Below are 288,358 nucleotides of genomic sequence, written 5' to 3'. Positions count from 1 at the left end.
GATTAACAAATAGTTACCTATTGAAGTAGCTTAGCCCTGCATTGAATGCATTATCAATTCGTGTTTAAAGCCTGCACGCAGTTGTTTATGTAGAAGCAAATAGCTAATTTCTTCAGTGAGGGTGGCAATATTCATGTTTAATTGAAGTACCTTTTGGTTTAACCTTTTTATCTAATTGGTTTAAGCTTTTATCTCTTTGGTTTAACCTTTTTATCTCGTTGGTTTAACCTTTTTTATAGTCTTTTTATGAAGGGATAAAGTGAACATAAAATATATAGCGGAAGAAATGAGTCCCCTGTGTGTCGTTACATGTTGCCCCTCTACTACTCTTATAATGACCGACTTTAGCTGATTGTTTGATTGTTTATCTGCTACAGGTCTCCAGTACTCTGAGTGCCTCCATGATTGAGACTCCATCTTCTCATCTCCCATCCACCAAAAGAAGCCTTCCCCACAGCAGGTCCACCAGCTTTGCTGCAGACGGGAGGTGAGATTATATGTAGTAATATCTGTCTAGGTGGATTTAAACACATTCTACTTTCTGAAATACTTGACTAACTAACCGCTTTTGCACTGTATGGTACAGTACTGTCATTCTCATTTTTCTCTCCATAGATTCCTCCCTCCGTGTCATCATGAATTTTCAACATGGATCTTTACTGTCATTCAATCAATTACAAGTAAGATTTGGATTATCCAAGGCCGATTTCTTAAGTTCTTATAACTCAGAAATCATATTCAATCACTTCAACAGAATCTGGATGAACCTAAGACATTTAGCATAGACAAAATACTGAAAGAAGCTGCTACGCCAAAGAAATTGATGCCAAGTTATATAAAGGGTTGATTGAAACTCTACCCGGTGGTTCAGAACCTATAAGGAAAAAATGGGAAACGGATCTAAAGGAAGAAATTGAAGAGAACCATTGGTCACAGATATGATCGTGGACTTCAGGAAACAGCAGAGGGAGCACCCCCAGATCCACATCGACGGGACACCCTTGGAGAAGGTGGAAGGTTTTAAGTTCCTCGGCGTACATACTGTATCACCAACAAACTGAAATGGTCCACCCACACAAACAGTGTGGTGAAGAAGGTGCAACACCTCTTCAACCTCTTCAACCTCAGGAGGCTGAAGAAAGTTGTCTTGTCACCAAAAACCCTCACAAACTTTTATATATGCACAATTGAGAACATCCTGTCGGGCTGTATCACCGCCTGGTACGGCAACTGCACCGCCCACAACCGCAGGGCTCTCCAGAGGGTGGAGTGGTCTGCACAACGCATCACCAGAGGAAAATTACCTGCCCTCCATTGCACCTACAGCACCCGATGTCACAGGAAGGCCAAAAAGATCATCAAGGACAACAACCACCCGAGCCACTGCCTGTTCACCCCGAGGTCAGTACAGGTGGATCAAAGCTGGGACAGAGAGGCTGAAAAACAGCTTCTACCTCAAGGCCATCAGACTGTTAAATAGCACCGAGAGGCTGCAGCCTACATACACAGACTTGAAATCATTGGCCACTTTTATAAATGGAACACTAGTCACTTTAATAATGTTTACATATCTTGCATTACTCATCTCATATGTATATACTGCATTCTATACTAGCTACTGTATCTTAGTCTATGCCGCTCTGACGTTGCTCGTCCATATATTTATATATTCTTAATTCCATTCCTTGACTTAGATTTGTGTGTATTAGGTATTTGTTGTGAAATTGTTAGATATTTCTTGTTAGATATTGCTGCACTGTCGGGAACTAGAAGCACAAACATTTCGCAACACCCGTAATAACATCTGCTAAACACGTTGGATTGGATTGGATATGTGAAAATGCTCATACCTGCTCCTATAACTAAGTCATACAGTAAACTACTGCAATTTAAGATAATCATTTGGGATAATGTATGTGCTATCATTTCATTGTGTCTAGGAATTTATATCCATCTGCACGATTATGTCTGTTGGGAAATGTAAATATTGGTGATCAATATCAGAGAAGGTTTTGTAATCTAGGTCTAATTGCTGCAAAATCATTCATAGCCATCAATTGGAAAGCCTCATATTCACCCTCAATAATAAACTGGAGGACTGAACTATCTAGCTACATACCGATTTTGTAAATTATAAAATTAAACAAAACCGGAAGTGGAAACCATGATCACCAGAAGTGGAAACCATGATCACCTTGGGGAATGTGTTGTCTAGTGGGCGTTTTGCTTTTGTGTTGTTTGTTGGTTGTTGTGAAAAAGGGACAAAAAATAAACATTCCTCCCTCCTTGGCACCTGCTACAGACCAAAACCTGTTAAAGTACTGTAGGTCCTTATATTGAAAATATGTAACACATGAAAATCAGCCCATTCATTATCTGTTGCTTATAAAGAATGGAAAAACGACATTTATTCATGTGATTTAGATAACTAATGCAGTGCATTCAATAGTGCTGACCATAGGTCTCTCTCAAGGTAGGGACTGGCTGTCTGAAGACTCAGAAATCCCTAGAGAAGTCTTCCAGACAGGACTGTTACAGAACCCTAGTCAGGGTGGCCTGGTTAACCCTGGCTGCCCAGTCCTCCGCCCCAGTATTTGGCCAGAGGAGTCTACTGCTCAGTCGCTCCTCCCTCAGAAAGGTAACAACACACACACCCGGTACTGGAACACAGTTCAAAATTCACATATGTTAATGTCCTGGCCTCCTGTGGGTTTTCTGCTATGTTAGTTTCCCACACAGCCGTCCCCCTGAGATAAAGTCTGATAATAAGGAGCATAATTAAAGTCCCTGCTAATGACTTGGTGTTTTGGCCCTAAGCAGTTTGTGCAGATGTTCACCAATGACAAGATCTAAAGCTGTGTGTCATTAGTTATCTTCTCTAGTTTGAAAACTGTTTTTCTTCCAGTTGAGTAAAAAGGGTATGAAAAAAGTTTTGGGCATAATTTGCCTAGACTTCGTCATGCTCCGAGCAAAACTCTTTGTGTTTGCTCAAAAGCTGTTGAAAGGATAGCGGGCAAACCACCTCTCCCATATGAATTTCCAATGATGTGGTATTGACAAAATGTGGACCTCATGAGAGTCTGGCCAGATACAACAGGCTGTGTACGTCTAAGCTTTCTCTTGATCACACTCGACAGCCAAGATGAATATCCCCCTCTCTCAAATTACGGGATCTGATGTCTTGTCATGTTTGTTCATTACTTAAAAGAAAAAAAAGGATCCTGAGAAAATAAGGGAAAAGGGTATTGAGTGTGGTTCAACGAGACCGAATGCATTTGACCAGACGCACACTTTAATAAATTCTGAGAGACCCTGTCATTGATCTGGACAGGTGCGAACTAAACCAACAAATGTTTGTTTGTTTGTTCCTCCCACCTCCCTGCTTCAGTTCTTAAGTAAACATTAAAATCAATATACAATTTTAAACTGGAAAGTAAATTGTAGGAAATGAATGATACTTCTCTCAATAGAAAACGCGACAGAAGTCACAGAGCTGGAGATTAAGCTGGGCTTTGTAGATTCCGACAACGGGAGAAGGAGCACGTCTTCTGGAAGTCTTTAATGGAAAAGCCAATGATAGATGCTCACATCAACTCTGCCATCCACCCTCAGTCTATTCATGTTCTAATGATTTATCCTTTATGAGTATCTATCTGAAGCAGTGACTACATTTAGCAACACCAAACGGCAAGACTAACCAATCAGATGTGGATAGGAAGTAATTCAGAAGTATTTACTTTGTATGTCTTTGTAAGCTTCCTTTTATTTTATATGGCCATTCTGGCCATTAACGGACAGCAAAACTTTTATGTTGTACTTAAAAATAATAAAATAAGTCTGTGTCCCTAGACTAATACAGTATTTTCTGTTGAAATTACACTGCTTAAGATCAGAACGGAGATCCAAATCACATTTTTAGAAGAGTTTAAACATTCAAAGCGTCAATAATATAGAGTAGTTAGCTACATGCTACAGTGGGTACATTTTGTATTTTTTCATGTGGTATATCTTTTGTTGACATGTTTAATGCCTGTGTTATATCCACTCATATGTGTATCCCAGGTCTTACCTTGGGATACAGCACAGTTTAGTGGAGAAAAGGAGTAATGTCAGAATACAAAATTATTGGCACCCATGATAAAGATGAGCAAAAAGGAATGCATACAATAAATAATACAAACATTGGCCTATATTGTATGATAAAAAAAAACATTTTATTATTTTATACTAATACAGTTGCTCAGAGAAATATATTTTGTTTAACAAGTAATACTTTTTTTCTAAAAAAGATAAGGGTCAAAATTATTGGCACCCCTGTAACTCATTAACTTTCAATAACTCACCTTGTGAGAATAACAGCACAGAGCCTTTTTCTAAATGTTTTATGAGATTAGAGAACATATTGGGAGGGATCTCAGACCATTCCTCCGTACAGAATCTTTCCAGGTCCTTCATATCCTTTGTACATGCTTATGGACTGCCCTCTTCAATTCAAACCGCAGGTTTTTAATTGGGTTGAAAATAGAGCTCTTCGGCCACCCACACAAGTGGTGGGTTTTGCATCAAAAGAAATATGCAAATGCAGAAAATAACCCCATACCTACTGTAAAATATGGTGTTGGATCCAATTTTTTGGGGCTATTTGCTACCACTGGTCCGAGGGGCCTTGTTAAGATCAATAGCGTCATAAACTTTACCCAGTACCAGGATATTTTAGCCTAGGTGCCTCTGCTAGGAGGCTGAAACTTGGCCGCAAGTGGATTTTCCAGCAAGATAATAACCTCAAGCACACATCAAAATCAGCAAAGAAATGGTTAATTGACCCCAAAATCAACATTTTTCAATGTCCATCTCAGTCTCCGGACTTGACCAGCATTGAAAACCTGTGGTTTGAATTGAAGAGGGTAGTCCATGAGCATATACAAAGGATATCAAGGACCTGGAAAGATTCTGTATGGAGGAATGGTCTAAGATCGTTCCTAATATGTTCTCCAATCTCATAAAACATTTTAGAAAACGACTCCGTGCCATTATCCTTGCTAGGTGAGGTATTGAAATGTTGTATTACTTGTTAAACAAGATCTCTTTCTCTGAGGAATTGTATTAGTATAAAATAATATACATTTCACAAAAATATACATACAATATAGCTGTTTTTGTATTCTTTATTTTTTACTCTCTTTTTTGCTCATCTTTATCAAGGGTGCCAGTAATTTTGGACCTGACTGTACATAGAATCGTTCATTTTCTGAGTGAAGGGAGCAATATTGCAGATACATTTTGATTGTTTCTCCTGTTTACAATCAATCAATCAATCAAATGTATTTATGAAGCCCTTCTTACATCAGCTGATGTCACAAAGTGTTGTACAGAAACCCAGCCTAAAACCTCAAACAGCAAGCAATGCAAGTGTAGAAGCACAGTGGCTAGCAAAAACTCCCTAGAAAGGCCAGAACCTAGGAAGAAACATAGAGAGGAACCAGGCTATGAGCGGTGGCCAGTCCTCTTCTGGCTGTGCCGGGTGGAGATTATAACAGAACATGTCCAAGATGTTCAAATGTTCATAGATGACCAGCATGGTCAAATAATAATAATCACAGTGGTTGTCGATGGTGCAACAGGTCAGCACCTCAGGAGTAAATGTCAGTTGGCTTTTCATAGCCAATCATTCAGAGTATCTCTACCGCTCCTGCTGTCTCTAGAGAGTTGAAAACAGCAGGTCTGGGACAGGTAGCACGTCCGGTGAACAGGTCAGGGTTCCATAGCCGAAGGCAGAACAGTTGAAACTGGAGCAGCAGCACGGCCAGGTGGACTGGGGACAGCAAGGAGTCATCAGGCCAGGTAGTCCTGAGGCATGGTCCTAGGGCTCAGGTCCTACGAGAGAGAAAAAGAAAGAAAGGAAGAGAGGAAGAAAGAGAGAAAAAGAGAGAAAGTGAGAGAGAATTAGAGAGAGCATACTTAAATTCAGACAGGACACCGGATAAGAAAAGAGAAATACATAACAGACTGACCCTTGCCCCCCGACACATAAACGACTGCAGCATAAATACTGGAGACTGAGACAGGAGGGGTCGGGAGACACTGTGGCCCTTTCCAACGATACCCCCGGACAGGGCCAAACAGGCAGGATATAACCCCACCCACTTTGCCAAGCACAGTCCCCACACCACTAGAGAGATATCTTCAACCACCAACTTACCATCCTGAGACAAGGCTGAGTATAGCCCACAAAGATCTCCGCCACGGCACAACCCACAATAATGTTACATACTTTGTTGTATGAAGCTAATGTGATGTGACTCACTGATGTCATTATTCTAGGTTCCATAGTAGTACTTTGAGTCCAGAAAATTCTCAACACCCATGCTACTGACAGGAAACTACACTTTGTGAGTAACTTATGACCTTTTAGGATAGACAAAACATAGGCCCCCACTGATATTGATTGATACTGATCAACGTCTAAGATACATTTATAATATGGAGCTAGGCAATCTTGTTGGCTATGAAGCTTAATATGCATGTTCTGGGACATTGGTTCTGCACTACATATTTTTCTAGTCACACTTTGATTTGACCTATTTAGTGAGCTGAACTTCCTCTCACCTCTGTGTTAATTTTTTTCCACATTTCATTTTCATTTTAAGCCCCGAAATACCTGTTCGGATTGGTTTGCCTCAAATGGAAAAAGCTGGCGAGTTGGCAGGTGTGTTAAAAAACTTTTCACCTCCCACCCTTTGCTGTTTCAAATGCCTTGATGGCAAAACCAAAGTGAAATATGTTTAATTACTCTAAAGCTATCTGAAATCCGCTCTGAAATAAAAGAGAGACAGGGTTTTGTGGGTGGGAGATCTACAGGCAGTAAGCTGCTGTTAAGGGCTCATCTTCCCCAGCATAAAAAGAGAGACGGTACCAAGGAGCCTCAGCATGGTGCCAACAGCTACATGGCTGAAGAAGAGCTTCAAGACGAAGAATGGCCTAATCCACACATAATTAAAAGCAAAGACAGAGGGGGATTTGATTAAAGAGAATTAAATCAAACAACTGAAAGAGCTTGACTTTAAAGCTGGAATTCTTAATGGTGAAACAGCCTCGTCCGTTTGCAATATTTTTGCTAGCGCTGTCTTTAAAAAATAATAATAATAATAAAATGGTCCAATTAATTAATTTGCTAATATTCAATCCGTATCGCAGAAATTCAGTGTTTGAGTGATTTAAATTTAAAGGCAATGTTCCCTTGTTAGCGGAGACTGAATTCCCTGTAAACACTGCAGATTTCATTTCAATAGGAAATTACCTGAAAATTTCTCGCTTCGAAGATACAGATTTAAATGTGCCTTTGGTGTGTATAATCTGTTCATCTTTTCAGTGATGCTCAATAATAGTAACATTAAACAACATGTTTGCAGACTTTCAGGACGAGGATGGGTGTTTGTCATAATACATTTAAACACTTTGTCACTGACATCGTCATAACAACCTGAAAGACAATGGGCTCTATTCAATCAGATCCACTTCAGTCAAAATCATAGCAGTTGTTTTGGTGGTGTCAGAGGTGGAACTGTATTAGAGTTGTCAAATCCACAAGTGGCTCCTGACATTATACCTAAAGCAGACATTGCCATTGGTTGAATGGAGTCGCATTAATAGAAATTCCACAGCCTAGTATCTACACCTCAATTAAGATGCTAGAAATCATCATTTCATTTTTCAATTTGAAGCCTCCCCCTTTCTCCTCCAAACATAATGATGGTCATTATGGCCAAAAAGTTATATTTTTGTTTCATCAAACCAGAGGACATTTCTCCAAAAAGTACCCTCTTTGTCCCCATGTGCAGTTGCAAACCAGTCTGGCATTTTTATGGCAGTTTTGGAGCAGTGGCTTCTTCCTTGCTGAGCAGCCTTTCAGGTTATGTCGATATAGGACTCGTTTTACTGTGGATATAGATACTTTTGTACCTGTTTCCTCCAGCATCTTCACAAGGTCCTTTGCTGTTGTTCTGGGATTGATTTGCACCTTTCGCACCAAAGTACGTTCATCTCTAGGAGACAGAGACTCCTTCCTGAGCGGTATGACGACTGTGTCGTCCCATGGTGTTTATACTTCCGTACTATTGTTTGTACAGATGAACATGCTACCTTCAGGCATTTGGAAATTGCTCCCAAGGATGAACCTGACTTGTGGTCTACAATTTTTTTTCTGAGGTCTTGGCTGACTTATTTTGATTTCCCCATGACGTCAAGAAAAGAGGTACTGAGTTTGAAGGTAGGCCTTGAAATGCATGTATGTAAACTTCTGACCCACTGGAATAGGGATATAGTGAATTATAAGTGAAAAGTGTCTGTAAACAATTGTTGGAAAAATTACTAAGTAGATGTCCTAACCGAATTGCCAAAACTATAGTTTGTTAACAAGAAATGTGTGGAGTGGTTGAAAAACAAGTTTTAATGACTCCAACCTAAGTGTATGTAAACCTCCGACTTCAACTGTATATACACAGTATATATAGACACACAGTATATAAACGAGAATCTGACCATCACCCCTGGAGAGACAAAACCGCAACTCGTCAGTGAAGAGCACTTTTTGCCAGTCCTGTCTGGTCCAGCGACGGTGGGTTTGTGCCCACAGGCGACGTTGTTGCCAGTGATGTCTGGGGAGGACCTGCCTTACAACAGGCCTACAAGCCCTCAGTCCAGCCTCTCTCAGCCTATTGCAGACAGTCTGAGCACTGATGGAGGGATTGTGTGTTCCTGGTGTAACTCGGGCAGTTTTTGTTGCCATCCTGTACCTGTCCCGCAGGTGTGATATTCGGTTGTTCCGATCCTGTGCAGGTGTTGTTACACGTGGTCTGCCACTGCGAGGACGATCAGCTGTCCATCCTGTCTCCCTGTAGCGCTGTCAGGTGTCTCACAGTACGGACATTGCAATTTATTGCCCTGGCCACATCTGCAGTCCTCATGCCTCCTTGCAGCATGCCTAAGGCACATTCACGCAGATGAGCAGGGACCCTGGGCATCTTTCTTTTGGTGTTTTTCAGTCAGTAGAAAGGCCTCTTTAGTGTCCTAAGTTTTCATAGCTGTGACCTTAATTGCCTACCGTCTGTAAGATTTTAGTGTCTTAACGACCGTTCCACGGGTGCATGTTGATTAATTGTTTATTGTTCATTGAACAAGCATGGGAAACAGTGTTTAAGCCCTTTACAATGAAGATCTGTGAAGTTATTAGGATTTTACAAATTATCTTACAAAGACAGGGTCCTGAAAAAGGGACGTTTCTTTTTTTGCTGAGTTTACAGTAGATACATACATAGTCAAACGGTCACAAGTTTTTGAAGACCTATTAATTCAAGGGGTTTTCATTATTAGTACTATTTTATACATTGTAGAATAATAATGAAGACAATAAAACTATGAAATAACACATATGGAATCATTAGGTAACAAAAGTTTTAAACAAATCAAAATACATTTAATATTGGAGATTCTTCAAATAGCCACCCTTTGCCTTGATGACAGCTGTGCACACTCTTTGTTAAACACTTTTTTGGATACTACATGATTTCATGTGTTATTTAATAGTTTTGATGTCCTCATTGTTATTCTGCAACGTAGAAAATTGTAAATGAAAAACCCTTGAATGAGTAGGTGTGTCGATACTTTTGACTGGTATTGTACATATGTATGTATGCATACACACATACACACTGAACAAAAATATAAACATAACATGCAAGAATTTCAAAGATTTTACTGAGTTACAGCTCAAATAAGGAAATCAGTCAATTTAAATAAATGCCCTAATCTATGGATTTCACATGACTGGGAATAAGATAACAAAACGACAATGGGCCCTCAAGATCTCATATTTCTGTGCCATCGATAAAATGCAATCTTGTTCGTTGTCCGTAGCATATGCCTGCCCATAACCACACCACCACCCTGGGGCACTCTGTTCACATTAGCAAACTGCTCGCCCACATGACACCATCACGTGGTCCGCGGTTGTGAGGCAGGTTGGACGTTCTGCCAACTTCTCTAATATGACTTATGGTAGATAAATGAACGTTCAATTCTCTGGCACTAGCTCTGGTGGACATTCCTGCAGTAAGCATGCCAGTTACATGCTCTCTCAAAACTTTAGACATCTGTGACAACTGGATATTTTAGAGTGGTATTGTATTGTCCCCTGCACAAGGTACACCTGTGTAATGATCATGCAGTTTAATCAGCTTCTTGATATGCCACACCTGTTAAGTGGAAGGATTATCTTGGCAAAGGAGAAATGCTCACGAGCAGGGATATAAAGCTTTTTGTGCATATGGAACATCTCTGGGATCTTTTATTTCCATAAAACTAACACTTTATGTGTTTATATATACACATACACACAATCTGTGTGCCCAAACAATTACAGTATTTAAAACAAACTAAAGATAGGCATTATGTTTTACTCTGTAAACTGATAACTGTACTTTGAAGGAGACCGATTAAATATTTGTCTTGAATTAGAACCGTCTTTCCAGCCCTATTTGTGGATTCGGTTAACTCCGGCTATCTTCAATTACTGATAACTTGTTGGATATATATTAACCTAAGATATGCTACTGAAAAAAAATAGTTGGTCTTGAAGTTCACCCTTCTGTTACTGATGGCAGCAACGTGGTTCCTGACTGTTCTTTTGGGTAGTCTGTTGATGGGGATTCGCTCCAGTGAGTCCACCACCTGTGGTTTAGACAGAGAATGGGCCACCTGGACAGAAGACTTGACAGTGCAGTTCTCAAGTGTCTAAAATGTTTTCTCCCTGTGATCTGTCAGGCGTCCAATAGCGCTCTGGAGCTGCTGGCCACAAACACACTGAGCCAACAGGAGGCTGGCAAGCAGGGGCAAGATTTTTCTGGGTAGAAAGTGGGTGAGCAGATGTTAATTCATTTGATCTCTTTGTATGCGGATTTGCATCGGCAGAGACAAGAAAATCTGTTTGATGTTCCAGCAAATATACAGATAAATGGGAAGGGTTACAGACAACAGAGCTATTGTAAAACCGTCCCTTTAGGCACAATGCAGCCAGTTCAGCCAACTCAATTGGCTTCTCAGGATGGAGCCAAAGAAAGTCCACCAACGGTTCAAACTGGTTTTGATTTATTAAAACAATGAAAGTTGAGTTAGCAGACATTTTCGCAACAATATTAGTGCTTGGGCTGCCAAGTGGCGCAGCGGTCTAAGGCACTGCATCTCAGTGCAAGAGGCTTCACTACAGTCCCTGGTTCGATTCCAGGCTGTATCACATCCAGCCGTGATTGGGATTCCCATAGGGTGGCGCACAATTGGCCCAGCGTCATCTGGGTTTGGCCGTCATTGTAAATAATTTATTCTTAACTCACTTGCCTAGTTAAAAAAAGGTTCAATCTAACTTTCTTTAAAAATAGACGTATCCTGTAGTATTTGAGTAATTTGACATCTAAAACAAATCTCAATCCATATCAGATATTTGTCAGGGAAAATATGTTTGAAAAATTAATTCTGAACCTTGTTGGCTTAGCCAGTATAGCATAGGCTTATTGTGGGTATGCATACATACTGTATAAATCAAAATGTTTTTTTTTGTTTATAGCTACTAATGTGAACCTCTAAATTACAAAGTAAAAATATGTTGATACAGATTGTTCATGTCACGTGACAAATTTATAAAGAGCTTTAGCTCCATGCAGCCACTAAATTGTATGTTTAATTAATAAGCTTTGATTAAGACATTAACATATTATGGGTCTCAATACAGTCATATGATTGCTTTGTGTATTACATCACTCAAAGTCACTGTTACTTTCTGAACTTATTACTCTTCCTATTCTTCTTGCCAGCACCAATGGCTGCTTTTTCTGTCATGATCTGTCGGTATTTCTTCTTGTTGTTGCTGTTGAAGTTAAAGGGAAAGTATTAGCGCTTGACAATTCAAGCAGTTCATATCAGGTATTCAATGTCAATTCAATTGTTCTGCATACCCACATTTTCAGGAACACACAAGCTTTGAAATTAAATACCGTAAATGACACAGAAACTTACTGTCTGAACTCTGCATCAGCAAGCAACTCCTCCACCATGGTTCTCTTCCGGTCTTTCTTCGGGACACGGGAATGGTAGAAGTCCACAGGGTTATCTACTACTGTAGCAACCTGCGACAGAAAAACAAACAAATACAACGTTTGGGGGGAAAGATAGGCTTTAATGGAATTTCTTGTGGAAGAATGGTGTCGCATCCCTCCAATACAGTTCCAGACACTTATAGAATCTAGCATTTACCTGTATAACATGGACCACTGAGAAAACCGAGCACAGTTGAGGGTTAGATGCTTACTGACCTGGAAGTACTTGGGGAATCCATCTCTATCATTCTTCTTATAAAACCGCTTGGGGTCCATTGCTCCACGCATTTTCAGTGCTTTGAGGTCACCCTTTAATTCCTCTGTCATTTCTGGAGCCCTCATGTTAAACCAGCCGGCTCCAGTGGTCTTGTCCCTCTCCTCCTGAGCATGGCAAGACAAGGAAACATGTCAGTCAGGACAGTCAATGAGTGAACAAACTGATCAAAAATAGCTAAAATGTAGTCAAACTATAACGACTACTTGTCCTTGCATCATGCTGTTTGCTACTTTCTCTTCTATATTAATAAACAAGGGCATACGGACTTGTACTCACTTTGCGCTTCAGTTTCGCAGCCTGTTTGGACTCCCTGTATGGAGGCACAGCATCTCTCTTCTCAAACTCTGGGCCAATAACACTCTTCTTCATCAACTGCCAACAGAGAAAATAAATCAATGTAGGAGAAAATTTAAAAAAAAACACAGATCCATTAAAGTCGAAAGGTTTGAAATTGCATGAAATACTTCCTCATTGAATTACCCAGCCTTGCATAACTACACAATTTATTACCAATTATACACCATATATCACCTTCAAAACAAAATCAATTAGTCATTTACCTCATCTAGGCTCTTCTGTTCCTTCAGTTTTTTCAGGGAGTTAGAGACTGTCTTTGATTTGCTGCCATCGAAATTGATGTATAATCCCCCAAGCTCCTTCACTTTCAGGCCCGGGTCAATACGGCTGGACAACTCTTTCCTATAACGGATTGTAACAAATAATTACCCAGGAGGCGCAGCATTGTCCATTCTCCAACTGGTTCAATCTTGATATGTTAATTAATGAAAATGAATGTGAAAATTCTTTATACGTGCTTGGCATTGCAATTCAATAAAATAGCTCCACTGCATTAGATAAAAAACAAACCCTGCTATACTTTCAGAATAATATGGCATAGTGGTGCTGGAGCCACAACTGTCAAATTAAATATACATTTTAAAGCACAGATGACAACTGACATTTGCATGACCAAAACAGATACTTACAATTGTGGATTTCTGCTTGTGAAGAGGACTTGTTCATCTTCGTCATCATCATCATCTCCCTCTTCATCAACAAATTCTTCCTCATCTTGCGCTTCCTCAATGGCCTCCATGTCTCCCTCTTCCTTCTCATCCACGTAGTAACTTTCATCTGACTGAAGGCCAGGCCGGGTGTCTATGACAAACAGGCCATCAGCTGAGGACTGAGCAGCAGCTTGGGGTCTGGATGGGCCCGCCGCCTCCTCTATACAGACAGCTTCCTCGTCACCATCAGAATCCTTTCTTTCCCTCTCATCCCCTTCCCCAGAATGCTGACTGATGCCGTCGTCATCCTCTTTATTGTCACTGCTCTCCAGCAGACTGATCACGCCAGATTTCTGTATGATGACACAGTCTCTGGACTCCTCTAGCTTGTCGGCATCAGATACACTGACCTTCAGGCTCAGTCTGGAGGTCACCTTAATGGGCTCTGTGGTGTGAGGGGCTTCATCTTTGTCAGCCGTTTTATTCTCAGTTACTAGTGTGCTGCTGACATCCATAGCCTCCTCACTAGGCACTGCCTTACATTCCTGGTTCTTTACCTCCAATGGAGGATCTGTGTGGGTGTTTACATCCACGGTCTTTTCCTCCTCTTCCTCAGACACGACTATAACAGGGGACATTACATTTTCACACGCTGCTACTTTTACTGTTTGCTTAAGAGAGACTTGTGAATCAGCTGGCGTCATCGTCTCCTGTTCAATTATCACTGGGGCGTCCACATCGGCTGCATCCTCAGTGGACAGCTCCCTCTGCTGGTCTTCTGCTTCCACTGCAGGCTCACAGACTGCCTCAGCCATCTCTGTATCAGCACTCTCACAGATGGTCACCTTCTCCTGTATGTTTTCCTGAACAGGGACATCCACCATAGAGGTATTATTCTCTGGGTCTTCCCTGGCGGTTGTCTCGGCTGAATCCTGTTGTACACTAGTGACCTCTGGCATCTCTGCAACCTCAGAGACTGTCACACTCCCTGTATGCTCCCGAGCAGGCGCTGCATCTTGGATGGGCGCTGCTGGTTCACCGATCACTACATCCTCAAGGGTTAGAGTCTTATCTTCTTCCCCCACTTCTTCTATCATGGAGCAGTCTGGATCAGCGTCGATTGTGTCCTCCAACACTACACTTTCTTCAGCAACCTCAGATGCTCTCACCTTATCTGACTCGCATAGGGCTTTCTCAACTAGTATACCCAGGGCCTTGGCTGTCAGCCGGGTAACTGGTGCTGCCCTGGAACTGCTGTTGGATCCAGTGCGACTACTGCAGGGAGTGCCCCTAGCTCTCACTGACCTAGGGCTCCCCAAAGGGGTATACACATCAGTCAGGTCAGACTCAGAGTCTGAAACAGTGGTGCCTGTTTTTTTCAGCTCAGACAGCCTGCGAGTGGACCTCCTGGGAGTCATGCTTGGCCCAGACTCAAAGCTCTCTGAGTCCTGGGGACTCTGGGGGTCACAGGGATATCCTTTACCTCTGCTTCTCCTGCGGGGTAGAGGAGAGTTGGAGCCATCAGTGGTTTCCTCCAAATGCATGGGGATAGCTTCAACAAACCTTCCTTTCCTGCTTCTGGTAACTCTGCGCACTGTGGCGGTCTGATCACCAGAGACACAGGACTCAGGATCAGAAAGCTCTGTGTCCTCGGTGTGACACTTTGAAGAAGCCCGGCTGCTGGACACGGCAGTCCTCCTGGTCACTCTGGTCTGCGAGCCAGGCACCTTGGCCTCAGACACCACAGAGCTGCAGGACTCTGCCTCTGAAACATCATTGTCCTTTTTGGCAGAGTCCGTGAGAACAGCCTTCCTCAGACTCCTGGTGGCTCTGCGAGTGTTTGGTCTTCTGGAGACAGACAATGAACAAGAGTCTACCTCAGACACGTTCTCGTCCTTCGTAGAGTCAGGCTGGTCCCCACCTGCAGCTCTCCTTTGGCCCCTGCGAGCTGGCTGTCTGTCGGGGATAGCCTCCATATCTGATATAGCAGAACAGCAGGACTCTGACTCGGACACGTCAGCTTCATGAGTGGAGTCTACCTGGTTAGTAGAGACAGTTTCACGTTTAGACAGCCTGGTCTTCCTCTTCCCGGTGGTGCTCTGGGCCTTGGAGGGAACATCTCGCTGGGAGTCACTGGTCACCTCAGACTGGGTTGCAGTCTCCTCTTTATCAGCTGTCCTCCTGGTTCTCCGAGTGGACGCTGGAGTGGCCTGTGGAGAAATTTTATTTGTCAATACCGGTACTTCTGAACTTAGAGGTCACAGAGATACAAATTACTTTATAGCATTTTTTACAAATGCAGTAGTTATTAAATCAAATCAATCTCTGGCATGATGAATCTATTGATAAGCGTTGGGTGTTTCGGGAATGGACAACCATCAAATAGGTATGTTTGACAGCGGAGCAGCGCTCAAACGACTAATGAACTCATCAAGACATTGACCACGTTTACATGCACACAATATATCCTGCGTAAGGTCTTATTCCGGATAAGCTACATGCAACTTTGATATCCCGCTCACAAGTATCCGTGCATCCATAAACAAACAGAATATTCCTCATTTAAGTTCATATGGGTTAAATGGAATAGTAACAAATATGGACACTGACTGTAGACCTATAACCTCTCACATGCCAACGGCTCAGCATGTGAGAACTCCTTCAAGACTGTTGGAAGAGCATTCCAGGGGACCACCTCATGAAGTTGGTTGAGAGAATGCCAAGCATGTGCAAAGCTGTCATCAAGGCAACGGGTGGCTACTTTGAAGAATTTTGTATATTTATATTTGTTAAACACTTTTTTGGGTACTACATGATTCCATGTGTGTTATTTCATAGTTTTGATGTCTTCACTATTATTGTACAACGTAGAAAATAGCCACAATAAAGAAAAACACTGGAGTAGGTGTCCAAACCTTTGATCGGTACTGTATGGATTTTTTTAACTGATCAAAATCTATCAATCCAAACTGTGCAGCAGCCATTTGATGAATGGAAAGAGACGTGTGACAAAAAACCTCAAAGTTTAATGACATTGGGAAATTGCCAAGCCTTCGATACTGGGTAAGGCTACAGGGTAGGGAGTAGGAATGTCCCCAAATAAAACAAACCTTGGGCGACCAAGAGGTCTCTTCTTTCGACTAATCACATTTTTTTTCCCATATATAAAAACACCCTGTGTGTTTTAATAAAGTCAACTATATACACTGAGCTTGTCTGATTCTTTAGGCACACTGTTTGTTGAAATGAGACACAAATGCCTCCAGTTGATTTGGGCCGGACTTGCCACGCTGTGGTAAAAAAGACAGCTAGTGCCTGTGTGACTGGCGCACGCTGTCGCTCTCTTATCTCCCTGCTGCCGCGACCATACATAGAACAGTAAGTGTTCATCGCGCTGTCGGTGGGGCTGAAGCTGCAACATAATTAGACATTTCTAGTTTCTTACTTGAAAAGTTTTGTAACCAAAATCCCCCAACATTCCTATTCCCTCAACCCTTGCTATCTTTACGTGACATGTACACATCACATGCACATAACCAATAGAGCCTGACCTATAGCATTTCATAATGACATCAATAAATTGGTTATAACAAACTCCAACACAGCAGCATAATGGATGCAAAGGACATGACAAATAAACATGAAAATGGGGTATGTTTACAGGTTGCTCAGGAGGGAAAGGGGAAGTCCAATGTGTGGAAGACATTTGAGAGTTCTTTCAGCTAATCACTTACACTAAATCAAATAGCTAGCTAACGTTAATCAATGGCCACGTTTACATCAAATCACATTTTGTCACATGCGCGGAATACAACAGGTGTAGGTAGACCTTACCGTAACCAAAAATTCAGTTAACTTCTCTAGGGTAGGGGGCAGCATTGGGAAGTTTGGATGAAAAGCGTGCCCAAATTAAACTGCCTGCTACTCAGCCATAAAAGCTTGAATATGCATATAATTAGTAGATTTGGATAGAAAACACTGAAGTTTCTAAAACTGTTTGAATGATGTCTGTGAGTATAACAGAACACATATGGCAGGCAAAAACCTGAGAAAAAATCCAACCAGGAAGTGGGAAATCTGAGGTTTGTAGTTTTTCAACTCTTTGCCTATCGAATACACAGTATCTACGGGGTCATATTGCACTTCCTAAGGCTTCCACTAGATGTCAACAGTCTTTAGAACCTTGTTTCAGGCTTCTACTGTGAAGTGGGAGCGAATGAGAGTGGATTGAGTCAGAGGTCTGCCAGAGAGCCACGAGCTGACCATGCGCGTTCCCGTGATAGTTAGCTTGCGTTCCATTGCATTTCTGAAGACATTGGAATTCTCCGGTTGGAACATCGAAAATTTATGTTAAAAACATCCTAAAGATTGATTCTATACATCGTTTGACATGTTTCTACAGACAGTAACAGAACTTTTTGACTTTGTCTGCACCTAGTGATCGCACCTCATGAATTTTGATTACTGGGCTAAACGAGCGAACAAAAAAATAGGTATTTGGACATAAATGATGGACATTATCGAACAAAACATACATTTATTGTGGAACTGGGATTCCTGGGAGTGCATTCTGATGAAGATCAAAGGTAAGTGAATATTTATAATATTTATAATTTCTGACTTCTGTTGACTACACAACATGGCGGATATCTGTTTGGGCTCTGAGCGCTGTACTCAGATTATTGCATGGTGTGCTTTTTCCTTAAAGTTTTTTTGAAATCTGACACAGCGGTTGCATTAAGGAGAAGTGGATCTAAAATTACATGCATAACAGTTGTATCTTTTAGCAATGTTTATTATGAGTATTTCTGTAAATTGATGTGGCTCTCTGCAAAATCACCAGATGTTTTGGAACTACTGAACATAACGCGCCAATGTAAACTGAGATTTTTGGATATAAATATGAACTTTACCGAACAAAACATACATGTATTGTGTAACATAAAGTCCTATGAGTCATCTGATGAAGATCAAAGGTTAGTGATTCATTTTATCTCCATTTCTGCTTTTTGTGACTCCTCTCTTTGGCTGGGAAAATGGCTGTGTTTTTCTGTGACTTGGCTCTGACCTAACAATCGTTTGGTGTGCTTTCATCGTAAAGCCTTTTTGAAATTGGACACTGTGGCTGGATTTACAACAAGTATGTTTAAAATGGTGTAAAATACTTGTATGTTTGAGGAATTTTAATGATGAGATTTCAGTTGTTTTGAATTTGGCGCCCTGCAGTTTCACTGGCCGTTGACAAGATGGGAAGCTACCGTCCCACATAACTCTATTTTCTTAACCTCACTAGGGTAAGAAAATATTTACCAAATACAAGTTATTATTTTTTTTTTTAAATATGCATTTCCTTGCGTTTATATATATATATATAAATAAACATTTCCTTGCTTTTAGGACCAATAATGCAATTCTTAAGAAAATGGGCGTGGCGAAAATGTGCAGCCGAAGTCTGACGAGAGAGGATACAAATTCATTGCTTTAACAAATTATGACAAATTTAAGAAAATGTTGAGCAACGTAATAAAGTAATGCCTTTTCAAACAAGTTACGTTACACATTGTTGGCTAATAATTTGTTAGATACGCTAACCTTAAGAACCGCATAGCATATCATTAGAGCAGTTGTGTGTACCAATATGTTAGCTAGCTACATAATGTTACTTGGCTACAAATACATCGAACATGCCAGTATATTAACTATATGCTGTCCAACTAACTACCCAACATGTTTTGACTTGATCATTCAATTCTTTCTTAGCTAAGTGCTATAGTCGTTGTGCGTTCTCAGTGGACATTGTTAATGGAGTCGTACTATGTCTAGTTAGTAATTTTTTTATGCTAGCTAGCAAGAAGTTGAATAGACACAGCATCAACTTCCGGTAGACAGGCAAAGCGCTTGTACGCTCAACTGAAAGGATACCATACGTTTACAGTATGGTAAAATTAACTATTAGTATGTAGTGTGTGTATATACTCATTAAGTATGTGTAGTATACAGTATGTTAGTATGGGTATTTGAACACAGCTCAAGACATGGCCTACATAAATTGCATATGGTTGTATTATAAGAACAATGGTGCAACTAGGGTTGCAAAATTACTGGAATTTTAAATAAATTCAACTGGGATTTTGGGAAACCCAGGGGATGTGTGCCGGAATCAGGATGGAATAAACAGGAAATCCGGATTCCTCCAACAACGAGTTATGGAAAACTAGCCTATTAATTGAAAATTCCTGGAATTTTGCAACACTATTAAAAATAATATTATTGTGACAAATGGGCTTTCACCCAAATGTATTGCTGTCTGCGGTTCTGAAACACAGCCTAATCTTCGGCGCGCAGTTTAATTGGTGCTATCCCTGATGCATGTGAAAAGATTTACAAAAGTACGCTTTATGTGGATGCATTTAGCCTAAACAATAAATTAACTGTAACATGTCTGCAATTGCATTCATGCAACTTTAATCTTTGCAGTAATAAAGGCCTTTACACATTTTTTTGTTATTAGAGACTCTCTGGTACACTTATTTTGTGTCGTTTGTAAGCTTCCACACACAGTATGTTAGTATGGGTATATATATATAATATTTTTTTAACTTTCGTGTATTTAGTAAATATTTTCTTAACTGAATTGTTGGTTACGGTAAGGTCTACTACACTTGTATTCCGCACGTGACAAAATGTGAACTGATGTAAACGTGGTCATTGATTAACGTTAGCTAACGTTAACTATTTGATTCAGGTGTAAGTGATGAGCTGAAAGAAAACTAACTAGTTAACAGCAACAAGCTCTCCCGGACTAATTTGTGAGTGTGTAACTTAAGTGTAAATGGCAATATTGTACTCTTGTATACAACGGATTGCCTCCTAAAAGCAATAGTGAAAAAATGTTTTTATGCTAGCAAAACAAATGAGGGACTCAAGCTAGGCTAGCTAGCTTGTTGCCACGTGAATATGAATGGTCAAGTATTACACACTGGAAACGACCTGTATGTACGAAATGCGCTGAACTGTATCTAAATCATACAAATATTTACCCATAATCACACAATTAAAACCTACCGTAACTCCAGAGGATTCATCGGAGTTTGTTTTAGTTGGGGAGCATACGCGTACTCCTCTTCTGGTGGCCACCATCTTGCTCGCGCTGTTCTTTCTCACTTCTGCCACATGTGTTCCCAACGTCAGCCAGACTTCACCAATCTTCTTCGATTAGGTTTAACGGCGGTTGGCATCCAATAAATGTTGCATTACCGCCACCTACTAGACTGGAGTACAACTCCCTTATACTTTGCTTGAAAAATAAAATTAACACATACCACTACTTTCCCCCAACGCTACACATTCCTTTGTCTCATGCCCTTTTGCATAGTCTTACATCTAGGAACCTTTCTCCTACACACTGCTGCCACATGCCCATAAGCTTGACACCTGTAACAAGGTAACATATTTGGCACAAAAGCGCACACAGGAAAACGTATATATCACAACATCAAAACTCAAAAGAACAGGCAATGATTCTCATTTCACCACTCACACCACCCTGACTGCGTGGCAACAAACAAGCATCAAAAACACCAGGAATCTTCCCCTTCAGTTGGTCAACTTTTACATTTAATGCTACCCAAGTAATCACTCCTTTCAATGACACCCTTTTCTCAAGAGCAAAACAATTCACATTTCTTGCCCCCATTAGTTTAATGCGGATTCACCCTCTGACCAGCAGAAACAAACAATTATCACATGACCACTTCTGGTTACCCTCACCAATTCCACAGCACCCAGCTGTTTTCACCACAAATGGATCAGCCAACAGGCAAAGGGTCCACTGTTTCCAAAAACTTCACTCCTACTGTTACAGACTCATCTTCATCCTGACCCTTGGTGCAAGCCTCGGGCTCCGAGACCTTCACCACACCTACCACCTCCGATACTTCGACCTCATTCACTTCCAGTTTGCCTCCTGTCTTCAGCTCACTTTTCTTACACTTTCTACCATTCCTATTTAACAACCCATCTCCCTTTTTTACACAATTTTTCACCAACTCAAGCTCATCCTCTCTCCCTGACCTCCTCTGCCTCTTTTTCCCCTCCATTCCTCCTCCCCTGTATTCCAAGTATATATCTCCTTATAATACTGTACTTCTCCTGACATACATCTTATTCTTGTCTTCTCAAGGGACACCATTTAACCGGCTGTCACAATCTCTGTACAATCAGCACGAACCACTCGGGCTGTAGTGCTCAACAGTGCATCCCACCTATAAAGCAGCTACTTCATCTTTATGTTCTTCTTTATCAAAAGCTACCGCAAAGCGTTTCCATTTCAAGCAAGCTCTTCCAACCACCATCTCACTTCATCGATCGAAACCCGAAGAATCGAATCGCGATGCATACATGCTAAGGAACATAAACACATTTTTTGTGTGGATGACAGTACTCCGGTGAGACTATAGTCTAAAGTTTATCATTCGAGGAGGATTTATGTTATAGAACCCCCCTGTTTTTATGTGATCTGAAAGAAATGGATAGTGATCATGTGCACCCATCTCTTCCAATGAACACAAAGCACTTCAAAAGTGTTTAATCATTTAATAAACCCAATAGAACAATACAGGAAATGGTAACATTAAATATATTAATTATTACAGTACAATAGAGAACTCAAACTTATTAGGATTGTGGACAACGCCTGGAAGAAATGCCATGATTAATAAATAACACATCCACCCAGACACTTTAGAGCTTATAATTCATTTTCCATGCCAATCTGGAATATTCCAGTACTATCACATACACCATAAAGGTGTCAAGCCTACTGTGAATGTAAACCTAATTTGGGGATATTTCTCATATTACCACTTAGATGGGGACACATTTTCTAATAAGAAAATCTTATGAGCAGTTAGGGGTATAGGACAAATCATTTCCTGGTATACCCGGTCAGTAGCACTGGGCTTAAAAGAAAAAGAATATACAAAGATTTGCCAAGACAATACTTTAACATCCATAAAGTTGTTTCTCAAAATCAAATAACTACTGTACACTAAATCAAGAGAAGTTTATGAACTAACCATACATTTTTTTCACCCATCAGAAATCTATTGGAATTAGGCTTTTGTCCCCACTATACAGGGTGCCAGTATTATACAGTAGAAAACAGAAGGAGCTGTTCATACACATCAGAGCGCACTAGGACTTTACATCTCTCGCTCTGTGGCTTTAACAACCGATCCAAAGTGCTCACCTCTACTTAATTTTCTCATCAATTTAGAATGTAAAAATATCATGGGACATTTCCGTAGTGGGTTAGAGGCTGTTTAACCTATAAACTGCCTTGCAATAATTCTAACATTGTACTAAAACAAGGTGATCCATCTATACAACTGAATTATTTCTGTGGTTCCAATTCAGTTTTGTAGCCATGTTTGTTAAAAGTTTAGCTACCTATATCCCTGTCTTAAATGCATTGGACATGAGTAACATCTGAATAACAGATTTTCAGAGGACATGCTACAGGTTGTTTCTCTTTGAGTGAACAAGGTAGCCTTTTGCTTTGATGATCCCCCTGCTTTTGACAATGATGGAGTAGCGCAAAACCCACTCCAACCTCCAGTCTGCTACCTTCAGGTCCTGAGTGCTCTCCTGCACTGCCTCCTGGAAGCTGGCAGCAGTAATCAGTTCTACAGGAAAATACAATGTGTTAATTTAGTGCCCCCCAGAGCACACACAGCCTTTCCTTAACATGTATTATCTGATTATACAGTGAAAAGATTACAAATTGAAATGATCACAATCTTCACCTTTTGGGTCATTATGAGTCAGTAGCTGAATGTCAAACTCCTTTGCAAAAGCAGTCAGATCAGGGGGCATCACACAGCAGGAGGCCAGATTCACCTGGTTACTACTGGGTTTCACCTAGACCAGGAGAAAATAAAACAATTCAAAACCCCAAATACACCAACGCTAACCTACAACAATCTGACGGTCTCGTCAGCATCACCACTCACCTGGGCCCAGTTGTAGAGCTGCTCCAGGAGCTCCTTGTCCAGGTCGGAGGTTCCGATGGCAGCGATCTTGTGGCTCTGCACCAAGCCCTCCAGCTCCGTCCAGGCAGGCTGCAGGTTCTCCAGGGTCTGGCTCTCCCCCTCAGGCAGAACAGGGGGTGCAATGATCACCGAGTCCAGCTGGGACACAGCCAGGGCCTGACAAGCTGTTACAAACAGTCTTATGAGCATGAAACTAGTATACAGTCAGTGCATACTTCTTAAAGCTGAAGTCTGTAAAAGGGGAAACAGTGCCTTTGTTTTGCTTAGATGAAACAGAGAGGAGGAGCTTCCAGGAGCGTGGTAAAAAAAAATATACAGCTCAGTACATATTCTGGTGTTCTACCGCACATTCAATAATGTCGGGGGGGAAAAGTTTGTTGTTTGAAGTGATCAACATCTTTGTTGTTGTAATATCCCAAACAGACGTGATAGCTTCTGCCGGTACGGATTTCATCTTTCAAATAGAACAAATTGAGATAAGGAAAGGAGTTGGCATGCCAACAAAAGCATTTCACTGATACTAAAGTCTGTTGCATTTTTATTTGACATGGTCAGGTCTACAGACAATCGCCTGTGCCAAATGACTTTTCCGTACAGTCACCGAGTCAGTGGTCCTTTGCTGTTTTGTAAATGTAATACTCACACTTATCGACTGCATCTTTGATTGAAGAGAGGTCTGCCTCGCAAATAAATAGTTTCACTGTAAAGCAAGAATATGGACATGTTAATAAAAACGCAAACAATCAGTAAGGCACCAGGAATGGTATTTTTGTCATGAAATTCACATACTGGGCTCATTGTTCCTCATGCCAATGCCACACCAAACTCTATGGTATCAAAGCAGGGGTTCCCAAACTTTCAGGCCAGGGACCCCTTTCTGATAGCAAATTCATCAGGGACCCCCCTCAATCAGAACACAACTCGAGTGAGATAAAAATAGCATACAAAGAGTTCTACTATGACTTTGGCAATGCATGGCCCAACGAAACAAGTCTCCATCCCTGGGAAGGAACATTTTAAAAACCCATTTCTTGGCACGGAGAGAACATTTGGGAGTGTTCAAGCACATTTCATTCAATTCCACAGATATTGTCATGGGGCAGAGAGATTTTTTGTTGTTGAAGCTAATATCCTGCAATTCTTCACATTTTGCTATGAGGCAGAGAGAAAACTTAGCAGTTTTAAAGCTTAAATTACAGTGCATTTATGTAAAAAATATATATATATAAAAAAATAATTGTGGAGTACTGTAGATACCAATATCCCTGTAAGCCTCCCAGGCCCATGCTGCCCAGGGTTAAGAATATAACATTTTAGACTAATAATTACATTGTATTACACCCTCTAAACTTACTCCAGGGATGCCTTGGCCATTTAAAAATATATATGTTAGTAATATTAATTTAAGAAATAATTATGTAAAAAAGTGGGGTCCATGGACCACTGAGAACCCCCTGTCATAGAATACCAGAAACTCACCAGAGACCTTCAGCTCCTCCCTCTCTTCAGGTGTGATTGCTTCTGTAGCTTGAGGGATGGAGCAGTCAATGGTGTCTGGTAGGGCCTAAATTTACAACAAACGTGTTAGTCAAAGAAAAATAGTATCTTAAAAATACAAAGAAAAAAAGCAACATCAATATTGCCTTAACTTTGTCCAAATACAAACACATGCTTTCAAATTCACAATCTTGTTGTGGGATATCATTGCAGGGAACATAAGCTTTGACTTTGTGTATGTAAGACCCCCCCGCTGTACTCACTGAGCGTGCGGAAGCAGATTAGCTGACCCCAGCAGAAAAGCAACAGGGCAAAGCCACTCGAACTTCACAACAGAAGCACATGTAGAACCTTTCACAGCCAACTTTGCATGAATGATTACTATGACAGTTCCCTTTCATCAGTCTGATAAATTCATTGCGGTCAATCAACAGGCAGCTATTTTGTTTTCCCAGCAGGAGAACGCAATTGCATAGTAGTATCATAACATTGTGACTACTGTGAGCTCCGAAAGTATTGGGACATTGACTTTTTTCCTGTTGTTTTGGATGTTTACTCCAGCACTTTGTATTTTAAATTATACAACAACTGGAGGTTATAGTGCAGACTATCAACTTTATTTTTAGGTTGTTTTCATACATATCGGGTAAACCGTTTGGAAATTACAGTACCTTTTCCACATAGTCCCCACATTTTAGGGGACCAAAAGTATTGGGACAAATTCACTTGTGTGCATTAAAAGTAGTCAACAGTTTAGTATTTGGTCTCATATTTCTAGCACGCAATGACTTCATCAAGCTTGTGACTCTACAAACTTTTTGGATGCATTTGCAGTTTGTTTTGGTTGTGCTTCAGATTATTTTGTGCCCAATATAAATGAATGTTAAATAATGTACTGTCATTTTGGATTGACTTTCATTGTAAATAAGAATGTTTCTAAACAATTCAACATTAACATAGATGCTACCATAACAGATTATCATGAATGAATCGTGAATAATGAGGAGTGAGAAAGTTAGACGCACTATGTACAAAACGTGCTGTAATTTCTAAAACGGTTTACCCGATATAAATGAAAATACCCCCAAATTAAAGCTGACAATCTGCACCTTAACATACACATAGTCATTGTATCATTTAAAATCCTAAGTGCTGGAGTACAGAGCCAAAACAACAATGTGTCACTGTCCCAATACTTTGAGCTCCCTGTATAACTCCTGTTCCCTGAAGGAGGGAAATGAGTTACAACATACTATGGAGAGTCGCACTCTCCTGACTTCAGTTTAAAGATCTACAATCACGCCTCGCAGGGCCAATGAACTCTATGCCTCGCTGGAAGCCCCGCCTTCCACAGTTGATAAGCGTGAGGCTCGGATTCATTCCTTCAATTTAATACCACTCTTCACGAGCCCAGGGACGGGTGGCCAAACAGGTGTTGTGCCTCATTTCCCTCCTTCAGGGATCAGTTGTTTTAGTCATAACCTTACGCTCCCTTTCAGTCAGTTAACTTCGGTACAACAAACTACGGGGAAATAATATTCACTGCCCAAGCTGACCCCAGTAGTTACTAAATGAAGTGGCTCATGGCAGAGCACCCAGACCTGACCCAGCCAGATGCGGCAGTCTGGGTATTGCAAACACAGTGCGCTGCCTAGTGACTTTCCCCTGTCCGTAAGCACACTGTGGGCTACACTGAGAGCAGTGACTAACGATAAAACCTCAAGAAACAGAAAGTGTGGCGATGTCCAACTGTCCGCAGCACAAATAACTCCTACAGTCAATCCTTTAAACAACAGCCAAGACACTGCCAGACCCCTGGTGGGGTAGCGAATACACCGCTAGGAAACACTTGCTGCGATGTGCCAGGGAGATAGCCTCTACAATCCAGTGGGAGATACGCTCCTTAAAAGAGTGTCCTGACATGAGCTGGATTAGCAAAACAGACAACACGCTGGTCATATAACCTGCTGGGTCCATTCAGTGCATGTGCATAAAGCTCACACAGGACACAGGCCATATAACCTTTGTTGTTCTTCAGAAGCAAAAGGAGGAGATTAAAAGGGAAATAGCTCAAAGCTAAGGAGCTGTAGGACATTGCTATGACTTCCGGGGCTAAGGCCGCATTTGGAAACAATGTCACCTTAGTCACCCGGGGCAAACGAAGTACAGGAAGGGTGTACGGATAACACGTGGAGGTCTCCAACATATTTAGCTGAGGCCAAAGTCATGACCAGGGAGGTTTTGTAGAAGGATCTTCAGCTCCACTGACTCCAGAGACTCAAAAGGGGACACACAGTGCCCCAAAAACCAGCGCCAAGTCCCATGTGGGCCCAATAGGTTTAGAGACTGTGTACCTCTTTCAAGAACTGCACAACGTCCCCGGTGTGGCTCCGTCAATTCCCACACGACACGCCCACATTGCAATCATGTACACTTTTAAAGTAGAGAAAGCCCGTCCCTGCTCGAATAGCTCCTGTAGGAACATATGGATACACCTCAGAGCACTGAAAAGGAACCAGCACTCCATCTTATCAACAGAGCTCAAACACTTTCCACAAATGCATAAGGACCTCTCGTGGAGGCGCACTTGTGGACTGAATGGTAGCAATAACATTCGGAGGTAATCCTCTAGCCAACAGATTAGCCCACTCAGGGGCCAGGCAGAAAATAACCAAATCCTTGCACGCCAAGCCTGCCTGTGCACCTGGCACAACAGGTCCCCGCCTAAAAAGGTGAATGATCTCCACGAACCGAGGCTGCTTGGGCCAACGGGGAGCCACAAGAATCAATGATAAGCACCCCTGGCGCACCCCCTCCAACATGGGTTGAAACAGATCCACTGGTGGAAACGCTTAGAGGGTCCGAAGCCACTGGTGCGCCAGAGCGTCAGTTCCCAATGGTGCACTCTGTTCTCGCATCAAGAAAAATAGACGACAATGGTGTTTGAGTTATGCGTAAAGACCTATGTCAGCATTGCATAATCTCCCATATCTGGGTGACCACCCAGGGGTGCAGGGTGCTATCCGGGGGGGCACCCCCCAGAGTTGAGGCAACCGGGAACATGCATCACTCGAAGTAAGAGCAAATGCAAACTGCTCCACATGTTCTATTTCAGTCATTTATCCAGAGAAACTTACAGTAGCGTGTGCATACATTTTCATACTGGTCCCCAATGGGAATAGAACCCACCACCCTGGTATTGCAAGCACCATGCTCTACCAATTGAGCCACACAGGACCTCCACAGCAACAGGGTGTGAGCCTAGGTGAGGCGGGGAGGGACCGTGTCCCCCCCGCCTTATGATGTATGCCACCGTCATCATGACGGCTCTGACCAGCACATGCCGGCTGATAAAATAGGGAAGCAGCGCCAGAGCACTACGTACAGTGTCAGAAGTTCCAGGTAACTGATATGCCAGGCACTCTGACACCGTCCATACTCCCCGAATTGAGTAACCCTTGCACAGCTCGCCCCACCCTTGGGGGGGACGCGCCTGTCGTGACCATTTGCGGAAAACCCGGACCATGAGAAACCCTTATGACAGTAGCCAGCGATCCAGCCACTGGGCCAGTGCCCTGAAGGCATGTCAAGGACACCTGAATTGAGAGGTTTAGGTGGCAATATGTATCCAAGCACGTGGCTAGCAACCAGCACTGGAACAGTCACAACAATTGTCCCAGGGGAATGACCACTATCATAGAAGCCATCAATCTCAGTATGCGCAGAAACTGGTGAAAAAGTGCTGTGTGCCCCAACCTAAACTGGGCCAAGCAGAGCTGAAACCCGGACAACCTCTCTGGGGTTAGAAAAGCGCAATTTCCAATCCCCTTGTAGACAAAGCGAATCACCCAACTTATTACTCTCAACATGGGGAGAAATGTTATGCTCCTTGAACCCTGTGAACACCATGGAACGCGGGTTAACAGAGGAGCTTTAAACATGGACAAAATTCCAAACTAAATTGTGCTTCCGTGAGACTATAGCCTGGATGAAGCCCAGGGCCCCCACGTTTGGCTGTAACCAAACGTGGGGGCACTGACATCACAGTAATGTTTTTTCAGGGGCTCACCGGTTGCCCAGACCCCTCACTCCAGGGGTTGCCCATGCCCAGTGCTCGGAGGCAGCTTCATCATTGAAGGTGCCCACAAGCCCCGCTTCCTCCACTCTAGGAATGTGATTGCCTTAACGCCAGAGGAAAACTAGTAAGCTTAATTTGCCGGAAGTTATGCATGCTAGCCGACGTTAGCCATGAGGCTTTTAGACTAAGCTAGCTAGCCTCTGATCACAGCACGGTCCATTTAGACTTACCAAGCGACTTAATGCTAGGTACGTATACTAAACCGGAGCTACCCAAGCAATTCCACCGTTAGGAAGGCGGAATAGCTAGCAGTAACTAGCTAGCACACTATGCATCGCTTTAGGGAAACACCAAGCTCCCTAAAGAATGCTCCACAATTGTCAAGAGAACCTGAGCCACAAACGAGTAAGGGAACAGTGACAGCTGTCTCCTTGTCTCGCACATGAACTGATTTGAGTGAGGGCAGCCTAAGCATGCACCGAGCCAAATCATACAAGACAACAAACTTGAAGAACTAATTGTATGGGATTAGAAAATTTATGACAACCATACAAACCTCAGCACACAACGTCCAGGGGCTGAGCACGCTTAGTTGGCGCAATGTAAGACAGTCTCATGTTCTAATTGTTTGTTTTAGTAGCGTAAATCATTCCTGTTCACACCGAGGTGAAGAGCAGAATAATTTAAGGAATGAATCTGAGCCTTATCACCCAGTGATGTGTATAAACCCTGGATGACTAACAGCGTGCGCTGTACTGAAGCCTTCGCGAGGCCATCTTGGTACTCCTCCCCACTGTCATTTTTTTTAGGAAAAATGCTTTTATTAATGTCTATTCTATTAGATACTTTTAAATTACATGATCTAAACCAAACAAATTATACACACAAAGAACAAAAATGAATACAAGCAACAATTTGACTAAATTACAGTTAATAGGGAAATCAGTCAATAAATTAATTAAGCCCTTATCTATGGATTTCACACGACTGGGCTGGAGTGCAGCCATGGTTGGGCCTTGTAGGGTATAGGCCCACCCACTCGGGAGCCAGGCCCAGCCAATCAGAATTCGTTTTCCCCACAAAAGGGGGAAAAACTGACTTATTACTGACTGAAATAATCAGTTTCATCAGCTGTCCAGGTGGCTGTCTCAGACAATCCCGCAGTTAAAGAAACCAGATTTGGAGATCCTGTGCTGACGTGGTTACACGTGGTTGTGAGGCCGGTTGGATGTATTGCCAACTAGTTATGGTGGACATTCCTGTAATCAGCATTTGCACGCTCCCTCTACTTGAGACATCTGTGGCATTGTGTTGTGTGACAAAACTGCACATTTTAGAGAGTGGCCTGTGATTGTCTCTAGCACAAGGTATACCTGTTTAATCCACTTCTTGATATGCCACACCTGTCAGGCGGATGGATTATCTTGGCAAAGGAGAAATGCTCACTAACAGAGATGTAAACAAATTTGGGCACAACATTTGAGAAATAAGGCCAATATGTAACATCAGCAATCCAGGATTTATATACATTATTATCACCTGTGGAAGGCGATGCTTCCAGCGAGACACGATTTCATTGGCCTTGTCAGGTGTGATTGTAGATCCTTTAACTCTAGTCTCGCGAGTGTGACTCCCCATAAGTATGTTGTACCAAACTTGACTGACTGAAAGGGAGCTGGTATTGTAGACACTTGGTCACTATGGAAACTTGGTAAACAGGGATTATGGACACTTGATACTGTTTGGATGTTGGTGAATAGCTGTTATGTAGCTATGTGTGTAATCAAATATGCATGGGAAATACAACTGTGGTATTGAACAGTGAGTGGGTGGACGGAGTGATGTCTCACCATTGGTGTTGTTGGTGGTATGGTGGCAAACCACTCATTAAGAGTGGCTCGAACACAGTCTTGAATCTGTAATGCAAAAAAAACAGGGTTACTATAAACACTTGTGGTAACTAGGTAGGGCTTTCATGGACACCTACAGATCATGCAATGATGCTAAATTATCTAACATTACTTTAAAGATTGTCATATGGAAAGTATATGATTATTTTGTACAGTGCTGGGCACAATGGGTGATTTGCACAGTATGAAAATGTGTGGCCAGAGCTATGGCATGCTATACAACAACTATGAAATGCTGCAGGGAGAGTCTGTTACACTTATGAGAGTCAGGTGGTGCACAGCTTCAATGAAATAGTTATGATTGTTCATGCTAAATAAAGGCTGGCCTTTTAGAACATACACATGACAAGTCCTTGTTCTCAAATTTATCTTGCATTCTTAAATCTCATCAGGTGAATCCTGGCCCAGATACCTTTAAAAATAAAGGTAATTTAGGAGCCTGGATCAGAAAAGTATCTGTGACCAACAGGTATCTGTATTCCGTCATGTGAAATCCATAGATTAGGGCCTAATTTCTTTCTTTCAATGGACTGATTTCCTTATATGAACTGTAACTCAGTAAAATATGTGAAGTTTATTTTTGTTCAATATAGTTAGCTATTTATCGTCGAGGATATGGTTTTTCAAGCTAACTAGTTAACGTCATCTAGCCAGGGGTGTATTCATTCTGCCGATTCTGTTGCAAAACGTTTCTTGAACGGGACCTACCTGAACTTGTCCGTTTTTGGACCATGGCGATTAATGATAACACTCCAGCTAACTGACCAATGTTGCACTTTTTTTAAAAACGTCTTACTTCAGCTAGCCAGTCAGTTATGACAGAGTCCAATGGTCAGTCTTACCTCTTCGCTAGGTGAAGACGGACATTTTTTCTTGAGACGGCTTCGGTTTACTAAATTCCCCGTGTGAAGATACAAATTCGTAGCATGGTTGAGGAGCACCTTAGCACTGGTGTGATTTTCCATGTGGTGTCCTTGGTAGTCGATAAATGTATCGTGGTAGAAGGACTTTATGAACTATTCAGCAACTTCAGTTACTTTATTCTAACAGGAGTGACCTCGTTTCCAAACGGTAGCTACCGCTGATTTAGAATGACTTGCATTTGTAGATTATTTAGCTGGCGGTAGAAACTAGTTATGAGGACGCCCACATTGTAACCGGGTGTTGTGTGCAAAATCTGGCATGGCGTTCTGGACTCTTTTAACCAAGAGATAGTTACAGCTCAGCAATGGTGTTATGACTAACTGTACATTGGAATGTACACTGTAATCATGACACAGCTTGTTTCAAGAGACCATATGTTCCATTTTTAATTCAACATTCATCCCTTGACCCTAATCAGAGGGCACACACCCACACAGAAGACAGTTTTGGCAATAACAAGTTTAAAGACAGTCAATTTAGTGTATGTAAACTTCTGACCCAACTGTGATACAGTGAAATAATCTGTAAACAATTGTTGGAAAATGTACTCGTGTCATGCACAAAGTAGATATCCTAACCGACTTGCCAAAACTATAATTTGTTAAAAAGAAATTTGTGGAGTGGTTGAAAAACGAGTTAATGATTCCAACCTAAATGTATGTAAACTTCTCACTTCAACTGTATAACTACTCCTGTCTATATGGAAATATATTAAATCACTTAAAATACTTCACCAGAAAGCATGATTTAGCCAGAGGAATCGAGGATCATTAGCTTTTTTGAAGGGGGCAGAGTGTGGAAATAGGCCTTGCTAATTATTGAGTTGAGGCTGTCAGTGAAAAGCATCTAAAATATACTACATGACCAAAAGTAATTGGACACCTGCTCCTTGGATATCTCATTACAAAATCATGGGCATTAATCTGGAGTTGTTCCCCCTTTTGCTGCTATATCAGCCTCCACTCTTTTGGGAAGACTTTCCATTTCTGTATGGACCTTGCTTTGTGCACAGAGGTATTGTCATGCTGAAACAGGAAAGGGCCTTCCCCAAACTGTTGCCACAAAGTTGGAAGCACAGAATCGTCTAGAATGTCATTGTATGCTGTAGCTTTAAGATTTCCTTTCACTGGAACTAAGGGGCCCGAACCATGAAAAACAGCCCCAGACCATTATTCCTCCTCCACCACACTTCAATGACACTATGCATCGGGGTAGGTAGTGTTCTCCTGGCATCCGCCAAACCCAGATTCGACCGTCGGCCTACCTGATGGTGAAGCATGATTCATCACTTCATCACATAAAGTTTCCATGGTCGGATTTTGCCTATAGGCTACTTTGAAGCAAAGTAAGACATACCTCATAATATGAAGTTAAACATTCAGATTTCAAACAATGAATTTCAAACTGCATACTGCCTCCAGCTCACATTGTAGCGTGGTGGTGACACGCTGATAGCATTTTGCCTGCACTTGAATGGGAGGTGAGCTTCAATTAGGCTTTGAGTTGAGAAATAAAAATAGTAGGCCTAGCTCTTTTTAATTGTGCACCAAAACTGTTTAACATGCAATTGCATTTAGAATTGTTGTGCAATGGGCTTATAAAAGCACATTTTACTCTTGCAGTAACCAACTGAGGAGCTGCAGGAGGAATGCTGTGTGTGATAGTTATGTTGGATAAATCAGATAGGCTACATGATGACTAACGAAAATACACATGCCAATTTAATTCCACTATATTATGCAAATTGACCTATAGACCGATAAGAATGATGGTCAAATGTATTTCCATCAATGAATAAAAAACATTGTGCAATGGGAGTTTTTTTCCTACCAGTCATTTTGGACTGCAACAGTTTTATTTAACAGCTTTTCATTTATTAATTTGTTTTCCAAAAGCTGACAATTGTTGGCTAATGGAAAACCCTGATTGGCAGAATAGTCTAAGTTAAATAGCTACAACAGGCTCTATCACTTCTTCCAAAACTTGCTGTAATCATCCACTTTGAAATCATCTTCGAATTCCACTGTCCTCTGCTTAACAGCTCCCTTCCTGGGATCCCGCTTCCGCATCCTCATTTTCCTTTCTTCCTCTGAGAGTGTACTGATGTCCACAGGCATCTGAAGGGATACAATACCAAATCCTCACACTCAGTCTCACAATCTGATTAGCTTTCAAATGTAGTATTCCTGAATAGCCACACACTGCAAAAACAGATCAATCCAATTTTTGTTTTCAGTTCAAGGATGCTTACCATGAGTATCCTCTTGGGCTCTTTGTACCTAATGTTAATTGTGGAACCATCGGGTTGTACGAGCAACAGTGGATAAAACCTTTCATACTTCTGTCGACTGCTTCGTACAATTGATGTCTTGTTGGAGTTGTGCTGAGTGGTTGTTGTGTGTAAACTTGATACAGGAAGGAAATGACTCTGAGCAACCACCTCTTGTAGACATCTAAAAGACAAAACATTCACAATGTTGAAACAATTAGGATTTAGAAAGGACAAACTACTATAAAGGCTTAATGCAAATGTACTCAGAAGTTTTTCCGCGAGCTGCCCAGTGATGCGAGCCTACCAGACGAGCTAAATGCCTTTTATGCTCGCTTCAAGGCAAGCATGAGAGCAGTATATCGGGGATAGTATATCCAGAGAGAGACATGATTCCGTGAAACAAAGTATGTTACAGTCCCTGATGTCTCTCTGGAAGGAGATCCTCACCCTGAGCTCATCTACTTTATTGTCCAGGGACTGAACATTAACGAGTAATATACTCGGAAGCAGTGGATGGCGAGTACGCCCCCTGAGTCGGACTAGAAGTCCGCTTCGAATACCTCTTCTTCACCGGCGGCGTCTTGGAGCAGCCTCTGGGATATTCGCTCTGATATCCAAAAGTTATTTCCGGCTGTATGTAATAACACAAAAAAACGTTCTGGGCTAACAATGTAAGAAAAAATAAATGAAAAATAAATACTGCAAAGTTGCTTAGGAGCTAGAAACAGAGCTTGCTGCTGTTAGCACATTTTTCTTAAAATATAAATATTTGGTTGTTATTTTACCTGAAATACATACGGTCCTTTTTTAACTGAATATTTGTAGAATTTTGACCTATTTTGAGTCATACAAAATCATGTGTTCTCTACTCCAACAATTAATCCACAGATAAAAGGGGAAAGCTAGTTTTGTTTTATAGATATTAATCAAAGAAAACTCTCCTCATTCATCTTTCCGCTTCTTCTTTTGATATGGTGGTTGGCAACCAACTTTAAGGTGCATACTACCACCAACTGGACTGGAGTGTGGACCTCTTATCTTTCAATCATGTGGGTTAGTATGCTCATAAAAACCAATGAGTAGTTGAGAAAGGCGGGACACGTAGCACGTCAAGCATCTATTTTAGCTCCTGGCTACGCAGGCCTGCGGGAGCAGTTTGGATGAAATTATTCACAAACATGCATGTATACATTTATTTTTGCAACACGGACAGTTTAGTCAGCATGTAAGGAATAATTTTTCACTTCTCTCATTGACTTCCCCAAATCCCAGCCTGCTCTAACTGTTTTGCAAGTGTTCCCGGAAGTCTCGCGACGTTGTGCCTCGGGGTTTAGAAATTCTGTGCCGAAATGTTCGTGAACACACCAGGGGCGTATTCATTACAGAAACTGTTTAAGAACCAAACAGAGCAAAACAAGTTTCTATTGAACAAATTCAGGTAGGTCCCTCCCCATTTAGTTTGTTTCCGTTTAAGAAGCGTGTTGCAACAGAATCGTCATAATAAATACACCCCCAGGGGTGTATTCATTACGTATTGCAACTGAAACAGTTTACCATTTAAGAACCAAATGGTAGCAAACAAAGCAAAACCTGAATTTGTCCAATAGAAACTTAGTTTGTTGCAAAGCGGTTTCTGTTGCAAAACCGATGAAACGCGTTGCAACAGAATCGGCATAATGAATACACCCCTGCACAGTGGCCTGTTTAGTATGTTATTTTGGCATTCAAACACATCAGTTACAAATAATGTAAAAAATAAAAAATGAAATATTGAAAAATTAAGACGCATACAAACATGGTCTCTTTTTGCTTTCTTGCCCAAGGCTGGTCCAAAATACAAGTGTTTCAGCCTAGCTCAGTGCTTTCTGTGTTTGTGAGAGCGCCAGCAGAAAATACAGTGCGTAGGGGTTGGTAATGTTCTCTATTTGCGCCGTGATTGACTCAGTGTTCTGTCACTCATGGGGATACTACAGCACCGCAAAATCTACGGAGAGAACTCGAATATTCAAGCCCCTTGGGTACTGCCAAAGATTTACATTTGAAGTGCCCATCCGAGGCGGCTCAAGGTCATTTGCCACAGTTAAAATTACATCAAATCACGTTATATCTACCGTAGCTTTAATTGGACTGTCATCATCATACTTAGCTAGCAAGCTAAAGCTTAGCCAGCAAGCTAGAGAAGAAGTCATCATCATGAATCAAGTCGACAATCTACTGGCAAATCCTTTCCAGTCCTTGTCATATGAAGAAAAGTTAAAGATAAAAAGTATCGGTGATCATCAGCAATTGGACATAAAAACGACACAAGAGAAAACGCAAATTAAACAATGAGTGGTTTCAAAGAAATCAGTGGCTAACTGTAAGCGTTGCAAAGCAATCACTAGCCTGCTATTCAGTGGAGAAGGTGTGCGGTTCAAGTTGGGGTTTAAGGGTCTCTTTTCCAAGCTTAAAACGATCAACATTCACATGCAACACCATGGGCCAGAAAAGTTTGAATACATTGGCCATGCTGTCAATCCAGCATGACTTCTGCTGTGTTCAAAACTGGAAACTTGGAAATCTCAGACTTTAGTTAGTTCAAGACAACTGGGAACTCTGAAAAAAAACAAGCTCAGAGTGGGTAAATACATTTTGAAAGGTCATCCAACTCGGTCTGGAACTTGGGCCTCTTTTTAGAGCTCCAAGCTGCAGATCACTGATGTCATGATTCAACCTTGCCCCCCCCCCCCCCCCCCCCCCCAGAGTACCCAGTTGTCTTGAAGGCTTATGGTGACAATATTTGCCCACAAGAAGGACCGCCATGCCACCTTCCTGTTCAAGTGAGCACAAGGCTAGTCCAAAAATGCATTGCATGCTGCTGCATAAATGATGTAATATGCCAGGGAGATATGTATACTGTAGCTAAGTAATACTAAGTATGTTGTGTAGTAAGCTGTTAGTAGCCCATGTGCCTCACCATTATAATTTGGTCTATTTTCACCTCTTAATGACGCGGCAGGTTGCCTAGTGGTTAGAGCGTTGAACTAGTAACCGAAAGGTTGCAAGATCAAATCCCCGAGCTGACCAGGTAAAAATCAGTTGTTCTGCCCCTGAACAAGGCAGTTAACCCACTGTTCCTAGGCCGCCATTGAAAATAAGAATTTGTTCTTATTTTGTTCAACTGACTTGCCTAGTTAAATAAAGGTTAAAAAATTCACCAACTGTTCTGACTTGATGGTGCACATGTAGCCTGTTTTAGAGAAATGTCATAATTGAAAATTGTAAGAGTTTTCATTGTCTGCTTATATGCCCCCTTTATTTATCCTACGGTTCTGAATTGGTGTACAGGGAGAATACTGTAAGAACGGCCCATGTTCTGAATTCTGTCGCTGTACATTACAAAAGTGCTGAACAAATAGTTATATTAACTACGTTCGTCTTCGCTCGCTAATTAATGTCTTAATCGAATTCACGGATTGCCTCTTATCCGCTCATCGTTCCCTTACACCATAGCTTGTACAAGTGATGTAAAGTACTTAAAAGTATTTTTACTTAAGTAGTTTTTGGGGGTATCTGTACTTTACTATTTCACTTTGACAACTTTTACTTCACTACATTCCTAAAGAAAATAATGTACTTTTTACTCCATACATTTTCCCTGACACGCAAAAGTACTTGTTACATTTTGACCGGAAAATGGTCCAATTCACGCTCTTATCAAGAGAACATCCCTGGTCATCCCTACTGCCTCTTATCTGACTCACTAAACACATGGCTTGTTTGTAAATTAATGTCAGTGTTGTAATCTACCTCCTGGCTATCCGTAAATTAAAAAATATATAGAGATATTGTGCTGTCTGGTTTGCATAAAATAAGGAATTTGAAATTATTAATACTTTTACTTTGATACTTAGGTACATTTTAGCAATTCCATTAACTTTTGATACTTAAGTATATTTAAAACCAAACACTTACTCAAGTAGTATTTTACTGGGTGACTTTTACTTGAGTCATTTTCTATTAAGGTATCTTTACTTTTACTCAAGTATGACTTTTGAGTACTTTTTCCACCACTGGTTAGTATATCGTAATTGTCAGTAGAAACGACATTTGTTTAAGCAAGTCAGCCATATCACTGTTAGCTATGTTTTAAAAAAAGGCAGTAAATGAGGCTAAATGAATGGTTTCACTGCCAGACAATGCTCTGCTGATAGCCAGGCGGTGTCAGAGGAAGGCCCCCAAAAATTTGCCAAAGACTCCAGCCATCCTAGTCATAGACTGTTCTTTCTGCTACCGCACGGCAAGCAGTACCAGTGCACCAAGCCTAGGTCCAAAAAGCTTTTAACAGCTTCTACCCCAAGCCATAAGACTCCTGAACAGCTAATCAAATGGCTACCCAGACTATTTGCATTGTGCCCCCACCCCCATTTTTATACTGCTGCTGCTACTCTGTTGATTATCCATGCATAGTCACTTTACCTCAATTACCTCTAATCGGTGCCCGCGCACATTGACTCTGTACTGGTACCCCCTGTACATAGCCTCGCCACTGTTATTTTTATTGTTAATTATTTGTTATTTTACCATTTTTCTTATTAGATTTTTAAATTTTTTAACTTCAGTTTATTTTAGTAACTACTTAACACTCGTTTTCTTAACTGCATTGTTGGTTAAGGGCAGCTAAGTAAGCACACCTGTTGTATTCGGCGCATGTGACAAATAAAATTGTATTTGATAGCTTTATGTAGGCCCTAAAAGCTTGAGGGCACCGTTTGTCACCGTTAAAGTGCAATGAATGCCACTGTAACATCTTTACTTTGGTCAGTAACTAAAGTATATTGAAGCCAATCACTAAAATAACTGGTTATATGGAGGGATGAATGGCAAGATAGCCTCCCGAGTGGCGTTGCGGTCTAAGGCACTGCATCTCAGAGCAAGAGGCGTCACCACAGTCCCTGATTCAAATCCAGGCTGTATAACCTCTGGCAGTGATTGGGAGTCCCATATTGCGGCGCACAATTGGCCTAGCGTCCGGGGTAGGCCGTTGTTGTAAATAAGAATGTGTTCTTAACCGACTTACCTAGTTAAATAACGGTAAAAACATGTTTGTTTTTTAAAATACAGGGCGTTGAATGCGGCTCACGCCGCAAGTAACGCCCTGGACCAGAGCTACTTGTTATCTAACGTGCGTTCCAATGAATGTCTTCAAAACCAACACTTCGTTTATTTACCTGTTTAAAACACTCTTCGACGTCCAAACTTTCTGTAGGGCCATGTCGGATTTTAGCTAGCGTTTTTCTCAACGGAACATGGAATTGTTTGGTATTCTAGCTAGCTATCTCGCTAATCGTTATGTTCTAGATTTCTTAAAGAGAGAACAGGAAGTGGAAGGTCGTACGCAGTTGTCCGGTAAATAAACGACGTCAGGAAACAATTACCTTCCAAATGGTTCCTACATATGATAAACCACATCAGGAAACATATCCTGCGTGAATACAGTCATTGGTTTGAATCAAATCAAATATCAACATTTAACAATAATGTAATCCAGTTGAGTTTATTAAAGAAGAAATGATCAACTTCATGCGTAAATGTATACATGATATACTTTATTCCTAGTTATATGAATATGCTCTGTATGTGTAGTTCAGTCCCCCTGGGATGTTTGTGGGCAAGGAACCACAGGCTGAAAAGCCGTCTGGTAATGCTGTAGCCTAATACTCATTCTCACTGTAGCCAGAAACAAGGGTCCCTAAACTGTTTCCTCAGTCTTGTTTGTTAATAAATTGAGGATGGTTGAAATATTTTTCTTTACTAAGCAATCCTCTTAATAAAACAGAGCTATTAACATGTGTTAATATATGTAAGAATCTATTTCACGAATGTTCTTAGATGTTCGGTGATTGCTAAACAGAGTGTCTTCTGTCGTGGTTTCTGTCGTGGTTTCTATCAGCCTTCCGTCAGCTTGGACACTTCAACAGGCTACATGTGCAAAGTCATTCACTTTAACTTAGGTAAACTTTTTTATTTTAGCTGAGAAGGAAGGTAGCATTGTAATATTTGGTTACTATATATCAAACAACTACAATTCATCTGACTTGGTCCAGCCATTCCATCCACAAGGAAAATTCGCATTATTGTCATTAACCACTAGAGAGCGCACAACAATAGGATAGTGTTGAGTTTTCAACGTGTCAACCAAAGCGCTCTATCACCTCAACTTGAGAAGTGTAACACCGGTAACTCTATCAGGGCTTATTTGATTCAGCTGTTGTATTTCATTTATTTGCTGAACAGATCTGTTTGTTGCTATATTTGAGTGTAAGGCCTGCCCATTGGCTTTAAAGTAATGAAACCGTAAAATACAATTTCTTTATTACACAATACTAAAGACAAATAAACGCATGGCAGGGCATATTTTAGTTTCCCAGTAGATGCTGAAACAGCTTTTTCTACTGCCAAGGTTATGAGCAGATGCTGGTTGGAATAAGTAACAATCCCTCTACTTCCCTTCATAAGCAACGGCTGAAAGTGAACTGTTAGAGGTGTGTGTGCAGTTGGTGCATGTGGCTTCTTTTTATCCCTGGAGGCCAGTTGAACTGTATTATGATGAATATTATTTTCCTCTTCAATTCTAGAACCAATTATTCACTTGAACAAAAGAGGCTGAATTGTGTGGCAGGTATAAGTGAGTGTTGATAATGGTGGAGGCTGATTCTCAGGGGGGTGCAGTTTCCAACCACAGTGGATCACCATCACCTGTTGCTATTAATACTGTAGTTACCTTACCTGCGGCATTAGCACAATTGTCAGATTTGATATGACAGGGTTACCCAACTGGCAGCCCCTGGGTGGTTTTATTTGGCCCCCAAAACTTTGGAACATAAAAGACTGTAAATGCAACAGAAATTAGTCTCCACGTGATTTACATTTTGTTAATATGTTCCCAAGTATTTCCATGCATAATAAAGAGATCGTAAATACATTTAAGCAAGGTTTTAATTATTATGTTTTAGTCAAATATATCTGTTTGGGCTTCTTGCAGTCAATTTGCGGCCTACAAATGATTTGTAATTATGTTTCGGGCCCCAGACCATCCACTCAAGAAAAAAATCGGTCTGTGGCTGAATCTAGTTGATGATCCCTATGATATGATGATATTACCTAGCTCTAGTGCCTGACTTTTTTAATTTGTATGATTAATGAACTGTGAAATGGCTGAAAACCATTCAGATATGTATTTTTTCAAAAGTTGATGTCAAATAAATGTATTCATATTCACAGTCATCATGTTTGTGTTTATTTCCTAGCCAAGAATAAACCATACTGTAAATGCATGACAGTGAAATTAGATTCAACAATAGGAGAGGGCAACCTCCCTCATCTTTTATCAAGCCCTCCAAGGGAAGGAAATATTGTACCGCGCTGTCAGTCTGCACCCAATCGCTGTGTATAGCACTGGCCTTTCAACACATACATAGAGCCAGGGCACTGCAGAGGCAAGCCATTCACTTTCCTCACAATGAGAGTTTGCCTTTTGTTCCGCTAGTCTAGATGAATGAATGACCTTATTGTAAAATTAACTTATCATCAGTCTAATTTATAATCTTTCTGTGTTATTGTGCACACGTCTCAGTTTTCAGTATTCCAGGATTCTCCCCTTCAAAGCCAGGGCTCAGATTGATGCTGTGGGCAGGTGAGTGTGGGGTCGGGGGGGGGGGGGGAATTATGTCTGATGAGTAGAAAAGGCTTGCTTTGTACGACACAGATGGCAAAAGAATACCCAGACAGCAGGCCCATTATTTTTCAGGGGTAGGACAGAGAACACTGTCGATCCATGTGCATTTTTATATAGATTAATCCCAAGAGTAAGAATACACATATTTAGACACGGTTATTCAACCTTACCTTATCTGTTTAAAGGAGCGATCTGCAGTAGCTACATCTATTTTGGGATTTATAAATTAAAGATATGTACCCATTTATTCTTGAAGAATATAACTTAGAAATACCTCATGAGCTTAGTTTAGCAGTCATACCCCATCAGAAACCAAAATATAAGCTTGTTTTACCCCAATGATTGTAAACAAACTAAATGTAAGAAAACAGTGTATAGCCTCGACACACGTTTAGAACTATTATTTTGATATCATGGATGGTCAGTCCTTGCATCCATACCCCTATCAATGAATTTGAGAGTGGTTACATTTCTCCAGCCACACCCCTTGGCTTTTTATCAAAACAGTGGCAGCTGGCAGGGGAAACATTTTATTATTTTTTCAACTGCTGATTGACGCTTTAAGGACAAATTTGTTTAGAGGATAACTGAGACTTTGCATTAAATACTTTCTTATGAAACCATAGCTTTGATATCAGACTTGCATATGTAATAATAAATCCCATTGACTGACTGTTTAAAGGTGTGTTTAAGGTCTAAATTGAATTACCAGATGTCTCATAATAGTTGAATTTAGTCTTGAGTGAGCGCAGAAAAACTGGAGGAGCAGGGAATGTTTGGTCAGAGGGGGAGAACACTAACAGTGTAGTTTTTCTTAGGGTGATATTTTCCCCTTCCTACAGATGTGACTTATCAGGACAGGACTGTCCAGGGGCAATAGTGCAACTCATTTCAGTTTGTCCCTGTACACACAATCTGGACTGACTGCCTCCCCCATGGAGTCCCATGTCCTTCTCAGAGGCATTTCAGACAGGGCCCCATGTCACGATCGTGTGTAGAGACGGACCAAGGCGCAGCGGAGGTTGAGTTCCACATCTTTATTTCTAAGTGAAACTTAAGCAAAACAAAACAATAAAGACACAACGAAACGTGACTAAGTGGTGCACATGCACAAAACACAAAATAATATCCCACAAACACAGGTGGGAAAAACAGCTACTTAAATATGATCCCCAATTAGAGACAACGATTACCAGCTGCCTCTAATTGGGAATCATACAAATCACCAACATCACCAACATAGAAAATACACTTAGAACACCACATAGAAATAAATAAACGAGATCAGCCCCGGTCACGCCCTGACCTACTTCACCATAGAGAAACAATGGCTCTCTATGGTCAGGGCGTGACACCCCAGGCACCCTGAGTGGCTTGTTTGACTTAAGATAGTTGAGAGGGATACACTGTGGGGGAAACCATATTTTTCTTTCACCTTATGCCATCAGTACACCATTGCAGTTCCCCTTCAACAAATTGTTGTTGCTCAAGACAATACATGGACTGTTGAGAAGCTTTCTAATAACACGTGTGAAACATAAAGCATCTGAAAAATACTTGTTTGAGGAATATTGTTTGAAAGGCCTTCAAGTATTACAGTATGTAATACAGCTGTAGTGGTAAGTGATAGGGACCATAGAATACAAAACATCTAGACGCTTGTGTTCTGTATAACTAATCTCTGTGGGTGCTTTCTCTCCTGCACAGGCAAATGAAAATGGGTCCTAGACAATGTAACAGTTGTTGGGTGTTTCAGAGGGCTTATTGTGTTGTTTTGTGTGTGTCTCGTTCTTGGCTCTGCAGACGAGCAGTCTTGCCTGCCTCCTGCCATTACAACTCAACTAGATGCCCATGCCAAGCATGTCATCTGCTATGGTTACCAACAACTGACATGTAAATATTTGTAGTCCCAATTACTGTATCACACAGAGAAAGGGCTGCCTGTCGACTCGCTCCCAGACTAATTACACATCGATGTTGGGTTCGTTCTGGCGCCGCAGCAGAAATCAAAGGGGATCCTGAGAGACCATGCCAAATAGAGTCTCATCTTCACAAAGGGGAAAGGGTATTAAACTATGATAACAGAGTTCTTCTCTCACCAGTCTCTTAGAACATTCAGTTGAATGACACACATTGTCAATTTACTATTTATTTGGTTTTCTCTCCAAATGTATGCTTATACTGTATATCCCGTATTACCGTACACTTTTGTTCCCTTTAGTGAAAACAGGAACTCTGGAATTAGTTTACATCAGTTTGTACAATTTACACTTGTAAATGTGTAACTATATAGTTATACAGTAGCATATTTTAAAGACGTCTTCAGAAGTTCCTTATTGAAATATATAGAGGTCCAGTTTGAATATGACCCACATCCTGATGAAACGAGGTAAATGATAAACCAAGGTCATATCTTAGCAAGACAATAGTCAGACTCAGACAGCTGAATGGGTTCTGGCTGCCAGCCCTTTATGGGGAAAGTTTAATCAACTAAGTGCTAGTAGGCTTGTCCACAGGACTGCAGAGCATTTAGTGCAAAGAATAAGGGTCAAGAGGTAAAGGTAGAATTCAGCTTAGGTGAGGTCCTCCACCTACCATTGTTCTTTAGCTGTGGCAGAGTGCTTCCTAAAGTTATATAGCAGACCTCATGTGGTGAGTCAGAGGGAGTGACCATTGTTATGATGATTACAGAAACAATGACTGAGCCCTAATGAAGCATTGATGACCACACCCCATATAGCTCAATATTTATACTTTGTCCTAATCAATTGGACCATAGCCTACACTGTCAAAAACATTACTATTTCGATCAATCAAAAATACTTAAACTTGTTACAAGTAAATTAGTTAGTTTTCTCAATTGAAAAATATGACATTTGTTAAAACCAAATATGATTCAATGCCAACTGTTTGGCTTTTAAGTGCTTTGACATTCTATAGAAATGTAATAAATGATTACATTTATGTCACAACTTCCGCCGAAGTTGGTCCGTCTCCTTGTTCGGGCGACGTTCGGCGGTCGAAGTCGCCGACCTTCTAGCCATCGCTGATCCTCTTTTCATTTTCCTTTGGTTTTGTCTTGTCTCACACCTGGTTTCAATCCCACTCATTACATGTTGTGTATTTAACCCTTTGTTCCCCTTCATTGTCCTTGTCGGTGATTGTTTGTTTGTAAGCTATGTGCAAGTTATGTTCTGGTGTCCGACGGGTTTTGTACCCACTTGTATTATTTTGTATATTTTGGTTTTCGTAGTTTTTGAGCACTTATTAAACTGCTCTGTTTATACCAAGTTCGATCTCCTGCGCCTGACTTCCCTGCCACCAGCACGCACCCCATTACAATTTAGTTGTCACAATATCCTAACCAAGCATTGGCTAATTTAAAGGGATTTTCCAGTACTTTTGTAAACTTTTTGCCAGCATTTCTGAAAGTAGCGCTCACGAGCCAAAAGTGGTTCCCAAAAATGGCATACTACGTCACATATGTGCATCACGTCATTGCTCTCTCTCTCACTCTGCTGTGGGTGCATCATGTGCATCTTGCTAGACTGGTGTCTCTGAGGGGTCTCTGGCCTGGTTTGCTAACTACCTCTCTCAAAGAGTGCAGTGTATAAAGTCAGAACATCTGCTGTCTCAGCCACTGCCTGTCACCAAGGTAGTACCCCAAGGCTCGATCCTAGGCCCCACACTCTTCTCAATTTACATCAACAACATAGCTCAGGCAGTACAAAGCTCTCTCATCCATTTACATGCAGATGATACAGTCTTATACTCAGTGTCCAAAAAGCTTTCTCTGCCCTTAACCTTGTTCTGAACACCTCCGAAACCAATGTCATGTGGTTTGGTAAGAAGAATGCCTCTCTCCCCACTGGTGTGATTACTACCTCTGAATGTTTAGAGCTTGAGGTAGTCACCTTATACATGTATTTGGGAGTATGGGTAGACGGTACACTGTCCTTCTCTCAGCACACATCAAAGCTGCAGTCTAAGGTTAAATCTAGACTTGGTTTCCTCTATTGTATTCGCTCCTCTTTCACCCCAGCTGCCAAACTAACCCTGATTAAGATGACCATCCTACCCATGCTAGATTATGGGTGCTCTCGAGAGGCTAGATGTTCCTTACAATTGGCCATCAGATCTGCCTCCAATGCTCCTTATAGGACACATCACTGCATTCTATACTCCTCTGTAAACTGGTCATCTCTGTATACCTGTCGCAAGACCCACTGGTTGATGCTTATTTATAAAATCCTCTTAGGCCTCACTCCCCACTATCTGAGATACCTACTGCAGCCCTCATCCTCCACATACAACGCCGTTCTGCCAGTCACATTCTGTGAAAGGTCCCCAAAGCACACACATCCCTGGGTCGCTCCTCTTTTCAGTTCACTGCAGCTAGCGACTGGAACAAGCTGCAAGAAACACTCAAACTGGACAGTTTTATCTCCATCTCTTCATTCAAAGACTCAATCATGGACACTCTTACTGACAGTTGTGGCTGCTTCGCGCGTTGTATTGTTGTCTCTACCTTCTTGCCCTTTGTACTGTTGTCTGACCCCAATAATGTTTGTACCTTGTTTTGTGCTGCTACCGTGTTGTGCTGCTGCCATGTTTTGATGCCACCATGTTGTGTTGCTACCATGCTGTGTTGTTGACTTAGGTCGTGGTTGTGGTGTCTCTCTTGTCGTGATGTGTGTTTTGTCCTATATTTTTATTTTATTTTTAATCCCAACTCCCGTCCCCGCAGGAGACCTTTTGGTGGACCGTCATTGTAAATACGAATTTGTTCTTAACTGATTTGCCTAGTTAAATAAAGGTAAAAAATAAATAGCTGTTACTCATGGTGAGGGGCTAAAGGCTCATTGGTTGAACTCAAATTGCTAGGGGGCTGGCCCATGTGGGGGTTATTGTGGGGGAAATGGTGCAGCTCAGTTTTTTTTTAAACTGTTGCTTTCAAACTAGGGATTTCGTGTTTAATTTAGGTAAGACAGTAATTCTGCTCAGATGATGCATGTATGAACTCAATACGGAAGTGGTCCGATGAAGTGGGAGCTAGCACAGAATGGAATATGTTACGGGATTCATCCGACGGCATTGAAGAGTATAGCACATCATTCACCGGCTTCATTTGTTAAGCGGAGCGACACCGGGGAACCCAAGAGCAAACTCAGATGAGGAAACAGGGATGAATGAACCAAAATATTTATTGTTACACAGAGAGATATATGGAGTGCAGATCCAGGGTAGCTTGGATGAGTTGCAGAAAAAACAGATGTGGAGACTGAGGTTGGAGTTGGCTGAGTAGAACAGGGTGAACAGGTCCTGAGGGGAATCAAAGGTAGTGGTGGTGAGTAAAATCCAGAGCAAGATAGTTGGGTGGTGAGATGTGGAACAGGAGACAGAAGCCAGATACAGAGCAGTAACTGCAATGAGAGGATAAACGGTGTCAGGCAGAGAAACAGGCACAGCAGGGTAACAGGATCTTGCGTAATCATAAATGGCTAGAATCATAACTGACTGAGCAGAGATTACGATCTGGCAGAGTGGCAGGACTGAGTATTTGTAGAGGTCTTGATTATGGAACGAGTTGCAGCTTGTAGGGATCTGCTCTGACTCCAGCACACCTGTCTCCAACCACACAAGCACACAGAGAGGGAGAGAGAGAGTACAGGGGGAGTAACTGCAGGTCAAGAAGACACCGGATGAAAACCATAGGGTGTAGCAGGAGCAGATGTGACATCATTAATAAGTGCATCGACGACGTCGTCCCCACAGTGACTGTACGTACACATCCCAAACAAAAGTAATGGATTACAGGCAACATATGCACTGAGCTAAAGGCTAGAGCTGCCGCTTTCAAAGAGCGGGACACTAATCCGGATGCTTATAAGAAATCCCTTTATGGCCTCCAACGAATCATCAAACAGGCTAATCGTCAGTACAGGACTAAGATCGAATCCTACTACACCAGCTCTGATGCTCGTCGGATGTGACGGGGCTTGCATACTATCACAGATTACAAAGAGAAACTCAGCTGTGAGTTTCCCATTGACATGAGCCTACCAGATGAGTTATTGCCTTCTATGCTCGCTTCGAGGCGAGCAACTCTGAACCATTTAAAAAAATGTATTTTTACCTTTATAGGCAAGACAGTTAATAATATATTCTTATTTTCAATGACGGCCTAGGAACAGTGGGTTAACTGCCTAGTTCAGGGGCAGAACAACAGAACGTTTTACTTTGTCAGCTCGGGGATTCAATCTTGCAACCTTTCGGTTACTAGTCCAACGCTCTAACCACTAGGCCACCTGCCACCCCATGCATGAGAGCACCAGCTGTTTCGGACATAGCCAATGTGAGTAAGACCTTGACACAGTTTAACATCCACAAGGCCGCAGAGCCAAACGGATTTCCAGGACGTTTACGCAGAGCATGCGCTGACCAGCTGGCGAGTGTCTTCACTGGCATTTTCAACCTCTCCCTGAACCAGTCTGTAATACCTACATGTTTCAAGCAGACCACAATAGTCCCTGTGCCCATGAACGCCAAGGTAACCTTCCTACCGCACCGTAGCACTCACATCTGTAGCCATGAAATGCTTTGAAAGGCTGGTGATGGCTCACATCAACACCATCATCCCAGAAACCCTGGACCCACTCCAATTTGCTTAACGCCCCAACAGATCCACAGATGACGCAATCTCTATTGCACTCCACACTGCCCTTTCCACTTGGACAAGAAGAACACCCATGTTAGAATGCTGTTCATTTACTACAGCTCAGTGTTCAACACCATAGTGCCCTTCAAGCTTATCACTAAGCTAAGGACCCTGGGACTGGATCCTGGACTTCTTGACAGGCCGCCCCCAGGTGGTGAGGGTAGACAACAACACATCCGCCACGCTAACCCTCAACATGGGGGCCCCTCAGGGGTGCATGCTTTGTCTCCTCGTGTACTCCCTGTTCACCCACGACTGGGTGGACACACACAACTCCAACACCATCAATTTGCATCCTGTAGCACTAATTCCAAAAAGTTTTGGGACACTGTAAAGTCCATGGAGAATAAGAACCCATCCTCTCAGCTGCATACTGCACTGAGGCTACGAAACACTGTTACCACGATAAATCTACGATAATAGATAATTTCAATAAGCATTTCTCTACGGCTGGCCATGCTTTCCACCTGGCTACCCCTACCCCGGCCAACAGCTCAGCACCCCCTGCAGCAACTTGCCCAAGCCCCCCCCCCCCCCCCCCCCCCGCTTCTCCCTCACCCAGATCCAGACAGCTGATGTTCTGAAAGAGCTGCAAAATCTGGATCCCAACAAATCAGCTGGGCTAGACAATCTGTACCCTCTCTCTCTAAAATTATCCTCCAAAAATGTTGCAAACCCTATTACTAGCCTGTTCAACCTCTCTTTTGTATCGTCTGAGATCCCCAACGATTGGAAAGCTGCCGCGGTCATCCCCCTCTTCAAAGGGGGAGACACTCTAGACCCAAATTGCTACAAACCTATATCCATCCTGCCCTGCCTTTCTAAAATCTTTGAAAGTCAAGTTAACCAACAGATCTCCGACCATTTCGAATCCCACCGTATCTTCTCTACTATGTAATCTGGTTTCCGAGCTGGTCATGGGTGCACCTCAGCCACGCTCAAGGTCCTAAACAATATCATAACCGCCCTCGATAAAAGACAGTACTGTGCAGCCGTCTTCATCGACCTGGCCAAGGCTTTCGACTCTGTCAATCACTGCATTCTTATTGGCAGACTCAATAGCCTTGGTTTCTCAAATGACTGCCTCGCCTGGTTCCCAACTACTTCTCAGATAGAGTTCAGTGTGTCAAATCAGATGGCATGTTGTCCAGACCTCTCTATGGGGGTGCCACAGGGTTCAATTCTTGACTCTTTTCTCTGTATATATCAATGATGTCGCTCTTGCTGCTAGTGATTCTCTGATCCACCTCTATGCAGACGACACCATTCTGTATACATCTGGCCCTTCTTTGGACACTGTGTTAACAAACCTCCAAACGAGCTTCAATGCCATACAACACTCATTTTGTGGCCTCCAACTGCTTTTAAATGCTAGAAAAACTAAATGCATGCTCTTCAACCGATTGTTGCCCGCAACCACCCGTCCGACTAACATCACTACTCTGGACGGTTCTGAATTAGAATATGTGGACAGTAAACTCTTCTTCCAGACTCGTATCAAGCATCTCCAATCCAAAATTAAATCTAGAATCGGCCTTCTATTTCGCAACAAAGCCTCCTTCACTTATGCTGCCAAACATACCCTCGTAAAACTGACTATCCCACCGATCCTTGACTTTGGTGATGTCATTTACAAAATAGACTCCAACACTCTACTCAGCAAACTGGATGTAGTCTATCACAGTGCCATCTGTTTTGTCACCAAAGCCATATATACTACCCAACACTGCGACTTGTATGCTCTTGTTGGCTGGCCCTCACTACATATTCGTTGCCAAACCCATTGGCTCCAGGTCACCTATAAGTCTTTGCTAGGTAAAGCCCCGCCTTATCTCAGCTCACTGGTCACCATAGCAACACCCACCCGTACCACGCATTCCAGCAGGTATATTTCACTGGTCATCCTCAAAGTCAATACTTACTTTGGCCGCCTTTCCTTCCAATTCTCTGCTGCCAATGACTGGAACGAAGTGCAAAAATCACTGAAGCTGGAGTCTTATATCTCCCTCTCTAACTTTTAAGCATCAGCTGTCAGAGCAGCTTACTGTCACTGCACCTGTACATAGCCAATTTGTAAATAGCACACCCAACTACCTCATCCCCATATTGTTATTTATCCTCTTGCTCTTTTGCACCCCAGTATCTCTACTTGCACATCATCATCTGCACATCTGTCACTCCAGTGTTAATGCTAAATTGCAATTATTTCGCCTCTATAGCCTATTTATTGCCTTACCTCCCTACTCTTCTAGATTTGCACACATTGTGTTATTGACTGTACTTTTGTTTATGTGTAACTCTGTGTTGTTGTTTTTGTCGCACTACTTTGCTTTATCTTGGCCAGCTCGCAGTTGTAAATGAGAATTTGTTCTCAACTGGCCTACCTGGTTAAATAAAGGTGAAATAAAAAAATAAAAAAATAATAATGTTGCCGAGGACGGTGATAGGCCTGATCACCGATGATGATGAGACAGCGTATAGGGAGGAGGTCAGAGACCTGGCAGTGTGGTGCCTGGACAACAACGTCTCTCACAATGTGAGCAAGACAAAGGAGCTGATCATGGACTACAGGAAAAGGAGGGCCGAACACGCCCCCATTCACATCTGTAGTGGATCGGGTCGAGAGCTTCAAGTTCCTTGGTGTCCACATCACTAAGGACCTATCATTGTCCAAACACACCAAGACAGTCGTGTAGAGGGCACAGAAATGCCTATTCCCGCAGGGGGAGGAAAAGATTTGGCATGGGACCTCAGATTCTCAAAATGTTCTACAGCAGTGGTCTTAGGCACTGCATCGCAGTGCTAGCTGTGCCACTAGAGATTATGGGTTAGAGTCCAGGCTCTGTCACAGCCCGGCCGTGACCAGGAGGCCCATGGGGCGGCGCACAATTGGCCCAGCGCCGTCCGGGTTAGGGAGGGTTTGGCCGGCAGGGATATACTTGTCTCATCACGCACTAGCGACTCCTGTGGTGGGCCGGGCACAGTGCACGCTGACTCGGTCGCCAGGTGTACAGTGTTTCCTCCGACACATTGGTGCGGCTGGCTTCCGGGTTGGATGGGCATTGCGTCAAGAAGCAGTGCGGCTTGGTTGGCTTGGGTATCTGAGGACGCATGGCTCTCGACCTTCGCCTCTCCCGAGTCCGTACGGGAGTTGCAGCAATGAGACAAGACTGTAACTACTACCAATTAAATACCACGAAATTGGGGAGAAAGAAGGAGTTAAAAATAAATAATAATAGAAAGTTCTACAGCTGCACCATCGAGATCATCCTGACTGATTACATCATTGCCTGGTATGGCAACTGCTCGGCATTTGACTGCAAGGCGCTACAGAGGGTAGTGCGTACAGCCCAGTAATTCACTGGGGCCGAGGTTCCTGCCATCCAGGTCCGTTATCAAATCAAATCAAATCAAATGTTATTTGTCACATACACATGGTTAGCAGATGTTAATGCGAGTGTAGCGAAATGCTTGTGCTTCTAGTTCCGACAATGCAGTAATAACCAACAAGTAATCTAACCTAACAATTTCACAACAACTACCTTATACACACAAGTGTAAAGGGATGAAGAATATGTACATAAAGATATATGAATGAGTGATGGTACAGAACGGCATAAGCAAGATGCAGTAGATGGTATCGAGTACAGTATATACATATGAGATGAGTAATATAGGGTATGTAAACATATAAAAGTGACATTGTTTAATGTGGCTAGTGATACATGTATTACATAAAGATGGCAAGATGCAGTAGATGGTATAGAGTACAGTATATACATATGAGATGAGTAATGTAGGGTATGTAAACATTATATTAAGTGGCATTGTTTAAAGTGGCTAGTGATACATTTTTTACATACATTTTTCTAGTATTAAAGTGGCTGGAGTTGAGTCAGTATGTTGGCAACAGCCACTCAATGTTAGTGGTGGCTGTTTAACAGTCTGATGGCCTTGAGATAGAAGCTGTTTTTCAGTCTCCCGGTCCCTGCTTTGATGCACCTGTACTGACCTCGCCTTCTGGATGATAGTGGGGTGAACAGGCAGTGGCTCGGGTGGTTGTTGTCCTTAATGATCTTTATGGCCTTCCTGTGACATCGGGTGGTGTAGGTGTCCTGGAGGGCAGGTAGTTTGCCCCCGGTGCGTTGTGCAGACCTCACTACCTTCTGGAGAGCCTTACGGTTGTGAGCGGAGCAGTTGCCGTACCAGGCGGTGGTACAGCCCGACAGGATGCTCTCGATTGTGCATCTGTAAAAGTTTGTGAGTGCTTTTGGTGACAAGCCAAATTTCTTCAGCCTCCTGAGGTTGAAGAGGCGCTGCTGCGCCTTCTTCACCACGCTGTCTGTGTGGGTGGACCAATTCAGTTTGTCTGTGATGTGTACGCCGAGGAACTTAAAACTTACTACCCTCTCCACCAATGCCCCGTCAATGTGGATAGGGGTGTGCTCCCTCTGCTGTTTCCTGAAGTCTACGACGTCTACTATGTTTTGTTGACGTTGTGTGTGAGGTTATTTTCCTGACACCACACTCCGAGGGCCCTCACCTCCTCCCTGTAGGCCGTCTTGTCGTTGTTGGTAATCAAGCCTACCACTGTAGTGTCGTCTGCAAACTTGATGATTGAGTTGGAGGCGTGCATGGCCACGCAGTCGTGGGTGAACAGGGAGTACAGGAGAGGGCTCAGAACGCACCCTTGTGGGGCCCCAGTGTTGAGGATAAGCGGGGTGGAGATGTTGTTTCCTACCCTCACCACATGGGGGCAGCCTGTCAGGAAGTCCAGTACCCAGTTGCACAGGGCGGGGTCGAGACCCAGGGTCTCGAGCTTGATGACGAGTTTGGAGGGTACTATGGTGTTAAATGCTGAGCTGTCGTCGTTGAACATCATTCTCACATAGGTAATCCTCTTGTCCAGATGGGTTAGGGCAGTGTGCAGTGTGGTTGCGATTGCGTCGTCTGTGGACCTATTGGGGGCGGTAAGCAAATTGGAGTGGGTGTAGGGTGTCAGGTAGGGTGGAGGTGATATGGTCCTTGACTAGTCTCTTAAAGCATTTCATGATGACGGAAGTGAGTGCTACGGGGCGGTAGTCGTTTAGCTCAGTTACCTTAGCTTTCTTGGGAACAGGAACAATGGTGGCCCCCTTGAAACATGTGGGAACAGCAGACTGGGATAAGGATTGATTGAATATGTCCGTAAACACACCAGTCAGCTGGTCTGCGCAACTCTGAGGACGCGGCTGGGGATGCTGTCTGGGCCTGCAGCCTTGCGAGGGTTAACACATTTAAATGTTTTACTCACGTCGGCTGCAGTGAAGGAGAGTCCACAGGTTTTGGTAGCGGGCCGTGTCAGTGGCACTGTATTGTCCTCAAAGCGAGCAAAGAAGTTGTTTAGTCTGTCTGGGAGCAAGACATCCTGGTCCGCGACGGGGCTGGTTTGCTTTTTGTAATCCGTGATTGACTGTAGACCCTGCTACAAACCTCTTGTGTCTGAGCCGTTGAATTTCGACTCTCCTTTGTCTCTATACTGACGCTTAGCTTGTTTGATTGCCTTGCGGAGGGAATAGCTACACCGTTTGTATTCGGTCATGTTTCCGGTCACCTTGCTCTGGTTAAAAGCAGTGGTTCGCGCTTTCAGTTTTGGGCGAATGCTGCCATCAATCCACGCTTTCTGGTTTGGGAATGTTTTAATAGTTGCTGTGGGTACGACATCGACGATGCACTTGCTAATAAACTCGCTCACCGAATCAATGTATTCGTCAATGTTGTTGTTTGACGCAATGCGGAACATATCCCAATCCACGTGATCGAAGCAATCTTGAAGCATGGAATCAGATTGGTCGGACCAGTGTTGAACAGACCTGAGCGCGAGAGCTTCCTGTTTTAGTCTCTGTCTATAGGCAGGGAGCAACAAAATGGAGTCGTGGTCAGCTTTTCCGAAAGGAGGGCGGGGGAGGGCCTTATATGCGTCGCAGAAGTTAGAATAACAATGATCTAGGGTTTTACCAGCCCTGGTAGCACAATCGATATGCTGATAGAATTTAGGGAGTCTTGTTTTCAGATTAGCCTTGTTAAAATCCCCAGCTACAATGAATGCGCAGCCTCAGGATATGTGGTTTCCAGTTTACATAGAGCCAAATAAAGTTTGTTCAGGGCCATCGATGTGTCTGCTTGGTGGGGAATATATGCGGCTGTGATTATAATTGAAGAGAATTCTCTAGGTAGATAATACGGTCGACATTTGATTGTGAGGAATTCTAAGTCAGGTGAACAGAAGGACTTGAGTCCCTGTATGTTGTTATGATCACACCACGTCTCGTTAATCATAAGGCATACCCCCCCCCCCCCCCCCCCCCGCTCCTCTTCTTACCAGAAAGATGCTTGTTTCTGTCAGCGCGATGCGTGAAGAAACCAGGTGGCTGTACCAACTCTGATAGCGTGTCTCGAGTGAGCCATGTTTCCGTGAAGCAAAGAACGTTACAGTCTCTTATGTCTCTCTGGAATGCTACCCTTGCTCGGATTTCATCAACCTTGTTGTCAAGAGACTGGACATTGGCAAGTAGTATGCTCGGGAGCGGTCCGCGATGTGCCCGTCTCCGGAGCCTGATCAGAAGACCGCTTCGTCTGCCCCTTTTACGGCGTCGTAGTTTTGGTTCCCCGGCTGGGATCCGATCCATTGTCCTGGGTGGTGGGCAAAACAGAGGATCCTCTTCGGGAAAGTCGTATTCCTGGTCGTAATGATGGTGAGTTGACGTTGCTCTTATATCCAGTAGTTCCTCCCGACTGTATGTAATAAAACCTAAGATTACCTGAGGTACCAATGTAAGAAATAACACGTAAAAAAAGTAAATACTGCATAGTTTCCTAGGAATGCGAAGCGAGGCGGTGTGAGAAGAAGGCCCTAAAAATAGTCAAAGACTCCAGCCACCCAAGCCATGGTCTGCTCTCTCTGCTACCGCACGGCAAGCGGTGCTGGAGCGTGATGTCTGGGACTGAAAGGCTCCTTAACAGCTTCTACCCCAAGACTGCTGAATAGTTAATCAAATTGCTATCTGGACTATTTACATTGATCCCCTTATTTTATTCTTATTTTTTGCACTGACTCTCTTGTACAGACTTGATGTACACTCACTGGACTAACCACACACATACTACACTGACAATCCAACACACACACAAGCGCATATCGACACCATACACACACACACACACACACATTCACATTCCTTCACACTCTTCACATACGTTGCTGCTACTCTCTGTTTATTATCTATGCATAGCCACTTTACCCCTACCTACAGTTTAAGTCGGAAGTTTACATACACTTAGGTTGGAGTCATTAACTTGTTTTTCAACCACAAATGTCTTGTTATCAAACATTCGTTTTGGCAAGTCGGTTAAAACATCTACTTTGCGCATGACACAAGTAATTTTTCTAAAAATTGTTTACAGACAGATTATTTCACTTATAATTCACTGTATCCCTATTCCAGTGGGTCAGAAGTTTACATACACTAAGTTGACTGTGCCTTTAAACAGCTTGGAAAATTCCGGAAAATTATGTCATGATTTTAGAAGCTTCTGATAAGCTAATTGACATCATTTGAGTCAATTGGAGGTGTACCTGTGTATGTATTTCAAGGCCTACCTTCAAACTCAGTGCCTCTTTGCTTGACATCATGGGAAAATCAAAAGAAATCAGCCAAGACCTCAGAAAAAAACATTGTAGAACTCCACAAGTCTGGTTCATCCTTGGGAGCAATTTCCAAACATCTGAAGGTACCACGTTCATCTGTACAAACAATAGTACGCAAGTATAAACACCATGGGACCACGCAGCCGTCATACCGCTCAGGAAGGAGACGCGTTCTGTCTCTTAAAGATGAACGTACTTCGCTGCTAAAAGTGCAAATCAATCCCAGAACAACAGCAAAGGACCTTGTGAAGATGCTGGAGGAAACAGGGACAAAGTATCTATATCCACAGTAAAACGAGTCCTATATCAACATAACCTGAATGGCCGCTCAGCAAGGAAGAAGCCACAGCTCCAAAACCGCCATAAAATGGCAAGACTTCGATTTGCAACTGCACATGGGGACAAAGATCGTACTTTTTTGAGAAATGTCCTCTGGTGAAACAATTAAACATATGAAACAAAAATAGAACTGTTTGGCTATCGTTATGTTTGGAGGAAAAAGGGGGAGGCTTGCAAGCCGAAGAACACCATCCCAACCGTGAAGCACAGGGGTGGCAGCATCATGTTGTGGGGGTGCTTTGCTGCGGGAGGGACTGGTGCGCTTCACAAAATAGATGGCATCACGAGGTAGGCAAAGTATGTGGATATATTGAAGCAACATCTCAAGACATCGTCAGGAAGTTAAAGCTTGGTCGCAAATGGGTCTTCCAAATGGACAATGACCCCAAGCATACTTCCAAAGTTGTGGCAAAATGGCTTAAGGACAACAAAGTCAAGGTATTGGAGTGGCCATCACAAAGTCCTGACCTCAATCCTAGAGAAAATTTGTGGGCAGAACTGAAAAAGCATGTGCGAGCAAGGAGGCTGTCACGACTTCCGCCGAAGTCGGCTCCTCTCCTTGTTTGGGCGGCGTTCGGCAGTCGACGTCACCGGCTTTCTAGCCATCGCCGCTCCATTTTTCATTAATCCATTTGTTTTGTCTTGTTCCCCGCACACCTGGTTTTTATTCCCTAATCACACTGCATGTATTTATTCCTCTGTTCCGCCTCATGTCTTTGTGTAGAATTGTTTTGTGTTACGTGTCATGTTTGACACGCCAGAATGGTGTTCGTATATTCTGTGTTTTGTCACGAGGTATGTTTATTTGTTTGAACATTATTATTGTGACTGTTTGCGCGTTTTGCACTTTTGCCAATTGGCTGGAGGTTTTGACGCAGTGTCGTCTGTCTGTTGGTTTCTCCTGCCTCAATAAAGTGTGTGCCTGTTCACAACTCTCTGCTCTCCTGCGCCTGACTTCACTACCAGTACGCACACACCTGACAGAGGCCTACAAACCTGACTCAGTTACACTAGCTCTATCAGGAGGAATGGGCCAAAATTCACCCAACTTATTGCTGGAAGCTTGTGGAAGGCTACCCAAAACGTTTGACCCAAGTTAAACAATTTTATGGCAATGCTACCAAATACTAATTGAGTATATGTAAACTTCTGACCCACTGATGAAATAAATAAAAGCTGAAATAAATAATTCTCTCTACTATTATTCTGACATTTCACTTTCTTAAAACAAAGTGGTGATCCTAACTGACCTTAGACAGGGAATTTTTACTACGATTAAATATCAGGAATTGTGAAAAACTGAGTTTAAATGTATTTGGCTAAGGTGTATGTAAACTTCCGACTTCAACTGTACATGTACATATTACCTCAATTACCTTTATTAACCCAAATCCCTGCACATTGACTCGGCACGGGTACCCCTTATATATAGCCTCCTTATTGTTATTTTATTGTGTATTTTTCCTTTAGTTTATTTAGCAAATTTTTCATACTTACATTTTTTAAAACTCTGCATTGGTTAAGGGCTTGTAAGTAAAGATTTGACAGTGAGGTTGTATTTGCCTGTTGTGACAAATACAATGTGATTTGATTTGAACTACTTATTGACACATCCAGCCCAAAGCAGGAGGTTTAAAAAAATACTTTATAGTTGCCACATTTCAGGACGATGTCTTTACATTAGAAATCTTATCAGGCCCTTTAGTATCACATGCACTTATGCAAGTATCATTACATCTTCTGGCAGTGTACAATAATTTGTTTAAATTATGAAAAGAACAGACTCATTAACTGGTTCTGACTAAAGGGAGTACAGCTAGGACTGTAAGTGACTTTTTCTTAGCAGGTTATGAGAATTTAAGCTACAGTTAAGATCATTAACATGGCAGGTTAGGAAACTTAAATAAGGTCTGGAAAATATATATTGTAAGGGTTATCTTAAACACCCCTACTCAACGAAAAGTCACGTCCTTTCATAACTGTACTCTCTCTAGTCACTACCAAATTAATTAACTTGACTGACGTTCACTTTTATGGGTTGGCAAAAATAATAAACGGATAGCCACGCACCCAATAAACCCCCAAATATTATTATAGTCTGCCGAATCTACATCACCACACCGCTATTCAATGCGCATGCGCACAGAGTGTTGAAAGCAGTTTAGAAGCTTCATTTCAATTTTAAAAATCACATTGATCTTGTTATTTGATTTCAGGCAAATTTAATAGAATATGTTGAATGAACCAAAGTGTAGTTTAACATTTTTCCAATCAGTAAAAGCACGTTAGATTAACAACAGCATTTTCCCACTTTCTAGTGTGTAGCTTCTGCATAATTTCTGGCAAGTGACAATGGATTTAGTTTCACTGAGAGGGGCGGTTAGATGTGATGATGGCATGTCATTGATGTTATTTTGTCATCTGTAAAAGGTGGCAATTGTAAACACATAGCCTAAACTGATTCAGAGAGGTAGAACACTGGCAGGTCAGCGGCCGTATGAAAGGAATGTGGATGAAGAGCAATCGACAGCACAGCGCCTGAAGAGCTCCCAGCGCGGCGCGACAGCGAAAGTGAGATCAAGCGGGATGCAGTTGCAACCTGAAGCTTAGTCAGTGTAGATTGGAGTTGGCATTTGCTGTTGTTATCTCGGTAGCATCAAACCTGACCTTTTCTCCACTGGCGTGCATCTTTGAAGTATGTGCTCTCCACAGGTTTTCTGTCTCCCAAAGGACGATATGGTTATCCACCTGGTAAAGAAAGCAACACTTTTCTCCTAAACAAATTCAACTCTACTCTTCAACTACTCTTTTCGGACTGCTCTTGTGTTTTGGATTGCCTTAAATTTCTCGAGTGTTTCAAGGTACGTTGTGTGTTTTATTTATAAGGCTGTCCTTCAAGTGTGCATGATGAACGTGTGTTAATCAAATGAAATAGAATGCGGGACATTTGTTTATTTTATTTTAGCATTTTTTATGCTGCAATGTACTTGCAATGTACTTTTATAAAATATTCATTCAAAATGTGTTATGTGGGGAAATATTCATTCCACATGCACCTGCTCATGTTGTAGCATGGCATGAGGTTAGAAGCTACACATGTAAAGTCCTGACTCCTGTGATTTATTGCAGGGTGATGTGTGCTCACTTGCATCCCACAAGAATGTTAGACAAATTATGTAAATGATAGGGCGGAACACATCACCATTTTATAAGGATTTTCTGTAACCCTTATGATATAAACAAACTGTAATCCTTGACATAATGTATGGTCATAGGGGAGAGTGGGGTAAGGAGAGCCAGAGGGGCAAGTTGAGCCACCCTTGTTTCTAGGAAACCATACACAAAATTAGTAATTTGACCAAATATTTAGTAGGTCATCATTTCATGGAGTCTCCGAAGGAAGAAACCACATGGAAAAAGTTGTCAGCAAGTTATGTCCAAAAAACACATTTATTGTGTAAAGAGGTTTCCTGATGCTTGTATTTAAACCAAAGTAGATTATTTTAAGATTGTTCTATACATCAGTTGGGGTCTCTATAAGCTTCAATATGAGGTCCTAAATATAGCATGAAAATGTATCCTTGTAGCTGTGTGGGCTAATATAGTCAAGATGTTTGCATTGGGGTAAGTTGAGCCAATGGCCATGGGGTAAATGGAGACAATGGTTGAGCCAACGGCAATTTGAGCAAACTGAAGTGTTTTCTTCCCAGGCGTTAGGCCAGGCCCTGTTGTTACCTTGCATATGTTAAAATTGTTTTTAAAAAGTACAAAGTGTTTGTCAGGTGTTAAGCATGTTTTAAAATATATTTAAAATGATTAAAAGACAAAAAAGCGATTGTGATTGTGTTGAGGGAAGTGGTAATATTTACCACTACAGACATTTTGAGGCAGCTTCATTTAGGGCTCAATTTACTCCATATCGGGGCTAAGTTATTTTTTTCGACAAGCAAAGTTTTTAAAACTTTAATGTTTACATGAATTCATATTATTTTCCAGGGATACACAACATCCTGAAATATATGTAGATATCATCTTTGTTAGAACGAATACTATATTTCCCTTGATGGACTGATGCTGAATGTAAAACATGGCTCAACTTACCCCACTCTCCCCTACATCTGTTTATCAAGATGCCTTAAGAAAAAATTGAAAACATTAGGGAGACCTTACAAGAGAATTTCAATTTGCCATGGATAATACATATGGTGTTTTTATGCTTGGCTGTTTTTATTCTTCTCCCTAGGGGGCATCACTGTGGAGAGAGTGAAAATCACCTGCTGCATTGACATTAGTACCATGTCTTCTTCATAAGCCCAGTTATGCAGAGTTAACATAGAAAGATCTCTGCCACAGTACCAATAAGCCACCTCTGATCCCAGGGTCTCCTGTCATCCTTATATTCATATGTTTGGTACAGAGACCTTGTATCAGTCTAGACATGAGAGCCAAAAGTGCAAATCTCTCCAAATTAAAGACATTTGATATTTCTCACTGGAAGGCACGTGGATGCCAGGGGGACTGAGGAATGGGTTATTACCGTCATGGATGTAATTTCAGGAGACAGAGACCGAGCCCCTTCTGGCAGTGTTTAGGAGCTAACCACACCACAGCGCTGCAGAATGTTGAGGGCTTTACATGTGGCACACTGCATCATGCCTTAGCACGATGGGGAGGCTGGCGGGCAGGCGACTGAAGAGATTTTGCTCTTCCACTCTGCTGCCACAGCTTTCACACTCACAGCTCCACAGGATGCTGTCAACTGAACTATCTCAGTTCTTTCCCCCCAACGTGGTGAGGATTTGAAGTTATGCAGTAGTCAAGAGATGTGTAATGATAACTGTTGAGGAACATGTTCCCTCGGAACTTCTGAACTGAATCATTTGAGGCATGCTCAGGGAGAAGACGAATCAAGAAATATGGCATTTGACTTTAAAAACAACACATTACATAAAAAGCTAAACTGAATTGTGTCTTATTGGTCCTTTCACTTTATTTCAGACGACTGTACTAGTGACTTTGGCTTGTCATTCACCCACAACTACTGCCAGTGTTAACACAAACATTGCTATGTTTTTATTTTTATTTAACCTTTATTTAACTAGGCAAGTCAGTTAAGAACAAATTCTTATTTACAATGACGGCCTACCCCGGCCATGTTTAGTGGACATCATTCTAATTTTACTCTAACTTAATTCAATAAAACAATTGTAGACCTTGCACCAGCAGAGGAAGTCATACCAAATGCAGTGGTGGAAAAAGTACCCAATTATCATACTTGAGTAAAAGTAAAGATATCTTAATAGAAAATGACTCGAGTAAAAGTGAAAGTCACCCAGTAAAATACTACTTAAGTAAAAGTCTTAAAGCATTCATAAGTAAATGTAATTGCTAAAATGTACTTAAGTATCAAAAGTAAAAGTATAAATCATTTAAAATTCCTTATATTAAGCAAATCAGACGGCACCAATTCAAAAGGATTATTTTTTAATTTGACGGATAGCCAGGGGCACACTCCAACACTCAGACATCATTTACAAACCAAGCATTTGTGTTTTGTGAGTCCACAAGATCAGAGGCAGGAGGGATGATGTTCTCTTGATAAGTGTGTGAATTTGACAATATTCCTGTCCTGCTAAGTATTCAAAATGTAACTAGTACTTTTGGGTGTCAGGGAAAATGTATGGAGTAAAAAGTACATTATTGTCTTTAGGAATGTAGTGAATTTAAAGTGAAAGTTGTCCAAAATATAAATAGAAAAGTAAAGTACAGATAACCAGAAAATCTACTTAAGTAGGACTTTAAAGTATTTTTACACAAGTACTTTACACCACTGACCAAAGTTAGGGTCACATTGTGAATTCTCTAATGCTTCTCCATTGCTGCCAAGTGCATTCAGCATTTTTCTACCCTCTGCTGTCTGAGACTGTCAATCTGTCAGGGACTGAGTCCAGCTTTCTAATGGAGGGTTGGTTGTTTAGCAACAAAACTGACGCATGCGCAACTATGTGGCAAAATAGTCGAGGTTGGCTTAGATTGTTGACAACATGTAAACTATATTTTGTCTCCATGTTTATTGAACAAATTAATACATTTGCACAATGAGCACTTGTTGTCTCTCAAATACATTGTTACAGTTATTGGTTATCTAGCTAGTACATGTTCTTTTGCCATATTAGCATTGACATCAGTCAAAACACCTCCAAACAAGACACCCCACTGGGCGCACACAGGTTGAATCTATGTTGTTTCCACATCATTTCAACTAAATTACACAGAACCAACGTGGAATAGACGTTGAATTAATGTCTGTGCCCAGTGGGATGGTATCAAGAACAAGATAAAACTAGCTGAAACGAGCCACCTAAGTTTTCCCACATGGCAGCTTCTTGTCATTGTTGCTAGCTATCTGCACGTTCAGAATCATAACAACGCACGGCTTCCGGGCCCCTTCGATGTGGGTGCATCATTTTCATGACGTTGTCAGCCAACTCGTCTATAGATGTACTGTTCTTGTTAGAAACTTACAAATCTCATGAGGATACCCAACAATTTAGAAATTTGAAACCCAGAAGTCTTTAAGAAAATGATATATGGACAAAAGTAAATCTTTCTGAATAGCCAGGTTCTTGACATGGAGCCCTTTTTGTTGACTTTAGCTGATATTGGCAGCTCATAAAGGGATTTCATGGACCCACAGTAAAATAGGACATGGGAAACAGGGCTATATGGCTCTGTTTTTATCATTATCTTTGACCTTTGGTAATCCCTTAGAACCTCTATGGCCTTCAGCCTCAGTATTGACATAGAGTTGCAGAGTTTTCCTTTGTGGAGTTGAGGACGGACCCGTTACCAAACTGAAAAGGAAAATAACATGTGAGTGTTTGGACTTTCACAGCACAACTTGACCCAGATTACTCCGGTGTACAGTCTGGGTTTGTGTACTAGCATTGATGCTATACTGGAAAATGTGCATCATATTTGTGTTTGAATGGTTAACTGTGTGATACATGGGACCATGTAAAGGGTTGGGGTTAGGAATCCAAAGCCAGTGTACTGGGAGTGTTCCAGGCCTAACTCATCAGGACAGTCATATGTACTGACGGGTGAAAACCCTCCCCTTCAGTCAGGACTAAGAGTTTTCCAATAGTGTTTACAGTACACTACAAACCTGACATACCAGCGCTATCTAACAGCATGTCAGAGACGATGAGTCAAGTCAGAGAATGTGGTGAGCTGTCTTGGCCTTAATGTCACGGCTCAGGCATGGCAGGCACACAGGGATTCAGCATGGCACTCACTCCAGGGAGAAAACCCACCTCCGCTTGGCTCTGCTTCCTTGTGAAATGTTCCTCTATTACACAAGCCTCTACCATAGAGCTATAAACTGGCAGATTACGGGTAATGGCCAGTTCTGGGTACTTCATGTCCAGAACTCCAGATCAAGTGCACTGATTTCAGGAGACTTGGACCAGAACTCTCAACCACTGCATAATGCTGATAGTAAATCTTCTGCAGTGCACTGCACATGGATGACATCTCTCAGACAGGTTCAGTGTCAGTACTGAATGGGTCATGCTAAATGACTGCCAATATCTAAATCAAGTCCCTCCATCTCTCCAGCCTTGATTGATATCAGGTTACTGTTGGAGATAACAGCTGACCTGGCTGGTACAGTCCCTGACTAAAGGCTTGACATGTGGCTCTTGGTCAATACTGTCTATTCAAAGATTCTACATTTAACCCCAAAAAGTGTTAAACAAATTAGATTTGTCTAATTTTTTCAAAGTAGCCCACCCCTTGATGACAGCTTTTGCACACTCTTGGCATTCCCTCAACCAGCTTCACCTGGAATGCTTTTCCAACAGTCTTGAGTTCCTACATAAGCTGAGCACTTGTTGGCTGTTTTTCCTTCACTCTGCAGTCCAACTCATCCCAAACCATCTCAATTGTGTTGAGGTCAGGTGATTGTGGAGGCCAGGTCATCTGATGCAGCACTCCATCACTCTCCTTCTTGGTCAAATATCCCTTACACAGCCTGGAGGTGTGTTGGGTCATTGCCCTGTTGAAAAACAAATGAAAGTCCCACTTAGCGTAAACCAGATGAGAAGGCGTATCACTGCAGAATGCTGTGGTAGCCATGCTGGTTAAGTGTGCCTTGAATTTTAAATAAATCACTGATAGTGTCAGCAGAAAAGCACCCCCACATCATCACACCTCCTCCATGTTTCACAGTTGGAACCACACATGTGGAGATAATCTGTTTACCTACTCTGCATCTCACAAAGACATGGTGGTTGGAACCAAAAATCTCACATTTGGACTCATCAGACCTGTAACGGCTTTCTTCCTGGGATGAAGGAGAGGACCAAAATGCAGCGCAGTTAGTGTTCATCATGTTTAATTAAACAATAAACAATGAACATTAACAAATAACAAAATAACAAACGTGAAAGCCGAGACAGTCCTATCTGGTGCAGACCACAAACACAGAGACAGGAAACAACCACCCACAATCCCCAACACAAAACAAGCCACCTATATATGATTCTCAATCAGGGACAATGATTGACAGCTGTCTCTGATTGAGAACCATATTAGGCTGAACACAGAAACAGACGAACTAGACACACAACATAGAATACCCACCCCAACTCACGCCCTGACCAACTAAACACATACAAAACAACAGAAAACAGGTCAGGAACGTGACAAGACCAAAGGACAGATTTCTACTGGTCTAATGTCCATTGCTCGTGTTTCTTGGCCCAAGCAAGTCCCTTCTTCTTATTGGTGTTCTTTATTGGTGTCCTTTAGTAGTGGTTTCTTTATACCACCCCTACCTTATCACAACACAACTGATTGGCTCAAACGCATTAAGAAGGAAAGAAATTCCACAAATTAACTGTCATCAAAGGCAAATTGTGACTACTTTGAAGAATCTCAAATAGAAAATATATTTTGATTTGTTTAGCACTTTTTTGCTTACTACATGATTCCATATGTGTTATTTCATAGTTTTGATGTCTTAACTGTTATTCTACAATGTAGAAATAGTAAAAATAAAGAAAAACCCTTAAATGAGTAGGTGTGTCCAAACTTTTGACTGGTACTGTATATCTATATGTATGTTTTTTAATATTATTTTTTGCTGCAGCACCCATACTTCCCGTGACTATGCTAATAGGCAAACGTTAAGACAGGCTACTGTGGAGTTTGGAGGATTATTGAGTTCACATTCTCCTAGCACTTTAAAAACTATACCCGTTCTGACAACATGCTTTTTCAGTGTCCCTCGATTCTCTCTCTTCATGTCTTCAATGACTCACACCTGATGATGCAGTGTATTGTGTCATATACTGCTATATACTGTAGCTGGGCAAGTGGCCACTATTTGATAGCTCCTCATTGTTTGGTATTATTACCATGCAAGCCTGTTGCCGGCCCCTGTTCTACATCATCTGTTGTTGGGTGGAAACACCAGTCGGTTGGATTTTATATGGCCCTCATTTCCTGAACTCCTTCCCTAGACCTAAACATACACTGAGGCCCCAGTCCTAGTGCCTTAGTGCAGGCCATTCATGTCCCTCCAGATGGTTCTATTCAGAGCTGGCCTAAATATCCCTCCCAAATCTGTCTGTGTGGGGATGTGCTGGAACACCTTACCATAGAGGCTACAAGCCTGACTCTGGACACCTATTGTTCTCAGCAGAAATGAAGCAGACAATTCTACTATGAGTCTTCTCAGAGCTGGGGCCAAATCACACACAGACAAACACACATATCCCTCCAGTAAAATACTACAAATATTTTGGATAAACTCAGTTTTGATAATAAGGACAAGAACAGCATGTCTTGACAGTATCATTGGAAATGAACATAATTTCTTATATCCAACCATAACTCTATACAGACTAAATAAGTATAGTATAACAGGTTAAGATTGGATTTTCTGCTGATCTGGAGAGAATATGAATCTGGAGAGAATCTGGAGAGATCTGGAGAAAATAAGAAAATATGAAAATAATGAATCTGTTCTGAAATAATGGGTCTGTTCTGTTCAGTGGTCATAGCTCCAGATTCCTCAGGGCCAGATGTCTACACTAATGTACTAGTGGAAGCCCGCGAGGCCGCTATGAATGGTACAATGCAGAGAAACAGCACCAGAGCACTGTTGATTAACGTAAACATCCTGCTTGCGTGTGTGTGTGTGTGCACATGTGGATGGTGATTACCATGACAACATTGAGTGTGTTAGATCAGAGTGTGCGGTCCACCACCGTACATCACTGGTGCCGAGCTCCCTGCCATACAGAACTCTATACCAGGCGGTATCAGAACAAGGTCCTAAAAATTATCAAAGACTCCAGCCACACAAGTCATAGACTGTTCTCTTTGCTACTACACGGCAAGCGCTACGATGCACCAAGTCTGGAACCAACAGCACCCTGAACAGCTTCTATCCCCAAGCTATAAGACTGCTAAATAGTTAACCAAATAGCTACCCGGACAGTCTGCATTGACGCTGTTCAGGGTGCTGAACACTGCTACTGCTTATTATCTATCCTCTTGCCTAGTCATTACTCATAGTGTATTTATTCCTCGTGTTATTGTTTTTCTCTCTGCATTGTTGGGAAGGGATCATAAGTAAGCATTTTGCTGTTAGATTACACCTGTTGTTCAAGAAGCATGTGACAAATAAAATTGGATTTGATTTGACCACAGATACAAACATTGTCTTAGGCAACGTGTTGACAGAGTTGGGATCAGATAAGGCATTCAATCAGCATTGATAGGAATTCCAATATTTATTCTCTATAGGGCTCCCGAGTGGTGCAGTGGTCTAAGGCACTGCATCTCAGTGCAAGAGGTGACACTACAGTCCCTGGTTTGAATCCAGTCTGTATCACATCCGGTCATGATGGGGAGTCCCATAGTCCCATGCAATTGGCCCAGCATCGTCCGGGTTTGGCCGTGGTATGCCGTCATTGTAAATAAGAATTTGTTCTTAATTGACTTGCCTAGTTAAATAAAAAAAATCCACATCAGAGAAATGGCTTGTGTGTGTTCTACAGCTGTTCTTTGTCTCTCATTGAGAGAGGCATGCTAATCATCATTGGTGGTTCAAAGGAACCTCTAGAGAAATATATTCTAATACAGGATAAAAGTGTATTCCCACACAGGATTCTTGCAGTCAGCTTTAAAGTCACATACATAATGTAACCTGCCACATTCTACAGTATAGTGAATGCTTATGTGCCAACTCTCAGCAACTGATGATTTTGTTTCCTAAATACTTAAAACCAGTTGGAAGTCATTATCTTTAATTGCAACTTTTGCCAGAAAGACTGCATTCATGTGACAAGTAGTTTCATGACTTAGGCACAACCGATATCTGTGTAACAGTTTAGCTTCCTTGCCTCTCCTCGTCCCTACCTGGGCTCGAACCAGGGACCCTCTGCACACATCGACAACAGTCACCCTCGAAGCACCGTTACCCATCGCTCCACAAAAGCCGCGACCCTTGCAGCCCTTGCAGAGCAAAGGAAACAATTACTTTAAGGTCTCAGAGCGAGTGACGTCACCGATTGAAACGCTATTAGCGCGCATCCCGCTAACTAGCTAGCCATTTCACACCGGTTACATCTGCAAACTGACTGGTGCAGACCTAGGGCTATGTTTTCGGCTGGCGTTAAGCCAGATCAATTGTCAAACGCACGCTCATTTGCAATTTCAACATGTTATAGCTGGCACTCTTTTATTTTCAAACCCCAGCCCCAAGATTGGTAATTTACCTGTTTTATATGAGCTTGCTTGCAATGAGGTGGGAGTGTAACAGTATAACTTTAGTACGTCCCCTCGCCCCGACCTCGGGCGCGAACCAGGGACCCTCTGCACACATCAACAACAGTCACCCACGAAGCGTCGTTACCTATCGCTCCACAAAAGCCGCGGCCCTTGCAGAGCAAGGGGCAACACTACATCTAGGTTTCAGAGCAAGTGACGTAACTGATTGAAACGCTATTAGCGCGTACCCGCTAACTAGCTAGCCATTTCACATCCGTTACACTCACCCCCCTTTCAACCTCCTCCTTTTCTGCAGCAACCAGTGATCCGGGTCAACAGCATCAATGTAACAGTATAACTTTAGTACGTCCCCTCGCCCCGACACGGGCGCGAACCAGGGACCCTCTGCACACATCGACAACAGTCACCCACGAAGCGTCGTTACCCATCGCTCCACAAAAACCGCGGCCCTTGCAGAGCAAGGGGCAACACTACATCTAGGTTTCAGAGCAAGTGACGTAACTGATTGAAACGCTACTAGCGCGTACCCGCTAACTAGCTAGCCATTTCACATCCGTTACAGGAGCAGTGGCAATATCTGAGGCGTGTCCTTAAAAACATGCTCCAAAGTGCCCATTTCAGTATGCGCTGGTGGGGATATTTATGACCAACCAAAAGTCGATCTTAAGCCTCGTTCACTTTACCCCATTAGTACTCCGTTACATTGCACCAGTTGTCTTGCATTTCAACGGAGATGTCCGAGATTGAAAACGCAATGCCCCCTTGCGTTTGAAGTCTCCGTTGCTAGACAGACACCTCGTACGCTGACATTTTTCAAACTTTGTCTTCAGTTCAGCAAGAGTCCGTCGAAAAACGGAGAAGAAGATATGTAGTTTTCAGTGATGGGCTGGTTGAGAGAATGCCAAGAGTGTGCCTTGAGTGTGCAAAGCTGTCATCAAGGCAAAGGGTGGCTTCCTGCTTTTACCTCCACACCATCATAGTCCTTGATTTGTTTAACACTGTTTTGGTTACTGTGTGTTATTTCATAGTTCTGATGTCTTCGCTATTATTCTACAATATAGAACATAGTAAAAATAAAGAAAAACCCTTGAATGAGTAGGTGTGTCCAAACTTTTGACTGGTACTGTATATAGAAACAAAAACAAAAAATCACAACATTTGTGAACTAGGCTTTTATTACTCCTGTATGAGCTGAGAAAGTGAATCCTCAGCAAGCCAGTCAGGTGGGAACCCTCAGGACACATGACTTCACATATGTACGTACGCAACATCGAAAACATTGAAAATGTATGCACTCACTACTGTAAATCCCTTTGGATAAGAGCGTCTGCTAAATTATAAAAATGTACATGTAAATGTTAAAATCACTTAGCGTGATTGAGGAGGCAGAGAGGACCTGATGAAACCTACTGCACCAACCACTCAGTGGCTCTTAAGGGAATTGGATCATTCTGATGTGGATGTCATGTCTAGGGCAACAGCGCTAATACCTGAGTCAATCATATGGTGGTTCCTCATTTGTTATGGTTGAGTGTCGATAGGTGTCAGTGGTAGGGTGTAACTTTGCCATAGTAGATGAATAAGCAACATCATTACTAATTATATTACTGGCCATCAATTTATTTATTCTTGACCAAACTTTGTTTTCATTTTAGTCCTCTGTTTAGCACTGATTCAAAAATTCTGTTTTCCATACGTTATGCAACTGCAAACAGTAGTTTATGGAATTGTTAAACAAATGACATGTTGAACAGGCATTTCCTAATGGCTTGGCATGGTTCATTGTACCAACAGACATGTTTGTGTATTACAAGTCAACTCCATTTCTGTGTGTTTGTGTAAAACAGCATGACCATAATGATGGTAATGAGAGAGTGTGACACCATTGGATGCTTCCCCGATGTCAACAATTCCAGGGAAGAGCCTACTCAGCTATTCCATCCCAGGGGTGTGAAGAGGCAATGCGTCTCGCTGTGTGTTCTGTCTGATATTGACATACATGATTGCGATGAATGGGGGATGAATCTGCCCCTGTTTTACTCTGCTGATTGCTTCACCCCAGGAGCACCATCCCAGTCAGTGGGCTCAGCTGGGGAACACACTGCAAGTTGGATTAACTAACTACAACTTTACCACCTCATTGTCCCCTTCAGGGTTTATGACCCATTCTATGAGCCTCCATCTCCACTTTATAGAGCATTGTTTGAGTATGTAGAGAGAGGCCCTATTATAGTCTGGAGAGGGCTGCACTCTGCAGGGGTTTGGCACAAGTTTCCATTGGATGGAGTGGAGAGAGCAAAGGAATATTTAAATATGATGCCTCCTGTAACAGCAAGAATTCTCATCAAGCAATGATACAGCTACAATATGATTAATATACAGTAAAGACTGGCAGCGCTTTAAGCTAAAGTTGTCTGTTGTCCAACTTGATATACACGCCACCTCTCATTTTGTGTTGCTGTGACGCAGCTGGTCAGTCAGAGTGAACCTGGTTGTGATGGAGTGTGTCTGGCTGAGCTGAGCGGTGGGAAGAGGACACTTCAGCTGGCATAGAGAACACTTGACAAAGCACTTCTCTGCCTGAGAGGTGACCAGACTGGCCTTTACCTGGCTGGCAAGCCCAAGTAATAACTATAATGGCCTCTCTCCAATGGCCATCTCTCGTGATTGAAGAAGTTCTTTGCCAAGTTATTAATGTTATATTGTTTAACACGTAATCCCTGTATTACAGAAAGAAAATGTTGAAACTGATGACAATGTTTTAGTTAATGTTTGATAAGTATCTTATTAAACCCTTATTTCTGTGTTTTCAAACATTTCTAACCATTCTGAACATTCTGAACATTGAGGAAAGCTTTTTTCTCAAATGAGAAAAGTGTGTGAACTGACAGCTAAATTATTTGTTCATGGCAGGGTATTCAGGCTGTGAGTCGGCCTAATAGTGCTGCACTGTATATTCCCTATTATGCCAAGTAAAAATGAAAGCGGATGACATCATCTGCTTTGGTTCCTTTAATGTGGTTTTGATGACTGGTTTGCCTCTTTGTTCTTCACGACAAACAGATGTAGCAGCCATCCTGAGTGGGTAATAATGGTGATGCTGTTCCTGGTCCTCTCCTCAGGTGACAGAGGCTCCAGGCCCCAGGGGAGGGAGAGGCTGGCCTGGCTGTAGGCTGGCAGCATGAAGCACCTAGCCATCTCCAAGTGGCTCAGTCAGCTGGGTCTGCCGCAGTACTGCACTCTGTTTGACGACGACTATGATGGGGTGGAGGTAAAAGCAGATTTCATCCTGATTCACTATGTAGACACTGCACACTCAAGCACGCACACACATACACACACAAACACAGACACACACATAAAAGCATGCACAGTAAAGGACACATACGAAGACTCCGCTGCCTAAGCAGGTCAGTGGAACATACTGCTGAAGCACAGCAGTGGGATTCAAATGACCTACTTAGCTTACCAAAAGCATTTAAAGTATACTGAACAAAAGTATAAACGCAACATGCAAAGTGTTTCATGAGCTGAAACAAAAGTTCTCAGACATTTTCAATATGCCAGAAAATATTATTTCTCTCAAATTTTGTTTACATCCCTGTTAGTGAGCATTTCTCCTTTGCCATCACAATCCATCCACCTAACAGGTTTGGCATATCAAACATCTGATTAACACAGGTGCACCTTGTGCTGGGGACAATAAAAGTCCACTCCAAAATGAGCATTTTTGTCACACAACACAATGCCACTGATGTGTCAAGTTTGGATGGAGTGTGTAATTGGCATGCTGACTGTAGGAATGTCCACCAGAGTTGTTTACCATAAGCCGCCTCCAACGTCGTTTTAGAGAGTTTGGCAGTACGTCCAACTGGCCTCACAACCGCAGACCACGTGTATGATGTAGTGTGTGCGAGCGGTTTGCTGATGTCAACGTTGTGAACAGAGTGCCCCATGGTGGTGGTGGGGTTACGTTATGGGCAGGCATACGCTATGGACAATGAACACAATTGCATTTTATTGATGGCAATTTGAATGCACAGAGATACAGTGACGAGATTCTGAGGCCCATTGTCCTGCCATTCATCCGTCGCCATCACCTAATGTTTCAGCATGATAATGCACAGCCCCATGTCGCAAGGATCTGTACACAATTCCTGGAAGCTGAAAATGACCTGCATCCTCACCAGACATGTCACCCGTTGACCATGTTTGTGATGTTCTTGATTGACTTGTACGACAGTGTGTTCCAATTCCCGCCAATAGCTAGTCAAGTAGAGAGACACGAAAGCCCAGCTAGCCTAGCTAGCCTGTAGCCTAGCTGGCTTGGCAGTCTTAAATGGAGGTCGCTATTGAACGTTTTCAACGGTGCAGGAGCTGTGTTTACTTTGCTTTATTTCGGGACAATGTGGACCGCCTGGACTTTCAATGTAGCAACTGTTAGCTTGCAGTGGACTACTTAGCAAACAAGTAGTGAACCTACACATGCTACTGGGAAATCCACGCCCGCCTACTTTTTCTCTTTCTTCTACCCCAGTAGCCGGACGCCGCTCTGATCTGGTGGAAGTGTGGCCGCCGGGTAGGCTCTCCACAGCCGACTGGCCGCCACTCTGCAGGGATCCCTCCCCGAAGGGGTCTCCCCCTTCCCTGGAGAACGGAGCCAGTAGGATGCTCCTGGATGACTTTGGGGATGTTCCTGTTCTTGGCCAAACCAACCAACCATGGAGATATTTCACTTTCCATGGAGATGTTAACGGACACGGATCCAGAGGTTCTGGCATCGAATCCGGAGTTACCTGCACCTTCGTCCTCTGTTCTGTCTCCCTCTCCGGTGGCTCCCACCCTCATCAGACCTTGAGGCTGCCTGAGAGATCGGCCAATCCACGATGGATACTACAGCCGGCTCGGTTCCATTGGGCCCCAACGCCCTTCGGTCCTCGAGGGGTCATCTAAACCACTTGAGGTGAAAGAACGGCCAGGCCTCCCCGAATGTTTCACCAGCTGTCATCATCGGCAGCTCTATGGTGAGAAACATATCGGTTCCCAGTGCAAAAACCCTGTGCTACCCAGGAGCACAAGTACAGGACATTACAAGGTTGCTTCCGACTGTTCTACGACAGATGCCGGGAGCTGACGCTGTCATAGTCCATTTGGGGTCAAACGACATCAGGAGGGCTAGCTCGGAAATGGACTTCTGAACATTGATTGTAAAGAACTGATTCTAGCATTGAAAGATTCCAAAAAGCGGACAAACATTTCAGGTCTGGTACCATTTTTGGGCTGCGGGTGTGAAAGATTCAGCAGCCACTGGAATTACACATCTGGCTAAAAGATTACTGTAGCTCTGTTGGAATCACTTTTATAGATAACTTTGACACCTTCTGGAAACGAAAGATACTCTATAGTCCATCCAAATCATCTTGTCTCCTCGCATTTCAAGGCTGCATTGAGACAATGACATCAATGAGCCAAGACCAGCTCAGTTAATACCTAACATTGTGACAATGAGTCGTCATAATGCTGCATCTAATGTACATTATCCCAGTGGCTTTTGCAGACCCAATGTAAGTAACTTAATTAATGTCCCCCTAACTGCTCTGAATACCTCTGTTGATCCTACAGCTATTGTATGCAGTAATCATGTGCCTATGAACCAGAGCTACACTGTTAGCACTGAGGAGGTGTGCCCTAGTAGGAAGTCCACTGTGTGCAGCTCCAATATAAATAACATTAACAAGTCTACTTCTGATAAGCTTCCCAGTAAAACATTAAAAGCAATCAAGCAACCCAGAAAAGTGCTAAAAATAGCCCATATTAACATATGTAGCCTAAGAAACAAGGTCCATGAAGTAAATAACTTTCTAGTAACAGATGACATTCATATTCTGACTATCTCTGAAACTCACTTAAATAATACCTTTGATGATACAGTGGTAGAAATACATGGTTATAACATCTACCAAAAAGACAGAAATGCCAACGGGGACGGTGTTGCGGTCTATATTCAGAACCACATTCCTGTAAAGCTTAGAGACGATCTCATGTTAAATACTGTTAAAGTAATATGGCTACAGGTTCATCTGCCTCACCTAAAGCCCATTCTTGTGGGAAGCTGCTATAGATCACCAAGTGCTAACAGTCAGTATCTGGATAAAATGTGTGAAATGCTTGATAATGTATGTGATGTCAACAGAGAACTATTTTTTCTGGAAGATTTAAATATTGACTGGCTTTCATCAAGCTGCCCACTCAAGAAAAAACATCAAACTGTAACCGGTGCCTGCAACCTGGTTCAGGTTATCAGTCAACCTACTAGGGTAGTTACAAATAGCACAGCAATGAAATTATAAACATGTATTGATCACATCTTTACTAATGCTGCAGAAATGTGTTTTAAAGCACTATCCAAATCCATAGGATGTAGTGATCACAATCATAGTCATATCTAGGAAAACCAAAGTTCCAAAGGCTGGGCATAATATAGTGTATAAGAGGTCATACATAAAGTTTTGTAGTGATTTTTATGTTGATGATGTAAAGAATATTTGCTGGTCTGTGGTGTGTAATGAGGAGCAACCAGACACTGCACTGGACACATTTATGAAATGTCTTATTCCAGTTACTAATAAGCATGCACCCATTACTTTTACATTTGTGTGTATTGTTGTGAATCATTTTTAGATAATACTGCACTGTTGGAGCTAGGAACACAAGCATTTCACTACACCCGCAATAACATCTGCTAAATATGTGTACGTGACCAATACAATTTGATTTGAAAATTACTGTAAAAACTGTTAAATCCCCTTGGATTGATGAGGAATTTAAAAAATGTATGGTTGAGAGGGATGAGGCAAAAGGAATAGCAAATAAGTCTGGCAGCCCGACCGATTGGCAAACGTACTGCAAATTGAGAAATCATCGGCTCCATCATTCATTGAGTCAGATGGCTCATTCATCACAAAACCCACTGATACTGCCAACTAATTTAATGACATTTTCATTGGCAAGATTAGCAACTTAAGCATGACATGCCGGGCTATCTGCATTGTGTCCCGCCACCCGCCAACCCCTCTTTAACGCTACTGCTACTCTCTGTTCATCATATACGCATAGTCACTTTAACCATATCTACATGTACATACTACCTCAATCAGCCTGACTAACTGGTGTCTGTATGTAGCCTCGCTACTTTTATAGCCTCACTACTGTATATAGCCTGTCTTTTTACTGTTGTTTTATTTCTTTACTTACCTATTGTTCACATAATACCTTTTTTGCACTATTGATTAGAGCCTGTAAGTAAGCATTTCACTGTAAGGTCTACACCTGTTGTATTCGGTGCACGTGACAAATAAACTTTGAGTTGATTTGATGCCAGCAACAAACGCTGATACTACACATCCAAGTATATCTGACCAAATTACGGTTGGCTTAGAACAGGGCAGCACGGCTGGCACTTAAAAGTACACGGAGAGCTAACATTAATGATATGCATGTCAATCTCTCATGGCTCAAAGTGGAAGAGAGATTCACTTCATCACCACTTGTTTTTGTAAGAAGTGTTGACAAGCTGAATGTACCAAGCTGTCTGTTTAAACTACTAGCACACAGCTTGTACACCCATCCATACAAGACATGCCACCAGAAGTCTCTTCACAATGCCCAGAACAGATTATGGGAGGCGCACAGTACAGTATAGAGCTCTATTCAACATCAGGTAACTGATGCAAGCAGTAGAATCAGATTTGAAAAAAACAGGTAAAAATACACCTTATGGAACTGCGGGGACTGTGAAGAGACACACAAGGTACAGACACACGCATACACATACATTGTAATATTGCTGTATGGTGGTATTTTACATTTGTATTGTACATTGTGTATTGTAGATATGCAGTGGTGTAATAATGTTATATGTACTGTTTTGTTTTTTGTTTTATTTGTAATGTAAGTGCTTTAATGTGTTTGGACCCCAGGAAGAGTAGCTGTTCCTATGGCAGCAGCTAATGGGGATCCCTAATAAATACAAATACAAATATCCAGCAACGTCGTACTGCGATTTAAGGGGAGTGGGACATTCCACAGGCCACAATCAACAGCCTGATCAACAGCCTGTGAAATCCATAGATTAGGGCCTAATTTATTTATTTCAATTGACTGATTTCCTTATATGAATTGTAATTCAGTAAAATCTTATAAATTGTTGCATGTTGCGTTTATATTTATAAAATAAAACGAAAGTCAACAGAAGTCTATTTAATAGAAATGTGATTCATTAACTTTTTTTCCAATGCCATACTGTAGATCATTTTTGATTTATAGATTCGATCTCCTCAGAGAATGCAGTCAGCAATCCTTACATTTTTCCACAAGTCAATCCAGGGAATACAAAAACAGATAGCAATATCACTGCCCTGGGAAATCCATCACTTCTCTGAGAAAAAAACGACCTCTTACCCTGGATTCCTAAACTGCAGGCCTAAAACACAATTCTTCGTATACGTTTAAAGCTGTGGCTGCCGAGGCCCAGGTGAACATGTGAGGAATGTGTGTTTGCGAGGCAGGAGTGTTTGATGGTATGTGAGCCCTGGGCTGTCGTGGTGATGGACCTGTTTGGAGCCTGTAAACAGTAGCTGTCCCCCCTCTGACCTCCAAACCAGGCTGCTGTGGACATTCCCTCTCCCTCTGCCTCTCCTAACCGCCCACCCACCCACTGTCTCCCTCCCACTGGCTCCCCCATGTCTTCTCACTCCCCTATCTCTCTCAACCTCTGTCTTCCTTCCCTTGTCTTCCTCTCACTCTCCCTGAACACTTCCCCTGGTCTCCTCCCCCTTTCTCTTTCCTCTCGTCTCCTTCCCTCATGTATCTTATCCATACCTCCTATCTCATTCCCTGTGTCTCTCTCCACCTCCCTCTCACTCTCCCTTCCTCTGTCTCCCCCTCCGCCCAATGCACCCAGCACCTCTCCAGGGCTTCCCCTCCCTCATCCCCAGGAGACAGCAGCAGCACTGCAGTCATCTCAGAGACCCTTATTACTGGGGATTTATGACACCCACTTAACTGTTCGTTTTTGGACCCAACTGTCTGCTGGCTGTCACAGAGGCGAAAGGGTTTTATAGTGACCAAACTTAACCCAGAGCTAACCCTCTCTCCCCAAGATTGATCCACAGTGGTGGAATGTCACGTCCTGACCATAGAAAGCTTTTATTTTCTATGGTAGAGTAGGTCAGGGCGTGACTGGGGGATTGTTGTAGTTTAAATTTTCTATGTGGGGTTCTAGGTTTATTTTCTATGTTGGTGATTTGTATGATTCCCAATTAGAGGCAGCTGGTTATCATTGTCTCTAATTGGGGGTCATACTTAAGTAGCATTTTTTCCACCTGTGGGTTATGGGATATTGTTTATGTTTAGTTGCCTGTAAGCACTACATTGTCATCACGGTTAATTTATTCTTTATTTGTTTTGTCTTTGCTTAAGTTTCACTTTATTCATTAAAATTATGTGGAACTCAAATTACGCTGCACCTTGGTCCGACATTCATTATTACGAACAACGTGACATGGAAAAAGTACCCAATTTCTCATACTTGAGTAAAAGTAAAGATACCTTAATAGAAAATGACTCAAGTAAAAGTGAAAGTCACCCAGTACAATACTACTTGAGTAAAAGTCTAAAAGTCTTTGGTTCTAAATATACTTAAGTATCAAAAGTAAATGTAATTGCTAAAATATACTTATCAAAACTCAAAGTAAAAGTATAAGTAATTTCAAATTCTTTACATTAAAGCAAGCCAGACGGCATCATCTTGTTTTTTTTTCATATTTACAGACAGCCAGGGGCACACTCCAACAGTCAGACATCATTTACAAACAAACCATGTGTGTTTAGTGAGTCCGCCAGATCAGAGGCAGTAGGGATGACCAGGGAGGTTCTCTTGATAAGTGTGTGAATTGTACCATTTTCCTTTCCTGCTAAGCATTCCAAATGTAACAAGTACTTTTGGGTGTCAGGGAAAATGTATGGCGTAAAAAGTAAATAATTTTCTTTAGGTATGTAGTGAAGTAAAAGTTGTCCAAAATATAAATAGTAAAGTACAGATACCCCCAAAAACATTAAAGTATTTGTACTTATTTACTTTACACCACTGCTGATCCTGTCCTGCTACAACTGTAAGTTATTTCCTCTGCGGTGATGTGACTATGGTGAAGGGTTAACGGACATAGGCTTGGATCAGATCTCATTAAAGGGGGAAAGTTCCATCTCATTCTTGATCCCAGTGAAAAGTGCGGCAGGTAGCCTATCAGTTAAGAGCGTTGGGCCAGTTACCCGAAAGGTTTCTGGTTTGATCCCCGAGCTGACTAGGTAAAAAAATCTGCCGCTGTGCCCTAATTGCTCCTGTATGTCACTCTGGATAAGAGTATCTGCTAAATGAGTAAAACATATGAAATGGAGATAAAATCAGAATGAGCTTGTCAAGCGTTGTAACGGTTTTCTTCCAGGGGTGAAGGAGAGGACCAAAGTGCAGCGCGGCTAGTGTTAAACATGTTTAATAAAGAACAAGTAAAACACTACAAACAACAATACAAAATAACAAATGTGCAAAAACCGACACAGACCTATCTGGTGCAGACAATCACAGAGACAGGAAACAACCACCCACAACAAACCAGGTGAAATCACCTACCTTAATATGACTCTCAATCAGAGGAAATGAAAACCACCTGCCTCTAATTGAGAGCCATATCAGGTCACCCTTAAACAAACATAGAAACACATAACATAGACTACCCACCCAAACTCACGCCCTGACCGTCAAACACATACAAAATAACAGAAAACCGGTCAGGAACGTGACAAGCGTCTCTTAAGGGACCATATCAATGGGATGTCCTAGCACTCTGACTCATGTCAAGTGAAGGAGCTACTTGCCAAGGCCTCCATATTGCTTCAGCTTGTAGTTAACAATGACTCACACTGCTTGTTTTTGTCGTCTGAGGATGATATGTTGCCTGTGGTTACCGTTACCCCATCCCTTTGTTTCACTTCTGTTTTGGCAATATGTTATTAGATGATTAACCTACAGTATATGATGAATTACCAGCTTACAGTAGATATACTCAGCTTGTTCAAAACATGTTTTGAACAATTCCTATGATGAAGGATTAAATACAGTAAATATTTTTGGGAATCCGTATTAAAGTCCATGCCTAACAGAACAGCAGTAAGAGGCCTAAGAGTTCCACCTGTCCCCACATTATAACACATACCATCCTTTATATGAGGATTTAAACTGGCTTCATAAAGCTTCCCAGTTGTCCTCTAAAAGCATTTTATAATAAGCAACGCAAATGACCTTGGTAGGGTCACATGCTGTGGTCATGGATAGACAGTGTTCCCCATGTTAATCAGGCTGCAGGACAAGATCAGAGAGGCTATTAGTGAGGGTATCTTTATACCACCAGCCTGTAAACCTTCTATCCCACCGTTACAGAATAGAGAGACTTCAGAGTGAACTCTTTAGATCTCAACATAAATGAGCGTAGCTGACTTTGTTATATGCTCACATCAATAGTTGTTAGTTATTCCAACCATGTCTTGCTTGTACTAATGAAGGCCCACAATGCCTCAGTAATGTGAAACAGAGATAATGGAGAGAGCTAATGGAATCTCCATTACAGCTCCATTAGTGGTGGAATTAAGGGAGAAAAGAGAGGGATGGATACAATTTCTAAAACATTTTTTAGAATGGACCTTCTATTTTAATGGTTGAATATGATACAATTATAACACAAACGTGCTTTATTTATGCCTTTCTATCAACCATTGGAGAGCATCAATCAGCCAGGAGATTGTGTGTGACGTCTCTCTGCTCCACTGCTGCTCAGACAGGTGAGAGAGATGAGGGGAGACGCATGACTGCATGGCTGCCTTCCTCTCTGCGTTTCTGCCTTTCTGGCTGTGCAGTCTGATAACCCGCCCTGTAATGAGAGTAATGGGGAGATATCAGCACTTGCTCCTCACCCCCTGGGGACGCGTTCTGCTACACCTCACCACATTTTAACGCTGGTGAGCGTCAACGTTGCTTTAACTGCCAGTCAGTCAGACCTGCCAGTGCTCCTCTCTCTGCCCATCGTCGTCTCAAGTAACCAGACAAGAAAACAACGACCCAGACCAAACCACAATTCCGCAATGCAACCCGCAGACAAAGACAACTATTCAAACATCTGAATGAGGAATTTATTGAAATGCCTGTCAGTTCTAAAGGTACTTATGTGACTACATATGGCACGGTCGGATAATGCATAGGAGAGTCTTCAAGACAGACCAAGGGCTGTTTTTGTCTATTGATGTCAGGAAGTGGGCAAGAGGGTGTGGAACTACTAGGGGCCTCTTTGGGTAAGCACTGTACACCTAAGAGCCATCGGGGGATAATGGACCCATACCAGCATAAGGCACCCAGACAGACACACACCTGCCCAGCTGCCCTGGGAAGCTGGCTGTGCCTGGGCTCCCGCTCGCTCTCTCCCCCCCCCCCCCCCTGACATACCAGAGGCAGGACAATGCAGAAGAATGCCTGGTGATCACAAAGATCCTGGCTGAGATTCCACCGGGATAGAGCACAGATAATAGGGACAAAGACTCTAATGCACTGTGGTGGAAAACTAACTCTCTGATGCCTTAATGAAAACAATCTGGTCCAGATCACTGCTCCATTGCACCAGGGATGATAAAGGCAAAGCAAACAGACTAGCTGAGAATTTGAACTTTGCACGGTGTCGTTATGAATGATGTTATTATCATGTGACTAAAGCGAACTTGTCACTTCACTTGCATCAATAATATACGTTATCAATGATTTGTAATTATTTGTAAGCTAACCCTGATCTCATTAAGTACATGACCGCAGAATAATTTCCTCTGTTTGGATATTTCAGTATTGTTAACACAAGCTGAAAGGCATGTTCCAAACAGCAGAAAATATCTTCTAACCAAACCTATCATTTAACTTGTCTGTTTTGTCTTGCTGTGGAACAATGCACGCTGGAACCCTGAGAGAAACAAAGTGGTGTTTGTGAAGACACCACCAAGAATGTATGGTTTTGAAACCAAAGCAAGCCCCTGGTTTGAAGTGTAAGAAAGGGCACCGTTGGCAGCAGAGTGGCAGCCCAGTAATGACAGGCAGTGTGTGGTGCTGGCCTAACTAGATTAGGGGAAGGAGAGGACACACTCAGTTTGGAGGGAGGGGAAAGGTGTCCTTGGTGTCTGCCTGGCTAAAAACGGTACTGTCTAGCCCCCGAAGAAGGCTGTTGTAGTTGAAATGCTGTCTGCATTGTGGTACAGTTTGGTATACTTCGCGGGCTTGTAATTTGCAGGCTTTCTTTCCTTCTTCATATTGCCTAACCCTTCACCCATCCATCTCTACAGGACCTGTTGCACCTGAATGAGCTGGATCTGCTGGAGCTGGGGGTCCGTAACCACCTCCACCGCATCCACCTCCTCACGAGCATCCAGATACTGCAGGAGAGCGAGAGGAGGAGAGGTCAGTGGCTCAACATCTCACTGGTAGTTATCTTCCTATACCAAACCTGTTCATGAAAAATATACTTTGTTGGTCTGTTCACATTATGAGTCACTGTTGTTGTGACTCAAATCCTGAAAAGTAATTCCCACTGAAATATTCCCAGTTATTCCTTTTGAAAGCCACAATATTACAGCATACATTTTGAGCTGTTGTTTGCTAAATGCCGTGCATATGCCACATACTGTAACACGCACTGCCGATGCACTTACACTTCTTTGGATGGGAAAGTAGGGAAAGTGGCCGTGCTTTAACAAGAGAAGTGTCTTTCTCTTCCAACACTCACACGGCTGACCAAACAGGAGCAGGCCTTCTCATGGCTGTTTTCACAGACTGGCTCAGGCCCTGTTTGTCTGGTTCCCAGCCCTCCCTTCCGCTGTCTCCCCCTGTCCGGTCGTCTGTTTGTGTTGGGAAGCGCAGGCCCCATAATGTGTTTGGAAGTATAGAGAGAATAGAGAGGATAGGCCTAGTGAGGAACAAGACCCCCGGCACTCTCCCACCAGCCACTGCCACCCCACGGCCCCACCTTTCTGGTCCAGGGGTCAGAGGAGAGGCCCCTCCAGAGAAACGGTGTCGTGCTGAATAGTAGCTGACACTTTTCTTATAGTCACCAGGGAAAACGATGTGCCCTAGTTAAAGGCTATAGACTTTTTCCTGGCCATCTGAGTGAATAAAGTCACCAGTGACTTGACTCATCAGTGACTTGATGAGGATAATCAACAGTTTTCATGTTTTTTCTTTTCTTCTCCTATTCTTATCCCTTGACGCCACCTATAAAGACAAGAGAAGCTAATGAGGTGTTCAGCTGTAAGTCATGAAAGCACCATGAGGCTGATGGCAACACGTAGGGATTACTGAGATAAGACAGACAGGCATCATGCTCCTGGGAACAGAGAAAGAAATCAAAACAGTCTCATTTACTGTAAACACAGGTATTGTGTCACGCAAAAGGCATGCTTCCGCCTTGGGTGAGTGGGATGTATATACAGCACCACACACATATCACAGCATTATACTCCTACAACCACAGTGGAACACACAAACACCTCAGGTGGCCGGTAGCACCATAATTGGGAGGACGGGATCATAGTAATGGCTGGAACAGAATAAATTGAATGGTATCAAACACATCAAACACATGGTTTCCCTGTGTTTGATCCCATTCCATTTACTTCATTCCAGCTATTATTATTATTATGAGCCATCCTCCCCTCCTGTGACACACACACACACACACACACACACACACACACACACACACACACACACACACACACACACACACACACACACACACACACACACACACACACACACACACACACACACACACAGGGTCTACCCAGGCAGCTGTAAGAGTTGGAGCAGTGGTGACTGCCCTGAGGCAGGTGTCCTGCTGTGTATAATTAACTCTAGAGAAGTGGGGATGAGGACTCATGCATTATACGCCAACTCCCTACTGTTGCTATGGCTACTGCCAAGAGAATGACATTTGGTTTAGAATATTCTAGTAAGGCCGTTTTGTCAATATTCCATTCCTAATAAAAGACACTTCTTGTTTTTATGGGTCTGCAATAAGTGGCTTTGGGCTGCTGGTAAATCCTGTTGTAGCACCTGAGAGGGTTTGTGGTAAAAGGGTCATCCATTCTCATGTTGCACCATCCATCCACACCACAAGTTTAAATGCATCTCTTACAAACGATCAGAAAAGCAAACTTGCAGGGAGTGTTAGTCAATGGTGTGTGGATTCAGGGATAGTGCTAAATAGACAGAGGATGGCTGACTTGACTCACGTGACTCACAGCGAGGGAGAGCTGTGACACACTGGTCTGGACAGGAGACTGTTGCAGAAATGTGCTCCTGAATGTGCTGAGCTTAAATGTTTTCTTTTTTTTTTAAGTATTAGTACCTCACGCTGTTTGGATTTGAAAATCCAACAGTTGTATTGGAAGGGGACGGTGCTCACGGGCTGTGTGTGGCTGTCCATGTGGGTGTTTCAGTGAGAAAGACACAAGGAGAACCAATCAGTAAAAAAGCACATCCCCTTCATTATCGCCGCATCGTGCCCGACAACATCAAAATAGCCTTTTCAGACTCTGAAGTCAGGAGGACTTTGTCACGCCCTGACCTTAGAGAGTCTTTTTATTCTCTATTTTGGTTAGGTCAGGGTGTGACTAGGGTGGGTACTCTAGTGTTTTGTATTTCTATGTTGGCCTGGTATGGTTCCCAATCAGAGGCAGCTGTCTATCGTTGTCTCTGATTGGGGATCATATTTAGGGCAGTCTTTTTTCCACCTGTTGTGTGTGGGATCTTATTTCTGTGTAGTTGCCTGTGAGCACTGCTAGAACTTCACGTTGGTTTATTGTTTTTTTGGTGAGTTTCATTGATTAAATCATGTGGAACTCTACGCACGCTGCGCCTTGGTCCATTTATTCAACAAACGATCGTGACAGACTTTGTTAGGTGTTAGCCAGACTAAAATAGATTAGCCTTCTGTTATTCTGACTGTTATCTTTTCTCTTTGAGGAGTCTGAGCTTTATGAGACAAATATGACACATTCGACATTGTGATTCAGTAATGTAAAGCAGATGGATAAGTTGCCTCAAAACGATTAGAATGGAATTGTCACTATTGAGAAGTATTGCATTTCTTCGGAACATATTTCCCATGCAGTACTGTGTTCCACAGAAGTAGATTCAATGTTTCAGTCATGCTGGGTGTTTTTTTCATATGATGAATTGAAATACAAGCTCTGGAACTTTGGCGGTTTGCTGGTTGTGACAATGTGTAGTTCATACATGCATAATCTATGAGCAGAATTACTGTTTTACCCCAATCAGCCACAAAATTCCTAGTTTGAAAGTGACTGTTTTTCTGGAAGCTGTGCTGCGCCATTTCTCCTAAATTGTCCCCCACATGGGCCAGCCCCTTACCAATTTGAGTTCAACCAATGAGCTTCAGCCCCTCGCCATATGAGTGACAGCAAGCAAGATGTACTTGATAAACCCACAGCAGAGCGAAAGAGAGAGCAATGACATGGTGTACATATGTGACGTAGTACACCATTTTCAGGGACCACTTTTGACTCATGAGTGCTACTTTCAGAACTACTGGCTAAAAAAGTACACAAAAGTACCAGAGAATATTTAATCAAATGATCATGATTTTAAACATTCAAGCACATTGTCATTTCATGCTTTATGACTTTTGTGAAATGCCCTCTCATAACCCACCGTTTCCAAGCCAAATATATGTTGTTAGTATCAGGCTAAGATTCAAAAGCCTTCGATTTAGAGTCGTAAACAATGCCTATTTTCGATTAGGGAGACTTTTAAAATAGGTTTTCATAATATTTGTTATAATTAATTTCTTCCTTTAGTATTCTACAGACTTCTAAACATACATAACATTGCTTTTCTTGGGAAAAAAACATAATGCATCCCGTTTTTTGGTCCTGATGCTCCTATAAGATTCCTTACTGAGCATTTAAGTCACCACTCAGCATCGACATAGATGACAGGCCAGAGAATCGCTGAGAGCAGGTAGTATAAGCCTACCATTAAATGGAGAGTTGGCATGCTGCCTTCCCTTCTATTAGGGCAGATTGTCTATGTACAGTATTTGTTCAAGTTAATGGCATCCTTTGGAAATTGCAAACTCATCTTGTGACCCAGATAAGAGCATTTGAAAGACACAGCACTTTCATCTCTGAGAATTAGAAACACTGCAAAAAAAGTTAGCTGCAATAAATAAAGGTATAAGATCAATGTTATACTAGTCTTTGCCCAGTGAGTCCCACACTATGATCAATTAATCTCATCATGACATACAGCAATCCTCTCTGCATTGCCCCTCAGGTCCTGAAGGTGACATGTGATGTCACAGACATGGCCATGATTGATGGGATGGTTATGGAAACTATTGTGAGATCCAGATTATGACAGCATGGGGATGAAATGCTTGTGGGTTGGATAGAAAGAGATTGAAGTATCCGATGTGATAACAACAATGCCTGCTACTATTACAACAAGATGCCTTTTGAAACTTCATGGGATCAACGTGTTGTGATTGAGGAGGGCGTTCTCCGAGTGGTCCCAGTTCCCATGTCTCCTCTGTCACATTGGGCGGGACAGTGGAAGGTTTGACGGTTAGTGGTGAGAGAGTTCAGCCTGTCCAGACCAGACTAGCTATGATCGTCACCAACATAAACACAGTCCTCCATTGTCAAAAGAGAGAGAGAGAGAGTGAGAGAGAGAGAGAGAGAGAGAGAGAGAGAGAGAGAGAGAGAGAGAGAGAGAGAGAGAGAGAGAGAGCTCCGTTTGGAATAACACTGGTCCTAATGATCTCTTTCTTAGTGCTGATAGCTGATTGTAAAACAGCAAACCAAGTTTAAGCAGGCCATCCACCAGCCTGCTGCATTAGCCACCATGCTACACAGCATTGTCACTGGCACAGGGCCATCCATTATTTTTACAACACGCACTGCTGACTGACAGCCATAGCTTTTGTTGTGCTGTTGGGTCTCAGCCATTCCTCTTCACACTGTGTGTGGACTTCCCCTTGGTGACAGACTGACAGACACTGTTACTAACAGTTGTGGCTGCTTTGCGTGATGTATTGTTGTCTCTACCTTCTTGCCCTTGTGCTGCTGTCTGTGCCCAATAATTTTTGTACCCTGTTTTGTGCTGCTACCATGTTGTGCTGCTGACATGTTTTGTTGCTACCATGTTGTTGTCATGTTTTGTTCCTACCATGCTATTGTAACGGATGTGAAATGGCTAGCTAGTTAGCAGTGGTGCGCGCTAATAGCTTTTCAATCGGTTACGTCACTCGCTTTGAGACCTTGAAGTAGTGGTTCCCCATACTCTGCAAGGGCCGCGGCCTTTGTGGAGCGATGGGTAACGATGCTTCGTGGGTGTCAGTTGTTGACGTGTGCAGAAGGTCCCTGGTTCGCGCCCGGGGCGAGAGGGCAGACTAAAGTTAAACTATTACATTGATGTTGTTGACCCGGATCACTGGTTGCTGCGGAAAAGGAGGAGGTTGAAAGGGGGGTATGTGAAATGGCTAGCTAGTTAGCGGTGGTGCGCGCTAATAGCGTTTCAATCGGTTACGTCACTCGTTTTGAGACCTTGAAGTAGTGGTTCGCGGCCTTTGTGGAGCGATGGGTAACGATGCTTTGTGGGTGTCAGTTGTTGATGTGTGCAGAAGGTCCCTGGTTCGCGCCCGGGGCGAGGGAACGGACTAAAGTTAAACTGTTACACTATGTTGTTGTCTAAGGCCTCTCTTTATGTAGTGTTGTGTCTCTTGTCGTGATGTGTGTTTTGTCCTATATTTGTATTTTATTTATTTAGATTTTTAATCCCAGCCCCCGTCCCTGCAGGAGGCCTTTTGCCTTTTGGTAGGCCGTCATTGTAATAAAGAATTTGTTTCTTAACTGACTTGCCTAGTTAAATAAAGGTTAAATAAAATAAACAAATGTAAACAGGTCGTCAGTAGTGTGAGAAGATAGATGGACAGAAATTCAGCAGCATGCTGATGAGCTATTATTTGTCCCTGACGCAAAACACGAGTTACCATGGTGAGAGAATTCCACCATGGAGACTGTGCACCAAACATTGGTCATAACTGAATACCAGAGAATTTTATGAGTTGGTGTTGTAGTTGAGTCATATTTAGCTTAACCTGGTCCCACTAACGCTGTTCTGTTATCAGAAGAGTGTTCACCAACAGAGTTAGGATGATGCAGTAACACTGTGGTTGTGTAGCCCCTGGTTTGATCACAGGTTAAATATCCACTCCTCCAAAGAAATGGATTCCATGCCAACTGAAGTACAACACATCCTTGAATTTATACGCCGTTAAAAGTTATGGAATGAGGCGTTCTTTTAAACAAGGATAGTTTACATGTGCTGATAAACTGTTCTTCTTCTCAGCCTTGGGTACTGGGCGGAGAGGGACGTCTTCAGGTTTACATACTGTCCTCTACTCAGATCGAAACTACAGCATAGGGAAAAGACTGTTAGAGAAACAGTCTTAGTAGACATCCAGTACTTCCCTGTACAAAAACATTTCCCTTTACAGAACAAAATCACTGTATTTTCCCCAGAGGGAACTTGGTTATGATTGACAGCTCATGGGCATGGGATGGCTGGCTCCTGAGTCATGGTGGCTGTTAATGGGCATCAACAGGCAGTGCTGTGAGTAACCACCAGCAGATTACAGATCAGGGTCTTGACTCAGAGCAAATATTGGGTGGAGGAGTGATCAGAGGAGTGATTTCCTGGAAATGCCCTCCTTTCTTTACAACCATGTGAGAAATGGGATGGATCAGGACTTTTGGATCTTTTCAGAGGGGAAAAAAGCAAAGCACCTGGCATCCAAACGTTCCCTCGGTGAGTGCATGTGCACTGGAGAGAGTTTGTGTGTGTGTGTGTGTGTAACGAACGTCGTCGGGAGAAGGAGAAGAGGACCAAGGTGCAGCATAGTAAGTATTCATAATACGTTATTTTAATAAATATGAACACTCTAACAAAACAACAACACAACAAACTAACAGTTCTGTAAGGTGACGAAAAACATTAAACAGAAAATAATCACCCACAACTCAAAGTGGGAAAACAGACAACGATAGACAGCTGCCTCTGATTGAGAACCACACACAGCCAAACACAAAGAAATAGACAACATAGAACACCAGACATAGATTGCCCACCCAAACTCACGCCCTGACCAACCAAAATAGAGACATAAAAAAGATCTCTTCGGTCAGGGCATCGTTACACTCCAGCTCTATATTGACAGAACCACCCCCCCCCCCCCCCCCCCCCAAAGGTGCGGACTCCGGCCGCAAAACCTGAACCTATAGGGGAGGGTCTGGGTGGGCATTTCACCGCGGTGGCGGCTCTGGTGTGGGACCCTTACCGCCGACCCCGGACCGGGGACCCTCGCAGTGGGCCCCGGACAGGAGGGCGACCCTGGCTGCTCCGGACAGGAGGGAGACCCTGGCTGCTCCGGACAGGAGGGAGACTCTGGCTGCTCCGGACAGGAGGGAGACTCTGGCTGCTCCGGACAGGAGGGAGACTATGGCTGCGTGTGTGTGTGTGTGTGTCCCTTGTGTGTGTAACAGTATAACTTTAGTCCGTCCCCTCTCGCGAACCAGGGACTCTCTGCACACATCAACAACAGTCACCAACGAAGCATCGTTACCCATCGCTCCACAAAAGCCGCGGCCCTTGCAGAGCAAGGGGAACCACTACTTCAAGGTCTCAAAGCGAGTGACGTAACCGATTGAAACGCTATTAGCGCGCACCACCGCAAACTAGCTAGCCATTTCACATCCGTTACACTCACCCCCCTTTCGACCTCCTCCTTTTCCGCAGCAACCAGTGATCCGGGTCAACAGCATCAATGTAACAGTATAACTTTAGTCCGTCCCCTCGCCCCGACCCGGGCGCGAACCCGGGACCCTCTGCACACATCAACAACAGTCACCAACGAAGCGTCGTTACCCATCGCTCCACAAAAGCCACGGCCCTTGCAGAGCTAGGGGAACCACTACTTCAAGGTCTCAAAGCGAGTGACGTAACCGATTGAAACGCTATTAGCGCGCACCACCGCTAACTAGCTAGCCATTTCACATCCGTTACACGTGCATGCATGTGTGTGTATGTAGTTGAGGTGCCTGAGGACACCCAGGTCAAAAGATAGCACCAGGTCTGTACAGTGTCACTCAATGACAAGCTGTGCCAAGCCAGACTTCACCAATACATAAAGGAGAACACACAGACACTGTCTACATTATCAACAATTCTCTAATTGGTTCATGTCAAAGAACATGACTTTGACTGATTGAAGTTACATCACATAGTATGCCATTCTGTTTATGTAACATTTCTATACTAAACACGTTTCATATTTGTAATGTGTGAAACATTTTTAGATACCTGACACCTTGATAAATGAGGGGTGTTATGAGGTATACTCATCTAGAGTATAGTCCTGGCAGGTGCAGTGAAACTGGAGATTGTCTGATTCCAGATGTTTTTACAGTGTATGCCTGGTGTGTGACTTTGACTGAAATAGTTGACGTTACTCATGTTGGGTGCCATTACTGTTTATATTTAGGTGCAGGAGCTCCACAATACTTTTTAGCTAATATTCTACAAGAGGAAATGCAGTAGAACATTTGAGCTCCTGCCCAAATCAAGCACTGCTCCTGACAAACGACCCAGCTGGGTCTCATGTGCTGAAGGCTTCTGTGGAGACACACACATTCACACACACATACACACATACACACACACACACACACACACACACACACACACACACACACACACACACACACACACACACACACAGAGCCCTGACCCTGAGTCACCGTGGCAGATTTAGCATAACGTTACACAAAACAAACATCACCTGACTTAAGATGACGCCGAAGAGGATGGCTGATGTTTTACATGCCCATAACCAATTGTGCTATTTTGAATTAACTTCTTTTGTTACTTATTTTGTACATAATGTTGCTGCTACCGTCTCTTATGAACGAAAATAACTTCTGGACATCAGAAATGGGATTACTCACCACGAACTGGAAGAAGCTTTTTCCTTTAACGAGTCCAACGATAAAGATATACTTATCTCCTGGGAACAGGCCCAGATCCCCGTCATTTGCATGAAGAAAAGATGGAGGAAAGAGGATGCCGATCGAGCTGCCTTTTGAGAATCCGTAAGTGAGCGAGTGAACTCCCACTGCCATCAATTCTACTTGCTAACATGCAATCATTGGAAAGTAAATTTGATGACCTACGATTACCCTATCTACCAATTTCTTATGTTTCACCGAGTCGTGGCTGAACGACGACATGGATAATATAGAGCTGGAGTGTAACGATGTACGTACGCTGAGAGTCGGGAAGCAAGTTCAGGGAGTGAATACATTTAATAAATAAACGAACATGAACAAATCAAGAAACACGAACAGCGCACCGACATGAAACAGATACAGAAATAATAAGACCTGAGGAAGGAACCAAAGGGAGTGACATAAATAAGGCAGGTAATCAAGGAGGGGATGTGTCAATAAGCGCTGGTGCGCATGACTTTGGTGACAGGTGTGCGTCATAATCAGCAGTCTGGTGACCTAGAGGGCAGAGAGGGAGTATACGTGATCGTACCCCTCCCTGATGTGCGGCCCCAGCCGCAGGACGCCGACCAGAGGGACGTTCCCGGGGATCAGGAGCAGACCAGTTGACCCCGTAAAGGCACAGGAACCTTACGAGCAGCCTGAAGTGCCGGAGCCTGGCGAGCCAGCTGTGGCATGGGAGCCTGCCGAGTCTTGAAAACCTTACGAGTTAGCTAAGGCATGGAAGCCTGATGAGCTAGCTGAGGCATCCTCGGGAGACACGGCAACAGACGCTTGACCCGCCAACCGAGTCTTGATACCCTGTTGTACCGACTGAGGTATGAATGCCTGAAAAGCCGTCAGAACCCAGACCCGACGACACCTCCAACACAAAAACAAGAAACACGCCTTGATGCTTCCCTTTGGTGAGGCATTATTCTGTAACGATGTACGCTGAGAGTCGGGAAGCAAGTTCAGGGAGTGAATACATTTAATAAATAAACAAACATGAACAAATCAAGAAACATGAACAGCGCACCGACACGAAACAGATACAGAAACAATAATGCCTGGGGAGGGTACCAAAGGGAGTAACATAAATAAGGCAGGTAATCAAGGAGGTGATGGAGTCCAGGTTAGTGTCAATAAGCGCTGGTGCGTGTGACGATGGTGACAGATGTGCGTAATAATCAGCAATCTGGTAAACTAGAGGGCAGAGAGGTAGTATACATGACATGGGGGGATTTTCAATGCCCCGGCAGAACAGAGAAGCTACGTCTGGTAAGACGAGGGGTGGGGGTGTGTGTCTTTTTGTCAATAACAGCTGGTGTGCAATGTCTAATATTAAAGAAGTTTCGCGGTATTGCTCGCTTGAGGTAGAGTACCTTATGATAAGCTGTAGACAACACTATCTACCAAGAGAGTTCTCATCTATATTATTCGTAGCTGTCTATTTACCACCACAGACCGATGCTGGCACTAAGACAGCACTCAACCAACTCTATAAGGCCATAAGCAAACAAGAAAATGCTCATCCAGAAACTGCGCTCCTAGTGGCGGGGGACTTTAATGCAGGCAAACTTAAATCAGTTTTACCAAATTTTTACCAGCATGTCACATGTGTAACCAGAGGAAAAAAACCCACCTTTACTCCACACACAGGGATGCATACAAAGCTCTCCCGCGCCCTCCATTTGGCAAATCTGACCATAATTATATCCTCCTGATTCTTGCTTAAAAGCATAAACTAAAGCAGGAAGTACCAGTGACTCACTCAATATGGAAGTGGTCAGATGACGCGGATGCTACGCTACAGGACTGGTTTGCTAGCACAGACTGGAATATGTTCTGGGATTCATCCAATGGCATCCAATTTTCTCTGCACAGACCATACAAACGCTTCACACCGCGTGGCCGCGGCCACCCTAACCTGGTGGTCCCAGCCCGCACGACCCACGTGGAGTTCCAGGTCTCCGGTAGCCTCTGGAACTGCCGATCTGCGGCCAACAAGGCAGAGCTCATCTCAGCCTGTGCGTCCCTCCAGTCCCTCGACGTCTTGGCACTGACGGAAACATGGCTCACCACAGATAACACTGCTACTCCTACTGCTCTCTCTTCGTCTGCCCACGTGTTCTCGCACACCCCGAGAGCTTCTGGTCAGCGGGGTGGTGGCACCGGATCCTCATCTCTCCCAAGTGGTCATTCTCTCTTTCTCCCCTTACCCATCTGTCTATCGCCTCCTTTGAATTCCATGCTGTCACAGTTACCAGCCCTTTCAAGCTTAACATCCTTATCATTTATCGCCCTCCAGGTTCCCTCGGAGAGTTCATCAATGAGCTTGATGCCTTGATAAGCTCCTTTCCTGAGGACGGCTCACCTCTCACAGTTCTGGGTGACTTTAACCTCCCCACGTCTACCTTTGACTCATTCCTCTCTGCCTCCTTCTTTCCACTCCTCTCCTCTTTTGACCTCACCCTCTCACCTTCCCCCCCTACTCACAAGGCAGGCAACACGCTTGACCTCATCTTTACTAGATGCTGTTCTTCCACTAACCTCATTGCAACTCCCCTCCAAGTCTCCGACCACTACCTTGTATCCTTTTCCCTCTCGCTCTCATCCAACACTTCCCACACTGCCCCTACTCGGATGGTATCGCGCCGTCCCAACCTTCGCTCTCTCTCCCCCGCTACTCTCTCCTCTTCCATCTTATCATCTCTTCCCTCTGCCCAAACCTTCTCCAACCTATCTCCTGATTCTGCCTCCTCAACCCTCCTCTCCTCCCTTTCTGCATCCTTTGACTCTCTATGTCCCCTATCCTCCAGGCCGGCTCGGTCCTCCCCTCCCGCTCCGTGGCTCGACGACTCATTGCGAGCTCACAGAACAGGGCTCCGGGCAGCCGAGCGGAAATGGAGGAAAACTCGCCTCCCTGCGGACCTGGCATCCTTTCACTCCCTCCTCTCTACATTTTCCTCTTCCGTCTCTGCTGCTAAAGCCACTTTCTACCACTCTAAATTCCAAGCATCTGCCTCTAACCCTAGGAAGCTCTTTGCCACCTTCCCCCTCCCTCCTGAATCCTCCTCCCCCCCCCCCTCCTCCCTCTCTGCAGACGACTTCGTCAACCATTTCGAAAAGAAGGTCGACGACATCCGATCCTCGTTTGCTAAGTCAAACGACACCGCTGGTTCTGCTCACACTGCCCTACCCTGTGCTCTGACCTCTTTCTCCCCTCTCTCTCCAGATGAAATCTCGCGTCTTGTGACGGCCGGCCGCCCAACAACCTGCCCGCTTGACCCTATCCCCTCCTCTCTTCTCCAGACCATTTCCGGAGACCTTCTCCCTTACCTCACCTCGCTCATCAACTCATCCTTGACCGCTGGCTACGTCCCTTCCGTCTTCAAGAGAGCGAGAGTTGCACCCCTTCTGAAAAAACCTACACTCGATCCCTCCGATGTCAACAACTACAGACCAGTATCCCTTCTTTCTTTTCTCTCCAAAACTCTTGAACGTGCCGTCCTTGGCTAGCTCTCCTGCTATCTCTCTCAGAATGACCTTCTTGATCCAAATCAGTCAGGTTTCAAGACTAGTCACTCAACTGAGACTGCTCTTCTCTGTATCACGGAGGCGCTCCGCACTGCTAAAGCTAACTCTCTCTCCTCTGCTCTCATCCTTCTAGACCTATCGGCTGCCTTCGATACTGTGAACCATCAGATCCTCCTCTCCACCCTCTCCGAGTTGGGCATCTCCGGCGCGGCCCACGCTTGGATTGCGTCCTACCTGACAGGTCGCTCCTACCAGGTGGCGTGGCGAGAATCTGTCTCCTCACCACGCGCTCTCACCACTGGTGTCCCCCAGGGCTCTGTTCTAGGCCCTCTCCTATTCTCGCTATACACCAAGTCACTTGGCTCTGTCATAACCTCACATGGTCTCTCCTATCATTGCTATGCAGACGACACACAATTAATCTTCTCCTTTCCCCCTTCTGATGACCAGGTGGCGAATCGCATCTCTGCATGTCTGGCAGACATATCAGTGTGGATGACGGATCACCACCTCAAGCTGAACCTCGGCAAGACGGAGCTGCTCTTCCTCCCGGGGAAGGACTGCCCGTTCCATGATCTCGCCATCACGGTTGACAACTCCATTGTGTCCTCCTCCCAGAGCGCTAAGAACCTTGGCGTGATCCTGGACAACACCCTGTCGTTCTCAACTAACATCAAGGCGGTGGCCCGTTCCTGTAGGTTCATGCTCTACAACATCCGCAGAGTACGACCCTGCCTCACACAGGAAGCGGCGCAGGTCCTAATCCAGGCACTTGTCATCTCCCGTCTGGATTACTGCAACTCGCTGTTGGCTGGGCTCCCTGCCTGTGCCATTAAACCCCTACAACTCATCCAGAACGCCGCAGCCCGTCTGGTGTTCAACCTTCCCAAGTTCTCTCACGTCACCCCGCTCCTCCGCTCTCTCCACTGGCTTCCAGTTGAAGCTCGCATCCGCTACAAGACCATGGTGCTTGCCTACGGAGCTGTGAGGGGAACGGCACCTCAGTACCTTCAGGCTCTGATCAGGCCCTACACCCAAACAAGGGCACTGCGTTCATCCACCTCTGGCCTGCTTGCCTCCCTACCACTGAGGAAGTACAGTTCCCGCTCAGCCCAGTCAAAACTGTTCGCTGCTCTGGCACCCCAATGGTGGAACAAACTCCCTCACGACGCCAGGACAGCGGAGTCAATCACCACCTTCCGGAGACAACTGAAACCCCACCTCTTCAAGGAATACCTAGGATAGGATAAAGCAATCCTTCTGCCCCCCCCCCTTAAAAGATTTAGATGCACTATTGTAAAGTGGCTGTTCCACTGGATGTCATAAGGTGAATGCACCAATTTGTAAGTCGCTCTGGATAAGAGCGTCTGCTAAATGACTTTAATGTAAATGTAAATTGAGGAGTATACAACCTCAGTCATCGGCTTCATCAATAAGTGCATCGACGATGTCGTCTCCACAGTGACCATACGTACATATCCCAACCAGAAGCCATGCATTACAAGCAACATCCGCATCGAGCTAAAGGCTAGAGCTGCCGCTTTCAAAGAGCGGGACACTAATCCGTATGCCTATAAGAAATAATGCTGTGCCCTCAGACGAACCATCAAACAAGCAAAGCGTCAATACAGGATTAAGATTGAAACCTACTACACCGACTCTGACACTCTTTGGATGTGGCAGGGCTCAAAAACTATTACGGACTACAAAGGGAAACCCAGACGCGAGCTGCCCAGTGACGCTAGCCTACCAAACGAGCTAAATGCCTTTTATGCTCGCTTCAAGGCAAGCAACACTGAAGCATGCATGAGAGCACCAGCTGTTCTGGATGACTGTGTGATAACGCTCTCGGGAGCGGATGTGAGCAAGACCTTCACAAAGCCGCAGAGCCAGATGGATTACCAGGAAATGTACTCAAAGCATGCGCGGACCAACTCGCAAGTATGACATGTTCAACCTCTCCCTGACTGAGTCTGTAATACCTACATGTTTCAAGCAGACCACCATAGTCCCTGCGCCCAAGGAAGCGAAGGTAACCTGCCTAAATGATTACCGCCCCGTAGCACTCTTTGAAAGGCTGGTCATGGCTCACATCAACAGGACCCATTTGCATACCGCCCCAACAGATCCACAGATGACGCAATCTCAATCGCACTCCACACTGCCCTTTCCCACCTGGACAAAAGGAACACCTATGTGAGAATGCTGTTCATTGACTACAGCTCAGAGTTCAACATCATAGTGCCCACAAAGCTCATCACTAAGCTAAGGACCCTGGGACTAAACACCTCCCTCTGCAAATGGATCCTGATGTGCGCCCCCAGGTGGTAAGGGTAGGCAACAACACGTCTTCCACGCTGACCCCCCCCCCCCCCCCCCCACCCAGGAGTGTGTACTTAGTCCCCTCCTGTACTCCTTGTTCACCCATGACTGTGTGGCCACATATGACTCCAACACCGTCATTAAGTTTGCTGACGACACAACAGTGGTAGGCCTGATCACCGACAGCGAAAAGAGCCCTTTGGGAGGAAGTCAGAGAACTGGCAGTGTGGTGCCAGGACAACAACCTCTCCCTCAATGTGAGCAAAACAAAGGAGCTGATCATGACGGTCCGAACAGGCCCCCATTAACATTAACGGGGCTGTCGTGGAGCGGGAAGAGAGTTTCAAGTTCCTTGGTGTTCACATCACCAACAATCTATCATGGTCCAAACACACCAAAACAACCCCCCCCCCCCCCCCCCCATTTGTTTTGTACACTATTGCTACTCTATGTTTATTATCGATGCATAGTCCCTTCACCTCTACCTACATGTACAAATTACCTCTAACCTGTACTCCCGCACACTGACTCGGTACCGGTACCCCCTGTATATAGCCTCATTATTCTTATGTTATTGTGTTACTTTTTATTATTATTTTACTTTAGTTTATTTGGTAAATATTTTCTTAACTCTTCTTGAACTGCACTGTTGGTTAAGAGCTTGTAGTAAGCATTTCACAGTAAGGTCTACACTTGTATTCCGCGCATGTGACAAATAAAGTTTGATTTGATTTGACCTGTGCTCTCAATCATGGGGCCACAGCACTGGTGTCCTCTGCCAGGGTCAGCCAGGAAGGAACACACACAAAAACACACACACTGGGGTGTGTTATATTTAGAGGACAAAGACAGGGGAAAGTGTATTCAGTACCACAGTCAAGACAAACACGACTTCCTCTGTTACAAGACACGATACTAGCTACCTTAAAATTGTATACAAATTATTTTAATGTTTTCAGAGATGTGACCAGATTGCACATCATAGGCCCACTGTTGCATTGTCTGTATAATGACAAGTGACAGTAAAGTCTTGTTCAAAGAACATTAAAAGATATGTATCACTACTTAGACCTTTTTGTTTCTAGCTGCCATGACATAATGTGGAGTGAAACTGGGCAGTAACAAAGGTTGTTGTTGGGAGGGTTAGGCTGCTCTGCCCTCTATCCTAGGCTTTGCTGAAAGAGGAAAAGTAGGGAAAGAGGGGGGAAGAGGAGAGGGAAGTTTTCAGTGCTGCGGGGCAGTGGGAGGATAGGGGTTGAGGGGGAGGATGGGGGGTGAGAAGGAGGATGGGGGAGGTCAGGGGCAGGGGCCGGTCAGGAGACAACTCTGCTGGCTCCACCCAACCCAGAGGGTGTGGCTGGGAAGTCGTAAATCACTCCCATATGGGGTGGTGTGTGTGGAGGAGCAGGGGCATGTGTGTGTGTGTTTCAGAGAGAAAGAGGACTGATCACCCCAATCCACAAAAGTGGAGACAAATTTGACCCCAATAACTACCATGGGATATGCATCAACAGCAACCTTGGGAAAATTCTCTGCATTTTCGAAACTTCGTACATTTCTTCAGTGAAAACAATGTACTGAGCAAATGTCAAATTGGCTTTTTACCAAATTATCGTACGACAGACCACGTATTCACCCTGCACACCCTAATTGAAAAACAAACAAACCAAAACAAAGGCAAAGTCTTCTCATGCCTTGCTGATTTAAAAAAAAAAGAGCCTTTGACTCAATTTGGCATGAGGGTCTGCTATACAAATTTATGGAAAATGGTGTTAGGGGGAAAAACATACAACATTATAAAATCCATGTACACAAACAACAAGTGTGCAGTTAAAATAGGCAAATAACACACACATTTCTTCCCACATGGCCGTGGGGTGAGACAGGGATGCAGCTTAAGCCCGACCCTCTTCAACACATATATCAATGAATTGACGAGGGCACTAGAACAGTCTGCAGCACCCGGCCTCACCCTACGAGAATATGAAGTCAAATGTCTACTGTTTGCTGATGATCTGGTGCTTCTGTCACCAACCAAGGAGGGCCTACAGCAGCACCTAGATCTTCGGCACAGATTCTGCCAGACTAGGGCCCTGACAGTAAATCTCAGTATGACCAAAATAATGGTGTTCCAAAAAAGGTCCAGTCGCCAGGACCACAAATACAAATTCCATCTAGACAGGGCAATAAATTGCAATGTCCGTTCTGTGAGACACCTAAGACAGCACTACAGGGAGACAGGATGGACAACTGATCGTCCTCGCAGTGGCAGACCACGTGTAACAACACCTGCACAGGATCGGAACAACCGAATATCACACCTGCGGGACAGGTACAGGATGGCAATAAAAACTGCCTGAGTTACACCAGGAACGCACAATCCCTCCATCAGTGCTCAGACTGTCCGCAATAGGCTGAGAGAGGCTTGACTGAGGGCTTGTAGGCCTGTTGTAAGGCAAGTCCTCACCAGACATCACCGGCAACAACGTCGCCTGTGGGCACAAACCCACCGTCGCTGGACCAGACAGGACTGGCAAAAAGTGCTCTTCACTGACGAGATGCGGTTTTGTTTCACCAGGGGTGATGCTCGGATTCGTTTATCATTTATCGTCGAAGGAATGAGCGTTACATCAAGGCCTGTACTCTGGAGCGGATCGATTTGGAGGTGGAGGGTCCGTCATGGTCTGGGGCGGTGTGTCACAGCATCATCGGACTGAGCTTGTTGTCATTGCAGCCATCTCAATGCTGTGCGTTACAGGGAAGACATCCTCCTCCCTCATGTGGTACCCTTCCTGCAGGCTCATCCTGACATGACCCTCCATGACAATGCCACCAGCCATACTACTCGTTCTGTGCGTGATTTCCTGCAAGACAGGAATGTCAGTGTTCTGACATAGCCAGCGAAGAGCCCATATCTCAATCCCATTGAGCACGCCTGGAACTTGTTGGATCGGAGGGTGAGGGCTAGGGCCATTCCCCCCAGAAATGTCCGGGAACTTGCAGGTGCCTTGGTGGAAGAGTGGGGTAACATCTCACAGCAAGAACTGGCAAATCTGGTGCGGTCCATGAGGAGGAGATGCACAGCAGTACTTAATGCAGCTGGTGGCCACACCAGATAATGACTGTTACTTTGATTTTGACCCCTCCTTTGTTCAGGGACACATATTTCCATTTCTGTTAGTCACATGTCTGTGGAACTTGTTCAGTTTTTGTCTCAGTTGTTGAATCTTGTTATGTTCATACAAATATGTACACATTAAGTTTGCTGAAAATAAACGCAGTTGACAGTGAGAGGACGTTTCTTTTTTTGCTGATTTTGTGTCCCATGCCAATAAAGCCCCTTAAATTGAATTGAGAGATAGATGTCATACTACTGAGGGGAATAGGAAGGCAACACAGCCACTGTGGGAGGCGTGGGGACACAAAGCCAGAGCGAGAGCGAGAGAGAGAGAGATGAGGAAGGAATTTATTTCTGCACGCTGGTCTTGTTGTTGCCTGTCTGTGTGAGTCTTTGTGCTAGTCAGTCATTTTACTATGCCTTGGACTCAGTAGTGCTACAGCTCAGGAGGAACTCTACTCAAGTAAAGTGAGGAGGAAATCTCTGGCTGTGCTCTTTTTCAAAACAAGTGCAACTTTAAAAAGACAGGTAAGGAATTCTGGAAATGATACTGAATGGAAGTCACAGGGAGTGTTGGAGTGTGATGGTGTTGTATCTAAATGCTGATAGGAGTTACAGAGGTGTGGGCAGTATCTATCTCTCTAGTTTGTTTACGACTTCAAAGAACGTTGATTTATTCAGACTTTACACGTCTTCACTACAACAGGAAACTCTCAGTATTGTTTTTAATAGAATTACTTCAGTCAATTCAGTTTTTACCGCCTTTTCTCACTAACAAGGTCAATATTTTACAAATATTTCCTAAAACGTTTTTATCTTTATTTTACACAATATCATAAGATAAGCATTTCAACTACTGAATCGATGTCTTTCAAGGACTTTGTTTTCTGAGACTTTTCCCTTGGGAAATTGGCCACCTAAGATGCTGTGTGTTTAGGAGAGAGATGACAGTAGCTGGTCTTGTTGGTGAGGAATGGAGTGGCAGCCACCGCTGTGGGCTTTTAATAACTAGCGATTGATATGTCACACACAGACCAGCCATGCAGCCCATAAACTGAGAATCAGCGGGTTTCTCTCTCTCTCTCTCTCTCTCTCTCTCTCTCTCTCTCTCTCTCTCTCTCTCTCTCTCTCTCTCTCTCTCTCTCTCTCTCTCTCTCTCTCTCTCTCTCTCCTTCTCTCTCCTTCTCTCTCTCCTTCTCTCTCTGTAGCTGTCTTTCTCTCTCTCTGAGGAGAGGAAGATCTGAGTTAATATCAAACACCCCCCCTTTCTCAACAAAAGAAGGGCCCAAACAAGTGTCATGTGACAGTTGGGCTCATTGTTCTTTTCAGAGATCTGGAGAGAAAGACTGGCCAGGGGATGCTTCAGTAATGCACTGCTGTGTGTGTGTGTGTGTGTGTGTGTGTGTGTGTGTGTGTGTGTGTGTGTGTGTGTGTGTGTGTGTGTGTGTGTGTGTGTGTGTGTGTGTGTGTGTGTGTGTGTGTGTGTGTGTGTGTGTGTGTGTGTGTGTGTGTGTGTGTGTATGTTTATGCTAATGTCTGTGTGCAAGCATGTTTGTCCTCAGTTTTCCGCCCATCCACTCTCTCTAGTTTGCGGAGAGAGAGGAAGGGCAACCTCACTCGATCAGTTTCCTCTGGTTAATTTTATCCCTCTTCATTTCCCTGCATGATTTTTATTTGTGGCATTGTTTTCCTGTGCCACTCATTAGCTTTCCCGGTGTGTCTGCTTGGCTGTCTGGGTAATGAGGCGCCAGGCCTGCAGCATGTGACAGAGCTGGAGCTGTAGGGCCTTATAAAATCTGCGTAGCGGAGAATGTGGACGGAATCCAGACGTTAAAACTGAATTCAACAATATTTAAAAATGTATTGGTTTTAGTAGTAGGAAATCAACTAAATCTATTGAACATATTAGAAAATGCATTAATTTGCCCAAGTTAATCATAAGTCACGAACAAAATGTATCAGTGATTCGTATTTTCCTGCAACATTGTGAAACGGCACAGGAATGCCCCTGTCTATGTGTGTGTGCGGTGCACGTGTATGTCTACACTTTGTGTAGCCGCTAGCGATGATGCTAATGATTCCATCTCAACCAGAAGAAGGTTTTCCCAAAAACCTTCTCAATTACATGTTAACTTTGCATCAATCCAGTGGCCATTTGTTTTGCAAACTCTGCAATGACATGAGTGCTACAGAAACACTGCTAACCAAACAATGGTCTATTGCTGGTGCGCACAAAATGTATTAGATTCTTCCCAGACGTCAAAAATGGTCCCCTGATGTGGTTGAAACATTGTTGTGGACTTAGAACATCCAATTGTGTTGTTTTTCTATATAAAAAAAGTATGATTATAAGAGGGAAAAAGGAAATCAGGCAAAAATGAAACTGCCTGTTGCCTCCACGCCTCAGCTGATTGGGCATGTGAGCTATTCACAAGTCAGATCCTTTCTCCACAGCTTCCTGTTCCTTCCAGTAAACTAGATACGGTGCAAGCTGGACACCCTGCTATAGAAACCCTGAAAGCCAGCTCAGAGCCTGTATCCAGCCTGATTCACTGTGATTTGTGTACTGAGTGGAGGACCAGCGTTAATGCGGGGAGAGAGAACTCGCAAAGCCCTGGGTGTGAGGGGTCGATGGGGGGAGAGATGTATGGTCAGCCCAAATGTTCACTGAGTACAACAGGCTAATATTCTAAACTAGAGCAGACCAAACTGTTTTGTCTCCCTCAGAACTGCCTGTTTCCATTGTCAGATTTGGGATGGATGGGAGAAGCTGGATGGACATAGCAGTCAGCCTTATAGTGCCAAATGTATTAGAGGTTTTATTTTGCAGAGTACTCTCGTGGCCCACAGCCCCTCTCTGGCCTTTTGTCCACTCAACGCAGGTTTGAATTCATTAAAAAGGACTTGCATTATTCACTAGATTCACATGGAGGAGTGAGTGAGGGGGAAGGCTGGAGAAAACAACATAACTCTGATTATACTGGCCAGTTTGTTTTGAAATGCACTGGAATATTCTCTTCCTCCGCTTTTCAGTAACTTCTCTAATAAGCTTTAGTTTTGATGTTTATAGTTTCATTTCCTTTACATTTTGACTCGCATATCTTTCTGATCAAGGCCAATTTTGGCATTGCTCACGATTAGGTAACAGATTTGTAGATGCTGTGTGACTAGTGCAGGACACAATGCTCCTACTATAAGTACAGTAAAATAAAGACAATATTTGTGTTTGTTGACATGAGCTAATGACATGTGCCATGAGCCAGAACTTTAAAGGGTGTGTGTGTGTTTGTGTGTGTGTGTGTGTGTGTGTGTGTGTGTGTGTGTGTGTGTGTGTGTGTGTGTGTGTGTGTGTGTGTGTGTGTGTGTGTGTGTGTGTGTGTGTGTGTGTGTGTGTGTGTGTGTGTGAGAGAGAGAGAGAGAGTAAAATATGCATAGGATGATGTCAGCAGTGGGCAGCAGTTAAAGTGATGAGAGAACAGAGACAGAGATGGAGAGAGCCAGAGAAAGACCATTGTGCTTGTGAGAGGTAGACAGACAAAAGAGAGAAAGGAAGTGAAACAGTGTGAGGTACAGCAGAGTGACATCATGAGGCAGAAAGGAGACAAAAGAAGAGGGACGGTTGCGATTTTCTACACTCACACCTCAGTTCAAATAACAGCCCTAACCTTGTCACCTCTTCTAGTATTTCACATGAATCATTTATGTTATCAGAATATTGAATATTTATGTTGTCTTAATGAGCCCAGAGAGAGTTAACCCTTTGTCTTCCAGCACGTGCAACAGACTCACCGCAGGGAAGTAATTATCAAACAGCATTCCTTGAGTGGGAACAGATGTGACTGGTTTTGGCCACACTGACTCACTGCTGGTTTCTCATTCTGCTTTTTCTGAAGTCAACAGCAGGCCTCCATACACTGACCAGCCCTAAGGCCTCCATACACTGACCAGCCAATTAACCCCTTGCCCCATCCCCAGCCCCACCAGTTTCATTGGCTTCTATAGGAATCCTCACCTGGCCACTGAAGAGTGGTCTGGCACAAAATGGCTGCTTAGCACACTAGGTGGGTGCTGTTGGTTAAGGTCGGGTGTTTGATTGAGTCAAAGATAGTTTATTATATTGACAAGATAGTCAAGTGACCGCTCTAACAATGGAAATACAGTGCATTCGGAAAGTATTCTGACTTATTTTTTTAATTTGAGCAAATTCAACTGAAATACCTTAATTACATACGTATTCAGACCCTTTGCTATGAGACTCGAAATAGAGCTCAGGTGCATCCTGTTTCCATTGGTCATATTTGAGATGTTTCTACAACTTGATTGGAGTCCACCTGTGGTAGATTCAATTGATTGGACATGATTTGGTAAGGCACACACCTGTCTATATAAGGTCCCACAGTTGACAGTTCATGTCAGAGCCGTAACCAAGTCATGAGGTCTTAGAATTGTCTGTAGAGCTCTGATTCAGGATTGTGTCAAGGCACTGATCTGGGGAAGGGTACCAAACATTTCTGCATTATTGAAGGTCCCCAGGAACACAGTGGCCACCATCATTCTTAAATGGAAGAAGTTTGGAACCACCAAGACTCTTCCTAGAGCTGGCCGCCTGGCCAAACTGAGCAATCAGGGGAGAAGGGCCATGATCAGGGAGGTGACCGAGAACCCGATGGTCACTCTGACAGAGCTCCAGAGTTCCTTTATGAAGATGGGAGAACCTTTCAGAAGGACAACCATCTCTGCAGCACTCCACCAATCAGGCCTTTATGGTAGGGTGGCCTGATGGAAGCCACTCCTCAGTAAAAGGCACATGACAGCCCGCTTGGAGTTTGCCAAAAGGCACATAAGGGACTCTCAGACCATGAGAAACAAGATGCTCCGGTTTGATGAAACCAAGATTGAACTCTTTGGCCTGAATGCCAAACGTCACATCTGAAGGAAACCTGGCACCAACCCACGGTTTTGCTAAAATTTCTCAGAACCTGATTTTGCTTTGTAGTTATGGGGTATTGTTGAAAAAAACACACAAAAAAACACAATTTAATCAATTTTAGAGTAATGCTGTAACGTAACAAAATGTGGAAAACGTCAAGTAGTCTGAAGACTTTCTGAATGCACTGTATATCAGTGTATTCATAAAAATCCTAACCATTACAAAACTTCTATTCGATCTAATAAGACAAATATTTAAAAAAATGGCCAAATTCCACACTCCCTCATTGACCCCCATACAAAAATTGCTCACTTCGTGGGGTTATTTTCGTGGACAGATTTTGGGCAGAGTAAAACCTCTCGCTTCGCCTCTTCCTCTCTGGGTGAGTTGTGTGATTTGCCACACCCCCATAGACTGTAATTTGTGTTTGTTCTGTGGTATGATGTTGATGATGATGATGAGTAAGTGGAACGTGCTCACATGATGAGTCTGGACATAGAGCAGGGGAATAAATGTCTGTGGTGATCTAAGATCCACGTCAGGACATGTGATCGACATGATATTAGAGGTGTTAAGCAATTTCTGGGAGACAAAAAAAATATAGTGGAGTTTTTGATTCTGGATAGCTAACAGTACCGAATCACTCTGTGAAAACCGGTACTCTGATCTGATCTTTAGTCTCACAATACACATGGAACACAGTAGGTGGATTAAAAGTGTTTCTGATCCAATTTCACCTTGAAATGCCCTAAATTCTCCTGAGATTGAAACCTGTTGTTAACCATGGTTATTTCCCAGTATAAGTAGCTTCATTTTTGTCTACACTACTGGCATTCTATCATCTCCTTGATGCTGCTATGCTGAGTAAACCTAGCACAGAGAGAAGGGTGATCTTAGCATACGTCAATTGCAGGACTATGTTGTACTACTATTTTAATTGCATTTGCATGATAGGAATGAGTGTGTCTGTGTATTTGGAAGTGTGCTGTCATCACAGGGCAGATTATGGTACTCTCCCTTCAGTCAGTCAGTCAGTCAGCAGCACCCGTGATGGTGGGGAATTCCTCCCATGCTACAGAATAGTCCTCCCTTCTGCTGCCCTCCTGGCACTCAGCCAGCGGGTTAAACCGCGAACCATCTCCCCATAGAAGAACATATCTGGTTGCACTGCAATCCCTGTGGGGAGGATTAACCATTTTAGGGATGTGAAGCAGGGCCTTAATCTCCCCCTCTCAGTTAGAGACAGTTCACAGAGTTAATACCAGACCGAAACACTGACAACAGCCCTGGCTCAGATTACATTTCACACAGCAGAAAGAAGACAAAGGCTCTGAAAGCAGCACCAGGCCTTGTGTATTTGTATGTGTGTGTGTGCGTGTGTGTGTGTGTTGGGGTCACGGTGACAGTGTGTATGTGTGTTGAATAGCGCTAGTTAATAGGGTCAGTGCGTGGTCACATTCAGCTGTTGTCTGGGTCAGTGGATTCTCCACCTCTCCGTGTCCCCATCCTCCCCAAGGGGGTGTTTCTAAAGGACTGCTGCCCCCTCAACCCACCGCCCATTGTTTTACACGCATTCTGCACTACTTTTTTAATCACACAGAGGTTCACATCCATGCATGAATGTGTAAAGCAAACCCTGATGAAAAAAAGAGCAACATTTCAAGCTCGTCTGACCAGCATGGTCTAGCTGGTTAGGTTGGCCGACCAGCTGGTCAAGCTGGTGATGCTGGTGACCAGTTTATGATGGTATGCTAGTGACCATGCCGGTCTATGCTGGTCCACAATAGTCTAACTGGTCAAGCTGGCCTGGCAAAACCATGCCCATCATTATCATATTTCCCAGCATTCTCTACTGCAGTTAGATTTTTTGAATTGTTTGTTTCACCATTTGTTGTGTTTTTGCATGTACATTGATTGATTAATAAATCTTATGCTACACAACGATAAATAACATACATGTTTATAAACTAATCCAATCTGTTAGTTGGACATGTTGTACCTGTTACTGAAATGGTTGTTCCAGTTTAGATGGATAATTATTCATCTGTCTAACCCAGGCAGTAATTATAAATACAGATTGTGGGTGAAAAAAAGTTACAATTGTTGTATATCCCCATTCTGGCTGGATTCCAACAGGAATTAAAAATCAATTTGCAAGCCAGCCTGATGTGTCTTGCAGGCCTGATGTGGCTACTGTATTAGGGGAAAACTAGAACCTGAAAAGTAAGGCCTTATAATACATGTAATGTTCAGTCTTAAATAATTAAGCACTTTGATGCTGGTTTTGCTGGTGACCAGCATTCCAGAATAGACTGGTCAACAGCATACCATGCCAGTCACCAGTGTCCTAAACACAGTGAAGACTGGTCACCAGCAAAAACACAGCGAAGGCACCAGCAAAAACACAGTGAAGGCACCAGCAAAAACACAGTGAAGGCACCAGCAAAAACACAACAAAGACACCAGCAAAAACACAACAAAGACACCAGCAAAACACAGTGAAGGCACCAGCAAAAACACAGTGAAGGCACCAGCAAAAACACAGTGAAGGCACCAGCAAAAACACAACAAAGACACCAGCAAAAACACAACAAAGACACCAGCAAAAACACAGTGAAGGCACCAGCAAAAACACAGTGAAGGCACCAGCAAAAACACAGTGAAGGCGCCAGCAAAAACACAACAAAGACACCAGCAAAAACACAACAAAGACACCAGCAAAACACAGTGAAGGCACCAGCAAAACACAGTGAAGGCACCAGCAAAAACACAGTGAAGGCACCAGCAAAAACACAACAAAGACACCAGCAAAAACACAACAAAGACACCAGCAAAACACAGTGAAGGCACCAGCAAAAACACAGTGAAGGCACCAGCAAAAACACAGTGAAGGCACCAGCAAAAACACAGTGAAGGCACCAGCAAAAACACAGTGAAGGCACCAGCAAAAACACAACAAAGACACCAGCAAAAACACAGTGAAGGCACCAGCAAAAACACAACAAAGACACCAGCAAAAACACAACAAAGACACCAGCAAAAACACAGTGAAGGCACCAGCAAAAACACAGTGAAGGCACCAGCAAACACACAGTGAAGGCACCAGCAAAAACACAACAAAGACACCAGCAAAAACACAACAAAGACACCAGCAAAAACACAACAAAGACACCAGCAAAACACAGTGAAGGCACCAGCAAAAACACAGTGAAGGCACCAGCAAAAACACAGCGAAGGCACCAGCAAAAACACAACAAAGACACCAGCAAAACACAGTGAAGGCACCAGCAAAAACACAGTGAAGGCACCAGCAAAAACACAGTGAAGGCACCAGCAAAAACACAGTGAAGGCACCAGCAAAAACACAGTGAAGGCACCAGCAAAAACACAGTGAAGGCACCAGCAAAAACACAGTGAAGGCACCAGCAAAAACACAGTGAAGGCACCAGCAAAAACACAACAAAGACACCAGCAAAAACACAACAAAGACACCAGCAAAAACACAGTGAAGGCACCAGCAAAAACACAGTGAAGGCACCAGCAAAAACACAGTGAAGGATGGTGACCAGCCTTGTCTAGGCTGTTTTTTAAGAAACGATCAAAGTGCCAGGAGGTCTTAATATCTTAATAACCAAAGGTTTTCTTTATCTTCCATCACCACACAATTGCATTTTAATGAAGACCGCAGGCTTTATCCTCAGTTGACCCCTTACAGTATGATAATCAAACAACCTAAATTACAGCTAAACCCTGAGATGATTGACAGACCATTTTGTTTTACACTCACTCCCCTTCACATGCCACGTCAAGTTTAGGAAATTAAACAGGTATGAGTAATCCTGTGCTGCTGCTCTTCGAGGAGCAGGTGAGGAAACAGCAGCAACAACACGTGACGTCATCCCCTCTCTGCCGAGGAGGGAATTTGGTTTCTCTGCTTGTTAAGCATGTTAAGGAGTTGGCTGGAGGCAACAGATAAAAGCAGAAAGCTGAGCAGAAAAGCTTCTCGGCTTAGAAAGGAGTCTTTATTTCATTGTCCAATTAGAGGCGTAGTGGTCCAAACTGAGGTAAACATGTTTTTGGAGAAGACAGAGAACAAGAGATCCCTATCTGCTGTTGTGTTGTCAGAGTCAGACTGGCTGGTGGTTCACTGATAGCCCGGAGTTGTGTCTCCATGCTTCTTGCTGCTCCTCTCTCTCTGGGAGGTTGTATGGAGAGGGAGTGATCATCAGTGGAACTATGACTTGGATAAATGAGGGATGGTGGTCTTTATGCCATTGGCATCATTTCAATGTACTTATGTATATAACATTATCTTAACATATCCAGTAGCAATGCCATTGTCACTGTGCTGTACTATACTGACAGCTTAAGAGGAAATGTACGCACGCACGTAAATATTGCCACCCATCTTGTGCATCAGCAGCACCTGTTTACTGTCCCGGACACCATGTCTGTGATATTGTCACAACAAGGAGAAAACCCAGTCGTCTGCGATAACCAGCCTTATATAACCTCTAGGTGGAAGTAGGTCCTCAGTCCACTCCTCCTGCCATCTGTTCTGATGTGTGTCTCTCTCTTTCTTTCCTCTCAGAGCTGAGGATGATGGCGGAGGGGAGGTTTGCCAGTCTGCCCAGGAATATGCACATGGGCGTGGGCAGCAGGCAGTGTCCCCTGGCCTCCTCCATGGACCTGCTGACCTCCAGGCCTGTAGTACCAGAGCTGCCCCCAGCCGGATACCACAGTGTCTCCATCCACGGCACTCTGCCTAGGAGGAAGAAAGGGTCCCCAGCCCCGGTCCAGGGCCCTGCCCGCTCCTGGGACATGTACAGCCACATGGGCACCCTTCCCCACCCGGCCCGCACCCACCTGCCCTCCTCGCCGCTCATTCACAACATCATAGAGGAACACCAGCCTTACCATACAGGGAGGGAAGGCCACTCTGCATACAGGTACAGACACACATCCTTTAATGCTTTATATTTAGGACTAGTTTAGGACTACCTTGGCAGCAGCTAATAGGAATCCTAATAAATACTAAATACTACATTTTCCTTTGTTCATATCACACAATCTAAATCAAATAGTTGTGTTTTGCAAAATAAGACACAGGGGTCGCGCTTCAAAGCTACTTGCGTACTGTGCTGCTATCACCACCCTGACTGACTGAGACTACTTCACTCTGAAATAGTGTCCCAGTTTCAAGCGTCTGCCATGGTAAGCAGGTCACCTGAGATATAATCAGTGAGCAGCACATGTTAGCACTAGCCTCTCTGCTACTGTCTGTCAGGGCAAGGGGCTGTATCCCTCAGGCCCTGTTGAGTCACTGCAATGCAGCTTCACTCTGGCCCCCTCTAGATGTTATCCGAGGCTTGGGCCTTCCTCCTCCCCACAGCACCTTGCATTCACTACTGAAACACAACAGTGTCAGACTGCTGATAGGGCTAGCTTGATCTCAGATAACACAGCAAGTGAAGGAAGAAGTTCCACAGCATCAATTCATGTGATTAGCCCAGAAAACTGTGGGCAGAGACATAATAAAACATACACACATCTCACAGAGATGGAGTGACGGGGAGGCTTCTGTTTAGGGTGATATAAACCACCCAACACAACAACAAAGCTTGTCTCTAGTTGAGATATATAGGCCCGGATAGCCCTGGCTGTGAGTTAGATCCTGTGTGGCAGAGTTTTAAAGTGGCACTCCAGTCTCCTTTTCACCTCATTTAACTCATGATTTACTTAACAAGAGGCACATCTCAATAGGTTGTCCAGGCAAATCATTACATAGCACAAGTGGGGGGGGGGGGGGGGGGGTCATCTTTTGTTCTCTATTGCTCCTTTATTGTTCCTTAAGCAAAGGGGAGTCCGATGACATCATGGATTCCCACCAGGCCAACTCATTGAATGTGCTACTCCTTGAAGTATGCAGTTGTGTAAAAAAAATATATATATATATTTATATATTTTGCTCAAACATTGTTTTTACCCTTTAGTGTGTGAAAGTAACTGTATTTATGCTTGGGATATCGCTTTTTAACAGTAAAAGTTTTTTTTAAATCACTGAAGGATGTCTTTATGTGACACTGTAGACCAGAGCAACCCAGCAGCGCGGGACAGAATGAAACACAGCCCCCCTCTTTAGACACGCTTTGAGCAGGCAGACAGAATATGTCTGGGCCTGGGTGGAGGAAGGGGGTTGGGGTGCGAGGTGGGTGTTAATTAGAACTGAAAAGGCTGCGTCCATCCCTTGACATTTGAAGTTTATCTAATATTGGTCTAGTATTTCATCCCCATAAAGCTGGTGAGGTTAGTGAAGGTAAAACCTAGACAAAGGGAAAGAGAATAAATTAGCCACTGGTTTCCATAACAACCTCCATTCTGGCACTATGGGATACACAGTGGAGGTGAAGAGGAGCAACAAGGGTAGAGTACTGTCTGCCTTAGCAAAGCGAGGGAAGGAGGGAGAGAGAGAGGAGGAGGGAGGCAGAGGAGGGGTAGAGAGGTACTGAAGAGAGCCCTGAGGTGTAGTGTCTTCTTCAGAACATTGCACGTCATAATATTTATATATGTATTTTACTTTTAGATTTGTGTGTATTGTTGTGAATTGTTAGACACTACTGCACTGTTGGAGTTAGGAACACAAGCATTTCGCTACTCTCGCAATAACATCTGCTAAATATGTGTATGTGACCAATAACATTTGATTTGATTTGAACAGGGGATCCTGTGGCATTAAGTACACAGCCCAGAGTCCAGCTGTAGTGTATCCGATTGTGGCTACTGCTGTAACTCTAGACACTGATGTGGGAACATGGACAGGGATGAAGGCTAACAGAACACTATAAAAGCTTTAGTTCTTGGGGACCCATTCTGCCTGCACTGTGCTGCCTGCTACAGGACAGGACTGCAGCCCCATTGTGTCTATCTTAAGGCCACTGGTTGACTGGTTGTGGCTGGCTAGATGGGGGAGACTTCAGGATTACTCAAAGGTCTTTGTCCTGCTCTGTTATGAAAAGATAGGTCTGTCCTTAACTTCAGATGGGAGGATATGCCACTCTATCATCTCTTTTCATGGAGATTACATGAGTGAATGACCACTTCATTTCTGCTCACTGATTGAACTACTTGGCTAATTGTTGTTCCATGGATATTGTACATGTTTTAAATAAACCTATGTTTCTTTGTGCTGACCTGTTAGTCTACCTAACTGTCTGTTGACCCTTGCCCCAGACAGTGCTCCATCCTTCAGCGACACGCTACTTAATCAGTGTTTTTTCTGTATCGATGACACTATCTGGATTGATCCACAAAGGGAGACATTTTTCAGGTGACCCCTGACCTCAGTCTGTCTGTGTGCGTATGTATAGGCCAGATAGCCAGATAGCCCCTATAACCCAGGGCTCACTCACTCTGCTCCAGGGAGAAATAGACAGTTCTGGCTGCGGTGTGCCTGCAAATCCTTTACGAGTTGGACTCAGGTTGAGATGGAGAGGAGATTTACAGCCTCGTAGAGGAGATGAAAGGGCTGATTAAAGTTGGAGCTGGCCGTGAGCTCAGAATCTAGACTGACTGAGCTTCTCTGTTTGTTCTGTTGAGAAATGGGCTGCTGCTGAGTTTGGGCCAGACGCCTGTATGGTAACAGGCAAGGCTAGAGAATGGGGAACAGTGGTGAAGGTTAAAAAAAAAGTGAAGAGAGTGTTTTTCCAGATATCTCACTGCCAGGGTCAGTTCTGAATAAACCACTCTGATCAAAAACAAAAACATGGAGCTGCAGCTGCAGTATGTACGGTACATTGATAGGACCATGTAGGTAGGCGAATAGACATCACACACACCACATATTTTCAAGGAACGTATTGTTGTTTTCCGCCATGCGAAAGCTGTCCTCGGGATTACAACAGAGATAAGTCATGATGCCAGGCCTCGATGTTTCCAAGGACGCTGTGCACTAACCCGAATGCAGGAAAAATATGCTATTGTTATGATCAAATCATGCTGTGGTTGGTTAGGTACAGTGAACCTTCAATTCCAATATCAAACACAGCCACGGAACAAACATTTACTGTACACCATCATTTGTATTGATTGTCTGTGGGACTGACACGCTTCTAAGCCAATCACAGTGTATACACTATAATTCCTGTCAATGTGTTTGTAGTTCTGTTTATAATGTTCAGCCAGGGCAGATCATCAGGTGCTGGTTCTGCTTTTGGAAGACTGCTGCTACTTGTCCTTCTCCCCAGCTGAACCAGCCAGCAGGCGGCTGAGGAACAGAACGTGTTCTATCTGAGGGGACACACACCTGCAGCTACCCTGTAAAATAAAGAGATATATCCCACTCACCCTGGGCCAATCATTCACACCCCTTCACCTCCCCCAGTTTCTCCTGTATTAACTATTTCATGGCCAGATGGTCACTCAGTGTGAGTAGTATATGTATACATTTATTAATGAAAATGACTTCAATAAGGTGACTTGGTTGAAGTTATTTTGTGCCCCGTAGAGTGCTGATGCACTGTATTTAACTCACCACAAAAGCCTTTTTTCAAATATTACAATTGAGAAGCTTTATTTTTTCCAGTCTAAAACAATCTTCCCTACAATGTCCTTTGACCACTTTAGAAACTCTCTCTGTTAGTATGTGTTATGGGAGAGGTCAGATGACGTCAATATATGGGAAAATGGTAGATACTCATAAAGACAACTCTGATAGTAAGAGACTTCAGTGGATACAAGTTATGCAGGAAGTATTATACGTGTAAAAGTTGAGGGATTTGCCAATAGAGTCACACTGCCCCTTGAGTCAGTAATGTGCATGTGCCTTAGGCATCCAGAACAACCTTTGACCTCTCTGTAGGGCTGAGGGAGTGTTGCATGTCAAGTGCCCCTCTCTCTCAGTCAGTCAGTCAGAGAAGGGGAGGTTGTGTGCGGAAATCCAATTATAGCCAGGTCGTCTGTGTGTGACCTAGCCTGTCCTTGTCCTTGGCTTGACTGAAATCCATTTGAACTTTAGGTTTGGGGAAAGTCAGTGGTTGAGTAGGGTACACATTTTCTCTCTGCGAAACAATGCAGCTGTGGTTTGGCTGACTCTCAACCGATCAGAGGGAGAGTCTCTTTGGCTGGCCTGCGGCCTCGCTCATCCTCTTTCTGTGAAAATAATCAAATCTCCACTCTGCCTCCCAACATCTCTGTTCTCTAGCCTCTCGGACCCAAGAGGTTGGGGATGATACCACCGCACAGTGAACTGTATGATACCACCGCACAGTGAACTATATGATACCACCGCACAGTGAACTGTATGATACCACCGCACTGTGAACTGTATGATATCACCGCACGGTGAACTGTATGATACCACCGCACAGTGAACTGTATGATACCACCGCACTGTGAACTGTATGATATCACCGCACGGTGAACTGTATGATACCACCGCACTGTGAACTGTATGATACCACCGCACTGTGAACTGTATGATATCACCGCACGGTGAACTGTATGATACCACCGCACTGTGAACTGTATGATATCACCGCACTGTGAACTGTATGATACCACCGCACTGTGAACTGTATGATATCCCCGCACTGTGAACTGTATGATATCACCGCACTGTGAACTGTATGATACCACCGCACTGTGAACTGTATGATATCACCGCACTGTGAACTGTATGATACCACCGCACTGTGAACTGTATGATATCACCGCACGGTGAACTGTATGATACCACCGCACGGTGAACTGTATGATACCACCGCACTGTGAACTGTATGATACCACCGCACGGTGAACTGTATGATATCACCGCACTGTGAACTGTATGATATCACCGCACTGTGAACTGTATGATACCACCGCACTGTGAACTGTATGATATCACCGCACTGTGAACTGTATGATACCACCGCACTGTGAACTGTATGATATCACCGCACAGTGAACTGTATGATACCACCGCACTGTGAGCTGTATGATACCACCGCACGGTGAACTGTATGATACCACCGCACGGTGAACTGTATGATACCACCGCACGGTGAACTGTATGATACCAGCGCACGGTGAACTGTATGATACCACCGCACTGTGAACTGTATGATACCACCGCACTGTGAACTGTATGATATCACCGCACGGTGAACTGTATGATACCACCGCACTGTGAACTGTATGATATCACCACACGGTGAACTGTATGATACCACCGCACGGTGAACTGTATGATACCAGCGCACGGTGAACTGTATGATACCACCGCACAGTGAACTGTATGATACCACCGCACTGTGAACTGTATGATACCACCGCACAGTGAACTGTATGATACCAGCGCACGGTGAACTGTATGATACCACCGCACAGTGAACTGTATGATACCAGCGCACGGTGAACTGTATGATACCACCGCACAATGAACTGTATGATACCACCGCACGGTGAACTGTATGATACCACCGCACAGTGAACTGTATGATACCAGCGCACGGTGAACTGTATGATACCACCGCACGGTGAACTGTATGATACCAGCGCACGGTGAACTGTATGATACCAGCGCACAGTGAACTGTATGATACCACCGCACGGTGAACTGTATGATACCACCGCACAGTGAACTGTATGATATCACCGCACGGTGAACTGTATGATATCACCGCACGGTGAACTGTATGATACCAGCGCACGGTGAACTGTATGATACCACCGCACAGTGAACTGTATGATACCACCGCACTGTGAACTGTATGATACCACCGCACTGTGAACTGTATGATACCACCGCACTGTGAACTGTATGATACCACCGCACTGTGAACTGTATGATACCACCGCACTGTGAACTGTGTGATACCACCGCACTGTGAACTGTATGATACCACCGCACTGTGAACTGTGTGATACCACCGCACGGTGAACTGTATGATACCACCGCACTGTGAACTGTATGATATCACCACACGGTGAACTGTATGATATCACCGCACTGTGAACTGTGTGATACCACCGCACGGTGAACTGTATGATACCACCGCACTGTGAACTGTATGATATCACCACATGGTGAACTGTATGATATCACCGCACGGTGAACTGTATGATACCACCGCATGGTGAACTGTATGATATCACCGCACTGTGAACTGTATGATACCACCGCACGGTGAACTGTATGATACCACCGCACGGTGAACTGTATGATACCACCGCACTGTGAACTGTGTGATATCACCACACTGTGAACTGATTGTGATGTTACCTAACACTGTAGCTGTAGTTGTTTAGTAACAAGGCCAGCTCTTTATTCTTATGCGGAGGGAGCGACTTCAGAGCTGAACCAGCCAGCGCAGCAGCCTGCCTGTGTTGTGTTGTGTTCCTCTGAGGTGGTGTGACATACAACCACCCACCCTGCTGAAAGAAAAGCCAGGTTATTGTGTAGGCTGACATGAAAGAATAGGCAGAGGAGAGAAAGTTCAGTTCTCCAAGTTCAGTGAGTAGATGAGACGCGGTCGTACAGAAGCTAAATGGAGAAAGAGCTGAGAGGAGCTGTTTAAGAGCTCGTGACCGGCGCTGAACTTCTCAGGATGCAGCAAACATACTCTTTCCAGTTGACTTTATTCGCCACCGTATTTCCTGCTGCATTCACGCCCTGTTCAGAAAATTAGGGAGAAAAGGAAAGACCAAGGGCCATCAAAGTAGTTTGGTGAGTTATTTTTAGTTAATAATCTTACTGTAAATTCTTTGGTTTGTATACCTGCTCGCTTAGCCAACATTTTTAAGGGTCAACATTCCACTGTTTTCTATTCCACAGAGGCTCTTCTTAAAACATTTTTTTAACACATATTTATTTGTTCCAAATCAACAATTACAGAAATACATGGATTTCTTTATTTCCACACATACCCCCCCCCCCAACCCAAAGAGACAAAAGCATAACAACTGTCACGTTCCTGACCTGTTTTCTGTTAGTTTTTGTATGTGTTAGTTGGTCAGGACGTGAGTTTGGGTGGGCAGTCTATGTTTTCTGTTTCTATGTTGGTTAATGGGTACCTAATATGGCTCTCAATTAGAGGCAGGTGTTTTTCATTTCCTCTGATTGAGAGTCATATTAAGGTAGGTGTTTTCACACTGTTTGTTGTGGGTGGTTGTCTCCTGTGTCAGTGTTTGTATGTTACGCCACACGGGACTGTTCTCGGTTTGTTTGTTTGTTTGTTTGTTTGTTTGTTTGTTTGTTTGTTTGTTTGTTTGTTTGTTTGTTTGTTTGTACGTTCGTTCTTTTATGTAGTCAGTTTTCCTGTTCATGCGTTCTTCACATTATATGTAAGTTCGTGTCCAGGTCTGTCTACAATGTAGACTCTACATCATTTATTTGTTTTGTGGTTAATCAAGTATAGTTCGTTTTGTGTCTTGTTTAAATAAACAATATGTCAAGTTACAACGCTGCGTCTTGGTTCAATCCATGCTCCTCCTCTTCGGATGAAGAGGAAGAGGAGAACCGTTACAACAACCAAACATTCACAGACACATTTCCTCTAATAAAAAAACATAAAAAGTATTATATTCAGTCGTATATAATAATGCAGATTACGCTTCGACTATAGACAATATTCACCTAATATTCACTTATTCACCTTCCAATTCTTCTACAATATCACCAGTTTGCAAAAAGTCACAAAACAGATCCCAAATATCATGAAACTCTGGGGCTTTCTTTTTCACTATATAAGTACATTTTTAAGAGCCAGGCTTGACGTGAATTATTTTAACCAATGACCAAGTGAGGGTGAACTGACATACTTTCAGTGCAGAGCAATTGAAAGTCTAGCGTGTAATGGACAGAGGTCAACCATTTTCTTCTCTCTCCTATATAAAGAGGAATTCCCTGGGTAAAGATTTAGGATGCAACATTTAGGGATTAATGGTATTGGGGTAGAGGTCATCTCAGAGATATAGTGCAGTGCTGAGCTCCAAAACTGTTGTATCTCAGCACATTCCTCCAGGCAATGATACAAGGTGCCTAAATGCGTGTTACATTTAACACAGGTCTGGGATATTAGGGTCAAATATGTGGATCTTAACAGGTGATATATATGTTCTCATTATCAAATTGTATTGCAACAATCTCAGGCTGGTGTTTATTGTCTGTATCTGAGCTCTAGAGCATATCATACCACAGTCCTCTGCTGAAATATCTTCCTGCATAACTTGTATCCACTGAAGTCTCTTACTATCAGAATTGTCTTTATGAGTATCTACCATTTTCCCATATATTGACGTCATCTGACCTCTCCCATAACACATACTAACAGAGAGAGTTTCTAAAGTGGTCAAAGGACATTGTAGGGAAGATTGTTTTAGACTTGAAAAAATAAAGCTTCTCAATTGTAATATTTGAAAAAAGGCTTTTGTGGTGAGTTAAATCTTTCATTTATTTCTTCAAATGACATGAGCCCTTTTTAATTGAATACATCCATTACTTTAACAATACAATTTCTTGGCCATTCTTTAAACCCCAAGTCATTTTTACTAGGTGTGAAATTGTCATTGCCCCAAATTGGTGTAAAACTGGATAATACAGGGGATTGGCCCAGATATTGCTGTACTTTATGCCACATAGTTAGGAGGTTTTTAACAAAGGGATTAGTAGTATTCTTCTTTAGCTTCTTAAAGGGAGCAGAGTACAAATATCCATACAGAGTTAAGCCTTTTGTGGACAGCATTTCAGTCTGCAGCCTGGGTAAGTATGGTTTCTTGGAGAACCAAAACATTGCAGCCCTAAGTTGTGCAGCCCAGTAATACCACTGTAGGTGTGGAAGTTGCAACCCCCCTCTGTCATATGGCAAATAAAGAAGAGAAAGTCTAAGCCTTGGTTTTCTGTTGCTCCAGATCAAATTTGAGAGTATCTTTCTGATCTTTGTGAAAAAAATAAAGGTGGTTGAGCCAGAGGAATTGATTGAAATAGATAAAGAAATTTGAACAGAATATTTATCTTAATGATATTTATTCGACCAATAATAGATATAGGCAATGATGTCCATCTGTTGATGGATTCTGTTACACTCGTTACCATGGGTTCATAATTTGTTGAAGTCAAGGAGCCAATTTCTGGTGTGATTTTAATACCAAGATATGTGAAACCTTGTTCTGTATTCACAAATGGATGCTGTACAACTGGATTCAGGCTCTCTTGCTTGTTGAGGAAAAGGATAGAAGAGGGTTAAAGTTTTATTAACTTTAAACCCAGAAAACTGACCAAAGTTATTAATTATATTGGAGAGGGAAGAGATAGAATTCTTTAGATCTGTTAAGAATAAGAGGGTATCATCGGCATACATGTTCAGAATCCAATGTTTTAATTTCACAAATTGACGGATGGGACCTTACTGCAATGGCAAAGGGTTCTATAGCTAAAATAAAGAGTCCTGGACTGGCCGGACATCCTTGTCTCGTACCCCGAAAAAGCATAAAAGGTTGTGAAATCAAGTTGTTAGTGGCAACTTCTGCAGTGGGGTCGGTATATAATATCTTAATCCATTTACAGAAGTAGTTCCCAAACCCAAATCTCTTAAGCACTTCAAATAAATATGACCACTCAACTCTATCGAATGCCTTCTCTGCATCATGTGAGAGTATGACAGTATCAGGGGACCCTTCACACGTGCACTATGTTTAGTACTCTCCTCACATTGTGAAAACCTTGACGGTTTTTCACAAAGCTGTTTTGGTCTTTGAGTGTTAGATATGGGAGCACTCTATCCAATCCCCTGGCTAAAGCTTTAGCAAAACATTTTGAGTCGGAGTTCAGAAGAGAAATCAGTTTGTAACTTTCACATTTTGTTGGGGATTTATCAGGCTTCCGAATAAGAGTGATTAAAGCACTCCTTAGAGAGAGGTGGAAACAACCTTGCTGAGAGGATTCAGCATACATATCCAAAAGTGGACCTGGAACTTTGTCTTAAATATCTACTGGGAGAATCATCTGGACCTGCCGCTTTACCTCCCTTCATATTGGAAATAGCATCAGATATTTCAACACCATTCAATTCCTTTCCAGATCCAATTTTGTGTCTTCTGAAATAGAGCGAAAATCAAGACAATCCAAAAATTATGTCTGATTAGTTAAGTTCTCGAGAGATTCAGAGTTGTATAAAATGTGTTGTAGTAGGAAGCAAATGTTTGGTTTATTTCTACAGGATCCATTGATAATTGTCCTTTAATATTATGAATTCAATTAATGGCTTTGTCTGAATTTAGCTTCTTAATGCACCAGGCCAGCAATTTACCATGTTTTTCACCTTGATCATAGAAGGACTGTTTCAGCCTTTGAGGTGGAACGTTCTTCATCTTGAGCTTTAAGAGTAAATCATTATTGGTTTATTTCTACTGAGTTTTCCAAAAAAGCTTCCCTCTCCAATTCTCAGATTTTGCTGTCCATCGCTCTCATTTTCAGATTGAATTTATTTGAAACTGGTAAAACTTATAATTTGCCCCCTAATATATGCTTTGAAAGTCTCCCATCTGGCACTCGCTGACGTTTGGTCAGTGTTCAATGTAAAATATACATCTATATGCACTCCAACGTAATGTAAGAAGTCTGGGTCCTGTAACCATCTGGGATGCAAGCACCATCGAGAGGATCCTTTTACTAGTTTTGTATCCCTATAGAATAATGACAAGGGAATGGTCACTCAGTGTGGAATGGTCTCTCAATACTATCATATCCACTTCCTGCTACATTGGGAACCAATGAGCAATAAACTAAAAAGTAGTCTATACTACTTTTAACATGAAGACTCCCTTTTACTCAGGTTCGGAGTCCTCCAAGTTTCATATAGATTCAAGTCCTTAATGAAATGCTGTAATTTCTTTCTACTCGGCGAGTGGGAAGTGTCTAAACCAGAGGAGCAGTCTAGATGAGGATCAAGAGTGCAATTAAAACCCCTGCTATTAGGACTTTATCAGGACGGGAGGCCATCGATAGAAATACATTCCCAAAGAATTTGGGATTATCATCATTAGGACCATCAACATTAACCAGATTAATACGCTCATTCAAAAGAGTTCCCTGTTCAAAATGTATCTAACTGCTGTATCAGTTATGATATTATCCACTTGAAACGGAACAAATTTGTGAATTAAAACCACAACACCACGAGAATGAGAGGAGAAACTGGATGCTATTACTTGCCCTGGCCATCTCCTGCGTACTTTAAGGAGCTCATCCTTCAACAAATGAGTTTCTTGTAGGAACACAATAGATGAATGTAGCTGTTTAAGCCTCGTAATAACCTGTTTCAGCCTGGATGGTTTACAAACTCTACAGACATTCCCCAGAGTAAAATTAAGTTTTACATTTGAAGTAATTTAACCAAAGATTCAAACATGGAATACGCTATAGCATAAAGGCATATCTAAAATATGTTTAGTAACTACAAGGACCGCATTAATATTTTATAGTGAGAAAAATATGTAAAGATCTGTTGGAACAAACAAACATAAATCTATACTAACAGTAAAACATTGAACACCATTCCCTTGTCTCCCTAACCGAGACACCCAACGCTTCCTCTCCCACCTCCCCCTAATCGTAGAGTGTAGCCTGGTGGACGACTGATCCATTAAAGTGAGTAGTCTAACCTAAAACTAAAATAAAACAGTGTCTCTTACCGTCTCTCTGCCATTACCAATAGGAACCAATACACGCAGTCAGTCAGGAAAGCAAAGGCCAGCTTTTTCAAGCAGAAATTTGCATCCTGTAGCTCTAACTCCAAAAAGTTCTGGGATACTGTAAAGTCCATGGAAAACAAGAGCACCTCCTCCCAGCTGCCCACTGCACTGAGGCTAGGTAACACGGTCACCACTGATAAGTCCGTGATAATCGAAAACTTCAACAAACATTTCTCAATGGCTGGCCATGCCTTCCTCCTGGCGACTCCAACCTTGGCCAACCGCCCCGCCCCCCCCCCCCCCCCGCTGCTACTCGCCCAAGCCTCCCCAGCCTCTCCTTTACCCATATCCAGATAGCAGATGTTCGGAAAGAGCGGGAAAACCTGGACCCATACAAATCAGCTGGGGCTTGACAATCTGGACCCCCTATTTCTGAAACTGTCCGCCGCCATTGTCGCACCCCCAATTGCCAGCCTGTTCAACCTCTCCTTCGTATCATCTGAGATCCCCAAGGATTGGAAAGCTGCCGCGGTCATCCCCCTCTTCAAAGGGGGAGACACCCTGGACCCAAACTGTTACAGACCTATATCCATCCTGCCCTGCCTATCTAAGGTCTTCGAAAGCCAAGTCAACAAACAGATCACGGACCATCTCGAATCCCAACGTACCTTCTCCGCTGTGCAATCCGGTTTCCGAGCCGGTCACGGGTGCACCTCAGCTACGCTCAAGGTACTAAACGATATCATAACCGCCATTGATAAAAGACATTACTGTGCAGCCGTCTTCATCGACCTGGCCAAGGCTTTCGACTCTGTCAATCACCATATTCTTATCGGCAGACTCAGTAGCCTCGGTTTTTCTAATGACTGCCTTGCCTGGTTCACCAACTACTTTGCAGACAGAGTTCAGTGTGTCAAATCGGAGGGCATGTTGTCCGGTCCTCTGGCAGTCTCTATGGGGGTACCACAGGGTTCAATTCTCGGGCCGACTCTTTTCTCTGTATACATCAATGATGTTGCTCTTGCTGCGGGCGATTCCCTGATCCACCTCTACGCAGACGACACCATTCTGTATACTTCCGGCCCTTCCTTGGACACTGTGCTATCTAACCTCCAAACGAGCTTCAATGCCATACAACACTCCTTCCGTGGCCTCCAACTGCTCTTAAACGCTAGTAAAACCAAATGCATGCTTTTCAACCGTTCGCTGCCTGCACCCGCACGCCCGACTAGCATCACCACCCTGGACGGTTCCGACCTAGAATATGTGGACATCTATAAGTACCTAGGTGTCTGGCTAGACTGCAAACTCTCCTTCCAGACTCATATCAAACATCTCCAATCCAAAATCAAATCTAGAGTCAGCTTTCTATTCCGCAACAAAGCCTCCTTCACTCACGCCGCCAAACTTACCCTAGTAAAACTGACTATCCTACCGATCCTCGACTTCGGCGATGTCATCTACAAAATAGCTTCCAATACTCTACTCAGCAAACTGGATGCAGTTTATCACAGTGCCATCCGTTTTGTTACTAAAGCACCTTATACGACCCACCACTGCGACCTGTATGCCCTAGTCGGCTGGCCCTCGCTACATGTTCGTCGTCAGACCCACTGGCTCCAGGTCATCTACAAGGCTATGCTAGGTAAAGTGCCGTCTTATCTCAGTTCACTGGTCACGATGGCTACACCCACTTGTAGCACGTTCTCCAGCAGGTGTATCTCACTGATTATCCCTAAAGCCAAAACCTAATTTGGACGCCTTTCCTTCCAGTTCTCTGCTGCCTGCGACTGGAACGAATTGCAAAAATCTCTGAAGTTGGAGACTTTTATCTCCCTCAACAACTTTAAAAATCTGCTATCCGAGCAGCTAACCGATCGCTGCAGCTGTACATAGTCCATCTGTAAACTACCCACCCAATTTACCTACCTCACCCCCCCATACTGCTTTTATTTATTTACTTTTCTGCTCTTTTGCACACCAGTATCTCTTCTTGCACATGATCATCTGATGATTTATCACTCCAGTGTTAATCTGCTAAATTGTAATTATTCGATTTATTGCCTACCTCATGCCTTTTGCACACATTGTATATAGATTCTCTTTTTTTTCTACCATGGTATTGACTTGTTTATTGTTTACTCCATGTGTAACTCTGTGTTGTTGTCTGTTCACACTGCTATGCTTTATCTTGGCCAGGTCGCAGTTGCAAATGAGAACTTGTTCTCAACTAGCCTACCTGGTTAAATAAAGGTGAAATAACAAATAAATAAATAAAAATTACTCCTCACAAACAAAACAAAAGGCCTATTTTGCAAGATGTTATGTGAAATATCACAACAAAACGCATATCTAGCAAGATGATATGTGAAATACTGTATCACGTAGTATTCGTTTGAAAAGTAGCAAAGAATAGCTCCACCTAAAACAGTAATGCTAGTCAGTGAAGCCTGACTAACGCTAACATTACAGTATGGACAGTCCAAAATAGCTAGTAGCTACCAAGTAACAAAAGGGCCCATACATATAGCATTAACGTAGTATACCATGATAAATTTATAATCCCCAAAACTTATCAAAGATCAGAAATTAACAGGCTATGTGAGAAAAATATATACCATTGAATATGTGCTACGTTACCCAAAGGCCCTTGCACATGAGTGTCAATAATTTTAGTCCAAGGATATGATCGAAACTTAAGTCTTCATATAAAGTAGTCCTGATGCTTCTCGGTAGTGCAGGATGAATGAACAAGGTCCCGATGTGTCCATTGATATGGAGCTAAACATCTTTGTCAGCATTTTGGGGCAGCAGGTAGCCTAGTGGTTAGAGTGTTGGGCCAGTAACCGAAAGGTTGCTAGATTGAATCCCCAAGCTGACAAGTTAAAAATCTTTCGTTCTGCCCAGTTAACCCACTGTTCCTAGGCTGTCATTGTAAATAAGAATTTGTTCTTAACTGACTTGCCTAGTTAAATAAAGGTCAAATAAAACATTTTACAGTGTTTTATGTAATCCAATGGAAGAGAATTATCAACATAACATAAATAAACTTAAACATGACGTCCAATGTTCAATGGAAGTATCTTGCCTGTCATATAGAAGAAACTGAGCTAAGTGATGAGCACATACTGTACAGGCAACAAATAATATAAGGAAACTGAGTGGGCAAGCTCACCATATTATTCACTTAACTGTTATGCTAGCTACTGTACAACAGTAGCAGTTAATACATTAGTTATTGTTAGTTAGCTTGCCAACAGTCACAAAATCCAAGGTGGTTTAATTCTCCATAGTACAGAGTGGTGGTAAACTTCACAGCTACAACATGACTAGGAAGAAGATTCATGTTGTATGCCATGGATGAACGCCTCGGCTTGAGGGAGATTCAAACTCGTGTGACCGTCCATTGTAGGTCAGATATTCCATTGGCAATGTTGAGGGACTTGAGCTGGTCGTTTGACCCTGTCGTAGCCTTTTCCTTTTCGGCGAAGGTCCGCAGATAGGTCAGGGAAGAACAAGATCTCTTTGTCCCCTGTATCACCTTGCCCATAGCTCTGGCTTTCCGCATCACTCGGACTTTGTCTTGAAAGTTGAGAAACTTAATGTTAAGGACTCAAGGAGAGGGGTGGTTTCTCTGCGCTGTAGGAGTAGGATGCAGATGGGCTCTTTCAATGCACAGGGGTCTGGAAAGTTGTCCGGCACCAATGACTCGCTTCCCGAGTCATTGGGGCCAGGAAACTTTCCGGACCCCTTGTGCATTGAAAGAGCACATCAGCTTCCGAGAGAGAGAGAAATGCAAGAGAGAGAGAGAAATGCAAGAGAGAGAGAGAAATGCAAGAGAGAGAGAAATGCGAGAGAGAGAGAGAGAGAGAGAGAGAGAAATGCAAGAGAGAGAGAGATAAATGCAAGAGAGAGAGAGATAAATGCAAGAGAGAGAGAGAAATGCAAGAGAGAGAGAGAGAAATGCAAGAGAGAGAGAGAGAAATGCAAGAGAGAGAGAGAGAAATGCAAGAGAGAGAGAGAGAGAAATGCAACTGCGTCATCATTTGCCACTTTTTCAAGTAGTCTGAAATTAGACCTCCTGTGGTGGTTCTCGAGTTTAGTTTTGAAGTAAGGTCCGCCAACTGTTTATCCAACTTTTCGGTCGTTGTTTTGACAGTGACGACAGTATCTTCCACCATGCTAATGTGTTCCTCTGCTTCGTCCGTGTGCGTGGAGTAGGCTTGAAGGTCACGTTTAACCTCACTAATCCCTGCTAGGACACCTTCGTGTTTTGCGGAAAAATCCGCCCTCATGGCAGAGATTGCTTCTGGTTCTGGTTGTCTACTTTGCTGGTTGTCATGTCGGATTTGTGGTGTGAGGAGCTTGTAGGGCTTGCTGGGTTAGTAGAGCTGGCTGAATTAGCAGGGCTAACTGGCCTAGCCTGGTGTAACCCTCTTCGGAAGGATGAGACCAAGGTGCGGCGTGGTACGTGTTTATGCTTCTTTATTAAATCCAAACACCAAACAAAACAACAAAAGAACAACGAACGTTACGTTCCGTAGGCTACGGAGAGCTAACAAAAAACAACATCCCACACCCTAAGGTGGCAAAACATGCTGCCTAAGTATGATTCCCAATCAGAGACAACGATAGACAGCTGTCCCTGATTGAGAACCATACCCGGCCAAAACATAGAAACACAAACCCTAGAAATAAGAAACATAGAATGCCCACCCAAATCACACCCTGACCAAACCAAATAGAGACATAAAAAGGCTCTCTAAGGTCAGGGCGTGACACCTGGACCACGTTGTCGATGCGAGATGTTGTTCTTGTTTTAGGAGGACTATGTTTAAGTGGATTCATAATGGATGTAGATATGCCTGAAATTGTCCAAGAAAACTGGTGTTCATGTTACCAGGATTAAAAATAAGAGATAAAAATAAGTTTAGCCGAAATTGGCAGGCAGGAGAGCACTAAAAACACATCCTCCCAGTTCAATGCCATAACCCGCCCCCCACAGAGGCTCTTAAATATGATGTTTGTGTTTTTTCCCCTTCACAATCTCTATGGGAAAAGTGGTGAAAGGCTCAAGGAATTAATTCCCCCCGTCAGGCCTCTGCATCAAGGGTTTGGATTCAACTACTCTTAAACACACAAAAAAACTGAATATTGGAGAAAAAAGTAAAGTAGAGGCATAACTCAAATAAACAGAATGTTTAGCAGAACCCTGAGGAGGCATCGTCTCGTCCTCAGGGATTTGAAATGAACTCCTCTCAGCCTTTAGAACTTATTTCCTCTCAAAATCCATTTTGGACATCTCGAGTTGGTTCTGAGAATTTATGGAGGACTAGCCCTGCTAATGACAGGGACAGTTTAAACCCCTTTTTCTCATCTAATGTAACAGAGAAAGGACTCATGTGGGAGTTTCTTACCCCTCTGTGAATTTGCCACTGAGGTCAGAAGAAGGGGACATGTGGCTGTGACTTGTGTGGGGGCTGGTTGGGTAGACAAGTGGGTGGGGGTGGGGGCAGGTGGTGTCTGAGCTTGCCACTCCTGTCAGAGAGGAGGTAGAATCTCAGTCAGCAGCCAGGGTTGTAGCAGCAGCTCTGCAGACACAACACAGCACAGGGAGGGAGTGGAAGGGACCAGCAGCAGCCAGTAGAAATGTGTTCACTCAACAGAACCCTGTCTCTGTCTCTGTTCCCCAGGGACCTCAGCAGCAGCATGGATCCCACCATGGAGTACGTCAAGGTAGGAACCCACTCAACCATTACACATCTGGCTGAGACACAGGGCTCAACAGGTGTCACTATTGTTTTGTTATCTCACTTTATTTTTCAACTGATTCAGAAGCGGTCAGAAATATTGAGGTTTGATTCATCACTTATCTGAATGGTGTTTTAGTCAGGACTGACAAGACCAGTCATACAGGTTTACGTTTTCTACCAGACAACAAATACTGTAAGGATATAGTTCAGCTTTTTGAAGTTGATATGACACTAATTCCTACAAAACAGTTGAGACTAGTTTTGTAACTCTGAGGTGTGAGAATGCTAGTAGCACTCAGGGACCTCTGACACAAGATGTTGATCTGACATCAAGGAAATGAAGTGTCTTGGTTTATTTTTCCAGGATTTTATAGAGATGCAAAGAAAGATAGATTAAGACAGTAAATATGTACAGTATATATGGAGAAGACATGATGTGTGTACAGTATGTGTGTGTGTGTGTACATGTGTGTTTGAGTTATAAGGTCTGATGATGTCATGTTTTGTAACACACTATTCTTTTGACAAGAGGTTTAACTTTTTGTTCTCCAGACAGGTTGACCATTCAGTTCATAAAGGTTAGCTGTGTAAAAGTGTCCTCTTCAAGCTTTGTTTCCTGTGTAGACATCATCTAGTATACCCATTGGTTAGAGAGAGAAAGGGGCATTTGTTTGTAAAGGAGTGAAGATCCAGACATAACCCTCATAAGCTCTCAACTATTATCGCAATGCCACAGGAAAACAGTAGGCAGACAGGAGATTGTAATCACTAGTTTTGTTGTGTTTTGTCTCAGAAGGAGCCACACTGTACTCATATGTAACTAAGGAGCTGAGTAACATCTTCAGTGGAGTAACGTCTCTTTGGTTAAAAAGTAGCAGAGACCACTTGGGTAGAAAGGAGTGTCTCTTAGATGGAAACGATGTGGAACAATGTTCCATTTCCACCAAGAAGAGAGACATTTCTCTTTAGACTTTTTAAAAATCTAGTGCTCTAAACGTTTTTTGTATAGTACATGTTTAGTAGCCAAGTAACTGATTTTGGCTCTAGCTATAATTCCTCTTTATGTAAGGTTGCTGTGAGCATAAATTATTCTACTCTCTCTAAGGGGGAGGCTGTCAAAAAGCCTCAAAAGGAAAATGACGAGCGAGCGGTGGAAATGTCCTCTATCTAGTACACTAATCTAATTTCTCTCCAGGCTACGAGGCACTTTGTCTCAGAAGTAGGTCAATGTATCGACCAAATCATATTTCCCATTACTTTCACCTGTGTCCCTGCTCACTGTGATTGGCCTTGAGTGGTGACTGAGGTCTGTGTGTTCTGATACCACACGCCTGACAACTCTCTTTCACACACATGCTCATTCACCCACTCCTTCCCTTTTTCCCCTCACCCACTGTCACTAATACCCTGGGCTGCTTGCCTCATACGATAGGATGCTCTCAGGTCAGTGTGAAAAGCAAACATAGTGGTTCTTCACATGCAGGTCAGGAGTGCAAACAGCTCTCATATCAGGTGCCATGGCAGCCTTTCATGAACACATACACAGCTCTGCTACCTCACTAGGGTAGTAGGCAATGTTCCCTATAAAGCTGCGCCAGCTCCCCTTGGACAGATGAAATATCAGCCTACGCAGAGATGCACGAGATTGAACTTCCCTTCACTTTCTAGAGTTTTCCTCTTTAGTTAACACTATCAACTTTTCGCTTTACTGTGGGAATTGTGCTCGAATCAATGCAATATTAGCCACTTTCAATGTAACATTCGGAAAATAAAACTACCTATGCAAGAGATTTTCTTGTAGGCAGAGCGCAATGGAGTAGGATTCTATTGCATTGACAGGCATGACTCAGGCCCAGACTCTACACAGACCGGTGCGCCATAACCAATCATCGGTGCAGTAGGCCTATATGCAAATAGCCATTGCCATATATGGATCTGTGCCATTCACTTTGAACTCAATGCGCTTGTTTTGAGATCAAACCAGGGGCTGCATGTAGCCAGCTGTGCACTTTTGTTCATATTCTTTGCTAGTTAGTGAGTTATTAGCCCATTTATAGATAATTTCTGGTTGCTTCCTACAAGAGCATAAAGTTTGTGCATTTCTAGCCATCTTTAGAAGCAAGTCAGGTAAATAGCTTTTTTTATGTCTTAAAGGGGCAGTGTTGTGTTTTGAAACGGTCTTGAATAAGCTAAGTAGCGGTTAGGACTACCTACTACCGATGTTTTGACACCTGAGCAAATTTCAGATCTGCTGAGCGCTAACTTGAACATAAAAATGGCGTGCAACTTCCAGCGTACGTTTACAGTAAACACTGAGGATGTATCCGCTTTAAGTTACAGTTTTAACTGTGGCCAAGTAGGCTCCTGTGGCTGTTTGATCATAATGTAGGCCTACCAAAACAATGGAGAAAAATGCATCCCATAACATTTGAACAGCTGTTCTATCATTCAGCTTACAGTAGCAGCAAATGTCTGGTGTTCAATGAAGGCCAACATTCCATGAGACGTTGGAAAAAGCATGCAGGGCTTGACATTAACCTGTTTATCCACTTGTCCTTCAGACAAGGTGGTGACTGAAAATGTTGTGTTGTTTGATGCAAGAAACCACTTTACAAAATAAAAGTCATTATTATTATTTCCACCATTATTACAGAGAATCAGACAAATGATGCTACCCTCCGCCTATTGACTACTCAGGGCACTGGCTCAATATGCCTTAGAAAAGAGAAATTGGCCCAAATCAGAAACTCAGTTCTTCAGTCCATTGTTATCTACCCTTTATGTCAAATATGAATTCTGTCACTACCATCTCCATTCATTCATGCTCATTCAGTCACCTCAACATGTTGGAACAGGCAAGCACATGGACCACATCTTCCCTCATTACTAATTGTGATGTTGGAGAGAGCTGCCAGCCTTGTCTGACTCAGGTTGATGACAGAAAGTGTTATATGAGGATGAAACATCCCAAATGCTGAGCCCTGTCCTCATCTCAGCTCACCCCAGAGGGATTACCCAGATGAGGGTGCAACTGAGGTTTTTCTTTATCTTTACTCTTTTCTACATTGTAGAATAATAGTGAAGACATAAAAGCTATGAAATAACACGTATGAAATCATGTAGTAACCAAAAGTGTTAAACAAACAATTCTTCAAAGTAGCCACCTTTTGCCTTGATGACAGCTTTGCACACTCTTGGAATTCTCTCAACCAGCTTCATGAGGAATGCTTTTCCAACAGTCTTGAAGGAGTTCCCACATATGCTGAGCACTTGTTGGCTGTTTTTTCTTCACTCTGCGGTCCAACTCATCCCAAACCATCTCAATTTTGTTGAGGTCGGGTGATTGTGGAAACCAGGTCATCTGATGCAGCACTCTGTCACTCTCCTTCTTGGTCAAATAGCCCTTACCCAGCATGGAGGATTGTTTTGGGTCCTTGTCCTGTTGAAAAACAAATGATAGTCTCACTAAGCGCAAACAAGATGGGATGGTGTATCGCTGCAGAATGCTCTGGTTGCCATGCTGGTTAAGTGTGCCTTCAATTATAAATAAATCACTGACAGTGTCACCAGCAAAGCACACCCACACCATCACACCTCCTCCTCCATGATTCACGGTGGGAACCACACATACGGAGATCATCCGTTCACCCAGTCTGCATCTCACAAAGACATGGTGGTTGGAACCAAAAATCATCAGACCAAAGGACAGATTTCCACCCGTCTAATTTCCATTGCTCGTGTTTTTTGGCCATAGCAAGTCTCTTCTTCTTATTGGTGTCCTTTAAAAAGGGAAATACCTAGTCAGTTGTCCAACTGAATAAATTCAACTGAAATGTGTCTTCTGCATTTAACCCAACCCCTCTGATAGTAGTGGTTTCTTTGCCCCAATTTGAACATGAAGGCCTGATTCACCAGTCTCCTCTGAAACAGTTGAGGTTGAGATGTGTCTGTTACTTGAACTCTGTGAAGCATTTATTTGGGTTGAAATTTCTGAGGCTGGTAACTCTAATGAACGTATCCTCTGCAGCAGAGGTAACTGACCTTAATCTCTTAAAGTAATGATGGACTGTCATTTGTCTTTGCTTATTTGAGCTGTTCTTGCCAAAATATGGACTTGGTCGTTTACCAAAAATCTGTATACCACCCCTACCTTCGATTGGCTCAAACACATTAAGAAAAAAATTAATTCCACAAATGAACTGCTAACAAGGCACACTTGTTAATTGAAATGCATTCCAGGTGGCTACCTCATGAAGCTGGTTGAGAGAATGCCAAGAGTGTGCAAAGCTGTCATCAAGGTAAAGGGTGGCTACTTTGAAGACTCTCAAATATAAAATATATTTTGATGTGTTTAACACTTTTTTGGTTACTACATGATTCCGTATGTGTTATTTCATAGTTTTGACGTCTTTACTATTATTATACAATATAGAAAATAGTAAAAAATAAAGAAAAACCCTTGAATGAATAGTTTTGTCCAAACTTTTGACTGGTACTGTACACTTACACGCACGCACGTACGCACGCACGCACGCACGCACGCACACACACACACACACACTTTAAACATCAGCCCATCTGTAAATAGCCCATCCAATCTACCTATCTCATCCCCATATTGTTTTTATTTACTTTTTTGCACACCAGTATTTCTACTTGCACATCATCATCTGCACATCTATCACTCCAGTGTTAATTTGCTAAATTGTAATTACTTCGCTACTATGGCCTATTTATTGCCTTACCTCCTCATGCCATTTGCACACACTGTATATAGACTTTTGTGTTATTGACTGTACTTCTGTTTATCCTATGTGTAACTCTGTGTTGTTTTTTGTCACGCTGCTTTGCGTTATCTTGGCCAGGTCGCAGTTGTAAATGAGAACTTGTTCTCAACTGGCCTACCTGGTTAAATAAAGGTGAAATAAAATAAAAAATTAAATAAACACACACAAACTCCGAGGTGAGTATCACTAGATTCAGGGTAGTAGTGTAGAGTTTCTCCTGTGGTGTTTAACCAACACTAGAGAGGCCCGACGAAGCACAGCCCGCCTCCAACAGACTCATCCAACTGTGTTATTCTGGGCAGCCACAGTGCAGAGGACCGCAGGAGTACAGCAGACTAGAGCACCTCCTGTTAATATCTCTCCCATTGTTTTGGTTGGAGATCCAGCTGCTGTGTGTGGGGCCTTCCTGCTGAACTGCTCTGTCTGGCCCAGGCCTTACATAACGCCCATGATACTTTAGCCACTGTTACTGTGAGCTCCACACCTCAACACAGCCCATCCAGGTGTGTTTGTTTTTCCACCCAGCTGGGCCTTAAATTAACAAGCTATTGAAACAACAATGAATGTTTGCCACACATGAACAGGAAACATCAAAGGCCGATGTGCCAAAGTAATTTCCTGTGGGTAAGTGACCCGTGTTGCAACACGGAGCTGGTCAGGGTAATACCCACAATCCTACTGCAACCAACCACTGGGATAGTGGTTTAGATGGGTGGACTAGAGAGACAATGCAACAGAATGACTGAATGTAGCAGCAGTGTAGCTTCAAACTGTTCTTTGTGAAAGTCGTGTTGTTTTGCCTCCAAGTTCACATGGCTACTATCTTCAAAGCCAATCTAGAAGGCGGGAGAGTGGACATTGTTCAAAAAAGACTCAATGCCTAAAAATACAACTTTTTTGCTGGATGGAGCCCAACTTCTCCCTCTGGGAGTGTGTGGTGTTTATGAGAAACAGGTTTGATATCATGGTCATGTGTCTCTGCATGGATTATATTGAGACTAAGTGTCAGAGTGACTCAGAGATGCAGTCACAAAGAGAAAAGGGTGTCAGATGAGGACAAAGGGCCAGGCCCAGAGACACCTGCTACTCCAGTAGATTCTTCAGTTCAACGTCTAGTTTTGATTCACATTTGGTTGAGTTGTCAACTAATTCAACGTGAAATCAACCAAAAAAGTCACCATGTCATTGGATTTAGGTTCAAATTTGGGCGAAAAAAATTCAATATGGCCTTACGTTGATGACTTTTTGCAAATCCAATGAGATTTCCACATTGATTCAAAGTCATCGCGTTTATTTTTTTGGTTAAAATGACGTAGAAGCAACGTTGATTGAACCAGTTTTTGCCCAGTGGCTGGAGTGTAGAAGAGAAGAGGGGTATAGCGTGAAAGACTGATTGAGAGTGACGGAGTGAGAAGAATGGAAAGAGAGAGCATGAGAGTGAAAGAGAAGAACAGGAGGACAAGAAAAGACAGGATGGAGAACATCAGGCCTAGTGGATTGTTTGACCTGTTGGTCTCCCCGGGCCCCCGATGAAGGGATTTCTTTACTTCTTTTCACACGAGGCATTAACACAGCCTCTCTCTCTCTCCTCCTCTTAGAACCTGCTGAACAGTAAGCAGCTAACTGCTTATGAAAGAGCTTTAAAGGGAACAATGGCTCTCTGTGCCTCCTGTGAGATATCCAGCCCTTGCTAAACACCAGATGAAGACCCTTTTGGCCCTCCATGTGGCCTGCACAGCACAGAACAGCACGCACAGCCTGCAGAAATACACACAGAAATATTTGTGACAGGCAGGGTGAGATCTGACAGTCTGACAACTCACCAGACTAGACAGCCTGTATGTAGGATTGCAGTCCTATCATCTTCAACAATACCAAGTAAATGAATTTGCCCAGCACGTAAAACATTTTCTACTGCAAGGTCAAAGACTGTGGAGTTTAAGTGATCTTGCAGATAAGGAGAATAATATTGAGTTCAGGGAAATAGCCAGCAGTGTCAATTTCCCAGGGGTTAGAGAGATTGACTTGCCAATTGAGAAAGAAAGAAATTGCCAGAACTGCAAAGACATTATAAGTTTGGATTTCTGACAATACTTCTAAATAGGAACATTCATACATAATGTGCATATGGTGTGGCTAGGATATGCAGCACATGTGTGATTGAGGCATTACACAGACTGTGTAACAGTTAGCTGCTCCCAGTTAGAGGCAGATGCCAGCAGGTTTATGAGGTTGGGATCCATAAAACCCAAGTACCAGTGACAGTGACCCCCTCAGGATAGCTCCGTCATCTACCTCAGGCAAATGGCTGTCCTTCATCTCTCCCTGTTGTTCCTACCTACAGTGGGCCTACCTACTGTACCTGGCTGTATCCTAGACTTGTTAGAACTAAGTTCTGCCCTTCAGCAGGGTCTTGGGCTGCATTTTCACAGGCAGCCCATTTCTGATATTTTTTTCACTAATTGCATCTCTTGGCAAATCAGATCAGCTCTTTTGACAATAATTGGGCATACGATCCGAATTGGGCTGTCTGTGTAAATGCAGCCACAGAGTCCACAGTTCATTCTACCACAATGTAAGAGAAATGGCAATCTCTAGTGGTTTGATTGAAGTACTACAGTATAATTTATTACACAGCAGAACATCTGGACAGACAGTATTGAAGTGCACTTATAATTCCAGTCAATCTCTTGATAGTCTGTTGTTATCTTTTTATTTTCTGGAGTTGAATTAAAAGATGTGCCAATATGCTTTCCAGGGAAATGGTATTTGTGTTTTCCATTGTAGTTTCCTAAAGGACAGACAGACATTACACACAGTTTGTAGATCTTTTAGAAATGACCAAGAGACAAATGTGGATGTTGTATGTGATGTGCCGTACTGGTCAATACTGCTCTTTGGTTCTGTGCCAGCGTTAGTGTTGTGTGTCTCACCTTTCATCACAGCGTTGTCATCATCAGTGTCACTGACATGCTAAATGCATTCTGATGACTGAATCACTTACTGATGCTTGGGTGCACACTTCCATCTGTCTCTATATCCATCTGTCTCTATATCCATCTGGCTCTATATCCATCTACCTCTATGCTCGTGTCCAAGAATAGTAAAGTAATTGAAATGAATGACTACCGACCCGTAGCACTCACTTCTGTCATCATGAAGTGCTTAGAGAGGCTAGTCAAAGACCACATCACCTCCTCCCTCCCGAGACACTCAACCCTCTCCACTTCACCTACCGCCCTGACAGATCCACGGACGACACAAACACCATTGCACTGCACACTGCCCTCAACCACCTGGACAAGAGGAATGCATATGTGAGGTTGCTGTTCATTGCCTACAGCTCAGCCTTCAGTACCATAGTGCCCTCTAAGCTCACCACAAAGCTCACAGCCCTGGGACTGAACTCTTCCCTATGCAACTGACAAATGACAGTCCATCATGAGCCCCACAAGGATGCGTCCTCAGTCCCCTCCTGTACTCCCTGTATACCCACGACTGTGTGGCCTCACACCGTTCCAACTCCATCATCAAGTTTGCTGAGACGGGACAGTAGTAGGTCTGTTTACCAACAACGATGAGATGGCATACATGGAGGAGGTAGGTACTCTGATGGTGTGGTGCCAAGTAAAAAAACCTCTCCCTCCACGTCAGCAAAACAAAGGAGCTGATTGTGGACTTCAGAAGGAACCAGGTGGGGCACGCCCCCATCCTCATCAACGGGGCCGCCGTGGAGACGGGAAAAACCTCACATTTCTCGGCGTACACGTCTCAGAGGAGCTGAAATGGTCAAAACACAGACACCGTGGTGAAGAAGGCACGACAGCGACTCTTCAACTTCTGGAGGCTGAAGAAATTCAGCCTGTCTCCGAGGACCCTCACAGTGTTCTACAGGAGCACCATCGAGAGCATACTGTCGGGCTGCACCACAGCCCGGTACAGCAACTCCACCGCGGCAGACCGCAAGGCACTACAGAGGGTGGTACGCTCAGCTGACAAACCATTGGGTGCCCACTGCCTGCCCTCCAGGACACCTACAACACCAGGTGTTGCAGGAAGGCCAAGAAGATCATCAGGGACCTCAGCCACGGGCTGTTCTCCCCGCTTCAATCACTCAGTAGAACAGGAGCATCATGGCTAAAACTAGCTGACTGGCCAATAGCTTCTACCCCCAGACCATCAGGCTGCTGAACAGCCACCACTAGTCAGCTACCTGCTCCTCCTGCCTCCCCGGACTTCCTCGAGTTGAGTTCCTCATCCTACACATGCACTGTTTGTTTAAGGTTCTATTTGCGCTGTTTCCAGTATCTTTTGTCTGTTCTGTCTTACATAGTTGTTTGTTGTTAAATAACAATTTGTTCTTAGTTGACTTGTCTGGTTAAATAAAGGTGTAATACAATTACAATTAGAATACAGGTCAACTGGATGTCAGTCAAAAGTAAAAAATTCTGAGTTGGCTGTTCCTCCATTCCACTTGTCTAGAGAAATAAATGTGTGTATTTTGGGGAGTACTTTACTTAAAGCTGGTAATTTGAAGCTTGTGAAAACTCTCTAACAGGTTCCTCTCTTTCCCAGGGGCAGGCAGTCTTCTGGGGTTTTAATGAAAGCAATTAACTTGTTTGATGTGTTTCCTGCGGGAAAGCATTTCTGCACTGTGTAGAGAAGAGGGAGCCAGCCTGCCTTCCCTAATGTCTTTGTTTACACTTTATGAGCGTTTCGGAGGCAGAGGAATGGAACCCAGCCGATAAATAGCCAACTGTTTGCATTTCTTAATGGCTCTTGGGTAATTACACTCCCGCACTCATTGGACCCCCTGACCCTTTCCCAGTGCGGTTACAACGGGCTGAGTTTTTTGTTCTTACAACAGATTTATGAATAATGCAAGACAGAGAGGACCACTTAAAACTATTATACAACATGAAAACAAAGCATATGGATGACTGATTTGTCCTGAAGAGCCCCAGATGTGCTCCAGAGGCATCTTGGAGATAGATGGAGTAGAACTTACTTAAGAGAGTAATCACTTTACATAGATTCAAAATGGCAGATTTCCTTCTTTTTAGACATTGTGTAAATGGATGAGCAGCAGTATGCATTGCAGTCATTCACTGTCACACATCTGCATAATTAGTCAGTCAGTTCTCACTCCCCCTCACCTGTAGTTGGACCTTATCTCTGATTCATAGGGCTGAAGCAAGCCAGTCCTGTGAGGCTGTATCTAATGATTGCTATAGTATATTTTCATCCGTCTAGCAATCTGGCTTTTTTCCCCACATGCCGGTAATAGGCTGTAAGTTTCCCTAAAGCTTTTTCAACGGACAACTGAATTAAGCAGGATTTTACCGCTCACACATTAGGACGTCAGCTGATATCATGGTATTGGAGGTCCAACCAAACATTCCCTGAACAGCTGAGAGCCCAACGCTAATGAAATGTGGTTGGTCAATTCCTGTAGTTGTTGAAGTGGTTGACATTCCAATCTGTCAGCATTACTTGGGAAGTTGACGAAAAGTGGTTCTGTGTCAAATCAAATGTTATTTGTCACATGCGCCGAATACAACAGATGGAGACTTGACTGTGAAATGCTTAATTACGAGCCCTTTCCAAACAATGCAGAGCTAAAAAGTATGAAAATTAGCTAATATAATTGGAAAATAGTAACAATAAATAACAATAACGAAGCTACTGTAAAAACTGTACAAGGAGTACCGGTACTGAGTCAATGTGCAGGGTTACGAGGTCATTGAGGTAATATGTACACGTAGGTAGGGGTAAATGTAATTAGGCAACAGGATAGATAACAAACACAGTAGCTGCAGCATATGTGAAGAGTGTGAAAATGTGTTTGTGTGTGTGTGTGGCGTCAATATGTGTGTGTGTGTGTGTGTGTGTGTGTGTGTGTGTGTGTGTGTGTGTGTGTGTGTGTGTGTGTGTGTGTGTGTGTGTGTGTGTGTGTGTGTGTGTGTGTGTGTGTGTGTGTGTGTGTGTGTGTGTGTGTGTGTGTCAGCCATTTGGTAGCCATTTGATGAACTGTTCAGCAGTCTTTGGGGTAGAAGCAGTTCAGGTGTGAACAGAGTGAACAGTCTATGACTTGGGTGGCTGGGGTATTTGACAATTTTGCAGACCTTCTTCTCACACCGCCTGGTATAGAGGTCCTAGGTGGCAGGGAGCTCTGCCCCAGTGATGTACTGGGCCGTCCGCACCACCATCTGTTGCGCCAGTGTGGCTCAGTCAGTAACAGTTTTCACAACATCAAGGTCATAGGTTCAATTCCCTGCAGGATCCACCGACATAATATGTATGCAGTCATTGCCCTGTAAGTCATTTGGGTAAAAGCACCTGCTAAGTGCCATTGCTTTCTAATGAAGAATACAGTCTTCTGGACATGCTCAGTTATACTCCAACCATCTCTCTGACTGAAGTTAAGTGGCCTTAGCATTGAAGGACACAGAGACATAGCTCTGACCCCAGTGAATATGTATCTTGTCACTCATCACTACTCCTGCTTCCCTCCTTGCTCCACATCTGTGTACTACTACATTCTGCTCAATGGTCGTTCAGAGAGACAAATAAAATATAGACTGAGAAACAAGACAATTTGCCTATTTCTCTGTTCAACAACACAGATTATGTCTGACCGATTTAGTATTAGATCAAGTATGAAAAAAGACCTTCACAGATCAAAACAGCAGTGAGTTAAAAGAACAGAAGAATCACCCAGCATGTTTATGGTGGCGGTGTTAATCAGAGCAGCACTGTTGGTAGGGTACTGGGCTTCAGAAGAACACACAGGAGCTTCTCCCCTCCTCTCTCTCCCCTCCCTCTAAACTCAGCCAGTGGTAAGAGGGGCTGCGGGGGTTAGTCTCGGTAGAGCCAGAGGCAGTAGAGGCAGTGCCCTCCCAGCTGGCTCTGACTTTATTAGTGGGAGAGCAAGATCACATGGAGTTTCCACCGCTCCATACATGGAGCTCCGGGACTGCGTGAAGCAGCATGGATTAGTGTGTTCACCGTGTAGAGCACAGACAGCAGGGCTGCTTAGACTGAAAAAGAGACGAGAGAGAGCCACAGAGTAAGGTGCTGCAATGCTCACCCCCTCAGTGTGACAGAGGTGAAGGCTAATTGAGAATCTCTGTGCTTTTTTGATGCCAAGATTTGTTTGTGAGGCTGTTTTTGCGAGTTAACTGAAAGGTGTGGAAGATGTCAGAGAGATGCAACATTCTGAGTACCTTGACTGCAGCCCTGTGCTGCTTCTACCAGAAGAGCTCCGTCATCAGGGCCAAGGTGAGTGACGTCATGCCACTGTTTGTGTCACACGGTCATCTGTCAGCATTCACATCATAGCCTACTGTGTGTTCTCATAGTCAGTGTCTTGCATGTTTTGAAACCAGGTCATCTTAACTGCCTGCACTGTATTTCCTGGAATTACTTCTGTACTTCAACGAAAGGAAAAATGAATCAAACTTGGAAAGGGGCTTTGATTCATCCTCTGTAATCTTATTCTAAGCTTTGTTTGGGCAAACAGGCTTAGCCAATGGTAATGTAGATGAATCATCAGTTGCTCCTTTGAAAAGAGGCTTTATCCCTTATTGTAGCCTGCATGTTTGGGTGTGATGAATGTGCCCTCTGGGCTGTGTGAGTGCTGAATGTCGTTTTTGGGGGAGCTTTCTCCTCTGTATTGACTAGTTAATGTGGTTTAGAGTCTGTCACTGTTGTGGGATGGAGAGAACTTTTACTTTCTCTCATTGTTTTTCTATGCTCTGTGCTGCCTGGCCCATGTGTCTGAGGGAAAGCTTTAAATAGACCAGTTATTCAGTGCTTGTTCTTTTTTTCCTCCCAGATCAGACCTGCTGTTTAGATATTTTCATTATAGTAAGTGAAGAGGTCATCCCATTCCATGTGACGACTTATGGGAGTTGGAAAGTGATGCTAAGTGTGTGTGTGTGTGTGTGTGTGTGTGTGTGTGTGTGTGTGTGTGTGTGTGTGTGTGTGTGTGTGTGTGTGTGTGTGTGTGTGACTATGCTCTTGGATTATAAATGTGTGAAAGCTCATCTGTATAATCTGTGTATTTGATTTAGAATGTATCTCACAATCCACTTTATTTATTAATGATATTCTTTACTTTTCTTTGTTTGAAGTATGGCTTTGATATTCCTTTGTAATATGTCCCATTGAAAGTGGTCTGTCCTTTATGACATCAGGGGGAATTGTTACAGTGGCATTAAGTGAATTGGATGGTGAGGCTGGAAAGAGAGAGACACTACAGTATATCTGTCCCAAGAGTGTTATAGAGAGGCCCTATATCTGTCCCAACAGCGTTTATGGAAGTGACACAGGCCTGTAACTTCAGAAGGGGCAAGGGGGTCATGAGATGGACCAAAATACTGACATTATTAATAGCCATTATCAGTTATGCCAATTATTTGTGGCTGGCTGAAGAATGACATATACTGTAGGCCTATTCTGTACAGTACAGTACTTACAGAGACACCTTGTACACAGTATGTAATACAAGTGGGTTGTAAAAATTGCCTTCACAGATAAGCTGCAAATGAGTTAAAAGGCTTATAGGAAGTGACTTTTCCCTGGAGGTCTACTGCCCCAAAGCTCATCAATGTTAACCACAGTGAGATCAGCCCCTCACCCCCAGTCCCCCTCCTCTTCATCATCATAATCATCATCTACATCTATACTGGCTCTCACACTCGTCCATCACGTAGAGCTAGTGATCCCTCCATCCCTATTTCTTTCTCGATCCATCGTTCTCTCTCTCTTTTCTTTGGTGACCCTCTCTCATCATCACCCACAGTGGAGAACGGCATGTTCCGTACAAGTCTATGATCCATTTGATTCTATTATTTTAAGGAGAGATATTTGCCCCAAAATAGCCCACAGTTTGTTGCTCCTCGAGTCTGGCTGTTTGGACCCAGCGGACCCTAGAGAGTCCGGATAGTCTGCTAGCTTAGACATTGGCTCTGTTTTGTTTGGCCCAGGCTTAAAATAGTTCCATGTAAATGCCTGGTTCGGACACGCTAGTCTGTGTGTCGGGGTCACAGGGGGTAACACAGTGGGCAGTGTTGGGGCTCTGGGCTCTGGTGCGTGGGGTCATTAAAGAGGGAGAATTATTGCCTGATGACTCACTCTGAATTTAATTCCGCTGCTCTGTCGATCGCTACATACATTCAGTCTGAATCTCCCATCCTAGAAGTTGATAATGTCATCAGGCTGGCTTTGGGACCAATCCGAATCGTGACAATGTGTTCACATTCTAGAAATTGTATGGGAGTGAACCAAATCCAGACTCATCGTGGAGAAGAAACATCAGTTTGGCCGGAACGATGTGGATGGGTAGCCAAGTAAGGAGAATTACTCTGGGGCCTGTGCTATGTGCTAGCTACTGAAAGACATCTCCCTCATATCCTCTCCATTAAAACAACACCCAGCAGCGGCTTAAGCACTGTTAAAGGACCCAGGCAGCTCAGCAGCACAGCTGGGAGTGGAGGACAGCCATGCAGCTCCAAGGAGCTGTACGTTATGCTGAGGGTGCAAACGCCACACACACTCTGCAAGGTCAGAGTAGTAGTGCTAAGCAATTAACCAAAATGATGCTTATTTTTCAGTTTTTAAACAATTAAATTATTTAGTTTTTTTCTGTGAACTCGATGTGCAGTTTCTGTAGAGATAAATCAGATCAAGCCTGAATTGGCAATGTAGTAGGGAGTTGTATTTTCCAACAGGCCAATATTCTACATAGTTTAACGCTAAAAACATGGTAATTAACTACAATGATTTTTTTTTTAAATCCACTGGTCATTGTAGCTTAAACACACACACACACGCACACACGCACGCACGCACGCACGCACGCACGCACGCACGCAAGCACACACACACTGCTCTCTACAGAGAGGTTTTAAGCTGTGTGTAACAGCATGGCAGTGAGGTGCCAAGCGTCATCATGTCAGGACTCAGCAGCCCTCTGGCAGATGCAGCACTAATTGACAGGAGATGTGAATTGCTGAAACAGCATGGCTGAAGTCCGTCCATTACCAGCAGTAACATCACTACAGACAGGTGTGTGTCTGACACCTTCCTCTCTGGTTAACAATCCATATCATCTCAATCTCTCTCTCTCTCTCTCTTTCTATCCCTCAGCTGTATTTCAGTTTTGTACTCCCTAACTCCCTCCATTTCAGCCAGGAGGTTTTGCCTCCAGCCCCTCCGTACCCCGGAGGTTAAGCCGGTTCCCTCTAGTCCAACCGCTCTGCACTTGAGGAAACTTTAAAGATGACCGCCCCAAGTTTCCAGTGATCTGGCCTAGATTTGGGTCCTAATCCTTTCTGTATGCCCTTCCTGGGATGCCAGCGATGGGCCTGGGCTGAGTGGAGTTCTGTGGGGGAGTTAAGATGTGTGTTGTCGTGATGTGTGTTTTGTCCTATATTTATATTTTTATTTTTTAATCCCAGCCTCTATCCCCGCTGGAGGCCTTTGGCAGGCCGTCATTGTAAATAAGAATTTGTTCTTAACTGACTTGCCTAGTTAAATAAAGGTTAAATAAATAAATAAAGTAAAAATAACACAGCCAAGGTGGACACAAAACCCCTACTCCATCTAAACAATGAGGTTTTACAAATGCTTCCAAATGGCAAAAAAAAACCTCTGAAGGAAGGCTTTTGTCTTTTAGACAAAATGACGAATTAGAACAAGTACCACCGATCAGAACAACCCAGCTTCAGAGAAATGTGGACTTTAAAGCAGCAATCAGCAGTTGAAACATTAACAAAAAGTTTTCCCCGCCCCTGTTTTGAGAAAAAATGTGAGGGATGAGGCTGGAGAAATGTAACCACTCTCAAATTCATAGACAGAGCTATGGATGCAAGGACTGACCATCCATGAAATCAAAAAATGATAGTTTTAACCATGTTTTGAGGCTAAATAGTGTAGTGTGTGTTTACATTTACTTTGTTTACAAACATTGGAGTAAAATAAGCCTATATTTTGGGATCTGATGGGGTACGACAGTAGAACTAGCACATGATAAGTTATTTTCTTGAAGGATCAATGGGCACATATAATTCCAAAGAGGGATGTAGCAGCTACAGATTGCCCCTTTAAGGCTCATGTCCTCTCCTCCATATCCATCCCTTTGCATGCTTTCCTGTGTGGATGTGTCCTGTTTCTGGACATAATATTACCAGTGTATTGCTGTGGATAGACATGGTCATGGAGCCCAGTTGTCGTAAACAGGTCAAGAGATAATGGAGGGTGAGTGGACTGCAGCAGGTCTCCTGAGGGGCCTCAGACAGAGATAGGATGCCCTGATGGTCCTATCAGTTTACCCCTACACAGGAAGGGTGAGCCCACATAGCAAATCACAGATGAGAATGATAGAAAGGCCATGAAAGACCACTAACTACCCCCCCCCCCTTTCCTTAACCTCTGTAGCGCAGTGTCCTTCTCCCCCCATCTCCACAGGAAACTCAGAAATCACCCTCAGGGTTGATGTTCTGAGGGAACATTCTGGCCATCACATTTCTGTGACAAACGTTAGATGTATACTAGGCCATTGGTATTATAGGTCCCCCTGGGTTCAGCTCCACATGTAATCCTAAATCTGCACTGCCGACTGACACTCCAGTGCCCCCAACAGCACACATTTTTGTTGTAGCCCCGGGCAAACATACATCATTTAATTCATTGAGGGCTTGATGATTAGTTGACAAGTTGAATCAGGTGTGCTTGTCCACGGCTACAATAAATGGGGATACTTCAGCACTGGAGATGGGAAACACTGATTTAGGCCATGTATGTATACTACAGGGTTAGCAATGTAAAGACCGGGATTAGGAATAAGAAATCTTTATCTCCAAGCGGTCATTATCTCCAAGCGGCTTATGATGGTTCTGTTAACTAGAGGGGCTGGAGACTGACTGAATGAATGGGCCGTCAACTTAAGAGGGACGTTTAAAAATGTTCTACTTCATATTCATGATCGTCTATGGGCTTCCGAGTGGCGCAGCGGTCTAAGACACTGCATCTCAGTGCTAGCGTCACTACAGACCCTGGTTTGATTTCAGGCTGTATCACAACCGGCCGTAATTGAGAGTCCCATTGGGCGGCGCACAATTGGCCCAGCGTCGTCCGGGTTAGGGTTTGGCTGGGGTAGGCCGTCATTGTAACTAAGAATTTGTTCTTTAACTGACTTGCCTAGTTAAATGAAGGTTAAATAAATCAAATAAAAAAATATCCAGCAGCACCCCAACATCAACATGTGAAAATATCGCTTTTCTATGTTTTGTAGTGAAAAATAGAGGAAGATAAGTGTTTCCAATGATAAACCAATTAGTAGACAATTAGTGGGCAATGCCTACTCACAATTGGTTAAAAATCACATGATACACACTGACGTCATTGGAAACATTAATCTTCCTCTATCCTTTTATACTACAAAACATAGAAATGCTCCATTTTCACATGTTGATGTTGGGGTGCTGCTGGAGATGATGAATATGAAGTTGAACATTTGTGAAGTTTCCCTTTAATAGCAGCCTGACCCTAGGGTCCACTGAGCCCTGTGGTGCCATCTCTGTGTGTACAAAACATTATGAACACCTTCCTAATATTGAGTTGCGCTGAACCCTTCAGCGAGGCCATTCCACTGCCAATGTTTGTCTATGGAGATTGCATGGCTGTGTGCTCGATTTTATGGACCTGTCAGCAAAGGGCGTTGCTGAAATCCACTAATTTGAAGGGGTATTTATATCAGTATATAAAATACACTATATATACAAAAGTGTGTGGACATACCCCTTCAAATTAGTTGATTTGGTTTCACCATTTGGCAGTCCGATGGACGAGCCCTGACCTCAACCCCATCAAACTCCTTTGGGATGAATTTAAAGGCTGATTGCGAGTCAGGTCTAATTGCCAAACATCAGTGCGCAACCTCACTAAAGCTCTTATTTCTGAATGGAAGGAAGTACCCGCAGCAATGTTACAACATCTAGTGAAAAATATCCGAGATGTGTGGAGACTGTTACAGCAGCAAAGGGGGAACCAACTCCACATTTGACGAGCAGGTGTCCACATACTTTTGGTCATGTAGTGCATGTACAGTATATATATATATTATATTCTGAGAAATCAATGATACTCACGAGATGAATATGGTGGAAGGTCCTGGCTGTTCACAATCATATTGTCAAAGACAAGGGCCAGCGGTCCCTAGTAAGCTAGATCCCGGTTAAAACCCAGAGAGATTTACTAGTAACAAACCGCTACAGAAACCATCATCTGGAGCAGGGGGTGAAGGGGCCAGCTCTCTGAGGAGAACCCACTAAACTCATCACTATTTCCTCAAGTCAATAAGTCTCACAATGAACCTCAAGCATTTCCAGTAACTCACAGCCCTCAGAACAAACAAACAATTCTCGCCCACGTTCATCTGGAAGGATGAAACTTCTGTCATTGTCCTGCTGTGTTTGGCTCTGTATCCTTCTGGGGGTTGTGCTATTTAGCTAGTAATCTGGATGAAGATGAAAGTGACACCACTTAACAGTTTTAGGGAATGGTAGTCAGGGTAATGTGACTGAGCCCAGCCAGAGATATGCACTCGACACACTCATGATTGAGAGTCAGCATAATATAGATGGGTGCTTTCCAAGGTGATGACATGGACGGTAAAGGGAAGGCCTTTAAAAAGCCACCTGATCAGTCAAACAAATATGTGAACATGCCGGCATAATGTGTGCAGCGCTGAACAATATAAATGAGCAGTTTATTAAAAGCAAATGACATTTAGTTGATTGAATGCATGTAGTTACCCTGAAGGATGAACTATGGCCATCGTATCATCAGGCTCCTCAGAAGTAATTATACCGGAGCTATAGCTAACTCTAAACTCAGGTTAAGAGTTGATTGCATCCAGCTAAGTGGCGCAGGGCATGCTGTAATTCCCCAGCATCGTAAAGTGGTGCCTCGGTGCTGTTGAAAAGCCAGGAAATGCCAAGAAAATCTACTTCAGTTGGCGTCAAGTTCCCCATACCGCTATAAAACACCCTTAAATCAACTGGGCAACGTGTCAAGGAGAGGGAGAGGAGGATCTCTGTGAGTGTGGATGGAGGTTGAAGGTCTTCGGTACTATTATGTAATGAATTGAAGAAAGGAAAGACTGAAGTAAAGACAAACAGCTCCTGGATAGACGCTTTTCTCAGGCTGCTGTGTCAGTATGGAGCGCCTGGTAATTTTAAGGTTGAGTGGTGCTGGCTGGCCCTGAAGGCCTCTGAAGACTGTTGACAACATAGAGAGATAATGCCTGCCTGCCTGCCCTGCCACGGCGTGGCCGCCCATCCTTCAGTACAATGCCAGTGCCATCAGTGGTTATTTCAGTCTGTGCTCGCCTGCCCAGGCCGGCGATTGTAAGCCTCTATGGCTGACATGTATGAATACTCAGAGGAGATAGTGATATTTACATTACATCATTGACATACAGTAGTGGCCATGCTATGTTTGCTTACTTTTCTGTGGTATTGTATGTAATATTGCATTGCACACTATTCAGGCCTAGCCAGGGGTGCATTTTTTGTTGCAGGTTGACGTTTATTGTAATGAATCTTGCCCTGGAAGCAGAACTGAACGATTTCAGCCAGGTGGGCCAGCTGCAAAGTCAAAATTGGATTTATTGTAAAAAATCATGAAAACTAAAATTAGCTTTTGGGTCTTATATTACAGTTAGGATTAGGCTTTCGAGTTAGAAGTGTGGTTAGGGTTAAAATGAGACTGTATGGCTTTGTGGCTGTGCCAGCTAGTGACCATTCTCAAGACATGCCTCCAGGGCAAGATTCATAACAATAAATGCCAACCTGCTTTTTTTATTTCACTCGTCATAAATCAGTTCAATGAAGGACCCCTGGGGGCACACACCAGAGTCATGCAACGACACGGTACAGCTCTGACACATACCACACATACCCTTCTGCAACGGTGAAACGGTTTCACCCTGTCAGCGTATCCATGGAAATAGCATGATGCCTGAAAGCCTGTGACAGAGGCTAATGCCAGAGCCATAAATAGGACTTTGGTTGATATTTCAGGACAGTAAAACACTACACTGAACTATATGCTTATCCTATAATATTCTCTATTCTCACTGGATGGCAATACTCTGAACTTGCTCTGACAGAGTCACACAGGGAGGTCCCCCAGCTGTGATGCACAGCAGGGCATATCCAGGAATTGATTGATTTGATTGACACACTGGCATTCATGTTATACAAGTACGTTATAGTTAAGCAATAAGGCCCAAGCGGCTGTGGTATATTTGCCATTATAAACTGAGTGGGTCGAGCTCTGAATGCTGATTGGCTGACAGCCATGGTTTATCAGACCGTATACCTTGGGTATAACAAAACATTTATTTTTACTGCTCTAATTATGTTGGTAACCAGTTTATAATAGCAATAAGGCACCTCGGGGGTTTGTGGTATATGGCCAATATACCTCCGTGTTGTGGCGTGCAAGAGACAGGCCTTTAGCCGTTTATAATTGATCATCTCTTATTGAGTACACACAAGTGATCAGAACATAATGATTTTCAGCCCCCGAGAGCAGATTATTCTCCATGTAACACTCTCTCAGTCCATCAAAGGGCCTGGTATAGGATCAAATCAAATTTATTTATATAGCCCTTCTTACATCAGCTGATATCTCAAAGTGCTGTACAGAAACCCAGCCTAAAACCCCAAACAGCAAGCAATGCAGGTGTAGAAGCACAGTGGCTAGGAAAAACTCCATAGAAAGGCCAAAACCAAGGAAGAAACATAGAGAGGAACCAGGCTATGAGCGGTGGCCAGTCCTCTTCTGGCTGTGCCGGGTGGAGATTATAACAGAACATGGCCAAGATGTTCAAATGTTCATAAATGACCAGCATGGTCAAATAATAATAATCACAGTAGTTGTCGAGGGTGCAGCAAGTCAGCACCTCAGGAGTAAATTTCAGTTGGCTTTTCATAGCCGATCATTAAGAGTATCTCTACCGCTCCTGCTGTCTCTAGAGAGTTGAAAACAGCAGGTCTGGGACAGGTAGCACGTCCGGTGAACAGGTCAGGGTTCCATAGCCGCAGGCAGAAAAGTTGAAACTGGAGCAGCAGCACGGCCAGGTGGACTGGGGACAGCAAGGAGTCATCATGCCAGGTAGTCCTGAGGCATGGTCCTAGGGCTCAGGTCCTCCGAGAGAGAGAAAGAAAGAGAGAAAGAGAGAATTAGAGAGAGCATACTTAAATTCACACAGGACACCGGATAAGACAGGAGAAGTACTCCAGATATAACAGAGTAGATACCATACTCAAGACTGGATTTACAGTATATAACATCCATCAGGACTGTGTTACCATATGGACCAAAATCTTGTCTCTGACCATTCGGAATAATCTTACCATAATCTTACCATTATCCGTGACTTCTAGACTTGTAGCTGTCGAGGACACAGGCCACCAATAGTATCTAGGATCTCTGGCTCTGTCCGGCCGTGTTTGTGAGATGCAGGCGCTCTCTCCTCAGCTGCCCTAGGGTAGTGGGCTGTTTCTAGGGGAGTGTTAGGCCGTGCGGGCATCACACATGGCTGACAGGCTGTTGCCAGCCACTTCTCCCACAGGGTGTTTGTGTGTGTGCAGGCACACTTGTGCGTGTTTTTGTGTGTATGTGCGTGTCCACAGTAAAGCAGAGCGAAGGCCTGCCAGCTCAAAGGATGCAGTGTAGGAAGAATATTAACTACTACTGTCATGACACGGACAGATCTTGTGTACTTCACATACATTGCCCACCACTCTAAGTTCAGCATGTATGTCTGTATGGGGGGGATTTGGGAGGTTTTCTCATGTTGTACGGGTTCAGTCTCAGTCATCTGTATCCTCACTAGAGGAAGTCTCTCTCCCTCTCTCTCTCATAATTAAGTCTGAGACTTGCCTTTGAAACACATAAAACCTATTTTAATCTGATGAGCAGCAGGCCCACTGTCTCCCCAACAGGTCTAATAAGATGTATACAGATATATAAAGCAGCAGCCCGTAGCTAAATTAGCTCTCTGGTAAAACAAATAGCGCCATATTAACTCATGCTAGAGTTTCCAATGCTTACCCCCTCCACCCGCCTCCTGCCAAAATAAAACCATTTCCTGGAGCCTTAATTCAGTTTTAGTTGGCATATAATTCAGTCAACCACAACATAAAAAACTTAAATTTACAGTCCTTCAAATGTTCTCTCTGGGGACACGGGTGAGCGCAGTCTAACAGATTTAGCCCTAGGTTAAACAGTAGTAGCAAATTGCCTGTTAGGAGCAGCACAATACAGTGTCTGCTTCTGGAAGTGGTCAGTGAAGCCAAACACTGTGCATTCTGAACATTCCCGAACAGTTGTCAAGAAGGCCTCATGCTATTTTAGTTGGGGACAAATGGGTGTGTTCCTGTCCTGTCCCAGTCCTTTAAAGGGAAAAACAGAGCTTTATGAAGAGTTTCTGTACTCAAGGCTATTGTTGGTGATGTCAATATCCGCCATAAATACCATTGTTTTAGTGTGCAGGGACAAAGACAGCATTAGGTAAGTATGACTAATGCATTAGAAAACCAAGTATAATATTGGTTACTGCAGGAAGGTATTGAGTTGATGGACCACAATAATCCTTCAGGTCATTGCTTACCCTCATGGCTGACGCTGAATTGCTAGTCAACTCCCGCCCCCCACAACATTTCTTTATGATCCAGGTCTTGGCAGCCCCTTGTAATGCTCAAATTGTGTTTTGGAAAGATGCAGATTGGGTGCCAACATCCCAGAAGAACACAATGGCTACAGTACTTTCCTTCAGAGTCTAATGCTGCCTGCCATCTCCAGGGGGTTGGTTTAAAAAGCAGCACAGTTTTAAAACATTATTGTTGTTCTGGGTCTAACGGACCTCTAGTTAAAAAAGTGGAAAACTGATGCTCGGTTCAACCCCACAAGTGGCGCCACTGGAGTGAAATGTCATTATGTCTCCAGAAGTACTACGTCTAACTCAGTACGACATATATTACTGGGAGACAGAGAAGTTGTGCAACAGACCAATCCTTTTATAATGCGTTTAGAAAATATAAGCCAAAGCAGGAAGACAGTGTGGAGGGGAAGTCTATTGATTGTGAAAGAGGATTTCCTCGAAGCAGGACTGAGAAGAGTCTCTTTATTATCAACCTGAGAGGTATTTCCTGGCAGGAACCTGCTATGATAGATGAGGTCATCCCATGTCCCCTTTTTGCTTTATGACTGACACAATGTATGTTTTGAACTATGCAAGTAGACTGTAAATCCTAGTGTGAATCACAGCAGCCTGGCATAGTGGACTGTGTGTGTATGAGTGTGTGTGTCACTGTAGTCAGGTGAGTGTGTTGTTGTTCCACCCGGAGGCCTCTCGCTGGGGCAGAACAGGGCAGAGGGGCATGGCAACAAGGCCAGGATATGACACAGCATCCAAAGCAGAGGCAGGTAGAGCCCTCGGCCAATTGGAGCCTTCGGCATTGTGTATCTCTGGGAAGTTACAGCCCAGGAAACAAAGAGGGGAGGAGAGCTCTGTATGACACATGCTTACACAGAAAGAAAGACAGAGAGGGAGAGAGAAAAATAAAGTGTGTGTGAGAGGTAGCTAGAAACAGTAAAGGGAGAGTTATATTACAAAGGTTTACCGGTACATAGACAGACTGACAGATAGATGCAGGCAGCCAGTGCAGTGCACACAGTGTGCACCCTCAGTACAGCAACCGTGTCTGTGAGGATACCAGTACTGAAAGAGCCTGTTGTTCCTGTCTATGTGCAGTTCTCCAGGGACAAGTACATCATGGAGGGTCCACCGGAGAAACTACGCAAGGAGCTGGAAGACGAGCTGAAGCTGGGCAGTGAGGAACCACGGAGCCACGCCTGGTACCATGGTGCCATCCCCAGACAGGTAAAAGAAATAAAACACACACACGCACTCTCTCTTTCTCTGGAGGGACAACTCAGCTGCCTGTTTGCCATGACTGTTTTAGAGTCCAATGATTTAGCTTGAGTCAAAGGATTCTTGATAAAGTATTTTTTTGTGGCCGGCGGCACACGCTGGCTCTTTGTGAAAGAGGATATTTAAATAAAGAGATGGAGCTAAGAGAGGCTTACTGTGAAACTCGACCAGCCCAATGAAAGCATGCAGAGGGGAGGGGTTCCTCTGTTGCCAACAGCTATGGCCGGGTGTCCAGTTGCACACTGATTTCATTCAGGGGCCTGTCACTCCCACCCTGTGGAGGAATCACAGCACTGGCGCTCTGAAAACATGGCAACCATGCAAAACCTTGCATACCCACGCAGAGCAGGACAGCTGGCCAGACAGACACGTTTCCAAGTTCAACCAAAAATCTCTGTAATGACATCCAACACAATGCTTTGTTTGGTCACACTGGAGTATTATGTAAATGGAGTCAGGGCGCTCAGACACTTTGGCAGGCAGCTCGTCATAAATATGTGAAAACTCCCAGTGACTAGAGGTTTCTAGAGTGGATCTGTGTGTCTTTCATGTGGACTGAAGAGTAAAAGCTACAAGGCTGAGGGTCTGGACTTAGGAGGGGGCTGTGACAGTGTGACAGTGTGACAGTGTGACAGATCCCTGCCCTCTGACAACTAGCGCAGCAGTGTTCAACTATTACCCTAGGAGGTCAGGAGCCTGTTGGTTTTCTGTTCTACCTGATCATTAATTGCACCCACTTGGTGTACCAAGTCTAAATCAGCCCCTGATTAGAGAGGAACAACAGGGGGGGGGGGGGGGGGGAACGCAGTGAAACTGGCTTTGAGTTTAAGGGCTCTAGGGGCTGAGCCTCGTTTTGAACACAGGAATGTAAAGTCTGAGGAGTGTTAGTGATGATGACCCACCTCAACACCCAGAGCTCAGCTCAAATAAGTGCTTGTACACAAAGTAGTAAAATCAGGGACTGTGTTCTTTCCTATGATTCACTCTCATGCAACAACTTGTCTGAAACTGGTTGAGTCAGATCAGAATCAGACAAATAAGGACAAGTCAACAACAGAAAGAACTATTTATCTTGACAGGTCTGTTCTACAGCACTGGCTATATTAAGTCCATTGAGCTGTGTGAGGCTCAGTGACAAAAGGGCAGACTCACTGTCAGTTTGACATACTGTGGCTGATTGGTTCATTGAAATGGGCTTCATTTCAACCTTGTGCTTTCATCAGTATCTCACTAAGAGCTTGTCACTGAACTTGTCAGTGTGAACAGAGCGGCGCTGACACACACTTAGTAGTGAAAGCTCAGACCACAGAGCTCGGTCCATGAACCCCAGCCTCAGTGAGGATGCTCTGTCAGCCTCAGCACACACACACAGAGCTCGGTCCATGAACCCCAGCCTCAGTGAGGATGCTCTGTCAGCCTCAGCACACACACACAGAGCTCGGTCCATGAACCCCAGCCTCAGTGAGGATGCTCTGCCAGCCTCAGCACACACACACAGAGCTCGGTCCATGAACCCCAGCCTCAGTGAGGATGCTCTGTCAGCCTCAGCACACACACACACAGAGCGACAGGTTTTAATTTGATGGTAACAACACATGGGTGCAATCAAATGACATGATGCTATTTATTAACATCTATTATAGCCGTCCACTGATCTGCCAGGGACCACACCTCTATAAGTCTAAACATCATCCCTAAGATAAAAGCTCATCTGTGCCACCCATCCCATTTCCCAGTACACCTGTCACCTTCTGGTTTCATCTACTGTATTTCTCAGCGGAGTGGATGTAGTCCAGGGAGCCCTGCAGCCTTGTTCCATGTCTTACATTGTGACCTTGTAAGGGGTGTGAGCCAGCATGTATCACAGCCCTCCATTAGGCATTGTGAGAGTCACAATGGCTCTGCCAGTCCCTGGTTACAGTAGCTGCACACGCTGTCCTGTTTACCCACAAGACTGGGCGTCTCTGAACTAGAACTACTAGAACTAGTAAGACCAGCTCAGTCAACTCCCATTCTACCATTAGAGAACACAGCAGCTTCAGGTGATGGACGAGTCCCCCCCATGCCAGTGCATCGGGGATAGTGAATGTTGTCACAGTGCATGTATGTCACACGGAAAAGCACTGGCCACTCAAGTTGCTCAACGAGTTGTGCTGGCAATGGGATTGTGTTACGATTTTCCCTGCTGTAAAAAAACCTCATAGCTGTTTGAAAACACTTTCAATTTCCATATAATTTCACAACAAAACATTTCACAACGGTTATCTGTCAGAAATGTATAAATAACTTTGCGTAGCTAATGGATGTAATATGGATCGCAATTTCAATGAGCTATTTCATGAGGTATAAATCAAATTACTTTCAATGCGTCAGACTGGGTTTATAAACCCAAAGCATCGCCTCATGTGTAAAATCACAGATGGGACCCTGAATAAGAAATGGAGCTCTTTTGAGCTTGTCCTTCCTGGCATGTGACAGGATGGCATAAGACTGGTAAACACACACATGCTCAGTTTTACATGCTGCACCTCCTCAGCAGAACAGGGCCTTTACTTTACGTAAGGACAAGGTAAAACAGCATTCTAGCTGCTAAGTGATCCTAGTCAGGTTTAATAAGCTCCCCCTGGTGCTACTGCGGACAGATTGTGAAAAGAGGGCTTTTAAACTTTTAATTAAAAACCCTCCACCTTCCGACTCCAAAACATGATTATATAAACATAATTACTAAGTTCAATACTCTTAATTAAAAAGTAAAGTAATTAAATGTTTGGAAGAACAACATGAGTGAAGTGGAGTGTGTAGACCAATGTGTGACATGACTGAGTTTCTACGCAACACTGGGGCTTTTGGTCATTTGACCCTACAGTTTGGCTGTGTGGCCTGCACTGAGAGCATTTTGGGAGGTATCATGATGTCACAGTACAGTAACAGTAGCGCTAGTGAAAACATTCAGTGAGCCAACATGTTACTGAGAAGGCCATTCAGTGAGGGAGTAGAGCGCCTGTCGCCACAAATCCAACAGTGAGACGAGTGTGACAAACTGAAAACACACTAGACACAGTTCTGTGTGATATTGAAAATACAACCAAGTGTGTGAGCTATATGTCTGTGTGTATATGTCTGTGTGTATGTCTCTGTGTGTATATGTCTGTGTGTATGTGTGCTCAACATGTGTCCTCTGGTGTCCAGGTGGCAGAGAACCTGATCCAGAGAGACGGGGACTTCCTGATCCGGGACTCTCTGTCCAGCCCTGGGAACTACGTCCTGACCTGCCAGTGGAAGAACAGCCCGCAACACTTCAAAATCAACAAGAAGGTGGTGGCCATGAACGAGGCCTACTCCCGGGTGCAGTACCTGTTCGAGAAGGAGGGCTTCGACAGCGTGCCTGCCCTGGTGCGTTACTACGTTGGCAACAGGAAGCCAGTGACGGAGGCGGTGGGGGCCATCATCTTCCAGCCCATCAATAGGGCCTTGCCCCTACGCTGTCTAGAGGAGAAGTATGGGGTGGCCTGTGTCCGTGTGGAGGCTGGCCTGACCCTGCCCGAGAGGAAGAGCCAGACATCTAAACGCCTGAGCCTCAACATCATGAACGGACACACCCAGGACCACAGCCTCGGACGGGGGAACCTGCTTAGGTTAGTAGGCTATCTACAGAGGCTCAGGCCTGTCTGGTCTGGACATAGTGTATGTGGTTGGAAATTGTCTGTGAGCCGTAGGCTACAATGCAGATGCTTGCTTACAGGCGCAAGATCCATTTAGATACATTACAGCAATAAAGTGCCCTTTATTTTCCTCTGCAGCCAGGAGTTTATATAGACACTGTACATTATGTCATACATTTATAGGCCGGCAACTTATAAGTAGCTATAAAATATAATGTTGTAGGGGGTTTGTCCAAATGGAATTGGCTCCGTATAATTTCATGTATAGCCTAACATGCAAACACGTGCACTCCAAATTTGTAAGACTAATGTGGGAGTCACAGAGATAAGTACACGTCTATAATAAACCATTCCTGAGGTTAAATAAGGAGTGGCGTTTAGCCTGGATGGAGAATACCAACCTCTGAGCACAATACCAAGGCAAACCAGGACAAAAAATACCCCATCAAATTACACTGTACCATTTTACATAACAAACAGTGCACACAATGTATCAGGTTTCTCTAGGGGTTAGTGGTGTGCCCAGTAGCCATGTCTCTGTTGGTAGCTAGAGGGATCAGTCCAACTGAACACTCCTTTTCTCCTTCTCTTCCTCACTCTCTGTCTATCAGGAACAAAGACAAGTGTGGAAGCCAGCCGGCGTGTCTGAACCACGTTCAGGAGAGACGACGGCCCCTCAAAACCCACCAGTCAGAGAGCTTCCTCCCGCTAGGTATGTACCATCCCCTCTCTTTTACTCATTATGCTGCAGTCAGAGGATGTACAGCTCTGACGAGCCTGCAAAATACTTGTTTCCATGAACATGCATTCTTTGCACAGGGATGGGAATATTTCAAAGGCAAATGTAAATATTTTCTTCTTCAAAACGTTGCTTTGTACACTTTCAACTGTGAAAAAGTGTGACATGAGCTTGAGATGAAGATACATGGATTTCTGAAAGGATTACAGATAAAAGTTGAAATGGGAATCGATAGATGTGCTTGAAGTCTGAGTCTTTGGAATAAAAGAGACGAGAGATCAGAGAGATTCAAAAAGCTGCATTCCATTCTGTGACTGACAATGTAATTAAGCTTTCTATGCAATCAGACTTCAAATAGAGAGCAGGACTCCCAGTCAGCAGCTACAGAACACAGCATGGCTCTAGCTGTGTGGTGTTGCTAGGCTGCAGTGTGCAGGTTTAAATAATGATGTTTACCTCTTTCTCGCTCACCCTCTCCCCAGGCTCCAGGGCCCAGCCCCAGCTCATGGAGCACCAGCCAAGCCCCAAGTCTCCAGTATTCAGGACGGGTAGTGAGCCGGCACTCAGCCCCACCGTGCCAAGGAGGATGGCCTTTGAGACCCAGGCCGGGGAGGCCATACGGGGCTCAGACAGCCAGCTCTGCCCCAAGCCGCCCCCTAAGCCCAGCAAGGTGCCCTCCATCAGGATCCCCCACTCCCCACGTCAGCAGCCCCTGGCTGCCCCAGCCCCGGGTCCCCCTGTACCCCCACTGAAACCCAAGAAGCAGCATGTGATCCAGGCTCTCCAGCCTCCGCAGCCCCCCAGCCCAGAAGTGAATTACTGTGAACTCAGCCCCTGCAGCCCAGCAGAGTTGGACAGGCTCCAGGCCCCAGCTCCAGGGCCCCAGCCCAACAACAACAGCTACGTAGAGAGGCTGAGGACAGAGGAGAGCCAGAGGAGCAGCTACGGCTCCAAATTGGACCGCAGCTCCTACCACCACGCCATCGAAGCCCTGGAGAATGGCAGCGAAGAGGAGGTGGAAGGAGGAGGAAAAGGAGGGATGGAAGAGATAGAGGAGACTGTGGAGAAGGAGTTCCGGCGGCCGGTGTTGGAGACTGCGTCTGCGTTCCGGCCGGGGGAGTTTGAGTCGAGGCTGCTGCCTGCAGAGAACAAACCCCTCGAGATGAGTGTACTGAAGAGAGCCAAAGAGCTGCTGGTCCATAAAGACCATCACATCATCGCCAAGCACATCCTCATGGCAGATTGCCAGGTACCGCATTGCACTGTCCCACTACACACTGTACCCACATTACGTTCACCACACCACTAGTCCTACTGGATGTCTGAACACTCTGGGCTGAATCCAAGAGATCATAACTCAAATTTCAGTGTACATCATGAATTGATGATATACACCGAGTATTCCAAACATTAGGAACACCTTCCTAATATTGAGTTGCACCACGCCCCTTTTTGCCTCAATTCATCGGTGCATGGACTCTACAAGGTGTTGAAAGCGTTCCACACGGATGCTGGCCCATGTTGACTCCAATGCTTCCCACAGTTGTGTCAAGTTGGCTGGATGTCCTCTGGGTGGTGGACAATTCTTGATACACATGGGAAAGTGTTGAGCGTGAAAAACCCAGCAGTTTTGTAGTTCTTGACACGAACCGGTGCGCCTGGAACCTACCACCATACGATACCTCATTCAAAAGGCACTTAAATCTTTTGTCTTTCCCATTCACCTTCTGAATGGCACACATCCCCAATCCATGTTTCACTGGTCTCAAGGCTTAAAAATCCTACTTTAACTTGTCTCCTCACCTTCATCTACGCTGATTGAAGTGGATTTAACAAGTGACATAAAAAAGGGATCATAGCTTTCATTTGGTCAGTCTCATGCAAAGAGCAGGTGTTCTTCATGTTTTGTGCACTCAGTGTAAATTTGCAGGACAGTGTGATGAGTTTGGATTCAGGCCTCATTCAGCAACATCTAACTAAGGGGCTAGAAACAGCCAGGCACACAGAGGGCATCAGAGACTGGTATTTAATTAATTTCCTCTCGTTGGTATTTGGCCTTCTACAGTCAGGTGTCTTATGTCTGTCTGGGTGTGGTACACCACACAAAGTGCAAAACGAAACCAGTGAATTTAACTTGTAAGACGCACCAAAAATGATCTGCAGCCAAATCCATGACTGGGTGTCTAGTCTTTGAGGGAAACATCTTCATAGTGTTGTTAAAAACAGCTAGAGTACACAGTTATGTAAATGTGGCTTTGAGGTGTCTCTTGTTTAATTCAGTCAGAAGGAGCTAATGATCAATGATTTCCCCAAACATGACCATACTAAAAACACTTCTAAAACCACATTAATGCAACAACAAAAATGATGTACCTGACAGGTTGCTAGGGTACATGGCATCTCTGAGGAGGCGAAAGGTCAAATGGGTGTGTCATCTGGTCTGGAGCTGGTGACCTTACCCCACGGCAGGCAGCTGCGGCAAGACCTGATGGAAAGGTAAACACACACCCCCAAATCCACCTGACACACTCCTCGTCAGGTACTAGGGACCCCTCATGTTGATGCAAAAGTTTCTAGGGACTTATGACTGAACTTTCTGTCGTGTAACCCAGGCACCACACCATGGCCATCGGGGTTGCTGTGGACATCCTGGGCTGCACAGGAAGTCTGGAGGAGCGGAGCGCCACTCTGAACCGTATCATCATGGTGGCTCTAGAACTGAAGGACTCCATGGGGGACCTATACGCCTTCTCCTCCATCATGAAAGCACTGGACATGCCTCAGGTACCCCAGTCAATACAACTGGACATGCCTCAGGTACCCCAGTCAATACAACTGGACATGCCTCAGGTACCCCAGTCAATACAACTGGACATGCCTCAGGTACACCAGTCAATACAACTGGACATGCCTCAGGTACCCCAGTCAATACAACTGGACACGGTCCACCACATGGTCTGAGTTGAGTCTTTAACCCTTCACCCTTGTGGGAGTTGGCCTATATGTATAGGGCTAAATGTAAATGTTTCTTACAGAAGAAATATGGAAAATATGCATAACCATGGTAGCAATTGAAAGGGAACATTTTACAGATCACCTGACAAGACTGAATCATAACATTACACTGTTGTTTTTATGTGCATTTTACTTTACTGTACCTTTCGTTGTATTTGTTGATAACGAAATCTGAAAATACTCTGGATACATTCAGTAACATAAGAATATTCCTGGAAAATGTGCGGTAGGTGCAACATAGACAAGAAATGACAAGGGGTTTAACTGGCGTTATTGTACAGCCATTGCGGTCCAATTTAGGCATCTATCAGTGTCTAAATCTGCCGTTTTCAACACGTATACAGGTACGAGTGTAAAGGGCTGTGCAGGCGTAGGCTGAGATTCCTGGAGATATTGTGGTGTTTGTTTCCTAACACTGCGCTTGACCACAGATCACACGGTTAGACCACACCTGGACCATGCTGAGGAGGAAGTACACTCAGACTGCCATCATATACGAGAAGTCTCTCAAGCCATTTTACAAGGGACTGTATGAAGGAACAGGTAAATGCACATCATTGGAACCTTCAGTTGTAGTTGTGTGTTAGTGGCTGCAGTCTCTGACCGTGTCCCTGTGTGTGTGTGTGTGTGTGTGTGTGTGTTTAGTGGACATGCCCCTGACTGGCACCACAGTGCCTCTACTGATGCCCCTGCTGATGCTGATGGAGCGCCCGGCGGTGGCGTTCGAGGGCATGGAGCTGTGGGAGAGCAACGACCAGGGCTGTGAAATCCTGCTACGCCACCTGGAGGAGGCTCGCAGCGTGGCACACAATGCTGACTCATACACCGCCAACACTGAACGAGTCCTGCAAGGTAATACACTCCACGCCCACCGCTAGATACACATCTATTGCTAGATACACACCCACCTCTAGATACACACCTACTGCTAGATACACACCCACCGCTAGATACACACCCACCGCTAGATACACACCCACCTCTAGATACACACCTACTGCTAGATACACACCCACCGCTAGATACACACCCACCGCTAGATACACACCCACCGCTAGATACACACCCACCGCTAAATACACACCCACCGCTAAATACACACCCACCGCTAGATACACACCCACCGCTAGATACACACCCACCGCTAGATACACACCCACCGCTAGATACACACCCACCGCTAGATACACACCCACCGCTAGATACACATTTGGACAAATGTGTATCTGTTGTCCAAATGAATTGCTATGCAAATACTCCTGTCCAAAATGACCTGTATTCACATTTGCCCTTAGCCTTTTTCATAGTCCCTGAGACACTATAACAAATGCCATACTGCATGTCTCGGCAGGTATGATGAGTTACAAGGCTAATGATGTGTTCCTCTTTCTGGCTACAGATTTCCAGGCTGACGAGGATCTGTTGGAGATCTGTAAAACAGACTTCCAGCTGCGTCTGCTGTGGGGCAGCAGAGGGGCGGCCGTCAACCAGACGGAGAGATACGACAAGTTCACACTCATCCTGACTGCTCTGTCCAGGAAGCTAGAGCCAGCGGTCAAACACACAGAACTCTGAACAGGACAGTCAGGCTGGTTAAGAGAAAGGATGAGGAAGACTGTTACAGAGTGAGACCGCTGTCCTTTCCCAACCTGTCCACTGGAGGGAGTGTGAGTCAGATCCATCTGGAACTCATCCTTGGCAGGACACCAATCTGAGTGTGCTGATATGAAGGGGGAAAATGTCCCTCCTCGACGCAGGAGGGGGGGGTTGCCTCATCCCAGATCGGTTTGTGCTCTTGCCTACTATTTGGAGGCGGCAGGTAGCCTAGTGGTTAGAGCGTTGGGCCAGTAACCAACCGAAAGGTTGCTGGATCGAATCCCCGAGCTGACAAAGTCTGTCATTCTGCCCCTAAACAAGGCAGTTAACCCATTGTTCCCCGGTAGGCCGCCATTGTAAATAAGAATTTGTTCTAACTGTCTTGCCTAGTTAAATAAATGTAAACATATTTTATTTTAAATACTTGGTTGCCGTCATTGTCAAGACAATGGCATGACAATGAGTTAGCACAAACAGACTGTCACCCAGGCTAGGAGGGGGGCATTTACACAATATATGGTAGTGTAGCCCCTTGACACTGGTCCTTAGTCATCCTACTGTATGTTACAGACTGGAACACACACTGACCACAGAGGACCCAAGAAGTGTGTCTGAAAGTGTTTGTCAGATGGAAATGTATGTATGAATCTGTCACTAAAGTAGTGATTGTACACCCTTGTTATAACGGTACAATGACTTTGAAAGGAAAACATAAAATGACGAGACGGAAGAAGTGGAAGGAGGAAAACGATTGGTCGCTATACTATAGAGGCAGTTTAACTGTATATTGTCTTCAATACTATATACTGTATGTACATTAACTAGATCTTCGGCTGTGTGTTCCATGTTCATTGTTCCTCAGATGGTATATTATGAGTTCATCTGGATAATCCTGAATGGTGTACATAATACATAATCATGTGAATGCTAGACTGTAATATATTCCCCTCTTAAATATTGACTTGTAAATAGAGTTGCGTATAATTGTAATATCTTTATATGAATTGTGGCAAGAAATGAATAAATAGATGAAGAAATGACATGCAGGTGGTGTCTGAGTAACAACAACCGTGGAACATTTCACAGTAAGTATTTTGATGCAAAAAAATGGTCTGGATTCAATCCGTATCACACAAGTATTGTGAAAGATCAGTTCTTGCTCGATTGAAATGTTAAAGGTGGAGACTGTATTGACGGGAAACACTGCAATGTCGTCTCAATTGGAAATTAACTTTATATTTGAACATGGATCTTACGCGATACAGATTGAATCCAGCCATGTGTAGATGAAGAGTAGGCTTGCAAAATTAGGAGGGAATAAACAGAAAAAAAATCCAGAAAAGTCCAACCAGGATTTCTGTAAAACCAGGGAATTTATTGAATGTTCCTGGAATTTTACAACCCTAATGAAGTCTTCAATAAGATGCTAAATGTTCTTTGGTATGTTCATGTGTTTGTTTTATTAGAACAAATGAGAGAAAACAGATTTTTTCCCCCACAAAGTGACTTGACAACATTAAAAAGTAAAGAGATGTGCACAACAACATGAAGAAATAGAAGTACTGCCATTGATTATTACAATATGTTAAAATAAGAGTCAACAGTGAGATTATCATATCTACTTTTTGCAATTCAATGAATTTGCTACCATGCCAACACAGCTGGGTTGGTAGATAACACAATTTGCTCCTTGCCGTGATATGCGTGAATACTAGAAATCATCTTAAAGCATATTGTTAGGAGTTTTTTGCATAATGATCAGAATTACAGCATAATGGATATGATTTAGCTCACAGTTTTAATCCAAAGTGAAAATCCCATTTTTAAATCAGATAACTTTTGCTTAAGGTTGCTAGTGAAAAACCTACAGCATTATCCATCATCATACTTTGTCACCACTGAAGGCCACTTGCACCAAGGTGCCAAGATTACGGTCAGCACTGTTTTAGGCCATTAGAGACAAGCATGTCAAAATCCTACTAATGAAGGATAGCCAGACACACACACTGCTGAAATGAATGGGTTAAGGTGCTTCATATTCAAATCAACTACTTACACCATGAGAGCTTCTCCTGATTTAGAGATCTACAATGGCATGTTCATCAGGGATGTAACCAGTATTACTAGATATTGTAGGGTAGGGTCAATACAGATTTGCTGTAAGCTCCAGAAATGTTGAGTCAAGCATGCACCTTCATGCTCTGAAAGCCATTCAAGGGAATTTCACTGAAACGAAAAGGAGGATTCCAACACCCACTTTCTGATAACACACCTATTAACCAGTTCAACAAGAGAGGAGTGATGATTCAAATGAGAGCATTCATGCAGGCAATGGAATTGACATGATAAATGGAAAATCACAGGACTTATATAACATGCACTGTTCCATTTGATCTGCGTGATCTTTGTTAGTGCACATTAATCAACGAAGCAGATCGGTCTTAAATCAAGCCATCCAACGGAAGTACGAACATGGGGTTCTTTAGGAAGTTCAGAGGTACAGTTCAAGTAAGATGAGCATATCATATGATAACAATGTCACTTTCACAGCTTTAAGTATTGATTAAGAACTAAAGCACTGCTCGTATTAGCGTTTCAAAGTGGGACCATCAAATTAACCGCAGAAAGTTTTTAATAGCGAATATTATACCCTGCCAAGGGTAAAACGCTGTGTCAGTCTCATAAAAGCTACTTAACTTCTTTGATTAAAGTCCAAATCACTCACCATGTCAATTATGCTCATATGCAAATTCAATTCACTTTCAAATTCATTCAATTCAAGAGGGTTAGTATCAAAAGCATTTTGACTAGCCACAGTAAATGCCTTTATTTTGTGGTAGTTCTGAACTCTACACCTCCTATAATAACATAGTGCTCACCTTACATTTGTACAAAAGGTAGCATACAGAGTCCATTTCATTCATTCATTTATTCATTGATATTCGATTCAAATGCTATAGGGCAAAAGTGCATCAGTGAAGACCATGTCCCTATTCAGAAGGATGTTCTGACAACAATGCATGGTTACTTTGAGCTAACGGCACGATTCTGAAAAGTGAGTCATTCATCTGATTAAAAACCCTATAAAAAGTCACAATAAAAACACATTCGGCATGAAATAAAAGATGTTAATACATACAATTTAGTAATAAAACAAACTATGTATATGCATACACATATTAATATGCATACACATGTTTATATATGTATAATCACATTCACAATTATAATATGCGCTTGAAACAGGAACGGTGTGGGAATGCAACACTCTTTCACGTGGAGACCGCACGCAGCAAAGCCCCAGGATGCTCCTGTGAGACGCGGCAGGAGTCTGGGTGGGGCCCAGAGGAGCACCACAGCAAGCCACCGTAGACTTTGTCGGTTGGAGCCCTTGTGTGCGGCAGAGAGTGATGGAAGAGCAATCAGCAGGTCCATCCCCACTCCCAGAATTAGTATTAAGGCAGAGACTGCAAGGAGAGTTGGAGTGTTGTTGTTGAATTGCGGGTAGATACCCTGTCAGTTGTCTCAGCTCAGCCTCCAGGTTTCCTAGCCTGAGCCTGAGCTGCTGTGTGATGACTGGCTGGTGAGGGAGGAGAGCCCTCTGCTGGCATGATGCCTTTCTCCGATCTGCGGTGCTGGTGCAGGGTTGAGGAGGAGGGGACGAAGTGGTAGTGTAAGGGCAGGCATGCTGTTTCTAGCGAAGTACTGCTCCTACTCTGATCTGAGTGGCCATGCCGTGCCACATGAGATACTGAACAACAGCACGACAGAGGTGACGCTCAACACACGCACAGCATGATGGGAATGTTTCGATTAACACAGAAAGAAAAGAAACGGAGAGACAAAAGAAACCAAAATCATGGATGAATGAAGGAGACAGACAGGAAGATTAGAAGTGAACGAACGGGGGCAACCACAGAGTTACATACAAGACGCTGCATTCCTTCCTGTATGACGTAATGACAGTTCATATTACAGACATGCTGAAGCACGTTAAGGTAAGGCGACCGCAGGCGAGTAGCAGTCAGGCAGACATTCCCAACAACGGAATGAGAATGTAACAATGCAACAACAAGGCAGGCTGTTAGTGCTGGACGTTGCCTGAAGAGCAGAAATACAACATTAAGAGGTGCGTAATAGTGGAGTAGTGTAGTAGTAGTGTATTCCTTGCTTATCTCTCATTTTAAAAGATGTTGTGAGTCGCTAACTATAAGCCCCCTCCCTGGTCCCTGATCTTGCTGTAATGCTGCAGTGGATTGGTTACTCTGTGTTGTGTATAGACAGACACAGTTTAGAAGAACACTCCCCTCCTACAGAGGCATAGCTACCACCTCAGGAATCTCCGCTGCTATGGAATGATGTTAATGGCCATGGATGTGTGCATGCAAACATGTGACCTGCCAACCCCCTCCCCTCCCAAGTCAAGCCCCGTCTGCCACTAGCTCCACCAGACTCAGCATGTACCCTCCACCAAAGACCTCGCCACACTGCTCCACTCAGGAACCTGCAGTCCAACAGGAGAGAGAGAGAGAGAGAGAGAGAGAGAGAAAGGAGAGGAGTTACTGTACCGACCCCCACCCCTAGGACAGAGACAGATAGCGGACAGTAAGTAGTACACACTGAAGAACCACACCCCTGGGTGTAATATAGCCCTGACCACCAGAAGGCAGCATTGTTGTGACACACACACATACAAATCAAAGGAAGAGAGGAGTGTACAATTATCTTAAAGGGTAGTATGGTAGTGGGAGGTATGAGTCATATAGGCACAGACTAGGCCACTCCTTACCGGGACCGTATTACTGCATTCGTGTCTTAATAGGTGGATCAGAGTACTTAACATACCAGACTCACAACAGCAGACTGATAACATATAGACAATACAATGGGTCAAATCTGTATAAAAGTCACTTTTCCTATTTTCCAAATCACTTTGATCCAAAGTAGAAAGATCTTAAAACCAGAAGAGCATTTTAACATCTACCTCAAAACAAAACAAAAGATACATGAACTAAAAACAACAAATCACTTTTGAAATATTAAATAAAATAATCAGGCCTAAGGGGTGATGAGTCCCCTTGCCATAGAGCATGGCTATGGATATGTCATCCTACAGACACACATGGCTTAATTCATTGATACAGAGCTCCTAGAGGGTGACTAAAATAGCAGGACTGTAGAGTGTTTGTTTGTCCGTGAGCTCACACAGTGAACAAAGAGCACCTGCTGTTCGGACCAGCACTCCCCAGAGGAAGAGGGCTTATGATATGAGTCCATGCAGGTGGTCAGATCAGATGTAGGTGACCGCACCTTTGCTGTTCTTCTCCATGGCGATCTCCACGTAGGACGTGGGCACATAGCCCTCCTCTCCGCTCTGCTTCCTGGCTCGCGTCCAGCCGTCACCCTTGTCCTCCTCGATGATGTACAGCACGTCATCCTCCTTCATCAACAGTGTTCCCTCGTTCTGACCTGGGGGTCAACAACACAACACAGAACAAAGACATTCTGTTAACGCACAGAGAAAGAACCACAACACAGACCAAAGACATTCTGTTAACGCACAGAGAAACAACCACTTTACATGAATACCACATCACATCATCAACATGCCGTATTCACATTCATGCAAATACTAAAAACTGCTCCAGTGTTTGAGTCAATATCGCTAGTTGAAATGCCCAACCCACCACACAGTGTCACCACACAGTAAGACAGTGAAATGCATAGAGCGCACCACTGGCTCGGCTGTACTATACCATCAAAGGAGTAGAGCGCTTTGCAGTGGCCAAGGACTGGGAGGGGGTCGTCGTTGTCAAATTCATCATCAAACTCGTCTGGCTGGTGGGCCTGTCGGGGGTCTGGCTGGTGGGCCTGTCGGGGGTCTGGCTGGTGAGGGGGGCTGCGGTGCTCCTGGCTGGGGTCGTCTGTGTAACTGCCCTCAGGGCTGAGGAGAGGAGGAGGAGGAGAAGAGGGTGGAGAGAAGAGACAGATGAGAGAGTCAGTGCCATCTCAGCCACTCAAGCTGTAGGATTCTGCTCCAGGCAGACTGACCGAGCCATCCGAGTCATTTTCCTTTAGAAAAACTATTACGACTCCACCCATGTTAAGCTTTCAAAGACACAAAGAACAAGGTGTGTCATTCTATTTATATGCAGACATCTGGTAAACCTGTTAGATTGGATTTGTTCAATTTACGCTATGGCCCAGGGGAACATGTTACTGTCACTACAATAACTCTACTATGTTACTACTATTACTACTTCTTCTAGTCTACAATCTATTACTACCACATAAACAACGTGTTTCTGTGCCCTCTGACCTCTCTCTGCCATGGGGTGTGTGATGGTTGATGTCGGCACTGGGTCTTCGATCTCCTCTGGTGCTCACCTTCCCCTCCACCTCTGACAGCCAGCTCTGTGTGTGTGAGGGAGACAGAGAGAGAGACAACGAGAGCGAGAGAAAAGGAAATGAAGAGGTAGAAACAGTAATAACATTCATATTGCTGTTAATAACCCCACAATGGATACACTCATTCTTATCCTGGATATGCCATCGTTCAACCAGTCTTTTAATATAATGTAGTAGATGTAACCCTCGGACTCTCAAAAAACTCCTATCCTGTTCTACTCAGTGTTCTGTTGACAAAGGGAAGCAGTGCATATAGTCATCCCCCAGAGGGGGCTAACTCGGCACAGGAAACCATCGGAAAGTCACTATTTCTCCAGATGTACTGTGATGCCTTTCTTCCGCTCCCCTTCACCCATTCCTTCCTTCAGGGCTCTTGGCTGGGGAGGTTTACCTCATTCTTGTGGATCTCAGAGCGCAGTTTCTCCATGTTGCACATGGTCTCAGAGATCTTGGGCTGGAGGCTCTGTGGGTCGCCCATCTGAGGGTTCTTCTCATACACATCCTTCATCTTGTTCAGTGCATCTCTTCACAAACATACACGCAGTCACAATGTGAACACATCGTACATAAACAATTTAACAAACGACACTGACATGTCAATGAAATACTAATGAAGCAGAAACGTGGACAGTATAAGAGAGACACAGATCAGTGTTAAAGTAAGTCTTCCCATGGCCTACCTTTGGTCCACCTCTTTCTGTAGTTCTTTGCTGAGCTCGTCGATCCGAGCCTGCAGCCTCTTGCGTCTCTGTTCGGGAGGCAGATGACTGAAGTCCTCCAGTGACGGAGCCTGAAATCGCATCAGGACACTGTCCAGTTACAATGACACAGTCACTCGTGGTCTCTAGAGACCTTCTCACAGCAAGAACCTACCAGAATTATACTAGTAGAGACCAGAGAACGAATAGGATGAAGAGCCTCACTCTAGAACGGCTCGTGACACTAGACCTGTGCTATAAAACTCCACAAGGTGAGACACATGTACAGCTAACTACGGCAGACCAGATCCCACACCACTGACTCACCTTCACTGACCACTGGGCAGGTTTGGGTTACAATAGAAGAAAAAGCAAAAGATGGAACGGTTATCAAAACGTACGTGGCTCATGTAGGTTGTCACGGTAACTACGAGCACAGCATCACAAGGGTGTGACTATGGAAGGAGAGTCAAGAGGTTGTCGGGGGTTACCCACAGTTGTCAAGAACAAAGGTGGACGCAATCTGATGAGCCCTATTAGTGTGTCAATCTGGGTAAAGTTATACTTGTTATGTAATCTGATATTATATTTCAATAATTGAATGGATATCTTGACGCTACATAGAATGTGGCGTATCATGTATTGGAAAGGCTATCCTCCAAGGAGAATACACTGTTCTCAAGATGTCCTTTGAATTCCACTAAAAACAAGTTGACATCTGAAGGGCTCTCTTAAGATGATGTGATGCCATTTGAAGCAGGAAGAAGGTTGTTTCCAGGAAGTCTGTCTCTTTACTGCAGACAACCATGAGTCACCTCATACATTAAGGAAATCAAACTAGGTCCTTCAGCCAGAAACCAAATGGGACACACAGGGGTGACACACAATCAATGGTCTGGCACAGTAATACCACTGCGTGACATTCATTAGACTGTTTAGCCGTCATACAGAATGTTGGCTGGCTCATGACGAGGTACAGTTGACCTTCATGTCATTTCGACATACCACCGTAACCTCCCCTTATCCAAATACCACCTATAGCTACAGTATCACTTCCTACACGTCACACAACACACTCTACAATGGCACTCCTGTGATTTCAACACCCCCTGTTCCTAACTAAAGAATAAATAACTGGATCAAAACCAGAGAGACAGAAGAGAGGGAGGTGAGAAGGGAGAGGGAAAGAGAGAGAAAAAGAGAAAGAAATAAGGAGAGAAAGATAATTAAATCACTGCAAACCCAAACACACTGACATGCTCTTAGTCTTACCCCTCGTTTAAGACCCCTGAAAGAGGCTATCCTGGGTTTGACCGTTCTCATTTCAGACAGACAGAAAGCTATGGGGTCACTGGCAAATGTAGGAGCCTGACAGTGGCTGGCGGTAGCCAGGTCAGGGCGGTGGGGAGCAGGGGGAGGAGAGGAGGGGGGAGACTGGGACAACAAAAAAGGGCTGATCAACCTGAAAACTTTTAGAACTAGGAACATATTGGAACGCTTGAACATAAAGTCATGGTGTTGTGAGACAGAGGGAAAAAATACAAAAGTGATTATCCAACGTATTGTCCCACAAAACAAATCTCAACGGGAGAAACACCAGTTAAGCAAGATCATGCAATATGAAATCTGAGACCTTCGGGTGAGAAACCAGAATGGACATAAGACAAGAGCAGGCAAATCAAAGTCAATATGAGCACCAACACCCCTTGTATTAGACAAGTCATTTGAAAATGGTTAGCTACTCTCACACAAACCTACAAAAAGTTATAGATTAACAGACGGTATGGCCTTTGGTAGGTCAAAGTGTAGTGATTTATGTAATGAGATAGAAAATGCTCGATTCAGGTGACTGTTATAAAAAGACAGCTACCGTAAGGTATAAACCTACCAGTGGACTCTGTTACAAGAAAAAAAACAGACACAAATCAGTGAGTGGGCACACATACAAGTTGTTCACTATTGAAACAGAGAGCAAAGGTCTTGACAGCAGGTGATGATGAATCTCTCACCTTAGGCTTTTTCCCAAAGAGCCACAGTTTGTTCTTGGCCGCCTTGCTGATCGAGTGTTTGGGGTCTGGCTTGACCACCCCCTCGTTCTTGGGGGTGCTGATGGTGTTGTCTGAGCCCGTCCGGGAAAGGTTCTGACTGTAGTCCTCAAACGGGAAGTCCCCTGGAGGCTCAAAGCCCGACTTAAATGACTCCACTACAATCGCTGAGTCCTGACAGAGAGACAAAAAAAAGACAGTGTGAGACTAAGATATAGTGAACATCAAACATTACAGACTGACATTTCTTTAAAATGATGTTTTCTGGGACACCATGGCCTGAGTGTAGAGTACAGCTCAGCCCCTGGTGGAAACCACTGGGCAGCATGCGCTGTGTGCATAAAGAACAATCAAAGGAAAACATGGCCCACAGTGGGAGCAGCTCTGCTCAGCTGGCTGTATGTAGAACCAGCCAGGCTGTATGTAGAACCAGCCAGGCTGTATGTAGGCCCGTGGGTGGGAAGGAGAGAGGAGGCTCTGCCTGCCGGGGCCAGCCAGCTACACAGACACTGGAGGAGACAGAGGCTGGAAACTAGGCAGAGGCTGACTGATACACCACAGCTAGCATGCTAGCAGATGCCCATAGACTTCTAGTCATTGCGCTAGTTGGCATTGGCTCGCGAAACTACCTCTAACCTCCTTTATACTGGACACAGAGACATAAAAACGGTATCTATGAGTTCATCTGACTCTGGGGAAGTAGATAAAAGGCCTCATTGGTAAAATCCCAAAGTATCCATATAACACTAGAACCGCATGGCCTTTCAGCATCCGCTAGAGAACGTTGCCGGGCATTCCTATAGCATACGCATCAGATGCATATGCGCAAACATAAGCTCCAAAGTTTGATAAAAACTGCATAAACAACTGTAAATGATCAATTGCATGAAGAAATATTAGTGTAAATATATCCATGTAAAAACATAACACTAGTTATTATTGGGGCTCCTGAGTGGTGCAGCGGTCTAAAACGGCAGAGGCTTCCCTACAGACCCTGGCTCGATTCCAGGCTGTATCACAACCGGCCGTCATTGGGAGTCCCCCAGGTAGACCTTCACTGTAAATAAGAATTTGTTCTAAAATTGACCTGCCTAGTTAAATAATAAATGTTAAAATTTGTTTAGATAGAGTCAAGGATATGTTTTGTATAATTCTAAAAAGGCCTACTGCGACACATAGCATGTTTTCATTTCCCTTACAATACATTTGATTAGTAATAGAGTTACAGTAAATTGTACATAGTAAAACGTAAAAGAGAATGTACCAACCCGCAAGGCGCGCGGACAAATTCTTAATGAGCGCCAACGCTCATAAATAGGCATAACAAACTCAGCATTACACTATTGTTGTTCTAAATTAAAATCAACCTCTTCTGCCTCCTTATCATTCAGTTAGGCCTCATTGAAATTCAATTGTGAAGTAAAGTGCACAAATATCGCCCATTCATCCATGTCATTCATTCAGTGAGGAGACACACACATTAGCGCCTGGCTGAGTACCAACGTCCTACAGCACAAGTTGGTGAAAAGGTTCAATACTTTTAAAACGTTTGAGTTCAAAATTCTGAAAACGAGCAATGTAAAAATAGAAACATTTAAGGAAAAGTCCAGGAAAGAGCAAGACGTTGCATTTTGTTTTGGCAGATGTTTTATTTATTTACAAAATCACAACGTCGGTGGCCGTTGACCTATGGCGGTTCCAGTGTTTAGAAAGCCATTGCCTCACCGCTGGCCTGGCTGGTGGGTGGATGACTAACTACTGATCCTGCTCCACCCATGCCATGAGCTGCCTCCGCTCCGTGCTAGAGTCACCATGCTAAAGCAAAGTCTTGTGTACACCCTGCTCCAAACTATAGAGCACCGTCACATATGCTCATGCTATAAGGGAATCATGCTACTGTGTAGGCCACCATAGCATCAGACCATAGGGCACCATGCTCCAGACCCACCTTGCGTTGGTCCACAGCCTTGGCAGCAGTCACCATGCCCTCCAGACACTTGGAGATGATGGGGACGACTCTGCGCTCCACGTCGGCAAAGCTCCGGTACGTCTCTCCCAGCTTCACTGTCCGCCTCTCGTCCATGTCCTGCAGGTTCTGAAGATATCGGGAACACACACACACACACCCCGTGACCTCTGACCTTTTGGTGTCCTGTGAGCCAATCACAGCTCAGATTTCCATCTCTTCGGCCAATGCGGGATGAGACAGAAGTTGGAGCCTGGAGAAGAATGGCTGGCCGTGGCTTACCTTGAATATCTGTGGAATGGTGACATTGAAATGTTTCCACTGTTCCCCGTTAAAGTTCTGCAGCTGAGCAGCGTACTCGTTCTTACTCTCGTCTGCTGAGTGTGTGCGCAGGTACAACTGGGACTTTGCCTGCAGTGGACAAGATGGAAAATTCAGGACCACTCAATACACACAGCAAATGACAACCTCCGATGTGTATGGGTGTAGGTAGTTTACATGTCAAGGCTCAAGCCAGGTCAGGACTTACCTTTTCTACCTCTGACTTGGTGGCGTTGATGTCGTTGTCTAACCGGTCGTAGCTGATCTGTGATTTCTCTGCCTCCTTGCACTCCCGCTCAAACTTCTTCTTGCTCTAAGAAAGTCAAATAGGAGACAGATTATTAGTCAAGACATATTGACCTCTTCTCTAAACCAGGAGTCAATCCTGCCTTGTAATGAATGCAAGCCTCTTCCATTTCTACAGGACATAGATAGGAGAGCAAAACAGAGTAGAAGCATTTTATTGTGGTTAAACAGGCAGCAGAGCAAACGAAAAACCTCAAAATAAATGTATGCTTTCCTCCTGCCAGAAAATCTGTGCTGCATTACGTGACAATGCAACAAAGAGGAATACCTAAGGCATTACAACACTGACATTCTCAATGTGAGATTCAACTGTTGCTGGCTGCAATCACACAAGCCCTAAAAGCAGCAAAAATAATTCAGCCTTTGAAAATGTGACACACAGGCAAACTGGAAAGGCATGAAATGCAGGAATACTTCTCTCATCAGTGTGTGTATGTTTGTGTGTGTGTGCCGATGTGCTCTTTTATGCATGCATCTTCCTGTGTGTGTGTGTGTATGTACTCCTTTAAGTGTGTGTGCGCAGAGGTAAGTGGAGATCCTCTTGGCCCTCTTTCACACGCGGCCCAGCAGGACTGGGCGTCTGGCTGTCGGCAGAGGGGAGCAGGTCCCTGCTGGAGGTCCACGTGTCACACAGGCCTCCTTCTCTGCGAGGGGCCTTCCCTGTCCTCTCCATGCCCTGTGACACGTGCCACGTGGCCCTCCCTCCCTCCATCCATCTCTTCCCTGCCTCCTCTCACACACACTCACATTGTCCATATGTTTCCAACACTGGTCCAGATACTGTTGGGCCTTCCTGCCCTCCTGGAGGTGCTGTGGAGTCAAAACACACAACTCAACACACAGATGTACCATCTTAATTTGACTAGTTTCTCACTGCGGGAAAATAATCCTGCAGCAACAGGAAATGTTAATTATTATGTGGATTATAATTAATGTACATTTTTGTGTAGGGTTTGATACAGTTAGCTAGGATAAATCAAGGTTGACATTTTAAAGTGGAAATAAACTTTAGAAGCCTTTTAAAAACCTTGAATACACTACAATTTGCATTTCCTGCTGCGCATTAAATTTCTCTGCGACAACAGAGTGATCAATGAAGTGATAATGCCCTTGAAGCCAGTATTAGGACGACATATTGGCACTGGTGTTGTTAGACCCAAGACGAAGTCGAGAGCCGGCACAAAGTGACAATATATCCTCAAAACACCAGCTTCGAGGGAATTATCACTTTTATACTGGTTACGGGTTACCAACATATTCAAATAATGATTGACATCATTTTCATTAAAAACATAATTTGATGAATTTATTCATACTATTTCAACCTTCCACAATATATAGTCCTGACAAATCTAGGGTTGCTACCCAAGCTTGCTGGTCTTTCGTTCTATCGGTTGACAGAGACGCGACCTAGTCGTTCAGTCTTCTTGTTCTGTATCTATGGGGGTCGTTCGTTCTAAATGTTCCATTGCCATACCGGCTGGCAACGTTCTTATCCATTGCTTGCTAGCTATCCAACTACAGCTAACTTACAGTCACGTCAAACAGTGCAGACAGAATAACAACAGTAGCTGAATTTGTTTAAGCTGTTTTCTAGTGACATTTATTTGGATACATCCATAACAATGAGATTAGGAGACACGATTTCACCTGGCATAGAAAATGTGCTCTCGTTAGGAAACTGTTGTTCAGCGGCACTAGCCAACAACACAGCTCACACAATACCATCAAACTGAAGCTGGGAAAACTGCAAACTAGCTGCACTTCGTTTAGTTTGACCTTTTTTCAATTTACATTTCTTCGTATATATCCATAAAAATTATGCCAGTTGATTAATGTTTTCGACTGGCTGAGAAAAGCTGCCTGCCTGTCTGTCTCGTCCCGACACGTTCATTACTACGGGACAGCTGGAGATCGAATTTGAATATTGACTATAATAATGAATATAATATGAATATAATAATGTTAGCAATGTCATGGAGACAGACAGCAAGGTTTATACAAATCTCCACTGCTGATAACTGAATGTTAGTGTAAAAGAAATGTGAGATGATGTCTAGATGCTTTTTATAGTGGAGATCAAGTTTATAAATTGCCTGGCTGGGCTGATGGGACCACGGAATGCGCAGTCTGATGGAACAGAGTAAATAGGCATTTTAATGTCAGATTTAGCCGGTGGTGACTTGTGGAATAGACACCGGCTGGAACGCGGTTTTATCCAATCAGCATTCAGGATTAGACCCACCCATTGTATAAATTAAGATAGTGCACCTGTATGAACAAGAGCATCTCAATACAAACATGTATAACTCACTCACCACGGCATATATGAAATAACCAAACTATACACAACATAACAACACTGTACATAATGAAGCCTGCAATACGTACGTCCAGGGATTAGTGTCCTACTGGTAAACCCACTCACGTGTTTCCTCTCGGACTTGAGGTCCTGTGAATACCTCATCAGCTCTCCGTACACATCCTGTCCCATCTCCTCGGCCACTATCTCCCTCTGCCCCGCGTAGTCATTCAGCTCATTCAGGATGGAGTAGTAGGACACGCACGACGAGAACCTGAACACACAGGACAGGTTACTCAACACAACAAACAAGGGTATTAGCTAGTACACTTTTAGAAATCTATTTGTGAGGATAGAGAGACAGACCGAGATAGATCCATGCTGTGGAACCCATCAGATGGCAGTTGTTATGGCCAGATCTATAATATGGCTGGTCCTATGCTGGACCTAGGCTCTGATTAAAAAGAGAGACCGGCTCCCCTCTGTATCACACCGAGAGTATGAGGCCTCGTGGGAACTACAAGGCCAATAACATGTCGGACGCTGTGATAATATTGATAACAGACCCACCCCTCCTTAGTGACATTATCCCTTTATTAGAATTCTCCTAATCACCCCCCCCCCCCCCCCCCCCACACAGTGGTATGAAGTATGAAGTAGTACTTTACAGTTTTTCACTTAAGTCGTTTTTTGGGGTATCTGTACTTCACTATTTATATTTCTGACTACTTTTATTTCACAACATTCCTTAAAAGACTGTAGGGAGTAAAAAGTACATTTCTCTGACACCCAAAAGTACTCGTTACATTTTGAATGCATAGCAGGACAGGAAAATTGACAAATTCACTCAATTATCAAGAGAACATCCCTGGTCATCCCTACTGCCTCTGATCTAGCGGACTCACTACACACACAGGATTCGTTTGTAAATTACATCTGAATGTTGTAGAGCGCCCCTGGCCATGCGTAAATAAAAAATAAAAAGTGGTGACATCTGGTTTGCTTAATATAAGGAATTGGAAATACTTTATACTTTTACAATCTATATTTTACTCAAGTAGAATTTTTCTGGGTGACATTAACTTAGTCATTTTCCATTTAGGTATTTTACTTTTACGCAAGTATTAAAATTCTGTACTTCTTCCAACACTGCACACACGCATCCACTGAGGAAGGACCAAGGAAGGAGGGATAGGGACATAAACTCAGCAAAAAAAGAAACGTCCTCTCACTGTCAACTGGGTTTCATTTCAGCAAACTTAACATGTGTAAATATTTGTATGAACATAACAAGATTCAACAACTGAGACATAAACTGAACAAGTTCCACTGACATGTGACTATCAGGAATGGAATAATGTGTCCCTGAACAAAAAGGGGGGGGGGTCAAAATCAAATGTAAGCCCGTATCTGGTGTGGCCACCAGCTGCATTAAGTATTGCAGTGCATCTCCTCCTCATGGACTGCACCAGATTTGCCAGTTCTTGCTGTGAGATGTTACCCCACTCATCCACCAAGGCACCTGCAAGTTCCCGGACATTTCTGGGGGGGAATGGCCCTAGCCCTCACCCTCCGATCCAACAGGTCTCAGACGTGCTCAATGGGATTGAGATCCGGGCTTCGCTGGCCGTGGCAGAGCACTGACATTCCTGTCTTGCAGGAAATCACTCACAGAATGAGCAGTATGGCTGGTGACATTGTCATCCTGGAGGGTCATGTCAGGATGAGCCTGCAAGAAGGGTACCACATGAGGGAGGAGAATGTCTTCCCTGTAACGCACAGCATTGAGATTGACTGCAATGACAACAAGCTCAGTCCGATGATGCTGTAACACACCGCCCCAGACCATGACGGACCCTCCACCTCCAAATCAATCCATCTCCAGAGTACAGGCCTCTGTGTAACGCTCATTCCTTTGACGATAAACACGAATCTGACCATCACCCCGTGACGGTAGGTTTGTGCCCATGGGCAACGCAGTTGCCGGTGATGTAAGGCAGGTCCTCACCAGACAACAGACCTACAAGTCCTCAGTCCAGCCTCTCTCAGCCTATTGCGGACAGTCTGAGCACTGATGGAGGGATTGTGCGTTCCTGGTGTAACTCGGGCAGTTGTTGTTGCCATCCTGTACCTGCCCCGCAGGTGTGATGTTCGGACGTACCGATCCTGTGCAGGTGTTGTTACACGTGGTCTGCCACTGCGAGGATGATCCGCTGTCCGCCTTGTCTCCCTGTAGCGCTGTCTTAGGCGTCTCACAGTACGGATAATGCAATTTATTGCCTTGGCCACATCTGCAGTCCTCATGCCTCCTTGCAGCATGCCTAAGGCACGTTCACGCAGATGAGCAGGGACCCTGGGCATCTTTCTTTTGGTATTTTTTACAATCAGTAGAAAGGCCTGTTTAGTGTCCTAAGTTTTCATAACTGTGACCTTAATTGCCTACCATCTGTAAGCTGTTAGTGTCTTATGACCGTTCCACAGGTGGATGTTTATTAATTGTTTATGGTTCATTGAACAAGCATGGGATACAGTGTTAAAACCCTTTACAATGAAGATCTGTGAAGTTATTTGTATTTTTATGAATTATCTTTGAAATACATGGTTCTGAAAAAGGGACGTTTATGTTATGCATCCTTTAGAGGGCCTCCTTCACTCCCTCCCTCGTGCTCTCCCTGTCCTGTTTCCGCACCAGGGTTAGGACACTGGGCCAAATTATGTAGGGATAATTTAATTCATTAGGGGAAGAGTTTCAGAAAATTCAGGAGGGTGGTGTCCCAACCATGGCTTGTCTTAAATATGTCCACTGTAAATATCAGTGCTGTGAAGCTGAGGCTAAAGGGAGCCAGCTCTCCCTCTCTCAGGTCTCTCCCTCCTTCCCTCTCTCAGGTCTCTCCCTCCCTCCCTCAGTCTCTCTCTCTCTCCTTCCCTCACTCTTGCCCTCCTTCCTTCCCTCACTCTCTCTCTCCCTCCTTCCTTCCTTCCCTCAGTCTCTCCCTCACTCACAGACCTTTGATATCATTCCTGTGCGATAGCAGCCAATAATGTCACCGTGGAGTGGCCAAGCACTGTGACCGTACGTCAGAGCCAGATATCCTACACAGCTGTAGGACTTGCTAACTCTGTTACTCTATTCTATGGAAGCAATTAAACATTTAAAAAGTGCTGGGTTGCCATGGCAGTCCGTGTTTGTGGTGACCGTTCTAGTGGAAAGGCCCAGTGTGTGTGGCATAAAGCTGATACCGTTCACAGGTTGTTAACCATTTAATACAAATGGGTCTAATCTACTCGCCTAGGTTCATCATCTTTGGAGCGCTTGGGACAGTACTTCTTAACCAGGTTCCTGTGAGGAGAGAGGAGACATATGGTCAGAGACAGATAAGAGTGAGACAGAACAGACAGCTGCCTTTGTTACTCCCCAAGACAGGAGCACATTAACCAAAATTACAGCCCTTTCTTTATTTCAGTATTTCCTTCTGTATGTGAATATGATAAAATGATTGGCTGAGATAGCTCAGTTTCTCTCAGTCAGACACTCCTCAGAGAGAGATAAAAGTAGGTCAGACCGACACAGATAACCTGGTACTGTGTGATATTCCTGCGCTCTCCTCGGTTGTTCGTTACAGAACACATGTAGGAGGAGCAACACAAAAGACATGGTTGTCTTTGATAAAGTAGTCCCTCTGGAGAGGGGCTCCTGTAGTGTGGAGCTGTGATGTGGTGCTCTTCAGGCATGTAGTACAGGCAGCGCTCCGGTTCCACTCGCTCTTTAGGGATGAATAGAGGAGGAATACAGAGAGGTTTTCAGAACTTGCCGCCGCCCTGCCCCCTCCTCCAATCAGTCCCCACTAAGCCCAACTAATGAAGGTGCATCCACCAAACAACACTCGGTTTCCCAGTCCTGGGAGGCAGGGGAGTGGCTCCCCACACACACAGACTGATAAACATCAGGCTGGCCTGGTGCCACTAAGGGTGACACAGAACAATACCTGAACACAGACTGTCCAGGGAGTCAGGGACTGGGGAGAAATACATTCACAGAAACGGAAGAGAGGAGTGCTGAAAATGGTAGTAGAGTGTAACGCTCATGCTTTAAGAATGCATGAGGGCGAAGTCACAAAGCTCTTCTTCCGCCCATGATTCATAGCTGGATATTCACTGGGTTACACACGCCGTGACTAAACATCCCCAGTTCAGTCGTCATTCAGACGCATCTCCTTAAAATAAAATAATCTTCAGCATATTGGTGCTGTAACTAGGCAACACCCAAAGGGGGGGGGGGGGGGGGGGGGTGCAGAGGCCACAGCTGGAGCCTCTACGTTATGACCACAGCTCCTGGGGGACCACAGCTCCAGGGGGACAGCACTGTTTCTAAATCTTACTAACAGAGATACTTACGGAAGGTTGCATTTTATGTGGGCTAGAATGTGCCTATATGGCATCCGATATGAGGCACCAGTTATTCACAAACAAGTACAGAAAAACACATAAAATGAAATGTGTTAGCATTGACACAACCTTTTTCCCAGATGGCATTTATTACATTGGTAAAACAAATCAGTGTAATAAAAGCGGCCACGTGAGAAGAAAGGAGAGTGAACTTCATGCTCTCTCAGCCATGGCAACAGCTCAGAGTAGAGGGGACGATTAAGATGGAAGCAGAGGTGTGAAGTTGAACCCCATCATGTCACAGTGACGTCATATGCGCCGTGTGTGTGTGTGTGTGTGTGTGTGTGTGTGTGTGTGTGTGTGTGTGTGTGTGTGTGTGTGGGCAGGTTCAGTGAACGGTCACCCATAGTTTACCAACCTAGCCATCTTCCCATTCCCAACCTAATCTTGTCAAACCAGTGGTCTCACTCTAAACTAAAGAACTCGTCGTTTTAGAACTCTTTGTTAGGGGTTTTTCTCCTTGGTAGATTTGCTCCAAAGGTGATAACATGGATGTCAGGGAGGATACAGTCTTGAGGGTGCAATCCAACAGCGTATAAATGGGTATAGATCTGTAACAAACTCCAGCGTTAGCATTGGAGGGGCGTTGGCATCTGCCTACTCCTCTACTGTAAAGAGACTGGCCAGTAGCCACCTCCTAGATATCTATTATATTGATTTGTGGCCCTCCAAAAATCTATTAATACAATGTCAGATTGGGCTGAGCTGGCCCTATTGTTCAGGCTGAGTGGTCGGTCTGTACCAGACACTTTTAGATACTCATCAAAAGGCAGGATCCAATCACATCATTTGATAATTATCCTAGTCATTATTTCATTACCAGTAATTCAACATTGATATTAGATGATTAGCATATTGAAGGTTAATATACAGTACTAATGCATCCATGTCAAATATACGTCTACACCTATAACACAGTATACCGTATTCTACACAGAATACTCATTCAATTAATGATGTAAAGTATAGGCAAAACACCTCAAAAACAGTTCTATGGCACTGAAGGATAAAAGCCACATTCTTACCTTAACTGTTTTGCATAGGTCTGTTCAATCTCCAGCCTTTCCTTGACAAACTTTGCATACCTGTCTAAGAAGTCGATCCCCCATTGAGTATGCTTGTCAAGGTTTTCAAACTGGTCCTGAGAGAGAGATGGAGAGAAGAGGGAGAAAGAGAGACATTAGCGTTGGAGGGAGATTGACTATATGAGTGCTTACAGTGGCATGCATATGATGGATTAAATTAAATGAGGCATGAATGAGAACCCAGTCGTCTGACATTGAATAACAAGCACATGTTGAGTCACTACTTCCTGTGCTAGGCTGTACTTCCTCAATGATCACACTGGGTACTATCAAGAGTATATGTCAACTGATAGGAAAGCTACAGACACACAGCACAGGCACACAGCACACAGACACACAGCACAGGCACACAGACACATAGCACAGGCATACAGAATAGACACTCCATACGTCTACCGATGAGAATTCCAAGGTGTCTAAGAGAAGAACCAGTAACCTATCATCTCGAGAGTTAAACGGAAACTTTACAACTTCTAAACTTCATATTCATCATCTCCAGCAGCACCCCAACATCAACATGTGTGAACATGGCGCGTTTCTATGTTTTGTAGTCAAAAATATATAGGTAGATAAGTGTTTCCAATGACATCAGTGTGCATAGTGTGATTTTGACCAATTGTGAGTACGCATTGCATATGAATTGCCTACAAATATGTAGTCATTGGAAAGTCATCTTTCTCTATATTTTTGACTATAAAACATAGAACTGCGCCATTCTGACATATGTTGATTTTGGGGTGCTGCTGGAGATGATGAATATGAAGTGGATTTTTTTATTTTTAAATGTCCCTTTAAGGCAGAACAGGCTTTACAGTATATTTTATATGGTTTAAGCAGCCTGAGATGAATATCCATGCAAGGTCAACGTTGTATCATTTTGAGAGATGCCTTATAACAGTGCTGGGCTGAGAGGAAAATGTTGAAAACACACCACAGTCAACACAGCTGACAACCTCTCATGTGACCCTCTTGGCTGAAATGTTTTAAAGTATATTTATCCATATATAGACACATCCTGTGTGTTTTAAGTCAAATCAAATATATGCACTAAGCTTGTCTGATGCTTTAAGCGCAGATTTATGAAATAATTAAGACAAATAACTAGAGGGAGTACAACCGCAATTGATTTGACTGTGCAGGGCTGGGCTCAGACGCGCTGCGCTAAAAAAATGACAGCCACTGACTGTGACTAGCCCCCATTGTCTCTCCTTCCTGCTGCAGTGACCACCACAGAACATCAAGTGTTTATCGCGCTGTCCACGTTGTTGAAGCTGCAACATAATTAAAGCCATTACTGACTGAACACTTCTGCTACGGAAATCTTTAATTTGTTTAGGGGGAAAAAATCCCTATTCCCTCAACCCTTGCTCTCTTTACGTGACACATGTATGCATCACATGCTGACCTATAGCATGATCAAAACAATAAATTGGTTATAACAAACTCTTCACGCAGAGAACATGACAAATAAACTTGACAACGGGGGAATGTTTACTGGTTGCTCAGGGGGTAAAGGGGAAGTCAGATGTGTGGAATAAATTTGACTAGTTGTGGAAAATACTGGAAGATCAGGAAAAGGCAAGGAGCAAGTGCTGCGTGCATATTATGTGTACCAAACTGGGGCTGTTGGATTACAATATCATTTTCCTGAACGATTAGAACAACGTGAACAACAAATAAATTAAGCATACAAGAGAGCTGTAAAAAATAAAAATGCTAAAACCTTTATTACAGCAAAGACTTAAAACAGTCGCATACATTCGTGAATGCAATTTCTGAAACGGAATGATTTATTGTTTACAATAATTATTCAAGAGTCGCTTTGTTATTTTATTTTAAAAGGAAAATGCTTGATTGCATTTCAAATCATGAATGACTCGTATGCTGTATGATGACAAACGAATGAATGATTGATTGATTCAGTAGCCTCTATAAGTATTGAAATATAGGCATTAAGACTAAACAGGACACGCTCTTAGGCCTACAGCTCAATGGTGGTTATACTTATTATTATAATGATAATAATAATAACGAGAAAAGGGAGGGTTATTATTATTATAAATGACAATTTGGAACAGTGTAAACACTAAATAAATTATACATAATACCAGAGACTGTAAAGCCTTTATTCCAGCATAGCAAAGATTAAAAACAGCCAAATCCGTAAAATTGTATATTAGATATTGTGGTTGCGTGAGGCTTGGTGTTCACGGAATCCTGTAGGCTACTAAACAAATACTCAAAACAGGCAACAGAAGCAGGATCTGTCTTATTTCTGTAGGTAAATATGGATGATTTATAAAGCCAGGCACATTTAACAGTTAGGCTATTTAAGTTAAGGTTTCCTCCTAACGTCTTTCTTCTTAACAATGAAGGCAAGGGCTGTTTTCTCGTCTCTTAACTCCGCTGCTGCCTCCGCTCACTGTTCTCAACACCAATATGGTGGTTAACTTTGTTATTATTCACAAAGCAACATGGTCTATGAAAAGGTGCCAATTCAACAGTGCACTGATGTGTTTCAGAACTGCGAAGAGCGATCACTATCCATTTATATTTAAATGTTTAGCTACTGCCCAACTAATGAAATCTCGGTCGACCAACAAACAATCGACCAGTTGACTAAATGGGGTCAGCCCTACACGTCACATTTTTTATTTTATATTATGAAGGTTACCATAGTACCCCAGAACAGTTGCGCCAGTCACGTGTTTGTTTGTAAATAGCACAACGGGAGAAAGCAGGAGCAGGTTAGTCCAGCTGTGTATTGACAGGGGTCATGTTTTAAATTAAAAGGCAAGTGTTTTTGTGCTTCATTAGCGTGATCAGGGACGTGCAACTATAGTTTTCCTTCACAGAAAATACATTAATGCAACACATTTTGGCAGAAAATAGCTTCATTGCCATCAGATGACAACAGAAGAGTTTTTCCTTCAGCCAAGCATGTGTCAAAACCTTCTTCATTTGCACAATATCTCTTGGACATTTTACAAAAGAATGTGAACTCACCAAAAATTACATTTGGTTCCTCCTACCTATATATGTATAACTTTATGAGCTTGATTGCCTGTCTTTGCAATTTGTTTATTTTCGTTTGAATATTTAGCTAGCCCCATCCATGGAAATGAGTTAATACTTGTGCTAATTTTCTTAGCATTCTGGTAGACGCCCAATGGGCTTCTATGCGCGGCTTTCAGACACCCCCTTGTGTACTAAGCCGCTAATTATGTAAATCCCGATTTGAGAGAAGGACAGTAAGAACATCTGGATACTGCCCAACCCTACTGTACAGTACAGCTAGGTAGGTCTAGGAGGGAACAGTGGACCTATACCAAAGTCAGTCAGACTCAGCATAGTGATGAGCTTTTGATTTCACCTGAGGGCTAACCTTCCTACTTCAGAGCTTGTTTGGAGGCTGAGAATAGATGGTGCAAAACTGTCAGTATCATCCCCACCAAAGATCTATACACAGCCCAGACCTGAGTCAGGTGAGGTGAGTAACTCCCATGCTGTGTTCTGGGATACCGAGGGAAAGAGGGGGATAATATAGAGGGAAAGAGAGGGGGATAGAGGAAAAGAGAAAGAGGGATGGATTCCAGTTTCACCCTAAAGTGGACTGTCTGAAGAGAGCTCCGGTGTCGTCTCCTCTCCTCATGTCTGAGCTGTGCTGGGGGAGAGGGGGAGAAAGGGAGAGAAGAAGAAAAGTAGAGAGAGAGGGGAAGGGGTGTCTCAATCTCTCCCATGGCTTGTTCCCTGCCTGGGAGCGAGGCTGTGTTCAGGATTGGCTTAGGACCTAGACAGACCCACAGAGACTGACTGGTGGACTCCAGCCAACACACTTCCTCTGTGAGAGAACAATACGCATGTCGTCCCAACGGATCCCTCCTCACTGACGCTTCACAGACTGAGTCCATATGCACACAGGGAGGGAGGGAGGGAGGGAGGGAGGACAAAAAGAATGTGCAAGCTGCAGTCAATTTCATGGGCCTGTTAAACCATACATGAAACCCATTCTCAGAAAATGTGAGCACAGATCATGGTCTAATACTATGACTAATACCATGACTTTACCTTCCTTTGACTCAGGGACAAAGATGTGTTGTTCATGTAAAAACTAATCATGAACATGTAAGTATCCGTACCCTGTGGGATCTATAAAATCAACATCAGATACTGAATTGACAACCATTCCAGAAGTACATCCTGTGGCTAGGCAAAGCATGCCAAATGAGATGTTCGCAACCGTTTCACACCAACACAGACAAGCGGAGAGAGAAAGAGCGAAAGAGAGAGAAGAAAAAAAACAAGGAGCTAAAAAGTATTTGCTGGAGCATTGACTGTGACCAGGTCTGCCTGAGCGGCCAGGCCCCTACTGCTGCTCCATTCTCATTCACACAGCTTACTCAGCTGCCTGGATGGAAATCATTTCTCCTCCAATAAAATGGCTTCTTTTGCCATTTCAGGCCCTCCAGAGCTTAAATGCTGAGCACATGTCAGGGTCCTGTACTCATGACAACCTAGGGGGGGAATGGAGAACAGAGAAGGAGAGGTCTTATGCCTCCAATAACAACAAGAACCAATGCTTCTCACTTCTGCTTTATTGTCCTCTGTCTTTTCACGCAGTAAACCAACAGAGAAACTCTTTTGGTTGAGTTAATGATTGTTGACATTAGAGAACGATCACATTTTTGGACCGATGCCAATACCGATTTGAGGGTCAAGGAGACCGATATTTTAGACCAATATTCAATATCATTATATTTGAAAATTTTGATGAGAAAATGTATCACTTTTCTTCTTCTTCTTTTTTTTTTTTTTAAACTCAGCTGCCAGGACAAAAAAAATGAAAACAACTTCATTGGCTTCTTTAAGAGGACAGAGGAGCCTCTTAAAGAAGTTACAGGTCTGTGAGAGCCAGAAATCTTGCTTGTTTGTAGGTGACCAAATACTTATTTTCCACCATAATTTGCAAATAAATTCCTAAAAAAATCATACAATGTGATTTTCTGGATTTTTTTACCCCTCATTTTGTCTGTCATAGTTGAAGTGTACCTATGATGAAAATTACAGGCCTCTCTCATCTTTTTAAGTGGGAGAACTTGCACAATTGGTGGCTGACTAAATACTTTTTTGCCCCACTGTATGTGTCAAGAAATTATCCTACAATTGGATAGAGCGAGGCTGTAACTCCATTCCATCTCTCTCCACCGCTCATATCACTTGCTGGCTGCTGTTTATTGCTACTTTGGTAACGAGCTCAATGGCGATGACTTCTGCTACCAAGCCAAAAATGTTCACATCTCACAAGGAGAGCGAGGGTAGGAAAACGATTTAACGACAATGCACGTTCTGTCCATAGTTTGAGAAGTGAGAACGCGCACACACACGATGATATACAGGTTTCTTGGTCCATAAACATGCAGGAAGATCGTTAGGTAGCTAAACCTATTGCCAACTTCCTTCTTTCCCTATTACGACATATCATCTAATCTGACTATCAAGTGTCAATTTACGGACACGATTGCAGATGGTCAGATCAGTACACCAGTAAATAGCTAACGTTACACCAAAGGAGGTTTAGAAACTCTGGTTACACCGCAAGTCAGATGGCTTGTTGCCGAAAATGGTGCATGTTCAAAATTATAACCAGCTAGGGCTAGCTAGCTACGTTGGCTATTAGCTCCCATCTGATATCTTAGCATCGTGTTTATCTCGCTAACACCACAGATGAAAGGGTTAGTTAGTGTAATCTTTGCAGGTCACATTGCTATCTGCTTAGCTAGCTAGCTTGCTTATTGCATGTATGTCCGGGCACGTCGACACAAGCTTTGTTATTAGTAATTTAAACTGAACTAATATTTGCAACAGGAGTTACATTTTTGGCCACTGTCAATTAATCAGTTTCTCAATACTGCACCCTTCTGTTGGAGCTTGCTGCTGCTACTGATTTTCGATTGTCCATAGACTAGAAAAAGCTATATCTGCCTGATATTGACACGTAAATGGAAGTGACCACAAATAAAGATCGGGTTAGACAGAGTGTCCTACCTTCCATTAACGTCAGCAGGTAAACCAGCTCCTCCTTACCCTCCACGTTCTGATTCCATCCAAACACAAACAGATAGTTAGATTTTGGTTTTTGATTATGATCCCATTCCTCCACATATGCAAAAAAAATAGTTCATGACAAACTACATGAGACGGAGTTAGTTGGTGTACGTCACATTCTGTCAATGTGTGTGCGCGCGCGTAATGGACACAGCTAGAGATTACTCAGGGTACAGTGAGCACTATCCCGAGCCCCTGCAGCATACCTCCCAAGGAAATGACTTTACCAGGAGACTGGTGCTCTGCTCAAGTGGAAAAACAATAGGACTCCACACGACTGTCTGCCAGCCACCAACTCTTACAGGCCCACGGTACTATTAGTGCATGACGGTGATAGGTACCATAACCATAAAGAATTACATTAATAAAGTCATAATATTTCTATGACAGCTTCTCTCCTCCTGATTGCATAGCAAGTTCAGATGCAGACCCTATCAACCATCACATGGGGTATGCTGTGCACAAAGCAGACACAGCTGTGTACAACGCTAAGGCTGTGTTCTCCCTCAACAACACCACTCTACACTCTAACCTCCAGGGATGGCCTGTTCAGAGTTATGACATTATGAGTGAAAAGGTTGTAAAGCACCTGACTCATCCAGCAGGTGACGGCATGTCTGCATGTAGGCTACAGCATATAGCAGCCAAACTTCCTCAACTAAGCAAGTTCAACTCAGTCCCTGGTACAGGTGTGGTCTACTTGAATTCATACCGAAAGCAACAGCTTGCATACAAAACAATGCTAAAGGAAAATCAGGGCAGCATACGCACGCAAAGAATCGGCCAGACCACGGTCACATGGTTTGTGCCATGACAGCAACATGAGGTGGTAAGGTATTTACAGTGTGAAGAGACAGAACAAGGGGATAGGAAGAAAACCACAACACCTCAAGTCCCCAAAATAATCTTTCAAATGGACTGAGCCCAGCAACCCACAGTGACTACTATGACGACGCCGGGTAACAACCTTGCAATAAAGCACTGAATCAGAGCCAGGGAGGATGAGGGGGGGCTTGATGAAAAAATAACAAGCATGTCCCAAGAAATAAAGATGATGTGTTACAGCAGCAAGGTCTGTTTCACAGATTGATTGAACTAAGACCCCTGTGAATATAACTTCAGTTGTTGGTGCTGTACCCCCTCCGAGACAAGCCTGTTTACTGACTCTAGCCCATTCCCATATGGGTCCCCTGGCGTAGCTGCACCGCTGGGCCTAACGGATGTTTTCAATAACTCAAGGCGGTTTGAACTCAACATAGTGGGCCTGGGAGCAAAGCCTCCTTTCCTCCCAGAACTGCCTGTGTACTACTAGGACAGCCTGTGTTTTCATTCTCCACTCACTGCTTAATCTCAAAGTGATAGTATTCTCTCTCTGCGGCAGAGATATCACAATATGCTGAATGTGGTCCAGAGCCAAAGAAGAGCTTGATTCTGGCCCTATATATAGTGGTGTTTAGCGCCAGCACTGCGTCGGTTGGGAAACAGCTTGCGCATGCAATACAGCCAGTCCTTACAACACAGAACACAACCAGAGCCTCTTCAGTCTTTTTTTCTCCGACTGACAGGTTTCAATGGACTAATGACAACATCAAGGCAAAATGCTATATAAAGGAACTTTCCTATGGGACAACCTACAGGCTATGAGCTGCATTAAGAAACAAGTAGAATTCATGTGAATAATCTGAGCATTAAAATAAATAGGCCTAGGTCTCCTATAAGCCACTGTGTTGACTTCATGAAGAGAGGAGACAACTGAGGACTTATGGCCTAGGACAGACTGGCTCCCGTCTTATAGCAGAAACACAACTTTGAGCATTACTCCAAAGGCTCCTGTTGACTCATGAAATTCTGTTAATCTTTGCTCCTCACTTTTGAGTGTTGTGATGATATAGGTTACTGGTGCCATCAAAGTGCAGAATACTATTACTAATTAACACAACTACCAGCCATAGCTGACAGTGCAGGAGAAAATGTTCATGTTCCCGAGAGCGTCTGTCCCACGTCAGCTTTCCTCCATCGCTCAATACTCATGAATAAGTAACTCCATGAGCTCATCATCCCATCGTCGGCCTGCCTGCTCCTCTCTGGCTCACCACATCCACCTCTGTACTGTGACGCACTGTACAGTAACAACATACAGAACAAAGCTTCACAGTGCAATGTAGCACAATAGAGCGCAGTGCAGACTGGCCAGTGATCCAGGCCCAGAGTTCACCTTTCAGTAACTTGACCTCCACACAGAAGCCTGTCACCACTAGGATCTCTCTATGGATAAGCCTGAGGGGGAACAGCAGTATGAAGGCCAGAGCACAAGCCAACAGACCGTTGGATCTGTCTGGGAGAGAGACTTCAAGCCAAGTGTCTCACTCTCAGGGACTGGACTGACTGAAATGTAATTTTTGGTGTGACGAGGGGAGAAACGTCCTTATGGATTCCCAGGAATTTATGTGGAGATTCCCAAAATGCCAGTTCAGCAGATCGGCTTTCTCTTTTGAGTGTTTCGGTTTCATTCTCCAAGGTTTCTCTTTGCAATGTTTGGGGATGATGTGTTGAGACACACAGGGCAGTTCCAACATCACTACTATGCCATTTAGCCAGCCCGGTTTTCCCTTTCACTCACTATCTCAACCAGAGTCAGTTTTAGCAGAGGTCCGATGGTTGGGTTTCAATATAATTTCTCTGTCTTGTAAAGTTATCCCTCTTCCCAGAGTGGGAGCCCAGTTAGCACAAGGGGCAGTGCACAGGAGAAATTAAACAGAGATGACCGTCTTACATTTCCTCTCATGATGAGAGATACAGAGCAAACATAATGATTTGATGAAATTCAGTACCCATACCGCTAACATTTCAGTAAAGACTTTACTGACCATAAGACCACATTACTGACCACGCAATAACTTTCACTGAATAAAAACAAAGGGATCATGTAAGACAGCCGCCCAAAACTGCAGACTAGCAGCGACTAGCCACAGCCCCAGAGGAACACAAGCATATCTGGAAAGGAATCTCCCTAGGCCAGAGGAAAACAGCCCGACTAAGAATGTCAGGAACTGATGTCGTCACTGGAACAATAACATCAGGACTACCAAGGTCTCTCTCTACTAGAAATGCTCTGTTCCATGTAGATAATAAAGGGGTCATTTGCATACACGCACAGTGCCTTCATAAATTATTTCCACATTGTTACGTTACAGGCTTATTCTAAAATAGATTCAATCGTTTTTCCCCCCTCACCGATCTACACAAAATACCACATAATGACATAGCAAAAACAGTTTTTTGGCGGGAATTATTATTATTATTTTTTTTTTTTAACTGACATCAAATTTACATAAGTATTCGGACCCTTTACTCAGTATTGTTGAAGAACCTTTGGCAGCGATTACAGCCTTGAGTCTTCCAGGGTATGACGCTACAAGCTTGGTACAGATGTTTTTGGGGAGTTTCTCCTATTCTTCTCTGCAGAAGAATAGGAGAAAGCTGCACAGCTATTTTCAGTTCTCTTCATAGATGTTCGATTGAGTTAAAGTCCGGGCTCTGCCTGAGCCACTCAAGGACATTCAGAAGCTTGGCTTGTGTGCTTAGGTTTGTTGTCCTGTTGGAAGGTGAACCTCCGCCCCGGTCTGAGGTCCTGAGTGCTGTGGAGCAGGTTTTCATCAAGGACCTCTGTAATTTGCTCTGTTCGTCTTTCCCTCGATCCTGACTAGTCTCTCAGTCTCTGCTGATGAAAAACATCCCGGTGTCACCATGGTTCACCGTAAGGATGGTGCCAGGTTTCCTCCAGACGTGACGCTTGGCATTCAGGTCAAATCGTTCAATTTAGGTTTCATTAGACCAGAGAATCTTGTTTCTCATGGTCCGAGAGTCCTTTAGGTGCCTTATGGCAAACTCCAAGCAGGCTGTCATGTGCCTTTTACTGAGGAGTGGCTTTCGTTTGGCCACTCTACCATAAATGCCTGGTTGGTGGAGTGCTGCAGAGATGGTTGTCCCATCTACACATAGGAGCTCCGGAGTTCTGTCAGAGTGACCATCAGGTTATTTGTAACATCCCTGACCAAGGCCCTTTCCCACCGATTGCTCAGTTTGACCGGGCGGCCAGCTCTAGGAGTCTTTATGGTTCCAAACTTCTTCCATTTAAGAATGATGGAGACCACGGTGTTCTTAGCGACCTTCAATGCTGCTGCAAAAAAAATCTGGTACCCTTCCACAGATCTTTGCCTTGAGAAAATCCTGTCTCGGAGCTCTACTGACAATTCCTTCAAACTCATGGCTTGGTTTTTGCTTTGACATACACTGTCAACTGTGGGACCTTATATAGACAGGTGTGTTCCTTTCCAAATCATGTCCAATCAATTAAATTTGCCACAGGTAGACTCCAATCAAGTTGTAGAAACATCCAGGATGATCAATGGAAACTTCTAAAAAACTGTTTTCGCTTTGTCCTTATGGGTATTATGTGTAGATTGACAAGGATTTTTAAAATTATTTTCAGAATGAGGCTGTAACAAAATGTGGAAAAAGTCAAGAGGTTTGAATACTTTCCGAATGCAATGTAGCTGCAGGGACAATACCCTCCTTACACCCTGGTGTTCTGGGGCAGTGTCAAAAGCAGGCAGCCAGTTGCTGGGAGAGCGGGGCAGGAAGCAGGGTGGAAAATGTCACCCTGTCTAAAACACTGGCATCAAGCCCTGCCGGTAGTGAGTTTGAGAATGTGAGTACAGACATTACAGGTGCATCAAAGTTTGGACCGAGAGACTGGGAAACATCTATCTCCAGGCAATCAGACTGTTAAAACAGTCACCACTAGCTGGCCTCCGCCCAGTACACGGTCCTGAACTTTAGTCACCGTTACTAATCGGCTACAACCCGGTACCCAACCCTGCAATTTAGAGACTGCTCCCTAACATAGTCATTGAACACAGGTCACTTCAGTAATGTTTGCAAACTGTTTTACCCACTTTATATGTATATACTGTATTCTAGTCATGGCTCACCCAATAGAACTACAGCTGTACACACATTTCTATTCACAAACTGTCCATACTCACCATTCACATATATACAGTGCCTTCGGAAAGTCAGACCACGTTCCTTTTTCCACATTGTTAGATTACAGCCCTATTCTAAAAATGTATTAAATAAAATCATTTCCTCATCAATCTACACACAATACCCCATAATGACAGAGCAAAAACTGTTTAGAATTTCTTGCAAATTTATTTTAAAAAACTGAAATACCTTATTCACCTAAGTATTCAGACCCTTTGCTACGAGACTAGAAATTGAGCTCAGGTGCATCCTGTTTCCGTTGATCACCCTTAAGATGTATAAAAATAAATAAAATAAAAATTTAAAAAAAGTTGAGTCTACCGGTTGTAAATGCAATTGATTGGATATGATTTGGAAAGGCACACACCTGTCTCTATAAGGTCCCACAGTTGACAGTGCATGCCAGAGCAAAAAGAAAGCCATGAGGATGAAGGAATAGTCCATAGAACTCTTAGATATGATTGTGGCTAGGCACAGATTTGGGAAATGGTACCAATTGAAAGTCCAAGAATACAGTGGCCTCCAACATTCTTAAAAATGGAAGAAGTTTGGAACCACCAAAACCCTCCCTAGAGCTGGCGGCCCACCCAAACTGTGCAATCAGGGGAGAAGGGCCTTGGTCAGGATAGGTGACCAAGGACCCAACGGTCTCACTGACAGAGCTGTAGAGTTCCTCTGTGGAAATGGGAGAACTTACAGAAGGACAACCATCTCTGCAGCATTCCACCAATCTGGCCTTAATGTTAGAGAGGCCAGACGGAAGCAACTCCTCAGTAAGACAGGACAGCCCGCTTGGATTTCGCCAAAAGGCACCTAAAGACTCTCAGACCATGAGAAACAAGATGATCTGGTCTGATGAAACGAAGATTGAACTCTTTGAACTGACTGAATGCCAAGTGTCACGTCTGGAGGAAACCTGGCACCATCCCTACGATGAAGCATCGTGGTGGCAGCATCATGCTGTGCGGATGTTTTTCAGCAGCAGGGACTGGGAGACTAGTCAGGATCATGGCAAAGATGAATGGAGCAAAGTACAGAGAGACCCATGATGAAAACCTGCTCCAGAGCTAACAGGACATCAGACTGGTGCGAAAGTTCAGCTTCCAACAGGACAACGACCCTAAGCACACAGCCAAGACAACGCAGGAGTGGCTTCGGGACAAGTCTCAATGTCCTTGAGTGGCCCAGCCAGAGCCCGGATTTGAACCCGATCAAACATCTCTGGAGAAACCGGAAAATAGCTGTGCAGCGACTCTCCCCATCCAACCTGACAGAGCTTGAGAGGATCGGCAGAGAATAGGAGAAAATCTCCAAATACAGGTGTGCCAAGCTCGTAGCATCATACCCAAGAAGACCCGAGGCTGTAATCGCTGCCAAAGGAATTAAAACAAAGTACTGAGTAAAGGGTTTGAATACACATGTAAACATTGTTTATCAATACATTTGCATAAATGTAGATTCTTTGTGGGGGGCTTTGTCATTATGGGGTAATGTGTGTACATTGAGGGGGGGGGGGGGGGGGGGGACTATGTAAAAAATTTTTAGAATAAGTCTGTAAATTAACAAAATGTGAAAAAAACTCAAGGGTCTGAATACTTTCCGAATGCACTGTATATTCAGTATTCCAGACTCTGGTCCGGAAGCTAATTTCCTACAATTCTATAAATTTGGCTATGGGTTTTGTACTGTGCATTTATATACACAGTATTCTCAACATACAGTACCAGTAAAAGGTTTGGACACACCTACGCATTCAAGGGTTTTTCTTTATTGTACTATTTTCTACATTGTAGAATAATAGTTAAGACAATAAAACTATGAAATGACACATATGGAATCATGTAGTAACCAAAAAAGTGTTAAATTAAAATATATTTTATATTTGGGATTCTTCAAAGTAGCCACCCTTTGCCTTGATGACAGATTTGCACACTATTGGCAATCTCTCAACCAGCACACTCTGGCGCATAAAAATTGCCTGTCCTTGGTTGCAAATGGGACTCTGGGTAAGATTGTCTTTATCAGGGTTTTTCTGAAAAATAGCTAGCCTATACCCCACATTGTCATTCAAGTACCCCGGTTCCATCACTGTGGGTCCAACTCTTATTTCAGCAGTTAAGCACCCAAAAAACGTAAACACTGGCTAGCTCTGAAAGTTAGTTACCACATCCTCCCGGCAACCTGCTGTCCTAATGAAGCACCCAGGGGCACAGGGGTTAATGTTTGTCTTAATCCCCAACAACACTCTACCCCTCAGACAGACGCAAACCCCTGTCCTAATCCAATCTCCATCATCCAGACCTTTTGATGTGCAGAAAATACAGAGCCGAGAAGGGGAGAAGCACAGGATTGAAAAAACATGCCTTGTATTAAGTTGCCTGGCTGCCTGCAACATTTATGACTCTGGTTAGTCGATCACAAGTTGTTTTGCCGGCAGGCAGGCAAGCCGGAAAAGTTACAGTAGGCCTGGAGGCTGACCGTGCAGAGTGCAGACAGAGGCTGCAGCAGCACCAGCACCGTGGAGCTGGTAATCCAACTCCCATTTAGAGCAGAGCACTGACTGGATCATTCATCCCCTTAAGGTCGTTGCTGTAAATGAGAATGTGTTCGCAGTCAACTTACAGTGGCTTGCGAAAGTATTCACCATCCTGGCATTTTTCCTATTTTGTGGCCTTACAACCTGAAATTAAAATGGATTTTTTCGGGGGTTGTATCATTTGATTTACACAACATGGCAACATATTTTTGGTGAAAAACAAGAAATAAGACAAAATCACAGAAAACTTGTGTGCATAACTATTCACCTGCCCAAAGTCAATACTTTGTCGAGCCACCTTTTGCAACAATTACAGCTGCAAGTCTCTTGGGGTGTCTCTATAAGTTTGGCACAGATTCTCAATTGGATTGAGGTCTAGGCTTTGACTAGGCCATTCCAAAACATTTTAATGTTTCCCTCTAAACAACTTGAGTGTTGCTTTAGCAGTATGCTTAGGGTCATTGTCCTGCTGGAAGTTGAACCTCCGTCCCAGTCTCAAATCTCTGGAAGACAGAAACAGGTTTCCCTCAAGAATTTCCCTGTATTTAGCCAAATCTATCATTCCTTCAATTCTGACCAGTTTCCTAGTCCCTGCCAATGAAAAACATCCCCACAGCATGATACTGCCACCACCAAACTTCACTATGGGGATGATGTTCTCGGGGTGATGAGAGATGTTGGGTTTGCACCAGACAGCGTTTTCCTTGATGGCCAAAAATCAAAATTTGTCTCATCTAACCAGATTACCTTCTTCCATTTGTTTGTAGAGTCTCCCACATGCATTTTGGCAAACACCAAACATGTTTGCTTATTTTATTCTTTAAGCAATGGCTTATTTCTGGCCACTCTTCCGTAAAGCCCAGCTCAATGGAGTGTACGGCTTAAAGTGGTCCTATGGACAGATACTCTGATCTCCGCTGTGGAGCTTTGCAGCTCCTTCAGGGTTATCTTTGGTGTCTTTGTTGCCTCTCTGATTAATGCCCTCCTTGCCTGGTCTGTGAGTTTTGGCAGGATTGTTGGCAGGTTTGTTGTGGTGTCATATTCTGGGATGTTTAAAGTTTCTGATATTTTTTATAACCTAACCCTGATCTGTACTTCTCCGCAACAATGTCCCTGACCTGTTTGGAGAGCTCCTTGGTCTTCATGGTGCCACTTGCTTGGTTGTGCCCCTTGCTTAGTGGTGTTGCAGAATCTAGGCCCTTTCAGAACAGGTGTATATATATATACACACACACACACACTGCTCAAAAAAATAAAGGGAACACTTAAACAACACAATGTAATTCCAAGTCAATCACACTTCTGTGAAATCAAACTGTCCACTTAGGAAGCAACACTGATTGACAATAAATTTCACATGCTGTTGTCATTTTGCAGGGCTCTGCAGGGCTCTGGCAGTGCTCCTCCTTGCACAAAGGCGGAGGTAGCGGTCCTGCTGCTGGGTTGTTGAACTAGTCGCCGGCGCCCAACTTTGGGGTACTCAGCTATACCGAAGCTGGATGTCGTAATTAAGTTATTTTTTTGAATTCTAACACTGCGATTTCATTAAGAACTAATGGATCTATCATTTCCCATACACCATGTATTTTTTAGTTATGTTTATGAATAGCTATTTGGTCAGAATATGTGTGTCAGAAAAAGTGTCGGAAAAATATCGCTGCCGTTTAGACGTTGTGGAAAAAGTAGCTAAGTAAGCACAATGTGTAACCACTGATTTCAGCTCTAAATATGCACATTTTCGAACAAAACATAAGTGTATGTATAACCTGATATTATAGGACTGTCATCTGATGAAGAATATCAAGGCTAGTCAAAAAAATATATCTTTTACTGGTTTGTTATGATCGCTAACTTTTGCTACTGGGAAATGGCTTGTCTTTCTGGCTATTGTGGTAAGCTAATATAACGCTATATTGTGTTTTCGCTGTAAAACACTTAATAAATCGGAAATATTGGCTGGAATCACAAGATACCTGTCTTTCATTTGCTGTACACTATGTATTTTTCAGAAATGTTTAAAGATGAGTAATTAGGTATTTGACGTTGGCGTCTAATTATTCTGTCTGCTTTCGGTGCAATTTCTGATTGTAGCTGCAATGTAAACTATGATTTATACCTGAAATATGCACATTTTTCGAACAAAACAGATTTATTGAATAACATGTTATAAGACTGTCATCTGATGAAGTTGTTTGTTGGTTAGTTAGGTTGGCTTTGTGCATGCTACCTGTGCTGTGAAAAATGTCTGTCCTTTTTTTGTATTTGGTGGTGAGCTAAAATATACGTGCTGTTTTAGCTGTAAAACAATTTAAAAATCGGACATGTTGGCTGGATTCACAAGATGTGTACCTTTCATTTGCTGTATTGGACTTGTTAATGTGTGAAAGTTATATATTTAAAAAATATATATCTTTTGAATTTCACACCCTGCACTTGAAGTGGCTGTTGTCATAAGTGTACTGGCACCGCCCTGCAGCCATAAGAAGTTAACCCTGCAGTTGGTTCCCTGGCATCAAGCATGGCAGTTTCTTTTCAAAAGAGTTCTAGAAGCAGAATTCCTGTGGGCCTTGGATGAGTCTGTTGCTTGGATGAGTATGCCTTGCTGATACATGGACCATCTGGAAGACGCTAGTGAGAAGGAGAAGATTCTGCTGTTTGGATGGAGAGACAGTGGTGCTGTTGATCAAACGAGACCCTGGAGATGAATGTTATCATGCGTAGGAGGACTTGGGACAGGAAAAGGCTGCAGGGCCCAGGGACTAACGTTACACAATCACTATAGTACTGGCAGGCGTTTCCCACTGGTGCTGCAGGCCGCAGCCCCATGCACTCAGCCTTGAAGACTCATTGGCTCCTCTGACAGTAAGTTCCAGCCGGATGGCAGTCAGGCAGTCACATGGAGCGAGATGGTACTTTACCCCCCTTTACTCCACTCGCTGAAGTGGCATCGGTATACAACTCTGCATCTGTTCGTTCTGAGTGTTTGTCTGTCATGATGATCTCTCATCGACACTCCTGGGGCCGAAGAGTAGCGGATGTGGCAGACAGAACTCTGGCTTGTCCAAGACATGATCAGGTGGATCAGATTAACAACCTCAGGAGTCTTCAGGAGCATCAGGGTTTGCATTCAACTGCCTGAGAACTGAGCCTTTAGAGGGGTTACAGTAGTTTGAGATGAAGGGAATAGTGAAACAAGATAGGCCCATCGTATGCTTTCCAGACGATACGCCTACGATTCAGAAGCACTACAGTTGCATATAATTTCATATTTGTCTAGATTTTGATTACCAATGAATAGACTTGGTGAAATGTGAGCTCATTCATGGGCCATTTGGGACAAACTGATGAGTTAAGTCTGACAGGAAGGAACACAAGGGCTATTTTGTGCATGACCAGTATTTCAGCAATATTTATGCAATGACTTTAGTAAAATATACACAAGTTGACAAGTAAGGAACATTGTGCTTCACTCCATGGCACAGAGGCTAAATGTTTAGCGTGCAGAAAGACAACATTGATGGAGAGGAAGTAGCCAATGTCTTTAGTGAGTCATTGGGGGGGGGGGGGATTTGTGGAATTTCAACCGAGGCACTGCCATTATGAGTCCTACTACCACCACGGGCTCGCAGAAACAATGGCTTCTTGTCATACTAGTAGTGCCTTGGCTAGTTCATATATACTCATACCCCAGCCCTGGAACAAAAGACATACTGTGGTGTATGACTAACTAACCCTCATGAGGAGGATGGGGGCCTGGTGAACATAAACTAGGCCCTGTTTTCTCATCAGAGCACCAGCCCTTCAGCATGTGAGTGGTATTCACCCAGTAGCACTCTGGTCATGCATAATGAGCAAGACAGATTGGCCTAATAAAGTTAAATGACACAGCATTTAAGTGATCTGGCTACACACCACAATAGTAATTTATTAAACACTAATACTAATTCCTTTAACATGACACAGAGCCCTAGAGGGTCTCAGACGGATATGACTTTATATAGAGGAAGAGGGAGGAAGAACGTTTTTAAAGACAATGTCTGTGAAACATTTAGCTCAGAGATTTGTTTATTGCACGCAACATAAAATCATAGGGGTGCTTCCAAGGGTTGAATACATGTTGTGAAAATTATATACCTTAAAAAATATATATGTCAATAAAACACATACATCTTCCTATTCAGACGAATAGTGAATATCTAGGCTAAAAACGTACTATTTTCAGAAAGAGATTTTAGATTTTAAGCAGACATCTAATTTTCCTGTTATGTGATTCCCTCTTGCCTTGTTTGGCTGTTGGCTGTAGAACAGCAGTCTAAATACAGGGCTGACCCTAGCCTGCCTGACACCATCTGGGCCTGAGCTGGTGAGCTCATCATTGCTCCTGGACCAGGGAATGAATTCTGACAGTGTGGAACCAGCACTGCAGCCAGCCTTATATGTAGCTAACGCATGATGCATAAGCTTCTAACTAACAGCCTCTGTCTCTTGCGCAAAACGTACCTGGGCGCCACTGGCCTTTCTCCTTCAAAAACACTTCTTTGCTCTTGGAGTCCCATGAAAAGCCAGACTAGAATAGCTTAAAGGATTTTTTTCCTTCTACTTTTCTAATAGACTATTCGAAGAGGAATGCAGGCTCGTATTCGCTGAATGTTACATACAGCAGCCGATAGAACTCATGGGGAGTTTGAAAGAAGCGAGAGCGCACGATGGCGGTATGCTATAGCAGTCATTTATTCAGACCCATAACCATTAAACCTTCATGAAGACAAGTGCTAGCCGTCTGCATCCTATTCAAGTCGTATATTATTCAAACATGTCATTACAATGAAGATGAGGACAACAAAATGTATTTAAACTGTTGAAAGCGAGAAAGGAATGAAGTAACAAGAGAGAAAGGTGTGGTAGGCTAATACTCACATCGCACATTAGGGAAAATATTACAAAAGTTATAGGAGTCAGCCTACTAATGATAAAAATGTAAAATAGGCACGATTATATTTACAAATTAAAATTTGATAGCAAATAATTTTAACTTTGTAGGCCGCATGTCCTGCACCAGCATCGCATGTTCTCTCCCAGCTTCATGGTTTAAATGATGTGTGCAATTCCAATCCATAAAATACAGTTCACACTCAAAAAGATTAGTCTACTGGAAATTGTTTCATTTACCTACCCAAGAGAGCATAGCTACATCCATGGAATTTTATATTTGTCTATCATGCATAATGTGTAGTAGCCTATATATCATATTGGTATTGGATAGCGGCACAATCATTTGGGCTTGGGATCATAAAATGTGTAATGTACGCCTCATCTGCCCCATGCTTAAATTGTCATGCCAATCAAAGCTCTAATCAAATCCAGACATATTTATATGCTTTAGAAGGACAGTTCCGGTTTGAGTGTGAAATACAATTTCACTGGAGAGCTCTTTTGTCTACAACCATTCAGTGTAGTATACTTACAGACACAAATGAGAGAACAGCTCACTGACCATTTTACTCGCCCTAGCAGAGCTGGTTAGGCTTATTTCATGTTATCCAGAGTGTTGGTGACTGCAACTGTGTTGCTGCCAACAATTTAATTATGCTTTTTTTGCCAACGTTTACTGACACCGGCCATATTCAACGGGTATTGAGCATTTGTAAATATCAGTTATTCCGCGCTCTGGCACACTCAGACGAGGATACTCTGAAATCAGAGTAGATGTAGCTGGTAAATTCGCTCTGGCTATCAACAGTTGCCGCAGTGACAAACATTCTATTGAAATAGTTACTTGCATAGTGGAGTATTTTGTTGTTAGACATGTAGCTAGCAAAACAATGAACCATAATACCAACTCATAACGTTACTACCCTGCATGAATCTGCAGGTAGTTAACCAACCAGTTTCAATGTTAGCTAGCTAACATTAGGCTATAACTAGCAATGCAAATGGCTGAGATACAAATAATATTACTACACAGATCATACACATAACAGTGTACTGTTAGCTAGCTAGCAAGCTAACTTGAAATGAAAACGACTGACAAAATTAGAAACGTGTATTATCTGAAAATGTAGCTAGCTAGACTCTTACCCGTATACATGGATGGATGCTTCTCCGTCTGTCACAGATGCCATGGTTGCCCTTAGTTTGAAGATGTATAAAACACTTGTCTCCGGATTACAACAGCCTTCTGTGTTGTCTTTTCGACTCCGTCTGCATATTTGCAATCAAATGCCAGGATTCTCTCCATCTTCTTAGCTATCATACTCCAATCCCACTGATTTGAAAACTCGGTCCTCCACAAAGTGGAGAGCAACACTCATGCAGTTCTACTGTATCATATCTTTCAAAAATAGTGCGTTAGAAAGGATTACCTACACACATTGACCAGCTCATATTGTAGACAGAAGCGAGCTACATGGCAGACCAATCCGAATGCATCTCTGGGCATGATCAGCCCACTCATTATCTCAGCCAATCATGGCTAGCGGGAAGGTTGCTGACTTTGTGGTTAAACGAATTAGGCTCGTAATTTCACAATTGTCTTTGTACTTAAATAATGGTATACACATATGTTATTAAGGCACATGAAAGTTCACATGTTCCAGAATGCATTTCGGCCCCAAAAAAACATTTAGATTTTTCAAAAAAGTTTGCGTTCAAATGGTGCTCCTGTGAAGTAGTGACACACACTTAGTTCCCAAAAATGAGTTACGTGTGTGCATCCACACACACGCCTCAACAATACCATCCTTTCCCACTTCTATACAGTACAATTTAAATGTGTCCGTTCCATGACCTTGCAACCTGCCATGTTATGTGCCCTGGGGGTGTAGTTCCTGTTCTAATAACGAGCTTGGAATGTTGTTCCGTCCTAACTGCTCAGCGTGATGGCTTGGGGCTAACTTTCCCAGGACCGCACACACATCCACTGTGGGAGAGAAACTTCAATCAAAGCTGAGAGACCTGTTCATTAACAGTCAACCCAACTAACAGTTACTTTGTACCAGAACACATCAACACTGAGCCAATCCTCCATAAAGTGTGGTTTAGTAACCTTGTGACAGGTCTGCGGTTTAAATATCCACATCCAGAGGTCTCTTGGCTGTGGTTAGATAGAGCCTGACTGAATTAAGCTGTGGGTGTTTTTTTCTCATATCACAGATATTTGATTACGCTAGAGTTGCCATAGCTACACTTCACGCCTCTATATTTAATCCATATTAAAAAAACCTGGACGAGTTTCATAGCAACCCAATATGCCCATTGTCTGCTCTGCTCCTTCTGCAGCCCCCCCCCCCCCCCCCCAAAAAAAACAACACTGTTGTGCAAGTCAAATGTTTTTTCTGCAGCCATGGCTGGGTGAGGGTGACATTTCTGTCACTAGCAATCGAGGCCTGTGGAGTGACATGGAAGCTGGGGGGGGGAATCAGAATATCAGAGCATTAGCACACAAATGCTAATGGTGGTTGTTGATGTTACAGGCTCTTCCGGTAAACTAATGAAAATGGATACAGATAAACAAGTTCAATACTTGATCGTTTTTGTAAAGAGACAGCTGGTCACCGTTTGTCACTAAAAATGATTAGCCCATTTCTTTCTTGTTCATCAATTAAACATGAGGACTTGATTATAATGTTGTCCTGGCAGTAAATATAAGATAACATGTCTCATCTTGCACCTGTTATTGTGCTCCCAGGTTTCTTTGAGTTAGCATGTATCATGTAGGGTGGCAGAAGGCGCTGTGAGGAGTGGATAGGGAGGCCAGACAGGCAGCCTGGGTGCCAGGCCAGCACATGCCATTTATCAGCCTCTGGGCCTAATGACACACACACAGGCACACAACATGGCAGAGAGAGGGCTAAAACAGGACTAGTGACTGACCCATTCACCTTGCCTGGATGTACCAAAGTTTAGTCAAAGAGAAATGCCTATGTCGTCATATAGAATCACCCTACTACTTGAAAGGATGTGCCTGTCTGACTTTCCTTGTCATACAGCAAAATTGCTTTGATGACACATTGTTCCATGACTCCCTGTTGATATGATCAGCGCAGTGTCCAAAGTGTCTCACAAGAGGCCAACCCATGTTGCTGCATGTAGGGCTATCAAAAGGCACATCTTTCTTATTCTGTGTGTGTGTGTGTGTGTGTGTGTGTGTGTGTGTGTGTGTGTGTGTGTGTGTGTGTGTGTGTGTGTGTGTGTGTGTGTGTGTGTGTATATAAATAAATAAATTAGGTCGACCAATTAAATCGGAATGGCCGATTAATTAGGCCCGATTTCAAGTTTTCATAACAATCGGTAATCAGCATTTTTGGACACCGATTATGGCCAATTACATTGCACTCCACGAGGAGACTGCGTGGCAGGCTGACTACCTGTTACGCGAGTGTAGCACGGAGCCATGGTAAGTTGCTAGCTAGCATTAACCTTATCTTATAAAAAACAATCAATCATAATCACTAGTTATAGCTACACATGGTTGATGGTATTACTAGTTTATTTAGCTTGTCCTGCGTTGCAAATAATCAATGCGGTGCCTGTTAATTTATCATCAAATCACAGCCTACTTTGCCAAACGGGTGATGATTTAACAAGCGCATTCGTGAAAAAAAGCACTGCCGTGGCACCAATGTACCTAACCATAAACATCAATGTCTTTCTTAAAATCAAAACACAAGTATATCTTTTTTTAAACCTGCATATTTAGTTAATATTGCCTGCTAAAATTAATTTATTTTAACTAGGGAAATGTCACTTCTCTTGCGTTCTGTGCAAGCAGAGTCAGGGTATATGCAGCGGTTTGGGCCGCCTGGCTCGTTGCGAACTGTGTGAAGACCATTTCTTCCTAACAAAGAGCTTAATTAATTTGCCAGAATTGTACATAATTATGACATAACATTGAAGGTTGTGCAATGTAAAAGCAATATTTAGACTTAGGGATGCCATCCGTTAGACAAAATACGGAACGGTTCCGTATTTCACTGAATGATAGTTTGCGGATTTGTCCATATTAACGACCTAAGGCTCGTATTTCTGTGTGTTATTATATTATAATTGAGTCTATGATTTGATGTCTGACTGAGCGGAGGTAAGCAGCAGCAGGCTCATAAGCATTCATTCAAACGGCACTTTCCTGCATTTGCCAACAGCTCTTTGCTGTGCTTCAAGCATTGCGTTGTTTAGGACTTCAAGACTATCAACTCCAGAGATTAGGCTGGCAATACTATAGTGCCTATACGAACATCCAATAGTCAAAGGTATATGAAATACAAATGGTATAGAGAAATAGTCAACGCATTATTATTCCTATAATAACTACAACCTAAAACTTCTTACCTGGGAGTATTGATTACATGTTAAAAGGAACCACCAGCTTTTATACACTGCTCAAAAAAATTAAGGGAACACCAAACTAACACATCCTAGATCTGAATGAATGAAATATTCTTATTAAATACTTTTTTCTTTACATAGTTGAATGTGCTGACAACAAAATCACACAAAAAATTATCAATGGAAATCAAATTTATCAACCCACGGAGGTCTGGATTTGGAGTCACACTCAAAATTAAAGTGGAAAACCACACTACAAGCTGATCCAACTTTGATGTAATGTCCTTAAAACAAGTCAAAATGAGGCTCAGTAGTGTGTGTGGCCTCCACGTGCCTGTATGACATCCCTACAACGCCTGGGCATGCTCCTGATGAGGTGGCGGATGGTCTCCTGAGGGATCTTCTCCCAGACCTGGACTAAAGCATCCGCCAACTCCTGGACAGTCTGTGGTGCAACGTGGCGTTGGTGGATGGAGCGAGACATGATGTCCCAGATGTGCTCAATTGGATTCAGGTCTGGGGAACGGGCGGACTAGTCCATAGCATCAATGCATTCCTCTTGCAGGAACTGCTGACACACTCCAGCCACATGAGGTCTAGCAATGTCTTGCATTAGGAGGAACCCAGGGCCAACCGCACCAGCGTATGGTCTCACAAGGGGTCTGAGGATCTCATCTCGGTACCTAATGGCAGTCAGGCTACCTCTGGCGAGCACATGGAGGGCTGTGCGGCCCCCCCAAGAAATGCCACCCCACACCATGACTGACCCACCGCCAAACCGGTCATGCTGGAGGATGTTGCAGGCAGCAGAACGTTCTCCACGGCGTCTCCAGACTCTGTCACATGTGCTCAGTGTGAACCTGCTTTCATCTGTGAAGAGCACAGGGCGCCAGTGGCGAATTTGCCAATCTTGGTGTTCTCTGGCAAATGCCAAACGTCCTGCACGGTGTTGGGCTGTAAGCACAACCCCCACCTGTGGACGTCTGGCCCTCATACCACCCTCATGGAGTCTGTTTCTGACCGTTTGAGCAGACACATGCACATTTGTGGCCTGCTGGAGGTCATTTTGCAGGGCGCTGGCAGTGCACCTCCTGCTCCTCCTTGCACAAAGGTGGCGGTAGCGGTCCTGCTGCTGGGTTGTTGCCCTCCTACGGCCTCCTCCACGTCTCCTGATGTACTGGCCTGTCTCCTGGTAGCGCCTCCATGCTCGGGACACTACGCTGACAGACACAGCAAACCTTCTTGCCACAGCTCGCATTGATGTGCCAACCTGGATGAGCTGCACTACCTGAGCCACTTGTGTGGGTTGTAGACTCCGTCTCATGCTACCACTAGAGTGAAAGCACCGCCAGCATTCAAAAGTGACCAAAACATCAGCCAGGAAGCATAGGAACTGAGAAGTGGTCTGTGGTCACCACCTGCAGAACCACTCCTTTATTGGGGGTGTCTTGCTAATTGTCTATAATTTCCACCTGTTGTCTATTCCATTTGCACAACAGCATGTGAAATGTATTGTCAATCAGTGTTGCTTCCTAAGTGGACAGTTTGATTTCACAGAAGTGTGATTGACTTGGACTTACATTGTGTTGTTTAAGTGTTCCCTTTATTTTTTTGAGCAGTGTATGTTCTCATGTTCTGAGCAAGGAACTTAAACGTTAGCTTTTTTGCATGGCAAATATTGCACTTTTACATTCTTCTCCAACACTTTTATTTTGCATTATTTAAACCAAATTGAACATGTTTCATTATTTATTTGAGACTAAATTGATTTTATTGATAGATTATATTAAGTTAAAATAAAAGTGTTCATTCAGTATTGTTGTAATTGTCATTATTACAAATATCTATCTCTCTATCTTTGAACACTGGTCTAACTACTTCTATACAGTTATGTGGCCCCTGGCCTGACATAGCCTCTCTGTTAGTCAGAATGGTGGCACAATGTTGGTTTGGCCAAGAGGGCAAGGCATGGCTGGAGAGTAAACACCTTTCAGGAGACAAAGTCCCCTGCTTCAAATCAGAACCTAAGCTACGGCTGCTGCACGAACGCACACACGTCACATGCACAACACAGTTAAACACACACGTGACGTCATGGTCCAGCCTCAGGGCCTAAGTCAGTGTAGAAAGGGCACCTCCACAGCTGGCTGCTAACCTGACAGCTTTCATATCAGACAAGAGCCCTGCCTGCATGACATATGGAATACCCAACACCTCCAAGCCTGTCAACACCCTGGCCTGTTAGGAGTGATAAGAGAACTGTGCTAATGCCCAGACACACAGGATAAAAATAGAAAGGCCTGCCATGCCTTAAAGTCAAGTCAGAGTTCCAATGTTAGGAGTGATCAAGAAACCACAGAAGTTGGATGTGACTATGGTGTTGGGTTGTTGAAGTATCTGTACTATTGCTGGGCCATGGTGACTTACTGACTTAATACACACACACACACACACACACACACACACACACACACACACACCAGGGATTCCGTTAGCCGGTAATAGCCAATAAATAAAATTGGCACCGGCCAAAGCAAAGCAAAAACAAAAAAACATACCATTTCGAAATAATACTTTTTAGCCTATTCATATACCAGTTGACCGGTCATGCTTATCGGTCTATAGGTAAATATGCATAATTTTGTGGAATTAAATTACCACATTTATATTTGTTATGCATCTTATTTATCAAACGCGCACAGCATACAGCTACTTTGAGCGGAAACTCTGTCATGACTTATAAAAGCGCTGTCTATCATTGAGCAACAGTTCTATATGCAATCGTGTGTTAAAAATAGTTTTTGGGCCAAAACTAAAAATAGCTATTATTTTTAAATCTCAACTGGTAATTGCATAGGCAACCGAAGGCAGGCTTCATCAGCGCGTCACACCACTTTGCATTGAGCTGGAGGCAGTACGCATTTTGAAAACATATAGCTACTTAACTTGTTTGAAACCTGAACGTTTTACTACATGAGGCATGTTTTACCTTGCTTCAAAGTAGCCTAGGCAGAATCTGACCATAACCGTGGAGGCAATTATTTTATAAAGACTTCCATACGCCATTGAAACCAGCTGCCTATTTCTCTCATGTTCTATTGGTTTTCAACTTTCATTGTCCAGTACCCAAATGCACATTAGCTCTGAGCCTACTGCCTTGTGCGCATTACTGCGGCTAATAATGTTGCGAAATAATAGTTGATCAAATTTTAAGCTAAACGTTCAGATCTGCTGCATCAGACTCATTGCTTTTTAACGTGTTTGTTTTGTAGCCTAGGCCTACTAGTTGTACGAATTTGGTATCTATAGTCCCATAACTGTCCCAGAGTCTGTTTGGGACATTTCTTTTTCGAAAACCTGACCAATAGAATAGGTCAACTTTTCTACTATGGGGGATAGTAGATTGACATAGGCTTATAGGCGGCACGTCCAAAAGGCTAGGTAAACCAATCCCTAAGTTTATTGAATTAAATTGACAAAATTATATAGCCTACTCCTGTCTATAAATAAATAAAATAATAAAAAATTAGGCTACTAAAGCATGATTTGGCCACAGAGGATCATTAGCTTCCCCTTAGCTTTAAAAAAGTTGTGGATTGCTTTAAAATCGCAATGCCTACAGTCGGAAGGAAAGGCAGCAAAAACCAAATAAAAAGATGAGTTGCGACTTGTCAGTGAAAAGAGGCCCAAGATAGGCATATAACAATATTTCAAAACTCAATTGTGGGAAAACAATTTGGAAAGCAAATGGTTATTGCTGTAAAGAGAAGACAATGAAAATAGTCTAATCTGTCTTTTAGTTAACAAAATTCTCAACTTAATTGAGCGAACAACAGTAGGCCTACAGCCTAGTCTTACTGGCACTAACAGAGAACATCGGCCATGTCAACAGTGAGGAAAACCTGACCAATAGAATAGGTCAACTTTTCTACTATGGGGGATAGTAGATTGACATAGGCTTATAGGCGGCACGTCCAAAAGGCTAGGTAAACCAATCCCTAAGTTTATTGAATTAAATTGACAAAATTATATAGCCTACTCCTGTCTATAAATAAATAAAATAATAAAAAATTAGGCTACTAAAGCATGATTTGGCCACAGAGGATCATTAGCTTCCCCTTAGCTTTAAAAAAGTTGTGGATTGCTTTAAAATCGCAATGCCTACAGTCGGAAGGAAAGGCAGCAAAAACCAAATAAAAAGATGAGTTGCGACTTGTCAGTGAAAAGAGGCCCAAGATAGGCATATAACAATATTTCAAAACTCAATTGTGGGAAAACAATTTGGAAAGCAAATGGTTATTGCTGTAAAGAGAAGACAATGAAAATAGTCTAATCTGTCTTTTAGTTAACAAAATTCTCAACTTAATTGAGCGAACAACAGTAGGCCTACAGCCTAGTCTTACTGGCACTAACAGAGAACATCGGCCATGTCAACAGTGAGTGCGCACTGTGCATATTCACTACCTTCGGAAAATATTCAGGCCCCTTGACTTTTGCCACATTTTGTGACGTTACAGCCTTATTCTAAAATTGATAAAAACATCAATCTACACACAATACCTCATAATGACAAAGCAAAAATCCGGTTTGTAGAAATGTTTGCTAATTTATCAAATTTAATTTACCACTGTGTTCATGCGGACCTTCAATACTGCAGAAATGTTTTGGAACCCTTCCCCAAATCTGTGCCTGTACAAAATCCTCTCAGAGATCTACGGACAATTCCGACTTCATGGTTTGGTTTTTGCTCTGAAATGCACTGTCAACTGCGGGACCAAATATAGACAGGTGTGTGCCTTTCCAAATCATGTCCAATCAAGTTGTAGAAACATCAAGGATGATCAATGGAAACAAAGGGTCTGAAAACTTATTTACGCTAGCGTCCCATTTTGAAAACTTACGGTGAAATTGCAGAGCGCCAAATTCAAATTAAATTACTATAAATATTAAACTTTCATGAAATCACAAGTGCAATACATCAAAATAAAGCTTAACTTGTTGTTAATCCAGCCGCCATGTCAGATTTCAAAAAGGCTTTACGGCGAAAGCAAACCATGCGATTATCTGAGGACAGCGCCCAGCACACAAATGCGTAACAAATCATTTTCAACCAGGGAGTTGCGACACGAAAGTCAAAAATAGCGATATAATATATGCCTTACCTTTGAAGATCTTCTTCTGTTGGCACTCCAAAAGATCCCAGTTACATTACAAATGGTCCTTTTGTTTGATAATGTCCTTCGTTATATTCATAAAAACTCAGTTTAGCTGGCGCGCTTCAGTCAATAATCGACTCAGTTTCCCTCCATCAAAATACATACAAAATGAATCCCAAACGTTACTAATAAACTTTTCCAAACAAATCAAACGTTTATAAATCAAGCCTTAGGTATCCTAATACGGAAATAAACAATCAAATTTAAGACTGAGAATAGTATGTTCATTACCAGAGATAAATAAGAAAGAACAGGCTTTCCTCCACACGCTTGGAAACGCTACAGCCAAAATGGGAGCCACCTAGAAAAACTACAATTTCTGGGTCATTTTTCCAAAAACCAGCCTGAAACTCTTTCTAAAGACTGTTGACATCTAGTGGAAGCCCTAGGAACTACAATTTGGGAGGACTTGGGCTTATAATTATAGTACTAGCCATTGAAAACAGTGGTAAGGTGAAATCTTTTTTGGGGGGGGGGTGGTTTCGCCTGCCGTATCAGTTCTGTTATACTCACAGACATAATTTTAACAATTTTAGAAACTTGAGTGTTTTCTATCTAAATCTACAACTATATGCATATCCTTGCTTCTGGGCCTGAGTGACAGGCAGTTTACTTTGGGCACGATTTTCATCTGGACGTGAAAATACCGCCCCCTATCCCAAAGAAGTTAAGTTTTTTTTAAACTCAAAAAAGTCAAAAAAAAATCTGTTTTCGCTTTGTCATTATGGAGAATTGTGAGTAGATTTATGAGGATATTTTTTTTTATCATCCATTTTAGAGTACGGCTGTAAAGTAACAAAATGTGGGAAGAGGTCTGAATACACATATATACATGGTAGAAGTCAAAATTTTGGACACACCTACATATTCCAGGGTTCCATTTATTTTTACTATTTTCTACATTGTAGAATAAGTGAAGCCATCAAAACTATGAAATAACACATATGGAATTATGTAGTAACCAAAAAAGTGTTAAACATATAAAAATATATTTTATATTTGAGATTCTTCAAAGTAGCCACCCGATGCTTTGACGACAGCTTTGCTCACTCTAGGCAATCTCTCAACCAGCTTCGTGAGGTAGTCACCTGGAATACATTTCAATTACCAGGTACACTTTGTTAAATGTTAATTTGTGGAATTTCTTTCCTTCTTAATGCGTTTGAGCCAATCAGATATGTGTTGTGACAAGGTAGGGGTGTTATACAGAAGATATCCCTATTAGGTAAAAGACCAAGTCCATATTATGGCAAGAACAGCTCAAATAAGCAAAGAGAATTGACAGGCCATAATTACGTTAAGACATGAGGGTCAGTCAATCCAGAAAATTTCAAGAACTTTGAAAGTTTCTTCAAGTGCAGTCGCAAAAACCATCAAGCGCTATGATGAAACTGGCTCTCATGAGGACACCCACAAGAAAGGAAGACCCAGAGTTACCTCTGCTGCAGAGGACAAGTTCATTAGAGTTACCAGGCTTAGAAATTGCATCCCAAATAAATGCTTCAGAGTTCAAGTAACAGACATCTCAACTGAACAGAAGAGACTGCGTGAACCAAGCCTTCATGGTCAAATTACACCAAAAAGATAATTACTTGAGGCAAGTAACATGAGCAATGGACATTATACCAGTGGAAATGTCCTTTGGTCTGATGAGTCCAAATTTGAGATTTTTGGTTCCAACCGCCATGTCTTTGTGAGATGCAGAGTAGGTGAACGGATGATCTCCGCATGGGTGGTTCCCACCGTGACGCATGGGTGGTTCCCACCGTGACGCATGGAGGAGGTGGTGATGTGATGTGATGGTGTGGGGCTGCTTTGCCTTAAATTCTAAATAAAATCACTGACAGATTCACCAGAGCACTTAACCAGCATGGCTACCACAGCATTCTGCAGAGATACGCCATCCCATCGGGTTTGCACTTAGTGGGAGTATCAATTGTTTTTCAACAGGACAATGAGCCAACGCACCTTCAAAGCTGTATAAGGTTTATTTGACCAAGAAGTAGTGATGGAGTGCTGCATCAGATGACCTGACCTCCACGATCACCCAACCTCAACCCAAATGAGAAGTTTTGAGATGAGTTGGGCCGCAAAGTGAAGGAAAAGCAGCCAAGTAGTGCTCAGTGTATGTGGGAAGTTCGTCAAGACTGTTGGAAAAGCATTCCAGGTGAAGCTGGTTGAGAGAAAGCAAAGAGTATGCAAAGTAGTCAAAGGCAAAGTCTGGCTACTTTGAAGAAACGAAAATCAAAAATATATTTTGATTTGTTTAACCTGATGAGGACAGGGGGTGCTGTTGTCACTTTTTCTGGAAAACGTGTCCAATTTAAACGGCTTCCTACTCAATTCTTGCTCGTACAATATGCATATTATTATTATTATTGGATAGAAAACACTCTAGTTTCTATAACCGTTGGAATTATGTCTCTGAGTGAAACAGAACTCATTCTACAGCACTTTCCCTGACATGGAGTGAGATTTCAGAAATCTTGGCCCCTGTTCCCAGGTCAGTTGTAATGTCCCTGTAAATGCTATGAGGATACAAACACAGCCTACGTCTTCCTCTAGATGTCAGTAAATGGTGACACTTTGAATGGAGTCGATTGCGCAATCAGGGCCTGTATAAAACACCAAAGACCGGAAGTACATGTCTTTTCTTCTCTGCGCCTGGCGCGCGATGGACGTCGGACTGGCCTCTTTCCAAGCTTTCGTTTAGCCAGTAATATATCGCCGGTCATGTTTCTACTCGTTATAGGTGTTAAAAACATCATAAGGTAGTTAATTTAAACTGTTTTATAGCAATTTATATCCGTTTAGTGCGATTTTATGGCATTTCTGTGTGACGCACTTCCAAGTGCTGGGCACTTTTCTAGTACATGGTGAACGTTAGTGGCCATTTCGACCGGACAAGAGGACGTCTTTCGACCAAAAGACGATTAGACCGGAGAAAGGATTCATTGCCCAAGATTCTGATGGAAGAACAGCTCATAGTAAGAACTATTTATGATGATAAATCGTTGTTCTGTTGAAAAATGTTAAACGCTTATGCCGCCATTTTCTTTGGGGTAGCTTCGCTTTGGCGCAACCTGTATTGAAAAGTAAGGATAATTAAAAAAATGTAATTCTGCGATTGTATTAAGAATTAAATTGTCTATCAATCGCTGTCCACCCTGTATTTTTTAGTCAAGTTTATGAGTATTTATGTATAAGACTAGATCACTGTCCAATATGGCGCCCGACATTTTCTGACCAGCTTGGCTACTTTTCTCATTGTATAACCACGATTTGTGGAGCTAAATATGCACATTTTCGAACAAACTCTATATGTATGTTGTAATATGATGTTACAGGAGTGTCATCTGAAGAATTCTGAGAAGGTTAGTGAAAAAATGAATACATTTTGGTGGTGATAATGCTATCGCTCTTTTTGCCGTGAATCAATGCTGGGGTAATGTTTGCACATGTGGTATGCTAATATAACGATTTATTGTGTTTTCTCTGTAAGACACTTAGAAAATCTGAAATATTGTCTGGATTCACAGGATCTGTGTCTTTCGATTAGTGTACGCTGTGTATTTTTTAAGAAATGTTTTATGATTAGTAATTAGGTAATACACGTTGCTCTCTGTATTTATTCTAGTCGAGTTGTGATGGTGGGTGCAATTGTAAACTATGATTTCTACCTGAAATATGCACATTTTTCTAACAAAACAAAACCTATCCTATACAATAAATATGTTATCAGACTGTCATCTGATGAGGTTTTTTCTTGGTTAGTGGCTATCAATATATTTATTTGGCCGAATTGGTGATAGCTACTGGTGGAGAGAAGAAATGGTGGACAAAGATAAATGGTGTCTTTTGCTAACGTGGTTAGCTAATAGATTTACATATTGTGTCTTCCCTGTAAAACATTTTTTTTTTTTTTTTTTTTTTTTTAAATCGGACATGTTGGCTGGATTCACACGATCTGTATTGGACTTGTTAATGTGTGAAAGTTAAATATTTCTAAAAAAAAAATTTTTTTAATTTCGCGCTCTGCCTTTTCAGTGGAATGTAGGAGGAGTTCCGCTAGCGGAACCCCAGTCCCAGACAGGTTAACACTTTTTTGATTAACACATGATTCCATATGTGTTATTTCATAGTTTGTTTTTAAATCTTCAAAATTATTTGGCAATGAAGAAAATAGTAATAAAATAAAGAACAACCCTTGAATGAGTAGGTGTGTCAAAAATTGACTGGTACTGTATATAAACTCAGCAAAAAAAGAAACGTCCCTTTTCAGAACCCTATCTTTCAAAGATAATTCGTAAAAATCCAAATAACTTCGCAGATGTTCATTGTAAAGGGTTTTAACACTGTTTCCCCATGCCTGTTCAATGACCCATAAACAATTAATGAACATGCACCTGTGGAACGGTCGTTAACTTCTAATGGCTGGGGGGCAGTATTGAGTAGCTTGGATGAATAAGGTGCCCAGAGTAAACTGCCTGCTACTCAAGCCCAGAAGCTAAGATATGCATATAAGTAGTAGAATTGGATAGAAAACACTGAAGTTTCTAAAACTGTTTGAATGATGTCTGTGAGTATAACATAACTCAAATGGCAGGCAAAAACCTGGGGAAAAATCCAACCAGGTTTAAGCCTTTGCCTATCCAATATACAGTGTAAAATTTGGTCCGATTGCACTTCCTAAGGCTTCCACTAGATGTCAGTCTTTAGAACCTTGTTTCAGGCTACTACTGTGAAGGGGGGCGAATAAGAGCTGTTTTAGTCAGGTGTCTGGCAGAATGCCATGAGCTAAGTCTCGCACGCGGCCGTGAGCACGAGCTCTGTTCCTTTTCAATTCTAAAGACAAAGGAAATGTCCGGTTGGAATATTATTGAAGATTTACGATAAAAACATCCTAAAGATTGATTCTATACATCGTTTGACATGTTTCTACGAACTGTAATGGAACTGTCGTCTGAACTAAGTGCCTGCGCCTTGTGAATTTGGATTTGTGAACTAAACGCGCAAACAAAAAGGAGGTATTTGGACAAATTATGGACTTTATCGAACAAAACAAAAAGTTATTTTGGAACTGGGATTCCTGGGAGTGCATTCCGATGAAGATCAAAGGTAAGTGAATATTTATAATGCCATTTCTGACTTCTGTTGACTCCACAACATGGCGGGTATCTGTATGGCTTGTTTTTGTCTCTGAGCGCTGTACTCAGTGTCGTGTCTTTGCTATCATTAAATTGAAGACTTATAGTTTTTAATCAAAGATTCTCTGTAATTAGTTATTATGCAATCAACTAAATAATAATGTAACTAATTAACTATGAATTTTGGGCACCAGGGAATGTATTCAGATTAAAGTTATAATTTCCCAATATAACCTTTCAGACATTTTCATATCTGATCAATAGTCTTCTGATTCATGATTTATTTATTTTTACCTCACGTTAGTCTCATTCCAAACGTCGTAAATTGTTGGTTATCTGCACGAACCCAGTCTTCACTATGAGTCATCAATCAATCAATCAAGTTTATTTTATATAGCCCTTCGTACACTGTGGCCTCATCCATACATCAATTGTCTTAAATCACTTATTTATTACTAACTAAGTAATTCACAGAAATGCATAAACAAACAAACAAATTTAAAATGGTTACATGAAATGATAGGAGAAATATGCCCTACTGGGCTGAACAGGCCTGGCGGCTTGTTAGACAAAGGGAAAATTGGGGGTCGACTAAGAAGTCACTAGTTCATAATTATAACAATTGACATGCTAATCCTTTACACATGAACGCTCACTCATTCGGGAACAATTGCAATCAATATATATATATATATATATATATTTATGCTCAGTGTGTCGTCTTGATCGCTGGAGAAAAGTTAGTTTCTGTTGGAGAGAAATATGTCTGTCTCTGTCTTGGTTATTGTGGATAGTTCAGAGTGACATTTGTTATAGAATGGATGTTTCGGCGGTTGTCGTTCTTCGCATTCAATGATACCGAATTCCTAGCTGCAGACTAGTAGTCAATATCAAAGACTTGTTCATATTCGTCTAAGAGTTTAACCACGTGGTATGGTTAACAGAATCAGCAATGGTACTTAACCTTCGTTCTCCTCCTATGGAGAAAAAACATGGTCTGCTGATAATTTCTCAGAGTTGGGTTTTATTAGGATTGTAGAAAGGGGCTGTCCCAGGATGTCTGACCCAACTGGGCTCAGGGGCGGGTCCTCGGATTTAGTTCAAATAAAAAGGGATTTGTATTTTTCTTCATTAAACAGTCCAAAATCATATTATACAATTATACAAACAGTATCATACCTCACTCATTCATTTTATACAACAATTAGATGTAAACCTCATATCTGAGGTTATTATATAAACAGCGGTATGGTAATGTAGCCACACAGTCTCTCATGAGTTCCCCAAGTTGTGACAAACGGACCGGTTAATAGCTGGAATCTTCACCGATCCTTTATACTTTTTCAGGAACATGAAATGTGTTCGTACCTCATGTTCTGTGAGGTGGAAGAAATCTCTTTGTTTTCTATGGAAGTTTTACCCTCTGCTATACTGTGTGTCCATGGGGAGATTCTCAGGAATTTACGACGTCTCTCTGTGACCACAGCATGGGTTGAAGGAGGAAAGGGGGAGGCAGGGAGTGGCAGGGAGAGGGGGATGGGCTTTATGTACCTAAACAGGCAACATCATGACACTTGTTTTTGTCTCCGAGCGCTGTACTCAGATTATTGCATGGTGTGCTTTCACTGTAAAGCTTTTTTGAAATCTGACACAGCGGTTGCATTAAGGAGAATTATATATTTAATTCCATGCATAACACTTGTATTTTAAATCAACATTTATGATGAGTATTTCTGTAAATTGATGTGGCTCTCTGCAATTGATTTTGATGTGGCTCTCCGGATGTTTTGGAAGCAAAACATTACTGAACATAACGAGCCAATGTAAACTGAGATATAAATATGAACTTTATCGAACAAAACATACATGTATTGTGTAACATGAAGTCCTATGAGTGCCATCTGATGAAGATCAAAGGTTAGTGATACATTTTCTCTATTTCTACTTTTTGTGACTCATCTCTTTGGCTGGAAAAATGGCTGTGTTTTTCTGTGACTTGACGCTGACCTAACATAATCGCATGGTATGCTTTCGTCGTACAGCCATTTTGAAATTGGACACTGTGGTGGGATTAACAACAAGTTTATCTTTAAAATGGTGTATGATACTATGTTTGAGGAATTTTAATTACGAGATTTCTGTTGTTTGAATTTGGCGCCCTGCACTTTCAATGGCTGTTGTCAAATCGATCCCGTTAACAGAATTTCAGCCGTAAGAAGTTTTAAGACTTCGACCATCAGGGGTGATGGTCGGATTTACATTTATCGTCGGAAGAATGAGCGTTACACCGAGGCCTGTACTCTGGAGCGGGATCGATTTGGAGGTGGAGGGTCCGTCATGGTCTGGGGCGGTGTGTCACAGTATCATCGGACTGAGCTTGTTGTCATTGCAGGCAATCTCAACGCTGTGCGTTACAGGGAAGACATCCTCCTCCCTCATGTGGTACCCTTCCTGCAAGCTCATCCTGACATGACCCTCCAGCGTGACAATGCCACCAGCCATACTGCTCGTTCTGTGCATGATTTCCTGCAAGACAGGAATGTCAGTGTTCTGCCATGGCAAGCGAAGAGCCCGGTTCTAAATCCCATTGAGCACGTCTGGGACCTGTTGGATCAAAGGGTGAGGGCTAGGGCCATTCCCCCCCAGAAATGTCCGGGAACTTGCAGGTGCCTTGGTGGAAGAGTGGGGTAACATCTCACAGCAAGAACTGGCAAATCTGGTTCAGTTCATGAGGAGGAGATGCACTGCTGTACCTAATGCAGCTGGTGGCCACACCAGATACTGACTGTTACTTTTGACCCCCCCTTGTTCAGGGACACATTATACCATTTATGTTAGTCACGTCTGTGGAACTTGTTCAGTTTATGTCTCAGCTGTTGAATCTTGTTATGTTCATACAATATTTACTCATGTTAAGTTTCCTGAAAATAAACGCAGTTGACAGTGAGAAGACGTTTCTTTTTTTGCTGTGTTTGTGTGACTCGTTTCAGGAAACTAGGTGTATGTCACTTCAAGATGTAGCTACAAACAAAAATGGAGTGAAATAGTTCCAGTCTGCTGCGAAGCATTCATCCATGTGTACAGGTAAGAGTTTAGCTACATTGTAAGATATTATACATTTCTAATTTGGTCACAAAGTCATTCTCATTGCAAGTTAAAGCATATTGTTCGCTAGCTTGCTGATATGCTAGCTAACATTACGGGTATGAATCTGTGTAGTAATATTATTCTAATCAGAAATGCATTCGCATTGCTAGTTATTGCTTAATGTTAGCTAGCTAACATTGAACCTAGTTGGTTAACTCTAACCGAGTGGCGCAGCGGTCTAAGGCACCCCATCGCAGTGCTAGAGGCGTAATTAAAGACCCGGGTTCGATACCGGGACGTAGCACAACCGGCCAAGTCCCATAGGGCGGTGCACAATTAGCCCAGCATTGTCCGGGTTAGTGGAGGGTTTGGCCGGGTAGGTAGGCAGTCATTGTAAATACGAATGTTGTTAACCGACTTGACTAGTTTTAAAAAAGTATGATTTTTTTTTTAAGCTACCTCCAGATTCATAATACAGCTATTGGCAGTAGTATGACTTGGGATTTACCGGTTCATTGTTTAGCTAGCTACATGTCTTAACACAAGACTCCACTTCGCCAGATGATTACACGACCCATCAAGTTAGTTAAAAGTAAATGTCAACAGTTATTCTAACATCTTCAAAGTGTGCGGCAAGTGCATCCTCGACGTGCATGTCCTGTTAAGATTCATTACCATAATCTAAAATGTGATTTCTATCTTTCTGAGTACCGTAGGTGGATGCCCTAATCAGGTTAAGCACCCAACGCATGGGCCTATGCTGCCCTACCAAGCAAAAAGGCAATAACTGCTCATTTGGTAGAAACTGAGTTGTCATTTTCGCTACATTAAATACATGCTTAATCATGTGGACTAGTATCCTGCCTCTATTGTACTGTGTTGGAGAAAATGTGGGTCATGTTAGCAGTAACTGTATAAGGTTACTGTGAATCCAAGGTAAATAAAAGCAATTTCTCAGTTCCACGCTATGAGCAGTTACTGCCTTTTTGCTTGATAGGGCAGTATGGATTGGTAAATTTCTCAAATGTTCTGTAAATTAAAATGCTGCCGGTCAAACGTTCAGCGCCACATTTTCATAAAGGAAACCCTGACACACACTGACTGAAGGAAACTACAAGGAGAAGCTCCACTGATTATCCCTCTCTCTCTAACAGCCACCTAATTTCCTGCCTCTCTGAAGTATGGTTAAAGTGCCCCTTGAACAAGGCAGTCATCACATCCTCCTCCTCTCACGGCCTGCTGGGCGATACACAGAGAAATGCCACGGCTGACATGACTAATAGCACACAGTGCAGTGGATCTCAGTGAGATCATACTACAACTACTACTAAAGTCATTGGCTACCTTTAAAGAGCCCCACCCGTTAAAAAAAAAGAAAAAAAGCTCCAAACATCCACTATCATTCAAGCTCCAGCAGGAAGCCGTTTCCTTCCTGACATCCACTTGAGACAGAGGACAGAAAGACAGAAAGACTGTATAGAAAGAAAAGAGGAGAGAGAATAGAGAAATAAGATAGGCAGAGAGAATAGGGAAGTACAGGAACAGAGAGAGTGTTAGAAACAGAAATAGAGAATGGGGGGGGGGGGGGGGGGACACAGTCCACATGACACTGGCACTGCCATAATGCGGCACAGCAGGGCCACATCACAAGTTCACAACTGACTGGCCTCAGTGTTTTGTTTACTGAGCAGTAGTATCTCCATGTAGCAGGAGCCTCAGCTTTAGCCCAGCCAGCCAGGTTGTTTCCAACTACTGTACCGAGGAAGCAGCAGCAGCACTGACCTCAACCAGGTGACCTGCCCAAGCCACAAACATGAACCACTGACAACCACAGCTATTCTTATCTGCACCAACTGGAAACTCTTCTTCTCCCTCTGCAAGTATATTATAACAGCACATCCATTCAGCACATCCATTCTCAGAGAGGAGAGAATGTTTTCAATAGTTAGGATGAGAACGTTTGTATGTTCTGCCGTCCCAGTAAATCATCTCCAGGACATTTTAATCAGAGGAAGTTCCTGGCACAGCTGGTGTAGAGGCTAAGGGGGCAGCCAGGACTGAAAGGGGGGTAAGCAAATCTGTCGTGCCCTTGTGTCACTTGGCTGTCTTCCTAGCTCACTCCAGAGCCTGCTTCCAAGCATAATATATGGCATAGAAAAAGCCAACAGTAATGTGAACGTAAGAAGTCCTCCGGTTCAGTCCAGCAGGCTGAGTCAACCGAATGTACAGTAAATTAAAATCTTCCCTACGCAATCTGACAATGTAATTTCAATGTGCTGCAGTCCTCTGTGAACGCAGCTAATGCCTCTGATAAGGTGAATGAAAACCCCTTTGACCATCCTCTAATTTACACACTCATGAAGTGGTAGACTTCTTGAAACTTGTGTCCTGGATTCGTACCGGTAGAAGATCTTCTGACTCTTCCACACAACACAGTAAGAGGATCCTGCAGGTTTAAAGTAAGAATATTGCTCTGGAGCAGTGAAGGCTTTTGACACTGCTGGGATTGACATCCATCTGATGCCTTTCCTCAATGTGTACAAAACAGCATGCAAACTCAGCCAGGTGATTTGTTGTGATCCTTATCTGTGCTGTGGACATCCTCACTACAAACATGCATACAGTTGAAGTCGGCAATTTACATACAATTAGGTTGGAGTCATTAAAACTCGTTTTTCAACCACTCCACACATTTCTTGTTAACAAACTATAGTTTTGGCAAGTCGGTTAGAACATCTACTTTGTGCATGACAAGGCATTTTTCCAACAATTGTTTACCGACAGATTATTTCACTGTATCCCAATTCCAGTGGGTCAGAAGTTTACATACACTAAGTTGACTGTGCCTTTAAACAACTTGGAAAATTCCCCAAAAAGTCATGGCTTTAGAAGCTTCTGATAGGCTAATTGACATCATATGAGTCAATTGGAGGTGTACCTGTGGATGTATTTCAAGGCCTACCTTCAAACTCAGTGCCTCTTTGCTTGACATCATGGGAAAATCAAAAGAAATCAGCCAAGACCTCAGAAATCAAATTTGTAGACCTCAACAAGTCTGGTTCATCCTTGGGAGCAATTTCCAAACGCCTGAAGGTACCACCTTCATCTGTACAAAAAATAGTACGCAAGTATGAACACCATGGGACCACGCAGCCGTCATACCACTCAGGAAGGAGACGCGTTCTGTCTCCTAGAGATGAACGTACTTTGGTGAGAAAAGTGCAAATCAATCCCAGAACAGCAGCAAAGGACCTTGTGAAGATGCTGGAAGAAACAGGTACAAAGTATCTATATCCACAGTAAACGAGTCCTATATCGACATAACCTGAAAGACCGCTCAACAAGGAAGAAGCCACTGCTCCAAACCCGCCATAAAAAAGCCAGACTACGGTTTGCAACTGCACATGGGGACAAATATTGTACTTTTTGGAGAAATCTTCTCTGGTCACATGAAACAAAAATAGAACTGTTTGGCAATAATGACCATCGTTATGTATGGAGGAAAAATGGTGAAGCTTGCAAGCCGAAAAACACCATCCCAACCGTGAAGCACGGGAGTGGCAGCATCATGTTGTGGGGGTGCTTTGCTGCAGGAGGGACTGGTGCACATCACAAAATAGATGCCATCATGAGGTAGGAAAGTCATGTGGATATATTGAAGCAACAACTCAAGACATCAGTCAGGAAGTTAAAGCTTGGTCACAAATGGGTCTTCCAAATGGACAATGACCCCAGGCATACTTCCAAAGTTGTGGCGAAATGGCTTAAGGACAACAAAGTCAAGGTATTGGAGTGGCCATCACAAAGCCCTGACCTCAATCCTATAGAAAATGTGTGGGCAGAACTGAAAAAGTGTGTGTGAGCAAGGAGGCCTACAAACCTGACTCAGTTACACTAGCTCTATCAGGAGGAATGGGCCAAAATTCACCCAACTTATTGTGGGAAGCTTGTGGAAGACTACCCAAAACATTTGAGCCAAGTTAAACAATTTAAAGGCAACGCTACCAAATACTAATTGAGTGCATGTAAACTTCTGACTTTCAAGTTTTCATAACAATCAGAAATCGGTATTTTTGGGCACCGATTTGCAGACTTTAAAAAAATATATATTATTATTATTATTTATTTTTTCACCTTTATTTAATCTTTATTTAACTAGGCAAGTCAGTTAAGAACACCTTCTTATTTTCAATGGCGGCCTAGGAACGTTCTGCCTGATTACTAACGCCTGATTACATTGCACTCCACGAGGAGCCTGCCTGTTAGCGAATGCAGTAAGCTAAGGTAAGTTGCTAGCTAGCATTAAACTTATCTTATAAAAAACAATCAATGACTGTCATTGCTCCAATGTGTACTTAACCATAAACATCAATGCCTTTCTTAAAATCAATACACAAGTATATATTTTTAAACCTGCATATTTAGCTAAAAGAAATCCAGGTTAGCAGGCAATATTAACCAGGTGAAATTGTGTCATTTCTCTTGCGTTCATTGCACGCAGAGTCAGGGTATATGCAACAGTTTGGGCCGCCTGGCTCTTTGCGAACTAATTTGCCAGAATTTTACGTAATTATGACAACATTGAAGGTTGTGCAATGTAACAGGAATATTTAGACTCATGGATGCCACCCGTTAGATAAAATACGAAACGGAATAAACGTTTTGTTTTCGAGGTGATAGTTTCCGGATTAGTCAAAGGTATATGGTTTAGAGAGAAATAGCCAACGCGTTATAATTCCTGTAATAACTTGCGGCTGAATTTGAAAGGGGTTCCTTCGTTATTTTTCCGTTCATGTCTTCCATAGAGAATGTCTTGATCTACTTCAAATAAGGTCTGTGTTTCAAATAAGGTCTGTGTTTCGTGCAGGCTTGCCACCAGAGTCTCTGGGTTCGCGCCCAGGCTCTGTCGCAGCCGGCCGCTACCGGGAGGTCCGTGGGGCGACGCACAATTGGCCTAGCGTCGTCCGGGTTAGGGAGGGTTTGGTCGTTAGGGATATCCTTGTCTCATCGCGCTCCAGCGACTCCTGTGGCGGGCCGGGCGCAGTGCGCGCTAACCAAGGGGGCCAGGTGCACGGTGTTTCCTCCGACACATTGGTGCGGCTGGCTTCCGGGTTGGAGGCGCGCTGTGTTAAGAAGCAGTGCAGCTTGGTTGGGTTGTGTTTCGGAGGACGCGTGGCTCTCGACCTTCGTCTCTCCCGAGCCCGTACGGGAGTTGTAGCGATGAGACAAGCTAGTAATTACTAGTGATTGGATACCACGAAAAATTGGGGAGAAAAGGGGATAACATTTAAATAAAAAATAAAAAAAGGTGTCATGGGAATTATGACTCGCACTTTGGTTGTCAATTCTTACCATGCCCATTATTAAAATAGGATTTCCTACATATAGAAATTAAAGTTTTTGTTTTCAACATTCATCACAGGTAACTTACTCTATTTTTATTCAAACAGTTGACAGTATTTGTCTCCTAAGCAGACTCTTCAGTATCATTGTCACTTCAGAGCTGTGTGTGTATTTATGTATTATATTAAAATAAAATTGTTCATTCAGTATTGTTGCAATTGTCATTATTACAAAAATGTGTATGATATATATTTAAAAAATAATAAATCGGTATCGGCTTTTTTTGTCCTCCAATAATCGGTATCGGCATTGAAAAATCATAATCGGTCGACCTCTACTTCTGACCCACTGGGAATGTGATGAAATAAATAATTCTCTACTATTATTCTGACATTTCACATTCTTAAAATAAATTGGTGATCCTAACTGACCTAAGACAGGGAATTTTTACTAGGATTAAATGTCAGGAATTGTGAAAAACAGAGTTTGAATGTATTTGGCTAAAGTGTATGTAAACTTCTGACTTCAACTGTATTACCTGAACTCTTGTGCTGCACCATATTCAGTAACTCTTTAAACCGGGCATAGTTTGATGTTGTAATTAACAATAAAACAAGGTATGACCATGTATTTGAAACATTGAATGGAGATTGAGTACTGTCAGTGCAAGTTACTGTGTGCCAAACAAACCCTGTCCTGGTGTCCCACTTCTGTTTTATTAATTTATGATTTTGTTCCAAGAACTATGAGTATTTGGCAGCCATTGTTCTGCGAGCATGGAAAATGAATTTAGCTTTAGCATGGGCTCTCTGGGAGTGGGCTTGAGTTGTATAAGAGAGTAACTGAGTTTATTGTTCACTTCCTCCCCATTCGTTTTTTACTGGGCCTCTTGCAGCTTGACTAATAGCTTGGGTCTGTTTACATGAAGTGGGAAAAAGACATGAGAAAGCAGATAGAACTGTTTCACCTTTTTGTTGACATGACAAAGCAATGTTTTGCTTATTGACCAGATAAATACAAACTGAACCACATAATCTAGGTGGGATTGAGTTGTGTGTGTGCCAAGATTCGAGGAAAGTTGTCATTTTCAGACATTTATTCTAGCCTACCTATTGATTCACAGGCTGTTGTTTTTCTTCCCAGAGAGACAAATAGGAAGAAGGCACGTGTAAGAAAGGAGAATTATCAGGCTGTGTTTTAGTGACCTGCATACTAACGTATTGACTGGGAGTTGTTGCTGCTGTGGAACCATAGGACAGACAGGGGGTTGTTTGTATCCCAGGCAAAATGTCACTAAGCTGACACTTTAGTACACAATGTGCTTGGTTACCCTCCTCTGAAAGAAGACTGACTTTAAAAAAATATATAAATACAAGTCAAGTAGTGGACTTTCCTTTTTTTAATTACCCAGACCAGACTAGTCCTGAGTATCAGGATCAGCCCATATCCTGCAGGGTAGGCAACTAGATTCAGCTGCGGGACGATTTTTGTCAGAGGGAATGGTCAGGGTGCCAGAACATGATTATAATCATAATCATTGAACACAACTAAGCCCAAAAGGAGTTTGTTATTTTTAAATATAATAATTTCATACCTTGATAAATTTGAGGAACAATCATGCCACTTTTTTTTAAATTCACAGGAATAAGTGGGAACAGATTTCCTTAAACTCATTTTTAGCTGAACTCTTTTATAAAAATAAAAATTAAAAAATAATTAAAAAAATTGCGGCCTTTTAACTTCTTGCGACTATAGGGGGTGCTGTTTCAAATTAGCATAATTGTCTCTGCAGATGAAACGGCTTCCTACTCAATTCTTGATCGTACAATATGCATATTATTGTTATTATTGGATAGAAAACACTATCTAGTTTCTATAGCCGTTTGAATTATGTCTCTGAGTGGAACAGAACTCTTTCTACAGCGAAATCCATGACAGGTTTTGCGAAGGTCTGAGAGCAAAGCTCTGATCTCAGTTCAGTTTAAAGGGGTGTGTATATCCTATGGAACGACACGACACTGCACCCGCCTTCCCCTGGATGTCAGTAACCAATGAGAAGTGGAATGGGCTTCCTGCGTAGCTCTCAGAGGTTATAAAACACCAAGGAGTGAGGTACGCCTTCTTTTCGACGTTGAACTTTACGCAGAGAGAGACCCCGGGATGCCATTTTCGAACGATCAGTAATGAACTTTAGATATATCAGTCTGTAATTTAATTTGATATAGGTGTTAGAAACATCATAACGAAGCTATTTGAAACCGAGTTATATCAGATTATGCGAGTATATTGCTATTTTTCGGAATTTCCTCAGTATTGCGTAATGAGGATTTGGACACGTTAGCTAATGTTAGCAATTGTTAGCTATAGTTAGCTGCTATATCAGAAGTTGAATGCAACGTTTTACAACCAAGCAACGATTCTTTTGGACAAAAGTACCACTTGGCCAAGATTCCGATGGAAGCTCGTCGAAAAGTAAGAGCTATTTATGATGTTATTCCATTTTTATGTGGAAAAATGTAAACTCAATAACGGTAAATAGTGACGCCGTTATTGCGGCACTAGTCTGTCTGTAACGCACACTGTATGTCTAGTAACGTTAATTTTAAAAATCTAACTTAGCGGTTGCATTAATAACTAATGCATCTTTCATTTCATGGCCAACCTGTATTTTTTTAGTCAAGTTTATGAATAGTTATCGATAAAAATAGTTGTATTATCATGATGCTGCCGGGCAGATTGCTTGAGTAGTTGGACAGTATTTCCATTGTGTAAGCACGATTTGTGCCGCTAAATATGCACATTTTCGATCAAACTCTATATGGATTGTGTAATATGATGTTACAGGAGTGTCATCGGAAGAATTCTGAGAAGGTTAGTGAAAAAATTTATATATTTTGGCAATGTTGACGTTATCGCTCTCTTTGGCTAGAATCTATGCTCTGGTAATGTTTGCATATGTGGTATGCTAATATAACGATTTATTGTGTTTTCGCTGTAAGACACTTAGAAAATCTGAAATATTGTCTGTATTCACAGGATCTGTGTCTTTCGATTAGTGTATGCTGTGTATTTTTACAAAATGTTTGATGATTAGTAATTAGGTAATACACGTTGCTCTATTTATTTATTCTAGTCCATTTGTGACGGTGGGTGCAATTGTAAACTATGAAATCTACCTGAAATATGCACATTTTTCTAACAAAACCTATCCTATACCATAAATATGTTATCAGACTGTCATCTGATGAGCTTTTTTCTTGGTTAGTGGCTATCAATATCTTAGTTTAGCCGAATTGGTTATAGCACCTGATGGAGTAAGAAACCGATGGAGTTAGAAAAGTGGTGTCTTTTGCTAACGTGGTTAGCTAATAGATTTACATATCTTGTCTTCCCTGTAAAACATTTTAAAAATCTGAAATGGTGGCTTTATTCACAGGATCTGTATCTTTCATTAGGTGTCTTGGACTAGTGATTTAATGATATTTAGATGCTACTATTTAATTGTGACGCTATGCTAGCGATGCTAATCAGTGTGGGGGGGGGGGGGGGGGGGGGGTGCTCCCGGATCCGGGGTAGAGGCTCGTTAGAGGTTAAGCAGTCTAGTACAGTTAAATAGTTAAACACCCATGGACACAGCGGTCTAAGGCACTAAATCTCAGTGCAAGAGGCGTCACTTCAGTCCCTGGTTTGAATCCAGGCTGTATCACATCCGGCCGTGATTGGGAATCCCATAGGGCGGCGCATAATTGGCCCAGCGTCGTCCAGGTTTGGCTGGGGTAGGCCGTCATTGTAAATAAGAATTTGTTCTCAACAGACTTGCCTAGATAAAAGGTTACACACACATAAAAAAAGTTGTTGGCATTTATGTATGTTTTACTGGTAATGGGGACAATCAAAACCTATTTCTTTCACTTACTTACTGTGCTGTTTCATTGTTTATTTGTTCAGTCATTTCATTCTCAAACAGGATTGCTATGGATTTCTATGGACCCATTTGGGTCTTTGCTATGGAACACCATTTGGGTATTTGTGTGTCAAAATATACCATTTAACACTATTTGACAATTAAAATAAGCTTGCTGACCAATCAGGACCTGAATATGACCGCACATCACATAATAATTTAACGCATTGATTCATTTTTACATAGCTATTACACTATCACTCGTATTTCATATGTCACAACGATTCATCTGCTATGATGCTGGTAAAGTTGTCTCGCACACCTACAGTGCTGGTCATAAAAAAAAGCTAGTTAGCTCATGGATGCAAACAATCTTCTTCCCAAAAACAAAGCAAAATGACAAACTGTTAAAGTAGCTATAGTTAGCTAACTATATAGCTAGGTGTCATCATCTAAAATAACCCTAATTTATAAGACAGTTCTTATTTATTTTATTAATGGTGGTTGGACCCATCTATGTGAAGCTAGCCACAATAAGGATTAGCCACAATAGGGGACTTTGCGGTAAGCCTTCAAAATAAAAGTATGGCATAATTCTACTATTTATATTAATTTGCGACCACTGTCAAACTTTTATTTTGAAGGCTAACAGCAAATTCCACTATTGTCCCTAATCCTTATTGTGGCAAGCTTCACAACATAACCCTGTGTGTTCGAGCCTCACTAGCCAGATGAAGCTAGCTGGCTGCTTATAACGTTAGCTTTGGGCAACAGGTTTAAGTAGCTGGCTAGCTATTTATTTTCATGAACTGAAGTTCAATAGGTGAACAACAAGTGGCAACCTAGCTAATACTTACTCACAAGGATTCTTAAATCATTGCTAACAATAATGAAAATGACTGCAGTTTCTACTGGTCATTGTTTTCAGGCTGGTTGTATTGGTGCTAGCTACCCCAGAAGTTGTGGTCGAAAAAATTATGTATTACCAACGCGTTATTGTAAACACATTATTTTCGGCCGGTGTTTGCAGACTTTTTTTGTACAGCTTTGACAGTGCTACTGTATCTTTGACACACAAAGACCCAAATGGTTCCATAGTATGCATGTTGTTTAGCTACAAGCAGTGATGCTATTACTGTGTAACATCTGAAAAATAGCGCATTTGGTAGTGTGTACCGGTGCTCAACCAGTCGGCGAAAGCCAACATCACCCATGACAGAGAACGGTTGATTGTCAAGGGCAATGAATTCCATTATCTTGGCTTTTACGGATTCCGCCTTTGAGATGTCTCGCTGAAATTTTCTTACTCTTTCAAATGACTGCTCGACTGCTCGATCCACACAGCAGACATTATGGGCTAGTTTAGGAATACTGTGTTGCACATACAGCGCAAAATTTTATGTGGTGTCATTATGTCACGTACCTGCGTTATATAGGTATGCATGTCAGCCTTGACATCGGTTTTGCACATCGGCGTTAAACTAGACATCGGGACGATACCAATGTTGGCATTTTTAGCTAATATCGTCCGATTCCAATATGTTCAACGATATATCGTACATCCCTACACTCTGTATCCCCTCTTGATTGCGCATTCTTCTGTTTCTTACATAGCTGGTTTTTAAAAAACACATACCGGACAAGTTTAGCAACGCAATGGATTATGGTGATTGTAGTTAACCTGTTTGGCCTGCAGGGGCAGTATTGAGTAGCCAGATAAAAGGTGCCCATTTCAAACGGCCTCGTACTCAATTCTTGCTCGTACAATATGCATATTATTATTACTATTGGATAGAAAACACTTTAGTTTCTAAAACCGTTTGAATTATATCTGTGAGTAAAACAGAACTCATTTTGCAGCAAACTTCCTGACCAGGAAGTGGAAAGTCTGAAATCGAGGCTCTGTTCTAGGTCCTGCCTATAAAATGGGCATGATACGTATTAGTATACATGCACGTCATACACCTTCCTCTAGATGTCAAGAGGCAGTGAGAAAAGAAATGGAGTGTTTATCTTGGTCTGAAGTGGAATAAATCCTCTTGGAATGACGTGTCACCCATTTCCTGTTTTCAGGAAGGCGCAAGAAGGAACCGGGAATTGCCTTCTGAAAAGCTGTTGTTATAGGCGACTACTATCTCCGGCTTTGATTTTATTTGATACATGTGACAATATCATCGTAAAGTATGTTTTTTCAATATAGTTGAATCAGATTACCGAAAAATTTTCGGGAGTTTTGCCGTGTTCCGTTCTCTTCCGTTTGTTGACATGGAGAGATTCGCGCCACTTGGCAAGTGTGCTTGCTAAATCGAGAGGGGAAAAGGCTGTTCTAAATCCAAACAACGATTGTTCCCGACAAAGGACCCCTTGTACAACATTCTGTTGAAAGATCAGCAAAAGTAGGACCCATTTTATGATGCTATTTCATATATCTGTCGAACATGTTGTGCTAGTCGTTTGCGCCTAGCTTTTGGGTACTCTCTCCCTATACCTAAGCTGTATGTCGTAATGAAGTTATTTTTAGAATTCTAACACGGCGATTGCATTAAGAACTAGTGTATCTATCATTTCCTATACAACATGTATTTTTTTGTTATGTTTATGAATAGCTATTTGGTCAGAATATGTGTGTCAGAAAAATATCCAGACGTTGTGGGAAAAATATGCTACATTAGCACAACGTATAACCACTGATTTCAGCTCTAAATATGCACATTTTCGAACAAAACTTAAGTGTATGTATAACCTGATGTTATAGGACTGTCATCTGATGAAGCATATCAAGGTTAGTCAAAAATTATATATCTTTTGCTGGTTTGTTACAATCGCTAACCTTTGCTACTGGGGAATGGCTTGTGTTTCTGGCTATTGTGGTAAGCTAATATAACGCTATATTGTGTTTTCGCTGTAAAACACTTAAGAAATCGGAAATATTGGCTGGATTCACAAGATGCTTGTCTTTCATTTGCTGTACACTATGTATTTTTCAGAAATGTTTTATGATGAATATTTAGGTATTTGACGTTGGTGTCTGTAATTATTCTGTCTGCTTTCGGTGCAATTTCTGATTGTAGCTGCAATGTAAACTATGATTTATACCTGAAATATGCACATTTTTCGAACAAAACAGATTTATTGAATAACATGTTATAAGACTGTCATCTGATGAAGTTGTTTGTTGGTTAGTTAGGTTGGCTTTGTGCATGCTACCTGTGCTGTGAAAAATGTCTGTCCTTTTTTGTATTTGGTGGTGAGCTAACATAAATATACGTGTTGTTTTCGCTGTAAAACATTTTAAAAATCGGACATGTTGGCTGGATTCACAAGATGTGTACCTTTCATTTGCTGTATTGGACTTGTTAATGTGTGAAAGTTAAATATTTCAAAAAAATATATTTTGAATTTCGCGCCCTGCACTTGAGCTGACTGTTGTCATAAGTGTACCGACGTCGGGCTTGCAGCCAGAAGAAGTTAATTACCAAGTTTTCTGTCCTAAACTATGTAGAACATTGGCCTGTTGGAAACTACAACTCCCTAATACAATCACACTGTTCGGGCATATGATCAGATTTTTCTCTAGAGAAACTGCACTGCAATGAGAGTATTGAGCTCAGGAAAAAAAAACTACCAAAATGGAATTCAAATAATTGAACCAACATCTGTCAATTAGTTGTTTAAAAAACAAAAAATGACCGACATTCCAGTTAAATCGCTCAGCGGTACCAGAGGCATATGGGGACAAAGTCTCATACACTCATAATCTGAGACAGTTTCACACGCACCACTGGTGTCTCCTCTACTCGGTTTACCCAGCAGAGAGATGGTTTAAAGCTCTGCTTACCGGTCAACGTCACCTTGAAATTGGGTGGGGGCAATATGAGCCCCTTGTATTGAATGGGACAGGAAGAGAAGGGGGAGATGCAGGCCTCATGGTCTGCCCCCCCCATCCCCCTCATCCTCCTGGGCAGACCCCCAGCCACACAAAGCTGTAGTGCTGAACTAACACCACTCAATTAAATGATGATAACAGAGCACACAGGACTATGTCCCTCTATGGCCAGATGTTAGAAAGTCATGATGCTATTATTCACCAAATGAATCCCTCTCCCACATGATTGCATAAGAGTTGTGTTAAAGCCAAATGTATTTTTCCTCAGATGTGGCATACTATTATTTTAGCACTGTACTAATGTGGCTTATGACATCACGCTTTGATTCAGAGTGAGAAAGCAGAAAATTACACAGAACTAGATAGCGAATATAATGAGCTCAGTGTGTCAGACCCCAATATCACAACAGCACATGAATACAACACTATAAATTACTAATTGATTAGATAACAAAGAGTAGGGGAGAGGGGCAATCGTAACACCTTGAATTTCTCCAAACAGAAACTGTCTCAGTACATGTCCATTTAGGTTCTCTCCCTGCTTGAAAAGTTTCAGTCAAATCTTTTTATTTGCACCAGACTTGTGGAGGTCTTGGCTGATTTCTTAGAATTTTCCCATGATGTCAAGCAAAGAGGAACTGAGTTTGAAGGTAGGCCTTGAAATACAGCCACAGGTACACCTCCAATTGACTCAAATTAGGTCAATTAGCCTATCAGAAGCTTCTAAAGACATGACATAATTTTCGGGAATTTTAAAGGCACATTCAACTTAGTGTATGTAAACTTCTGACCCACTGGAATTGGGATACAGTGAATTATAAGTGAAATAATCTGTCTGTAAACAATTGTTGAAACATGTTCTTGTCAGGCACAAAGTATATGTCCTAACCGACTTGCCAAAACTATAGTTTGTTAACAAGAAATTTGTGGAGTGGTTGAAAAACGAGTTTTAATGACTCCAACCTAAGTGTATGTAAACTTCCGACTTCAACTGTATGGCTAGGTTACATGTTGCTGATAAGCTTAGCAAAGGGAATCTATGAAAGCATAGAAATTAAAAATAAAAATAAATAAAAAACTACAATAATAAAATCCATTTAGGGATGAGAAGAGTTGCAGGGACTAGAGTCAGGTCACATAGCGCACCAGCACAACAGGAAGAACCCAGCAGCTGTGTTTTCAATGTGATTGTCAGAGGACATAGACAGTGCCAGCAGAGAGTATTAAAAGGTACAACGCTATAATTGTGTATAAATCTCTTTTGGATTGCACTCATTACCCTGGGGTTGTACTGTGCAGGAAAGGTGTAAAGTGCCATTCTTTTTTAAACTAAGCTTGGCTGAAAACAAAAATGTAACAATATTAACATGATTCTACAAATTTGTTTTAAATGCGTTTTTATCCGAACTGTGCCAAGACATCTCTCCACCTTAATCCACATTCAGCGCATGATCCCAAAAACCACAGATTAGAGGGGAAATAACAGACAGGAGATTGCCATGGCATGTAGACAAACAGTAGTATTTTCACACTGCAAAATAAAATAACTTCAGCTGAGATTTTCAGTCTGGTCAACGCCCCATTGTTTTAATCCTATCAGCAATGGATTTGAAATGTGTGCTCATGTAAAACCATTATCTTTGCTCCTGACTGGAAATAGATCAGAGACAAAATAAATATGCTGGGTCATGGTGAACCATGGCCTCAGTCAGCCTTCAATTGATGTGACCAGATCTAAAAAAAACTTGATAGAATTAAGTACCAAATACAGAACAACTACAGCCTACTCATTAGTCATTACCCAGTCTTCATTCACCATGGTTGTTATTGGAAGGAAGCCTTGAAAGCCCCTCTGAGGCAGGCTGGCAGCACTGCCAGACTGGCAGGGAGAGAGTTTAGCTCTAATCTTGGCCAGTTGGCCTCACCTGATTTAACCCCATGTTGTCCAGATTAACACTAAGAAGGAAGCCTGGACAAAGGAGGTCCACCAGCCAACCCACAAACCATAGGAGGAACTAAACAACCCAGAATGTGAATCATCTTTTTACAAGCTATTACAGGTAGTCACAGTCTACATTATTCAGAGGACATGGGATTGCCCTGTCAGAGATAGAGAAATATATAAGAGACATGTTGTATGGCTGTAAACCAGCTGAATACCACAAATTGATGCTCTGAAAATCTGCATTAGGGCTTGAAACATCTGCCAAAAGGTTCCTACTAATCCTACAATGGAGAAGGAGTTCAAGTTGTCAAAAACATGACAGAATCCCAAGGCCAGGACGATGATTCAGCCCAGTCTGGAGGACTAGCACTAATTGAACTGTCTTAGACTGTGCTCTGCTGTTTCTGCGACTCCGTTCTTAAAGCTCTGACCGCCAGTGAGGCGTTACAATGCACCGTCTGGGTAAGAGACGCACGCTGCGTCTGGATAGCATACGCAGCATCCCCACCCCCCCATAGTAAGAGCCCATCTTAGACCTCCCTAATAATCACAAAATAAAAATGGTCTGATCATTATGACAGATTATGGTTTATTTACCTTGTAAAAAGCAAAGACAGTCCAGTGTGTCCAGGGTAGGCTTTGACAAGAGGCAAATTATAGGGCCTAGGGGATGGAGCCCAACTAGCTACGCTAAATAGCTTCATACTGTCTGAAAATAAAAAGGTATGAAGACACCACTTCTGAGTGTGTGACATAGCAACCTCATGTTGCACTGTTTTATATCAGAGAAATCCCCTGACAGTATCTCTAAAAATATACAGTATGTCAGCTTGCGAAACAAGTGTAGACAAATCAGGTTAAGCCATCATAAACCACAACAAACTCTTTTCTTCAATATTAGGTCCAATGGCTTGACATGCCTCAGCCAATGTCCTATACTATTTACCATAAAACTGCACAACTAAAAGCTCAAACGTGACCAATTGATTTACACGGTAAATCTGTGCAGATTAAGCAAAACAAAAATAAACAAATGAATGCAATCCAACGCTGCAGGCACTCTGGATATGCAGTAGTGCCGCCTCCTATCAAATCCCTGTTTGCTTGTGATTCCTCCTGATATACCTCTCATTGATTGTTTTCCCACATTTCCTTTGTTTTGTCCTGTGTAATTTACCTGGGCAGGGCAGCATTTCCCCTCAATGTTCCCAGTCTTCCCCTGAGAATGCATGGGAACACACATTACGCACCAAACCCTCTGTCTCCACGACCCTGTCTACCTCCCTCCACTCTCTCCCTGCTCAACACCTCCCTGAGCCATACCTGCTAGCACAACTTCCCTTTATTAAAGACGACATCCACCCACACACTCCCCTACACAATCCTGTGATATTACACCCCTCTCTACTCACTGAGGAGAAGGATTTCATGTTGGGTGCTGTGAACTGAATGCAATGGCAGGTCTCAGCTGTGATTCAAACATCTGTGTCCTTAATTGAACTCTCTCAAACTCCGTCAATCTTCATTGCACAAAACGACAAGCCAGACTTTAACCATGATCATATCCCTCCCTGTTAACAGCTGTTGCAGTCAACAGAACATAACCTAGCCTATAAGACATCTGTTATGAAAAAGAATGCTATAATAACTGTTGATAGCCTGTGTGCTCAGCATGGTAACATTTTGTAGATACACTGCTTCCATTCACAAACCATCTCCAGTGGATCAGTCTCAGTCAGTTAGCTGGTGGGGACATGCCAACCCCATGTAATAAGATGTGTTAGTCTTAGGCTTTAGGTCTCAAAGCCATGGATGAATGCCAACATGCCAGGCAGACAGATAGTACTTTGACATGTGAACAGATAAAGGTGTAATGCACACATATGGCCTACAGTAACAGTCCATCAGAGTCTAAAATCATGTCAATATCACACCTGTCATTCCTTCACTAGAGGCAGGCACAGATGTGGTTTTTTGCATCAATGCAATGTGGTTAGTTTCCTTTCTGAATACTCTCTGTGAGTACGCTTACATGCACACTAATAATTCGATATTAAAACAGATTATGGCAGTAGGCAGAGTATGGCGTTAGTCATGTAAACACCTTATCTTCATCAGTTTACTGTCATAATCTAAGTAAGCACACGGCGATTAAAATACCTGGTTTTCTGAATAATCATTCTAATTACTAGGACATGTAAACAGCTTCAAAATCAGTGTTTCAGCTGTGTATTTGATCTGCTGCATGTGCCAGCACTAATCAAACTATTATATTAATCTGACTCAATGTCTAGGTAGGAACCAGAAGGAATCAGGGCTAAATTAATTTCATTCATAAAAATTGAAGGCAGACGACATCGGTGTTACTGTGCTACAGATGCAAATTCAATCTACTGTATGTAACTAGAGATGCCTTTCAGTGAACCAGAGATTCCGGGGAATAAATAATCCAATCAGGTCTTGAAGCGATTCCTGATAGAGATTTAAGAGTAAAACAATATGGAATGAGCATTTTGAATCAAGTTGGTGAACACAGTTAAAATATAAGGGATAAGGGCCTAACACATGCAGCCAGACAATCAGACTATGCCCGCATGGCCGATTAATTAGGGCCGATTTCAAGTTTTCATAACAATCGATAATAGGCCTTTTTGGACGCCGATTACATTGCAACCCACGAGGAGACTGCGTAGCAGGCTGACCACCTGTTACGCGAGTGCAGCCTCAAAAGGACCTTGTGGCTGCAAGGAGCCAAGGTAAGTTGCTAGCTAGCATTAAACTTATCTTATAACAGAGAATCAATCATCACACAATCACTAGTTAACTACACATGGTTGATGATATTACTAGGTTAACTAGCTTGTCCTGCGTTGCATATAATCAACCCGGTGCCTGTTCATTTATCATCGAATAACAGCCTACTTCAACTTCACCAAATGGGTGATGATTTAACAAAAGCGCATTTGCAGGAAAAAAAGCACTATTGTTGCACAAATGTATCTAACCATAAACATCAATGCCTTACTTAAAATCAATACACAGAAGTATATCTTTTTTTAACCAGCAAATTCATGTTAGCAGGTAATATTAACTAGGGAAACTGTCACTTCTCTTGCATTCAGTGCAAGGAGAGTCAGGGTATATGCAGCAGTTTGGGCCGCCTGGCTCTTTGTGAACTGTGTGAAGACCATTTCTTCCTAACAAAGACCGTAATTAATTTGCCAGAATTGTACATAATTATGACATAACATTGAAGGTTGTTCAATGTAACAGCAATAATTAGATTTAGGGTTGCCACCCGTTCAATAAAATACGTAAAGGTTCCGTATTTCACTGAAAGAATAAACGTTTAGTTTTCGAAATGATATTTTCCAGATTTGACCATATTAATAACCAAAGGCACGTATTTCTGTGTGTTTATTAGATTATAATTAAGTCTATGATTTCATATTTGATAGACTGCTCTGACTGAGCAGTGGTAGGCAGCAGCAGGCTGGTAAGCATTCATTCAAACAGCACTTTACTGCATTTGCCAGCAGCTCTTAGCAATGCTTGAATCACAGCGCTGTTCATGACTTCAAGCCTATCAACTCCCGAGATTAGGCTGGCAATACTAAAGTGCCTATAAGAACATCCAATAGTCGGTATTTAAATACAAATGGTATAGAGAGAAATAGTTGACGCGTTATAATTTCTATATTAACTACAACATAAAACTTCATAACTGGGAATATTGAAGACTCATGTTAAAAAGGAACCACCAGCTTTCATATGTGCTCATGTTCGAGCAAGGAATTTAAACGTTAGCTTTTTTACATGGCACATATTGCACTTTTACTTCCTTCAACACCGTGTTTTTACATTTAAACCAAATTGAATACGTTTCATTATTTATTTGAGACTAAATAGATTTTATTTATGTCTTATATTAAGTTAAAATAAGTGTTCATTGTTCAATCAGTATTGTTGTAATTGTCATAAATATCAGATTTTTTTATTTTTTATTAATAGAAATAAATAAATAATAAATAAAAAGAATAGGCCGATTAATCGTTTTTTTTTGGTCCTCCAATAAATCGGTATCGGCGTTGAAAAATCATAATCGGTCAACCTCAAATCAGACAGCAAAGGCTAATGTGTTAACAGCACAAATCAAAATATTTGAATTGCAGAAGGTTGGCCAAATTAGGCATTTTACAGCACGGTGCAGTAGGTTAGGTTCAAGAGACCTTTATCATAAATACAGCTCTTGCAATCAAGCAGTAAGAGCCTCACAAACTGAACTGTAGGCTATTGCCCGAATATACATATTTTCAGGGCACCGACATGCTTTTGAGGGAGTTAATTTAGCAGTAACAGAATCATTCAGGGAAAAACCGTAGTAAATATACATTTTATCAACAAAACAGGTTCAAAGTTAATCATACTGAAGTGAACCCATATAAGCCACATCAGCCACATGTTGAATAAAGCTTCAATATATTGTTATCTTCCCTCAAACTACATAACAGTGCAGTTCTCTCTATCAAATGTTAGATATCAATGTAATTGGTATGAAACAGGCTCATCACTTCTTTGACTAGCTATCATGTTGGCAGCGACACTGCAGTCTTCACAACTATACATTTTAAAATGATTAGGGGGAGAAGCTGCCCCATTGGTAGGATACTGGGGGTGACCAAACGTTTTATGGGCAACACCCATGTAACTGGAATACATGTCATAGGAGTTCAATGTCCCTGGTGAGGAATAGTTTTGATAGGTGAAGATTATGTTCACACTAACAAAAAAACGTGGAACAGATTTTTGCTGCAGTAACATGGTAGCTAGATATAGTCACAAAAATTATTTGGACGATAAACCGCTTGGGCAAACCGGGTGATGTAGCCAGGGGCCTGGCTGTCAGAGGGCAAGCCAGACCAGACAGAACATGACAAAGACCGTACCTGGAATAAGCCCCCCCACGTCTGTTCAACGGTGGATAGTTTTTTGTTATATTTGGGAGAAGAAAAATGCTTGATTTCCTCAAGTCTACTATTGTTTAACTATTTAACTTGCGCAATCTCCTTGCAAACTGGGAAAAATGCTGGTCAAACAGCTTGAAGAGTCACTCAGACCCAGCGAGGAAACAGCCATAAATAAATAAAACCTCGATCTTTAAAACCAAGTTAAACGAAATGTGTACCTGCATTGTTTCATGCTGGTAGCCACCAGATCCATAAAAGCATTGAGAGAAAATAGTACAGGGGGTTACTTGCGTTACCCTCCTGTCTCCACCTTTTTTGGAGGATAGCTAACGTTAGCTAGCTTGCTAGTCTATGTGTGAACTAGGAGAGGGTGTGATAGACTTCCTATTCAAACATAAAACAATAACTGATCAATCAAGCCCCTGTTAGAGACAGTGTTATGATATCAAGTACTAGACAAAGATACGCAAATTATCCCCTTTGCCTGGCGGACATTTCTACTCGCCTTGCCTATTGTTTACCGTCTGTAGTACTATGGTAAAGGTGCATGCCAGGCTTAGCTGGCTAGCAGCTTACACAATGCTAAGGTAACCGAGCACCTTCATCGAATTCGTGCTAAATTTTGGCAAGCGTGTTATCCACACAACAAAGAAGAGAGCAACATGGTTTATACCAATAGCAAACTTACCCAAAGCTCCGTTCCCCAAGTCATTGTGGACTCCCCTGGTTGTCAGTGTATTCCCCGCTCAAAACTCGCCAATGTTGCGTTTCCAATCGTCTGCAGTCGTCTGTGGTATACACTCCTTGCTCACTCCTGAGGAGCTGTCTAAATTCAGCTCTAGCGAAGGAAGTTGGGATCTAGGATTCAGAGAACCGGGAGGTTCAGGTTCGCCAATAAAATGTTAAATGCATGCATTTTATTACTTATTATTTAGTCATCAACAAAATAGTTATATAACTTTAATTCAACACATAAAATAATTAAATTAGCTATTCTAGAACTATGCTGATGACATGATCCTCTGCACGGTATTTTTTAAATTCCAAAAATTTGGTGGGAAGAGGAAGACTTTCTGGATAAATTGTATCATCAATTAATACATTTTGTTTAAATATTCATATTAGCTGCGGAAATATTCATATTAGCTGCTATCGACCATTTGAGCAGTTGTCACAACAATCACTTTGATGATTTGGTTAGAATAATTTGGCCTCAAAAGTGATCCACAATAAGTAATTAACCTTTCACTTATTTAACTCTTACTGTTGCACGTAATTAATTTATAAATATACATTTAGTGGGCAATGTCAGGAAACTAATGTCACCTTTTTTATGATTTGCACGGACGCCTATGAGTTCTGCGATTGATAAACAAGCTTAATCTGTTTTATTGATTAGTAAATGGCGCCATTTAGTGGTATGTATGGGGTACAGGCCAATCAGATATGCGCATTAAGGGGTCTTTTTTGATTCTGTCAAGACGTTAATCGTGTAACACCTATATGCGGAGTTATTTTGTAAACACGTCTAATATATTTTACGCAGGTAAATGGTGATGTACAGTTGCCTATCAATGTAAGTAGCTACTTTTCAGCACACAGTCCAAATTGTTTGTCATATTGATGATATTATGTCTGTCTACTGTAAATATCAGTAGTTGGTTTTATATTCACACTTTCGGACATTCAACAGACATTCATCAGACATTCACAGAACAGCGCAAACTGGCTCTAACCAGAATAGAAAGAGGAGTGGGAGGCCCCGGTGCACAACTGAGCAAGAGGACAGGTAAATTAGAGTGTCTAGTTTGAGAAACAGATGCTTCACAAGACCTCAACTGGCAGCTTCATTGAATAGTACCTGCAAAACACCAGTCTCAATGTCAACAGTGAAGAGGTGACTCCGGGATGCTGGCCTTCTAGGCAGAGATCCTCTGTCCAGTGTCTGTGTTCCTTTGCCCATCCTAATCTTTTCTTTTTATTGGCCAGTCTGAGATATGTCTTTTTCTTTTTCTTTGCAACTCTGCCTAGAAGGCCAGCATCTCGGAGTCGCCTCTTCACTGTTGACATTGAGACTAGTGTTTTGCGGGTACTATTTAATGAAGCTGCCAGGTGGGGACTTGTGAGGTGTCTGTTTCTCAAACGAGACACTCTAATGTACTTGTCCTCTTGCTCAGTTGTTCACTGGGGCCTACCACTCCTCTTTCTATTCTGGTTAGGGCCAGTTTGTGCTGTCTGTGAAGGGAGTAGCACACAGCGTTGTACGAGATCTTCAGTTTCTTGGCAATTTCTTGCATGGAATAGCCTTCATTTCTCAGAACAAGAATAGACTGACGAGTTTCAGAAGATAATTCTTTGTTTCTGGCCATGTTGAGCCTGTAATCGAACCCACAAATGCCGATGCTCCAGGTTCTCAACTAGTGTAAAGAAGGACAGTTTTATGCATTTTTTAAATCAGGACAACAGTTCTCAGCTGTGCTAACATAATTGCAAAAGGGTTTTCTAATGATCTATTAGCTTTTTAAAATTATAAACTTGGATTAGCTAACACAACATGCCATTGATACACAGGAGTGATGGTTGCTGATAATGGGCCTCTGTACGCCTATGTAGATATTCCATTAGAAATCAGCCATTTCCAGCTACAATAGTCATTTACAACATTAACAGTGTCTACTCTGTATTTCTGATCAATTTGATGTTATTTTAATGGACAAAAAATGTGCTTTTCTTTCAAAAACAAGGACATTTCTAAGTGACCCCAAACTTTTGAACAGTGGTGTACGTACAGTATCTACTGTATACAGTGGGGCAAAAAAGTATTTAGTCAGCCACCAATTGTGCAAGTTCTCCCACTTAAAAATATGAGAGAGGCCTGTAATTTTCATCATAGGTACAATTCAACTATGACAGACAAAATGAGAAGAAAAAAAATCCAGAAAATCACATTGTAGGATTTTTTATGAATTTATTTGCAAATTATGGTGGAAAATAAGTATTTGGTCACCTACAAACAAGCAAGATTTCTGGCTCTCACAGACCTGTAACTTCTTCTTTAAGAGGCTCCTCTGTCCTCCACTCGTTACCTGTATTAATGGCACCTGTTTGAACTTGTTATCAGTATAAAAGACACCTGTCCACAACCTCAAACAGTCACACTCCAAACTCCACTATGGCCAAGACCAAAGAGCTGTCAAAGGACACCAGAAACAAAATTGTAGACCTGCACCAGGCTGGGAAGACTGAATCTGCAATAGGTAAGCAGCTTGGTTTGAAGAAATCAACTGTGGGAGCAATTATTAGGAAATGGAAGACATACAAGACCACTGATAATCTCCTTCGATCTGGGGCTCCACGCATGATCTCACCCCGTGGGGTCAAAATGATCACAAGAACGGTGAGCAAAAATCCCAGAACCACACGGGAGGACGTAGTGAATGACCTGCAGAGAGCTGGGACCAAAGTAACAAAGCCTACCATCAGTAACACACTACGCCGCCAGGGACTCAAATCCTGCAGTGCCAGACGTGTCCCCCTGCTTAAGCCAGTACATGTCTAGGCCCGTCTGAAGTTTGCTAGAGAGCATTTGGATAATCCAGAAGAAGATTGGGAGAATGTCATATGGTCAGATGAAACCAAAATATAATTTTTTGGTAAAAACTCAACTCGTCGTGTTTGGAGGACAAAGAATGCTGAGTTGCATCCAAAGAACACCATACCTACTGTGAAGCATGGGGGTGGAAACATCATGCTTTGGGGCTGTTTTTCTGCAAAGGGACCAGGACGACTGATCCGTGTAAAGGAAAGAATGAATGGGGCCATGTATCGTGAGATTTTGAGTGAAAACCTCCTTCCATCAGCAAGGGCATTGAAGATGAAACGTGGCTGGGTCTTTCAGCATGACAATGATCCCAAACACACCGCCCGGGCAACGAAGGAGTGGCTTCGTAAGAAGCATTTCAAGGTCCTGGAGTGGCCTAGCTAGTCTCCAGATCTCAACCCCATAGAAAATCTTTGGAGGGAGTTGAAAGTCCGTGTTGCCCAGCAACAGCCCCAAAACATCACTGCTCTAGAGGAGATCTGCATGCAGGAATGGGCCAAAATACCAGCAACAGTGTGTGAACCTTGTGAAGACTTACAGAAAACGTTTGACCTCTGTCATTGCCAACAAAGGGTATATAACAAAGTATTGAGATAAACTTTTGTTATTGACCAAATACTTATTTTCCACCATAATTTGCAAATAAATAAATTAAAAATCCTACAATGTGATTTTCTGGATTTTTTTTCTTCTCATTTTGTCTGTCATAGTTGAAGTGTACCTATGATGAAAATTACAGGCCTCTCTCATCTTTTTAAGTGGGAGAACTTGCACAATTGGTGGCTGACTAAATACTTTTTTGCCCCACTGTATATATATATATTACCATGGGTATTGAAAGATATCAGAGGGTGGATAACAAAAAAGGCATTAATATAAGAGGTAGACGGTACATGTTTGGTTTCTGGGCTAAATGCATACATGATTTGCCTCTGAACTGTATATGAACCCCTCTGTATTCTACTGGCACTAACCATTAAAAACTTGGACTTCAACCAGGCTGTCCCTATGCTATTTGCTCTCTTTCTCTTTTAAACTGCTAGCACGTCTGCTGCCAACTCTGTGTAACGCAGTTTCTTACGCTCGTAGGCCTCTTCAACAGAGTTTTCCCAAGGGACTGTGAGCTCTATGATGTACACAGCCTTTCGTGAAGGGGACCAGAGTACCATGTCTGGCCTAAGGTTGGTAGAAGCAATCTCAGGTGGAAAAATGCGTTGCTGGCCAATATCGACAAGCATCTTCCAGTCCCGGGCCATGGCTAGGTGTCCAGTTTCTGGCTTCGTAGGAGGATGTTTGGGCCTTTTCTGTCCCTCCCGGATGAATGTTGTTGTTTTGACGGGATTGCTTGCCTTTGGAGGTAATAGATTTAGCCTGCGGTAACTTGTGGAATAGACACTGGCTGGAATGCACTTTTAACCTATCAGCATTCAGGATTAGACCCACCCACAGATCCTAGGTGCCTCCATTCAAATGAAACTACACTTACAGAGTTAGGCTTACACACAGGTGTTCTGAGCATGCTAGATAGCTAATTAGCACAGGTGGTTATCTTGTTTCAAGTAAACAAGTGGTGTAACATGGAAATATGGCAATGTGGGAACACTAACCCTAAACAAGGTGTGTATCAGAAGAGGATGGTAGGAAGAGCTATAGGAGGATGGGCTCATTGTAATGGTTGGAATGGAATAGGGTGTGTTGTCAACCAATCAATTAGCTAGATATCTCATTGAAACATTCTCAACTGGGTCCTGGACTTCCTAACGAGCTGCCACGACATGGTGAAGGTAGTAACAACACCTCCACTTCGCTGATCCTCAACACAGGGGCCCCACAAGGGTGTGTGCTCAGCCCCCTCCTGTACTCCCTGTTCACCCATGACTGCGTGGCCACGCATGCCTCTAACTCAATCATCAAGTTTGCAGACGACACAACAGCCTGATTACCAACAATGTCGAGACAGCCTACAGGGAGGAGGTGAGGGCCCTGGGAGAGTGGTGCCAGGAAAACAACCTCTCACTCAACATCAATAAAACAAAGGAGCTAATCGTGGACAGGAAACAGCAGAGGGAGCACGCCCCTATCCACATCGACGGAACTGCAGTGGAGAAGGTGGAAAGCTTCAAGTTCCTCTGCGTACAGATCACTGAAGATCTGAAATGGTCCACTGACACAGACAGTGTGGTGAAGAAGGCACACAGCGCCTCTTCAACCTCAGAAGGCTGAAGAAATTTGGCTTGGCCCCTAAAACCCTTACAAACCTGTCGAGCTGTATCACCGCCTGGTACAGCAACTGCACCGCCCACAACCACAGGGCTCTCCAGAGGGTGGTCTGCCCAACGCATCACCAGGGGCAAACTACCTGCCCTCCAGGACACCTACAGCACCCAATGTCACAGAAACACCAAAAAGATCATCAAGGGCATTAACCACCCGAGCCACGGCCTGTTCACCCCGCAGCCTCTAAGGTGCAGGGTTGAATAACCGGATGGTAGCCGGTTATCACTGGCCACTGTAATAATGGAACACTAGTCACTTTAATAATGTTTAAATAATGTTTACATACTGCTTTACTCATCTCATATGAACGTATATACTGTATTCTATTCTACTGTATTTTAGTCAATGCCACTCCGACATTGCTCAATCTAACATTTATATATTTCTTACTTCCAATATTTTACTTTTAGATTTGTGTGTATTGTTGTGAATTATTGGATACAACTGCACTGTTGGAACACAAGCATTTCGCTACCCTTGCAATAACATCTGCTAAGTATGTGTATGTGACCAATAAAATGTGATTTTTAACAACCATGTCATCCATTCATTGCTTTTCAGGGGTTTGAGGATCAAAGGCAGACTATCAAGATACAACAGAACACTAATACTACTGATCAAATTATTTCATCTGCAGTCTGAGATCTTCCCTGCTAAAAACCAAGGAGGATGCTGTTGATTGTGTGACAGTCTTTAGTTTTGAAGCATTTACCTATCCTCCTACAAGATGCCATCTAGACTTTTTCTTAAAGGTCAGACTTTTACAACTCATTATATTTTCATGCAGTCTTTCATTGCTTCATAAAGTACATGCATATTGGAACCTCTTAAATGATCTGTTCAAATAAAATATTAATTATCTGACATTTTTTAAGCAGAATATTGAACAAAAGAGCACCAGGACAATAAAGTATTTTTTTTATTTAACCTTTATTTAACTAGGCAAGTCAGTTAAGAATAAATTAATATTTACAATGATGTCCTAGGAACAGTGTCTTGTTCAGATCGACAGATTTTTACTTTGTCAGCTCGGGGATTCAATCTAGCAGCCTTTCAGTTACTGGCCCAACCATCTAACCACTAGGCTACCTGCTGCCCAAAGTTTAACCCTGTTAATTTGCAAATCAGTTTGGTGTGTTCTGACCAATCATATCTTTCCCTACCAAAACAAGAGCCAGACTAAGATGGGCAATCTTTTTGAATGAGAATGGAGAACAGAATGAAATTAAGTCTCTTCAGCCAGCTTTCATCTGCTTTTACAAAGAGCTTCTCTGAGAGCGGCTCATTGCCATGGCAGTGGAATATTCTAGATGCAGAGGGTATTGCAATCTTGATCAGGTGATGGTGCTCAAACAGTTGGTCAGGATAACAGAAATGACTTGTTGAAAACCTTAATACATCTTGACAGAAAGTTTGCTTTAGTTTTTCATAATTAAAAACTCCACTAAAGTACAAAAAGAATTATAAAGGCAATGCGTTTTATTCAAGTGTAATTATCTGACTTGTATGTTTTTCTTCAGGCATCAGGTTGGCAATGTGGCGAGTAATGGGGAGCTAACGCAGAATGCATCATTGAAAGGCAGCCACTCTGTCTAGCTGTGTGACCAGCGAGACATTCCCCTGATATTTCTATAGAACACCGTTCCAACGCCAGAGCGGACCCTTTTCCAAACCCAGGTATGGCACTGCAGGCAACCCTGAGCACTCACCACAGAATAAAACAACACTTTGTTATGAAGGACAAAAACTGGTGAAAAGGAGCACAGTGAGGCATCTCAACATGCCTTTGGAAACACACAGACATTCCTGTGGAACACAGACAGCTCTGTTATATAGCACTATGATTAGAATCAGGTCTTGAATTCAAAACAGCCATGTCATCAGAATGTTTCATTAGCTGTTATTTTACATTTGTCATTTAGCAGACACGTATGCGCTCAGTTCTCACACTCATTCTTAAACATGGCTGTGGAATTTCATGTCAGTGTCTTAAAAAGGTTGGCTGGTGTTAGTCATGGAACAGATCTGTGAGTATTTATCCTCTCTCTCCTATAGGCAGAGACCAACAGACTAAAGGCTCAGGGTTCCATGATGTCTGCTGTGGCATGTCTCTGTTCCAAAAATCACTGTCGCCATGGCCCTGACAGTTATGCTATGGTTTGTCCAATAGTGCCAGTAGTAGTCACTATGAAAATCTGCCTTGTGCCTACACATCAATTCCTTTATATATTGAAAATACGAACTAAACTGGTCCCTGTCTTTTGTGTGTGGTTTTCCTTATCTCGTGTGTTTCAGGAAGAAATATGGAAAGCAAAAATATGGAAAGAAATATGGAAAGCAAAAATATGGAAAGAAATATGGAAAGCATACACATAACCATGGTAGCAATTAAAAGGGAACAGTTGGGAGATCATGGGGAAATTATTAGACGAACGGCGAGGACACAACAGATCACCTGACACAATCCAAACATTACACTGTTGATTATGTGCATCTTACATTTACTATACTTTTCGCCACATTTGTTGATAACGAAATCTGAAAATACTCTGGACACATTCAGTAACATAAGAATATTCTTGTCAAATGTGGGGTTTGCGCAACATAAAACCCCCAAATTACAAGGGTTTAAGTGAAAGGTCTAACTGGTGTCTCCAAGTGGCCACACACCTCCCCAATATGTGCACAGTTCCTAAGTAATTTCAAGGCACTTATATGACTCAAAAGAAGTCTTCAACTTTATGGTGTTTTTTTTTAGCTCTCCTAGCTGTGCCATTTGGGAATTAGAGCAAAAACACTTGTAGTTGTTTTGTTTGGAACACAGCCCTGCATCTCCATCTTTACACAATTACTGTTGTTTACGCAATCCAAAAACAGTCCATTATAAATTGCAATCTGGTTCATGTGGGCATAATTAGAAAGCTTGTACTATTGCCAACATGACTAGCTAAATTATAAAATAAGATCTTACAGTGTTAGGCTTTCACAAAGAAATTCAGAGAAACAGATTATTTTGGTGCGCATAGAATGGAGTCATGCGTGCATTCAGATGCTTGGTCCATAGCAAATTTTCTTCACAATGCAACAAAGATAGGCTCATTCTGTTGAGGACAACCCAATGCTATGTCATCTTGTAACTGTACATCATAGTGATCATAAACGTTAACACTGTATATAGCATTGGTTTTATATGGAAATGTGAAGTGCGCGTTTGGATTCACAGGGGTTTGCCTTGTTTGATGACAAAGCAGTATTTATTATAATCCTCATCCTTTCAAAATACATAGTCCTCGTAATTTACAGCAATTCCCACAGGAAACCAAACATGTGCAAAAGCTGCCCAATGTGGGCAAGTTCAGAACAGCGTTCAGTCAAAACCCATACAGCACTGGAAAGCACAGAGCCAAAACTATGAAGTCATGTGTAGTATGTTACTTTGCAGCCACTGCGTTCCAATTTAGGTGCTTATCAGTGTCCAAATCTGCAATTTTCAACCCGTATAACATTACGAGTCTAAAGGGCTACCAGGAGTGTTTATCCTTTTAGGTTAAAGGAGAGCTCTGTGTTCTTCATCTGGCAGACGCTGGGATGGAGTGATTCTTCCCCAGGACACAGGGAAGGTAAATCTCTGAGAATCATACCTGACACTTATATAGGTTCACAGGGTATTGGCTGGTCCTCACTGACTGGAAGCAGCTGTTGAGGTTTTCCATGGAAAAACCAAAACCTTTACATAATGGCATAGTTTATTTGGCTCTGGCCATCACACGTCATTATTTTGGTGTTTGACTTTAAGATGCAGGATTATTGAATGCCATCTAGTAGGTTAATTAAAAAAATAGAATTGCAAATCTTTTCAGAGTGGAAATCCTAATCAGTTTACACATGCCCATTCCATTTTTTTCTTCATTCTCATCAGGTTGAGTAATTGCCTGAAAAGTCAAACAGGAATACCAGCGCCCCAAAGACAAATTAAGTACGCCATTACTCTGTGTGAAGCTGCCTCACTGGTTTTTATTTTAAACAATTGCCTTTATCAGAAGTATAATGCTAAATCTCTATTTAACATAACACCTTTATAGAGGAACTAATTACCTAAACAATGTGTACCATCACACAAAAAATATATATTTGAGATTTGTAATGTAATAACACTATCAATGCGATTTTGTTTATTTGTATAAAAGTAGCAGAATACATTAGTAAATACAAGTTGAAACATGTACCATAGAAATCTCAAATAAGTCTTGTCTAAATTCGTACTATGAGGTGCAAAGAGAACATGGTTCCATTATAGCTAATGAGCACTAGGCCTCTAAGTCAGAGTCCAACACAGTTTCAGGGTCAAGGTTAAGACAAACTCAGCAAAAAATGAAACGTCCCCTCACTGTCAACTGTGTTTATTTTCAGCAAACTTAACATGTAAATATCTATATGAACATGATTCAACAACCGACAAACTGAACAAGTTCCACAGACATGTGACTAACAGAAATTGAATAATTTGTGCATGAACAAAGGGGGTGTCAAAATCAAAAGTAACAGTCAGTATCTGGTGTGGCCACCAGCTGCATCAAATACTGCTGTGCATCTCTTCATGGACTGCACCAGATTTGCCAGTTCTTGCTGTGAGATGTTTCCCCACTCTTCCACCAAGGCACCTGCAAGTTCCCGGACATTTCTGGGGGGAATGGCCCTAGCCCTCACCCTCCGATCCAACAAGTCCCAGACGTGCTCAATGGGATTGAGATCCAGGCTCTTCGCTGGCCATGGCAGAACACTGACATTCCTGTCTTGCAGGAAATCACGCACAGAACAAGCAGTATGGCTGGTGGCATTGTCATGCTAGAGGGTCATGTCAGGATGAGCCTGCAGGAAGGGTACCATATGAGGGAGGAGGATGTCTTCCCTGTAACGCACCTCGTTGAGATTGCCTGCAATGGCAACAAGCTCAGTTCGATGATGCTGTGACACACCGCCCCAGACCATGATGGACCCTCCACCAAATCGATCCAATCGACCATCACCCCTGGTGAGACAAAACCGCGACTCGTCAGTGAAGAGCACTTTTTGCCAGTCCTATCTGGTCCAGTGACGGTGGGTTTGTGCCAATAGGCGACGTTGTTGCCGGTGATGTCTGGTGAGGACCTGCCTTACAACAGGCCTACAAGCCCTCGGTCCAGCCTCTCACGGACAGTCTGAGCACTGATGGAGGGATTGTGCGTTCCTGGTGTAACTCGGGCAGTTGTTGCCATCCTGTACCTGTCCTGCAGGTGTGATGTTCGGATGTACCGATCCTGTGCAGGTGTTGTTACACGTGGTCTGCCACTGCGAGGACGATCAGCTGTCCGTCCCGTCTCCCAGTAGCGCTGTCTTAGGCGTCTCACAGTACGGACATTGCAATTTATTGCCCTGGCCAGATCTGCAGTCCTCATGCCTCCTTGCAGCATGCCTAAGGCACATTCACGCAGATGACTAGGGACCCTGGGCATCTTTCTTTTGGTATTTTTCCAGAGTCCGTAGAAAGGCCTCTTTAGTGTCCTAAGTTTTCATAACTGTGACCTTAATTGCCTACCGTCTGTAAGCTGTTAGTGTCTGAACGACCGTTCCAAAGGTGCATGTTTTCTAATTGTTTGCGGTTCATTGAACAAGCATGGGAAACAGTGTTTAAACCCTTTTACAATTTAGATCTGTGAAGTTATTTGGATTTTTATGAATTCTCTTTGAAAGACAGGGTCCTGAAAAAGGAACGTTTCTTTTTTTGCTGAGTTTACATTACTATGTGGACTAAGCAAATGAACAGGCTACATGATCGCACAGTACATTCCATAGGCAACACCAGCGATGCCTCAACAAATAGATACTCAAATGACAATGCATTTGAAAAGTATTCAGACCCCTTGACTTTTTCCACATTGTTACGTTACAACCTTATTCTAAAATGGATTAATTGTTTTTTTCCCACCTCAATCTACGCACAATACCCCTTTTGGATTCGGGGTTAAACTTGGAACATTGTTATACTCAGAAGTATAGGAACATTAGTTACAAAAGAGAAATGCGGGGTGCCATAATGAAGCTTGGGAGGGGCTGAGTGCAGGGAAAACAATCGCATGTGACAGTACTGATAAGGGGAGACACCGTTTAAGGCTCATAACTTAGTTCCCTGCTTAGCAAGAATGATGCAATTTTTAGCGATAAGGAGGAGACTCCACCCAAAGTGGGGTATGAATACCACCACGAGGGAAGCCATGTCTGAGTCTGAATTACAGCTGTATCGACCCTTTGGGAAGAATTCAACTTGGCTAAGCTTCTCTAGTGTCCTTGAGTTATTTACTCTGAGAATTAGAACCTAACACCCCATAATGACAAAGCAAAAACCGGTTTGTAGAAATTGTTGCAATTAAAAAAAAAAAAAACTGAAATACCACATTTAACTAAGTAGTCAGACCCTTTACTCAGTACTTTGTTGAAGCACCTTTGGCAGCGATTACAGCCTTGAGTCTTCTTGGCATGACGTTACAAGCTTGGCACACCTGTATTTTGAGAGTTTCTCCCATTCTTCTCTGCCGATCCTCTCAAGCTCTGTCAGGTTGGATGGGGAGTGTTGCTGCACAGCTATTATCAGGTCTCTCCAAAGATGTTTGATATGATAAGTCCGGGCTCAGGCTGGGCCACTCAAGGACATTCAAAGACGCCCCGACGCCACTCCTGCGTTGTCTTGACTGTGTGCTTAGGGTTGTTGTCCTGTTGCGCTCTGGAGCAGGTTTTCATCAAGGATCTCTGTACTTTGCCTCGATCCTGACTAGTCTCCCAGTCCCTGCTGCTGAAAAACATACCCACATCATGCTTCTACCGCACTTCATCGTAGGGATGGTGCCAGGTTTCCTCCAGATGTGACACTTGGCATTCAGGCCTAAGAGTTCAATCTTGGTTTCATCAGACCAGAGAATCTTGTTTCTCATGGTCAGAGTACTTTAGGTGCCTTTTGGCAAACTCCAAGCGGGCTGTCATGTGTCTTTTACTGAGGAGTGGCTTCCGTCTGGCCACTCTACCATAAAGGCCTGATTGGTGGTGTGCTGCAGAGATGTTTGTCCTTCTGGAAGGTTCTCCCATCGCCACAGAGGAACTTTAGAGCTCTGTCCGAGTGACCATCGGGTTCTTGGTCACCTTCCTGACCAAGGCCCTTCTCCCCCGGTTCATCCGTTTGGCCGGGCAGCCAGCTCTAGGAAGTCTTGGTGGTTCCAAACTTCTTCCATTAAAGAATGATGGAGGCCACTGTGTTCTTGGTTACCTTCAATGCTGCAGACAGTTTTTGGTACCCTTCCCCAGATCTGCGCCTCAACACAATCCTGTCTCGGGGGCTCTCAGAACAATTCCTTCGATCTCATGGCTTAGTCTGTGCTCTGACAAGCACCGTCAACTGTGTAACCTTATGTAGACAGGTGTGTGCCTTTCCAAATCATGGCCAATCAATTGAATTTACCACAGTTGGACTCCAATCAAATGCAGAAACATCAAGGATGATCAATGGAAACAGCTCAATTTCAAATCTTATAGCAAAATGTGTAAATATTTTTGTAAATCAGGTATTTGTATTTTGATTAATACATTTGCAATAATGTCTAAAATATGTCACTTGGTCATTATGGGGTATTGTGTGTAGATTTAACTTTTTCTATTCAATCAATTTTAGAATAAGGCTGTAACAAAATGTGGAAAAAGAGAAGGTGTCTGAATAATTTCCAAATGCACTGTAACTAGATGTCTTATGTAAAGTATAATCCCAACTAAGGTTTTAGCATTATGATTGTTCTGTAGATGTGTTGAGAAAGTAGTCCTAAGGCTTGTACATTCCATGGAAGGTGACAGGGATGATAACCTCCACCTCAGCTCGTGCGATCTCTGTCAGATCTCTGGCATTGAGGATGAGGAGGTACCCTGGCCTCTGGTCTGCTCCAGGGTTCACCACGATGCTCAACAACACCCCTAGCAGGAGGAAAAGAGAGCAGTATCACAACCACAAAATCAGAAGTGTGCGAGAGAGGCATACCTACATTTGTATTTCAAGTTGTATACAACCGGTATGTCAGCATTTTACATCACACTAAGGTGAATCCTACTGATGGGTTCTGACTTATAAACCTGAAATATTGTTAAATCATCAGGTATCCTATGGAAATGAGAAGGGCCACAGTCTGGTTTCTAAAACAGAAGTTAATGGTTATCTGTAGGAGGAACGTATATGGTTGCGGTCACTGATAAGGGTGGAGAGCTGTGGATTAGTGAGGAATGGAGGCCGAGTTTAGTTCAGGTCCCATTAAGCGAGAAGGAACAGTTTATTACCCACATCACTTAACTTCCTGCCTAGCAATAAATATGTAATATTTAGAGGGAAGGAGGAGATTTCACCCATATTGTGGGCTGGAGATAGATACACAAATACAGTTGAGGTCGGAAGTTTACATACACTTAGGTTGGAGTCATTAGGTTGGAGTCATTAAAACTTGTTATTCAACCACTCCACACATTTCTTGTTAACAAACTATAGTTTTGGCAAGTCGGTTAGGATATTACTTTGTGCCTGACAAGTAATTTTTCCAACAATTGTTTACAGATTATTTCACTATCACAATTCCAGTGGGTCAGAAGTTTACATACACTAAAATTCCCAAAAATGATGTCATGGCTTTAGAAGCTTCTGATAAATTATGTCAATTAGCCTTAGTCAATTGGAGGTGTACCTGTGGATGTATTTCAAGGCCTACCTTCAAACTCAGTACCTCTTTGCTTGACATCATGGGAAAATCCAAAGAAATCAGCCAAAACCTCAGAAATAAACATTATAGACCTTCACAAGTCTGGTTCATCCTTGGGAGCATTTTCCAAACACCTGAAGGTACCACGTTCATCTGTACAAACAATAGTACGCAAGTATAAACACCATGGGAACACTCAGCCGTCATACCAATCAGGAAGGAGACGCGTTCTGTCTCCTAGAGATGAACATACTTTGATGCGAAAAGTGCAAATCAATCCCAGAACAACAGCAAAGGACCTTGTGAAGATGCTGGTGGAATGGGTACAAAAGTATCTATAGCCACAGTAAAACGAGTCCTATAATCAACATAACCTGAAAGGCCGCTCAGCAAGGAAGAAGCCACTGCTCCAAAACCGCCATAGAAAAGCTAGACTACGGTTTGCAACTGCACATGGGGACAAAGATCATACTTTTTGTAGAAATATCCTCTGGTCTGATGAAACAAAAATATAACTTTTTGGCCATAATGACCATCGTTATGTTTGGAGGAAAAAGGGGGAGTCTTGCAAGCCGAAGAACACCATCCCAACCGTGAAGCACGGGAGGGGCAGCATCATGTTGTGGGGGGTGCTTTGCTGCAGGAGGGACTGGTGCACTTCACAAAAGAGATGGCATCATGAGGCAGGAAAATTATGTGGATATATTGAAGCAACATCTCAAGACATCAGTCAGGAAGTTCAAGCTTGGTCGCAAATGGGTCTTCCAAATGGACACTGACCCCAAGCATACTTCCAAATTTGTGGCAAAATGGCTTAAGGACAACAAAGTCAAGGTATTGAGTGGCCATCACAAAGCCCTGACCTCAATCTTATAGAAAAGATTCACCCAACTTATTGTGGGAAGCTTGTGGAAGGCTACCCGAAACATTTGACCCAAGTTTAAATTGTTTAAGGCAATGCTACCAAATACTAATTGAGTGTGTATGTAAACTTCTGAGCCACTGGGAATGTGATGAAAGAAATAAAAGCTGAAATAAATCTCTACTACTATTCTGACATTTCACATTCTTAAAATAAAGTGGTGATCCAAACTGACCTAAAACAGGGAATTTTTACAAGGATTAAATGCCAGGAATTGTGAAAACTGAGTTGAAATGAATTTGGCTAAGGTGTATGTAAACTTCAGACTTCAACTGTACATACACACACACACACACACACACACTTGTGCTGGTGGGAACATGTCTGTCTGTTCAGCTGTCAGACACATTTAGTGAATAAACTTGGTTTGAGCTTTTATAGTTGTCCGGCAGTTTTTATCCTGTTATTTTGAACCTAACACTGCTTAGGTATGGTAATTCATGCCACCTGATCCAGGTGAAATGTTAGACAACAGATTGTGATATTATAGAATCGCCTAAAACCCTTCTGTTTACCGTCATCTTCCTCTACAGAGTCTGGGGTCTGCACAAAGATGGGTTCTGAGGGGTACGAGTCTGGCTCCTGCCACACCCACGTCTCCTTGGTCTTCACGTTCAGTTTGCAAATCTGGAGCAGGACACAATCAAACTCACTCCCTGAATGACTATCATCAGGTTAGTTGAATCATAAACCTAATCAGAGTTGGATAATGTACTACTAGTTCTCATCTGTGTGCTATACTTACCCTGTCAGGGATGAAGTGGTTCAGGCCCAGTCCATAGGCATAGCTGTAGTTCTTCCCAGAGAACTTACTGTAGTTGATCTGAGGGAACTCAAATGCTGCAATGATAAAGGATTTTCAATGACTGATTCTACCGAATAAGGAAAATCTTACGACATGAAAGAACAGATAGTTAGTGGCATCAGATGGTATAAGAATAGGGGAACCATGACCGTCCCGTCTCAATGTTAAATGAAACACGCTGTGTGTGGGTTACCTTGTCGTGGTCCAGAGAACAGAACCTCAGGCTCCAGCCAGATGGTTCCATCACTGCGCATCACTGCAGTGGCTGTGGTGTACGGAAGGGATATCAGATTCTTCCCCTGTTTCTCCTGCAAGTACAAAATGTAGACTTCACTGATATAGTCCTCTATCCTGAGATGATAACATCAAAGCAGTGATTACTACTTGTTTCAGAAATTACAAGAATAAGGGCACAAAGCTTACTCTGTGGACATCTATGGGCAGAACGTATCGCCGGACCTCCGGTTGAGGTGCCCTCATAGCAGCTTTCTTCACTTCCTCCCAGTTCTCCCGCAGGTTGGCCAGATATAGGTAGTTGTAGACAAACTCATGACTGAAACCAAACAAAAGAAAGGGGCACTAGATAAGTGTCTGGTACATATGTTGTTCTCAAGTCATTACAACAACTGGTCAATACCTACCCTTTCCAAGTGCACAGGTCAACAACGATGAAGCCATCGTCCTCATAGCTGTTGATGTGATGGAAGAGATTGAAGGCAGAGGTCCTGAATTTATGCTCTATGTATTTAGCTGGGTCCTTCATAGCCAGATGGAACCATGTCTATATAAGAAAAATACTATTATCTGGTGATGAAGACATTTGTAATAGTGAGATTAATATAGTGCCAATATATCAATAATCAAAAGTGAAACGCTAACAGGCTTTGCATACAGTTAGAGAATAGTGGTCTACAAGTTTCTCTACTTACACCCATGGTTTCGTTTGACTCAAAACAATCCATGTAATTTGTGCCCCAGATGCTCCAAGCGGTCAAGAATTTTAGAAGGTTGATCTTTATTGGAGTCTCAACAAAGACAAAGTAGTTTTCTGTCATTCCAAAGCTGATGGACGACACAGAAAAAGCATTGAAATAAATGTAATAAGCACGAATGTTCCAATATAGAATGTGAACTCGATCAACGATGTCACTAACCTATGAACATACGAGGGCTTGAATCTCTCACTGCTGGGTAGCTGCACAAGAACCTTGGACTTTGCAATGGGATCTGACTTGTCTGAAAACAAGCATCAGAAAAACACAGACAAGACCCAATGCACTTAATTTAGGGACATCTCACTTCAAGAAAATAGTCTCAATGGTGTATACAGAACTAACCTTTCTGTGTTGGAGGAATTTTGACAATGTTGTAGGCCAATGACATGTTCTTCCCAAAACAGTTCCCAAGGTTGTACACCGTTCCATCACTTTCAATGTGTGGATGAGCCGTCACCCCATTGACCGAGAGGTAATCACACAGGTCCACCTGGAGAAACAGTTTGAGAGACTTCTCCTTTGTGACGTATGACAGTTCTTATGTTCAATCTATCTGATGTTAGCCAGGGTGAGCAGCACATACCTTTTTCAGAGTCTCCAGTGTGTCTGGGTCCACTTTGGTGATGTAGTTGGTTTCTGTGCAGGCATAGAAATCCTCACCAACAGGGTACACATTCACTAAGCAATTATCTGTCACCTCAATCCCTTTGAAGTAGGTGAAAAACCTACAAAGACAGAAGAAAAGGGTTCATGAAATGAGGAAAGCATGGATAATTTATGTAATGCCTAATAACTGAATTGTGAGGACATTGTTTTACTTTATCATAAAATTAGAGCAAATCAGACCTTGAGAAAATATTTTTGCAGGGGTCTGGGTAGGCTGCTGTTCCAAACTCAGTGATGACCACTCTTTTCTCTGTCATGGCTCGCACATAGGCATCTGTTTTGACAAATCTACAGAGGAACATAAGGGTTAACTTAACAGTCTAAGCCTTGTCATTTTTGGCCTTACTACCTTATTTGCCCATCCAAACACATTGAACAACAGTCCCCCCAAAAAATCCAAAGAAAGTTTGTTCTGAAGTGTCTGTCCTTTATCAGCGATATAAGATCAGGACATTTTTATATCTTTTTTTACATTTAGTGCCTTATTTTTGGCACTAAACGGGCTTCATATATACACTGTACTTCCATAAATTTTTTGGTTAACTGGTACCGGGGGACCTTCAGACGAGTCTTGTGAGCATCCTAGAGCAAAACAACATGTATGACACGTAGCCTAAACTGTTCACACGCTCCAGACAGAAATTGGCAGATCAGCTGTACCCACTTCAGACATGTCCCAAGATGCTTGTGGAGGTCGTAAAGCAAAACGGAGAAGTCCCATTTGCGGACACTACAGACGATTTTGTAAGAGGACCAATTTCAAATCAAATCAAATCAATTTTCGGGATGTCTCATGGTCTGACAAACCCCGCTCTAGCTCTGTCACCGCAGATGCGGAAATGCGACTTTGGCGGATGCGGTGGATTGAGACGCATCCAATGCAAAAAAATATAGCTCTAGCTAAAACTGACTTATGGGTATTTTTATTATGCCAATTAGATTTGCACGGGTGCGCGGACATCGACTCTGAAGTTTAAATAATACTGTGAAAATGATAATACCCTGTTAGTGTAAGAGTAGGTGGCGGGGAAGAAGGGGAAAAAACTTTTAAAAACAACTTGGAATTTCAGCTTGTTTTGGAGGGATGGAGTTTTGGCCTGCCTGGCGACATCACCAGGTGGTATAAATTAATTGACCAATAACAAAGACTTAAACCTCTGCCAATAACAGTCGTTTTCAGGATACATACGGTCTCTCCCCCATTAGGCTCGTCCAATTATGTCCCTCACGCAGACCACTCCCAGACAGTCCTAGCAAAATTCTTGCATGAGAAATTACTTTTTCAATTTAAACAGTAAAAAAAAAAACAGGTACTTAATTGTTAACTAGAAATGATTTGATAGAGATTAAAAAAACAGCTTCATTGGACCTTTAAAAACAATTAACATGTAGCTTGGAACATACAGATTTGTAATTGATAAGCCCACTTCTGTTTTAGCTTTCAGAAGCCTTTGAGAACAGAAGGTCTCTCTGCTTTAGTCACTGTCTTAATTAGAAACAGCCCACGCTGAGGTTGCCCAAAACATTCCAGTCACATTTATTGGCTGAGGGGAACATTTCACAAAACTCCACAACTACTACAAGTGTGTTACTGTAAAATTATTGCAAGCCCTCCTCCTCATAATATAGATTTCACCACCTTCAGTGTGTAAACGTGTTACGCATCATCACTGAAGTCCACACGCAGAGGCTTACTTCCGATAGTAGGTCACATGGCCATTCTTTAGGTCAAACTTGTGCATGAGGGCCTGGCCATCAAAAAGGTGGTAGAAAGGTTCAGCCCCCACCTCGAACAGGCCGGGTCCCAGACGCAATAGACTGCCACTCAGCCATTCTGGAATCACACCTGAACACAGCATGAAATTATCCATGTTAACATGTCGTGCTCAATTCTCACTCAGCCATGATAAAACACCAAACCTTCTTGCTTATAAACCAAAGGGGAGTGGAGTCTAAGACCTGTTCCTCACCTACCTACAACGATAGCAGGAATAGGTTCATTCAATTCTCCACACGTCTCAAATATTTTCTTGTACCCACCAGCCGGATGCTGAATTCTGAAAAGTTAACAAAAGTTAAAATAAACATTAATTCACAAAAGCATAGGCTGCTGATCTGACTTTTCTGGCCCAACCTAAAAATCGAAATGAGGTACCTCATTCTGCCCTAAATTTGAAGTTTAACTTAGTAATCAAAACTACAATCTCAGACCAGAAAAAGAAATGTTCAACTGCTTGACAATAGCGTGCAGTAAAACAGTAATGAGAAGGTACATTTAAAAATAAAAAAACTTAGCACAACAGTTAATCAACAATTTACATACTCCTGTCAGTTATGCAACGCGGAAAGTCTGCAAAAGTTTGCTTACTCACCAACTTACTATATTCTTGTATGGGAAAGTTAAGCGAAGCGAAGGAAAATGTACAAAAAGGAGTTACTCACCGACTAACCATTTTCCTTTAGAGAATAAACACAGCTTGTGTTCAGGAAGCCCAGTCTGAAATGCGGAGTGAGCAGCAGCCTTTATAGACAGTTCCATTCCCATGCAGAGCGCCGGGAGTCTGAGAACCTACCCCCAAACCAGAGGTCTCAAACAAAAGTTCCTTTGTGTCCAGACCATTCAGTTTCCAGTGAAGTTTAGCCCACTGCCACCACACAATTCTACCCCTTCAAGGAATTTCTCAGCCTAATTAAGACCAGAACCACATTTGCTAACCTGAGAGCCCCAAAAGGTTACAAAAGGGGCTAAACAACAAACACTTAACTGAAGTGAACAGGAACGTAATGCAGTTCATTATGCAATATCTTTGGTTTCAAATATTTGTTCTACACGTTGTCAGAGAAAGATGTTCCGACACTAGTTAACTAATTTGATGGAGTCCAGATGAAAACAAGTTTATATTTAATCAATATTCTCTGTAGGCACCCACACAGAGGGTGTTTGTTATGGATGAGTATGATTAATGCTGTCTTCCTTTTCTTCATCCTGATCTAGATGAATGAAGCTGTCAGTTGGTCAGACTTGGGTTGCAATGCACTTGGAATTGTAACAGATTTCTGCCACATCCTTCCAGGGATAGTGCAACGATACTGTGGAATTTGTGCATTTTAAAAAGTAATTAGTGATGCAAGGCAGTTATTCTGTCTGAGTAGCAACCATTGCTCTCCCTTCTTGTGCCAGACAGCACAAGGAGACTAAGGTAACCAAATATGAAATAAACCACATCCGTCAGAACATTAAGCCAATATATTTGCATAATTAGTAAGGAGAAAACATTTTGTTTTACAGTTGGACATTTTCCTAAGAATGTAGCATAAAACAGATTTTTGGCAAGGAAATAATACACAAAAAGGTTATAACTGTTGTAATTGGCGCTTCCTTTGAGGTAAGTATACAGCCATAGAGGTATTCAGAAAATGCATCAAACGGATTCCAAAAGGTTTATTAATACTTCATCGATGGCATAAAAATATATAACATGGCAGGTATATATATTAACAATTGTATTGATTGGTCAAAGCTACCATTTGTTGAAAAAGACAGAAAATAGTGCAAAACTTTTCTGTATCCCAAAAGGCTGAACATAACTTGCCAGGTAAAAAAATAGACAAATCCCAAGCACAAAATATAAAATAAAGCAATTTGAGCTTAACTTTAAGAGAACGTTATGGAATAAAAAACATACATTAAATAAAAGAACTATAGAAAAGTGCAATGCCAAAATACACAGAAAAATGTGAAACATGGATACAAAATGTTATGAGCCCTTCATACAAACCTAATGAACTAGGTAGACGAATCACACTTAGTAACAAATGTAATCGCTAAAAAAGCTCAAACGTTTAAAAGTTTGAATACTGTATACTCTGTCAATGGTAGTGTATGAATGTAGATCAATTGCAACATTGACAGAAAAACACCAAATCTAATCTTAGTTTGCTTTAGTCTCTTATTATACTCCATAAGATATCAAAGTAACTTCATTGGTGCACTAAAGATAACTATTGCAGTATTTTCAAAATAACATACACAAAAACACATTACTCAACATAAAATATGCATAATTCAACCATAAAGACAATTGTTACATAGTTGCAGTCTAAATTGGGAGGTGGTCTCACCTGTATATTCCTCCCACCTTTGATTTAGCTGCAAGAACAAAATGTACCTTCAGTTTCTAATACTAAAAGCTTGTGGTTTCTTCATACTTATCAGCAATGGTGGCTTGATCTTTGGTTAATCTTCAAAAAGCTGCGCCTCACTCTGTGGTTGGAAAATGGCAAGAGTAAATGTCTGGATACTGCCTCTGAAACTAATCATAGAAATATTTATTAGACTTTGATTAACTTTATATATTTTTTAACACCCAAGTAAGAATTTCAAATCATAAGTTGGAAACAAAGTTTGATGAAAAATATGAAAGCGTTCAGACAACATGCCATCTAACTTGTTACCTGCTTGAGCTTCTTCTTCCTGTCCTTCATCGACATGTTCTTGTCTTTGACCAGGCTCTCCAGTAGGTCAGCGATCGCAGCCTGGGACAAACTCAGCTTCTGCTCCTCAAACTCTTTGGTGCTGATCCGTCTACAAAAGGAGTGAACGGGCACAGGGGCACCAACAATGCCTGGGTATGTTATCTAGGGGAGGAAAGAAAACAGGCTCAAATCTCATACACATCAATGTAAGCAGTTGAAAAAAAAAAAAAAAAAAATCATAGAAAATTGATCATGGAAGCCTTATAAAAATAAAAGCGACAGTAGTACTGTACCTGCACTTTCCTGAGGTAGGCGATGTGGTCCTGGACTGCGTTCTGCAGATAGACAGGCACCTGGAGGATCTCCTGGTGATGATCCATGAGGAAGGAGACCAGTCTGGTGGCCAGCAGCTCATCCAGGTCCATCTCTTCCTTACAGCCCAGCACACAGTGAGAGAACATATGCTCCATCTGAAAACGCAATGGGATTGAATAATGGAGTTGAAGACATGTTCATTTCATGCTCTTTTTAGGTTTACCATGTTCAGATCACGCATAATTGTAAAACCTGTTTCTCCTCACCAGTGTGTGTGTTGCTATGGCGTCATTGAACCGAGGCAGGTCCACGTTCTGACTCATCCGGGAGATCATTCTCATCAGCAGCTGGAGCTTCCTTCGACTGGCAGGAGGCAGCAACAGGGTGCAGAGCTGCAGAGCCTCAATGGCCACCTGCTCCAACTGAGACTGGAGGAGACCTTCACACACAGAATGGGTGTGTGAAGTTGGCCCTTTGTACACATCAGATCACGATACACACAACCACTAGGACTTGAGGCTAATGAAATACATTGAAGTGACTGAAGCATCCGTGTGATTAACTGGAAGAAATACATGTATATTGCAATGGCAAAAAGCAATTGCTTCTCACTACAGTAATAACTACTTGTACAAGTCACTAAATGTAATATCTAGGCATAAGGAGCATCAAGGCAGACTTTAAAAACAGAGCAGTTTAAAGTTATGGAGAGCATCCATATGGATACATTTGAAATTCTTCCATTGATAACCTTAAAGAACAATTAGATTCTCACCCCACATTAGTGAAAGCCCAATGAGTAATGTTAGTCAGGTGTTAAGACATGCAAAAGCACAACACACAAGCATTCAGTTAAGATGGCGCCGAAGAGGATGGCTGACGTTTTACATGCCCGTAACAAAATTGTGCCATTTTGTTCCTTTTTTGCATTGTTCATAAATTATTTTATGTACAAAATACGTTTAAAAAACATTGCGGCTACCGTCTCTTATGACCGAAAATAACTTCTGGACATCAGAACTGGGATTACTCACCACGAACTGGAAGAAGCTTTTTCCTTTAACGAGTCCAACGATAAAGACACACAGCTCTCCCGGGAACAGGCCTAGAGACCCGTCATTTGCATGAAAAGACAGCGGAAAACAGGACGCAGATCGGGCTGCCTTTTGAGAATCCGTAGGTGAGAATCTCACTACCATCAATTGTACTTTCTAACATGCAATCATTGGAAAATAAAATTGATGACCTATGATTATACTACCAAGGGGACATTAAGTACTGTAATATCTTATGTTGTTTCACTGAGACGTGGCTGAACGACAACACGGATAATAGAGCTGGAGGGATTTTCAATGCCCTGGCAGAACAGAGAAGCTACGTCTGGTAAGACGAGGGGTGGGGGTGTCTTTGTCAATAACAGCTGGTGCTCGATATCTAATAAAGAAGTCTGGAGGTATTGCACCTTATGATAAGCTGTAGACCACACTATCTATATTATTCATAGCAGTATATTTACCACTACAGACCGATGCTGGCACTAAGACAGCACTCAGCCAGCTCTATAAGGCCATAAGCAAACAAGAAAATGTTCACCCAGAAGCTGCGCTCCTAGTGGCCGTGGACTTTAATGCTGGCAAACGTGAATCAGTTTTACCAAATTTTTTACCAGCATATGCACCCAGAGGAAAAAAAAAAAAAACTAGACCAGCTTTGCATACAAAGCGCTCCATTTGGAAAATCTGACCATAATTATATCCTCCTGATTCCTGCTTACAAGCAAAAACTAAAGCAGGAAGTACCAGTGACTCGCTCAATGCGGAAGTGGTCAGATGACACGGATGCTACAGGACTGTTTTGCTAGCACAGACTGGAATATGTTCTGGGATTCATCCAATGGCATTGAGGAGTATACAACCTCAGTCATCGGCTTCATCAATATGTGCATCGACGACGTCATCCCCACAGTGACCATACGTACATATCCCAACCAGAAGCCATGCATTGCAAGCAACATCCGCATCGAGCTGAAGGCTAGAGCTGCCGCTTTCAAGGAGCGGGACACTAATCTGGACGCTATTCTTTCAGACGAACCATCAAACAAGCAAAGTGTCAATACAGGATTGAATCCTATTACACCGGCTCTGACACTCAGATGTGGCAGGGCTTGAAAACTATTACGGACAACAAAAGGGAAACCCAGACGCGAGCTGCCCAGTGACGCGAGCCTAGCAGATGAGCTAAATGCCTTTCATGCTCGCGTCGAGGCAAGCAACACTGAAGCATGCACGAGAGCACCAGCTGTTCTGGATGACTGTGTGATAAGGCTCTCGGTAGCCGATGTGAGCAAGATCTTCAAAGCCACAGAGCCAGATGGATTACCAGGATGTGTAATCATAGAATGCGCAGACCAACTGGCAAGTATCTTCATTGGCATTTTCAACCTTTTCCTGTAATACCTACATGTTTCAAGCAGACCACCATAGTCCCTGTGCCCAAGGAAGCGAAGGTAACCTGCCTAAATGATTTCCGCCTCGTAGCGCTCACGTCACTAGCCATGAAGTGCTTTGAAAGGCCTGTCATGGCTCACAACAGCATCCTCCCAGACACCCTAGACCCACTCTTATTCGCATACCGCCCCAAATGACGCAATCTCAAATCGCACGCCACACTGCCCTTTCCCACCTGGACAAAAGGAACACCTGTGTGAGAATGCTGTTCATTGACTACAGCTCAGCGTTCAACACCATAGTGCCCACGAAGCGCATCACTAAGCTAAGGACCCTGGGACTAAACCCCTCCCTCTGCAACTGGATCCTGGGACTTCCTGATGTGCCGCCCCCAGGTGGTAAGGGTATGCAACAACACATCTGCCAAGCTCATTCCCCGCAGGATTGTGTACTTACTCCCCTCCTGTACTCCTTGTTCACCCACGACTGCGTGGCCAAACACGACTCCAACACCATCCTTAAGTTTGCTTACAACAGTGGTAGGCCTGATCACCAACAACGATGAGACAGCCTATAGGGAGGTGGTCAGAGAACTGGCAGTGTGATGCCAGGACAACAACCTCTCCTTCAATATGAGCAAGACAAAGGAGCTGATCATGGACTACAGGAAAAGGCGGCTGAACAGGCACTAATTAACATTAACGGGGCTGTAGTGGAGCGTTAAGTTCCTTGGTGTCGACATCACCAACGAGCTATCATGATCCAAGCACAGCATGAGTTGTGAAGAGGGCACGCAAAAAACCTTTGCCCCCTCAGGAGACACAGAAAATTTGGCATCGGTCCCCAGATCCTCAAAAAGTTCTACAGCTGCACCATCGAGAGCATCCTGACTGGTTGCATCACCGCCTGGTATGTCAACTGCTCGGCATCTGACCGTAAGGCGCTACAGAGGGTAGTGCGTACGTCCCATTACATCACTGGGGCCAAGCTTCCTGCCTTTCAGGACTTATATAATAGGCGGTGTTAGAGGAAAGCCCATAAAATTGTCAGAGACTCCAGTCACCCAAGCTATAGACTGTTTTCTCTGCTACCGCACTGCAAGTGGTACCGGAGCACCAAGTCTAGGACCAAAAGGCTCCTTAACAGCTTCTACCCCCAAGCCATAAGACTACTGAACAATTAATCAAATTGCCACCGGACTATTACATTGACACTCCCCCCTCCATTTGTTTTGTACACTGCTGCTACTCGTTGTTTATTATCTATGCAGTCACTTTCATCCCTACCTACATGTACAAATGAACTCAACTAACCTGTACCCCAACACACTGACGTGGTACCCCCTGTAAATAGCCCTGTTATTGTTACTTAAGTTTATTTGGTAAATATTTTCTTCTTCTTGAACTGCAATGTTGGTTAAGGGCTTGTAAGTAAGCATTTCACAGGAAAGTCTACACTTGTATTCGGCACGAGACAAAGTTTGATTTGCAGACGCAGGCTTACTTTGCTCGGGACTCCGGTACCGTGCATAAGTGGACACCGAAGGCAGAGCAAAGGTCGGCCTAGACAGGTCCAGAGCTCTGACAGCGCCTGCTAACAGAGGGCTCTGGTTGGAGGTCCATGCTGCTGGCCCTCAAGTTGAACAGACTGGGGCCCCTCTTGCCAATAATGGAGTCTGGCTTCATGGTGATGTCTGCTACAGGGGCATTAACACCAAAACTGCTTAGCTATATCCAAACAGGTACCAATGCTCCTTGGGCATCTGACTGAATGAGGGGTTGTCCATTGGTAGGGAGATGCCGATTCTGGCGCAGTGAGTGCTACCCTCTACTGACGTCACACCTGAACTGGTGTCACAACTAGGAGGAGTTCCCATGGTGACAAAGCCTTGGAATTCAGAGTTAGGGCAGCTGTCTGGCTGAGAGTGTTTTACTCTGAGGTGGAGTGCTGTACTTGCTGCCATTGTTACTTTTGCAGGACGCCAGACTCTCTGAAGACTGGAACAACTTGAGTCAGGAGCATAAGTTGGAATCTGGCAATTCATCCAAGATTCTCTCCAGGAAACAGCTCCTGGCTCTGAGCCTAATGGACAAGGCTCCACTGCTCTCTGACCGGGACAGGCTCAGACTGATGCCTTCAAGGACATCCTCAGAACTGTTCGGAAGGAGTTCTGGGGATTCCCAGAACTGGCCCTTCAGCCTGGCAGGCCCACCTGGGGGACCCTCCTGGTAGAACCTGTCTTCAAAGCTGCAAACGTGGACTGGGCATTCGAGCTGAACACTTCTCTCATTGGCGAGTCGCCCTCATCAAAAGCCTCCTGAATTAAGCTCAACAGCAGAGATTCGGTAGATTTGAATTGGTTAACAGCACTGTTCATGTGGGGGTTTTTTGTAGCTGGGCTCCTCTTGGTTTTTTCGCTTTCCTCAGTTTTAGGAGCCAAAATGTAGCCACATAAAACTAGCAAGGTACCAGACAAAAACAAAACTTGTGAAGCCGGCAGGACATAAACAAAAGTGGGCACATTGGGGGGGGTAGGAGCTAAATTGGACACACGAGTTAGTAATAACACAAGTCACAGCGCAGTCGAGACATCCTCTGTTATGAAGCAAATAAACCAGTTGCAGTTTCATGCTGCTTGTATTAGATATGGTCAATCTTATTGTTCAACTGGAGATATGTCTCAAACAATATCTCATCCAAAATGTATTTTTTTCCCCCATTTACAGAGGCATTTCATAGAGAAGGATGAAAATGTAAAACACCATTCACATTACTCATATTAACTAATGTAAACCTGAGATGCGTCCTCTAATTTAGAAATGACTGCAAATGTTAATAGCCAAGTTGCTAAAGATGGAGTGCAAATGACATTACAGGTGAATTTACCCTTTGCTAAGCCCACCTCGGAATTTGGGGCAACCAATGGCAGCACTCAAATGGATAGCAACGGTTTTCAAGTCAGACACCTCAGGGGGAAGGGGGGGGGGTTCTTTAACAGTGAACCAAGAGCACTTGCTACTGTGATTCCTGAAATGCAGAGTCTGTTGGAGTATTCTTCCAATCTGAACTTTTGTTACATTGTTTGCTAGCTCTGCTGGTTAGCTAGCCCAGTCTCATAGACCACCATACATTGCCAGTGCTAGCCAGCCACTCAATATAACTTGTTTTCTCTAAATGCATGTTAGCCAGCCAAGTTATGAATACAACTCCCATCTGCTGTCAAGGCCAGGGTATGATTTGAGAGCTCTAGCTAGTTAGTCCCATGCTGACAGTGAATTCTGAGCCATTCAATGGCTAGCCACACTACAAACATAATTATACCAGGTTCATGTGAAGCAATTGTAATGACAGTCCACCACAACATATCCCATTTCCTGATTAGCAAGGGGTAGTCGGTTTTTTAATACACAATGAAATTGAACAGAGTTTGAGCTCAACAGTAACCAAAGGGGGCAGGGCTTAGAGAAGGGTACATTTAAACCAGATTTTAGTAACACCTTAGGTTAGGGAGGAACAGAGAAACCATTGAAATTGAGTGTAATACAATTTCACCTTTAACAATAATGCATTCAATTCAAAAGCTTGCCAAATGTATACATACCCAAGATGTTGACAAACAACTTGTAGTATTCAGATGTGAGAATTGGCCGAGGGAGGCTATAGAAGTAGTCAGAGACCGTTTTAAACACATCCCTCTCAAACCAAGGATAGGATGGCTGGCTGGCATCATACTTAGGCCCTAGAATGGTATGGGTGATATTTGACATGTTGGTCTGAAACCAAAGCTCTCATATTGAGTCTTGTTTCGTATGAGGGGAAATATTCATACAATACACACAAAAAAAGTAACTTACAGTTTGCAAGACCTTTCATTGCAGACAAAACCCAGTGTGGGAGGTCATCTGTGGGGAAAAAGCTTCAATGAGGTCTGGCGGGCCGCACTGAATTTGTTTACATTTCCTCGCCGTCGAAATTCACAAATTAGGTCCCATTTATTGTTTTTGGAATTTAATGCTCTTTGACTGTCTAGCTTTCATTTCGGTGATTATTAGCGAGCTGGACACAGTCAAGAAACTATGAATGTATGTCCTTTATCATTTCTACACACCTGCGGGTCGGATTGGACCCCCTAGCGGGCTGGATCTGGCCTGCGGGCAGTATGTTTGATACCCCTGGTCTACACTGTGTAGACAGATACAAAAATCAGACCTACCCGTCTTATCCTCAAGTGTAACAACCCCATGCTTGTTCACATTGGTCATGTTGTACACAATGTTTTGAGGATTGACGTGTCTTGGATCAAAAACATCCTCAAGTGAGGTCAATCCCAATGTTTTCTGCAGGCTGAAAACATGAAATGGCAATGGATTAAGGATCTAATCATTCAAACTTTTGAGAAGGATTTAAAGTTATTTAAGAGTGGATCTTACTGTGTGAGAGTGATGCCTCTCCAAACGTCCTGGATATATTCCTCTGTTAGTACTCTGGGCTGTACCACTTCTATCACAGGCTCAGTCTCCATATCTTGTTTTGAGGGATCCACATTTTCCTGTGAAAAATAATAATGCATCTGTCAATTATGTAGACAAGTGAGGAAGTCATACCAGAGATACTGCGGTTGCCGGCTACCCATCCACAGCGCTCCGGCCAAACGAATGATAGCGGACTCGTGCTCAAAAGCTTGTTTAAGTAGGAGAAGCTCCATTGAGGACTTCCACAATTTTAAATTATTCAACTGGGTGAGACTTCCTATGGATCTGATAATTCCTTCCAGGTCATCAGGAGGGATCAGCCAATGAATTATACTCGTGAGCAAACATTCCATATCTGCAGGTGGCAGTAAAATCGCCAAACTTGACTTTATACTTGTTCAAACACACTCCAGGTGGCAGTATGCACCATTTCAGTTTGTTTACCAACTCAGAAGTAGAATAAAATGGACTACTTCAAAAATGGAGATGGCCTCAATAGCGCTGCCCGTGCGCTCAGACACCATAATGGGACAGATGCAGTCATTGATCATTCAACAGTCTGGATTTGCCTCCCTCCCTGACAACTTCTGGAATGCGAAACACTGACCATTCTGATTGGTCCCGGAAACCAATGGGTTGGGCCATAACTGGCCTACATGATGACGTTATCAACTTTTATACTCATTCTCAGATGTTAAGAGACGATCCAATCGCTGATGAATTTGTTTTGTTTTGTGACTTCATGTACATGACCAAAAGTATGTGGACACCTGCTTGTCGAACATCTCATTCCAAAAATCATGTGCATTAATAAGGAGTTGGTCACCCCTTTGCTGCTATAAAAAGCCTCCACTCTTCTGGGAAGGCTTTCCACTAGATGTTGGAACATTGCTGCAGGGACTTGCTTCCATTCAGCCACAAGAGCATTAGTGAGGTCGGGCACGGATATTGGGTGACTAGGCCTGGCTCGCAGTCGGCGTTCCAATTCATCCATAAGGTGTTCGATTGGGTTGAGGTCAAGGTTCTGCAGGCAAGTCAACTTCTTCTACACTGATCAACAAACCATTTCTGTATGGACCTCGCTTTGTGCATGGAGGCAATGTCATGCTGAAACAGGTACCTAGTCAGTTGTACAACAATGCCTTCAACTGAAATGTGTCTTCTGCATTTAGCCCAACCCTTCTGAATCAGAGAGGTGCGGGGGGCTGCCTTAAATCAACATCCACGTCTTCGGTGCCCAGGGAACAGTGGTTTACTGCCTTGCCAGGGGCAGAACGACAGATTTTTACCTTTCAGTTACTGGCCCAACGCTCTAACCACTAGGCTACCTGCCGCCCTCCCACAAACTGTTGCCGCAAAGTTGGAAGCACAGAATCATCTAGAATGTCATTGTATGCAGTAGAGTTAAGATTTCCCTTCACTGGAACTAAGGGGCCTAGTCCAACCATGAAAAACAGGTCCAGACCATTATTTCTTCTCCACCAACATTTACAGTTGGCACTATGCATTCGAGCAGGTAGCGTTCTCCTGGCATCCATCAAACCCAGATTTATCCGTCAAACTGCCAGATGGCGAAGCGTGATTCATCACTCCAGAGAGCACGTTTCCACTGCTCCAGAGTCCAATGGCTGCGAGCTTTATACTACTCCAGCCAACGCTTGGCACTGCGCCTGGTGATCTTAGGCTTGTGTACGGCTGCTCGGCCATGGAAACCCATTTCATGAAGCTCCTGACAGTTATTGTGCCGACGTTGCTTCCAGAGGCAGTTTGGAACTCGGTAGTGGGTGTTGCAACCGAGGACAGACGATTATTACGTGCTTCAGGATTCGGCAGTTCGGTTCTGTGAGCTTATGTGGCCGACCATTTTGCGGCCGAGACGTTTTCCACTTCACAATAACAGCACTTACAGTTGACCGGGGCAGCTCTAGCAGGGCAGAAATTTGATGAACTGACTTATTGGCAAAGTGGCATCTTATTACAGTGCCACGTTGAAAGTCACTGAGCTCTTCAGTAAGGCCATTCTACAGCCAATGTTTGTAAATGGAGATTGCATGGCTGTGTGCTCAATTTTATACACCCGTCAGCCACGGGTATGGCTGAAATAGGCAAATCCACTCATTTGAAGGAGTGTCCAGCGGAATCAAACTCAGGATGAGTCGTCAGGCTATAATAGGGGTACATTTATAACATCATCAACAGTACTTACTACAGTATCTTTGTCCAGTTCCTTGGAACTCCTACATTTGAAGAAGCCTTCCTTTTCCCTCATTGAGATACTCTTCTTTACTGATGCAGGCCCTGACGCAAGTGGGCAATGGGGAATTCCCTTCAAAAGAGAAGGGAACCTAGGACATTCAAGGTGAAATACATTTGTGAAAACAAATCATATACACAGTAAGGAAAAGAGTCAGACAAATATCAAGTGAAGTGTATGCTTTGATATTGCATGTTTACAGATTCTACAATTCAAAAGAAACACACCAAATTGATAAATTTACATGTAGAGATGGCAGTTGTCCTCTAAATCTTCTGAACCCCATCTGCCCTTTACATCCTCGATCACATGACTCTTCAGGAACTTCTTCAGCAGCTGGACAGTCTGTTGCCTGGTGACATCTGGTCCGAAGTTACTATTGTTCCTAAGCAGTTCATGCAACCAGTCGACAGCTGCCACAGCAGTAAAACAGTTCCCATACACTCTGAAGTGCTGCCGATGTTTTCGCAGAGGCATCCCTGCTCGGAAAAGCTTTTCAACTTCATTCCACTGCAAATGGAAAATGTAAATAGCTGTATGCATGCATGCCTACAGTACTTTCTAAATGATTAGCTAATTATCTGTAACATTGCATTTGGGTTAAAGTCCCAGTGCAGTCAAAAACGTGATTTGTGTGATATTAATTTTAACACACTAGGAGGTTGGAATACTACTGTGAAAAAAAGTGGCATTTTAGTGTAAGAGCTGTTTGAAAAGACTGAGTTTTGGCCTGCCTGGGGACATAAGTTAGTTAATAGACCAATAAGAAAAACAGTTCCAAAACTCTGCCTATAGGGCTCCGAAAAGACACGCCCCTCTTTCCAAAATTCCGGTTCTGGAACTGACACTCATTTGTAGCATACTAATTTCAACAACATGTAGTCGCATGTTTCCAAACATTGAATGGGTACAAAAATAATACACATATTTTTTTTAACCGATATGAAAGAAAAGTCAAGGCTATGTAGATACCAGAGTTAGTTGTCGTACAAACTACTCATCCTGCTAACACATGACAGCACTCAATAGCTGCTGTATCGTCCAATTACAGCAGATACAAGTCACTAAACCTGTTAGCGAACAGGTCATGTCACTTCATGTGTTCAATAACAGATCGTTGGACAATAGAGACTGCAAAGCTCATGCTAGTGTAGGTTTTGGTGTTCTTTGAAACAGAAACTGACAGTAACTAGGCAAGTCATTTAAGAACAAATTCTTATTCACAATGACAGCCTACCCTGGCCGACACTGGGCCAATAGTGCGCCGCCCTATGGGACTCCCAATCACAGCCAGATGTGATACAGCCTGCAATCGAAACAGGGACTGTAGTGCCTCTTGCACTGAGATGCAGTGCCTTAGACCATTTTAATTGAAAACAATCACAGTAAGGTACTTAATTTTTACTCAGAAATGATTTGATAGATAAAAACAGCTACATTGGACCTTTAAACTATGTAGTTAAGCTGATTAAGGAACATTCTAAAACATTGGCAAGCAAACAAACTATCGGGACAGAGGCATATACACAGAATATACAAAACACCTTCCTAATATTGAGTATATTTGCCCTCAGAACAGCCTCAATTCATCAGGGCATGGACTTTACAAGGTGTTGAAAGCGTTCCCAATTAGCATTAAAATACTCCCCATGTAATGTACCCGCATGTCTAGAATGAGCATTATGATGCATTTACGTTACACTTCAACATTCTATGGCAGCCATGTTAGCTCCCCATTAACAAGACCCTGCTAGGTAAAGTCCCCCCTTATCTCAGCTCGCTGGTCACCATAGCAGCACCTACCTGTAGCACGCGCTCCAGCAGGTATATCTCTCTAGTCACCCCCAAAACCAATTCTTCCTTTGGACGCCTCTCCTTCCAGTTCTCTGCTGCCAATGACTGGAACGAACTACAAAAATCTCTGAAACTGGAAACACCTATCTCCCTCACTAGCTTTAAGCACCAGCTGTCAGAGCAGCTCATAGATTACTGCACCTGTACATAACCCATCTACAATTTAGCCCAAACAACTACCTCTTTACCTACTGTATTTATTTATTAATTTATTTTGCTCCTTTGCACCCCATTATTTTTGTCTCTACTTTGCACTTTCTTCCACTGCAAACCAACCATTCCAGTGTTTTTTAGTTTTTATTTTACTTGCTGTGTTGTACTCACTTCGCCTCCATGGCCTTTTTATATTTTTATTTATCTATACATATATCTGTTTGCCTTCACCTCCCTTATCTCACCTCACTTGCTCACATTGTATATAGACTTTTTTTTCTTTTTCTCACTGTATTATTGACTATATGTTTGTTTTACTCCATGTGTAACTATGTGTTGTTGTATGTGTCGAACTGCTTTGCTTTATCTTGGCCAGGTCGCAATTGTAAATGAGAACGTGTTCTCAATTTGCCTACCTGGTTAAATAAAGGTTAAATAAATAAAAAATAAAATAAAAATTACATGGGAAATATTTAAACAATAATCTGGGTGGTTCGAGCCCTGAATGCTGATTTGCTGACAGCCTTGGTTTATCAGACCGTATACCACGGGTATGACAAAACATGTATTTGTAGTGTTCTAATTATTTTAGTTTAGCTTATAATAGCAATAAAAGGTGCCCTCGTGTTTCCCAGAGGAAACAGTAAGTGCATTTACTAAAACACCTTTGTTGGATTTGGGCTTTGTGACTTTCGGCTGTTCGGCTTGCCTCAAGAAAATTGTTCCCCCGAAGTTCGGGAGCCGAAGTCAACACCCCATCGTCCATGATTGGTCAACTGTAGTGATTCTTCAATAAAGTAGTCATTCAACGAGACAATACTGTGCCAACCATCTTAGTTAGATGTAAAATTTCGCAACTAATATTTACGACAAAAACATACCAATTAATGACCGAATTCTTGAGTTACTTTAGATTAATTCGGACTATTTTGTCTCATAATGGACAACCAGTACTGTTCGTTTTTTTTCTATTTTTCAAGCTTTATTTTAAGGGAGTATGGAAACACTCCCTTTCAGTTCGGCCGCCAGCCGAACTGAAACGTGCTGATATTTTCGGGGTTCGTGGTGTTTGACCAATATACCACGGCTAATGTATCCAGGTAATCAGCGTTGCGTCATACGAAAGAACAGCCCGTACGCTTCGAACACATCGACAACTCTTTGCATTTTGGTACACCAGAATTACATTAATTTCCAATGACACGCTGCGTTTGCATTGCGTTCGGTGTGGTGCATACGAGTCAAACTGTATGCTTTGACAGAAATGGTAGAAGAAAGTCAATGTCGAACTTTTGTAGCATACATATCCGGATGATGCTGGTACTATTTGCGCAATGATACTGTCGGTGTGTTCGAAGCGTCAGCCATGGTATATTGGCCACATACTACTACCCCCCGCCCCGCCGTATTGCTTGACTATGTAACTGCATGTTTAGAAATACAACAATATTCAACATTCTAAAAGAACGCCTAATTATTCGTAAGTATCGAGAGCTTTACTGCTAATCCTAACATATTGTTGGCTCGGGGCTGTCTGGCTAAAAATTAAACATACACGACAGTTATTTTGCATTTTGAGTGATCTGCACAGATCTTAGTTAGCTACTTCCCAGTCAACTTGCAGCATTATGTCACCACATTGTACTGGCTAGCAAGCTAACGGTTAAGTTAATTTCATAACAAGAAAAGATTACCAGTTTTGTCGCCCTGTAAGGACCGGGAGTGACATGCGAACTCATAATATTGAAGCTAGAAACGAAGACAATCAACATGCAAAAATACACCTTGTCTTAGTTTGTTGCTAGCAGGGGCCAATTTGCCACATTCTCAACGGCGCCGAAATCACAGATCAAATTAAGGGTACACTGGCGTTCCACACTATTTAAATGATGTGCCTTGTTCTGGGGGCAGCTGATTGAACAACATTTGTCACGTGACTATCCATAGGCAGACAAATTAAATAAAATAGTACTGTACAAATAGGTGAGACCTTAGACTCATGAGTGATTATGCTAACACGGGCAACAATGTATCAAATCTCATCAGAGATTATCAAAATTATATCATGTAGCAGTGAATTCTGAGAACCAGAATTTACAGTGAAACATTGAATGTAGACTGCCACCTGGTGCATGCACTTTGATCCTACAACCAACAAAGCAGTACATACAGTAAGCCACTACAAGCTGTTGTTTTGGCTTAGTTTAGTTAACAACATTTAGTTATAGCCTAAACATACCTACAGTGAGCCAGTACTGTAAACATTAGCATATATAAACTATATGCCTGCAGGAATAACTTATTGAATGACATGTTACCATTCATGACACATTCAGTAACTGATCACAAACAGTCTGGTAGTTACTGTTCTTTGATGTTTTATTTCTTTAACTAGGCATGTCAGTTAAGAACAAATTCTTATTTCCCCCAGCCAAACCCAGACAACACTGGGCATCCCAATCACAGCCAGATGTGATGCTGCCTGGATTTCAACCAGGTACTGCAGTGACACTGGAATGCAGTGTCTTAGACCACTGTGCCACTCATGAGCCCAAGTTAGATGTGATTGGCATCCAACTTTGGTACTGAGTTTTTTCTTGTCTAAACTGTCTACAATAAAGCTGTTCATTAAAAGCTGCAGGCTAAATTCTGCAGATGGTCATAAATATTGCATTGGAAATGAAAACTCCACTATTGAAAGAAGGAAGAAAATGAGGTGTTAAAGGCCCTGTACAGTCAAACGTGATTTTCCTGTGTTTTATATATATTTCCACACTATGAAGTTGGCATAAGACCTGATTTCAAATGCATGTGTATTTGACTATCTGTTATTAAAAATATTTTTTGGTCTATTTGAGTATTTTCAATTACACAACCCAAAATCAGTACAGTTATGAGTATTTTATTTTATTTATTTATTTATATTTAACCTTCATTTAACTAGGCAAGTCAGTTAAGAACAAATTCTTATTGACAATGACGGCCTACATTTTAATGGTTATTTGTAGAAACCAAATAGTTGATGAAATTGTATTTAATAGGATTTTCAAATACCTGGTTAAATGCATGGGAATGTATTGGAGTCAGTGTATTACAATTTTTCAAATACATGAACATTTTCACCTACTTGTCTTTTCAAATAATATAGATATGAATACTTTCTTCGAAATGTATGAGTAATGTATGTAACAACCCCAGTAAGGTACTTCATTGTTACCCAGAAATTATTTGACATTGAGATTAAAATGTCTGTATTGGAATTTTAAGAAATGGGCTTTAGGGAACAGATCTGCTGAGCTGAAAGCGTACTAGTGTGGTTCTCTCTGATCAGATCTTCGGAGGAGGCAGCTTCAGAACTACATACAGTCCCTCCTGCTGAGTTGTGCAGGACAGAAACCTCTAATACTATCATCTCATCACTGAGGGCCTCCATTATCCAGGGTTACTCCCTGGTTCCCGTAGACAAGTCCTCCCTTGTCTAAAAGTAATATTATTCTACAACTTAACTCTGGATTCTAATCATATTCTGCAATATTGAATTATTGGCGCACCTTTCCTCGGGACATGGGAAAGGTAGTAACACAGCAGGGAACTGTTGTGTGGGAATAACAACTGTAATCGTGTGTATAAAGCCATAGAATATCTTTACCCCTGTGTAATATCAGGATAACAATATGTTATTTGGGTATTATGGTAATAATTTGTTGTTGCATAGATCTTCGTAAAACCTTTGAAAAACAATATGATGAGGGTGGGGAGAGTTTGACAGATGGGTGGAAAATAAAGCAAGTCGCTCTACTTTGTATAACAAAAGGCCTGGGTTAGTTAAATTACAGTGTAAATCATCTAATGAGGCCCTCTCCTTTTGTCTCTTTAGAAATGTGTCTGAACATTGCTTCTAACATTTCCTAATGAATGTGTATAGCAATTTTGACTTGTTTTTTCTTTTCCTTCTTTTTTGCAAAATAGCACAAAGAAAACAGTGATATTATATAAATGGTTTTCTCTAGGTCATAACAACCACCTCCTGCTGTATGTTATCCAGTTAGGCATTGCTGTGACAAAAAATATGAAAGTAAATAAAAGGAGGTTAGATACACATGGTCAAAAAAAGGTTAGGGTAGTGCTTTAAATTTGCTAATGTCAGTACTGATTGTAAGATATATTACTCACTGCAACCATCCCCCACAAGCCACCAGACTCTCTTTAGCAGTGATTTAGATCTGCAGCAGAGCACAGTCTACTGCAGTAAGAGAGGTATATGACATAAGTGAAGGCAGGGGCGGAATTAAGGCGTCCCCATGCTTCCCAGCCGAAACAGTTCCTCCATATATTATGACGACATTTTGTGACGTTTTTGTTCATTTTGGGCACACAATTTTTTTTCTGGAGGCAACCCGAAGTTCGGCGCCGAAGTCTACGCACCTTCCTCGGTGATTGGTCAACAGCAGGGATTCTTCAATAAAGTCTTTGTTGTCATTCAACGAGAGACGACTCGTTTTCCTGCAAATGTTTTAATTGAAAAATACTGCACCAAGCATCTTAGTTAGATGTAAAATATCTCTTCGGCAAAAATGTCACAATTAACGCATTAGCGCATACTGGCTACGGCGTCTCAAAATGGACAAACAGTACTATTGCCGCTTTTTCTCATTTTTGTTGCTAAGGTCTTTTAATTAAGGGAGTATGCAAGCACACTTGTTCGGTTCGGCTGGCCACTTGGCTAGGCGCCAGCCGTACTGAGGCATGCCGACGCCTTTAGTGATTTGGAGGACTCAGGCAGAGGCCAGTCTGAGGCCCCCCACCCATGTTTAACACATTCATGGCTACTGAATGAAGAGATGTTCTGAGCCATCTCTTTTAGGTGAACTAAGCAGAATGAAAAGGCTAACTGAAAATACTTGAAATGCTTTTTTACTAGTAACAACCTTTTCATCACCACGTCACTTTTCATAGCTCAGGCAGTATGAAGCTCTCTCCTCCATTTATATGCAGATTAAACAGTCTTATACTCAGCTGGCCCCTCCCTGGATTTTGTGTTAAATGCGCTACAAAAAAAGCTTTCTTAGTGTCCAACAAGCTTTCTCTACCCTTAACCTTGTTCTGAACACCTCCAAAACAAAGGTAATGTGGTTTGGTAAGAAGAATGCCCCTCTCCCCACGTGTGATTATTACCTCTGAGGGTTTAGAGCTTGAGGTAGTCACCTCATACAAGTACTTGGGAGTATGGCTAGATGGTATGTAACAGTATAACATTAAACCGTCCCCTCGCCCCGACACGGGAGTGAACCAGGGACCTTCTGCACACATCAACAGTCACCCACGAAGCGTCGTTACCCATCGCTCCACAAAAGCCGTGGCTCTTGCAGAGCAAGGTGCAACACTACTTCTATGTTTCAGAGCAAGCAACGTAACTGATTGAAACGCTAGTAGTGCGTACCCGCTAACTAGCTAGCCATTTCACATCCGTTACAGGTACACTGTCCTTCTCTCAGCACATATCAAAGCTGCAGTCTAAAGTTAAATCTAGACTTGATTTCTTCTATCGTAACCACTCCTCTTTCACCCCAGCTGCTAAACTAACCCTGATTCAGATGACCATCCTACCCATGCTAGATTACGGAGACATCATTTATAGATCGGCAGGTAAGGGTGCTCTCGAGCGGCTAGATGTTCTTTACCACTCGACCATCAGATTTGCAACCAATGCTCCTTATAGGACACATCACTGCACTGTATACTCCTCTGCTTGTGCTTCTAGTTCTGAACGTGCAGTAATATCTAACAAGTAATCTAACAATTTCACAACAACTACCTTATACACACAAGTGTAAAGGAATGAATAAGAATATGTACATATAAATATATGGATGAGCAATGGCCGAACGGCATAGGCAAGATGCAGTAGATGGTATACAGTACAGTATATACACATGAGATGAGTAATGTAGGGTATGTAAACATTATATAAAGTGGCATTGTTTAAAGTGACTAGTGATACATTTATTACATCCGATTTTAAATTATTAAAGTGGCTAGAGATTGAGCCACTCAATGTTAGTGATGGCTGTTTAACAGTCTGATGGCCTTGAGATAGAAGCTGTTTTTCAGTCTCCCGGTCCCAGCTTTGATGCACCTGTACTGACCTCGCCTTCTGGATGATAGTGGGGTGAACAGGCAGTGGCTCGGGTGGTTGTTGTCCTTGATGATCTTTTTGGCCTTCCTGTGACATCGGGTGGTGTAGGTGTCCTGGAGGGCAGGTAGTTTGCCCCCGGTGATGCGTTGTGCAGACCTCACTACCCTTTGGAGAGCCTTACGGTTGTGGGCGGAGCAGTTGCTGTACCAGGCGGCGATACAGCCCAGCAGGATGCTGTCGATTGTGCATCTGTAAAAGTTTAAGTGTTTTTAGTGACAAGCTGAATTTCTCCAGCCTCCTGAGGTTGAAGAGGCGCTGTTGCGCCTTCTTCACCATGCTGTCTGTGTGGGTGGACCATTTTAGTTTGTCCGTGATGTGTACGCCGAGGAACTTAAAACTTTTCACCTTCTCCACTACTGTCCCGTCGATGTGGATAGGGGGGTGCTCCCTCTGCTGTTTCCTGAAGTCCACGATCATCTCCTTTGTTTTGTTGACGTTGAGTGTGCGCACATTGGAGATTACGCAAGAGTGGAGGAGGGGCCTCAGAGGAGGAAGGTAGGATAACATAAACACTATTATTAAACTAATTATGCCAAGTTCATGAGGCCCACTGATGGTGTGAGGCCCCAGGCAATTTCATTAGTTGCCTAATGGTAAGTCCGCCACTGAGTGAAAGTGATGTAAAGGCAGAGGAGAAAGGGCATGAGGCTGTGATGCCGATCATTTAATTTGAGGATCACTGTTCGACAGCTCTTGGTCAGCAGTGGACGATTTCAGTCTCATATAAAATGAAAAAAATGTGTATTTGTCATGTTTTGTAAACAACAGGTGTAGACTAACAATGAAATGCTTAGGGGCCCTTCCCAACAATGTGGAGAGAAAGAAAAAATGTAAATAAACGAAAAGTAATAGCACATAATAATAAAAGTAATAAATACACGATTAGTAACGATAACTTGGCTATATACACGGTGTACCAGTACAGAGTCGATGTGCCTGGTAATGAGGTAACTGAGGATGATATGTACTGTACATATACAGTTGAAGTCGGAAGCTTACATACACCTTAGCCAAATATATTTAAACTCAGTTTTTCACAATTCCTGACATTTAATCCTAGCAAAAATTCCCTGTCTTAGGTCAGTTAGGATCACCACTTTATTTTAAGAATGTGAAATGTCAGAATAATAGTAGAACGAATGATTTATTTCAGCTTTTATTTCTTTCATCACATTCCCAGTGGGTCAGAAGTTTACATACACTCAATTATTATTTGGTAGCATTGCCTTTAAATTGTTTAACTTGGGTCAAACGTTTCAGGTAGCCTTCCACAAGCTTACCACAATAAGTTGGGTGAATTTAGGCCCATTCCTCCTGACAGAGCTCGTGTAACTTTGTCAGGTTTGTAGGCCTCCTTGCTCGCACACACTTTTTCAGTTCTGCCCACACATTTTCTATGGGATTGAGGTCAGGGCTTTGTAATGGTCACTCCAATACCTTGACTTTGTTGTCCTTAAGCCATTTCGCCACAACTTTGGAAGTATGCTTGGGGTCATTGTCCATTTGGAACACATTTGCGACCAAGCTTCAACTTCCTGACTGATGTCTTGAGATGTTGCAATATATCCACATAATTTTCCATCCTCATGATGCCATCTATTTTGTGAAGTGCACCAGTCCCTCCTGCAGCAAAGCACCCCCACAACACAGCTGCCACCCCCGTCCAAACAGTTCTATTTTTGTTTCATCGGACCAGAGGACATGTCTCCAAAACATACGATATTGTCCCCATGTGCAGTTGCAAACCGTTTTTTTTTATGGTGGTTTTGGAGCAGTGGCTTCTTCCTTGCTGAGCGGCCTTTCAGGTTATGTCGACAAAGACTTGTTTTACTGTGGATATAGATACTTTGTACCTGTTTCCTCCAGCATCTTCACAAGGTCCTTTGCTGTTGTTCTGGGATTGATTTGCAATTTTCGCACCAAAGTACGTTCATCTCTAGGAGACAGAACGCGTCTCCTTCCTGAGCGGTATGGCGTCTGCTTTGTCCCATGGTGTTTATACTTGCGTACTATTGCTTGCACAGATGAACGTGGTACCTTCAGGCGTTTGGAAATTGCTCCCAAGGATGAACCAGACTTATGAGGGTCTACAATTTTTTTTCTGAGGTTTTGACTGATTTCTTTTGATTTCCCATGATGTCAAGCAAAGAGGCACTGAGTTTGAAGGTAGGCCTTGAAATTCATCCACAGGTACACCCCCAATTGACTCAAATGATGTCAATTAGCCTATCAGAAGCTTCTAAAGCCATGACATAATTTTCTGGAATTTTCCAAGCTGTTTAAAAGCACAGTCAACTTAGTGTATGTAAACTTTTGACCCACTGGAATTGTGATACAATGAATTATAAGTGAAATAATCTGTCTGTAAACAATTGTTGAAAAAATTACTTGTGTCATGCACAAAGTAGATGTCCTAACCGACTTGCCAAAACTATAGTTTGTTAACAAGAAATGTGTGGAATGGTTGAAAAACTAGTTTTAATGACTCCAACCTAAGTGCGTGTAAACTTCCGACTTACATTTACATTACATTTAAGTCATTTAGCAGACGCTCTTATCCAGAGCGACTTACAAATTCAACTGTAGCTAGGAATAAAGTGACTAGGCAACTGGATAGATAATAAGCAGTAGCAGAAGCGTATATGATGAGTCAAAAAAAGTTAGTGCAAAAATGGTCAATGCACATAGTCTGCGTATCTATTTGGTTAACTATTTAACAAAGTCTTTAGCAGTCTTATGGCTTGGGGCTGTTCAGGGCCCTGTTGGTTCCAGTGCATCGGTACTGCTTGCCGTGTGGTAGCAGAGAGAACAGTCAATGATTTAGGGCCTTCTTGTGACACCGCCTGTTATAGAGGACCTGGCTAGCAGGGAGCTCGGCCGCAGTGATGTACTGTGCCACACGCACTACCCTCTGTAGCGCCTGCGGTCGGATGCCAAGCAGTGCCATACCAAGCAGTGATGCAGCCAGTCAAATCGCTCTCAATGGTGCAGCTATAGAGCTTTGAGGATCTGAGGGTGGATGCAAATCTTTTCAGCCTCAAGTGTGGCCAATAATGTGTGTTGGAATAAGAGCTTTACTATGTTTTTGGCTGTGATGAATGAAGAGGCATGCGTAATACAAGCATATGATACAGTAGTATAATGTATTGCCTTTGAATAGCACATATCCGATGAGTAGCCTAATTCATGCATATCTCCTCTCAAGGCGCTACATAGAAAAGAAAGAAACAACAATTAATATACAGAGGTTCTTGAAATATTCTAAATTCCGACTAAATAAAAACATTTCAAACGGCCCTGGAGTCAACAACTTGATAACTAAAGACCATCAGCGCTTAACAGTTTTTTTTCACATCCCTTCTCTGCTTCACTTTCCACAGATCCGTCTGTTGCTAGGCAACTGTAAAATAAAGCAGAAAACCTCTGAAGTCAGATAGCCTCCTACCAATCACCCTCCACTTCATATTCACAGCATAGATATGGGCCTTTCGATTATTACATAGGAGTGGGAGGATTTTGAGGGGAGTGATTATAATGGCCTTTTTCACAAGCAACATACAGTTATATTTAGAAGAAATGTCTTTATAGATTGTTGAAGTCTATACACTTAATGGAATTCTCTGAATAAAAGTTTGATCAGTTCCTTCATGTGGCATAGGTCTAGTCTTTGTTCCTCGATATGATTCCTCCTAGCCTACTGATCCCCTGCTTGTGGATAATGAAAAGAGTTTGTGTTATGTTAAGTAACTATGTTATAGGTTTATGTGACAGGGTGCTACTTTTGCTCTGTCACATGGGGATACCTGGGTCTGGAATAGCCTCTCCTAATTCATTGTATTATTGACAATGCTATTATAACATTGTAATAATACCCATGTAAGTACAGTGCAATTCAAGTGCAGGTGCACATTTACAACTATGCTAAACTCACAATATGCTTTAAGCCTACTGTGTATTGATTATAACACCATAGATGTTTTTTGTTTTGTAAATCATTTACATAATACATGTAATTGTGTAATAACACAAACAGGTATTGTTGTAAGTACACCTATAGGCCTAGGTAGTTATAGTAGCGAACGGTAGGTCAGGGAAGCGAACCGGGGATCGCTGGGGTGAAAGGCAAACACCCTACGCATCGCGCAAATATAATTATATATTTGATGGGAATTGTAACGTGACTCATATAGCGAGGATCGCTACAATATCATAAAACGTAATTTTCCTCCAATTATCTGAGGTGATTAGAAAATATGTGCATCAGAAAATGTATGCATACATTGTGGATAAATATAATAAAATATGGAATGTAACCATCTGTATCAACAACCTGCACCCTGTGAGTTTACAATCTGGCTTCCAGTATGTGAACATCGGTGCAGTTACGTTAAAATGAATGTCAATCAAACATAATGAGCCAATCCGCGTTATAGGGGTGGGAGCTCCAATTGCCAATGAACCTGTGTGATTGACTTTGAAAGTCCATAGCGCAGCGCACTGTGCCAATCGCAGCAAATATTTCACAGATAAATATGTAGATAAATGATTAAGAAATCTAAAGACCATGCGAGGAAGTAGCGATAACACATACCTACATTTACTCCAACCGTCACAATCCGAAAGGAGGTATTTGGGAAATTTTTATTAAGAACGTGATTCATTCGTAAAATAGAGGATTTGACAGAGGGAAAGCTATACTAACCTTGTGAAGGTTTTATGAAAAGGTATCCTACGACCTGCTCAATAAGGTAGGTCATTTTTTAAACAAGTGATTATGCATGTGAATGTTCTCTACGCTATGCAGGAGGCTCGTTACATCATGTTACTGTACGGGTCCAGTGCTGTAGTCTACTGTACTGTATCTGCATTGTGGAGGAGAAACTACACCTACTGAATTAGGCAGATGTCTATTCAGGTAAACACTTGTATTTAGTAAAGCGAGTGTCTTGGCTCAGTTGTTTATTTAATATTTACTCTGAGCCGATACAATGATACACAACTTCAAGGAATTACACTAGCTTAATCACAAACTCCAGCAACGCTTTCTTTGCATATAAGGGTTGTCATCAATCGTGAATGGGCAGTTTACATTGGTTACATTGCAGGTTACAATGTTGCATGTAAACATCACCAGCTCTTAGACAGCTTTGCTTATGTGCCTGGAGCGGTGCCTCCTATGAATAGGCATATACTAGAGTGGATGCCTATACAGACTTGACCTCATCCCTACTATGCCAAATTCTATGATTTCTGAAGTCCATCCATTCTGACTCTAAAAATTCCATTCACAGTGCTGTGTAAAGGTGCTGATGCCTTACATTACGTCAACGAGACTGACTAATGAGGGAGTTACATACAAGGGGAACAAAATAATATAGTTCATCAGGCTGTATTCCAGTAGGCTGAGGCTATGAAAGGATTGATTGGAAAGCACTCTGTCATTTTATATCATCCGCTTTGTGTATGTTTTGTGTTTGGCCACTCTCTTGACTATCACTACTAGCACTTTTGTACAAGTACAGTTGAGACTTAAGAGCACATGTACATAACTCCTGTACTGGATGGACTTCATGCCACATAAACTTCCAGAACAAAATATTTGCCCTGGAAAACCCACTCCAAGCTCTCAGCCGAATACCAATGATCATATCAAATATTTTTGTGCTATAAGTGCTCTAACTTTTTTTGCCCTTGTAAGAAATATATTTTTCACATTTGAAAATTATCTTTGATGCCTGCTGACCTAAGCTATTTGTTTCTTATGGAGGGGAGGGGTTCTCTATGTCCTTGCCAGCTCAGTTGGGCTGAGACACCACTGACAGACCAGAGCTGAAATCAAAAGGCAATGTATTGAATTATTACCAGTAAAACAATATACGGTAACGCAGGTCGTTTTACTTATGTTATTGGTACTCACAGAACCGGATATGGTTTCTTTTTAGACCTTAGAAAAACGGACCCTTATTTGGAAAATGTGTCAGCTACCAAAGCCTCTCAGGTACCAATGTGTAAGATAGTGGACCCTAGGTGGTCTTGTCAGGGGGTGCGAATCATTATGAGTCAGATGAAATCAGGAGCAAAATGGAGGTATATTTACATGTGCTGAAGGAGAGTTGGATCCATGGATATTTACAAGACATTGATGAACAATGACATAAATGTACACCTTCAAAATAACAGAGAATAACCTAAATGGCCAATTCACTGAAGCTACAACTGGTTCTAAGGCAGAGCACCTTCAAACTAGACAGAGTGTCTTTAACTTTTACAAAGTGTCAATATTTGCTCACACAGATGAATTTAGTATCTCGCTTAATAATATATCCTTTACACTAGTTTCAATATCAATGGCCTAAACATTCGAACATTTTAGGATCACTAATGAAGACATTGGGACAACACCCCTCAACGTAGAACATTCTAATTACCGAGCGTGCTCACCCGCTGGATAGGTATGCTGACTTCACCCGAGCGTACTCCTTAATAACTTTTTGGGTTGGGTTAAATGCGGAAGACACATTTCAGTTGAAGGCATTCAGTTGTACAACTGACTAGGCATTCCCCTTTCCCTTTTACTGCAGTGGGCTAAATCAGGTTTACACAGAATGATTCTTGGTAGTCTTAAACAAATCTACTTTGAAACAAAAGTATACACCTCACGCACATGGTTATGGGCTTATAAAAAAGAAGACACCTGTACGGTGTCAGATATAGAGTTGAAATGTATTGCATTTTTTGTTTGCATTCCAATATTACACTTTTTTATACACCACAGGAGACTGAAATATAACACAAACTGTTTGACATAGAAACACTGGATTTTTGTGGTAAAAAAAGAAGAAAACTTAATTATTGATTAAATTAGGAAAAATATTAATAACATCCCACCCATGAGACCAAAGAGGGCACTTTTGGTCATTGACTGCAGGAAAGGGCTACATCAGTGTACTGATTCCGCGGTGGCAAACCCTACAGTTCGGCGATACAATATATACAGTTGAAGTCGGAAGTTTACATACACCTTAGCCAAATATATTTAAATTCAGTTTTTCACAATTCCTGACATTTAATCTGAGTAAAAATTCCCAGTCTTAGGTCAGTTAGGATCACCACTTTAATTTAATAAGAATCTGAAATGTCAGAATAATAATAGAGAGAATGATTTATTTCAGATTTTATTTCTTTCATCACATTCCCAGTGGGTCAGAAGTTTACATACACTCAATTAGTATTTGGTAGCATTGCCTTTAAATTGTTTAACTTGGGTCAAACGTTTCAGGTAGCTTTCCACAAGCTTCCCACAATAATGTTGGGTGAATTTAGGCCCATTCCTCCTGACAGAGCTGGTGTAACTGAGTCAGGATTGTAGGCCTCCTTGCTCACACACATTTTTTCAGTTCTGCCCACACATTTTCTATAGGATTGAGGTCAGGGCTTTGGAATGGCCACTCCAATACCTTGACTTTGTTGTCCTTAAGCCATTTCGCCACAACTTTGGAAGTATGCTTGGGGTCATTGTCCTTTTGGAAGACCCATTTGCGACCAAGCTTGAACTTCCTGACTGATGTCTTGAGATGTTGCGTCAATATATCCACAATTTTCCTACCTCATGATGCCATCTATTTTGTGAAGTGCACCAGTCCCTCTTGCAGCAAAACAACCCCACAACACAGCTGCCATCCCCGTGCTTCACGGTTGGGATGGTGTTTTTCGGCTTGCAAGCCTCCCTTTTTTCCTCCAAACATAACGATGGTCATTATGGCCAAACAGTTCTATTTTTGTTTCATCAGACCAGAGAACATTTCTCCAAAAAGTATGATCTTTGTCCCCATGTGCAGTTGTTAACCGTAATCTGGCTTTTTTATGGCGGTTTTGGAGCAGTGGCTTCTTCCTTGCTGAGCGGCCTTTCAGGTTATGTCAATATAGGACTCATATTGCTGTGGATATAGATACTTTTGTACCTGTTTCCTCCAGCATCTTCACAAGGTCCTTTGCTGTTGTTCTGGGATTGATTTGCACTTTTCGCACAAAAGTACGTTAATCTCTAGGAGACAGAACCGCTCCTTCCAGAGCGGTATGATGGCTGCGTGGTCCCATGGTGTTTATACTTGCATATTATTGTTTGTACAGATGAACGTGGTACCTTCAGGCGTTTGGAAATTGCTCCCAAGGATGAACCCGACTTGTGGAGGTGTCACACCCTGACCTTAGAGATCCTTTTTATATCTCTATTTTGGTTTGGTCAGGGTGTGATTTGGGAGGACATTCTATGTTCTGTATTTCTATGTTTGGTATTTCTTTGTTTCTTGCCGAGTGTGGTTCCCAATCAGAGGCAGCTGTCTATCGTTGTCTCTGATTGGGGATCTTACTTGGGCTGCCCTTTTCCCTCTTTCTGTGTGGGATCTTGTTCTTTGTTTGTGTGCAGGGAGTTTGCACATCGAAGCTGTTCGGTCATTGTATTCTTTATTGTTTTGTCCTGTTTTAGTTTCACTTCGTGATTAAATTATGTGGAACTCTAAGAACGTTGCGCCTTGGTCTCTTCCTTTCGACGACACCCGTTACAGAAGATCCCACCACAAAAAGACCAAGCGGCGTTTTCTGGAGGAATGGACATGGGAGGAAATCCTGGACGGCAAGGGACCCTGGGCACAGACGGGAGAGTATCGTCGTCCAAAAGAGGAGCTGGAGGCAGCTACGGTGGAGCGGCGACACTACGAGGAGTTGGCTCGAGGAGGCGTGCACGAGAGGCAGCCCCAGAATTATTTTTTTGGGGGGCACACAGGGAGATTGGCGAAGTCAGGTCATAGACCTGAGCCAACTCCTCGTGTTTGCCATGGGGAGAGATTGACCGGGCAGGCACCGTGTTATGCGGTGACGCGCAAGGTGTCCCCAGTGCGCACTCATAGCCCGGTGTGCTACATCGCAGCTCCGCGCATCGGCCGGGCTAGAGTGGGCATCGAGCCAGGAGGGATGGTGCCGGCTCAGCGCATCTGGCCTCCAGTGCGTCTCCTCGGCCCGGGTTATCCTGCACCAGCCCTACGCACGGTGTCCCCGGTTCGCCAGCACAGCCCAGTGCGGCCTGTTCCAGCTCCCCGCACTTGCCGGGCTACAGGGTTGTCCAGCCAGGACGAGTTGTGCTAGCTCTGCGCTCGAGACCGCCAGTGCGCCTCCACGGCCCAGTGTATCCGGTGCCTCAGCCAAGGAAGAACCCTCCTGCATGTCTCCCCAGCCTGGTGAGTCCTGTGCCTGTGCTAAGCCCTAACCCTCCTGCATGTCTCCCCAGCCTGGTGAGTCCTGTGCCTTCTCCCAGAGCCAGGCCTCCTGTGTGTCTCTCCACTCAAGTGGTGATCCATGGCAAGAAGCCTCCAGTGGTGATCCATGGCACGAAGCCTCCAGTGATGATCCATGGCACGAAGCCTCCAGTGATGATCCATGGCAAGAAGCCTCCAGTGATGATCCATGGCACGAAGCTCCCAGTGATGATCCATGGCAAGAAGCCTCCAGTGATGATCCATGGCACGAAGCTCCCGGTGATGATCCATGGCAAGAAGCCTCCAGTGATGATCCATGGTAAGAAGCCTCCAGTGATGATCCATGGCACGAAGCCTCCAGTGATGATCCATGGCAAGAAGCCTCCAGTGATGATCCATGGCAAGAAGCCTCCAGTGATGATCCATGGCAAGAAGCCTCCAGTGATGATCCATGGCACGAAGCCTCCAGTGATGATCCATGGCACGAAGCCTCCAGTGATGATCCATGTGTGTGTCTCTCCACTCCAGTGACGCCCTTCAGTCCGGAGCCTCCAGCAACGATCCCCAGTCCGGAGCCTCCAGCGACGATCCCCTGTCCGGAGCTGCCAGAGTCTCCCTCCTGTACGGAGCTGCCAGAGTCTCCCTCCTGTCCGGAGCTGCCAGAGTCTCCCTCCTGTCCGGAGCTGCCAGAGTCGCCCTCCTGTCCGGAGCTGCCAGAGTCGCCCTCCTGTCCGGAGCTGCCAGAGTCGCCCTCCTGTCCGGAGCTGCCAGAGTCGCCCTCCTGTCCGGAGCTGCCAGAGTCGCCCTCCTGTCCGGAGCTGCCAGAGGCGCCCTCCTGTCCGGAGCTGCCAGAGGCGCCCTCCTGTCCGGGGCCCGCTGCGAGGGTCCCCGCTCCAGATGCGCCAAGCCTAAGTGGGGCCATGCCTAAGTGGGGCCAAGCCTAAGTGGGCCAAGCCTAAGGTGGAGCGGGGTCCACGTCCCGCACCAGAGCACCCACCGCGGATAGATGCCCACCCAGACCCTCCCCTAATGGTTTAGGTTTTGCGGACCTTGGGGTGGGGGGGGGGGTGGGGGGGGGATACTGTCACGCCCTGACCTTAGAGATTCTTTTTATGTCTCTATTTTGGTTTGGTCAGGGTGTGATTTGGGTGCGCATTCTATGTTCTGTATTTCTAGGTTTTGTATTTCTTTGTTTCTGGCCGGGTGTGGTTCCCAATCAGAGGCAGCTGTCTATCATACTTAGGCTGCCCTTTTCCCTCTTTCTGTGTGGGATCTTGTTCTTTGTTTGTGTGCAGGGAGTTTGCACATCGAAGCTGTTCGGTCGTTGTATTATTTATTGTTTTGTCCTGTTTTAGTTTCACTTCGTGATTAAATTATGTGGAACTCTAAGAACGCTGCGCCTTGGTCTCTTCCTTCCGACGACACCCATTACAGGAGGTCTACAATTTATTTTCTGAAAATAAAATAGGGCCTATTATTGGCTGATTTCTTTTGATTTCCCCATGATGTCAAGCAAAGAGGCACTGAGTTTGAAGGTAGGCCTTGAAATACATCCACAGGTACACCTCCAATTGACTCAAATGATGTCAATTAGCCTATCAGAAGCTTCTAAAGCCATGACATCATTTTCTGGAATTTTCCAAGCTGTTTAAAGGCACAGTCAACTTAGTGTATGTAAACTTCTGATCCACTGGAATTGTGATACAGCGAATTATAAGTGAAATAATCTGTCTGTTAACAGTTGTTGGAAAAGTTACTTGTGTCATGCACAAAGTAGATGTCCTAACCGACTTGCCAAAACTATAGTTTGTTAACAAGAAATTTGTGGAGTGGTTAAAAAACGAGTTTTAATGACTCTAACATAAGTGTATGTAAACTTCCGACTTCAACTGTATACTTAGTAGCCTAACTTTAAACAATGTTAACAGTTCTAATAGCGTGTGAAATGTTGTATAACAATTAATGTTTGTAATCGCTAGCATCATGAACAAACATTTGCAACCATTTAGAATCTGTGTTTTGTGCTAATGCTGGGTTCACGTACTATTGGGAACCAGGAAATTCGAAAATGTTCGATTTGCTAACTGGTTGAACATGGCTCGTGTATAATGCTGCGTTCACTTCATGTCGGATTCTTGGGACCTCCAAGTTAAAATTAACGGTAGTTATTTACGTAGACTAGAGCTTCTTATTGGTTGATTCTGATACCTCTCAAGTGGGAACCTCAGAATCCGACTCCTCCGCCTAGGTAAGCAAGTCGGACATTTCTGAGTTTTCAAACTTCTGACATGACGTGAACGAGGCATTATACTGGGGATAGCGGAGTGAAATGTCCCACGTGACGGGCACTCTCCAGTGCACATGGTAGTGTAGAGGTTTATGCCACGTTCACGTCATATCGGCAACTCTGACATTTCCAACTTGTTAACTCCGGCGGAAGTGTCACATTCCGAGTTTCCCACTTGCGAGGTATCAGAATCAACCAATAGGAAACTACACAAATAACTTACGCTTATTTGAACTCAGAGGTCCTGAGTTTCCGACATGACATGAACACAGCATTGTAAGGACAAACAGAGAAACACTTTTTTTTTTTTTTTTATTCAGACAGTTATAAAATAGGTTTGGGATGTACCCATGCATAACCTGTAATGACATTCCTAATTACATTGCAAAGTCTGTTTAAACTGGAAGCAATCTGGGTTAAGTTCCAGCTACTTCCAATCAAATCCAATGAACCTTTCCCTAATGCACAAACAAATCATGAAATAAAATTGGGCCTATTATTGTTTGGTGAAAAAAAACACCAGTTGTAAAATGTAATACAATCTTCAATAAGCAAGCAGTGCAGGTCAATAACATTAACCTGATACCTTTCCAAGTAATGGATGTCCATTCTTCATTTCATACATTAAACATGTTTTGATATTTGTTATTTGTATTTTTTATTTAAACTTTATTTAACTAGTCAAGTCAGTTAAAGAACAAAATATTATTTACAATGATGGCCTACCCTGGCCAAACACAGACGACGCTTGGCCAATTGTGTAAC

General features: G+C 42.9%; 7 protein-coding genes and 2 pseudogenes across 12 annotated transcripts in view; 3 read left to right on the top strand and 6 right to left on the bottom strand.

The window, feature by feature from the left end:
- The window catches only part of LOC129854849 (spermatogenesis-associated protein 6-like), a 28,035-nt pseudogene extending 17,130 nt beyond the window's left edge, over nt 1–10,905 (top strand).
- Nucleotides 10,906–11,125: 220 nt separating this feature from the next.
- On the bottom strand, nt 11,126–20,607 carry dnttip2 (deoxynucleotidyltransferase, terminal, interacting protein 2). Its single transcript, XM_055922727.1, has 7 exons — nt 20,493–20,607; nt 13,407–15,637; nt 12,981–13,119; nt 12,697–12,792; nt 12,360–12,524; nt 12,064–12,173; nt 11,126–11,914 (listed from the first exon to the last, which is right to left on the bottom strand). The coding sequence occupies exons 1-7, from the start codon at nt 20,565–20,567 to the stop codon at nt 11,821–11,823; spliced, it is 2,910 nt and encodes a 969-aa protein (XP_055778702.1). The 5' UTR covers nt 20,568–20,607; the 3' UTR covers nt 11,126–11,820.
- A 1,400-nt stretch (nt 20,608–22,007) lies between these two features.
- LOC129855262 (glutamate--cysteine ligase regulatory subunit-like) lies at nt 22,008–33,651 on the bottom strand. Its single transcript, XM_055922725.1, has 7 exons — nt 31,807–33,651; nt 30,905–30,970; nt 24,959–25,043; nt 24,123–24,179; nt 23,441–23,643; nt 23,234–23,348; nt 22,008–23,113 (listed from the first exon to the last, which is right to left on the bottom strand). Exons 1-7 carry the CDS (start codon nt 31,927–31,929, stop codon nt 22,944–22,946), a joined length of 819 nt encoding a protein of 272 aa, XP_055778700.1. The 5' UTR covers nt 31,930–33,651; the 3' UTR covers nt 22,008–22,943.
- An 89-nt stretch (nt 33,652–33,740) lies between these two features.
- LOC129855263 (39S ribosomal protein L55, mitochondrial-like) lies at nt 33,741–39,562 on the bottom strand. Its single transcript, XM_055922726.1, has 3 exons — nt 39,371–39,562; nt 34,140–34,341; nt 33,741–34,005 (listed from the first exon to the last, which is right to left on the bottom strand). Exons 1-3 carry the CDS (start codon nt 39,412–39,414, stop codon nt 33,856–33,858), a joined length of 396 nt encoding a protein of 131 aa, XP_055778701.1. The 5' UTR covers nt 39,415–39,562; the 3' UTR covers nt 33,741–33,855.
- A 19,313-nt stretch (nt 39,563–58,875) lies between these two features.
- LOC129855260 (breast cancer anti-estrogen resistance protein 3-like) lies at nt 58,876–160,817 on the top strand. Of its 4 annotated transcripts, XM_055922718.1 has the most exons (14): nt 58,876–59,482; nt 71,549–71,697; nt 81,855–81,969; nt 109,137–109,494; nt 126,907–126,949; nt 150,586–150,714; nt 153,955–154,400; nt 155,039–155,139; nt 155,649–156,415; nt 157,547–157,662; nt 157,779–157,950; nt 158,613–158,724; nt 158,827–159,033; nt 159,581–160,817. In XM_055922718.1, exons 2-14 carry the CDS (start codon nt 71,608–71,610, stop codon nt 159,754–159,756), a joined length of 2,832 nt encoding a protein of 943 aa, XP_055778693.1. In that variant the 5' UTR covers nt 58,876–59,482; nt 71,549–71,607; the 3' UTR covers nt 159,757–160,817. The 4 variants fall into 4 exon arrangements, with proteins under 4 accessions (XP_055778693.1, XP_055778695.1, XP_055778694.1 ...); XM_055922720.1 differs by lacking the exons at nt 58,876–59,482; nt 71,549–71,697 and having other exon boundaries at nt 81,911–81,992; XM_055922719.1 differs by lacking the exons at nt 58,876–59,482; nt 71,549–71,697; nt 81,855–81,969 and adding an exon at nt 99,937–100,143.
- Nucleotides 160,818–161,210: 393 nt separating this feature from the next.
- LOC129855261 (formin-binding protein 1-like) lies at nt 161,211–236,718 on the bottom strand. 3 transcript variants are annotated; one of them, XM_055922724.1, is made up of 16 exons: nt 236,552–236,718; nt 179,295–179,410; nt 177,113–177,163; nt 173,950–174,097; nt 172,269–172,331; nt 171,424–171,528; nt 171,177–171,305; nt 170,877–171,023; nt 168,893–169,102; nt 168,156–168,317; nt 167,211–167,222; nt 166,866–166,975; nt 166,577–166,709; nt 166,097–166,191; nt 165,534–165,721; nt 161,211–165,246 (listed from the first exon to the last, which is right to left on the bottom strand). In XM_055922724.1, exons 1-16 carry the CDS (start codon nt 236,573–236,575, stop codon nt 165,068–165,070), a joined length of 1,872 nt encoding a protein of 623 aa, XP_055778699.1. In that variant the 5' UTR covers nt 236,576–236,718; the 3' UTR covers nt 161,211–165,067. The 3 variants fall into 3 exon arrangements, with proteins under 3 accessions (XP_055778699.1, XP_055778698.1, XP_055778697.1); XM_055922723.1 differs by lacking the exons at nt 167,211–167,222; nt 168,156–168,317 and having other exon boundaries at nt 161,211–164,281; nt 165,088–165,246; nt 236,552–236,716; XM_055922722.1 differs by lacking the exons at nt 167,211–167,222; nt 168,156–168,317 and having other exon boundaries at nt 236,552–236,716.
- A 9,017-nt stretch (nt 236,719–245,735) lies between these two features.
- LOC129855259 (retinal Mueller cells isomerohydrolase) lies at nt 245,736–256,449 on the bottom strand. Its single transcript, XM_055922716.1, has 14 exons — nt 256,331–256,449; nt 255,863–255,945; nt 255,584–255,734; nt 254,069–254,176; nt 253,806–253,947; nt 253,565–253,712; nt 253,382–253,463; nt 253,157–253,289; nt 252,869–253,008; nt 252,651–252,780; nt 252,421–252,535; nt 252,168–252,262; nt 251,938–252,049; nt 245,736–249,730 (listed from the first exon to the last, which is right to left on the bottom strand). Exons 1-14 carry the CDS (start codon nt 256,339–256,341, stop codon nt 249,582–249,584), a joined length of 1,599 nt encoding a protein of 532 aa, XP_055778691.1. The 5' UTR covers nt 256,342–256,449; the 3' UTR covers nt 245,736–249,581.
- A 671-nt stretch (nt 256,450–257,120) lies between these two features.
- On the bottom strand, nt 257,121–271,952 carry LOC129855258 (DEP domain-containing protein 1A-like; annotated as a pseudogene).
- Nucleotides 271,953–280,527: 8,575 nt separating this feature from the next.
- The window catches only part of LOC129855255 (leucine-rich repeat-containing protein 7-like), a 222,806-nt gene continuing 214,975 nt past the window's right edge, over nt 280,528–288,358 (top strand). Inside the window, exon 1 of the mRNA XM_055922696.1 lies at nt 280,528–280,803. The gene's annotated coding sequence lies outside the window, so the exon portion shown is untranslated. The remainder of the gene's footprint in view (nt 280,804–288,358) is intronic.

This window comes from Salvelinus fontinalis, chromosome 5, assembly GCF_029448725.1.
Source record: "Salvelinus fontinalis isolate EN_2023a chromosome 5, ASM2944872v1, whole genome shotgun sequence".
Classification (NCBI taxonomy): Eukaryota; Metazoa; Chordata; class Actinopteri; order Salmoniformes; family Salmonidae; genus Salvelinus; species Salvelinus fontinalis.
This window is presented reverse-complemented; position numbering and strand designations above follow the sequence as displayed.

What these genes read in the sequence shown, in the direction of transcription:
- LOC129855260 (XM_055922718.1), top strand. Translation starts at nt 71,608, where the DNA reads ATGAAGCACCTAGCCATCTCCAAGTGGCTCAGTCAGCTGGGTCTGCCG. An exon ending in GGAGAGCGAGAGGAGGAGAG is followed by an intron (nt 81,970 to 109,136) that starts GTCAGTGGCTCA and finishes CTTTCCTCTCAG; the next exon opens with AGCTGAGGATGATGGCGGAG. An exon ending in CACTGAACGAGTCCTGCAAG is followed by an intron (nt 159,034 to 159,580) that starts GTAATACACTCC and finishes TTCTGGCTACAG; the next exon opens with ATTTCCAGGCTGACGAGGAT.
- dnttip2 (XM_055922727.1), bottom strand. Translation starts at nt 20,567, where the DNA reads ATGGTGGCCACCAGAAGAGGAGTACGCGTATGCTCCCCAACTAAAACA. An exon ending in ATGAATCCTCTGGAGTTACG is followed by an intron (nt 15,638 to 20,492) that starts GTAGGTTTTAAT and finishes ATTTCTCCACAG; the next exon opens with GCCACTCCAGCGTCCACTCG. An exon ending in ACAAGCAGAAATCCACAATT is followed by an intron (nt 13,120 to 13,406) that starts GTAAGTATCTGT and finishes AATCCGTTATAG; the next exon opens with GAAAGAGTTGTCCAGCCGTA.
- LOC129855259 (XM_055922716.1), bottom strand. An exon ending in TGCCCATAGATGTCCACAGA is followed by an intron (nt 252,536 to 252,650) that starts GTAAGCTTTGTG and finishes TTGTACTTGCAG; the next exon opens with GAGAAACAGGGGAAGAATCT. An exon ending in GTTCTCTGGACCACGACAAG is followed by an intron (nt 252,263 to 252,420) that starts GTAACCCACACA and finishes TTATCATTGCAG; the next exon opens with CATTTGAGTTCCCTCAGATC.
- LOC129855263 (XM_055922726.1), bottom strand. Translation starts at nt 39,414, where the DNA reads ATGGCCCTACAGAAAGTTTGGACGTCGAAGAGTGTTTTAAACAG. An exon ending in TCGAAGAGTGTTTTAAACAG is followed by an intron (nt 34,342 to 39,370) that starts GTAAATAAACGA and finishes TTTGTCTTTTAG; the next exon opens with ATGTCTACAAGAGGTGGTTG. An exon ending in AGCCCAAGAGGATACTCATG is followed by an intron (nt 34,006 to 34,139) that starts GTAAGCATCCTT and finishes GTATCCCTTCAG; the next exon opens with ATGCCTGTGGACATCAGTAC.
- LOC129855262 (XM_055922725.1), bottom strand. Translation starts at nt 31,929, where the DNA reads ATGGAAAATCACACCAGTGCTAAGGTGCTCCTCAACCATGCTACGAAT. An exon ending in TACCACCAACAACACCAATG is followed by an intron (nt 25,044 to 30,904) that starts GTGAGACATCAC and finishes TTGTAAATTTAG; the next exon opens with GCCCTACCAGACACCATTGA. An exon ending in GACTCATAATGACCCAAAAG is followed by an intron (nt 23,114 to 23,233) that starts GTGAAGATTGTG and finishes ATTTTCCTGTAG; the next exon opens with AACTGATTACTGCTGCCAGC.
- LOC129855261 (XM_055922724.1), bottom strand. Translation starts at nt 236,575, where the DNA reads ATGACTTGGGGAACGGAGCTTTGG. An exon ending in TCTTTGGGAAAAAGCCTAAG is followed by an intron (nt 168,318 to 168,892) that starts GTGAGAGATTCA and finishes TTGTTGTCCCAG; the next exon opens with TCTCCCCCCTCCTCTCCTCC. An exon ending in CTGAGATCCACAAGAATGAG is followed by an intron (nt 166,192 to 166,576) that starts GTAAACCTCCCC and finishes TCACACACACAG; the next exon opens with AGCTGGCTGTCAGAGGTGGA.